Below are 282609 nucleotides of genomic sequence, written 5' to 3'. Positions count from 1 at the left end.
TTAATCACATTCAAGTTTGTAATGGTCAAGTTCCTATTTAAATCAACTGATCCTCACAGATGACTAAACCAAGAACTGGAAGAAAAAAAAAAAAAACACCCCACCTTCCCAGACCAGATACAGGAAGTAGCATAACACTGTCACACTTCTGCAGTCTCCACACTTGACTGCCTTCCAGTCTTTGATAGGATCTTTCTGAACACCTGCTGCTGCTAAGTCGCTTCAGTCGTGTCCGACTCTGTGCAACCCCAGAGATGGCAGCCCACCAGGCTCCCCCATCCCTGGGATTCTCCAGGCAAGAACACTGGAGTGGGTTGCCATTTCCTTCTCCAAAGCATGAGTGAAAAATCAAAGTGAAGTCACTCAGTCGTTCCCAACTCTTAGCGACCCCATGGACTGCAGCCTACCAGGCTCCTCTGTCCATGGATTTTCCAGGCAAGAGTACTGGAGTGGGGTGCCATTGCCTTCTCCTATAACTAAACAAACTTGTCCTTCTGATGTCTCTTGTTTTCTTTGGATGGCAAGCTCTTTTTTCTCCATACCTAGAGTGTCACATCACTGAAAATGCTCAGAGAATCCTGAATTTGCTGAATACATATAACTAAGTCTACATAGGCAACCAAGGAACTCTTACACTAAGCAAATTCATGTTGACAACCCAACTGAACAGAGAATCACCTCCACAAACCAGACTATTTTGTAAAAAGATTACCTAGTGGTTCATGTGAACTCTTCCAAGTCCAGGCATCCACACATTAGTGTGGGAGCAGCCTGCAAAACCCTGATTAGCAGCTTCTTTAAAAATTTGCAGTAAGGGTTTTACGAATTCCTCTGTTGGACTGAAATGCAGCATACAGTTGGCAAAAATACTGCTGGACAAAGAACAAATCATCTGATTAGCTCTTGGAGGTAGCTCCAGAGAGTATAATTTGTATGTGATCACCTCCAACTATCTGATAGAAAAACAATTCACAAAAATATGATTGTTCATTCTACATACTTATTTTAATAGCAACTACTAGTACATCACTAATCTATTAATTTCCCAAGTCTTAACAACAAAGAACTAAAGTCCAAGATACACTTTTGGTATATCTCATTTAGCAATGAGTCGAGCACAGTGAAGCTGGTACTCTCATATGTTGCTGATGTGGCTATAATGTGGAATAACTCTTCAAGGGAAGGTACTGGGTTGGCGAAAAGGCTCCGGTAAAAATAAAAGACATATTTTCACCAAGAACTTTATTGATCAATGTAGTCACTAACTGAATGAATGTTTTGGCCAACCCAATAGTATTTACCAATTGCAAAGCTGTTTTCTAACACAGGGAATCTAGAAATGTTATCACAGATACACAGGCGACTATTTAAGCGGACCATTAACAAAGACATTTACTGCAGCAGCATTTACAAAAGCAAAGCTGGAAATAAGCTCAATGTTCAAGAGTAGTCAACTTCCCCCCGACCCACCGCCAAATGAGGAGTACATCAATGTGAGACAGTCATTCAGATTGACCTCAATGCCTGACATAAAATGATCTATATTAACTAAGTATCTGTACACACTGTTGTATAAATTCTCTCAAAGATATTACATCGAGTGTTTCTAACAGAGGACCACTGTACTATTTCACCATGTGTACGTGTACTTCTGAGAATCTATTTAATTCTTCTCTATTCCTGCCACTCATTGGAGCAGGCGGAAAGTAACCTCAGCCTTCAGTTGTACAACTCCAAAAATTGCATGTTAGATGACCCTTAAGTACATTTTGTATTATAAAAAAACACTGGCACTTTAATGATTAAAATAAACATCACACTGTTACCTGATTTAGAGGACGGGATACTTGCACTATTTATACTCCTTGTTCTTCAGAACCAGGTTACATACAGGTTAACTTTTTCCCCCAGAAACATACATCATTTTTGGGAAACAAGTGATTTATGGAAGAAAAAAAAAAGTTCTTCACATTCAGGCAAAAAATATAATCAATGTATTTAGACTAGAGATTTTATTATAGAAGGAAAAAGGATAGAGGCACAATAATGTTTGGCATTTTTAATTTAGGTTTGTTTTATTTAAGTTTAATGTTAATCCATGCTGTGTTTCAGTAAGAACAATACAGATTCTGTATCTGTGGCTCCAGTCAGATATCCAGTAGTACAAATTAGCTTCAAGTTACACATACTGAACAAAAGAGGTTGAGCGAGCGAAGGAGGGGAGGGGCGGGGCCCGGGGGAGAGGGAAGGAGAAGAAACAAAGAATTGAACACGCATGCAGGCTTTTCCATACCACCTTCAACGCTAACCTGCTTCAGAGGGAGAGTAAAAGTAGGCAAGAATGAGCAGCCACGGATTGTTGAACTGTTACCAGCACCATGCTTTTCAGCAACATTTCAGCAGAGTTTGAAACACTTTTTTTTTTTTTAACAGCAAAACCATTACAACAAACTCTCCACAATACCTTTTACCACCTCAAGCTAACATCCAATTAATTTTAAACATTGGTATAAAATTCAATTTAAGCAATTAGAAAAAGGGAAAATGATACCACATACACCAATATAGTGTGATTAACCTTTCTCTTAGATGCTTGCATCACGTAAAATTCTAATGGCTTTCGAATGTAATTTCCATTTCTAATGGTGATCTTGCCACATCTGGCAGGAGACAATACAGTAATGCTGAAAAAGCCTCTATGCAGTCCTGTTAGTGTTCTTAAAGAACCTAAAAGCTGGGACCAGTAAAATCCACAGAAATTCACTCTTGCCTTTAAGAACTTTTGAAAACTGTTTAAAAAAAAAAAAAAAAAAAACCAACAGGGCAGGAACCTAAATTCTGAGACCAAATGTAAAAGTCAGATTTGGTGGTTCTCAGTGACAATGGGGGAACTTCCAAGAGGGGTGGGATGGGAAGGTCTAGGGTGGTCAGAGATGGTTTCTCTTGTTGGCTTTTATGTCTCACTGATTTTCATCTTCCACATCCTGCAGCGCTTCTTTATTCTGCTCTTCACCTGCAAAGAAGAATGACAATTAATTTATAACCTACTAAACTAGGTTGCTGTGGGGACAGACAAAGGTATCATTCCAAGCATAAGACTCCTTATATTTGATACAACTGGTCTAAACACAGACAGGCAAAGGACTGCTACCATCCTTGACACCTTAGATGCCTAAGCCAAGAGGTGCTGCTGGATCAAGGTCCTGAATGATCAACAGGATGAAAAAAAAAATTGATGCATAGTAAAAGTCAATGTTTTTATGCTAAAAAAGCTCTTAAGTAGACAGCCAAGGTAACCATATTATCAAAATGATTTTCAAGCTTTCATGTGTATCTTGAGTCAAAATACTCTTTCTCAATAACCTCACCTCTTCAAGAACCAAGAGTATTTTATAAATTTTTGCAAAATCTAATTGATCTGAAGGTTCATTAGAAACATTTCAATATGAGAACTGAGCAGTAAAACGACTCAAAGGAGTTGGAAGATTCTGCTTTTGTAAACGAATATTTTACACATTTTGTATCTTGGACAATCGCACCAAACCATAAACCACATCTCTCACTGTAGAGTGGAACACCATGCTCAAAGTAAACCAGACCACTGAGGTTATTAAAGAAGGGCATTTGGACCAGTTCTCTCATGCCACTTTTCTCTTCCCTTAGAACATGATTATTAATTAGCCTGAGGAATTTCAACTGCACTATGACATGCAATCGAAAGCCAGCCTATTCACCAGTCGTCTACCTATTAATAAGCATAAGACAGCCATAGTAAGGAAGCATGCAGGCTTTTGCCAAAAAATAAACAGATAAAAGTTACATTATTTTGTGCTATAATAAACCTCTAATTCCTAAGTAGTTACTAGTTTGATCAAAATAAATGAAAGATCAATGAAATAATCCAACAATCATGATACTGCAGACAATTCATCCATTCATACTGCTTGTTAAATTACTTAGTCAGAATGGACAAATGACACTAAGAGCAGCTCCCTACAGGCATAAAGCAGAACTCTGAGGAACACTTTTAAATTGTCTTGTCTTAAAGACCTTGATACGATAAATGCTGTCATGGCAGTAAGGGTAAAGATAGTTTTAGTCATTTCAACATTTCTTTTGTGATAAAAATGTTTGCCATTTATTGTTTTAAAAAAGTATTTAAGGTAGATAAAGATTTTTTGACTCATTTAGAAAGACATGCAAAGAAAAGACGAAAACAACCATTTACTGAGGGAAGAAATGATGGACCACCCAATTGTTCTCCCAATGAACAATAATGTATTCAAACTTAAGAAATGATAAGAACATTCACACTCATTTTCAACAGCAATACACTGCCAAAATACAGTTAACATACATCAATAGAGCACACTCTTAACTTACTTATAAGCAATCACTAGGTTTGCCAAAAGTTCCAAGTAACTCTGGTGTAAAAACATTGTCAAAGAAGTCACACCCAACCAGAAGTAGACAGGGGTAGCAGATCATAAATGTCTTAAAAGGTTTTGCATCCTGGGATGTATAACAGGCAGTTTTTTAAGCAACAAGATGATGATATGCAGGCATGATTAGTGAAGAACCAAAACTAAAAGCAGAATTCACTGTGCCATGATAATGACTTACAAAGTAGAGTTTTTAGGAAAGGAAGAGTTGGATTTTCCTTTAGGAATCTATATTGTAAGGAGAAAGGGAGGGAGAACAATCATATGAAAGCAACATTACAAGAAAAATAAACCAAGAGCAGGACAAAGGAAAACATCAATGACTTTGGGGAATCAGATTTTGGAATCTTACTTTGCATGAACTTCACTCTAAGAAATCTGTTTTGTTTTTTGTTTTTTTTAATCTGTTCCTTTTTAAGAGGACAAAATATCCTCTTAAAAGGTATACAGAAAGGGAGAAAACATTTCCTCAGATATGTATTTCTTTGCCCAGTTTCTGGATTGGGAAGGGAGAAGGGAACAAGCAGAGAGAACACATTTCCTCTCTATGAACTTGTGTATTAAACAGTCCTCTGATCATAGGTTAAAAGAAAAAGGACCGAAATTGCTTGATGAGACAAAGTGGTGCTCCCTTTAAAGAATTATGTTTGAACACACCCAGACAAACATTAACATTCTGCAGGCAAAAAGAATACAAGCATGTATAAGTAAAGGTTTGTGAACAACATAAAGTTCATAGATTTCTTTGTTTAGAAACCCTCAATTCAAATGCTTTTTTACGCCACTTTTCACATTTAAAGTAAAAAAGGAGAAAACAATCTAAATAATCCTTAAACTAAGTGCAAGTAACATCCTAACTTCATAACCCAAATTCTTCTACATTCAGCATTGATTCTAAATCACAAAAGCAATTTAACATGTAACATTAGCAAAACAGGCAAATAATTTTCTAGTATCAACAGTTTGTAATTTCAGACAGCTTGTTTATTTTGCTAAAATTTCAACAGACCACTTGAATTTTTCAAGTTAAACTATGTTTCATAATTCCAAATATTTTGTAACACACCTCTTAAAACCTAATCTGTCTCAATGAAATTTAATTGGTCGATCTACAAAGTCATAAGGAATTGATGCAATTGAATTTCATTAGTTTAAGTGTTTAAGATTAAAGAGAAATCTACTCTAAAATGTAATTAAACATTTTGTATAAAAAACATTCTCAACTATGAAAACATAATAAGTTTAAAGATATTTTATTTTTAAATAATCCATTTAACAAAACATGCTTGATAACCAAGAAAAAGAGTATCTTTGATTCTGTATAAATGGAATCACAATCTGCCTTAATCAATTCTTGGTTATGAGTGATAACAGAAAATCAGACTTATTTTTATTTTTGGAATCTAGCAACTTTATGAAAGGAGACATCTGTACCAAATAATGTGTCCCCCCAAAAAATATCACTTTTCAAAATCACTTTTTGTTGTTGGTATTTTTCACCCTCAAAAAAATATCCCAAGAGATCAAAGAGGTATAGCTTACTTTAGGTCAATACCGCTTACCAAACTCTCCACATGCTTTTTCCTTTTATCCCCTCAAACAGGCAGAGAGATATTAGTCTTCTCTGAGCTGGGGGTGACTATGAAGAGTCCACAGCTATCTGGCCATTCTTCTTAGTAGTTATTGTTAGAATACAATAGAATTTAAAGCTGGAAGGAACCCCAGTCATTAGTTCAGAGATGGTTTAGTTGGTTTTGAGTTCCACAGACTGGTAGTGGTTGCCTGCAGTGCTGTGCTGACGAAAAGTAATCTGTGACTCCATCTGGCTTTGTTGGTGAAGTGTGCAAGTAAGTCACATGCACCACAAATCTCAAGCCAAACCTAGTCAAGTTCTAAACAGTTCACAGAGCTACTGCATTTTAGAAGCAGAGTCCCCTAACTCTCACTTACCGTTAAGATAATTCTAAAACCTGACTCTGTCCTTCCACCGCCAACCTACATTCCCTGCCATCCATTTTCACAGACATCTTTAAAAAGTTATGTTTCCAAATACAATATATATTGGTCTGACTAAGAAAAACTCCATTTAGCCTCAAGGAATACAAAATATGCTTCAGTTTGGGTAATACACTTTTAAAGGATTTGTAGCTAAAAATGACAAAATGTTGTTTCCACTCCCTGTATCACCAGAGCCAGTTACAAACACTCTTATAATTATCATGTCACACTAGTTTGTGTCCATCTCCCCATCCAGTCTCCCCACCCTTTCAATGATCTATCATGGGTAAAAACAATTCTTTAGCAATGAGTAGAATAAAATATTCTTTAAAATCAAGAAACGTGACAAATTTGGTCCTTTACATCTGGAAAACTAAGCACCCACCCTACTCCCAACCACAAGATTAAATTTTATAAAATAGGTAACTATTTACAACTGCAACATTAGAAAACAAAGAGACTATATCAGATCTCTTAAATAAGGATCTATATGAGCAGGGTGTTTCATCTGCTGTATAGAATACAGAGGAAAATCAGTCTTTATATAAAAGATTTCCACACAGGAAAGATACCATAAATACCTACTTATAACCATCTAAGTTTTAACCTGAGGATTGCCACTCAGCCAAAACAGTGACAACAACAATAAAATATAATTAACCTTAGACCCCTAAAACTGAATCTGAAGAATGGTAATATGAACTGCTTCCTCTCCCATCTTTCAAAACTGATAGAACAGAAAACTAAGTTTAGCCAATGTTATGACAGGTAAATCTTTAAATCTTTGATTATTAACAAAAGATCTCCTTTTCCAAACAGGCCTTTTACATTATTATCTTACAGACCAAAATGTAAGGCTGTACTTTGAAACCATTTCCTGTAAAGGTAGTAATTAAAATTTGATAGTTTGGAGGGTAAGCTGAGTCTAAGTTATAGCATAATAATATGAAGAAATCCCAATTTTCTAAGAGTAAATAGATCCAACAACTGAAAGAGACACATTTTAACTTCAGTCTCCTTACCATCACCCTGCATGTCTGAAGTCCATAGTGTCAGATTATCACGTAACAACTGCATGATAAGTGTAGAGTCCTTATAGCTTTCTTCACTCAGCGTGTCCAGTTCTGCAATTGCATCATCAAAAGCTGCTTTTGCCAACCTACAAGAGTTCACATAATGTATTATAAAAATAAACTAAACAAGTCCAAAATAAACTAAACAAGTCCAAAAACAGATTTTAGAAATGACGTAAGTTAAATCTCAAGTCTTTTCTTGAGTTATCACTACCAGACCCTATTAGACGCTGAATGCTTGGCACTGAAAACAGGTGTAACTAATGAAACGCCTTTTTAAATTTTGTAATCCAGCAACTGTGGAACTAGTGAAATTTTTGTTGACGTTCCACTGATTACTATGCTTTTGACAAGCAGACCTAATCCCATCCAAGCCACCATCAAAATATATGCATGTGAATGGTATTTCCAAATTCTAGTCAGTTTAACTTTAATAAAGTTTTAATGCAAAAAGAAAAAATTCTGGGACAGTATCTCACAATTTAATTCAATAAAATTTAATGTTAATAGAGCATGAAAGAAAAAACCCACAAAAATGTGATCATATAAGCCATTTACTACAGTTAAGAAACAAAATTCACCTTTACTTTTTGAGTACTGTGTACTATGTACACCAAGTGATGCTGGGAACAGGTAGGAAAAAAAGGAAAGAGACGTAATATGAGTCCACAATGAACTTTTTTAAAACACCTAAAAATAGAGGGAGTGACATAAATAGCTACTATAACATAAAGTGCCAACCTGGAGAAAGTACTTCAGGGACCCAAGAGGGTAAGCAAATTAAGAAGTCATATTTGAACAATCTTAATGGGTAGAAAAAGAACAAATGGCATACTTCACATTAAAGCAGAAGCACGGAAAGGACTTAGGTTGAAGCTGTGTGTGCTACGGCTAGACTAGAGAATGGCAATCAAAGAGTCAACCAATACTATCCCTGAACAGCCATAGCTTCTTCAGTTAAGATACGTTACCTGCTTGGACTCACTCAACTAGCCATTTAGAAAGCTTTTAGATGAATTAATATTGATTTTTCATTCAAAAGAACCCACCTGACAGCTGGAAAATCTTTTTCAGGGAATATCTGATTCCTACATACCCAAGAACACCGAGGTTACTTTGTACACTTACTCCTATTGTATGATTTATCTAAAACAGGCAAATTCATAGAGATTATCAGAAAATCGGACAGAGGTGTATATACTGTTATTGTTTAGTGCTAAGTTTGTTTCAGTTGATAAAAAAGTTTTAGAAATAGATGCAACAGACAATATTGTGGGTGTACTTAATGTCTACCCACTCCCACGGACAAAGGAGCCTGGCGGGCTTCCCTGATGGCTTAGTGGTAAAGAATCTGCCTGCAGTGCAGAAGGAGACCTGGGTTGCGAAGATGCCCTGGAATAGGATATGACAACCCATTCCAGTATTCGTGCCTGGAAAATTCCATGGACAGAGGAGCTACTGTCCATGGGGTCGCAGAGTCAGACTCGACTGAGCACACATGCACACCCGCTTAATACCATTGAACTGCACATTTAAACACAGAATGATAAACTTCATGCCGTGTATACTTAAGAAATAAAAAACCATGTACATATATTCCTTAAATTTATGTATCAAAATTGGGAATAACGTGAAGTATAAATGGGGTAACACTTTTAAATACATCAATAAGATAGCAAACTTTACAACAGAAAATACAACACAGTATGCATACTAAGAGCATAACTATATTGAACACGAGACAAAGACTGAAAGCTAATATACAAAAATGAAGATAATTCTATTATGAAAATCCCTCATTCCTTACTCCTACTCTGTAATAAGATTCTTTTCAATCTACCAATCAAATTTTTCCTCATCGCATAATTATCCTAACCACTATCCTAGTGAACTGAAATAGGTCTGTCTTTGTATCATCCAAAACAGTTGTGTTAAGAGCCAGAATTCTTCATTACAGGGCCAAGCCAAGGAAGGCAGCCCCAGGGAACAAGACAGAAAAACAAGGAGCTATTTTTTTTGGTAACCTTTTTCACTTTCAGTCAAGTTTTTTTCTCTTTAGAGACTTACCTGCAGGCACGGTCAGGGGAATTAAGAATTTCATAGTAGAATACAGAAAAGTTGAGAGCAAGACCTAAGCGAATGGGATGTGTTGGTGGAAGTTCTGTCATTGCAATATCACTAGCAGCTTTATAAGCCACTAGGCTGTTCTCCGCAGCCTCCTTCCTGTCATTCCCTGTGGCAAATTCAGCCAGATACCTGTGGTAGTCCCCTTTCCTAAAGCAAAACAAAACAACAAAAAAACCAGAATTAGATTAATGCTTTTTAAAATAAGTTGTTAAAAATTTTTCTCTATTACATAAAATCAAGTTGTGATAAAAACATGAACAGATGTATATACTTCAATAATGCAAAAACTTTCAGGAATGACTCAGATTTCACATTTCCAAACATAAGCAAAATCCTAGAGAAATTAACTGTAAACGTTCAAAAATCAACAAATTTTATCACTTGATAGACCGGAATTAAACATAGTAAGTGGTTCCAAAGAACAGCACAACAGTTTGTTAATGAAATAAAAAAACAACTATATAAAATGTTAAGACTGAACTGTGTAATGCATTGCTTATAGCTAGCCGGTATCCCCCACACAAACAAATGAATATATAAACAGGTAACACAAAATCTAGTGCATTTTTTACAGCGATCGTCTGACCACCTCAAATGCAGTAATAGATTGTTCTTAGCAGTGAATTTGCAAATGAGTATTCAAAAACTTAAGTCTGAGAATCACTCCTCTTTTAACTATCCTTCCAACATTAAATAAAATGTTGAAAAATCTATATGAAAAACCGATGATTCTAAGAGAGCCAACATTTAATCTGATTATCTTCCCTTCTAGTATAAAACCTACATTTTATAATAGAAAACCTTGGACTCGCCAGTGTTAGCTGCTGGAATGAGGTGTTTGTCCAGTACATCCAGAATGTCACAACAGATTAACTTTAGCTCAGTCTCAACCTGAAAAAAAAAAAGTCAAAAATTATTTAAGAAATTACACAAATTATCACATTCTATCTCTGGTTTTGGAGAAGAGAACTGTATTAAAGAGAACATATGTATCTGTCTCCAAACCTCCTTTTCCACTCTTGATACAAAAGCGGAGAAAACCTGTCTCCGGTTTATGTAAAGTATTTCTTCCTTCTTCCTACATGCCATTAGTTAAGTGATTGGGGGGCGGGGGGGAAACAACTCACAGTTCAGCTATAGAATTAAGATGGTGATTACTACTTACTGAATGCAACATATTAACTAGCTGTTTTTTTTTTTTTAAACTAGCTTTTGTCTCCACTTACACAGGAAAACAAAGATCACTATATTTGACCAAAGATAACTAACTTAAAGAACTTAGAAGCAGAGTGAAAACCTGAACCCAAGTAGGCCGCACGGCTAGGCTCACAGTTTCTAAGGGATGGAATAAAAACTCAAAGCCAGGCATTCTGCCTCCGGGATGCACATTCCTTAACCACTATTATGCTCAACTGTAAACCACCTTACTGATAGATCCATAACCAGCTACGACATCAAAAGTCCACAGACTGAAGTAAACACTGCCACTCATTTCAATTCGTTTATCATGCCAAAAACACGTACTACCTCTTAACACACATATACATTCTGCTCTGAATTTTGTTACTACAATGTCTTCCCTGGTGGCTCCAACGGTAAAGAATCTGCCTGCAATGCAAGAGTCCCAGGTTTGATCCCTGGGTTGGGAAGATGCCCTGGAGAAGGGAACTGAAACCCACTCCAGTATTCCTGCCTGGAGAATTCTGTGGACAGAGGAGCCTTAAGGGTGACAGTCCATGGGGTCACAAAGGGACACAACTGAGGGAATACTACTTTCACTCTTCCACAGTGAGATTGTTTAACCTTTCCAAATTCATTTTGTGCCCTCTGCAACCTTCTTTCCATTGTAAATAATTCTCCCACTCACTTCTATAATCTTGTACTGATTCTAAGTAAAACCAGCTCTCTCCTGAATGAACTACCTTCTTTATGGCTTTTCAAGTAGAGATAGACTGCTCTAAGAGGAGGATGATTTCTGAATTCTCTTAAGTCCTCACTGACTCAGGATGACTGTTCTAATACTCCAAACCCTTCCTCCCTTGGAAGCTCATCCACTATGTTTTAAAATATCAATTCCTGTCATCAACAGATCTCTGCAGGCCCTTCAGCCACATTCACTAGTATCTATAGCTTACCTTTCCAATTCTTGGTATCACACACCAAGGCATTATCACGTTCCTTTCAATGTAGTTCTCCTTGATCTCAACTCCATGACTTTTATTTGTGCACTCTTAACTGTGCTACTCTAGCCTGGAATTTCTAAGTTCCAATATTTTACTACTGGATTACAACTTCTTTTTTTAGTTCCTTTACTGCTGTTATTTATACTTAGAGACACATCAAGACCTCCAGTCTCTTGACTCTTTCATCTCCCAATTTATCAGTTCCTCTCTTTGCTTCCTTTCCTTCTTACCCCAAATCCCACCATCTAGCACACAGACTTCTCTCTTCAGCACTCTCAACCTCATCTCCTCATCCCTCTGCAACACCAACCTGAATACCGACAATCCATATTCTTTGTTCCAATGTGTTTGAAGGTAATGGTCACACTGGTACCAGCTCACCACTTTCTATGTGATCCCAGGTAGTTAATCACTCAGAACACCCGTTTTTATCTAGAAACTAGAATAATATCTACCCTTTACAGGGTTATTTAAAGATTAAATACAGTAACTTGCACACATATTTTGTAATTTAGAAATATCTCACGTAAGTCAGCAAATGCCGTTTCCCCTTTCCCTCTATCCACCAAATTCACTCCATGCTAACTTTGTGACAGTTTTTTTATTCCTCTCACTGTACTTTTAAGAGTGTGTTTAGAATCAGTTTCTCAACACTCAACAGTGGGGGGCTACTCTATGCCTAATAGGATACTTAGCAGTAACCTCATCTCTACCCACTAGACCAAAAATGTCTCTACCAAATGTCCTCTGAGGAGCAAAGTCACTTCTGGTTTGAGAACCACTGCACTAGATTAAACTTTCTTGACCAAAAGCCACAGCAAGAAAAACATTACGTATCAGCATATACCCACATATAATATCTGAGACAATAAATTTACGCCCTCTGATATTTTCTATTCTATTATAAAAACAATGACTAGACCCATCTTCATAAGGATATTAACTGTCTCATTTTTGTACCCATATTACCTATCAACTGATGTACTTAACAGGCACATGAATATTGGTTAAGCTGTCCAGAATGGTAATTTCAAGTTACACAATGAAGTATTTTGTAGTCACCACAATAGAAACAATGATTAAATTAGTTGTCTATTTGTGTGGTGCTCTCTACAGCTTTCAAGGAAAAAAAAATGTCTTCTCCTCTCTCCTCAAATACTGTATAGCTTCTAATTCTCAACCCAGATGAGTAAAAGATGCAAATCCAGTAAAATATAAAATATACACTGCAGAGGTATACAACAATGTGTGTACTAGGCTATGGTCTAAACAGTCTAACACCTAAGACATCATTCTTTGGACTTCCCTCACAGCTTAATCAGTAAAGAATCCACCCGCGATGCAGGAGACCTGCGTTCAATTCCTGGGTTAGGAAGATCCCCTGGAGAAGGAAACGGCAATCCACTCCAGTATTCTTGCCTGGAAAATCCCATGGACAGAGGAGGCTGGTGGGCTACAGTCCACGGGGTCACAAAGAGTCGGACACAACTTAGCGACTAAACCACAGGATATGACGAGATATGTCTAGGATATGCAGGCCACCCAGTAGCTCAGACAGTAAAGAACTGCCTGCAATAGAGGAGACCCAGGTTCAATCCCTGGGTTGGGAAGATCATCTGGAGAAGCGAATGGCAACCCACTCCAGTATTCTAGCCTGGAGAAGCCCATGGACAGAGGAGTCTGGTGGGCTACAGTCCATGGGGTCGCAAAGGAGTCAGACACAACTGAGCGACTTTAACACTAGGATGTAACAATCTCACCATTTGCCGATATTCCCGAATCATTTTTAGTTTGTCTTCTCCTCCCTTGTTTTCTTCTTTCTGTTCAATGCTGCTGATTATTCTCCAGGAAGCTCTTCTAGCTCCAATCACATTTTTATATGCAACAGATAGGAGGTTTCTTTCTTCAACTGTCAACTCCACATCCATCCCTGCTACTTTCTTCATTGACTCCACCATTTCTATAAGTGAAAAGTAAAACCAGACCTTACAAACTAAGTTTTGTTAAAACATCCCTATCACAGTAAATCTTTTTCTGTCAAGCTAATATAAAACAAAAACAAATTTTTAAGCAAAATATTACTTTCACAATCATCAAACTAGCATGAGCAAAAAAACCAAAAACCATGTAAAAGACAAAGTAAATTAAGAGCCCAGAACAAGAGGATCTAGAATATAAACTGTATGGAACCAAAATGCCAAGTATAATTTAGTATGGCTTGGAGGCATCTCTCTCATGTAAGAGAATTAGGCATGCGCACCTACCCATTTCCTAGTAAAAGTAATTCAGCTGGCCATTTAGGATAAAAGTTTTAAATTTACAGGCTCTAAAATGCATTTTTCAAAAAAAGTGATAGAAAATACATTTTCTCTCAAATTATTTCCCAACTAAATAATACTGAATTCCTATCCCCCTCAAAAAAAATCATGGGAGGAAAGGGCATTCATTTATATAGCAAACATATAGTGAGCATTTTCATTAGTCACAAACTTAGCTTTGGATTTTCCAACCCTTCCTCCTTTAGAAGGGCGCTGTCCACCTCCTATGAATTCATTCACTTGGGTGGTTCTCACTTGTTACCACTAGATGGCGAGCAAACAAAGGGGCCCAGATAAACACTGGGAGATCTTAGTACAGGGAAAAAAAAAGGTAATAAAATGCATGTGGATGCAAAAGAAGTACCAAAATCCCCTCAAGAAACACTAACTGAACAAATATATTAATGAAGGGACTTCCCTGGTGGTCCACTGGTGGTCCAGTGGCTAAGACTCTGTGCTCCCAATGCAGGGGCCGGGGTCTGATCCTTCATCAGGGAACTAAGATCCAACACGGGCAAAGAAATAAATACAAAGAAAAGTTGCAAAGAAGTAAACAAATATATTAATTAAAACTATGGTTTTGAAAATGACTAAATGTCATTACCACCATGTGACTCTCCAACTGTACGGAATAAGAACTTTTGGTAATGAGACCCAAGGATCTGCATTTTACAAACATCCTTAGCGTACATTCTATGCATAATACATACATAATAATATGATGAAGATGGTGACTTTATGAAACACTGCTTAATGATATGCTAAATCATATGTAATCCCACGAAATGATTTCCAGGAAGTGTATCAGGGAGTTAATACAGGAAGTTAATACAAATATTAAGATGGTATGATCTCTAGAAACACTGCAGTAGTTCCTTACACCATAAAACTATACACATGTCCAGAGCAACTTTATTCACCATATTCAAAAGGCGAAAACAACCCAAATGTCCATCCATACAATGGAATACTGCTGCTGCTAAGTTGCTTCAGTCGTGTCCGACTCTGTGCGACCCCACAGACGGCAGCCCACCAGGCTCCCCCGTCCCTGGGATTCTCCAGGCAAGAACACTGGAGTGGGTTGCCATTTCCTTCTCCAATGCATGAAAGTGAAAAGTGAAAGTGAAGTCGCTCATAAAAAACAAACTACTGATACAAGTAACAGCATAGGTGACTTTAAAAAACACCATGCTAACTGAAAAAAGCCAGACCTAAATGGACTATGATTCCACCTAAATCAAGTTAGAGAAAAAACTAAAACTATTAAAACAGAGAGGAAGTGGCTATCAAGACATGGGGGTGAAGTGAGGGGCTGATGAGCAAAGGAGTACAAAGGAAATTTGGGGGAAATAGAATTGTTCTGTGGTGGTTACATAATTGAGCACATTTACTAAAACAATTTTATGTGTAAAGTAGTGTATTATAAAATCTTACCCCAATACAGCTGAATTTTTTTAAGGCGATTCTGAAGCTTTAAAAAAAATATTAGAGCATATATGGTAATAAGACCATTAATTCATTTGTGGGAGCCTGAGAGCATTCATTTGAAACATCCAATTTTTTTTAACCACAGCCATGGAAAAATGACTGTGGCAGTGTTTAGAAGTAAAGGGGATTATCATTTCAAGCTCACTGCCATACTAGTTCTCCAACAAAGCAATTTAAAAAGTAACCTAGGGCTAGGTAAAGGTAAAAGCTAAGGTTACTAGGTAAGGAATCCACCTGCCAACGTAGGAGACACTGGTTAGATCCCGTGTGCCCCAACTACTGAGCCTGTGCTCTAGAGTCAGGGAGCCACAACCGCCAAGCTCTCTCACTGCAACTACTGAAGCCCAAGCACCCTAGAGCCCATGCTCTGCAACAAGGGAAGTCACCAAAATGAGAAGTGCAAGCACCACAAACTAGAGTAGCCCCTTCTCCCCGCAACTAGAGAAAAGCCTGTGTAGCAACAAAGACCCAGAACAGCCAAATATATATAAATTTTTAAATTAAATAAAAAGTAACCCAGCTACACCAACAAAGGACCATAATTCTTTTAAATTACAGAGCTTTACAACATTATATATGGAAAAACATTACTAAAATATCTAAAAATTGGGATTCCCCGGTTAACCCAGCAGTAAAGAACCCACCTGCAATGCAGGAGATGCAGGTTCAATCCCTGAGCTGGGCAGATTTCCCTGGAGAAGGAAATAGCAACCCACTCCAGTATTCTTGCCTGGAAAATCCAAAGGACAGAGGAGCCTGGTGGGCTACAGTCCATGAGTTCACAAAGAGACGGACATGACTGAGCAACAACTATATATATCTATGCCACACTTTATTTATCCATTCAGTTAATGTACTTTTGTACATTGACTTCCCACTTTTTAGCTATTATGAATAATGCTCCTATAAACATTCATGTAAGAATGTACACAAGTCTCTTGAATATATACTTGAAGACTGAAACTGTAAATAGGGTCGGCAAGTGAGGATGATTCTAATTTCTCCATAATGTCACCAACACTGGTTAGTTTCCTTTTTTTTTTAAAGTCACCCTAGTGGGCATCAAGAAGTATCTCAGATTTTGATTTGCATTTCCTTGATGGCTAATGATGGTGAGTATCTTTTCATATGCTAATTGGCTATTTGTGCCTGCTCTTTGGAAAATATCCATTCAATGCTTTGCCAGTTTTTGAGTTACCTGCTTTTTAATTACTGAGTTTAAAAGCCGGAATTCCCTGGTGGTCCAGTGGTTAAGACTCCAAGATCCCAATGCAGGGAGCCTGGGCTCAATCCCTGGTCAGGGAACCAGATCCCACATGCTGCAACTAAAAAAAAAAAAAAAAAAAAACCCACATGCCGAAACTAAGACCCAGGGCAGTTAAATATATTAAAAAAAATTTTTTTTTTTTAAACAGCAGTTACTTTTTAAAAGCCCAACACTACTCATAGCTCTTTGCCTTCAGAAATGTCTCCATTCCAGGAGGAATAAGACAAAGGGTAGCATGAATAAGAAGAGGAAAGAGCTTTATGCTGCTGCTAGAAGTCTTACAACCAGTGCTTTATACCAATTTGTGCAAATTATGACTATAGTGAAATTCTCGTAACACTGGTGTCATCCTTAACACCTTTTAACACTTAGCATCCATTTAACACCAGCAATAGAAACATAATCCTAACTACAATATACCCCCACCAAACCATGTGAAAACCCTATTTATCCTAAATTCTAGACTAGTCACACCATTAAAACCTCCAACAGCAGAGGATTAACACTAGTTGTATTCACATAAACTTCTCAAACACAATTAGCATTTCATGAAATCACCTTTGCAGCAACAATTTTTAGCAATGAGATCTCAGCATTTCTTGCACAAAGGGAGGCTGTCAAATCTCTCTGCGGCAGATATGTTCACAATTTATGAATCAGAGAACAGCAATTTCACGATCAAATCACTATTTGTGGAGGCAGAGTTGGGTACATGAGGTTTAGGCAACAATATACAATTCCTGGGACTCTTGACAGTTGGGGGACTATGGGTAGCTAACTGAAAATCACCACGGTTACAAAAACTCTGAAATATGTAATCCTCACAACTCAAAGGACATCTGAACCAAATACTAAGCTTGTTTTGTTCCAGGTCATTTCTCGTTCATTGAGTAACAGCCTAGTCCATTACACTGAACCAGCTTGCCTCTATTTGTTACTGACTACCCTACTGTGTGCAGTAAACCACTTCAGTTGTGTCCAGTTCTTTGCAACCCCATGGAACCATGGGATTATCCCTGCAAGAATACCAGAATGGGTTGCCATTTCCCCCTCCAGGGGATTTTCCCAACCCTGGGATCAAACTCGTCTCTTATGTCTCCTGCCTTGCCAGGAGAGTACCACTAGTGCCTCCTGGGAAGCAGTAAATGCCTATACTACATTCAAATAATATTTCCAATTAACAAGACTATGGAGAGACTCATAATATTATATGATCTGATCTTGAATCCTGTACATGAAATGACTAACGAAGACCAAAACTCTTTCATAATACAAAGTCAAGGCATTTGGGTATATTCTGAGAACTTGGCATACCGTATTCTAGAAGCCTTATGGATTCATCTGCTATAGATTATCCACAAGAGGCACAAAGTATGTGAATGTGAAGGCTATAGACTTGTCTTTTATACGGAAAAGTGACAGGCTGGTGAAAAAAAAAAGGAGAGGGCAAGAAATAAACCCATCAAAATAATCTGTAACAGAGGATTGAAAAGTGTCATTTTAAATAATAACCAGATTTGATTTCCAATCAAGAGCCCCTTAGGGTATAGGGTATGTTTACAGAAACAGTCAACAGGGAAAAAAATCCAGCTCTTCCTTTTATCTATTTAAAAGACTAAGATGACCTACCACTTCACACCCCTTGGGATGGCCACTATTAAGAAACCAGAAAACAGGTGTTGGCAAGAATGTGGAGAAATTGGACCCTGTGTCCTATTAGTGGACATGTAAAATGGTACAGTTGCTGTGTAAACAAGTATGGTGGCTCCTTGAAAATTTCTGAATAGAATTAGCGCATGACCCAGCAACTCCCCCTTCTGGGTAAATACCGAAAAGAACTGAAAACAGGGTCTTAAAGGGATATATTTGAGTATTTTTATAGCAGCCTTATTCACAATAGTTAAAACATGGATGCAACCAAGTGTCCATCCATGAATCCATCGATGAATTAATAGTATACACATCAATGAATAGTATACACTTGCAATGGACTATTAAAAAGGAAATTCTGCAATTTGCTACAACAGAGATGAACATTGAGAACAGTATGCTAAGTAAAAGAAACCAGTCACAAAAAGACAAATATTATACAATTCCACTCATATGAGATACTTAAATTTGTCATAAAGTATAATGTTAGTTGCCAGAGGCTGAAGGGAGAAAGTGAAGTTACTGTTTAATGGATAGTTTCAATTTTACAAGATGAAAAGAATTATGGGGGTGGATAGTAATGGCTACACAAAAATATAAATGTATTTATTTACCACCACTGAACTATACATTTAAAAATAATCAACATGGTAAATTTTGTTATTTTGTGTATTTTCTCTCTCTCACACATACACTAGCCCACAAACACAATGAAGATAAACTAAGTAGCTTGTCCCAAACTCTGTAGTCCCCCTTTCTCAATGAAAAGTAATCCAAATGACAGACATGATGATAATAGCAGAATTTCAATTAACTGGGGAGTGGTGAAAAGAAACTCCTCCATAGACCCAACATGAGAATAAACTTAAGACAATAAATTTATTTCTAGCTTACATGAAGGCAAGCTTCCCAAATCACTATGTCAAATGGAAAGAATGCAAAGTTATCTCAGGGGTGATGCAGAACTATCATGGGGAAAGCCAGAGGGGAAAAAGGCAAAGTACCTCTGCAAATTGTAAAACTCTGTAAAATTCACCTGGTTGTAATGATAAAAATCATCTCAATAAAAATCTCTCTAGACCAATTTTTAATTGTCAGGAATTGCTGTTTGAAATTATTAGTCTGGGATCTATCAGAATGTATTTTGTATGTATATATCTGAACTAACAGAAAAGTGTTTACACCCCCAAGATACATTAATATTTCTATTAAACGAGAGTACTTTTTCAAAAGCGAAAGATCTATTGTTAAATTAGAAGTAGCAGTGTAGGATCTGTACTTTTCAATATAATGCCACCATTTCCCCCTATTTAGCTTTTTTACTTTACCACACGATGACTATTATCTTACAGACACTTTACAAAATAAAAATCTGAAATAAGGATAATACAATAAGTAAAAAAGAATCACCAACACAAAAAGCCATTCTTCACTAAATGAGAACAGCAAGAGGGACAGAATAAATATCTTAATTTTCCAATTGCTGAGAAAAAGTTTTGTTTTGTTTGGCTGTGCCGCATAGTGTGTGATCTTAGTTCCCCGACCAGGGATCAAACCCACACTCCTGCTGTCTTAACCACTGGACTGCAAAGAAGCCCCCAGTGTCAAACAGTTTAAACACTTTAGAACATTCTCATCTTAGGACTATCAGGGAAAGGTAAGATATATGAAGATAAATGGCTCTTGTACCATACGCAGAAAAAATATTTGTGTCATCTGGGCTAAAAGAGGGAAAGAGAACAGCAGCAAAGGAAAACCTAATGTCTGAGTTACGGGGAGGGAGAAGTTTCCCAATTAATAAAAGCAGAAAACCAGACTTGTGTCAGCAACAATATTTACAGAGTAGCTAGACTGAGGACAAAGAAAGAACTAAAAAGCCTAAGATGAAAGAGCTCCACTTGGCCAAAGAGCTTAATGTGATGAATGTCTCCCTTAAAATCTCAATACTTAGTTCTGAAGAGATATGGTTTAGAAATTAAGGAATGAAAAGAAGGAACTCCACCACAGACTGAGTTTGCACAAAAGGGGGGAGTGTTACACCCTTTAATTACTCATCCACAATGAGGCATGCCACGAATGCAAAATGCTCTTCACGTGACAGCATGTACATACTTAACCCAACAGCCAAAGGATGGTTTTATTCATCTTTAGAGAACCTGACATATAATCTTGAGACAGATCAGCCTCCCCTAAGACTTTGGAAAGCAGAGAGGCCTGGATGTTATCTATTTAACATCTCAAAACTCAAAGTACAAAGAGAAAGTCAACGTGTTTTCAACCTTTCTGAACTGCAATTGATAATTCTGTATTCCCAAAGGATAGAACAGGTGTGCTTGGGAACCAAATTATTCTCCAAGTCTCAGAGCCTTGACACAACAAAGGTTTCCTTCTCAAATGTTTGGGAGAGGCCACTATCTTTAAGCTGTACCATTTGGTACTTCAGGCTTGGTACTTCAGTCCAAGAAGCAAGGGGAGAAACAAGAAATCAGCAAAGGGTTCGTCACTGCCACTACACAGTTAGACAGACAAAAATTTCTGCTCACATTTCACTGGCCAAAACAACTCACATGACCTCACTGCTCAAGTACAAGAGGCTGGAAGAAGGGGGGAGGGCACACCACAGTGACTCAATATAGCTTTAAAAAAAGCCAATGAAACCACACTAAGATTTTTAAAAACTGTCAAATCAGACATTACTTGTAAAAGCATAGATATGCATCGGAATTACAGGCAATTAACGCAGATAACGAATTTTGCCTATGGTTAATGACAACGGAGGCAATAACTTAAAATGTTCCAAGTTAAATTGTTACTGTATTTGATAAAAAGAAGTTTCAAGTGTGTTGGGAAAAAAATTTCCAAGGTACTAAATCTAAGAGGAATTTACCATATACTGCAGATCTTTAGAATGAGTCCCAGAAAATGACCAATTCATATAAGAAGCAGTCTTCACTGAGATACTTCTGATCTCATGAAACCAATGACAGTATTTCTATAGAAAGTTACCTTTGTGAGAGGTTTCCCTGGTGGTCCAGTGGTTAAGAATTCGTCTTGCAATGCAAGGAACACAGGTTCAATCCCTGGCCTGGAAGATCCAACATGCTCGGAACCCACTAAGCTTGTGTGTCACAACTACGGAGTCCACGTGCTGCAACTACTGAAGCCTGTTTGCCCAGAGCCTGTGCTCCACAAAAGAAGCCACCACGATGAAGAGAGCAGCCCCCGCTCTCCACAATTAAAGAAAGCTTGCGTGCAGCAACAAAGACCCACCACAGCCAAAAACATAAATCTATTTTTTTTAAGGAAGTTATTTATGTGAATGTCCAGGTATTATGCTGCTTTCAGATCATCTGATGGACCCATGGCTTCTGTGAGGTTTCTATGATTCACTTCTTAGTAGCAATGACCATTAATATTTAGGAATATACAGATAGAGCCAAATTTTTTCTAAAACTATCCTTTTTCTGTGTCACAGTGACAAATACACTACTGGCACCAACAATTATGTACCATAAAGCATAGAAAAGAAATTTGATTTGGGTAATTTTAAGGGCAGGTATTATCAGCTAACCATCAAACAAATTCAGTATTATCCCTAGGGAACATGGTTTTTGACAGAGCTATATTTTCATAAACCCATCAGATTAAGCTGGTTACAAAAATATATTCTCAGAAAAAAAAAATATACATAAATATTCTCAGAAAGCGAAAGTGACTTATATTGGCAATAGAACATTAAAATCCCTGCCGAATTTGACAATTTAGTTTTACCACTAATAATTCAGCTATGTCACAAAGTGTGTGATACATCACTTTAAAAGGTTTTTTGCACTTTTGAGTGTGCTTCCAAATCACTAAAGAGTTCTATGCGGTGCCAAAACACAACTTAAGATTTTACATTACTCAAAATAGTAACTCAGTCCATTGAAAAATTCTTAACTGGGAACTCCCTAGCAGTCCAGTGGTTAGGACTCCATGCTTTAACTGTCAAGGGGCTGGGTGTGATCTCTGGTTGGGAAACTAAGATCACAAACCACATGTTGCAACCAAAAAAAAAAAAAATCTTTTTAATTCCAACAGTTAATAATGTGGAAAAGATCTAAAAACACAATAAAAAGCTAATGTGTGTAGTTTTAGGAGTCTTCTTCTATCACTGACATGTTCCTAGAGAAATAAAATGCTACAGTAGTCACTAGTTACCTTTCATTAAAACTGACCAAAATATCAACACACATCTTACACGTATTAAGAAAGAACTATTAAAAAAGTAATCTGAGTAAAGAGTTTGGTCAAGATTTGGAAGTCATTCCTGGGATTTTTCTTTAAACAAAAGTTTAAATGGCTTAAAGCAGACAGAATTAAAAATGTGACATCTACAAGTACATTTTGTGTTGAGTACCAGGAAACAAGCAGGATGCTGAAAACAAAATAGGGGGTCTGGGAAGCCTCTCAAAGGGGTCTTATTTTATTCCAGTTATCATTTTTACTATTCTTGTCATAGCTACATATAACTTTGACCTACATCACTTAACCTTTATGAACCTGTTTCCTCACCTACAATTTGGAAGATAGCCACCACTCACTGGGTTATGAGGGTTAAAACAAGATTGCATCATTAACTCCCTGGCACCTAATAGGAACTCAATAACATGTTAAAATCCTTTTCTTTGTTTGCCTCTTGTAAGATTTAAAAACAAACAAACAGGAATCCAGGAAGATGTAAGCACTTGGAGTGTTGACAAAGCACTTGACACAGTAATGAGCTAAATAAAGAACACAGAACTTAGTCTTAATGGCATCTAGAATGAAGAATCCTTTCCAAATGGTTTTCAATTTACTTCACTCAGATCCACCAGAGGAATCACTATCTTCATAAACAATAAGACTTTAAACTTCAAATGACTCCTTAATCCATGGGCTGCAGAATATATGTTGTGTTAGCAGGCATGAAAACAGCGTTAATTTCATTGTACATCTCCATCAGAGCTCTTGGGTGACCAGGTGCACTGTCAATGAGCAGCAATATGTTGAAAGGAATCCTTTTTCTTAAGCAGTAGGTCTCAATAGTGGGCTTAAAATATTCAATAAAGAATGTCATAAATAGACATACTAAACATCCAGGCTTTTTTGTTCCATTTATAGAGTGCAGGCAGAGTAGATTTAGCATAATTTTTACGGGCCCTAGGATTTTCAGAAATCAAGAAATGAGCACTGGCTTCAACTTCAAATCACCAGCTGCATTTGTCCCTAATAAGCATATCAGCCTGTCCTTTGAAGTCAGGCACTGACTTCTCTCTGTTTCCAGTAGAAGGCTATGAGACATATGTTTGACACTGGTCTTCAAAGCTCTTCCATGGTAATTCAGTAACAACTGCCCACAGAGGTAGTTAGCCTGATAATACACCTTTATCGGCTATCAGCTGGCCCTCACGTTCCAACTGATGTTTCCTTCACCAACAAAGTAAATCACTGGCTCCTAAATCTTTTTGTTTCAGGGTCCACTTCTTGAGAAACTCAAACTAAGAAACTGCAGTTGAAGAACATTGTCTATAATCCTTGATACGGAAAGTACAGTCTGAAGACAAGTAACATCAGACATCAGCTGGCTTATGAAAAAGCAGAATCCACCCCCCCAAAAAAAAAAAAGAAAAAGCAGAATCCCATCCACCATCACAACCCTCTGGTTATCATTTCTACTTAAAGACCACCTCTGGGTGATCTGTATACCAATTAATGTAAAATTCAATGGTCTATAAGGATTACTGTTTCAAATTTGCAGAGACTTACTTTATGACTGCATAATGCATTTTTATAAATGTTCTATTTGTGCTTGAAAATAATGTATACTCTCTTACAGCTGGGTATATATTTTCTTTTATGTTCTTTCATCCAAGCTTGTTAATTGTGTTGTTCAAAGTTTCTACACTTGTGTTTGTCTGCCTGACTTACCATTTACTAAGAGATGTTTACTGAAACCTCCAAATACAGTAATAGGTTTGTCAACTTCTTCCCATAGTTCTTACTATATACACTTCGGAGCATTACTTGCATTGTTTTATACTCTTGCTGAATTAAACTTTTTATCATTACAAAAAATACACATAGAACTTAAATCTAATAAATAAAGCCTCTTGTATAACCTGGCTTCATTTTTTTTCTTTCTGGCCCAGACAATTCCATTCTTAGGCCTCATATGCTTCACCCCATATCGTACTTTTGATGATACATCTGAAGCAACCCCCCTCTCCCACCATCCAAATCTTATCCACCCCAATGAGTATCTCATCTATCAAAACTAGGAAAACTAAAAGTGAAAGTGAAGTTGTGTCCAACTCTCTGCAACCCTATGGACTGCAGCCCACCAGGCTCCTCCATCTATGGAATTTTCCAGGCAAGAGTACTGGAGTGGGTTGCCATTTCCTTCTCCAGGAGGAAAACTAAACTCCTAGTAAACTCCTTTATATTAGGTATCATAAATTATTTTATCATTCACAAGGGGGAACATTCTTAAGAAATGTTAAATAAATATCTATTGATTAAATAGTACAATGAAAGAAAAAAAAGTACAAGAATGGATATATAGGAGAAATCTTCAGGAATGTCTGTGAAGAGGAAGACGTGAACTCCTAATCCTATCAACTAATCAAAACATAGTATGAAAATACAGAGGCAGATACAGGGAAAAGTGAGAGAAATCAATAAACTACATTAAATTAAGGGGAAAAATTAGTCAGAGGTCCATCCATAAGGTATGCAGTGCCACTCAAAAATAAGAATTGACAATTTTTTTTAAAAACTAGACAAAAAATTATGCAGTATTGCCACAGAAATTTATCATATTCTCAAACTCAGGGTCTTTGCTAATTATAATATTTAACTCTGGAAAAATGGCTGAGAAAGCCTCTAAGTGAGCTCTACAAAGTCATCTAGTCAAATACAACTATATACCTAAAGTCTGTATTACAGTTGCGTACCCATCAAATGCCTTAATTTTTTAACTTTTTTAAATTATGAAAGTATGATAACACATTTACGGGAGACTAGAAAAAAACAGGACAAGCTTACATATAGTTCCATTATATATCAAAGGCCGTAAGAAGCATTCTCTGATGCTAAGTCACTTCAGTCGTGTCCGACTCTGTGCGACCCCATAGACGGCAGCCCACTAGGCTCCCCCATCCCTGGGATTCTCCAGGCAAGAACACTGGAGTGCGTTGCCATTGACTCTAATTCAGTGCATTCTCACTGAATGGACCCTAATTCAGTGCATTCTCAGTGACTCTAATTCAGCGATACGTTTGAAAAATGATCTATTCCAGTGGTTCTCAACCATGGCTGCACAGTAAAATCTCTTAGAAAGGTTTCCTTCCTTAAAGGTAGACTGACAAAGGTGAACAAATGAGAAATTTTAAAATTTTCCTGTTAGACTGGTTGAAATGGTCCAATTTTTAAAAACTTCTTTTATATTCAAAATGTTTTGTTGAGGGAAAAAGGCACATGGCTGAATAACATATATAATGACTTTTCAAAGAAAGAATGTAGCATATTATGTATATATACTATAAACACATATTTATTTTAGGAAACTTCACACATCTCTGAAACCCAGATTTTTCTTAATCAATGGTATGTCATGATGTAGTTAGCATCTTATTACTTTATGTAAATAAAATAATACATCTTTTACAATTGCAAAAGATAAAGGAAGGACCATATTAACAGTATATATTAACTGTTGGAAAGAGGAAAAACTGACTTGACTTAGCAACTGGTCTAAACCCAAGGTCAAAAGACCCACCTGAAAAGCCATGTACTGAAAAGATACATAAAGAGAAAGGTTGTATCATTAAGTTCCTAGAGCTTCTAAGCTTCAGTCTCATATTAAGAATTTACAAACGGTAGTATTTTTCTCATGCTCAACACTGTTTAATTTCTTGATTCCTTGATTAAACAAAATACAATGTGAACATACTCAATGGCCATATGAAAAAGCTAGGGGATTGACGAATAAGCACTAGTTAAGACTCCAAAGCTAGAAAGAAACAAAGACTCTCACAATGGGTGATGAGAAAGGAGACACTTCTTTAAAATATAAAACACTAAGAAAAATTCCAAATTAATAAATGGAATTCTACTGATTACACTTAAGGAATCATATATATAATCTAATAAATCCAGTTTCTTACAACTGAATTTTACTGTCAAGTTTAACACTGAGACCAATTCTTGTCTGGAAAGAACAATGAGGGTAGAGTCTTTCTAAATTCTCTTTATCCTTGACAACTAGCAAAAAAAAAAAGATGAAATTCCATTCATGTTATTTGGGAGGAGAAGCAGGACTTTATACACCTCTTCTCCCAAATGATCAGAATACCCAGAGTCCCTGTGCTGCATGGTTCCTAGAGAACTATGTGACAGTGCTGCACTGAAAGAACTGCAAATGCAGCAAATCTGAATCCATTATCCTGGGGACAAAACAGACCTAGAAAGTGCAAATAGGTAAAATCAACTAAAGTAAAAAAAAGCAAAACCAATCTCTGAGGGAAAACATTCACGGACACTCCCTCACTAATCCTGGTGGTTCCTTAAAAGTCGATGTCACTTGGGGTATACTGAGGCCTCACCTTGCAGGCCTTCTGACCACCACTCACATTACGCTTAATTATATAAAATGAATATTATATAATTAAGTGAACCAGTAGCTCAGCTGACTGGAGTAAAACCCAAAGTTACAGACACAATCCCCAGCTGAAATTAATTTGTTTCATAGCTACTTTCATCTCTTCACTAGAAAATATACTCAAACCTACATATTACTCTTCTGTCTTCTTCCTATATAAAAGGTAACAGAATTAAGCCAAAAGACTGTTCAAAGCAACCTCTGAGTCATAAAATTAAAATGTAAGGAACAAAAAAGAGCAACTGGCTTGAACTAATGTCTCCATACATATAAATATGAAAGTGAGTGGAGTATCAGCTTGGACATGAAAAGACTAGCTGAAAAAAAAAAGAAAAGACTAGCTGAATCCCAGCGATCCCCTACTGTTGTCATTGTTCCTAAGGTTCTTAATCTTCACCTGTAAAATGGGTAGCACCTTCTCTGCAGGGTTGTTTTTGAGGACGGAGATAATGGTAAGCACCTGCAATAGCTGCCAATAAATAGCAGATGGTATTAATGTAGGACTTTATGATTACAGTCTACGAAAATAATTTTTGAGGAAAACTTTTGCTAATATCACGTAACTCTAGTTAATTAATGAAGAAAAAAGGTAGCTTTCTACAAAAGTCTTTGATATGGGACAGGAACCAGCACCAGATATAATGCCCTACAATTACACCAAACACCAGTATTGTTATTGACTAACTCAAATTAACTCTTAATTACACATGCTAATAGAAGAGTAATTCTAAAAAGCATTTATATAGGGACTTCCCTGGTTGTCCAGTGGTTAAGAATCTGCCTTGCAATGCAGGGACACAGGTTTGAGGCCCGGTTGGGGAACTAAAATTCCACACATGCCGCGGAGCAACTATGCCCACGTGCCTCAACAACTGAAGCCGCAACTACAGTCCTCTCGCTCTGACAAAAGGCCCCGCATGACGCAAAGGTCCCATCCCAAGTGCTGCAACTAAGACCTGTCTCGGCCAAATAAATATTTTTAAAAATAAAAGCATTTATAAAAAATATAAGTTTTATAAAAAATTATAAAAAGTTTATAAAAATATAAAAAGCATTTATAAAAAATATAAAAAAGCAAAATAAGCCCCTTGAACGGACTTTTTGTCTATTTTGTTTACTGATGAATCCCAAGTGCCTAGTACATACTCTGAATACTAAGGCTTTTCAAACACAATACTCTTGACACTCAAATGTGTACCATTTTTCTTATTCACCCACCAGCCTAAACAGAGGAGCCTCTCACTCTAAAATTAATTTGTATCTTCTCTTAAAAAAAAAAGAGTAAAACATTTTTAGCCTTGGGAATTCCCCTTTCACTGCCAAGGGCCTAGGTTTGATCCCTGGTTGGGGAACTAAGATCTGATAAGCCATGCAACCGGTCCAATAAAAAAAAACTTACCCTTTAAAAAATTTTAAACATTCCTAACTAGTTTCTGGTAGGTAGAAAAACAAGACATCCTTTTACAAAGATTTTACAATTTTGACTGCAGAAAGGTTATCGTTCCCATTAGTCTCAATACTGACAGAGGGGGAAAAAAATCCCTCTTACTCTACTCAAAACAGATTTCTCCTCAGAATTTAAGAAGATACTCCCTCAGGCGTGCATACCATATCTATCTGTAGCAGAACCAAAAAGATGAAGTGAAGAGGAGGTAGAGGTAGAAAGAGAAAGACTGGGAAGTAAACGACCAAAGGCACACATGGGAGGGGAGGAAAAAAAGAGCTCAAAGTCTAAATCTTTCCATAACTTCTGCAAAATTTCACACAAACCTTAACTTTCACAATAATGTATTTTTATTTTATTTGGCTGCACCCGGTCCTAGATGTAGCATGTAGGCTCTTTAGTTGTGGCATGTGGGATTTAGTCCCCTGGCCAGGAACTGAACCCATGCTCCCAGCATTGGGAGCTCAGGGGTCTTAACTACTGGACCACCAGGAAGTTCCCAGAGTTAACTTGGCCGGGGGTGGGGGGGGTCTACTCTGCACCAAAAAAATTTTGTAGTAATACCTTTTGACAAACTTATAGAAGCAAAATCATAACTGTCTTACATGACATTTTTATAGTCAAAGGGCATATGTTTTGAAATTTTCATGGTAATCCTATCAAAATGTTTACTAATTTATAATTTAGCCCATTATGGGCAAATTAATCACACAAACTCCTAAACAGGACACATTTCTACAACACAAAAGAAGTCACAACAGCCATTCCAAAGTCCTACTGTATCTTCAAATGACTAACCACCAAGGATTTAGTAGTATTAATTCATAGCTTTCTTTTATCAGAACCCATTCACTGCCCAAGGCTTACACTAAGCCTTTAGAATCACTTCTCATGAAACTGGTAATAATTTTTCCTAGTCAGTAACCTGAGACTGTTAACATACAAATATTTTTAACACTGATCTATTTTTTTTTTTAAACTATAAAACCTTTCATCCCAAACCTATACACAACAGGTATTATATTCGCTAGGGAGATCAGTATATCCTCCTGGATATTAACCTGAAATTAGTATCAAAGAACTGCCAGGGAAGTCCCTCTTACTTCCCTGGCAGTCCACTGGTAGGGGGCACAGGTTCCATCTCTGGTAGGGGAACAATCGCGCATGCCACGATAGGGCCGAAAAGAACTACATGTCAGCTCATAATGGCCAAAGAATAGCTTTATATCACTTGAGAATAAATTTGGACAATCTTCATCTTCTGGATATGCAATTTTACAGAAGAGTTAAGATTAAGGATTTTATTTTGAAAACCTTTATACAAATATAACTTGGACACTAAATCCATGAGAATACACTTGCTAAGTATAACTCAAGAAAGGTTATTCTCTAATATGTATGTAGTTCTGCAGCAAAAACATTCACATCATCTCTGACAATAGGTAATACAAAGTCTTCACAATTAATACTACTACCTCATAATTACACGTTGTAGCAGAGAAGGCAATGGCACCCCACTCCAGTACTCTTGCCTGGAAAATCCCATGGACGGAGGAGCCTGGTAGGCTGTAGTCCATGGGGTCGCTAAGAGTCGGACAGGACTGAGCAACTTCACTTTCACTTTCATGCATTGGAGAAGGAAATGGCAACCCACTCCAGTGTTCTTGCCTGGAGAATCCCAGGGACAGAGGAGCCTGGTAGGAGGCCGTCTATGGGGTCGCAGAGTCGGACACGACTGAAGCGACTTAGCAGCAGCAGCAGCAGCAGTGTACAAAACCCCACAAGTTCGTAACACCCTGTAAATTAGCAAGCAAGGTAGACACTATTAATCTCCATTCTACAGATGGGGAATTCAGAATGATTCCAAGGCCTCTGCACTATACCACATCTGCCAAAGTATGAAAGTCATAATTCTTACTCATAGTAATGTGTCTCCTTGAAATTTTACACAAAGAGTTTAACAAACACATTTCATACTGCTTTAGCTAGATAAAATCCTGCCCTAATCACAAATCAATAACCCATCTACCCAGCTACTGTAATGGACCACTGGAAGAGGGACAATAAATTCAAGATTAAATTTCAAAAAAGATAAATCAGCATAATGATCATGCTTTCTGAACGATTCAGGATTTGGTGTTTCTGAACATAACAGTCATGACAAGACTCAGGTGAAGACTTTAAAAATGTTATTTGGGCGACTTCCCTGTAGTCCAGTGGCTAAAGCTCTGTGCTCCCAATCCTGAGGGCCTGGGTTCAATCCATGGCCAAGGAACCAGATTTCGCATGTTGCAGCTAGGAGTTCGCACACTGTAACTAAAGACCCCCTCTTCCTCAACTAAGACCTACTACAGACAAATAATTTTTTTTTAATGTTATTTGGAGGAGAAAGGTCTGAACGTAAGACAGATGCTGCTGCTAACACCTAAGGCAAGTATTTTTATACACAAGTCTAGCTCAAAGTAGACATATATAAAACCAACACACTTGGCTTTGACACTATCAGTCAAATTGACTAGTTGGTATGCCAGCAAGCTCTATTTTCAGCAACTACCATATCCATGACTTTTCTAGCTCCTATTTGGGGGAAAGGGGACTGCGAGGAAGAAAGCTTTCACTTTGCCTTTTATTTGTCTAATGTTCTGCCAAATTGTAACTTCACTGGAAAGAAAACCAATATTCTGGGGGTTCAGATCTAAGATCTTGGTGGTAGAGGGATGGACAAAGCTTAGGGAACTTTCTCAATGAGACAACCAGCGCAGCAAGAAATGGTCTTAAGTAGTATGATTATGGGATTCCCAAGTGGTTCAGTGGTAAAGAATGCACTTGCCAAGGCAGGAGACACAAGAGATGTGGAGTTCAATCCCTGGGTAGGAAGAAATCCTGAAGGAGGAATTAGCAACCCATTCTAGTATTCTGGCCAAGAAAATCCCATAGACAGAGAAGCCTGATGGGTTACAGTCCCTAGTGTACCAAGAGTTGGACACAACTGAGCGCACACATGCATGCATACACACACACACACACACACATATACACGAACACATACGGAATGATCATAGGTCAAGTTTGCAGCTCAAGACAACCCATTTCACAATTATGAATTCGCATCCCTTCATTTCAAGGTATCTCGATTTGGATTATAAATTATGATGACCCTTTTATTATTACGGCAGTTATCACAACTTGGTAAACTTAAATGAACTTCTGAAACAGTTCCTAGGAGTGTGACCCGCATGAATATTTCATGAGCTCAAACAATAAAAGTTATCTAAACAAACCAAGTTGTCAACTTCGATATATCAGTATATAACTGTATCAAACTGTTAACTAACCACTTCAAAAACAGTAAATATATAATTTTGTTTCTGTTTCCCACTACTCCTTAACAGATTCTGTCTGATAGCTAGCTAAGCTACTATTTGGAACATTTGTGAATCATTTGCCAACCTCCCTGCCCCCAAATTTCTGACTGTGTCATTAATTTAAGGGTTGCATCCATTAAGACCAGGGTGAGGGGCAGACACCTTTTAAAAGTATTTTATAGAAATGCATGGCACTAAGCTGTATCCCAGCACAGACATTGTGATAAACCAAAAAAATTTTAATACCAACACTTAAATTACCTACAATCCCTCACTGTAGCTTCATTCACCGTGCCTTGTTTTTGAAAGAAAACAAAAGGTTACAATGGATATTAGTCAAGTCACAAATACCAAGACATATTATGTGAAATAACTGCTTAAAAAAAAATTAATACTCCCTTCCCCCACAAGGCACCATCTGATTTAGTTTCACATAGGTCTTTTGTGAGTGGCTCAGGAGAAATAAGAGTACTGGCTGCTCTAAAGGTCAGACAGACAAGTTCTGGCTCTGCTATATACTTGCCAACTAGTCATGTGATATAGAAAAAAAAAATTTTAATCACTGAATCTCAAAATTCTCTTTCGTGAACCATAAAATAGAAATAACATTACTTATATCAGTATTACATGAAATAAGTAAAAAATTTTGTGAAGGTAGTCTGCGAAATGGGAAGTTCTATATAAACGCGGAATTTTATAAAGTTTAAAATTTTAACCTTTATCCTATGCCTGTCATTACTATTTAAATACGCACACTTTACTGATATATAAGGCTGAAAACTTCTGCAAAATAAGCCTTACAGACCTTCAAAGGAAAAAAAAAGATGCTTTCAGATCAACTTCTTAAAGTATTTTAAACTGATTTGTAAACTTAGATACATTAATTTACTATGATAAAATTTCACTTGCTTTATCAGGTTAAAGTCAAGAAATTTTTTAAATATTTCATACTTCCCTGACCAACCTATTAAACAACTATGAAAAAACTGTTTGTTTGTATGGGCTTTCAGTGGGTTTGCTTGTACTAAAATCCAAAATTTGCTCAATTTCATTATTTGTGTTCTTCCCCACACTAGAACTCAAATTGAGACCTTTTCGTACAAAGGTGAAAAGAGTGCCTAGAAATGTCCACAGTAAGAATTTACCCTATCACCATCTCAAACTGCAAAGATTCATGATTTCATTCTATCCCATAGTTTTGTAAACCAACAAAATAGACTGAAATAATGCCCAATATGCACAATACTGTACTGTGCACAAACAAAACTATATATAGTGTACTTGCACAAAAGTATCACAATAGAGCAACTACTTTAAATACAAAATCCAAAAGTAGGAGGAATTTTCTAACTGCATTATCCAACTCTGTTTATGATTAGGTAGGAAGAAAAAACATTCAATAAACTTAGTTGAAACAGCAGCAACAAAAATTACTGACTTAAAGGACTGATAATTAACCTGTGCTTTTAAACTCATTACTAAGTTAATTTACCCACCTTCCCCTAACAAGCTGGACATTAAGGAGTTGACTGAAAAACTGCACCCCACCCCTCAGAATAAGTCAGAGATGGGGCTCTGGTGTCTTAAAAGGGGTGCTCTCAAGCACTCAGAAGAGATGCACTCCTGGTGTTGCAGTCACAGACTGAATCAAACCTAACCCATCAAAATTTTACCCCTATCTCATGTGGAGCTCAGCTCGTCATCACAGGGAGAAGAGAAGTGAGGGAAGGACAAACCCAGCAACTACCCTACAACCCAAACGTAGTTTATGCGGATCCCTGTATTCTCAAAAGGTGTAACTTTTTACATGTCCCCACCACTATCCCTCATATGGTTCATATACATGATGCAAAGTTAAGACTTCAGTAATGCTAAAAGATGACCCGCTTAATATGACTATGAATGATATAAAAACTATCCCTAACACTACTGTTGTTATGTAACAGAAGGCTAGATTTAATCTTGAAAGTCAACCGTCCTAGCCCCAAACTTCTGTACTTTTTCTATCTGGAATTTCAAACTGTCCTTTTCCTGAAGGCAGCTTAGTTCCTCCTCCAGTATCATTAAATAGTCTCTATCAATTGATTCCAATTCTCCAGTACAGAATTAAATGATGCTACCAAAAAGTGTAGTATTAGGTTCAACATAATGTGCAAAATAAAAACATAACGTACTGCAGAAACAAGAAGCAAAGCCAGTATTTACACCCAACTACTCCAAACCAAGTCATCAAATGTATTTTTCACCTTCCCCATACTTGATAAATTGTTTGATAAATAAAACCACGGAATCATTTTTTGTTACCACAAACAAAACTGAATTATTGCACCCAATTAAGGAATGGACACAGGTACAGACTGATTCCTAATGACTGTCTTCCTCTTCTTCCTTTCCAATGAATCCCTTCCAATTTTGTGCCCAACAATCAAAGGAGTTCCGCTACACCTGGTAGATGTCATATCCCACCCGCCCCGCCCCCCCCACCACCTTTTGATCCTGAAGGACACCTCTAACATTTGATCAACGTTAAGGATGTGGCTCTACAGCCCTGTGTTGAATAACCAATTAAGCTTTTGGTCAAAAACGCTCAACACTCAATTCCAAAATATGATTTCACACTGAACTGTCACTGACTTGGAAGCTACAATCACGAGCTTCCAATCAGTATTTAAAACAAGTTCTTAAAAAAAAAAAAAAAAAACTTTCCTTTCTGGTGATCACAGCAGTTTTACTCAGAGACTAAATCCCTACAGAAGAGAAAACATTCCAATATAATTTCGAGTTTCTTCCCAAGGGCAGTGATAGATTAAGAGGGGAACTTATTTGGGGCAAGAGGAGAAGAAAAAAACTTTCATTACAAGTATACCTACAGATGTTTTGACTTTTAAATACTGAAATAAAGACAAATCTGACCTTGAGCTGTACTTCCCCATCATATTTTTCCCTCCGCCTCCTAACAAGAATCTTGTTCAATACAAAGAGCAATTTAAGGATTTATGAAACGAAATTAAGAGATCTTTACTAAATTTTGGGTTCGAGGTCTTTCCTCCTAATTTTCAAACTCCCGAATCCTAATGAATGGTGACACACATGGACTAGCCCTGAGGCTATTCACGTGACCAAAGGCATTCAAGGGAAGTCCCCACACAGCATTCTGAAGTGGCTTAATTCAAGATCAATGACACCTGAATCCAACCATCTCTCATCCCACAACAGCATTAAAAACACAAAAACCATATATATGATTTTTTGTTTTGATAATGCTAGTTTAACGGATGTGGAGTCAATTCAAGTACCAAGGTCCAAAATGGGGGGAGGGGGACCCATGTCGGGAGGGGCAATTTAAAAAAGCAGCAGTTTGGGACTGACCCAACAGACACAAGGGCATTTCAATAAAGTTCTGAAAAATGACTATGGCACCTTTAAAAACAAAGGAGCAATGAAAGAAAAATTGTTCAAATCTGCACAAACCGTTTATTAAAAATGGAGGGAAGAAAACGGATCTACCGAGATCCCTTACGTTCTTAATAGAAAACCCCAAGTCTCTGCTGAGTGCCTTGGGACTGGTAAAGATCCCCAACGAAGGAAGAACACCCATTTTAAGCCAGGGGAGTCAACCAAAATAGCCACTAAACGTTATTCGAAAAAACTTTTTATTTTTCACCAGGTCATTCCATTTGTCATAACGCTGCGTATGCACAGGAAAGTCACCATTTTTAAATGCCGTTGGACTGAAGCACAGGCATGGGAAAGGCACCGAGAGCGACCCAGGGGCTCCTTGTCTCCAGCTCCACATTCTACAGTTTACGGAAAATGCTAACAGAAACTTCGAGCTCTCCGGGCTAAGTCTGAGGAGAAGGAGCGTGAGGGACGTTTTTCTAGAGTTCCCTAGAAAAAGGCGAGATTGAACGGGAAACCCAAAAAACGCCACTACAAGCTGTGCCGGCCTAAGGGAAGGAAATCCGATCGTAGCATCTCAGCTGGCCTCCGCCCAGGGATGAGCTGCAGTGATTCCCACTCCCTCCCTCCTTCCCCCACCACCAACGAAGGCTGCCCCTCACCACAAGCCCGGAGCAGCCCTCGGCTCCTAAGGGTTCTCCTTTGTGAGACTCCACAGCCGCCGCCCCACATTGGGCCTCCGGGGAAAAGCCACCGCCCCCACCCGCCATATTTCCCTGAAAGGCGCCCGCGCTCCAGCTCCCGGTTGCCGCTCTCTCCCATGTGGCGGGTGTTTCTTCCTTCATCACGCCACCCAATTGTTCACCACGTCCCAAAACCGGCCCAGAAGCTCCCCTGGGGATTGCTCGCCCGGAGACAGCACCCGCCATCTCCTCCCCCTCCCCCGCCCCAGGACTCGCCCTCCCCTCAGCCGCCATTTTACAACCAACTCCTCCACCCCATGGCCTTGGCCTCCTAGCTCTCTTGTGTCGGCAGATGAGGACGCCCAAGGGGTCAAATTCCTGGGCCTGGAGCCTCCTACCGCTCTGGGAGCCCACAGGCTATTTCCTGCTTCCCGAATCCACGTCCCCGGGCCGGGCTCGGCGATGATGCCGCCATTTTGTCTCCCGCTCCCGGCCTCTGTGGGCGGCGGCAGAGGGTCCGAGAATTGCAGCCCCCCGTTGCCCCCCCAACTCACCGTCGTATCGCTCAGCCTGCTCGGCCAGCTTCGCCTGGTACACCAGATCCTCCCGATCATCCATAGCGGCAGCGGCTCCGGCAGGGTCTGCGCGACGGATGGAAGCGGATAGCGTCTCCGACTCTCAGCCTCTCGCTCCGCGTCCGGGCAGGAAAAATGGCGGCGCCTCAATCCGGGACTTCCGCCTGCGCACGCGGACAACTGCTCAGCTCTATGGCAACCGCTCCCTGGCAACTGGCGCGGGGGGCGGGTCCGGGTGCTCGGCGCCCGAGGAGGTTGGAACCAGCTAGACGCCCCTCCTCCGAGAGCTCAGCGGCCGCTCGAGGCGGGAACTGCTTCTGTGGGGAGGGAGAGCGCCCCGAGGGAGCGAGGTGGGCCAGGTGAGGCCGGCCTGGACCGCTCCAGAAGACCGTGAGCGGCAGAGCCTGGACTGCGGGCAGAGAAACCAGAGGCTGTGAAGGTTTTCGTAATGACAAGCCATCCTCTCTGAAACTGACTTCTCCTGTTTTCTCAGCCAGGCTCAGTCCTGGGCCTCTTTGAGGGCCCTGATGTAGCTGTGAGGGGAAGGAAGGGTCCAGTTTTCACACTTCACCTTCGCACTTTGCAGTCTTTTTCTGTTCCTCTCCCTTGGCTTTCTTTTTTCCCCTTAGGCCCGCCATGGGGTAGGAACAGAGAAGTTCTTAGAAAAGTCTGGTCTGGAGTCCAAGGTGCAGAAGAGTAGGGCCGAGATCAGAATGAGGTCCAGGAGGCAGGAATGGGAAAGAATCCATTGGTCTGTACTGCTTCCCAGTGGATTCCTAGCACCTTGTACTGAATGCAGTATGCGGTATGTTGCAAGACTAAAGCTCAGGTAATTAGAACATAAAATGTGTGGTAAAGTCTGCAATAAATGTAGAATAAGGAGACTTCCCTGGTGGTCCAGTGGCTAAGACTCCACACTTCCTGTGCAGGGACCCCGTGTTCCATCCCTGGTCAGGGACCTAGATCCCATATAGGACAATTAAGATCCGTTGCAGCCAAATATGTTAAAAAAAAAAAAATATATATATATATATATTTTTTTGTGTGTGTGGAATGAAAAGGTTGGAACTAAATTATGAAGAACCTTGGATGGCAAGCTGAGATGTTTGCACTCCAGTGGGCACAAGGAAGCTATTTTTTGATGATTTTGCATGGAGGATGACACCATCATAATTATTCTTTAAGAAGATTATTAAATATTGTATAGCAGTGATTAAAGAACAGGATAAATTATCAGGCTATTACATTAATACCACTAAAAGGTCATAGATGATAGCAGTGAAAATAGGAAGGAAAGGACAAACAGGAATAGTACTTCAGAGGGAAACCACAGGAGTTTATAGCTAATCAGATGTGAAGATATTCAGTTCAGTTCAGTCACGCAGTCGTGTCCGACTCTGCGACCCCATGAATTGCAGCACGCCAGGTCTCCCTGTCCATCACCAACTCCCGGACTTCACTCAAACTCATGTCCATCGAGTCCGTGATGCCGTCCAGCCATCTCATCCTCTGTCGTCCCTTCTTCCTCCTGCCCCAATTCCTCCCAGCATCAGAGTCTTTTCCAATGAGTCAACTCTTGGCATGAGGTGAAGATATTAGCAAGGGAAAAGTATTAAAATTAACCTTACCTTCCCACCCTGAGTCATTGAGGTAATAAGTGGCAGTACCATTAACAAAAAAATAAGAGACTTAGACTTCTCTGGTGGTACAGTGGATAAGAATCCACCTGCCAATGCAGGGGCCAAAGGTTCAATCCCTGGTCTAGGAAGATTCCACATGCTACAGAGCAACTAAGCTCATGAGCCACAACTACTGAGCTCACGCTTGAGAGCTCATGATATTCAAGGAGAGAAGGCACCACAATGTGAAGATGGTATACCAAAACAAAGAGTAGCACCCTACTTGCCCCAACTAGAGAAAGCCCTCGAACAGCAACGAAGACCCAGCCCAACAAAAAAAAAAATATATATATATATATATATAGGAATGCTAGGAAAATTTACTGATAGAATGCAGAGGAAGACAAGTTCCTTTTATCACATGTTGGTTCTAAGGTTTTCAAAGATCACTCAAGTAGAAATAACAGGCATGGAATTGGAAAAGGGGACTGGCATTTCAAGCTGGAGGAAGGCTATAGATGGAAGCAGCTAGAGAATGTGTGGAGGAGGAACAGGACAAACAAAACCTTGAAGAATGCTTACTTTTAAGTGATAGAAATCAGAAGCCAGCAAAGTTAGGCTCCTTAAGCCCCTTCACTTTTGTCTTATAAAATGTCAACAGTGAATGATTAAGGGTCAAAAGATCTGGACTCCAGCCCTAGTTCTATAACTAAATAAATATGTGACCATCAGAAAGTTATTTCCACTTCTGAGCTTTATGTCAATCTGCAAAGTTAACTGGAGACCTTATGTTACGCTACAAAACAAGTCTTAACGATTAAAAGACTGAAACAACACAAAGTCTCATATTGAAACTAGAAATCAATAAGAGAAGGAAAACTAGGAAAATTTCAAAGATGTGCAGAAATTAAATAACATTCTGTTAACTAACTTATGGGCCGAAAAAGAAATCACAAGGAAAATTAGCAAATACCTTGAAATGAATAAAAATGAAAATACAATATACCAAAAAGTATGAAATGCAGCAAAAATTGTGCAAAGATGGAAATTTATAGCTGTAAATGTCTAACTTAAAAAGAAGGATCTATAAATGAAATGGGAGCACTGAACATGACATAGAAAAGTGAAATGAGATAAAAGTTAATCACATAGTCCAGTTGCTAGTTTATGTTTTCCAATTTTTTTTTTTGTTGTCAAGCCTTTATCAAGTAGAAAAGCTTTTGTGTATATACACAAATATTATGTTAAAAATACATATTTTATAAAATTTATGAATCTTTGCCTAGCTAAAAAATTTAGGACATTTTTATTCCATTTGTTTGACTTAGTATGAATAGAATGCTAGATTTCTAATTTTAAAAATAGATATGCAACAAGCAACAAAGGATAACTGAATAGCACAGGGAACTATAGTATCTTGTAATAACCTATAATGGAAAATAATCTGAAAATAATATGTGTATATGTATAACTGAATCACCTTGCTGTGCACCTTAAACATTGTAAGTCAACAATACTTCAGTAAAATATATAAAAAAAAGATCTAAAAGAAAAGAAAGATCTCACATATTAGGAAGCCTGTGTCATTGGTCCTACATTCACATACTTCAAAGCTTTATTAAAAATATTTGGATCCCCATGAAGCCATGCTGTACCCAAGTTTACCAGGAGATCTGGGTAGGAATGGAGTTGATGGGCTTTATCATTTATAAAATCAGAAGTACTGATTAAAAAAAGCTTTGAAATCTTCTAGTTCAGCGCCTACTCATGTCTTTAACCAGCTTTTTTTGGAAAGAACATCAGTCTGGTTGAAGATTTTAGCAAGCTGTCAAATGGGAACCTGTGCTGTCCTCCCGGCATGAATAAATGTACCTGTGAGATGCACACTGCCTGCACAGGTGTTCCTCCCTTAGCCCCGTGCCCATCACATCTTTGTGATGCAGCAGGTCTCACTGAGCCATCCCATCCTTAGGAAACCTGAGGGATTGAGAAGTAAGTATCTCAATTAGCAGGTAGGAGTTAGGGATCAGATCTAGGCACTCACCTCTGGTGTTCAGTAAATATGGTAAAGGTGGGGGATAAATGGGAATTTCTATTTGGAATTTATAGGTACACACTACTATATGCAAAATAGATAAACAAGGACCTACTGTATAGCACTGAGAACTATATTTAATATCTCGTAATAACCTATACTGGAAGAGAGTCTGAATATATATTAAATAAAAGTTATATATATATAATTGATTTGGCTTTGCTGTACAGCTGAAATATTGCACATCAATTATACTTGAGTTAAAAATATATTTGTTAAAAAATATATATATATATTTGTTGCAACTTCCCTGGTGGTCCAGTGGTTAAGACTGCCTGCTCCCAATGCAGAGGGCATGGGCTCAATACCGACCAGTTACCTGGTCGGTAACTAAGGTCCCACATACCACACGGTGCAGCATATGTGCATGAAAGTGACCTAAATGAAAGACACTCTGTGTTCCTGGATCAGAAGATAACAGTAATGTTCAGATAACATTACTACACAAAGTGATCTACAATCACTTGATTGCAAAGAGTCAATGCAATCTCTATCAAAATCCCAATGGCATTTTTTTGCAGAAATGAAGTCAAACAGCTAAATTTGCTGACCTCTAGAAATCTCTCCATGGGCTTCTCTGGTGGCTCAGTGTTAGAGAACTCGCCTACCAATTTAAGAGAAGCAAGTTCAATCCCTGGGTCAGGAAGATTACCTGGAGAAAGAAATGTCAACCCACTTCAGTATTCTTGCCTGGGAAATCCCATGGGCAGAAGAGCCTGGTGGACTACAGTCCATGAGGTCGCAGAAGAGTTGGATACAACTTAGGGACTATACAACAACAAGAAATGGCTCCCAGACATGTCACAGCAGCTAAGGTAGATGGGCTCTTCTTCCTTGGGTTCCACGGCTCCTTATCACCTGTGCAATGGGAATCGATTACTCAACTTCTTTACACGTTTTCTCCCCTGTAAAATGGCAGTGGTATTTTCCTCACACAAATAAGAACTAAGTGGGAGATTGGAAGAAAAAAAAAAAAAGATACTCAATGAATGTTAGCTATATTTATTCATGTTTCTATGGTTCAACCTTGAGTGAGAACCAGAAGTTAGTGTCATAAAATACAAGTGAAAAGAGTTCAAAAATAAGGGGTGGTCAAATGAAATTTTGCAAAGACATCAAGATTAGCACTGAGAAAAAGCCACTGGATATAGCAATGAGGTCATTACTGACCTTCATTCAAGAACAGTTTCAAAAGGGTGTTGGAAGCCAGACTGCATTTGGTTGAAGTACAAAGACAATAAAGTGGAAGCTGTAAGTGTAGGGTTCTCTTGAGAATAACTGTGAAAAGGTACAAGGTGATTATTTAATTGGGGTGATGACCCCAATAAGGATGGTCAAATAACTGATTGAGTAGGTTCCAGGTTCGCAAAACTCACCCCACCTTACAAAGCCATCTGTGCTGCCAAGCTGACCACAGAACACGCAGAGATTAGGAGTAACATCTTTTTAACCACTGGGTCTTCTCCCCTGAACACTGTTTCCCACAACTGACTAAAGTCTATAGGAAGGTGACACTTCAAAAACGACTGAAAAGGCAGAAATCTTAAACCTTAGATTGATTCCCTGATCATACTGCCTGTTCTCTCAACTGACAGGACTAAAAGGGACAGAAATTGTTGACAGGGAAACAAAAATATAAAGAGAAACACTTTTGATATAGCACCTGGGATTATGAACAGATAAAAAAAATTCATGGTTCTCTGAGGGCGGCTCCCAAAGTATGGCACTGCACTTCTCATGCTGCTGTGGTGATGGGCACTCACCAACATCGCCAGGTCAGCACTCACCAACATTGCCAGGTCAATCGATCACACCCCTAAATAGAAGTCTCCCAACTTTACTGAAAAATCTGCTTTAATAGAAACAAGATCTGTGGTAGTGTACTAACCACCACACGAAGGAAATGAGACGTTAAAAAATATGATTAGTCATTGCCTCCAGGAGCTTGAAGTTTAGGACTTATTTTCTTTTTCAAGGTATGGTGTTTTTATTTGTAAAAATAAGTTATTTTTATTTTATACCTTTTTGACTTTAATTTTTACCATATATACACACACACACACATATATCATCTTTACATTTTGATATAATAAATAGAATCAACTTTACAGTTTAAATCTGATGAAAAATTCTCACAATATATGGTTAAGTATAAAAATCAAGAAATACAATCACATATTTAGTATTATTGCATTGGTAAAAATACAGTCATACTTGGAACAAAGATTAGAAAAATACATTAAAAGAATGCTAAAATAAATTTTGTTTAGGGATTACAGATGATTTATTTTTAGCTTGTTTATTTTCAAAACTTCTTGAATTATGTATTACTTTTACAGCCTAAAAAAGGTAAACTAAAAGAATGATTTACTGCTACAATATTGTTAGGCAGACTGCTTTTTCCCCTTAATATATCATGGCCATCTTTCCAATAGTATCTATGAAGATACCTTATTCTTTTTAATAGCTTTATGATATTCTCTTAAACCAGTGTTACATCATTTAACCAATCCTATATTGATTAACATTAAAGCTCTTTAAAATATTTTGTTTCTACAAATCACACACAAATCCCTTCTATCTTTACACATATACAAGGATATTTCTAGAAGGGAAATAATTAAGTCAAAGAGTATGCACACTTTTTTGGTAAATGTTATACCAATTTATACAAACAGAAAAGTGTACAAAATTTAAATGCACAACTGAATATTTCCCCAAAAGTAACTCACATAAACTGCATCCCGTTCCAGAAGCAGAATATTGCATAAGGCCCAGAAGTCTCCTGTGTATGCACACTTTTTATAATTTTTACAGTTGTTGTGAAATTGCTTTTCAGAAATGTTAACTGAATCTACACATAACCCAATAGTATTTGAGACTGCCAGGTTCTTACATCCTCTCCAACACAGATTTATCATACTTGAAATTTTTGATAATTTGGTAGATGAGATGAGAATTATGTCTCATTGACTTGCCTTTTTGGGGTTTTAATGAGGTGGAGGATTTTGTGTTTTTCTATAAATTTGTCTATTACTAACCTTCTTTATTTTTCTATTAGTTGTCTATTTCTTATTGTGTACAGGAATTCTTTATTTTATAGATGCTACCCCCTTTGGTTCTTAAATATGATGCAAACATTTTCTCATTGTCATTTGTCCTTTATGCTGACTTTTAAACTGAAGAAGTTTCAAACTTCAAATATCCTGTTGTCGCATCCTTCAGTCTTTTTCCTTTTGGGCCTCTCAGTTTTGTATCATGCTTCAGTAGTCTTCTAGACATTCAACAGAACAAAAATATCCACCTGTTCTTTCTTCCTGTTCTACTATAATTTTGCTTTTAACATTTAGATCTTTAATATATTTAAAATTGTGTGTGTTGGAAAGGTAGACCTTAAAAAATCAATAAACCTAATGCTGTTATGGTTTGTTCATTACTTCTAAAGTGGAGGGGCTTCCCTGGTGGTCCAGTGGTTAAGTCTGCCTTGCAATGCAGGGGACACTGGTTTGATCCCTGGTCTGGGAAGGTCCCACATGCCGCGGGGCAACTATTGAGCCCACGTGCTGCAACCACTGAAGCCTGCGCACCATGGAGCCCATGGTTTGCCACAGAGAAACCACCACAATGAGAAACCCACTACAACTAGTGAGTAGCCCCCGCTCTCCACAACTAGAGAAAAGCCTGCAGAGCAACGAAGACCCAGCACAGCCAAAAATAAATAAATATCAAAATTGATTTGAAAATGCCTTCTTTACTATATGCCAAATTTTCTTATATCTGATTCTAAATGTATTTAGAGCTGTTGATCCCTTATTTCAATGATATTACTCATTGCAACAGCTTAAGAGCACGTTTTCATATCTGGTACGGTAAGTTTTCTCTAGAAAATTTCACTTATTTTGTACTAGATGAACTGAAGAATTAACTTAAAAAGTTCTCCCAGGATTCACTTTGATTTTGATTGAGGTTACCCTGAGTTTATAGATTAATTAGGGGAGAATTAGAAATCTTTTCAACAATGAGTCTTCCCACTCAAGAATATATTTCTCCCACTTTTTTCAAGTCTCTTTTATATGATCTTTTTTTCCTTCATCATGATGTGTCTTGTAGGATCTTAGTTCTCCGACCAGGGATCAAACCCTGCAGTGGAAGCTCAGAGTCCTAACCACTGGACCTCCAGGGAACTCCCTCTTTTAAATGATTTTAACTTACATAGTTAGATTAAGAGAGATTTATAGAGATCTTACAAATTTCTAGTTAAATTTGTTTCCAAATATTTAAGAGACTATTGGTATCGTAAATGTTATCAGTATTATCATTTAATGGGCATTATTGTTGAATTCCTGATTTTAATGGGAATATCTCTAGTATTTCACCATTAAGGGTGATCTGATAAACAGGTTTTTGAAAATCAAGTTAAAGAGATCCTTCTCCTTCGTTTGTTTTAGCTGCCTTGGGTCTTTGTTGCTGTTACATCTGCGGTAAGCCGGGACTACTCTAGTTGCAGTGCATGGGCTTCTCATTGCAGTGGCTTCTCTTGCTGCGGAGGACAGGTTCTAGGGCACATGGGCTTCAGAGGCTGTGGCTCTCAGGCTTAGTAATTGTGGTGCATGGGCTCGGCTGCCTTACAGCATATGGAATCTTTTCGAACCAGGGACTGAACCCGCGTCCCCTGTATTTGCCGGTGGATTCTTTTTTTTCTTTTGGCAGGCAGATTTTTAACCACTGGACCACGAGGGAAGTCCAGATCCTTCTACTTCTAATCTGGCAAGAGTTTACTTAAAATCACGGTTGATTTTCACTGGATGCTTTTTCAGGCTCCATTTATATACGTATATATTGAACCCACACCCCCTGCAATGGAAGCACACTCTTAACCACTAGACTGCCAGGCAAGTCCCATCAGGCTCCATTTTCATGAACTGTGGTTTCTTCATTAATTAGTATGTACAGCTAATTGTTTTAATAGATTTCCTAACATGGAACCATGGTTGCAACGCTGGAATAACTTCTTTTTAGTTATATATATGATAGGCAGCCAGTGCCTGGATATCATGGGGATACCTGCAAGAGTTCTTTGGCAGGTTCTCCAGGGGTTACAAGCAAGTTTCTTCAGCCCAGCAACTTATTGCTTTGTCCATTTGGTCCTTAGGAAAATACCCATGATCTTACTAAATCGGAGTGTATGCCAAAATAGGAAAGTATGGTGGCTCCCCTGCACCTTCCCTCACTACTGCCGTCTCTGCTCAGTCCTCCAGTCCAGGGCCCAGAGAGGCGCCGGAACGTGAGCCATCCATCGCATCTGCATCCTTCTACTTCTGTGGCTGATTCACGTCAAGATCCTGCTGTTCTCCTGATTACTTGTAAAACCCATCGCTTCCAAACCTCTCAAGAGTCCATAACACAGGAATAAGAAAGGATTATCGTAAAAGTGGCTTGAGGATAAGAGTATGTTAGAAAGAAGTTAGGTCTACACTTTATGCCATTCACCAATTATTTTTTTAACTTAATAAAGTAGGTTTAAAGACCAGCTTATCAAAATGCTAGTATAAAACACAATCAAATAAATGTCTGTCAGATCTGAGAAAGGATGCTCAGAATGCACTGAAAGGAAAAACTATTTGAATAAACAGTAAATCCAATAAATAAAATATGCACAGGATATAACCTGATAATTCATATATGAGGAAATTCAAGGGGTAAAAACAAAACAGAAAGATTAATTTTTACTAGTAATAAAAAAGTGATTGAGATATACTTAACATTTTTAAATTCTTTAAGTGAAAAATTGTAAAATACACATAACAAAGTTAACATCTTAACCATTTTAAAGTATACAGTTCAGTAGTGTTAAGTACATTCACAATGCTATTGGAGATATACTTAGCAGCATACTAAATTATCTTTAAAATTCAATGGTAAGCCACACTTTCTAGGTTATTCTGTTAGCAGTGTTGAAAGTTCGTAAATGTCTTTTAGAAAGCAATATAATTATGGTGGTAACAGCCATCATCCAGTAATCCTACTCCTGGGAATTTGTGCTAAAAATAATTCAACTGAACCAAAAGGCTATATTCACAAATACGTGACTGTAGCAAATTATCACAAGCTTTGTCGTTTACAACAGATTTACTCTTTATGGTTCTGGTGGATAAGAAGTCCTAAAATCAACAGCAGGACTGTGTTCCTTCTAAAGGCTCAAAAAGAGAATCCACCTTTTGTCATTTCCAACTTCTATAGTCTACCTGCATTCCGCTTCCTCCATCTTTGGAGTGCTTCATTGAAACCTCCATTGTTAAATCTCCTTTTTCTGATTCCTCTTGAGTCCCTCTTACAATTCCACTGGGCCCACCAAGATAATCCAGGGTAATTTCTCAGGTCAAGGTCTTTAATTTAATCACAACTGCAAAATCCCTTTTGTCATATAGGGTAACAAGTTCCAGGGATAAAGATGTAATCCTGACAAAACGTGGTCCACTGGAGAAGGGAATGGCAAACCAGTTCAGTATTCTTGCCTTGAGAACCTCATGAATCCCTTTTCATAAAAGGCAAAAAGATTGGACACTGAAAGATGACCTCCCCTGGTTGGTAAGTGCCCAATATGCTACTGAAGATCAGTGGAGAAATAACTCCAGAAAAAATGGAGAGACAGAGCCAAAGCAAAAACACCACCCAGCTGTGGATGTGACTGGTGATGGAAGTAAAGTTCGATGCTGTAAAGAGCAATATTGTATAGGAACCTGGAATGTTAGGTACATGAATCAAGGTAAATTAGCAGTAGACAAATAGGAGAGGGCAAGAGTGAACATTGACATTTTAGGAATCAGTGAACTAAAATGGACTAGAATGGGTGAATTTAACTCAGATGACCATTATATATACCACTGTGGGCAGGAATCCCTTAGAAGAAATGAAGTAGCCATCATAGTCAACAAGACAGTCCAAAATGCAATAGTTGGGTGCAGTCTCAAAAATGACAGAATGATCTCTGTTCATTTCCAAGCAAACCATTCATTATCACAGTAATCCAAGTCTATGCCCCAACCAGTAACACTGAAGAAGCTGAACAGTTCTATGAAGACCTATAAAACCTTTTAGAAATAACACCAAAAAAAGATGTCCTTTTCATTATAGGGGACTGGAATACAAAAGTAGGAAGTCAAGAGATACGTGGAGTAACAGGCAAATTTAGCCTTGGAGTACAGAATGGAGGAGGGAAAAGGCTAACAGAGTTTTGCCAAGAGAACACACTGGTCATAGCAAACACCCTTTTCCAACAACACAAGAGAAGACTCTACACATGGACATCACCAGATGGTCAATACTGAAATCAGATTGATTATAATCTTTGCAGCTGAAGATGGAAAAGCTCTATACAGTCAGCAAAAACAAGACTGGGAGCTGACTGTAGCTCAGTGGAAATGCAGAGTCTCATCCACTAGACCACCAGGGAAATCCCTGGACCATTTGTTTTATAGAGTATCTCACATCCTGGATTTGTTTCTTCAGCTCTTTGTGGTGTTATTTAACTTGTTCCTCTATTCCTATTTTCTGTAAACTAATAGCTGGATTAGAGTCAGGTTCAATTTTGGGGGGTTTGAATACCTCAGAGGTGGTGCTTGTTGGGAGCTTCCTGTTGTATCACATCAGAGACAATGTCCTGTTTGCTTTTAAGTGATGCTCACACTGAAGAGACAATGTTTTTAAAATGGCTTTACTGAGATATAATTTACATACCACAGAATCCACCCACTTCACGTATACTATTCAATGACTTTTATCTATTTACAGTTGTACAATCACTGCTACAATCTAATTTTAGAACACTTCCATCACATCAAAATGAAACTTTGAACCCATTTTGAGTCCATCTCTCAGCCCCAGGCAATCATTAATCTATTTTCTGTCTCTGTAGATTTGCCTTTTATAGAAACAAATCATATTTTGTGTGCTTCAGTGTTCTGGTCTCTCTGTTAACTCTCAGTTGGTTTCTGAACTCAATTCAGACATGTGAACCTAAGTCTGTTTGTTTCTTGCTCCTGGTTCTCTCAATCCCTCATTCATTTTGACCCACTTGTAAGAACAAGTGCTTTCTTCATTTTCTTGCATATTTCTATGCAAGAAATTTCATTTCTTCGTATTTCTGTGCAATATTTCCTGTGTTTTCTTCATTTTCTTGCTTTGTGCATTTCGTGCCATCTCATGTTCCCAGTGACCATTTCTCCGCTACCCTTAGGTTGAGTATCCAGGGCCTTATTAGCCCAGAGGGAACTTTTGTAAGACATAAAAAATAAGTGTCCTTGCCACATAGATGCAGCCCTAGGGGCTCACTGCTTAGCAAGCAAAATGCACCTTTGAATTTCAAATGGTGCCTCCTGCAGGCAGACAAAGCCAAGTCAGGGACTGGGACTGTTTCTTAGCTACCACAGTACAGGCTGGATTTCAACTTCACTCCTTGCCTGGCATGTCCTTGGGAAGGGAATTACTTGTACATCTACACGCAGCAGCACTGTTGGTTAAGATGAGATGTTCAGCTCTCCTTTATAACAGTAAATAAGAGGTTTACTCTTATCCATTCAACATATTTGCTGAGTGCTTTCCATGTCCTAATCAGGTGAGGTGCTACAGATAAAAGTTAATAAAGTGGACACAGTCCCTTTCCATATGAAGCTTCCTGTCACTCTTCATTCTCAGTGCCATTTTTCCAAGTGCCTTTCTTCCCAAAGTTCCCATAGCCCAGTTCCAAACACCTACTTTAGCAGTACTAAAAATCATGATTACACATGCAGTGTTCAAATTACAAAATAAAGTGAAGAAAAACTATGGACATTTGGGTATTGACTCACTCAGTGATGATGCTTCCTAGTAATGTGTGCTTCTTCACGTATTTTAGTCAAATAGTTTCTTTGGGGTAGCTGTGCATATTCCAAAAATGGCTGGATTTGGTCATTCTTCCTATATCCACACCCCTTTGCAGTATGAACTTTACAGTTTCTCCCATCAAGAGGAAGAGTCTATTTTTTCACTCCTTGAATTTGAGCTGGCCTTGGGACTTGCTCTGATCAAGAGAAGGCAGTGTTATATAGACATTGTGTCAGTTCTAAGGCTAAGCCTTAAGAGGCCTTGTGTGATTCCATCTGTTCTCTTAGAACCCTGTCAATAGCCATGAGAACCAGTCCAGGCTACCCTGCTGGAGGATACAAGATCACAGGAAGCAGAGCTTAAACTCTGCTGGCTGAGGGCCATTCAAGACCAGCCAGCCCCCAGCCAATTAGATGCTAGATATGTCAGATTAGCCCAGACCAGAACTGTCCAGCAGAACCAAACGGAAACTGCTAAGCTGCAGAATTACAAGATAAAGGATTGTTTTAATTCACCACGTACCGATGTGGTTTATCCTACAGCAAAAGCTGACACTGTAACCTTAAATCCCTAAGAATATTACTACCCAACGCTCCCTCTTGACTTTTGATGATATCTAGCCCACCCATCCTGAGGTTCATTCTTTTGCTCAAAATACACACTCTGGGTATCTTGCTGTGTGTCAAGCAGGGCTAGGTGTTGGAAATATGATGATGTATCTTGGTCTTGTGACAGATACATGCACAGGCAATTTCAATTCAGTGTGACAACTGTAGGCATATATCGCCAAGAGAAGACATGGAACAGATAGATAAGCCAAATTAGAGTGTAATTAGTGTAGCTGAAGGTGAGACAGATAAAGACTGTACAAAAGCCTTGAGGGTTGAGCAAGTGGATCGGTCAGGTCAAGAAAGGACACAAATGCAGCATGGCTAGAGCTCAGAGGAGAGAAGGGAAATGAAGAGAGGGGAGGCTGGAGACAGGAGCAGGAACTAACATACAGAGCTCTGCATCTTCTGTAGAGGGAATTTAGGTATCTGCTGAGGGAGAATATAATCTATTATAAATTACAGAATGCTCACTAAGGCTGCAACAAACATAACAAAGGGGTTGGAGGGGCCAAAATTCAAGGCATTCTGGTGACTTCTGAGGTCATCCAGATGAGAAACATTGGCATCTGAACTAAGGCAGCAGCAGTTGGGAAGGAGGTAAGTGGACTGATTTTAGATGGTCGGGAGTTAGGACTTAGTAAGACTACAGATGGGATGAACTCTCCAGAGGAAGAATAAAAGATGGTCCTGGGTTTTTGGCTTAGCCAAATGGTGCCATTGAGACAGGGGATATGGATGAAGGACTGATGGGGGAAGGGACAATGAATTCAGTTTGGAATATATTAAAGAGTTTGAAGTTCCTTCAAGATATCCAAAAGGTGTTCACTAGGCAGTTGGATATATCTAAGACTGGACAATATTCTACTCATTTGTTCATCTTTGGAAAAAAAATAGCAGGTGGCTAATAGTTGAGGAGCTTAGGGACTAGAAAGTGCCTTGAAATGGAAGAACTAGGGCTTTGGGAAGACAGTGAGAGAACAGAAAGGCTAGAAGGTAGTGATCAGAGAGTAAGATGTTTTAAGATTCCAGGGATATCACAGTACAAGATACTGGATTTGAGGTGGTCCAAAAAGTGAGAAGCCAAGGTGATGAAAATGGTAACCCCATATGACAGCAGATCTTGGCAAAATGAAACACTGAGAACCAGATGACCAAAAATAAATGAGAAGAAATTTGATTGGGACAGCAAAGACAGTAGGGAGCCTAACGGGTTGGTAAATCTTCAAAGAGGAGAGTCCAAAAATGGGAGATGCGTGATCAGAGAAGACTCAGTACAGCAAGAGGATGACAGTAATAAAATGAGAGGTCATCAAGAAGCCTTACATTTGGGACAGTTAGATGACAAGAACAGGAGCTCTGGAAGGAGCTGCTTGGCCCCAGCTGTCCTGGTATGGATTGTTTTTGCTTCAGAATTCAATTTCCCTGGAGGAAAGAGCAACCTCCCTGCAGCAATGTTTCTCTAAAGGGGAGACCAGGGATAGAGTTGCCAGGTTTAGCAAATAAAAACACAGGATGCCCAGTTAAATTTCAATTTCAGGTATTACATAGGTCATACTTACACTAAAAAGTTACTTATCAGGTATCTGAAGCATCTTATTTCTACAAAGTTTTGGCATCATGTGGCCCTAACAATCTACCAGATGGTCAACCTCTCACCTATTCATCTCCTTTGTATTAGTTGGAGTAGGCTAGCTAATTCAACCTTAAAACATATGGTTGAACAAAAGTTTATTTTTTGCTAGCTAAGTGTGTCACCAGGCTCCCCAGGTGGCTCAGAAGATAAAAAAAAAAATCCACCTGCAACGTGGGAGACCCAGGTTCAATTCCTAGGTCAGGAAGGTCCCCTGGAGTAGGAAATAGCAACCCACTCCAGTATTCTTGCCTGGAGAATTTCACGGACAAAGGAGCCTGACAGGTTGCAGTTCATGGGGTCACAGAGTCAGACATAAGTAAGTGACTAACACTTTCACATTTTCAAGCTGGTCATCAAGCCAAGCTGCCCCTCTCATGTGGATGAAGGCTCTAGCCTGGGTGTCATCTACATTCCTGCCTGATAGAAAGGAAGAGCATGGAGGAGCTCCTAGAGGAGGGGTCTAGAGGCCAGGGCTGAAAGTGGTGCAGGCGCTTCTGTGCATAGTCCATTGGCTGCACTCCATCACATGGTCATGTGCAATGCAAGGGAGCCTGGGAATCATAGTGTGCACAGGAAGAAAAGACTATGGCTTTGAGGGAGCATCTACCACATCCCTTATATCAATTTATCCATGGATTCCCTAGGGATCAAGATTCTGGATCAATAATCTCTGCTTGAGAAGAACAGGTACCCACACATAAACCATATCCTAACTGCTACTGAAAATGCTGATCAGGGAGAGTTAAAGATCATTACATGCAAAAAAAAAAAAAAAAAAAGATCATTACATGCATTCCTTTTTCCCTAGACATCAAGTTTTTTTGATAGCTAAAAGCGGTACCTATCAAACAGATCTCACTAGAAAGATGAAAAAGTCAACCCTGTTGGTCCAAATTCTAGCTGCTAGCCCACCAAGTTGTGTGTTTTATCTTTGCATTACGATGAAATTTACCACAAACCATCCCAAACAACTCATGTTATCCCCTGGTTCTTCCTTATGCAAATGTTGGTTGCTGTGAAAACAAAAAGGCCTGCCATTGATCAAAGGGCAGAGCTTGCTAAGGAACAAGAAACGAGATGGTTCAGGCATAAACCTAACCCTGCACGCATGTTTATTTAACAAGGGAAATAAGAAATTGGGGCAACTTCTTATTGAAAAGAAAAAGTGAAAGTAGAACTTGATTCTAGTAAGAGAAAAGATGTGGCCAAAGAATTTACATAAACTGTTTCCTCTGCTTGCATTCTTTTTGGGGGATGGTACCTGGCTTTCTCTTTTGTTGTTGTTGAATCACAAGGCTCATAAAACGATTTGGGCCTCAGACTTGGGACACTTTTGTCTACTTTCTACCTACTCTGACATTAAAGCGGGGCCGTTTACCACAATGCACAGAATTCAAGAGGGCCCTCCCTCCCTTAGGCGCTTTCTGGAGTTGCTGCCTCTGAGGTCTGTTATTGAAAGACCTAAATGCCAACAGGATAAGGTACAGCTACTCAGTATTGTTTAGGCTGTTAAGCTGCTTCTATTACTGGTATTGTAGAACAAGATAATTCTGACATTTTTGTTAATTCACTCTTTTTGAAAATATCACCAAAACTAGAAATTACAATACAACCAGTGAATGGTCTTCATTGTATGAATATAGCTTCCCTTTAAGTGATCCATTCACCTCTCCTATGGGGGGAAAAAGCAAAACAAAACATGGAAGCACCAGAGTTCTCAAGACTGGGCTTTGTCAAGCATTTCACATTTCAGAAGCAGAATGACCTACGGAATCGGGTTTTACTTTAACCAAAATTAAAAATGAACCTTCCGCCTTGGACCATACCCAAGAGCAGGGGTGCTGCAGAGAGCAGCTGAGAGGTAACCAGCCGGGTCCCTATTCCCCAGACTCAAATCCTGCCAAGAAAAACATTATTTGATCAACAAGTATATATTTTCTGCTGTGAGTCAGGCTCTGTGCTGGGCTCTGGAGACGATGAACAAATTAGACGTGGCTCCTGTCCTGATGGAACTGATTTATAGTCTAAGGGAAGAGGTGGAATAAAATCAGAGAAAGAATAATAATCTGAGAGGAGTGCTGAGAAGGGACTTGAGATCAGGGAAGACATCTCTTGACAAAGCAGCATTTAAGCCAGAATTGAGGGGAGGCAAATTAAGCTCGCTTTCGACCTGTATCCCAACAGAATCCTTAAGTCTTGCTCTTTGAACCTCGATTCTTAATAGCAGTTCTTCTTGGCCCCCTACCTTATCTCCCCATTTCTTTTTCTTCATATATGTAGCAGCCGAGTTCCAAATTCTTAGCTTCCTCCTGCAAAACTTTGGAAGACTATTTTCATATTTTCATCTGTGGACAGGGCCACCTCTTTCTTCACTTCTGTAAGAGGAATAGACTTTAATCTGAAGATCAGGGTCACAAAATACAAGACTGTTAGGAGCACTCCAGGCTATGTAAAGAAATCCAACTCTACCTATCACAAAGATTTTATTTCTAATTGATAAAAAAGTGTAAACACATTTAAATCACCTTGCTGTTAAGTGTGTGTACAGCAAACACGGCTCCCTTGCAGTGGTTGCCTTTATTTACCTCTAGGTTGATATTCTGCCATGTATACAGCAGTAGCTAGACTGTGCATTTGGGTTCAAGGCAGCATACTCTATGACTGACTGACCACGCTTGTCCTTATCATCTTAAAACTTCACTGTCCACAGGAACATAAGACTATGGCGTATACAGTCAGCTTTTTAGGTATATATATCTACACATTGTGCATATCCATCTAAATACACATGTGCTTCGAGAAAGGATGGGAAGAACAAAATGTTTAACTTTTTAAATTTCCCAAATTATCTACACTGAAGTAGTGCCACTTACATAAAAAAGGAGAAATTATACTGAATATCTCCCCTAACGATTCTAAAAACCTACTGTGTAACAGCCACACTTCTCACTTGCTTTATGAAGACCCCTACCACAATCATATTTTCCTTAAACCCACGTGTGATTTGGTATTATCTGCTCACATCATTCCAGCTTTCCTATCATTATATAATCATTCTTCTTATATTCCCCTCAAATCATTATTTCTGGACTTCTGGAGACCCTTCAAAGTAACACCAATGATTGATCCCATTTTTATGAGTACCTAGTGTGTATAATTGTTTATCTGATTGTTTGTAGGCTGTTGAATACTACACACAACTCTGACTCCCTAAGCATAAAAGATTTAGCTCTTTTGTGAAAAATATTCAAAGATTGCTTTCTTCAAAAGATCACCAAGCCAAACATTTGGCCATATTTTTATTTACTACATATACTATAAACATATACAATACATGCTACAAAAAAAACATTTTTAAAATTTAACTGTCAAGAAAGTGTATAGTGTTATAATACAATGGCACATGTTTCATATTTTATTTCAAATTGGTTTGCTTATCATCCATTTCAAACCTTTAATAGTGAAATGTTACTTATGGATAATTAAAATTATCTATTTGCATTATTAACAATAAACAATTCCAACAATTAATAAGAATTAACCATGTCAAATATTAGTATCCAAAAAAATGGGTTTTTGCAGAAATTATTATATAAAATATAGCAGCCAATTGCGGTTTATTTTGCTCAGTGACAATGTACATATGCACTTGAATAGGATTCTTGCATTTGCTTTTGGAAGATACTTATAAGAAGTCCTTTGAGTTCTTAAGGTCCAACAACTGCCAAACCCAGGCAAATCCAACCCAACAATTCATGTAATGGCTTTGGACAACCGATCACTGAGAAAGTCTTCTGATTTGGGTAGAGCTGCATGTTCCACCAAAATTACATATGATGAAAAGAGACATTACAAGCCAATATCAAGGTCAGAGGCAAAAAAAAAAAAAAACCACAAACATTCAAATCAGTTGTGACAAAGCTTTTCTACAAATATTTTAGATGTCACACTTTCAGGAAAACAAGATTCAACGTGTATTGGGTTTTACAGTATCTACGCTCTAACTGAAAATGTAAGAGTCGTCAGATGGAATTAAATCTAGTATTGCAAACCTGTCCATTCAACATTACTGAGCACCCACTATGTGCATAGCACTGTGCCAACATTTTACAAGTTGAGTATTAATGTCTTTATCAAGCACTATCTTAGTGTGAGGTAAAAATATATTAAATTAGCGTCAACTCATTAGTTTGCTTGTGGTAATGTATGTAATCCTGTGCCAGCTGGCTTCCCTGTGCCATATAATGAGCTTCTGCACACCTCGCATTCACTCTCACAAATCTGTACGCCGGCTGTGCCAGGCACGGTGCTAGTCACTGGGATATCATGATTTAGCATACGTTCAATGAATGCAAATTAATCTTCACCTAGGCAAAACAACTGGAAAAATACTTTTCTAAAATGAGGCCCAAAGCAAAGAACACGGTGTTTCTATTGGTCATATCACACCACAGACCAGTAAGTGCTTCTAGACTGGGAACTAAATTTGAAAAAGTTTCATATGGTAGTCTAAATAGCCTACATCATTTTTGGTCTCAGAAGTCAATTCTTTGGAGCACCTTACCCTATATAAACCATTCCATACTTAAAAGGGTTTGTAAACTAAACTTGAACATAAAGAAAAAGCGCCCCAAGTGAAGGCAGTTTATAACATCGTGTATTTCAAGCACTATTCTGGCCATATGAAACAAATACATAAGTAATTCATGATTGGTTCAAACATTTTTCAAAGCACTAAAACCCTATCCCCAAACTCATGTAATTTTAACTTGATTTTTATACAAGTTGTACATAAAGCAAAGGGCAGAATTTGGCCCCCCAACCATCCATGGAATATTCTAAGTGATTGGTCCTTCCACTCCAAGTAGAAGCTAAGAATTCCAAAAAGTCCCCTGACAGAACAATGGCACTCAGGAGAACGGCATGCTGGATCCCATTAGCCAGGAGTCCACCGAACTGTGGTAGCAATGTGAACCTACTATGACCCTTTGAGGGATGGCAGAGAGCTGGGAGTTTGGCTGTCCACGCAGTGAATCCAATACTGGCTTAAAGCTATGCACTGAATAAAGTGCTCTGCACATCCTGCTTATCATCTGGAATGAAAATAAACACTTATCTTGAGAATTAACCTATCTGCAGGTCTAGGGAAAAGGAATTACAAGGCTTGAAAGAATCCCAAGAAAAAGTATGAAGCACTGACTGGGAAGGAAGACAAATGCCTCTAGTAGTGTCCTCAGAATTCTCAGGATTTGAACTGTCAGAATGAGTCATACAATGGTCATGTTCCATAAATGAAAAAGCAATCCCACTGGGTACTATTCACACGTGCATGATTACTTCATGGGGTGGAAGGGAACAGTCTATTGCCATTTGACAGCATAGTTTCAGAATGAAAACCAAACCGTTGAATAAATCAGGGTAAGTGGTGTGCAACACTTCTCTCCCGTCCATCAGTTTTCCACAGGTTGATTTGTATTGCCTGAGAAAAGGGAGGCAAGATGCTGCTCCTTTCAGATACACTCAGGCAATGGTGCTACCACCTAAAACCACCAATTCAAAAGTTAACACACAAGCCCTCCAGTTTCGTACCCTGAATATGGTAAATAAGACCAGGGATGGAGTAGTTCAGTCTAAAAAAGATCACAGGCAACAGAATGCTTATATAAACTAGACTGCTTTGACATCTGTAAGAAAACTGTATAGATGGCAATTGGAAAAAAAAAAAAAGATTGTTCCCATCTGTCAGCAAAACTGTTTGTTGAGCTATACTCAGCTGAAGTCCTCATCGGGATTCTGTTGATCCAGCAGACGGACATGTGTGAATGGGAAGTGACCTCGTTTGCCATTACACTCCCCTTCCCACTGACCACTCACATTAATCTTCGTAACCTTTACCAGCTCACCGACCTGCAGGAGGAGAATAAGGACAGCACTTTATTTCCAGTTATGAATGCAAGCTGAAAAACTCCATTCTCTGGTTAGCCATACCCTGCCCATGTGATTGCTCTAGGACTGATATTACAGAAACGGCTATTTGCTGCCTCCCAAGCCCCAGCCACCAGACCGATTACTTATGGTTAATGCAGGCAAGAGGAAGAAGTGATTTTAGCAGTGCAGAGAAAAACAGAGTACAGAAAATAGGAGGAATGCTAGAAAATGAAACCTTTTGGAAAGTTCAAGGGTCTCTGGAACAGCAACCCTACCTAGGATGATCTATATGCCCTGTCTTTGTAGCCACTACTCTTAGCTTCCTGCCTGGTCCACACTGGCCCTCCCCTCTCTGGCATATAGCAGTGCAATTCCCCAGCCCACTCTTACACACACATCCTGGCCTGGTGTTGCTTGTAGAGCAGAAGACAATCAGAGGAAGCATACATCATCTGGTCCCAGAAAACAGAAGTGTTCCCATCACTGTCCTACCAAGGCAAGGCTTCCCCACTTGGTACAGGCGAAGACTCCAAATTCTATCAGCTCCCTGAAAGCCTCAACCTTCTTCAGCTAGTTTTACTTGGCAGGCCACTGCCTGCCAGTCCCCCCCACTACCCACCCCTAAGCAGGTACTGACAGACTTTGCTGCTCTCTCAATGCCACCTGGTACCTGTTCCTTAACAGTAGGAGGATATCGTGTTTCTGCTGTTACAAAAAGTTTTCCTGTTGCAACATCAAATATTTTTGACAATCTAGGATATACCTGTGTCTTAATATGAAACTTAAAAGATAAGGTGTTTGATGAATGGATTCACCCTGTAGCAAAGTATTTAACAATGGTGAGGTACGTTCCCAAATGCCACTAAAGAGCTTTATGACTATCCTTGAATTATCAACATCTGAGTTCTGCACACGCAAGTGGTTTCTAAACATTACTGTTCATTTGGTTTCATTAATAATGATATTTAACTCCCATCAAGTACTATAGTGCTTTATATAAAATCATTTTCTGATAATCATATAATCCTTCAAACAGGAATTCTTTTCATTTTACGTATGACATTCAGAACAACTACACGTTACACCTGAAGTCACAAAGCCAGTGACAGGGCTGAGATTTGAGCCCAGAAGTAGCCAGCCCCCAAGCCCATTTATGTTCTCCCACTGTATTAAGAACTTTCAAACTATGCCCCCTAGCCCTGCAGGTTCCTTCCCTACGAAGGCCTATGGGCTGACTACCAGCCAAAGCCAACTCGTCTAGGCCAGGGCCTTCTCTTAAACCAGCCTGATCTCACTCACAGAGGAATTAGGTTACCTACTGACCTACCTACAGTTTCCTTAAGAATTATATGAAAAGCTTAGAGGCCTAAAGTGGCTGCAGGAATCATAAGATGCTGAGAAAAGGAAGAGAGAAACCATGGAATATTAGAGAGACAGGGATAAGATACAAGGGTGAGAAAAGGCAGCAGCTTGATGGGTTAATAATGAAGATGAAGGCTGATGGGGAAAGGTGAGGAGAGAGGAAAATGACACTGCGTATCTGTCTTTGCAACCAGATCCAGCTCCTACAGGCTCTAGCACCCAGGGTTCTGTTTATTCCCAGCAATCTTCCAATTCAATTCCTGATATCTGAGCAGGCCAACTATGACAAGTAAAAATTTTCAGTCTTTGTAGAGGAAGATCTGAACATCAAATGAGAATTTCTTTGGTGTTAAAAACAGTCTGGAAGATTTCTTCTTATATCCCCAATTCTAGTTCTCAAGACTACCTCGCTTGTTCCCATCTTTTAAAAATTCTTAACAGCATTACAAGAAGTTAGGCTCTATATAAACTCCATAACGTGTGACTATTCCTTAGTGAATTTTCCTCCTTCCTGACCTGTCAGCTACCTTTGACTCCCCATCCTTCTCTCTCACACACACACACACACACACACACACACACACACAACACATTACTGGAATTAATGCCCCTCCACCACTAGCCCCTTGCTATGTTACAGTAAACTTTACTAAGTGCAACGCTCTTCCCTCTCATTTTTATTATATACTCATGTTATACTCAAGTGCTATTCAGACAGCTAGACCCAGAATAAGTTCCTGACCTTAAGAAAGAAAAAAAAAAAACACTTAAAGGAATAGGTATGCTCGTGTCAAAAATTTAAACTGCCACTCATGGGACTTCCCTGGTGGTGGTCCAGTAGTCAAGACTCTGCTTCTACTGCAGGGGCACGGGTTCGATCCCTGGTTGGGAAACTAAGATTCCACATATAGGAAAATAAATAAATAAATAAATAAATAACCTTGCCACACATGTTAGATTCTCCTCCAGATGGGCAGTAAGTGGCCAGTTTCTTTTAAGAAGCTGGTCTGATGCCATCCCAGCTATCTGAATCCATCATTTTACTGATATTAAAAACACAACTAAGGGACATGAGGGAACAATCTGGAATGGTGAAAACATTCTATACTTTCATCTGGGTGGTTGTCACATAGGTATATATGCATATAAATTCACTGATCTACATACTTATATACTTAGGACTGGTACATTCTACCAAATGATTTCATATCTAAATAAAAAGGTGAAAAGAATGTTATGTTTCTCCAGCTTTTCTTTGTTGCTCAGTTGTGTCTGATTCTTTGTGACCCCATAGACAGCAGCATACCAGGCTTCCCTGTCCTTCACTATCTCCCAGAGCTTTTCTAGGTGTTTTGTAAAAGATGGGTCTTCAGGATACAAATTTAAGTCCACCATTCTACTTGACACCAAAACCCAGGTTTAAACACCTCTCTTTAAGACTGTCATTCTAAGAATAAGATTGTTGTTATTCTTAAGCTTTCAAAGTGCTGTCTCAAATCATGTCCCAAAGAGCTCTAAGCAGCGGGTAGTTAAAATGTGGACCATCCACCCGCTCCATGGCATCAGTACCACAAAACCACACTAGCTTCTCTACAAGAGAGCAAAGCCTTCTGCTCTGCCCTCAGACCATTCTTCCTGCAGAATTCTAAGTGAGAAATGAGTCAGGGCTCCCATACAGCAAGATGCTAGTAGGGAGAAGAATGAAGTGCAAGATAGGCCTTTGGACAGCACCAGGGTCATCTCTGATATACACTCTCTTGGTTCTAACTACAGAGAAAGACTCAGGAAAAGCAACCATCTTCTGGAACCCAGAATCGTTTTTTTACAGTTGATTAGGTTCTTGGCAGAAAAGTCCAAACATCAAGGGGTGAAAGAAAGGTTGGGTCATGACTCTGAAATGGTTCTGATTTTTAAATGGGTAAAAGAGGAAAGCTGTAAGCATTTAATAAGCTAATTAACCTGCCCAAAGTGGCCTTGAAGCACAAATACTTCGAGGTAGACCTTATTAAAATTAAATACCTATGCATAATACCCTATGGGTTCTTTCTCCTGAAATAGTCAAAGCACATAGGGAGTCCTGGGGTCAAGAACAGACAAGTCCCAAAGGCAAAAACATGACTATCTTTGAGAAAACATGCTATGGAGCCTGAGGCAGAGTGCAGGAGGGGATGGGGCAGTCTAGGAATATGGCACTCCACTAAGCGCAGTTCTTTCTCCAAGTCAGAAATGACACGGTAATTTGTGCTCCTCTCCCTGTTAGGCAACAACACTCTAAAGGAGAGTTCCCTCAGGCAAGACCAGGGAGGATCAGGGGGTGCACACAGGTTTGAAGATTGGTGTACTAATTCAAAGACAAAGAAAGTGAGACTGAGTGCCTGCCCTAGAAATGCTCCAATTTTAAGACACAAAGGAATGTACTTGCAGTAATAACTGTAGTTCTCACATTACCAATTTCAAAATTCACATTACAGATGGAAGAAAAAACTCATCTGCGCACTAATGAAAACGAAAGAACTTCTAAAGGACCTGAAGCACGACAAGGCAGTTAACCTTTCTTTTCATGAGGCAGACTTCACTAACACCTTGTAAAGGAGACACTGATGATGCTTTCACCACCAAGGTACTATTTTAGTGTTGAGTTAGTTCCTAGTCTCTCAACCCTATACCACACCCTCAGGAGTAAGTCTGCAAGTAAATCATGGCGTCATCTGTAAAGAGGACCGAATGTAGTTACTCTCTTTTCCTCACTCCCAGGGAACTTAATGAACACTCACCTTTACCAGTGAGTTCCAGGCATAATTAGAAAAAATATGAAGTCCAAATGGCATTAATTTTTGGTGTTCCCTAAATAGGAGACGGATAGGGTCAGATACCACTGAGCGACTTCACTTTCACCATGCATTGGAGAAGGAAATGGCAACCCACTCCAGTGTTCTTGCCTGGAGAATCCCAGGGACAGGGGAGCCTGGTGGGCTGCCATCTATGGGGTCGCACAGAGTCGGACACGACTGAAGCGACTTAGCAGCAAACAGGAGACACCAGAAACTGTGTGACCTCCCCTGCTGGCGCAACCCCAGGTGACTGCTTTTCTAGTTTCTATCCCTGCTATCTAAGAGGAAAGGCATCAATAGTTGCCAATGCTTCTTTGATCCAGATTTGCTGCATGATTCCTGTGAGCTCAGGGCAGGAAACACATATAACTAACTTTATGTAAATAAAGCCCGGGAAACCAAGTGCAGAGACAGACTACAAGGACCTTGTTTTCAAAGACTTTCAAACACACCAAGAACACATTTCAAGATCTGACTGAAGGAGGGAAAAAGGTAAGAAAACTACAGCAATCTAAGACAGGGCTCGGCAAACTGTGTGGCCCATGAGCCACATCCAGCTTGCTGCCTGTTTCTGTAAATAGCTTCACTCTAACACAGCGAGCTCATCTGCTGTTTTGTCTATGGCTGCTTTCTAGCTACAGTGGCAAACTGACAGAGGCTGCATGGCCTGTGAAATCCTTCACAGGAAAAGTCTGCAGATCCCTGATCTACAGAATAGGTAATATTTAGGGCCCATCTAAAATCTTTAAAATCAGTGAAGACAAGTGAGGCCAATTCAGTCTTAATGATTCACTTGCCTCAGAGACGGACTGAAGTGCACATGGCTCATATTCGTGGATCATTGCAGGTCTTTGAGATTTAACTCGTAGGTACATTTCCTGATGTCAAGCAAAAGCACCACACTGAAGACAGGTGTTACCCTGACTGTAGTCCAAGTCCAAAAAGATCTTTCTGTAGCTCAACAACTGATAATAACTGAAACTAAGTTCCCCACCCTCTTGATGAGAGGTACATGGAACAGGTACATTTTAGCTCAATACAAGGAATTTTCTAAGAACTAGTACAGTCAACGAGACCCAAGGTTCCCAGACTGAAGAGTCAGAGGCACTGCCGCCAATTCTGAGGGGTCCCACCAAGTATTCTGTATTTTTGAGGGAAACAGAAATATCTGATGTCTGTTATGCCATGTGAACTACAAACTCAAAACTGTTAACAATTTTGACATCAGATTATACTACATCCCTTTCAAAGATGTCATGTCTTTGCAAAGCTGGGCTTTGGCAGTTGCTATGATAAAAAGTACCTTATGAAAATAAATGTGGAACAGGAAATGAAGGTGGCAATGTTCCACATGATCCCAAGGTTTGAGAAACTTTGCTATTTAATGGGGGGTTAAATAACTATTTTATTAAAATGAAAATATTCATAACTTTCAATTATGTTTATTATTTTTTCAAGTGGGTATGAAGTTATTATACATATAGCCAAGACTTGTCACGCAGTTCTTACACTTCCTAATCTCATTTTTTCTCTCTGGAACAAAGGGGAAATTAAGATCTTCATTTCACTTTTCCATATATAGGTCAAAAGGCCTAAATAACTTAAGGTTTCAGAGCTCTACATGGGGAGATGTAGAGTTAATATAGTCACTGCTGCATATAACCAGGGACTCATGGAACTTTACATCTTCCCTATCTGTGACCAGAAGAACAGGTTCACACCTAAGTCCACCTGAAAGGCTCCTTGGTTACTCAGAAGTCTTATCTATCAAAGGCAAGAGGCCAGGCTGAATCAGAAAATGGAAGTTACATGAATAGTACATTCCAAGATAATATGATTGTTCTGGACAGTCTACAGAGGCATGAAATAAACTTTAACACCTGCAATTTACAAGATAAGATTCACCACTATTCCAGCTCCCAAGGAGCCATGACTCATGAAACCAAAACCAATCAAATTGAAATCTCAGATCAAATCTAAGACCAAAAAAGTAAATGAGTAAATGGTGCCTCTGCACTGTTCTAGTGTTACTTCCAGTGTTTCTCCTTCAAAATACATTTGTTTAAAATCTCTTTATTAGAAGCTCCAGGATGGAACAGATGGTGTCTTCCTGGTTCGGTTACATTCCCCAGAGTTACAGTGAACCGAGGAATACCCCTACTTTGGTTGTTTGCTAGAATTAATCCCTTCTTTCCAACAACCTTCATTCCTACTAGAGAAATCTGATGGGTGGGAAAAGAGGAAGGAGTCATTGACTTATATTCTACTGGAGGACTCTGGTCACAGCAAATATACCATGCAGGAAACATCCATCTGTAAGGGGAGGACAGGTGGATCCTGAACATAAGTACAGAAACCCTTCCTTAAAAACAACCTTAGAGAGACACCGATATATAACACAGTAAAACAAAGTGGCTTTGACGGAAGTAAGAGAGGTGACCCAGAGCGCTGCATCCGCAGCTACCTTCTGGGAAATACTAGGAGTTTGGACCCTTACTATACCTGGGGCTCTGCCCACTTCTAAAATGCAATGATTTCAACATCAATTTCAAGTTAACTGTAAAACTTCTCCGAAATGTGCCTAGCTTGTCTACAGATCTCAATCTATAATGGGTCAACTACAGCAATGAATTTTTTTCTCATCAGAATGCGAAGGTCAGAGAGTCAGAGCTTCCTAATCTTATCTCCTGGCTTCATCTCCACAGGGACTAGGCATCAGCTCCTATGGAAAACCAGAGATGGGAAAGGAAACTGCCTCCCTGCACGGAGAGTATACATGAGGACACGCTGCCAGTTACACCACACAAAACTGACAGGAGGGCAGTATCACCACCACAAAACAAATAGTACCACAGATGCAATCTGGGCATGGTTGAAAAGGCCCCACTGTAGATCTGGACTCCTCATCTCTCCAACTAGTTTAAACAACCCATTCAATCCATCCCTTACTTTTTTCAATAAATGAATAGGGGTATCTAAGGTCTTTTTAGCTTTAGATTTCTGTGATGCTAAACTAACATGATGTTTTCTTAAGTACATGAGGTGTTTTTAAAGTTATTATTTGGGGTATTTGTTCTAACGTGAAAGAGGCTATTGTCATCAGTCAACACATGTGGCTCAAAACTAATACCCAACCAAAAAAGGAAACTTACTGACATCACAAACCACTCTTCTACTTTAGTCTTTATTTCACAAGGTTTAGGTTTCACAGTAGGGGAGCAGCTCGACCATTCTGGAGCACTAAAGCTTCTAATTAAGGCAAGCATCGTTGGGGCAAACAATTCTGGGAAGTCCCTGATGGTCCAGTGGTTAGGACTCGGCATTTTCACTGCCATGGGCCCAGGTTCAATCCCTGGTTAGGGAACTGCTGCTGCTGCTAAGTCACTTCAGTCGTGTCCGACCCTGTGTGACCCCATAGACGGCAGCCCACCAGGCTCTCCTGTCCTTGGGATTCTCAAGGCAAGAACACTGGAGTGGGTTACCATTTCCTTCTCCAATGCATAAAAGTGAAGTTGCTCAGTCGTGTCCGACTCTTAAATCCTACAAACTGCTCAGTGAGGTCAAAACCAAACCAAACCAAACCAATTCTCTTTAAGAAAGGAATTGCAAGTGGAAGCAAAATTAATGTGGTAACTATTCTCTCCTGGGTATTAGCTAGCTATTTCCACACTCCAGCCCAGTGCTAACAGGGCCTGCAATAAATGTCGAGTCACAGCTGTCATGGGCACAGCACCATCTTGGCTGTTGCCATCATATGAACTTAAATGAAAACATGAAGCTAGAAACTTGTTTTCCTTATCCTCCAAATTCTAAGTGGGAAAAAGTAGTGTAACCTAGACAACATATAATTCCTTTCTCATCAAAAGCAGGACACAATACTTCTCAGTCACAACATGATCTCAGAATATACACATTTTAAAAGCACACGTTTTTTCAGTCAAACCTGTAGACCTAACCCTCCTTTGCACCCACTCTTCAGAATGCAAAAGAAAAACTTTAAATTCAGTAATATCAGACTATTTCAAATAAATTTCAGCTCACTGTACAGCCTTTTACTTAGGCAACTCCCACTCCTCAGTGTATAAGCATGATCCAAAGGATTTTAGAGATTTCCATTTACAAAAATATATTAATACTTTAGCCCCTTCTCTGCTAACCTGCCCCCCCACCTGAGTAACTTCAGCCTATGTTCATGAAATTTAGCTACTTGCTTAAAGTGATCATATCTGAAAGGCTCTGAAAGACAGGAAAGCATGCCACTTCTACACTAGCTTTTATGCTGAACCACTACCTCTGCATAACTCAGAAAGGGAGGGAGGGAAGGAGGAAGAAGAAAGAGAAGAGGTAAGAGACAAAGCTGTGAGTGCTAAGGATAAGAATAAATACAATGCAATGGTTGGCCAGAGGAGATGGGCTACCAAGGATAACTATTCACCAGTAAAAGGTAAAAATTTATTCCTCAGGAGGAACTGGTTTCTTGAGTATAAAATGCATCAAACAACAAAGACCAAGTAAACCTGCTGCTTCTTGGAATTAATACTTTTGGGTATCTATCTCATTATACCTTTACAAGTAATCAATGGTAAGAAACCCCAAGCCCCCTAAAGTAAAAACACATTTCTGTAAGAAAATTCATTTAAGTATTTTGATAGAGACCACTTATACTCAAATTTGTGGAGCCCACTTATTTCAGATAATGATAAACAGAAAGAAACAGATTAGAATGTAGATGAAAAAAAATATTTTAGGTTAATTCCTGTGAATTCAGGTGGTGTTATTAAAGAAGTCAAAGTATGGTTTAGTAAATCAATCAGAACATTCAGTTATACAGTTTTAAGCTTACTCATTCCAAAATAGGTTTTCTATAAAAAAGAGAAAACCCCACATTAAGTGCCAAGATCAGTACTTAATGGTAAAAGTACCATTCAACATCTATAACAATGTTACAACGCTGCTGCTTGTATTCAGCATTCCTACAAAGCTCTAAGAGGTCTGAAAGGGAGACCCTGTAGCAGATCTCTTCTTTCTACATTTTGCACATTATGTACCTCCAAAGCCAAGGCTGTCTTGTCGTAGGCATTAGGGACTCGCTTCTGGATTACCCTGGCATAAATGGGCCCATTCTGGAGGTTAGGGAGCGGAGTGTTGACGCTGGGTTGGGCATAGGGCCCAGGCTCCGGCCCACCCAGTGGCTGTGGGTGGGAACCCTCCTGGTTACCTCCAATCAGAGCCGATACTGAGGCGGAGGCAGGTCTATACTTCTCCACGTAAGGGACTGGAATCATCCCTCTCTTGCCTTCGCTGTCCTCCGCATTCCACCACTGCTCTTCAGGCTTATCCCGGATTCTCAGGATGTCTCCTTTCTTAAAGGGAAGATCTTCTTCATCATTCCCATTAAAGTCAAAGAGGGCTCGTACATACTCTGCCTCTTCCTGCCTGAGAATCACTCCACTACCCTGCCTGGATCTGGAAACTGGTTCTATCAACGTTGTAGTGTCCAAATAGTGTATTTTGTAGAATTCCAGTAAAGCAGGCAATGAATCAAATTCTTGATCTCCTATTCGGAGTCTGGAGGGACTCACCCCTAAAAAAAAAACAGAGCAGGGTATTATTGAAAGATATACTGGAGATGAAATGCAGATTTTAAGCATCTCCCCGCACATATTTACTCAATATTTAACCAAAAAGAAAGAGAAGGAAAAAAATAATCTAAATAACCCCTTCTCCTAACAGTAAACTAAAATCATACTTTGTAGCTCAAATGTTCCCTGGGAATAAAGTAAGCGATCACCACCTGCAGCAGAGAAGAGACAGAGGCTGTGATAGAGCAACCACGCCTGTCAGGACAAGCTCACATATTGGACCAAAGACAGAGCACCATGGAGACTTCTTGTTCATTCTACCAAAACGTTCTGTGGCTATTCGATTTACAGAGTACAAGGGTTCGAGGCTGTGTTAGTCTTCTTTTTCTTTTCAACCTCAGGAAATGTAGCAAGCTCTCCGTTTTCACAGGTCCCAGCAGCTATCCCAACAAAAGGCGGGATATTTTATTCTCAATTTTTCACTACTGCAAACAATGCTCTTACGAGTGCTTTTATTAATGAACATTTTTTATTACCTCCTTAGGATAAACTTCTTAAAATGCAACTGCTGGATCAAAGGGTAAGAACACTAAGGTTTACGTTGCCTGTCGTCCAAAAAGTTTTGATTTTACACTCGCACCAGTGGATTATGAGTTCCCATTTCCCCCATGTCCTTGCCAGAACAGCAAGGATGTCTCTTCTTAAATATCATCTTTGATTGTTTGATGTTTTTCACATTTATTGAATATCTGTACTTCTTTTGTGAAAATTACTTGTTCGAGTTCTTTGTTAAAGAGAGGGCCTAAACTACCCTCACCACTCCTATTAAAACCAGTCAGTCAAAACAAAAACCTAACCAATCCATCTAAAAACCCTTTGCTGTTAATGCTGTGAAACAGGAACACTGCAGTAGCCCAGCTGTCTAAATTGCTTCGCCACTCTAAAAAAATGAGACCAAATTATTTTGTTCCGTGTTAGAAAACACTCTGTCCAGATAGACCAGAAAAAGTACATTTAAAATTCTCTCCTGGGGAGAGGTGAAGTGATAAACTTTGGAGGTTAACCAGAGGTCCTCAGTATAGAACGTATATTGATGAGTGACTTCTCTTTGCACCCATATGAAACAAAGGCCGAGCCTCAATTTAGAGGACAGATGCACATTTCTTACATTGCAAAAGTCCATCTGTGGAATTCATGGCTATAAACTAAAACAAGTTAATAGCCCACAGCCAGTAATGCTGGCTGTCTCTCTGACTCAAGATGTTGAAATACATGCTCATACCCAGGATTGTCCATCTATGGCAAACACTCCTCAGACACCAGCAGAATGCAACCCCAATAGTTCCAAGTACAGAGCTGGTGACTGGAGAGATGATTTTGGTTATGACCATACCAGAGCACAGTGGTGCTATATGCTGGAGTTTCTCTTCTCTAAACTTGATCACTGATGAGTAATTATTCCTATTCCAGCCTGGTAAACAAGGAAGACGCATGGCTACCTCATCCATCACCTCTAGGCTACAGTGATCCTTCAGGCCTGTGGAACTATGTGAAAGACAGAGTCAGTGTGAGCTCCAAGAAAATCTACTTTGTACTGCCTGGTCAAGAAAGCCTAAAGGGCAGAGTGGTAGGGAGAACCTTCACACCAGCAGAGAACCTAGCTTAGAAAGTTGTCCTGGTGACACCTAGGAAGAAAAGTTCCCTTCTTAGAATTCACCCAACAATACGCCAAGGTACAACTGCCAATATGGCTGTCACTAGTCACCCTTTAGGGACCGTGTCATTAAGTGTTAGACAATGAACATAACTCTCAAGTGAGGAAAATCTGTCCCCAGGTTTGACAAACTCACAGCATAGCTGGGCATACAAAGGCAAACACAGTGTGGCTGGTGAGCAAGGGGCATAGCAGCATGTTTCAGGAAGACATTCTTTTTCTCCCCTGGCATTCACTTCCAATTGGGGATGTACTCTTACAAAAATCAGTGGCAACAACAAGCTACGTTTTAAGATAGAACAAAATTACGATAAAAGAATAGCTCTTTCCATTCCTGAATGGTTCTTTCTTTCCTTCTTTCATTTTGCCCCATTGGGAAGCTTGCGAGATCTCAGTTCTCTGACAAGGAACTGAACCAAGATCCCAGCAGCGAAACCCTGGAGTCCTAACCACTGAACCACCAGAGAACTCCCTCTTTTCCTATCCTAATGACATTATAATTATTCCATAGAGGAATACCTGTTTTTAATACCTGTTTTTGTGTACTGCTGCAGCAGTTACATGTTTTATATATATATATATTTTGGCAATCAAGCTTCAGGAGAGGAGGGGGAACAAAATATACATACATAAGTTCCAGATAAGCCCAAACCTCACCACAGCCATGTGCTCCGGCTCCTTTTCCCTAGTTCATCTCTTTCCAACCACAAACAGCTAAAGCCAGGAAATAGAAGGGCGGGAAAGGAAGGAGACACAGTCAGTCAGTCTAGAGAACAGAACCAACAGCAGAGTTCTCATAGCTTGGACTTGGAAAACCTCACTGACTTGTTCTCCATCAAACCTGTGCTGGATTCTAAATGTGCAGTTATGAACATAGTCAGAAATCAAAATCAATGCAGTCTGAGCTATCTTTTAACCAAAAGAGTTGTACATGCTCAACTCATCACTTCCAAGCATGTCAGCCCTCAGGTTACAACAGTTTTTACAATACCATTCCCTGAGGGTTTTATGAAGAACACCCGAGAGCTCTGTGGGCTAAACAGGCCAAGTCACTTCTGGCGTGGGCATCGCCACAGTGGCTCCATTATCAGTCTCTTAATCTCATACTTCCTCTCCTTTCTTCTCTCCTAAATTCTCATTCCCTCTCTTCTTTCTCCACTGCCTATGGTATTTATAGAGGTTCCTTGAACGCTCTTACCATCTGTCCACTACAAAGAACTAACAAGGCCACTGACTTCATTTGAGAAAGTATCCTGAAGAAGTTCTAAAAATGGTGGCTATCAGCATGTGACTTTGCAGATTCAGACTTACAAAGTTTGAAGAATTCAGGCTGTGGTATTTCTAGCTATCTGAATTGTTATTTAACTTTTCACAGGGATCTATACTAATAATAATAAAATTTCTAAAAGTAGCTGGTATATTATAGATGCCCAATAAAAGGCAAATGAGCTTAATATATATCCCCCAAACCTCTGAACACCTCTGCAAATTTTCAATTCTTCCCAAAGAAGATTCCACAGAATCTCAAGATGCTTCTCAAAAAGTGCTGTGGTCAGACTGGTTTGAAAAACCCACTATCCAATACCTGCCTGTCTAGAGTCACAATTTCACATGAACATAGGGAAGGCTTAGAGAATCCAGCGATAAACGCACTTTCTTTTACTACAGATTTTGGGGGGGGGGATCTAAAATCTTTAAGTAACTCACTAAAGAACTCCTCATAGAACCACTGAATATCTTTAACTCATTAAAGAGTGAATCATGAGGACCAGGTTTGAGAACCACAAGGATGAGCCAAACAAATGAAATAAATGCTGGATGTTCAAAAAGCCAGCAGTGGTTAAGAGGCAATCCCCTAGGATCTCCAGAAGTAGCCTGGCCCAGCACCACCTTGAAGAGGCAGCACAATCATCACCCTAGCATCTGCCCCCACCCCCAAAATGAGACAAGCTTTTATGTTCCCCTCACCCACTAGGGCCAACAGGTAGGAGGTTCTGGGCTGAGCGGGTAATGGAAGCCATCATCTTATTTCCACACACTGGATCCAAAGTTCCTTCATACTTCTTGATGCACCCCCACCCAGCACTTACTCCTTCAGACATGCTGTGAGCCTCTCAAAGCTGAGAATTGTTTTCCATTTTGCTTCAATTTTTCCCTCTCCACCACATCTGTTAATATACCTAATGCTAGTTCCATTCCTAAGCATTTAATATTTAAACTCATTTAACCCTTGAAATAACCCTGTCAGCACTATTTCCCCTCTTTCACTGATGAGGAAACTGAGGCAGAGAGAAGTTAAAGAACTTGCCTAAAGTTATATGAGCAGTAAGCAGAAGGTAAGGAAGGTTCAAACCCAGACTTCAGAACACAAGCTTTTAACTATTCTCCCAACTCATATTTACTGTTTTATTGACTGTTTATTGGACAAGGTCTAGTAAAACCTCATGTTCAAGAAGTAAAAACTAATGGATCAATCAACGATTGCAAAGTCTTCCCAAGAGGTACACCTGACAGAGTGTGACCGGTAGACTTGACCAAGCCCTGCCCTATGGCCCTGGGGCACAGTCGGGGGACTTCCAGGCAATGGCAGCACTGGCAGCCTGTGGGAGCTAAACACAAGTTAAAAACAAGCTAACCAGAAAAGGCTGAGAATATCTGGTCTATTTTGTTCATATACCTCTAAAATGTATATCTAAACCATTCCGTACAAATTCATCCTATGCATTATGTCCACAAAATACATTATATAATCCTAAACAAAAAGCTCATTTCCCATATTTAATCTGCCAAATAAGGTTATTAAAAACCTCTTCATCACTGACTTTAGATAGCAGATGCATACTGCCTGAGCGCTAAAGCCAGCTTCTTGTCATCCTTTCCTTTGGTCTTTACTTAGGCCATGCCACGCGGCATGCAGGATCTTAGTTCCCCAACCAGGGATCAAACCCATGCCCCCACAGTGGAAGCCTGGAGTCTTAACCACTGGACAGCCAGGGAAGTCCCTCCTTTCAGTCTATAAACAGAACCTGGGGCCCAGAACAGAGACAAAAGTGTTGAGGCTTCACACTGCACTGCTGGGATCTCAAAAGTAAACTGGCTTTGACCGAAAGCAGTGCAGTGTAACAGTGTCAGCTCTCAGGCCACAATTCCTAGGTTCAATTCTGGCTCAGTCACTTACAAGCTGTGTGACTTTGGGGCACTTTACTGTATCTCTGACTGTCAGTTTCCTCATCTATAAAATGGAAATAGTTTAATAAGTGGAGATCATAGTACTTTCCTCACTGGACTGTTATAGACAGTAAATGAGACAAGGCATATGACATACTCAGCAAAGTGCCTGGCACAGAATAACCAGTCAATAAATGTCAGCTATTAATATTGTATATGCCTCTCTAAAATTGAAGAAATTCTTCTGTGTGGTTTCAAAAGAAAAGAGCTTGATGGGGGGAGGGGGAGAACAAAGATTAAGTAATCTTTATAAAGACAGCAACTGAATAAATTGTCCTACGCAGAAAATAGGGTACATGGCAGAAACAAAAAGGACCACAATGCCCGTGAACCTTCCACACCCCAGCCACAAACTCTGGCAATCCTCACCTTCTCTCCTGGGCCAAAGATCTGAATTCATATCTGTTATGAAAAGGTGGAGCTCAACATTAAGCTAACAGCTGAGATGAAAGTTATTAACACCAAGACGTGGGGAAAGCTCAAACAAAGCTGTGTGTTAGTCACTGAGTCATGTCCAACTCTTCGCGACTCCATGGATTGTAGCCTGCCAGGCTCCTCAGTCCATGGGATTCTCCAGGCAAGAATACTGGACTGGGTTGCCATTTCCTTCTCCCGGGGATCTTCCCCACCCAGGGATTGAACCTGGGTTCTCCTGCACTGCAGGCAGATTCTTTACCATCTGAGCCACCAGGGAAGCCCTTGCTGCTATTTCCAAATTTTGCAACCAACAAAACACACAAAAGGTTGAGAACTTGAGTTTCAGTGACTGTTTGCCATCACGTCACTGCACAGTAATGCAAAACCCCAGACATCATGAAGGTGGTAAAAAGTAGAACATATTTGGTTTAGAGCAAACACACATTCCCACCTCATGTTATAACGCTATTAAACCAAACAGACTGAGAAAGACCTAGAATAATTTGTAAGCTTTACGATCCCTATGCTTTTTTTTTTAATTGGTATGTGTTAACAAGAGATTATCCCATTTCATTTCTGGTCAGAGAGAATAAACCTAAATTAGGACTCTCCTAAAAAAGTAAGTCTGCAAAGGCTGGTTCAGGAGTCTCCTAATTCAGGTGAGACTGGCCTGAATCTAGTCTCACGTGGTCAGGATTAAACTGCTTCCACCTGGAACAGCGAGGTGGCACTAAGACTCTCCGTACTGTTACACAGATAACAATAACCTCAGAATTACTCTGTATACCACAAATCTCAAGTACCAAGTGCACAAATCCCTTTAACAACTCCAGTGGCCTGGGTGAGTGTCATGTCTCAACCTTTAGCAAGGAAGATCCAGTGCAGATCATTTAAACTCTCAAGAGAGTCACTTCAGTGGGATCTGTTTTCAACATCTAGGAAGACTCAAGCCACAGCCCTCAACTTACTGAACAAGGAGAGGCCCTGGAGGACAAGACTGATAACGTTCAAGTCCAGGGAAAAATGAACTTCCATTCACTTTCAGGGGAGGGATTGTTTCCACTGGCTTATTTCTGAATTATTTCCTGAAATTAAAAAAAAAAAAATCTTTCCTCCACTGATTGCTTTGAAAACTATAACCCCCTCATTTTGGAGAACAGTCTCTGGACGCTAAGATCTCTTGGACACAGTCAGCCGGGTATCAGCTTATTCAGGGCTGGTCACAGAGGCTTTTCTTCTATAACCAAGGCACTTAGCTCACCACCTTCATTCTCCGCGGGGGAAGAGGAAGGTAAAAGTATTTTGGAAAAATGCCCAAGAAAGGAAAAAGCTGACCGATTTCCTGAGGGTGTCTCCATCCCTCTCGGCCAGTATGTGGTGACTTCCTACCAAAGGCCACCAGGGGAGTATAGCCAAACCCGGCTCTCCGACACTGCAGGAAATGTTTCAAGCCTAAAAAGCCACTTGTAGGATTATCGGATTCATTCCCGGCACCGCTGCCAAGTGATGCCCCCGCAGTGCCAACATCATTCTCAGCTCTTTGTCCCCACGTTGCCCGGCTCTGCTCGGGCGCTAGCCCCACCCTGGGGCCGAGGCAGTTCCCCTTCCCCTGGGCTGTCCTCCCAAGTCACACCCAGAGGCCTGGGTCAGCGGCTCCTCCTCCCCCACACACTCGCGCTGGTCCGTGGGAGCGAGCCCCGGCAGAAGCTGCGCCCCGGCCACGCTCACTCCAGCCCTGTGCCCACGTCCCTCGTGGGGGTGAGCTCTCGAGGAGCAGCCAGGCTGGGGAGTTCCGCGGCCCTCACCCCCGCCCGGGGCCTCCCGTCCCGTCCGTCCCTCACCGGGCGGAGGCTGGGCGGGCGACGGTGGCACCGGCGGGCGCGGGCCGCTGCTGTTGATGATGTAGTGGGAGACGCGCGAGTTCTCGGAGACGCTGAGCACATAGTCCCCGGGGCTAGTGCTCGAGTCCCGCACCAGGAACACCCCGTGCCGCTGGCCCTGCAACAGCGCCACCGCCTCCTGCCGACTCAGCCGCCCCCAGTACCAGCTACTCCGCTCCTCCGAGTCGAAGTTGCCCGCCATGGCCGCCTCCGCGCCTACACGCTGGGCCGCCGCCGCCGCCGCCGCCGCAGCCGCGCGCGCCCCTCCAGCCCCGGCCCCGCCGCCCAGCGGACCGGCTCGGGTCCCAGCCTCACAGCAGCGCCCGAAATGGCGGCGGCGGCCGCAGGCCTTCCCCACCGGAAATGACGTGATCCTGGCCCCCCGGAGGATGCCGGGAAGGGGACCACCGCCCGCCATTGGGAGAAGGGCAAGCGACAGATCGTGAGAGCACTGCGCATGCGGCCTCTTGGGCGTCGCCGCCTGGCTGGGACTGGGACTGCAGAGGGTGACGGGGCGTCCAGGACCGAGGGGCGGGGCTTCAGCTACCAGTCGGCTGTTGGCGACGCGGTTCTTTGCTCCTCCAGGTTTCAAGTTACTGGAAGGCCCAGGCTTCTAGGCAGCGACTAGGGTACAGAATTAGAGCAGAAAAGGTGATGTGGCCCCAGGGGCTGTGTTTCCTGAGACTGTCTTTTTCCGATGGTTCCTCCAGCTTCTCCCCATGCCTGCTGAAGTTCTTATTTTCATTGATTCATTCAGCAAACAGTTGACACCACATTTGCCCTGAGGGTGCAAAGGTCATCAAGGGTGAGCCCTTCCCTCACCGAATTCTCAGACCAGTGGGAGAAACCAGGAAACAGTCTATGAGGAAGGTGTGCCAAGTGATACGATGGGGAAGGGGCAAGGGGCTCTAGGAACACATAGCAGAGCCCCCTAATCCATTCTGTAGGGGAATCCAGGAGGGCTTCCCAGAGGAGGTGACTTGCACTGAATATTGAATGGCAGTCAGGGAAGAGCATTCAAGACAAAGGGAACAGAGGGTGCCAAGCCAGGTGGAAGTATGGAGTTCTCTCTGTCTAGGCTCTTAAGACACCTGCCCAGATTCTCTAAACTCTTAATTGTGGCCATGGGTATCCTCTGCTCTTCCTGCTGTCAGGACCATTTCCACCTCTACATCCCGTATCTATTTTTGTATTCTGTGACAGCCTGCTCACTGCTTTCTATAGTCTTGCTGTCCCTAATTGTATAGCACACATCTGCCAGTTTGCACTTTCTCAATTATAGGTCTGAGTCAGCTGCGATTCTGTATAAAACTTTTAACAACCTCCAGGTGTTAGAACTCCCCGTTTACCTCGCAGCATACAACCAAGCCAGCATCTCATCTTCACCACTTCTACATGAACCTTGTGTTTCTTCTCTCTGGAATGCCCCTCCACTCCTTTGGGGATCTCAGTGTCAAAAGTGTCCCCTTTCCTGACCATCACATCACTCCCTCTCTGTATGTACAGCCCTATTTCTTTATTATCTCTATTATGGTTCTTAACCACTGTACTGTAATCTTTCATTTACAAGTCTGTATGCCATGGTAGATCTCAAAGGCCAGGCATCTACTGTAGGAGGCACTCCATAATCATTTCGTAATAACAGCTAACATTTATTCAGGAAATACTACCTGCCAGGCATAGTGCTAACGGCCCTTAGATGGATCACTTCATTTAATCCTCTCAACAACCTTATGGATTGGTCCCATTTAACCAATGAAGCTCAGAAGGGTTAGGTGACTTGTCCAGAGATACATAGCTGCTGTTGGGATCTGGGATTGAAATCCTGGAAGGAGACGAGAGCTATGATCACTCTGCTGTGTCCTCAGACTTCTGAGGATAGGAAAGGCAGGAGATGGGTGGGGAGAGTAGAGGAAGGATGGCAGAAATAAACATTTTTAAAAAATCAGTCAGCCCTGGGTTTCATGGTTTTCTATGAATAACACACCTCTTTCAGACCCATTTCACATGCCCCGGGCCTGCTCTGGGAAGGGGTGGGGAGCAAGGGCATCTTCTCTGCTGTGGGTGACTCATCACGACCCTGGCTTAGTCACAGCATGTCACCACAAGCCAACAGAAGAAGCCAGGCCAGGGTAAAGTCTGGTCCTTTGGGGAAAAGAAGTGCCTGCTTTTCATTTCCCCAGGACGACTGGCCTTTGGGGCAGGAACTGACCATGGACTGCCATGGGGGTCTGAAGCAGTGCCTCTAAGCCCCCTTTGTAGGACACATGGACATGACAGAACAAAATACCTTAAGAGAAAAAGAAAGAAGGAAAGAAAGGAGAAGAAAAATAAAGAGGGAGGCAGGAGAGAACAAATCATAACTAAGCTGAAAAACAGGCAAGGAGATTGGTAAGGAGGGGATGAAAAAATGAAAGTGTTAGTCGCTCTTCGGGACCACATGGATTGTAGCCTGCCAGGCTTCTCTGTCCATGGAATTCTCCAGGCAAGAATACTGGAGTGAATAGCCATTTCCTTCTCCAGGGGAACTTCCCGACCCAGTAAACGAACACGGGTCTCCTGCACTGCAGGCAGATTCTTTACCGACTGAGACACCAGGAAAGGAGGGGATACCTAGCACCAGGCAGCCATTAAGTGTATTCTGCCTCGGAGTACAGAGAACCTACAAAGTCAGAGGCCAATGAGGTGGGAACGGGAGTGGCCTTGGGACAAAAAAAGGGCAAGTGCTACTGCCCCTCCCTCCTTTCTCTTCTCCTTCTCCCCCTCCTCTCCCCTTCATACAGAAAGATTTACAGCTAAGGTGGTGGCTTTTGCCCCTTGATAAGTCTGAGATCTGCCCTACAAAGAATGTAAAGAATGTGACCTTCTTGTGCAAGAAGATGCTCCTGGAGTTGCCTGAAGGAGAAGCAGAGATGAAAGGGGAAAAGAAAGAGAAGACTTCCCTAGTTCAAGAGAAAGCCACATCAAAGTCGTCCACTCCCTCCCCTCTAACCAAAGAAAGGCGTTCCTGGGAAATCCCTGGCTATCCAGTGGTTTGGACTCTGTATTTTCACTGCGGAGAAAGGCACTGTTTTAGCAAAGGACCAGGAGCAGGGGTTGGAGGACCTATTTGCCTGCCTGTGTCTCCTAAAGTCATGAGAGTTGCCTCATACGGCTGTGCAAGTTGTGCCCTGCACGACTCCAGGGTACTATATAAATGAAACCCTCCGGAGTTGGGTTACTCACACTCATTTTTCCTTAAAAAAAAAAAAAAAAATTCCTGTGATGATGACAAAAATTGCTATATACAGAGAAAATGAAAGTATCACCTTGAAAAATGTGTATGAGAGAAAGGGAGAAACAAAATTTGGTGTATGTATAGGCACCATTTGTACTGGTGGGAAAATACATTTCTGCCTAGTTCTCATCTATGGATGGAGACAAGAAGAGAGAAAGGAGACAGAAAAACTCCCAAGTCTCTGCTGGAATTTTTGGATTATGAAGAAGAGAGATTCCCCACCCCTCACCCCCCACCAGTGGGTAGCCCTTAGTTTTGCAAAGACAAGGATCTGTTTTAAGCTATGCAAAGGTAGGATCTAGAGGCAGCTCTGGGGAGAGAAGTCAAGGGATTGCAAGGCAGGGGGAGGAGAGGAGAGCATGCTGGGAACCAAGGCAGGAGGTGGGACCTTCCTTTTGTTGTTTGGTCACTTAGTCGTGTCCCTCTCGTTGCAACCCCATGGACTACAGCATGCCAGGCTACCCTATCCTTCACCATCTCCTGGAGTTTGCTCATATTCATGTCCATTGAGTCAGTGATGCCATCCAACCATCTTGTACTCTCTTGTGCCTTCTCCTCCCTTCAATCTTTCCCAGCATCAGGGTCTTTTCCAATGAGTCAGCTCTTCACATCAGGTGGCCAAAGGATTGGAGTTTCAGCTTCAGCATCAGTCCTTCCAATGAATATTCAGGATTGATTTCCTTTAGGATTGACTGGTTTGATCTCCTTGCAGACCAAGGGACTCTCAAGGGTCTTCTCCAGCACCACAGTTAGGACCTTTCTAGAAAGGTCAGTGAGATGTTCCCTGGGGCGAAGACATGCTTCGGGGCTTTTGAGACTCATTCATCTGCTTTGCTTCAATGTAAGTCCCTCTGATTGTCCCATCCTTTAGAAGAGCTGCTCACACAGATACCTCTGCAGGGAGAAATCAAGGTGTCTGGAGTTCCCTGGCGGGCCAGTGGTTAGAGCTCTGTGCCTCCAGTGCACAGGAACTAGGATCGTGCATGCTATGTGGCATGGCCAAAAAAAAAGAGAGGGAGAGGGTGCCATCTTCCTTGTCTCCATCTTCATGGAGCTGAGAAAAATCGAGAACGTACAAAGGAGGTGAAATGCAAGTGTGCCTGTCTTCTCTTCTGCTCTTTTCCTCCTTCCCCCTCCTTTCTGGCCCCACTAACCTTTCTCTTCCCCTTTGCTTTGACTTGCTGTTCCCTCTACCCAGATTTACATGGTCATTCCCTCAGAGATCTCCTTCCTCCGTCTCTGCTCCCACGTTGCTTCATCAAGGAGACCTTTCGACACTGCAGACTGCCTACCCCACTTTCCCCCTCCCCCTTCTCTGCTTTGTTTTCCTTGTACTCACCTCCTTCTAATTTTACAGATTTGTTTCATGCATTGTCCTCTCTTCCCTAATATGTGTAAGCTCCATAGGAGCAAGAATTTTGGTCTTTTTGCTCCTGTTGTATCTCAAGCGCCTGGCAGAATGCCTGGTACGTAGGCCTTACGTGAATGTTAGTTGAATGACGAAATGACTGAAAGGAGAGTCCAGCGGAGGCACTTGTTCAGAGTCAGATTTAGCTTCCTGTAATTGGCAGGTGTCTCCTGGCAAGCACTGCCCTTCCAGCAGGAGGTGAGCTGGGGGTGCACAATGTTTTTGGTTACCTCTCAAAAGGATAGGTCTGCGGCTGCATCTGGACTGAGTCGGTGACATCACTCTCCCATGTGCTTCCGCTTGCTAGAGGAAGGCATGTGGTTACAGTTGTAAAGCTGGTAATTGCACCTATCCGATTGCTTATCTTATCTGTCCCCTCCTTGGTGTCAGCTTCTCAGGGCGCAGTTCCTACTGACAAGAATGGACAAATGATTGTGGTGCTTTCATTTTTCTGTAACTTATTTGTGGGGTGGCGTCTCAAATCTAGGTGTGGTCACAGGATGGTGTGAACCCAGAGACAAAATTAGTTCAGTTAGGTTCAGTCCTTCAGTTGTGTCCAACTCTTTGCTACCCCATGAACTGCAGCATGCCAGGCTTCCCTGTCCATCACCAACTCCTGGAGCTTGCTCAAACTCTTGTCCATTGAGTTGATGATGCCATCCAACCATCTCATCTTCTGTTGTCCCCTTCTCCTCCTGCCTTCAAACTTTCCCAGCATCAGGGTCTTTTCAAATGAGTCAGTTCTTCGCATCAGGTGGCCAAAGTATTGAACTTTCAGCTTCAACATCAGTCCTTCCAATGAATATTCAGTACTGAATATTCCTTTAGGACTGACTGGTTTGATCTCCTTGCAGTCCAAGGGACTCTCAAGAGTCTTCTCCAGCACCACAGTTCAAAAGCATCAGTTCTTTGGCGCTCAACTTTCTTTATAGTCCAACTCTCAGGTCCACACATGACTACTGAAAAAAACATAGCTTTGACTAGATGGACCTTTGTTGGCAAAGTAATGTCTCTGCTTTTTAATATGCTATCTAGGTTGGTCATAGTTTTTCTTCCAAGGAGCAAGCGTCTTTTGACTTCATGGCTAAAGTCACCATCTGCAGTGATTTTGGAGCCCAAAAATATAAAGTCTCTCACTGTTTCCATTGTTTCTCCCATCTATTTGCCATGGAGTGATGGGACCAGATGCCATGATATTAGTTTTTTATTTTTATTCCCAAATTTCAGCCATTTATTTTTGTTTCATCTTTTAATTCCTATGGGGTTCATCAACTCTTTATCAGTAATGTTCTAACTGACAAAGACCAATTTACATTAACTATAGTTATATACAACATGTCAAGGGAGTACACAGGAAAATCAGAACACAAGACTTCATCAGCTAAACAGAGTTTAAGTTTGCTCTTATGAAGACATACAAGAAAACAAATACACTGAAGCATAAACAAAACAAAAAAAAAATCAGAGTCACACATTCCAGAAGGAAAGATACAATAAAGATCTTAATTTACAATATGTATAATTATATAATTTATTAAAATTAACACAATTCATGTACATAATATTAACATGGTAGTCATTAAGTTTGTTAAGCACTTCAACTACTGAAATGTTAAAACACAATGAAAACTACATTAACCAACTTCTCCATCAAGGGATCTAACCTAGCTCACTAGTTCAAGCTGAACATTCACTTTCCAAAGTACTTCAGGCATGCAAAAAACAGGGCTAACAGGTTTAATCTGTTCTTCTCCCAAAAGTGACAATCCAACAATTCCAAACAGAGTATGAAAAGGATCTACCGTATCTCCTGGCCTATCTGCAAATCCTCCTGTTTCCTCATCTTGACATGCGAGGATGAAACTGCAGAGTTTTTCTCTATCAACCCTATGAAGCCTTTCAGTTATCTTTAGAAAAGCCAACACCCACCATGAATAACATACGTCTGGTTACTTCTCTGGTCTTACATTGAGTCTGCCTGATGGAAGCTGTTGTTCACAAAATCACCAACCGTGTAAATCAGAATTTACTTGGTGCAACTGACTAGTAATAGACAAGAATCCTGCCCAGCACGGGATTCAGAACCTGGCCTGCAACGAAATCCACCATCAAAGTTCACACATGATAAAACAAATTCGATTGCCTTTTCCACATTAATAGCATCCAACTTCCCCAATAGAGCCAAAATTGCCATCGCACAAAAAGAGAATCTTGTATCAGTTTTCCCCCAAGTGTCTCCAGCAAAAGAACCATCTTTCTGTAGACTCTGAACATATTCCACAACTTTATTTATGTCAGTAACATGAATACTATCAATGGCACCCCACTCCAGTACTCTTGCCTGGAAAATCCCATGGATTGGAGGAGCCTGGTGGGCTGCAGTCCATGGGGTCGCGAAGGGTCGGACACGACTGAGCAACTTCACTTTCACTTTTCACTTTCATGCATTGGAGAAGGAAATGGCAACCCACTCCAGTGTTCTTGCCTGGAGAATCCCAGGGACAGGGGAGCCTAGTGGGCTGCCGTCTATGGGGTCACAGAGTCAGACACAACTGAAGCAACTTAGCAGCAGCAGCAGCAGAGAGTAAGTATTTGAACAGCACTAAGAGTGTACAAAAGATGAGGATCATGTCCAATACTAGCACTTATTCCACCACACTCGTGTTGACAAGACTTAATAAATGTCAGAATTTCTTCTCTATTCATGCAATGTAGTTGTCTGATGAGATCCATTACGGTCAGACCCCAATAGATGCCACTCATTCTCAAATACTCAGACATGCAATATTCATAATCATCTTTCTTTGAGCCATAGGATACAGTATAATTTCCCTCCTTCTCCAGTAACAGGGTGTCAGGTGCATCTGACTTAATAATAACATCCTACTGCCGTGTACCCCTATCCACTCTCCTACTGATGTATCTAGACAGCAATACAAAACACGTCCACACTCACCATAACCCTGATCTTGGTTTTTTTTAATGTTGAGTTTTAAGCTAGCTTTTTCACTCTCCTCTTTCACTTCATTAAGAGGCTCTTTAGTTCTTCTTCACTTTCTGCCAGAAAGGTGGTGTCATCTGCGTATCTGAGGTTATTGATATTTCTCCTGGCAATCTTGATTCCAGCTTGTGCTTCATCCAGCCCAGCATTTTGCATGATGTGCAAGATAGTCATATGTTATGTGATATCTTGTTCTTTGGGGACTTCTGTCCCAGATGAATCTAAACCCCTCAGTAGGTACTCTGACTCGTAATTAAACCTTTCATGACCTTTAAACCCTGCACGTGCCATTGCCATTCCTCCTACCTACAAGGCGCCTCCCTTTGGGGAAAACGGCCTGCGGAGGAGCTCAGTAATTGCAGCTTTTAACACTTACTCCCTTTCTTCTGGAGGCAGCATCTGATTTTCAGGGAAATCATCTCTCCCTAGTCTCTATCCTTGAGGTCAGGTGTGGTTCGTGCTTCTGTCTTGAGGGGGAGCAGGCATGTGACCCAGGTCCAGTAGGCATGTATCAGAATGAGCTCCGCTCCCAAACTACACCCGTTGGGGCAGAGGAGAGCACATCATTCAAGCTGGTCCACCGAGAATCAGCTCTGAGACTTTCTTTTTAATTATTTATTTTTGGCTGTGCTGGGTCTTCATTGCTGCACGGACTTTTCTATAGTTGCAGGATGTGGGCTCAGTAGTTGTGGCTCCTGGGCTCCAAGGCACAGGCTCAGTAGTTGTGGCACATGGGCTTAGTTGCTTTGCGGCATGTGGGATCTTCCTAGATCAGGGAATGAACCCACGTCTCTTGTATTGGCAGGCGGATTCTTTACTCACTACTGAGCTACATGGGAAGCCCCTCTGAGACTTTCAAATCACTGAGAAAGAGATACTTTCTGCTTTCGAGGCTGAATTACCAAAGCCTGGGGCTGCCTATGGCTGCTGCTGCCACCACACCCGAGGGGAGAATGGGCCTGAGAATGCAGCCTCCAGACACGTTCCTGAGAGTGAGTATCTGGAAGCCACCTACCCTGGAACTGTTAGGCTGCTAACGCTAATAGATGCCCTTTTCTGCTCAAGCCACTTTGCATTTGGTTTGTCATTTGCAGGGGAGTTCATAGACTGTCCTTTGAGATGGATGACCTCAAACGTCATCTCTGTGAAGTGTTTACAAATCCTCACCCTCTACCTGAGTCAGTTTCTCACCAGTGTGCCCTTGATGCCTGTACTTCCCAAATGGACTGTGTTTCCGTCCGCCAGCCCTGCCTGCTGGGCTAAGGGCCACATGGCAGGCACTGTCTGATGTTTCCCCCTCCCCTGCCCCCTGGAAGGGCCAGGTTGAGTGGCCCTTCCACGGACGGTCAGTGAAAGAGCCAAGGCCACGTTGCAGCTACTGACCACTCCTGCCCTTTTCCTGGGGGAGGGAGCCCAGCCTCCTTCTGGGGACAAGGCAAAAATTATAATAATACAAGACCCCTGAAAGGATAGTTAGGGACTTTAGAAAGGTCATGTACACACTGCTCTATTCAAAATGGATAACCAAGAAAGAATAAGAAAAACAAAAACAAAAATAAATAAAATGGATAACCAACAAGGACCTACTCAGTGTATAGAACTCTGGAACTCTGCTCAGTGTTACGTGGCAGCCTGGATGGGAGGAAGGTTTGGGGGAGAATGGACACGTGTATATATATGGCTGAGACCCTTTGCTGTTCACCTGAAACTACCATAACATTGTTAATTGGCTATTCCCCAATACAAAATAAAAAGTTTTTGGGAAAAAGAGATTAATACAAGACCCTTGGTTGCCTTCTAGGGGGTCGTCTCCTTTTTATTATTTTTGGCCACATCAAGTGGCCTGTGGGATCTTAGTTCCCTGACCAGGGATTGAACCCATGCCCCCTGCAGTGGAAGGGAAGTCCTTACCACTGGACCATCAGGGAAGTCCTTCCCTTTATTAACATTCACAAGGAGACCAACATTGGCAAACACGTATTGCTTTATTTAGTGTTTCTCTGGATTGCAGAAGTGTCAGCAGTGGGCTGAGACCCGCAGGAGGGCAGAGGCAGCTGGGCAGCCCCCAGGCCCTCTGGGGAGTTGGGGGTGGGGGTGGGGGAGAAGCAGCAGAAAGAGGTGATGCCCCTGCAGCTCCTCCCAAGGCCAGCCCCTTCCCCAGGCTCCCAGGATAGGGAGGGGGTCAGGAGCCAGTGAAGGCCCCGAGTCTTTAACCTGGGGCCAGAGTATACGGGTAAGGTGTTTGTCATCCTAAGGCATGGACTCAGGTGGAAGCGCTCCTCCCACCTGGTGGCCCCCAAGGCTGATTGCTGGTCAGGAAGCCACATGCACCCTTAAGACATGAGCCTGTTTCACGGGGCCCCCAGTCCCTGGGAGAGGCAGTGAGGTGTGCTGAGGACAGTCTGGTTTTGCCCCAACCTGCTGGATCACCTTGGGCAAGTCCCTTCCCCTCTCTGGGCCTCTATCTCTTGCTCCATCACACCAGAAGACTCAACTAGGTGATCTCCCAGTCGTCCAAATCCTCCGCTCTGAGAGCCCCGCCTTTACTCCAGGATGTCCTCAGGCTGGGCTGATATTAGAAGGGCATTTTTAAGGCTGGACGGAGAGGGAGGCAAGGGTGGTTTTAGCCCCCAGGGGAATGTCGGAGTGGGCTACAGGTGGACAGGCAGACAGACAGACAAGGTGCCAAGGGAACGGGGAGAAGAGGGGGGCCTGGGCAGGGAAGAGGGCACCAGGGCCCAGATCGCCCACCCTCTCGGCAACATTCCCTGCCCTGCTGAGTCAGGGAAAACACATCCAGTGTGTCTTGGCGGTGGCGGGGGGACGGGGGAGGGCACGGGTGGGAAGATGGCTTTTTTAAAAAATAGTTTCCTATAAAGCATCAAAAAAATCTCAGAGAAAAACCTCAGCAAAAGTTCCCTTCTCTCAAATATTTGGCATTGGCAGTGGGGCTGGCGCGGCTGCCTCTGGCCCCGGCTCTTCCTATTGCTGTGGCCCGGCCTGGCCCACTCCTGGGGCAGCTTCCTGCGCCCCTGCCGCCCCCTCGAGAGAGGGCCGAGCAGGAGGCGGGAGTTTGTCGGTGGGCTTCGAGGTGTCCCTGGGTCCCTGTCTGGAAGCTCGAGTCTTTGGTAGCTGGGAAGGGAGGAGGGGATGAGCAAAGCACTGGGAGGCGGGAGGGGTCCGCTGGGCGCCTTCATCACCGCGAGTTCAGCCGCGGGGCCACCTGCGGGGACCAGGGGAGAAGCCCAGAGGTGAGCAGGAAGCAGAGGTGCTCCGGGCACTGGTCTTTGTGAGGTAGATACTTGGTAGTACACGCTGGGGCAGGGAGGGGGCAGGTCCGGAGGCCTCGGTGCTGGAGACTCGGCCCTTAGATCCTACTGCCCCGACTAGAGTGAGCCTCTCTTCCCAAGCAGCATATCCCCTGCCACCTGCCCATGCTGCCCTCTTTATGACCCTCTGCACTGGTCTCTGGTGCTCAGTGGGCAATGGGTTGAAGGGTGCCCTTTGGATCGAGACCCACAGTGAGGATGGCCGAGGGAGGAAGGCCCAGCCCCCAGAGGCTCTGCCCTGGCCCCACACTCACCACAGCCAGGTGCCCGTTCTTGGCCTTGGTGATGAGCAGCTCCGAGCCGGGTGTGAAGTCAATAATGCCATCCCTGCCGGGCCCCCCTGCGAACGTGATGCTGGAGAGAAGCGGGTATGTAAGGCCTGCGCCCTGTGCATGCACGGCCTGCTCAGCAGCCCTCCCTGCCTCACCTGCCCTGGTTGATGTTGATGTTGTTCACTCGGTCAGCGCTGAGGGCCGTCTTGGTCAGGGTCTCGATCACGTGGTCACTCTGCAGCACCACGTCCCCCTGGGGGCCCACACAGGGACAGGGGTCAGGCCCTGCCCAGCGCTTAGAGGACCCGTCCCCTCCCCGCCTCCCCAGGCCCCAAGGGGCACCTTCTGCTTATTGTCCTCACGCTGCACGTGGAGCACAAAGAGGCTGTCGCTCAGGCTGCTGACGGAGATTCCTGGGGGGAAAGGGCAGAGGTCAGGGATCAAGGGGCAGAGCAGGGCCCCCTCTATGGACCCAACCTGGACTCAGGCTCACCGGTCAGGTTGGTGTACTCAATCCTCTGCTTGACCTTGGCGTCCTCCACAATGACCACGGCGTTGGGCGTCAGCAGCAGCTGCCGGGAGCGCGGCTTGTAGCCCTTGCGGTCGTACTTCACGACGGGCACGGCGTACTGGGGACAGAGGGTGGGTGAGGGGCCTCCTCACCCCCTGCCCAGGCCCCGCCCCCCACCCACGCAGCCCTTGGGCAGCTGAACTGTGTGGGGCTGAGGGCTGCCCACAGGGTCTCACCTGGATGGGCTCCGAGCCCAGGGCCTGCAGCACTCTGGGGTTGATCTCATCTGCACCTGCAACCCAGATAGGGGAGCGAAGGGGGCGTGAGCGAAGGAGAGAGGGGACCGGGCTGCTGATGGAGGGTTTGCACACTGGAGGGGCGGGGGCTCACCGAGCCGCGTGCTGATGAAGAGTCTGGGGACACTCTGGGGGTAATTGTCCTTCTTGCCCTTGAAGATCTCACTCGCAACGGCCTTTTGCTGCAGCTGAGGAGACAACAGCAGGGAGGGCGGGGGATGTCAGAGAGGTGGGGCCGTCACAGCAGAGCAGGAGTCTGCTGAGACAGGAGCTGAGACCACCTCCCTCACCCTCTCTCTGGACCCAAAAGCAGGAGGCTAAGCCCTGCCACCAATACTCCCCTTCAGCCCCTTCTCTCTCTTACCCCCGTCCCCACCAACCGAGGCAGTGGCCTCTCCACAAGGGTCATGACAGTGCTGTCAGGGTCCAGGCCCCACTTTGGGGATTATTCCCATCATCACAGGCCCTGGAGCCCCTGAGATTCAGCTCTGGCCTGAGATCTTAAAGTTGGCTGATACTAATACTCAGAACTACTGTGGGGCTTCCCTGGCGGTCCTGTGATTAAGAATCTGCCTTGTAATGCAAGGGACATCAGTTTAATCCCTGATCTGAGAAGATCCTACATACCTTGGAGCAACTAAACCTGTGGTGTGCCACAACTATTGAACCACAACTACTGAAGCCCTAGAGCCACTGAGCGACTTCACTTTCACTTTTCACTTTCGTGCACTGGAGAAGGAAATGGCAACCCACCCCAGTGTTCTTGCCTGGAGAATCCCAGGGACAGGGGAGCCTGGTGGGCTGCCATCTATGGGGTCGCACAGAGTCGGACACGACTGAAGTGACTTAGCAGCAGAGCCTGTGCTCTGCAACAAGAGAAGCCACCGCAACAAGAAGCCTGTGTACCGCAACTGGAGAGTAGCCCCCACTTGGTGCAATTAGAGAAAATCCTGAGCACAGCAATGATGACCCAGCATAGCCAAAAATAAATAAAATTATGCAAAAAAACCCCCAAAACTACTGCAGGTTAACTCTGCTGGGTGGGTCCTTCATCATCATCCGATACTGAGTTGGCAAATACAAGGCCCATCGGTCACCAGTGTCTCTCTCTGGAACTATTCTAATAGACCGATGCTGCAGCCTTTTCAACACAAGACTCTGGGTAGCCTCAACCAGTCCAGTGCAGCTGCTCTAGAAGATAAACTTTATTTGCCTTGCAAAATCTACTCCAGTCTCCACTTCACACAGGAGGCCAGACAAGGGCCTGGATCAATTCAAGGTTGCATGGTAAGTCAGGGCAAAGGTCCTCCAGGCCAGCTCTCTTTCAGCACCGCTCCCCCCTGCCCCCACCCCCCCGTACCTGCCTCCCAGCCCCATACCTGCTGCTTCCATTCAGGGCTGATGCTCCGGCAGTATTTCCACACCATGTTCTTCCGGCACAGCTCCCGCAGCAGCTCTGAGGCCTGTGGGTGAGAGGGAGGTCAGGGCACCCAGGCAGCCTGGCTCCTTCCCTCTGCAGACAACAGGCACGTGCCCACCATCGGGTCTTGGCCTAAGTGACACCCCTTCAACCTGGACACCCTTCCATTCCTGAATTGTTTCTCTACAAAGAACTCGCTCTCCATGGCCCAGCTCCAAGTCCCTTCCCTTCCCATGGATCCTCGGGTCACACGGTTATTAGGTCCCTCTGCTGGGTAAATTGGTAGTCCCCCAGTCAGCAGGGAGAGCCCACGGACCTCACGCAGGGCAGGTGGGGGCGTGGGCCAAGAAGTGTCCAGAATATTCCGGGGCAGCTGCCGTCGAAGGTTGAGCAGAAAAGAGGTGCGCACATGGTCCACGAAGAAGGCATTCTCAGGACAACGGGGCGCATGGCGCAGGATGAAGCCCTGGATGAGCCTGGGGGCGGGGGTCCGACATGGGTGGAGGTGAGAAGCCTGGCAGCAGACCTGCCCCAACCCTCTGCTCTGCACCCTCTGCGTGGCGCCCAGTGCTCACCGCCGGATGGTCTGTGCCGCCCACTTCCTCTTGGCCGCCTTCCTCCGGCCCAGCGTTCCTCGCCACCACGACTGGATGCAGATCGCTGCAGAGACCACAAACGGCTGACCTCTATCTCTTCCCACAGTGGCCCACCCTAGCCCCGGCCCCCATCGTCCTGAAGACCCCTGGGCGCCCGAACCTGATCGCTTCACCCGGAGGAATTTCTGCCGGCAGTGAAAGCCCCTCCAGGTGGCCTGGATCTTCGTGGCTGTGGTTGGGAAAGAAAGTCACTTGGCCAGAGCGCAAGGGACCCAGCTGGGGGCCTGGCCCTGTTAAGAGCTCACTGAGTAAGGGGAGTGGCTGAACCAGCTTCGAGTGCGAGGATAAATAAGTGAAGGAGAGTACAGGAAAGGGCAAGGGCTGGTCTAGTGGTTAAGACTTCGCCTTGCAAATGCAGGGAACACAGGTTCAATCCTTGGTTGGGGAACTAAGATCCCACAGACAGTGGGGCAACTAAGCTTGAGCTGTGCAACCAGAGAAGCCTGCGCATTGCAACAAAGACCCAGAACAGCCAAAAGAAAAAAAAGAGCGAGAGAGGGAGCAAAGCAATGTGGGAACATGCTGAGTGTGTATCTGGGAGCAGACGAGGCAGGCAGCCCCATGTGGACATGGCAGACGTCCCAGAGAAGCAGCCGAATACAGCGATTTCTTTCCCACTTCCCAGAACAGACCCCACTGGACAGGATGAGTGGGGCCCCTCGCTCACCCAGGCTCTGTCGTCGGATCTCCAAGGCGTCCTCTGTGGCAAACAGGGTCTTGGGGAAGCGGATGAAGATCTTGGTCCTGGGAGGGCAGCAGTGATCAGCCCCTGGTTGCCAACTCCGTAGCCCTCAAACCCCAGGCATGGGCGCCACTCACCTGCCCATCTTGTACTCTTCCGGCTTGTAGCCCAGGTGCCTGACCAGCACAGTCACCCCATCCTGGGGCCGTCCTGTCCACGTGGGCCATGTCTCTGGGCACAGTGACTTGTACCTGGTGACAGGAGGAGCAGAAATGCACCCAGCGCCCCCGCCCCCCACCAGCGCTCTTCTCTGGGAACCAGACCAGCTTTCCTGGTCCCACTGACTCTTAGGTCACAGAAAGTCGGGGAGGTAGCTCTGTTACTACCCCTACTTTAAAGATGAGAAAATTGAGGTTTCTCATCTGAGATCCAACCAGTCAATCCTAAAGGAAATCAATGCTGAATATTCATTGGAAGGACTGATGCTGAAGCTGAAACTCCAATCCTTTGGCCACCTGATGTGAAGAACTGACTCATTGGAAAAGACCCTGATGCTGGGAAAGATTGAAGGCAGGAGGAAAAGGGGCCAACAGAGGATGAGATGGTTGGATGGCATCACTGACTTGATGGACATGAATTTCAGTAAGCTCCGGGAGTTGGTGACGGACAGGGGAGCCTGGCATGCTGCAGTCCATGGGGTCGCAAAGAGTAGGACTGAGTGACTGAACTGAACTGAACATCTGCCTAAGGTCACAGGCCTAGAAAGACATGCCTGGTGACTCCTCAGACCCCTGACCAGGGATAACAACGAAGTTGCTTTCTGAACTGACTGCAAACTCTGTCCCCTTCACAGGCTCTTACTGTCTCCACTGGTGATAGGTATGTGAATGCGTGCCTCATTGGACCCCTGACCAGCTGCTCTGTGAGGCCAGGGCCTGGGCATGGGGAGGGCTGGTCTTTGCCCTCTCAAGCTTAACATTAGGCCTGCAGCATGGAGGGGCCCCTGGTGTGGCTCCCACCGCAGCTGAGGGCTGTCCTCCCGCCCAGGATCTCAGAGGCTCACACCCTCCCAGCCCTTCCCCCTGGCGCCAAGCCAGGCCCCGCCCCCACCTCTGCAGGAAAGCCTCGTATTTGCGGCGGTAGGCAAAGCCGGCTCTGCGCACGCGCAGGTTCTCCATCAGCCCTAGGTACTTCACCTGGTGCCGGATTAGCACCTCATCAAAGCGGCCTGGGGGCAGAGATCACTGGCTGGTCAGCGGGCTTTGACCCGCCTGTGCAGGGGAGGCCAAGCCCCCACCGGCCTACGGGGCAGAGGGCCTACCGGGCTGCTTGGAGTCATTGGGCTTGATGCAGCGGACGTAGGCAGGCTCCTTTGACTTCAAGATCTCTACCAGCTCCAGGAGGCTCATCTTGAATTGGGTGGCCACCTGGTCAGCCAAGATGAACAACAGGAAGGTTGGTGGTAATTGGGCTGAAGCCACTGACCCCTGCAAATGCCCCTCCCTGCGCAGAACCCCACAGACACCCCTCCTGGGGCAAAATACCACCAGTTCCCACAGCCCTTCGTAGACCTTTTTTTTAAAATTACAACTCTTCATTGCAGCATCTGCAAAGGTCAGATTTCTGAAGCCAACGAAGATGGTGCAGCATTTCCAAGTGAAATGTTACAAGTTTTCTGTCTGTGGGGTAGGGGGTAACAGGAAGGGTCTTCGGGAAATAACCCTTCAGGTAAGAAGGAAAGGACAAGTAGGAGACAGCCAGAAGGGAGGCAGGAACAGCACTGGGGCAGAGCAACAGAGTGAGCGAAGGCTTGGTGTCCACAGGGAACTACAAGCCATGCAAGGATCTAGGAGGGGAGTAGAAAAGAGCATCAGAGAGGCAGGGTCATGGTAGGACTCAGGAACCACATCAGGGAGACTGAACTTTATCCTGAGGGAAATAGGGAGCCAAAGAGGAATCTGGAGGGAGAGAGGGACAGGAAGAGATCTGCCTTTTGGAGTATCTCTACAGCACATAGGTGGAGGGTGGTTGGTAAGAGCAGGTGGGAAGACAGAAGACCAGGGAGGAGGCTGACCGGCTCAGAGGACTATTAATGGAATAAGGGTTACGGGGAGGGGCTGAAAGGAAGGGGTTTTCAGGCAACAAAAACTGGCAAGATCCAGCAGTTGTTAGGATGAGGGCAATGGGGGAGGCTAAGGAATGAGGGATGTGGCCCAGGCTTCTGTCTTTCAGGACTGGGTGGAGGGTGGTCCCTGCCTTGAGTTAGGGAAATAGGAGATGCATGCCTGCGACACTGGACAGTCGGTGCATCATAGGCTAGTGGGGTCTGGAGTAGCTGCGGGTCCCTGGGAGGGGTCAATGGAATCTCTGGTTTGCTGGAGAGGCCTGGACAGGAGTGGGTGTGTCCTCACAAGGGTGGGGCTGAGAACCATCAGGGAAGGGGTGAGGTTGGGGAACCGAGGACAGGGTCCCAAGGAGTCAGACTCTGGGCAACACTCTGCCTCCACGGCCTCCCTGCCAGCATGTCTTGGCCTGCAGCTCCCTGGCTTCCACCTCTCCCTGACCTTGCTCGTCCTGAGACTGCCCTAACCCTCCCCCTGCCAAGACTGGCAGCCACACCTCTGTGCACAGCTCACTGGATGGAGCATTCCCCTCATCTGGCACCACTGGCCAGATCTGCCTTCCCTCCATCGCTCTCCTTGAAAATGGCACTTTGTGGTCCACTTCCTGGTCTTTTTTGGACTGTGCTCCTGTGTGGGGCTCTGCAGGGCCCTCCCATACGTCTGACAAGCATCTATACTCATTCCCAAGTTACCTCAGAGGCTTCCTCCTTCAGGAAGCTTTCCCTGACTCCCCTCCCCTCTTCTACTTCCGCAGGCAATTTGCTGCTCCCTATTGTAAGCTTCCATAGCACCCATGCACATTTCTAGGTCAGCATGTGTTCATTTTTGTATCCTAAGTGTCCAGTAATGTCCACCACAAGTGTCTGCTGCAGGGGAGTGAATGCATGCAAGCACCCACACAGACACAGGTGTACATGCGTGCATCCATACTTAAGAGACGTTAGACACCCAGACACCCATCAAAGTAGGCACAGATGCACCCACGGGCAGCCTCCCAGACACACACAGATGTGCACCGAGGCACCAGCAAACACAGGAACTCACACACACACACTGCCAGCTCCCAGCTCAAGCAGGCAGTGGGCCCGCTCGCGTGTGCACACACACACCCCCTGGGGTCCCACCGCCTTCACACCGTCTCTGGCCGCTTCTTGTCGCTGAGCTCACTCCGGTCGAAGCACTGGCCCAGGATGGGGTTCTCCGAGCTGCACATGGTCTGTGAGGGCAGGGCAGGGGTCACGTAGGAAGCATAGGGACAGGCCAGTCAGCTTTCTGGGGCAGAGATCATTCAGAGCCCAGACCCCCAGCCCTCCCCCTGGAGGTCCTCCTCACCTCCTTCAGGTTCCGGAAGAGAAGGTCGTTGTTTTTATCCAGAAACCCTGAGGGGAGAGAGCAGACATGAGGGGAGGCAGAGCCCTTCTCCCAGCCCACCCGGGGGGACACAGCCTTAGGGTCCTCACCGGTCACGTTGTAGGTCACCTCCCCGGCATAGTGCAGGAGGCGGAACTCCCCGCGGTCCAGAGATTTCCTGGTTCGCTGGTCAGCCAGCTTGTGCCTGGGGCGACAGGGAGAGGAAGCTGCCAATGGCTGGACTGAGCCAGGCCCCTGTCTGCCGAAGAAACTTCAAGAGAGGAATCAGGCATCCTCTAGGAAACCAGCAGGGCGGGGCCTCCTCCCGCACAGAGGCCACCACAGAGGCTCAGAGAGGTAGATGGCCTTGTCCGGGGTCACACAGCGCCAGGACCGGGACCTCAGCCTCCATGCTGCCAGGGCTCGCAGGGTGGAGGGCTATTTGGTGTTGCCTTTGGCTATTGCGTTGGAGAAGGCAATGGCACCCCACTCCAGTACTCTTGCCTGGAAAATCCCATGGATGGAGGAGCCTAGAAGGCTGCAGTCCATGGGGTCACTGAGAGTCGGACACGACTGATCGACTTCACTTTCAGTTTTCACTTTCATGCATTGGAGAAGGAAATGGCAACCCACTCCAGTGTTCTTGCCTGGAGAATCCCAGGGACGGGGGAGCCTGGTGGGCTGCTGTCTATGGGGTCGCACAGAGTCAGACACGACTGAAGCGACAGCAGCAGCAGCAGCAGCAGCAGCAGTGGCTGTTTCGTGGCTCTGCTCAGAGTGCTGAGTGCTGCCCGCTACATTTTAAGAATGGAATCAGCCCCCAAGAGACTGCTGCTGCTGCTGCTGCTAAGTCGCTTCAGTCGTGTCCGACTCTGTGCGACCCCATAGACGGCAGCCCACCAGGCTCCCCCGTCCCTGGGATTCTCCAGGCAAGAACACTGGAGTGGGTTGCCATTTCCTTCTCCAATGCATGAAAGTGAAAACTGAAAGTAAAGTCGCTCAGGTCGTGTCCAACTCTTCTCGACCGCATGGACTGCACCCTACCAGGCTCCTCCGTCCATGGGACTTTCCAGGCAAGAGTACTGGAGTGGGGTGCCATTGCCTTCTCGCCTTAAGCATGTCTATACCCTTTAGCCCATTTTCTACTTTTAAAGAAGAATTCCAAGCAACTAACCAGAGAGACCAGGCAGAGATTTAAGGCCCAGGGTAGGTATTCTCTTTTCCCAGCAGAAACCCAGAGGCTGGACAGGGCCCCGAGAGGCCGGGTGAGAGCAGTGGTGTGTGTGTGTGTTAGAGCCGCCGGAGGAAGTGTTTTGAGGAAAGTTTTCTGTTTGATGATACAGGAAGATACTCAGGATATAACGTTATCCTGAGTCCTATATACAATAAGCTCTCAACCACAAAAAAGAAAAAAAAGTATATAGAAAAAGGCAGGAAGAAAACGTCTCAAATTATTAACAGTGGTGACCTCTGGGTGACAGGCTTACAAGTGGCTTTTGCACACATTCCAACTTTTCTCTGAGGAGGGATTTTTTTTTACAAACAGAAAAACAGGTGTTTTTCTTTCTTTCTTTTTGCAGGCAAGGCTTTACTGGGACCCCTGCTGCAGCCCGTGGGGAATGGGAACAAACGGGTTCCTCGCTTGCTCGCTCCAGAAAAAGCTGCTCAGGAATTCCCTGGTGGTACAGTGCTTAGAACTCTGCTTTCACCGCTGGGAGTCAGGTTCGATTCCTTGTCAGGGAACTAATCTGTGGCTCTGGGCCTGAGGTCCAACTCTGGACTTGATGTGAGATAACCTCCGGCAAAGGGCTGTACCTCTGAAAGTCTCAGTAAAACCTCCTCCAGGGGTTGCTTCTAGTTAGAGGAGGTGATATTATCAAAATATGCAAGGCAAAGCTGGGACAGAGAGGCTTGCTTCTTTTCTCCCCTCATCCCATTTTACGGGATATCTTAAATAAAAAGGAATTTCCAAGCAAGGAGGCTAAAAAAAAAACCTTAGCAAGTTTCATTCTTGAGCGGGTTAAGGAGGAAGTGGCGTTCCTCGCTTATTACTCGGGAGGCGCCAGGAGCCGAAGCTCTGTGTGCCTGGCCTTCACTGGCACCTCCCCCGGTCACCTCTTTGTGGCTGGCACTTTATGGGTGAGGGGGTTCCCAGGCTTCCACAGGCTCTGGCCCAGGACAGCCCCCAGCCCCACTCACGTCAGGAAGTGTGGATGCTGCTTGATTGTGTCCTCCAGCTTCTCCAGGAAGGTCAGGTCCGTGGCCTCCCCGGGACGCAGACACTCCTCGTCCTGGGTGGGTGGTGGCAGAGGGTGAGGGGTGTGTGTGGGGGAGGGACCGGAGAGCACAGGGACTCAGGGGCCCCGGAGGGAGGCGCAGACACTCCCAGGGCTGGCCAGCGCCTCCCCTCACCCTCCATACACAGCCCTGTTCTGTCCCTCATCAGGCTCCGAGGACTCTGGCCCTCTGCAGACAGGCCTGTCCAGCTGGGAGAGCGAGGGGAAAGGGGTGACGTCATCCCACCCAGCCCCCAGCCCGAGGCCCTGGAGGAGCAGATGGCTCACCAAAATGGAGATGATGCCCTTGAACTTCTCCTCCACCAGGTCACAGATAATCTTGTTGTTGAAATACTGGACCGGCTCCCACTGAGGGGCACAAGGGGAGGGAGGCATCACCGTGGGGTCGAGGCTCCTCCCCTGGGGACACCCAGGCCTGGATCTTGGCTGCACGTGGGGCCGCCCGCGGGCCGGCCTGCACTCACCGCGATGCCCTCGGCCTCGTACTCCTCCTGCTCTGACTTGAGGGTGAGCTCGATGAAGAGCTGCTGTAGCTTCTCATTGCAGTAATTGATGCAGAACTGCTCAAAGCTGTGAGGGAGACAGAGGCGTCCTTAGTACTTTAGTTGGGGGAAGGGGGCCAGACCAGGAAAGGTGGGGAGGGGCAGAACAAGGCCCCAGCACTAGCCGAGGGAAGAAACATAGAGCGGGACCCAAGCGGCTGGAAGTCACTGGCAGGAATGAAGGAGGCCGGGAGAGAGGCGAGGGACCAGGGCAGGGGAGACGATGGGAGGAGAGACAGGCAGAGTCAGGGGAGGCACTGACCTGTTGTGCTGGAACACTTCAAAGCCGTAAATGTCCAGCAGCCCGAGGACCGTGGTGCTCCGCCAGCTGGGGCTCTCGGCATCCTAGGGCCAGCCAACCAAGGGTGTGGATCCCCACGTTCGCCACCTCGCAGCCCTGGCCTCCCTGAACCGCCCTCCCTGCTACCTTGGGAGTAGCAGGGGCCAAGTTCTCACCTTGGAGGCCAGCGACCTGTTGATCTTCGCGACCAGCCAGGTAAAGGTGCGACTGTACACAGCCTTGGCGAGGGCGTCCCGTGCATATGCAGCCTGTTCTAGGTTCAGCGGGCTCAGGAGCTGCAGGTGGAGGGTGAGATGGGAGATGAATGCAGTCCCTTCCCACCCCTGGCCCCTTTGACTCAGCAAACTGATCACTCTGCCATCCCTGCCCCCAGTGAGCCTGGTGCCGGCCAGGGGGCGGCATCCAGGGGAGGACACAGTGGCCCCACCAGAGGTCTCATTCCTGGAAGTCAGTCTTCCTTCCAGCCTCACCCTCTTCCTGTGTGACCCTGGCCACCTCCCTGTGCCTCTCTGAGCCACCTGCCTTATAAGCTCCCGATATTGCTAAGAGGACCAGCTGAGCAGACCAGGGTAATGGGGGATGATGGGAGCGGGGGCTGCCTTGGAACACCTGTCCCCCCACCGCCTGGCCTCACCTCTTCGCCCTTGGCGATGATCTTCCTGTGGGTCAGGGCTTCCCGCAGCGTTGAGCCTTCCACACCAAGGAGCTGCCAAGGGGGTGGGGCTGGTGAGGGTGCAGCCCCCCCGCCCCAGCTGCCCCGCCCTCGCCTTCTGCTCGCCTCCTCACCCTGGTCAGGTACTTGAGCTGGTTCTCGGTGGTGACCTGGGCGTTGCTCTCCTCATCTGGCGGCAAAGTGGGTGTTGCCCAGATGCAGGACGCTGGCCACGATGCTTAACAGGTCCTGGATGGGGGTGAGGGGACAGGGAGGGGCGGCGGGGGTTACGGGAGGGTCTGAGAGCCCCAGGAGGGCACATGTGGATGGTCAGCAGGAGCTGGGAATGGAGGGAGCAAGGCGTGTGAGAGGAGACGGCGGCTGGAGTAGAAGCAGGCTATAAAGGTAGCCTGGGATTTTCACGGGGTGACAGGAGGAAAGGGCCGGCCCCCGACAGAGGTCTCACCTCCACCTCGTCCTCGGTGAAGTCGATGACAGTCAGGGCCTTCCTGACCACCTTCCAATCACTCTTGTCGTTGATGGAGGAGACTTTGGCGCACTGGCCCTGTGGCACGGGCAGAGCGGGGTTACAGCTCTGGCTCGGTGGGTTCCCTAGGTGGCACCAGGTCCTGCCCGCCAGCCCCTCTCTACTCACCTTCACCAGGTACAGGTAGCTCTGTGGGTTCCGTTCCAGGCCCAGCCTGCGCAGCGTCTCCTCCTCACCCCCCTCCAGCAGCTGGTAGAAGATGTGGAAGTTCCTCTCCCCGTGATTCTGGTGCACCACCCGGGACTTCTCCAGGAGGTAACTGAGGATGTGGCCACCCACGGGGGCACCCTGCGGGCCGGGCAGGATGTGGTGACTGCTCAGGGGGACAGGGGACACAGCCCATCTTCCCCTTCCCCTCCTGCCCTCCAGAGTATGAATTTTAGCTCTGGCTGCATGGGCTCAGGCACGTCGCCCCTCCTGGCCCCCATTTCTTCCTCTATGAAATGAGGATGCTAAGCCCTTTCTTGGGCTTCCCAGGTGGCACAAGTGGTAAAGAACCCTCCTGCCAATGCAAGAGACATGGGTTTGATCCCTGGGTCAGGAAGATCCCCTGGAGGAGGGCATAGCAACTTGCTCCAGTATTCTTGACTGGAGAATTCTATGGACAGAGGAGCCTGGCAGGCTACAGTCCATGGGGTTGCAAAGAGTCAGACATGACAAGCCACTTAGCACACATGCATGCATGCTCTTTCTACCTGGTGGGTCACACCTGGAGGTCCCATAAGCATCTCAAACTCAACAGGTCTGAAACTTAAGTCCTGGTCTCTGCTCCTCAAACCAGCTCCCTCCTCCCACTCTGCTCACCCTTCTAGGTGTTCAGACCAAGAAGTCTGCAGTCCTCCTGGGGGCCTCCCTGTCTCTCACACCTCACATCCAATCAGCCAGCCAATCCTGCCACCCTCACCTTCAGAATATCCAGAATCCAGCTACAGCCACCAGACTGGGCCCAGCCACCATCATCTGTCACCCAGATCTAATAATCATCAGTTTCCTAACTCATTTTCTTGCTTGGCCTCAGTCTCTACCATTTATTCTCAACAAAGCAGCCAGAGCGATCACTTTAAGAGGAAATTGAGGTCATAATACACTTCTCTTTCAAACTTTTGGGACTTCCCTGGCGCTTCAGTGTACTTCCACTGCAGGGGACACAGGTTCAATACCTTGTTGAGAGACTAAGGCAATATGCTAAGGTATTATGCCATGAGGCCCGGCCAAAAAAAAAAAAAAAAAAAAAATATATATATATATATATATGGTTCAAACTTTCAGGAATTTTCCTGGTGGTCCAGTGGTTAAGGCTCTGCACTTCCACTGCATGGGACATGGGTTCAGTCGCTGGTTGGGGAACTAAAATCCTGCAGGCCATGTGGGCATGACCACACAAACAAACAAAAATCCCCCAAAATTCTCTTGCCTCACTTCCGCTCAAGAGTTTTAAAAAAATTCTTACAAAGACCCAAAAGGACCCGCACCATCGAGCCTCCTCTTCTGTTCCTTGGCCCCTTGCTCTCTTCTCCAGCCATTCTGGCCTCCTTGCTGTCTGTAAACACATCCAGCATCTTGTTCATCCGCACCTCTGCACTGGTGGTGCCCTCTGCCTGGACCCTCTCGAGTGTATGCACAACTCATTCTCTGTCTCCATCAAGGCTTTACCAAAGGCCACCTTCTCCATGCCTACTGTATCTGCATTATTTCAAACAGCCAATGCCCCTTCTCCTTGCCTCATTTTCTTTTTTGCTGTGACATGTGTTGGCTACTTTACACTTTTCTGTGGACTATCTCCCTGCTGGTCGTTCAGTCATGTCTGCTGTTTGTGACCCCCATGGACTACAGCCTGCCAGGCTCCTCTGTCCATTGGATTCTCCAGGCGAGAATACTGGAGTGGGTTGCCATTCCCTTCTCCAGGGCATCTTCCCAACCCAGGGATCGAAGCTGGGTCTCCTGCATTGCAGGCAAATTCTTTATCTTCCTGGAGGCAGGATTTCTGTCTGTTTTGTTTCACTTCTGTGTCACTAGCACTTGTAACAGTGCCTGATACACAGAAGGTGCTCAATAAATGTTTACTGGTGCCAAAGACGCGGGCCAGTGGGTGCCCACTACATGGGAATCCCATTCCCCCTGCCCTGCCCCGCCCATGGGTACCTTGAAGTCAAACTGCACGTCCATGTACTTCCCAAACCTGCTGGAGTTATCGTTCCGGAGGGTCTTCGCGTTGCCAAAGGCCTAGGAAAGGGCCAGGGTGTGAGGGGTGCCTGGTGGCCTCCACCTGCCCCTCCCACCCCCAGGGGCTGCTGTCCTCTCACCTCCAGCACCGGGTTGCTCTGCAGCAGCCGGTCCCGCACAGCACCACCCCGCTCAGGGGCTGGGCAGGTCTCGGCATAGAACTGCAGCAGCCGCTTGGTGGCCTCGGTCTTGCCTGCCCCGCTTTCCCCAGAGATCATCACTGCCTGGTCCCGGCGCTCCGTGCGCAGTGCCCGATAGACAGTGTCAGCCACCGCGAACCTGGGGCAGAGGCCCGTCAGGAGCTTAGGGGGCAGGGGGGCCGAGTGGCTGCAGGGGCTGGGAATCCCACAGGAAGGACTGGGGGTGTACCCTTGAGGACAGGTGACCCCTCCAGGATGTGGGTCAAGGGAGATCCTTCACAGTTGAGAATGAGAGTCATATTCTGATGGAAAATTGAAGGGCTCACTCATGGGTGAGGAGATTGGAATTCATTCAGGTGAAGATTGAGGTCATTCATAGGTAGGGCTGGGAGGTCCTTCAGAGGTGCAGGTCAGAGGGTCACTAAGGTGGGAGGGCCATGTCCAGGTAGTGTGGGAATTCCCTGGTGGTTTAGTGGTTAGGGCTCCACACTTCCATTGCAAGGGACATGGGTTCAATTCCCAGTCAGGGAACTAAAATCCCGCAAGCCACACGGCAGGGCCAAAAAAATAGTCCTGGGTGTGAGTTGGGGTGGAGGCTAGGGGGATCCTGATGCAATAGAGAGATTCACCTTGGGTGAGGACTGGGTATTCCTCAGAGATGTGAATTGTGATTCATCCCAAGTGGGAAGGTGGGTGGAATCATCTCAGGTGGTGATGCTGGGGGGCGGGGGGAGAGGGGTGTCACTCACAGGTGAGGTGGAACCTCATAGAAGCTGACGCCTCGGTAACGCTCCATGTGCTGTCGGCTGTAGATCTGCAGGTCTCGGTAGGGGTTGACAGAGACCAGCACCGGGCCAATGTAGGTCTGGGGGTCAGAGGAGGAGGCTCAGAAGTTTCTCCCAGAGGCCCCGGCGCCGCTCTCCCGACTCCCTGCAGCCCTGCATCTGTGGCCCCCGCGCCCCCTCCGCCTTCCCACTCCGGCCTCACGTAGATCAGGTTCTCCCGGAAGCGCCGTCGCAGGTTCTCGATGAAGGCGGCCTCACTGGTGAAGTTCTCCAGCAGCACGAAGTCCTGTACCCCCACCCGGTCACGGGCGGTCAGTGCGCTCTCCATGGTGACCCGCACCCCGTCACTGCCCAGGGCCTGCAGGGACGGGCCACGGGAGAGAGTCAGAGGAAGCAGGGCAAGGGAAGGGCTCTTCTCCCCTTCGCCACAGCCTGGAGGACTGAGGGGGCAACCAGGGCACGCGAACACAGGGCACACCTGAGAAACAGGTGCCCCAGGCTGGGTAGAGAGGGCCTGGACGACAGAAAGCTGGCACACGGGACACTGGGGACATGGGTCCGAGAAGCAAGGCCACCTGGGCACGTGGGCCGGAACACGGGCCACTGGACACACAGGCCCCAGAGGACATGGGGCCAAGGCCGCTGAGTCCAGGGAGGGGCTGGTTTGTGTAGAGAGAGTGAGGGGTGGGGGAGTGATGTCATGAGAATAAAAGAAAGAATGCTCTGTTGACCTGGGACAAAACCCCTCCTCTCTCTGGAAGGCATCCCAAGGAGGAGGAGTTGAGGTAGACCAGGTGACTTCAAGTCCCCTAGCTCTAGGCCTTGTGTGACAGGTGCTTTGTAGGACAAATCGCATGGAGTGAATTCTACAAGCAGGGTGGGGCTGTCTCTCCCCCCTCTGACTCACCAAAATCTCCAGGGAGAGAGAGAGGGTCTAGGGACCCAGCAAGGGGCTGCACCAGGCGTCAGGAGAGAGATTCCCCTGGGGCAGGGGCAGGGAGACCCTCACATCCCAGCTGGGCTCACCACTCACCCCAGAAGGGGGCCCTCCCTCCCAGAGCGGAACCACACCCTCCCCGCCAGCTGCCAGGCTCCCCAGACACCCTCCTCCACTGGGAGTCGTGAGAAGTCTCAAGGGAGCAGGGGTTTTACCAGGGAAAACCCAGCTGGCAGCTGGAGCCCATCAGAGGGTAGGAAGAAGCACAGGCTCAACAAGACCCTCACCCCTCACCACACTCTTCAAAAGGATCTGAGAGCTCTAGGAAATTGACACCAAGAGTGTCAAGGGTCAGGGAAGAAAGAGCAAGCTGGCCGCAGGGATAGGGATCCCCAAAGAGGCCACCAGGTCGCCTCCAACCGCAGATCACCCAGATCTTGGGCGGGGGGCACCCCTTTGGGTCTGGTCGTGGCCCTGCCTCTTCCAGGCCTGCCCCTCAGCGCCCTCCCCTCCACCTCTCTAATTCTGTCCCGAAGCTGCTGCCAAATCTGACCCAAGCCCCCGCCCCCTTGCCCTCTGGGTGGCGGGTCTGGGCGCTCTCAGACTTCCCCGGGAGTTACTGGCCCGACCTGGGTCCGAGCGCCTCGCGGCCCTCCCGGCCTCGGCCTCCACTCTCCTGCAACTTTCCGGGACGTTTTTCCACCCGAAATTCCTGGGCCGCGCCCGCTTCCTGACGGGGCGGAGGCGGCGCCGCGAGGCCGGCAGGGACGCCTGGGACCCCCCCGGCCCTGCCCCGCACCCCTCGCTCACCGACGCCCGGTAGCGCATCCTGCCCGGTCGGCCAGGCGCCCGTCTCCGCGGCCCGCGCCCTCGGCCCGGGGTTCGGCGGCGGCGGCGGCGTCACGAGGGAGGGGCCGGTCCTCCCCCCGTTCCGCCTCCGCTAGGCTCGGAGGCGTGGGACTCCCTAGGCGCCCCCGCCTCGCTCGGGGCTCGGACTCCGGGGTCCCTCTCCAGTTGGTAGGGGTGGGGCAGGCGCTCAGTGCGGGGGACGGGGGGAAATCTAGCGGCGTGGGTGGGGACAGAGTGGGGGCGGAGCTCCCGGCTGGGCAGGGGCTCCGCCTGAGTCAGGTTTTCCAGGAGGGACGTCGTCGGTTCTCCCAGGGGTGGGGCCCGGAACCCGCGCGGCCGCTGCGTCTACACCGACCCGGAACTCACTTCCGGGCTCGTGTCTACACTGCGCACTAGGCCAGGCTGGGGACTCAACTCACTAGGCAGAGAGGCCCGTGGGTCCCGGAGGAAGCAGGATTTCCCCCCCCACCCCAACCTCGAGTCCCGGGAAAGTTAAAAATAGAACGAAATGTCCAAATACGGCCGTCGTGCCCAGGCAGGCGGAGCCTCGGTGCGGGGACACTGTCCACCCCCCACCCCGTACAGTCTGGAGGGTGGGTCCCACGTCTTTAAACCCAAGAAAATCTCTTGGGTTCACAGAACACTCGCCCCAGGGAGGGAGACGGCCACAGGACGCCTGTGCCCAGCGTCGTTCGTGTAGGGCCTCCACGGAGGGCTCAGCTTTCCATCTGGGAAATCCACGGCCCGATTTCCAGCATTCGGAGCAATACCCTTCCCCCTACCCCGGACACCCTGACTAGGCTCCCCCCACCGCGCCCAAGGGCTCCTCACCTTTCTTTTTCTTCTGTTTGGTGGGGGGACTCCCTCTCTGGATCCTTCCATATTTTCTGCCCTGGACACCCTCCAGCTACCCAAACCAAACCAGCCTCCAGCAGCCCCATCCTCGCTGAGCTCTAGGTGCGCAGTGGGCAGCAGCCTGCAGGACAAGTCTAGCTCAGATCCCAGGGCAGGTGGGGGTGTAATGGCTGTGCTTAGTCACTTAGTCGTGTTGGATTCTTTGCGACCCCATGGACTGTAGCCCTCCAGGCTCCTCTGTCCATGGGGATTCTCCAGACAAAACTACTGGAGTGGGTTGCCATACCTGCCTCCAGGGGATCTTCCCAACCCAGCGATCCAACCCATATGTCTCGCACTGCAGACAGATTCTTTACTGTCTGAGCCACCAGGGAAGCCCCGTGTGATGGCTAGTGCTTCCTAAAGGCCGGGCTACTTCTCACAAGCAGTATGACTGCCAGCAGGTCATTTCACTTCTGGAAACCTCTCCTAGAGCCTTGAAATGAGACTAACCTCTGTCTCAAACGGCTGTTGAGAAGCCTAAGATAAGGCACCCAGGCACCTCCCAGACCCTCAGTAAATATTACTTCCCTCTCTGGCCAGACACTCTCTGCACAGGCTTGGAGCAGACGTCTCTCTTCAATGCAATGCTAAGTCCGCTTCAGTAATGTCTGATTCTGCGACCCTTAGGGACTGTGTAGCCCACCAGGCTCCTCTGTCCATGAGATTCTCCAGCCAAGAATACTGGAGTGGGTTGTCGTGCTGTCCTCCAAGGGATCTTCCCCACCCAGGGATCAAACCCGCATTTCTAATGTCTCCTGCATTGGCAGGCGGGTCCTTTACCACTAGCGTCATCTGGGAAGCCAGTGGGAACAGACATACAGAGCCAGGTCCTGGGTCAGACAGGTCACACTTATTATCTAGCAGGGAAAGCCCCTGAGGCGTGTCCCTCGGCCAATTAGAAAGAGCTCTCCAACTTCACCTCCATTGCACCTGACAGATAAGGAACCAGAGGTGCAATAATGCAGACACCGACTTTATCCTAGGGGGCAGAAGGCAGGGTTAGGACCCAAAGCCCTAGCCTGGCCCACACTCTTGGACTTAGGCACCCCGGGGAGGGAGTGAGGTGGCGGCAGGTGCGGGCTGCAGCCTCTTGGGGAAGGCTTATTACTTTGAAAACAACAGCCCGGCCAGAGCCCGCGGGACCCCGCGGCGGGGGGCGCCAGCTGGGAGATGGGGCCCTCTGGAGGGACAGAGGGGACCGAGCGCCACCGCGCGCAGCTGGGAGATGGGTGGGAGCGGAAGGGCGGGGCTGGGTCTTAAATGCCACCAGCTTCGGGCTTCGTTCGGGAGGAGGCCCTCTCCGCGAGGCCCCCAGGGTGAAAATGCAGAAAGAAAGAGCGCGGAGAGGACTCAGCCTCCCGCTCAGCTGGAGTGGGGAGGTACTTGGGGGACGGGAGGAAGAGGGTAAAGCCGGTGCCCACCGGGAGCACGGCTCCGAGGGCCGTGCAAGCACCGGGTTGGCGCGGCTGGCCGTGGCCCGCGGGCCCGAGGGGAGGGGCCGGCAAGGGGGCGTGACCTGGCGGGTAAAGGGGCGTGGCCTAGTCGCCGAGGCTAGCGGCTGGAATGAGGGGAATCCGCGCACCGAGGGGTTTGGCCGGCCACCCCCGCCCGAGCCGCTCTGCCGCATTCCCGGGATGCCCGCCGACGCCCCCTGAGCCGCCACTCGGTGGCGGAAGGAGGGGGCGGCTAAGCGGCTAAGCAGGCCAGGCGAGACCGCAGCCTCTGGCCAGCGCCACCGGCCATCCCGCCCCGCTAGGCGGAAGCGCCTGTCCCGGGGGAAGAGGAGTTAGAAAGGCGGCGATGGGGTGGGGGTTGGGGTGGGTGGACCGAGAGTGTGAGAGACACCAGGGCTGCAGCGCCTGGCGCTTCCTGCGTTCGGATCGCTGTCTTCTGGTACTACCTTCAATGCCCTTGAACTGAGCCTTGAGGTCTGGATTATTACCCCCATTCTACAGACAGGGAAACTGAGGCTCAGTAGACGAACGTCGTGTTCAAGATCCCAGGACTAGTAAAAGAAAGGGTGGCATTGGAACTGGAAAGTCTACCACTGTCTATTCCTGTAGGGCTGCCTAAGGGGGAGACGCCTGCTTAGCCCTGGCGGATTTCCCAGCTTCTCTGTTAGGTTAACCTGCTACCTGCCAGGCTGTGACCTTCCTTAGTGAACCTGTGACTGCAGTGCCTAGTATCCACCTTTGGCTGTGTTGTGTGAGTATTGACGTGTAGGCCTTGGGAATAGCAGCTAGGGAGTGGGCCATGATCCTTGGGTCCCCAGCATGGCCCTGAACCTAGGGGTTGGCTGCAGACTAGGATGCAGCCATGCCTCACCTCTGAGTGACCCAGGACTTATTTTCCAAGGCTGCCTCTAGGTTTCATTCCATCTGGAGAGGGGTTTCCCCTAAAAGCGGGGATGGGCAGACCCAGCAGACATGGATTATTCCCCCTGTTACCTAGTATGGGCCAGGTGCCCCCAAGCCTGTCCTCTGGGAGGGTAGTGAGCAGCTTCAGGGGTTCCTTCAGGCCAGGGCTATGGAGGTCTGGAGAGGGTGTTCTGAGGACCCTCAGATTGCCGCTAGAAACTGGTTTCCACTGGGGGTAGCCTCCCAGCCTGTTGGGGCAGCAGAAAGTACCGTAGCCTATCTTACCCCCAGCACATGCTGGGCACAGAATAGGTGCTCGACTTTTCTTTTTTTAAATCAAACATATCTTAGGTCTGGGCCCAGGTTGCCCCACCTAGGACTGTTCCAGACTCAAGGGAACTGTTGTAAGGGGGAATGAAAAGGAAAGACGAGGACTTAGGGGTTCTACCTGATATCTCATGGACCTCAGTCAAACGTTTACACTCACGGGCCTTTTGCCTGCCAGATGCCTCTACCTGGGGGTCCAGTAGAAGTAAACAAAGTACCTTGGCCCCTAACCTGTCCTCCTGGTTCAATATCCCATCTGTTGAGAGGAGACAGGCACCTCCAGCTAGTTGTCACTGCCGGGCATCAAAGGCCCTGCCCTCCTCCCTCCGCTCCTCACACGTAGGAGTCACCACCTGCCTACACCCCCCCCACACACACACTTTGTTCCTCCATCACTGTTGTGCCCCTGGATGAGGCAAGCAGCCTCCAAACTGGCATCCCTGCCTTCCTCCAATTCATTTTCCTGCAGCCACCAGTGGTATTTACAAATGCAAATCTGATCAATTAACGTCTCATGTTAAGAGAGTGAAGGTTCCCTATGCCAAGCACACCCACTGCTTCTTGCCAGGCCCCTGTTTGTGGACTTCAGCCGCCCTCTGTGTCCTCAGTTTACCACTGCTCCGGAGTTCCTGTGTGGCCACAGGGGTACCCTCTCCAGTGCCTTCTCTCCCCACGCCTCCCTCACTACCCCACACAGCCAAGAGGCGCTCTGCGGACGCCCCTGCCACCAGCCGCCCGGCTCTAAGCTTCTCGCCTTTGCACCTGCAGCTTCTTTGGCCCTCGCACCCAACCCCCTCCCCACCTGACTGACTCTTAGTCATCCTTGAAGACTCGGGTCAGGTATCACTTCCTCCAGAACCCCTTCCTGACTCCCCGAAACACACAGCCCCCTCCTTGTCGCATTCCGCTCTAATCGAAGGTTTCCTAGTCCGTCGCTCCCAGGAGATTGCCCCCGCTCCAGGCAGGCACACAGTAGGGGCTCAAAAACTGCTCGCGGACGCCTGCGTGAATGAATGAATCACAGAGCCCGGGAGTGTGAGCAGAAGGCCGGAGCGTGCCGGGCGTTGAATAGGCCGTGGGCCAGCCATTCATTCTCTCATTCATCTCGGAGCCCCCCAGCCGGCGCACACACGCAGGGGCCACTCGCGCGCCAGGGCCCGGAGGCGGGGAACGGGAAGGGGCGGGGCCGGGACGGCTGCTCCGGAACCCGGAGGCAGAGCAGGCTGCCCGAGGGCCCCAAAGGGCGCGCAGGGTGCCTGAGTCCCGCGGCCCCAGCCGCTCCTCACCGCCCTCACGTTACCCGCAAACAATCTGAGTCTCCAACAGGCCGAGTTCCGGCGCCACCAGGTCCTGGGACCCCCGCAGCGGCCGTGCAGAGCCTACCCGCAGCCCCCGCGATCCCTGCGCCGGCGACCCTCGCCTTCCGCACGGTAGCTCCGGGACTGGGTCGCCGCCCGGCCGCTTACCCTCTTCTCCATCCTGCCTACGAGCGAAGCACCCAGCTCCCCCGGGCCACGCGGCTGCGGCCCGCCTCGCGCCCTGTGTACCCACCTTCTCGGCTTCTCGGGTGCGCGGGCGGGGGCCAGGCTAGGCGGCGTGGCCGGCTCCGGAGTCGGCGGCCCTGGCACGCTCTCCCCGCCCAGGGCCCGCCCGGGGCCGAGCCGCTGCCTTTCGTCATCCCAGGCAGGGCCCAGGCCCCGGCGCGCGCGCGCACCCTACGGCCCCGCCCCGGCCGGCCTTGGCCGGGCTCCGGCCCAGGCCCGCGTCCGTGTCCGCGGGGGGCTTGATGCAGCACCCTCTGCAGCCCGTTCCCCGGGACGAGGCGCGTCACAGTCATACACACACACACACATGCACGCACGCACCCTCCTCTGTCGACGACCTGGCCCACTTGCTGCAGTGCAGGGTGGCGGGGTGTCTTACACGTTTCTCCTTTCTCACCCTAGTGCGCCTTTGCAAACCCGACCCTCCCCTGCTTGCCAGGCCAAATAGTTCTTCCCCATTTGCGCCTGCCTGACTCTCTTCACCCTCCTTCCCCACCCTCACTACTGCTCTGAACTGGCCAGTGTCAGTTTTTCAAGCCAGATGGGAAAGCCGGGAGGTATTAACTGAGCCTGTACTATATGCCACCTGGAACTTTATACGCACCGTTCTTTAGATCTCGGAGCGGCCCTGTCACCTCCGTGTTGTTAACCCAGTTCATAGCCCGGCCCACTGAGGATCAGGGAGCTGGAGGAGAAGGGAGTCAAACCCAGATCCCCACTTTGAAACACTCGGCCCCTGGTGGGCTTAAACCCATCCCCCTTCCTTCCATTTACCCCTTCTTGTCCGGTCCCTTCACGTCCTACCAAGGACCAGAACGCTTCCCCACTGCTCACCTCTTCCCCATGGAGTTTGCTTGAGAGGGGGCTTCTGGGCACTGGGGAGACACTCCCACCCTCCTCCCAGCCCAGAGCATCCCAACTTACTAGCTTGCAGGGCCTGTGCGGGTGAACCACACGGATGATCTCCCCGGTAGGTATCAGCTCCACTTGCAGCGCCATTCCGCCTGTGGAGAGCCAGCGTGCCGAGCTCTGGGACCTCTGAGCAAAAGCCCGCCTGCCTGCCTGCCCGCTGGCTCTGGCTGTGCCCGGAACCAGGAATCTGGTCTCACGCTGGGATGGCCACTGGGTTCAGCTTCAACTCCTGCCCCAGGGGATGGGTCTGGTCCAGTGCCTCAGGACACAGCTGGAGAAGCCCAGGTCTGATTGGGAGGCCTCTTGGCCCAGCAGGGTTGGGGCAGGAAGAGGAGGGGCTGAGGGATGGAGGAAATGCCTGTTGTCCCAGGTAACCAGAGGAGCTGATGCAGCCACCCCTGGGGGACCCTGGGCTCCAGGTCAAAGGGTAGGAGGCTGTTCCCCCAGCAGCTCCATGACCGGGCCTCTCCTGATGCCCTCTCACCAATGTCAGCTGGAGAGCACAGTGACCACTCCCCAAAATCAGAATGTACATCCTGCCCTGAGCCAAGAGGAGCCGTCATTAGGCACTGCGCCTTCTGCGTGTCCCCACAGCTTGCCTGCCACCCGCAGCAGCAGGTGAGCCGCAGGGGTTTGAGAGGCCAGGGCTGCTGGGGACTGGCCATGTTGGGCAGAGGGAGTTGGCTGGAGAGTCAGAAGGGCACCTTGAGGAGGCCCCTATCCTACCCTCCTCTGGAGCCTCGAATGCTTGAGACATTGGTCCCTGGGTTGCTTGGCCAGCCGTGGGGAACCTTAGTCTTGTTTGCTCCCTACTTTTCCATAGCACCCTCAGTGCTCCCCACCCCCAAATGTTCCTGTTTTTCTATCTTTATTGTTGCTCAATCACAGCTGACACTTTCCTGGCCTGGGACTGAGCCCTCGGGTCTCTGGCCGTTCCTTATAGGAAGGGCAAAGTGAATGGGCGAAAGCGACCTTTCCAGAGGAAGATACTGGCAGGGGAGGGGTGGAGTCCCGTGGGCCTGTGCTGGCCTTGACAGCCCCTCTCGGGCGGGCACCTTCCCCCAGGCACCCTTCCTTGCCTCCCCTCAGCTTCCCCCGCCCAGGAAAGGCCAGCAGAGCTTCCTTCCTTCCTCCGGGAAGCACATCTATCCAGGGCAGGATCATCCCAGCGGCCACACAATGGCCCTTATCAGCCGTGGAGCCAGGCGCAGAGACCCAGCGCACACGAAGTCTCACATATTTCCTGTTTCCACTCGGCGGGTCAGGGCTGGGCCCAGAGCGGCCATATCCTGACTGGGGCCAAGGGGAGGGAGAGCAGCCCCCCTTCCCCTTCCCGCCTCTCAGTCACTGCTGGACTCAGCCCTCCTGGCCACAAGAGGCAGGGGTAGGAGTGTGTGAAGACAGAAGGGCAAAGGGGAGAGGTGGGCACGTACAGGACATGCATGACCCAGAGACAGAAGGAGAAACACGGGGATCCCTGGAGTCAGGAGCCCTGGGGTCCTGCCCCAGGGCTGCATGGATTAGTTTGAAGACCTGGGTAGAATGTTTTGCAATTGTTCTCACACAGTAATCTTGCGAATTGGAATGCTATTTGTTATTTTATAGAAACTGGGACTCCTAGAGTAGGGTAGAGGAGGGTACCCTACTCGTAGAGTAGGGGAGAATAGGGTAAAGCAGGGACTCTCATTCGAACCCAGCTCTTGACCCCATTCCTGTGTTTCTGCATGACACCACCGTTCAGGGGATCACGCCATTTCTCTGAGCTCTCGCTTCCTCCAGCTACAGAGGAAGGGTGGCAGCACCCATGATGCTTGTGCATGTGAGGAGACGTAGGGGACTTCCAGGTTTGGGCTCCTCGGGTGTGTGTGTTGTGGGCAGAGAAGTTACGATGGGGACCTCGGGGTAGAGGGATCTGGGGAGAGGTAACATTTTCGGAGAGCTTTCGTGCATCACCACTACTGAGCCCGGAGTGCAGCAGCTACTGAAGCCCGCACGCGCCACAGCCTGTGCTCCACCGTGAGGAAGGCACAGCAAGAAGCCCGCACACAACGAAGAGTCGCCCCTCACTGCAGCTAGAGAAAGCCCAAGCAGCAACGAAGAGCCAGCACAGCCAAAAACAAATACATAGATAAAATTATTAAAAAGAAAAATACTAAGGTACGAAGGAGTGCCAGGTGAGGAGGGATTAACTGGTGAGAGCAGAGTGGACACCTTTTCTGAGTTCAGCCCCAAGAAGCCCACTCTACCTACTTAGAAGGAGTAAGCGAAGTGCCCAACAGCAAAGGAGGCACAGACCCCTGGGACCCAGGACCCAGAGGGCCACCATCCTGGAACCTCATTCTCCCATTTCAACACAGGGAACATCTGTCACCATCATCAGACACTCTAGTCTGGACAACAGGGCCCTCATCCTGGAGTCAAGCAGGAGCCCATGAACGTGGGCACGTTCCCACCACCATCACAAAAAAGTCACACACAGGTGTAAAAGCCACTGTTTCTAATTAACCCCCAATGCAACAGCCACAGAACACAGCCAGCCATGGCCCACTAGAGGCCAGAGGGACAGTTCCAGATGGCTCCCAGGGTGGAGTCAGGATACAGAGCAACTGGTGTCCCTCCGTCTCAGGTCCTAGGATGGGCCTGATGGTCACAGAGCAGGCTCCCTGAGGTGTCTTCTCCTGGAAGGTGACCGTTTCAGCCACTGTTGACTCAAGGAAGATGGTGGGCGTGGGGCCAGGCTGCACCCACACAGCGCCTGGAGAATGCTCTCTGAAGACCCCCAGGCCAAATTCTCCAGAATGTCTTGATTCCGGCTCCGCCTGCCCCCACTTCTAGGTCCCAGGGCAGAGGGGGCAGATCTCTGGCCAGCGACAGCAAGTGAGGATAGGGGCAGATGGGATGGACTGGGCATGGACCGCCCTGCGAAAGTCTGTGACCAAGCTCCTCTACCAACTGCCAGCCCTTCTCAGGAGGGCACGTTGGGGGCATGAAGCCTGACTTATGAGCAGAAGCCAACGTGGGTGCAATCCTCTGCTCAGACCCTGAAACTTTCTGGGCTGGATTCCTTGAGCTGGGGGTGGAGGTGGGGGTATGTGTGTGCGGTTGGCAGGACATACCTCAACCTGTCCGCAACAACTACAGGAGAGCCTGGGTGGAGGGCTCCTCTATCCTGCCTACTTGGCCACTGGCTTCTGCTGAAAGCAGGGATCTCAGACCCTCTGCCCACCCCTCAAGGGGACAGGCAACAAGATGTCAAGACTCCTGGGACCCATCCTCTGTGTGCCAACCAGTCTCTGCAGCCTGTACGAATGGGAGCATCTCCTCCGCCCAGCCTAAGGCCCAGGGTGGCGTGACAAGAATGCAGGCCTGTGCCAGATGGGGCATGTGCCTGGCAGGCCTGCCCGGGCGGGGCTGGAAGCGTGTGGGCAAAATTCAGAAATGAGATGCGGGAGGGAAGGTCCTTCCCGCATCCAGGGGACTGCCTCTAGATCTTCACTGTTGACAAACTAGCTGGTTTCACGCACACCTCAGCAACAAAAAAACCTGTATTTAAGGGGCCCATTCCAGAGATCTAGACTGAAGAGAGCAGAGGAGGGTGGCCAGGGCTCCCCCTCAGAGGTGGAGGATGCCGCTGCCTCCTCTGGGGGCTGGGCTGGGCCCCCAGCTCCTGGCAGTGGTGGGCAGAGCTGGCTGCCAGCTCCGGCCTCTGCCCTGGATTCACTCTAGCCCGGCTCAGATCTGTGGCTGGGCTTCATCCAGTGGGTCCTCCTCCAGGAAGGAGAAAGGCTGGATCTGCAGGGATAAAGCAGGTGGTGAGTGGAAGGGGCAAGGGCAGGTTTTTGGTCCATGCCTTCCGTCTCTCCCACCCCCCAGTGGATGCAGTGGTGGCAGGGTTTGCGGGGCTCCTTGGCCCATGGCCTCAGGGAGCCAGCGATGGGCTCAAGTCTCCTGGACTAGCCTTCCTTTTGTGTTGTTGCTCTTTAGTCACTAAGCTGTGTCCAATTCTTTTGTGACCCCGTGGACTGTAGCCCGCCGGGCTCCTCTGTCCATGGGATTTCCCATGCAAGAAGACTGGTATGGGTTGCCGTGTCCTACTCCATGGGATCTTCCTGACCCAGGGGTCAAACCCAGGTCTCCTGCATTGCAGGCGGATTCTTTGCTGCTGAGTCAGCAGGGAAGCCCACCCTTCCTGTTACCCACCGGTATCTGTTACCTTGAAGGGTTTGCTTATCCCCACCACAGAATGTAGGTTGTTGCTATAGTAAAAAAGGAGAAACTGATCCTCAGTCTCAGGGATGTCGCTGATGTCAATGTACACCTGGAAAGGACAGACAGATGCAGATCAGCTCTATGGCCTCAGGCCCCATCCAGCTCTCAGTGACTAGGTATCCACGTCTCTGTCTCTTCCAGAGGGCAGAGGAGAGCTCAGGCAAGCCCCCCTGCTGGCGAGGTGGAACACCTGTCTCAGGTAAGGGGGAAGGTACCTGGTTCAGCCTGTCACTGAAGGAGACCTGGTTGTCCTTGACCCAGACATAGGAGACATAGTCATTAATGTGGCGCAGCCCCACCTGTAGGAGGGGGGGATCGGGCGGGCGGTCAGTGGTTTGGGAGGACACGGGACCCATGTAAAGTCCTAAGGAGAGGATGGTCTCATTTCTGAGGCTGGCATCATAGCATTATCTGCCTCCTCCCCTTCACGGCCAGCCCCTCGGTAGGCAAGGACTCCGGGTGGTCTCTACGCCCAGCTCCCATGAGCCCTCAGAATGGATAAACCACGGGGGTGCGGCCGATGGGCCCCGTCACCTTGTACAGGCCAATCCAGTCCCAGGGGCTGCTGAGGAAGTCTGCAGCCAGGCAGTAGCTGATCAGCAGGTCGTTCTCCATGGTGCATGGACCCTCGGGCAGCAGGGTGATCAGCGGGGCAGACACCAATGGCTTCAGCTACACACAGGGGTCAGAGGGGGTTGAAGTCCCACAGCAGCATCCCCTTCCCTGGGACGAGAGTCCTGACTGTGCCCTTCCAACAGGTCAGGGTCACCTCGGGGGTAGGGGGGCAGCCAGCGGGTGGGGTTAGCTCTCACTAGGCTGCCCGGAGGGTATCAGACCTTGGCTGGCTGGCCGGAAAGAAGGGCCAAAGGCTGGTGGGGGATGGCTGGCCCCGCCAGGGAGGATGGGCCGGGGGCCGGGTGGGAGGGTAACCTGGCAGAGAGCCACGTACTGGGGAGGAGTGTGGGGGTGGGGGAGACCGCGGGAGCTGCTGACAGGACGAAGAAAGCAGCCAGGGAATAGCTCTCAGGATTCCACAGTTTCTGACCCAAAGGCCCAAATTCAATTTGGGGGCCTCTGGTGAGAACAGCCGGAAGCATGTGGAGGGACACAAGGATATAAAGACACACAAGATGAGGGCAGCCGGTGGCTCAAAGGGGACGGCACCGCCTCGGTCACTAGACGGCAAGATACAGGGGGAGGGGGCTCCCTCTGCAACACGAGCCAGACAGGTTTAGGACAAATGAAAGGCAGTCCTACCTCACATGGTAGGTAATAAGCATAATAGAACTCAGGAGTCCCCGGGGACAGTTCCAAGAGGTAAGGGAAACCTACTGACAAAGGGTTCCAACATGTTTTTGACAGACAGAGCCAGCCACGGCTCCTAAGAACAGGGGGAAAAAAAAAAAAAAGAACAGGGGGACACCTGACCTGGGAGGAAAGGCAATCGTGTCCTCCTACAGGCCTCCCCGGGGGGCCTGCTGAGCTCTGAACCCAGGGCAGGTGGGTCTGGGATGTGGCCTGGCACAGCTGCGGCTCTGCCAAGTGCCAGGCAGCCTGGAGATTTACCTCCAAGTCAAAGGTGCAGGTGACGGGCTTATGGTCACTAATGGTGTACACCATGTGGCTGACGTAGCTCCTCAGGAACAGGGCAAAGGGGGCTGAGAGCTCGGGGGTCTGGAAGTCGGTCTGGGACTGCCGCTTCAGCCTCCAAAGGATGCGATCGGTCCAGGCAGGCTTGCGCTTTTTCTCACTGGGGGTGGGGGGAGAGGAAGAAGGAGAGAGAAGGCTCAGCAGGCCAGCAGGAAGGGACCCCCACAAGCTCCCTTAGAGCCCCTAATGCCAGGGCCTGTTAGCCACCATGAGATGCCCCAGGACAGAGCTGGAGCCCAGCCTGGTAGTGGGCAGGAGCGTACCCCGTGGAAGCAACAACAGTACATGGGTCTGTGTCAGACTCAGCCAAGGACCCTCGGTCTCGTCTACATTTTTATGAATCAAATGGTGACTCAGAAACACTCTGTCTAAAACCTTTCTTACTTCTTGAACAAAAGCAGCTGCAGATCAAAGAGGCTGAGGTTTGGAATGCAGGGTTAGAGCTGAGCTGGAACTTGGCTCCCTCTCCGTCCCTGCAACTACAGATTGATCGTGGGAAAGGCAAGGGAAGTATTTAGGGAATCTCCCCACGTGCTTTCGACCAGGACCATTTATCCCCTCTTCACAGGTGGAGAAAATGGGTCTTAGAGGGGTTGGAACTTTCCCAAAATTGCCCAGCCATGGCGTGGTGAAGCCAGGACTCTGGGCCAGCCAGCATGACCACAGGGCACATGCGCATCGTTGCCAGGCTAACCCCTCTTGGGCCTCAGCTCTTCATCAGTAGAATGGAGATAACAGTAGTTACATCTCAGGGCTACTGAGATGGTTAAATGAGATAAAACACAAAGAGCAGATAGCACCGTGCTTCCTACAATGCAAGCTGCCCACGGACACTGGCTCTTATGAGGCTTTCTTCTCAAGAGTCAACTGAGGACCTGCCATTCCCTTTCTGTACTCCCAGCTTCCCCAACGGGCATGAGAGACACCATACGGCCTGGTCAGATGATTCACCGCTTTCAAACTTTTAAGGACGGACTTCCCTGGTGGTCCAGTGGCTAAGACTCTGTGCTCCCAATTCCGGGGCTTGGGTTCCATCCCTGGTCAGGGAACTAGATTCCACATGCTGCAACTAAGATCTGGTGCAGTCAAATAAATAAATGTATATATTTTAAAAACAAATCCAGCAAAAACCTTTTAAGGAGTCTTCACTGCCTCCAGGATAAAGTTCAGGTCTCCAAATGTGACTTTCAAGGTGCCCAGGATTCTGACGCCCCTTATTGTACCATATCACCCACCTCCGCCCCAGACCCACCTGGCCCTGGTGACCCTCTCAAGCCTCTGGGCCTCTGTTCTTGCAGCTTTGCTGCCTGGCACTCCCTTTGTCGCAGGGGGAGGCCCAGTTCAGTGCGGTCGTTGTCATAAAGCCACCCCTGACCTCTCTGCTTCCAGAGCACGTCTACTGCTACACTCTATCGTGGTTTACTGCTCCCCACTCAGCCTATCAGTCAGCGTGAGCTCAGAAGGCAAGGAAGGGGCTCTTGGTGTCTCCTGTGTCCCCTTGGCACTAGCACAGAGCCTGGTATGCAGCAAGTACTCAACAGTATAGCAGTTAGTTCCTCACTTGTGTCCAGCTCTTTGTGACCGCATGGACTGTAGCCCATCAGGCTCCTCTGTCCATGGACTACCTCCAGGCAAGAATACTGGAGTGGGTTGCCATTCCCTTCTCCAGGGGATCTTCCCAATCTAGGGATCGAACCCATCAACAAGTGCTCATGAAAAAGAAAAAAAAAGTGCTTGTGAAATACAAATAACTAAAAAAAAAAAAAAAAAAACCCAAGCTCACTCTCCTTCCTCAAAAATGCCCAGTCAATTTTAACATACACGACTTCACATGCTTATAGCTTGAAAGGCTATTTTTGTCTTCTGCTTTATTCACTTACTATTTTAAACAAACATTCCTGCCACACTTTCATCACTTCAATAGCAAAATGGCTCTCTAGCAATAGTGGCAGAACGGTGGTGCCCTGGAGGTGAACTTTGGCTCTAAAATCGGAGACCAGTTGGTGAAAAGTTCTGTCCTGTTAATGAAGAGTTCTGGGTTGGTGAATTTGGGGAGTGGTGCGCTTGGAGAGGGTATTGAAGCTCTGTTCCCCTTCCCACACCTTGTCTGACACATCTCTTCCATCTGCCTATTTCTGAGTTGCATACTTTTAAAACAAATCAGTGATCTAGTTTAAAAAAACAAAGTTCTGCCCTTGGCAAGTGACATCATCACTCCAAACCTCAGTTTCTTCAACTCTAAGATGAGGTGATAACAGTACTTACTTCAAAAACCTTATCGAGGGACCGTTCCAGAAGTGGTAAGTGGCCACATCTCTTCCTCTCTGTGCTCCTGGCGTGTTTTGACCTTTCATGCTTCTGAAGAGTGTTCGTGGGATGTTGGAATGTGGTAATTCCATCCCAGAAACTACAGACACAAAACCTCTAATGCAACCTTGGACATTCAGTGCCTAGCAATTCTTGAGACTTGGTAGTGAACTGCATGAATGCACCACTCTCCCTTTCAAAGCATCCTCCTGCCCCCACTTCCCTATTATGGTCAGCAGCCCATACATGCAGTCCCGTCAGAATCCTCCCCAAGTCCTGACCACAGCCCCACTCTCCTTCCCCGGCAGGACCTCCGCCTGTCTCCCTTTCTTCCTTTTCCATGGCCTGGCCCACACTCATCACTGGGCACCTGTACTGTCCATTCTTTTGAAGACCTTTGTTGCTGTTCAGTTGCTAAGTCATGTCCAATTCTTTTTCGATCCCCACAGACTGTAGCCCGCCAGGCTCCTTCTGTCCAAGGGATTTCCCTGGCAAGAATACTGGAGTGGGTTGCCATTTCCTCCTCCAGGGGATCTTCCCAATGCAACGGTTAAATCCACATCTCCTGCATTGTAGGCGATTCTTTACCACTGGGCCACCAGGGAAGCCCTCAATCACCTTTACTGAGCCCTTATTATAAGACAGGAGACTGGGGAGGATCTGATAAATGGGATTGCCAAACTTCTTGAGGAGCTCGTTTAACAAACAAAAGACAAAGGAACAAATAAGCAGAATAAATATGTACAAACTAAATATATTCCCCCAGTTCTCCATTCCTGTAACAGCTAAACACGCGGCCGCTCCATGCATCACGTGGCTGTGGCAGGCACCTCAGACTGTTCTAATCTTCCTAACCCTGGGAGGGCGCCACGGGTCACATCTCCCTTCTTCTCCAGGACACTGATGCTGAGGGAGGTCAGCGAGTGCAGGGGAGCTGGGTGCCCTCACGGTGCTGGCCAGGAGTTAGCTCTCCTTCACCGCACCCGTGTCCTCCCAGTCTGTCCCTCCGTGGCCGATCCCCAGCGTGTAACCAGAGTGGGGCCTCACTAATGCTTTTTTTGGCTGAATGGTCATGACTGAGAACAAGAACTTTTTTTTAAAATAATTTTCATTTATTTATTCCCGGCTGTGCTGACTCTTGGTTGCCGCTCGGCCTTTTCTCTAGTTGTGGTTCGAGCTTCTCATTGTGGTGGCTTTTCTCGTTGTGGAGCGTAGACTCTAGGGGGCGAGGGCTTTGGTAGTTGTGGCTCAGTGGTTGTGGCTCTCGGGCTCTAGAGCACAGGCTCAATAGCTGAGATACACGGGCTTAATTGCTCTGCAGCATGAGGGATCTTCCTGCATCACGGTTCAAACCCATGTCTCCCGCATTAGCAGGTGGATTCTTTACTACTGAGCCACCAGGGAAGCCCCCAAGAACTGTTTCTGGAGACAACAGGCACACCCCGGGTTATTGTGCTTTCTTATTAATACTTGGCTGAGATTGCGATTTTTACAAATTGAATGTTTGTGGCAAACCTGCATTGAGCAAGACTACTTGGAACCATTTTTCAAATAGCATTCGTTCCCTTTGTGTCTCTGAGTCACATTTTGGTAGTTCTTATAATAGTTTAAGCTCTCTTACGGTTATAACTGTTAGGTGATCTGTGACCTTTGATGCTACTATCACAGAAAGGGAGGACTTGCCAAAGGCTCCGAGACTGGTTAGCATTTTTTACTAATGAAGTATTTTAAAACTAAGGTATGTACATTATTTTAGATATGTTATTGTACACTCAATAGACTACAGAACAGTATAAACCTAACTTTTCTGTGCACCAGGAAACCAAAAAGTCTGAGTGACTCTATTGTGATATTTGCCTTACTGTGGTGGCCTGGAACCAATTCCACAGTATCTCCCAGGCATGCCTGTGATATGTCTTTACTTTCTAAAAATTAAGACCCAGTAGCTCTGCAAGATTCTCCAGGCTTAAGAGCCTAGAAAACTTGAGCCAATTTACTGGCCCCAAAGGAGTGATGTGTTCCATTTTTGGGTCTGAGAGCATTTTCCTCTTGGCTCCCTATAGGTGGTTTCCAAGTGTCCCACTGAACTCAGGACTTGAGTCTTGCCTAGATTGATCGTAACATCCTCTGCTCACTGCCGAGCGGGGAGGTGGACTAGGTTCCTGTGGACTGTAACAAAACCCTACTACAATCCCTGACTTTAATAGGATTTGCTGCCCTCAGCCCCTTCACCCTCCCCTGTAACGGAGCCGACCTCGTTTCTCATTACATCTTGGCTCGGGTGCGTTGCCGAGGCTGGGTAAAGCTGCGAACCATGCCCTGCACACAGCTCAGTCCCTCTGTACAGTGGGGCAGCCCCACTCAAAGTGCCTCTCATCAGCGCTGCTGCTGAGAATGCCTGTCCTTTCTGTGAAACCTGCTGCCTCGCTGACAGTTCTCATTGACTCCTCATGGCTTCAGCTGTCCGCCTCCTTACCGTTCACTTCGCTGTCTTTTACCACTTCCACACAGAGTTCTGGAACCTTCTATCGGCCAGCTCCTGGACTTGAGAGTGTTTATTTGGCTCTCTCGCTCTGGGTGGGTCCCTCTATTAGACTGGCTGCTCCTTAAATATCTTATCTTTTCCTTTTGTTCTCTCAGGCTCTCAGTTCAAACACATGGCAGGCACGCTGTGCTATATAACCAGGGACGGTCGTAAATCAGACCCAGCCTCTGTGCTCCGGGCATTCATAGCACAGCAAAAAAGGCACGCCATGTCTTAACAGACACACTGAACGCACGATGTGCAAGGCTTGCAGGCAGCACAGCACCAGGAGAGAACTCCCAGCGAAACTGGCAAGGGTCAAGGAAGATTTTCCAGTAGAGATGATGCCTCAACCTGGTTTTCAAGGATGAATAACAGGCTGATCACACAGCAACGTTTCTGTTCCCTACACGGGGCTCCTGCCAACCGCAGGCACTCCCAGCTGGGGATATTTCAGTTGTGATGTCCCCCTGTAATGCCGTTGTTCCTGTCCAGACATTCCTTCATTTCCTGGGCTCCAGGCAAGGGGAAGCATGAGTCTGGATTCACACAGACCTCAGTTCAAATTTTTGCTCATCACTTATTCTGTTACTACCTTACTTAGACCTTCTGAGATACAGAAGGTCTATTTGTACGATTTGTACAAATCTTCCTTATTTGTAAGAAGTCAGTATCAACAGTGTCTACCTAATGAAGATACAGTAGGAATTAAGTGAAGTGATGCAGGCAAAGCGCTGTGCCCAATGCCTGGCCCGTGGTCAGCACTCAGCGATGTCAGTCACCGTGTGGATTTTATCTATCACGTAGAAATAACATCTGCCTTCTCCTTGGCAAGCTTTTTGCTATCCCAGCCCTGGGCTCCTTTCTGCTGCTAGCTGGCAAGACTGGCTGTGTGGGGACTTCCCTGGTGGTCCAATGGTTAGGACTCCACGCTTCCAATGCAGGGGGTGTGGGTTGGATCCCTGGTTGGGAAACCAAGATCCCACATGTACTGTATGGCACAGCCAAAAAATAGATACACATTAAAAATAAATACAATTCAAAAAAAAAAAAAGACTGTCTGTGAACTTGGAGGCACTGCAGGCTAGAGGAAAGCATCATGGGCAACACAGTCTGGAGAGGTCTAGCCCCGGCTCCACTATCACGAGCACAGCCACCTGGGGAAGGCCATGAACATCTCTGAGCCCCTCTACACCGCCTGCATGACTTCCAGTCTCCTGCGGGCTTCCCTCCCATACCCAGGGGAGTGAGCAGGGTGATGCTTGGCTACACGGCCTGTGAGCCATTCTCTTCCTGTGGGCAAGTGTCAACTGGTAGAGGATCCCGGCTTGTCCCACAGAGGCCTGACAATCTCCATGACGATCCTCATTTCCAATGGATGGCAGGGGAGATGGACAGTTGCGGACCTGGGCCCATGGGCCAGCGGAAGCCTGCCCTCTTCCCTACTTTCTGGCTTGTGCTGCGGCCCAGGCTGGCCCTCAGTTCCAGTGTCTGTGGCCTCCTCTTGTGTGCACTGCCCCTGACTGTGACCCCACTCTGTCTTGCTCCACACGCCTCAAATGGCTCACGCTTTCCCCTTCACTTGATGGGAGAGCCACACGGCTTCCGGCCCTGGGCCAGCAGGGCCCCCTCTCATCCTGGCCTGGCTGTGGACAGACCTACTCACCGCCTAAATCCGAGAGGCCTGGGCTGCCCTGGGGGCACCTCCTATCTCCCTCAGAAGACAATTCTGCTAGGGGAATACAAAGAGCCCCATAACGTGTAGGGGGTTATTCTTCTTCAAAGAGATGAGGGTCCCTGCCCTAAATCAGGTTAGGGGCTTTGGGCTTGAGCTACTTTTGCCCCACTGCCTACGTCTAAGGTTTTGGTGGTTACCTATCCCTTTCTCAGTTCTTTAGAAAGGCTTTCAGTAAAACTCCGACCTGAAGATCAGAATCTAAAAACAACAGCAGCAGTTATCATGGTGCCTACTGGGTGCCAGGCACTAGGCTAACATGCCAGGTCTTATTTATTTCTTTTTAAATATTTATTTACTTGGCTTCCCTGGGTCTTAGTTGCAGCATGTGGGATCTAACCAGGGATCGAAACAGGGCCCCCTGCTTTGGGAGCTGGGAGTCTTAGCTACTGGACCACCATGGAAGTCCTTTGGTGGTCTCAATGAATCCTCAGTCCCATGAAACAGGCACTGTTATCATCCCCATTTTATAGACGGAAAAACTGAGGCTTAAATACTATGACCAAGGTCATGCTGCCGATAAAGCACAAACTGTGCTTCTGATTTCTAACCAGGTGCACTATCTCTGCATTGTTCCCCATTAACTGCCCCACTGACCACTCCCACTCATATTCCTTAACTAGTACTCAACCCACTCACAGCCAGGGCAGGATTACTTAACACCAGTGACTGGCTGAGCCAAGCTTTCTGTCCCCACCATCATCTGGGCAGGACCAGAAAGCCCTGAGGGGGCAGCAGGGCAGGAGTCTAAAGGATGCTGAAGTATAGTCCCTCCCCGATCTCCCTTGCCCTGCAGTCAGCAATCAGCCGTCTTCCCTCCCCTTTGGCTCTACCTGCCCCGGCCCCAGCTCCCCTTCCTGCTCCCTCCTGGGACAGCTCCCATAATCAGCATATCATCAGGGGTGCAGAGGCACCGCTCCTGAGGAGTGATGGCTGGATCTAGTCCTGCTCCCCCAACACTTCTAACTGAAGGTGGCTCCCTTGATCACAAGGGCCAGCACGGTCTGACTTCCCAGGCCCAGATCTGCGACAGGCACATCCTCTCCCGGCGGGGCCCCCTCACCTGGTGTCATAGTTGTTGGAGTTCTTATCAAACTTGTAGGTGGGTGGGAAGAGCAGGGAGCCTTCCTGGAATTCCCGCAGCAGTGGGTCGTGTCTCTTGGCGATGCTGAGCTGGAGGAAAAGGGATTGGCACTTGCCATCGCAGTGGGGCAAGACTCAAACCTGGCGGTGCCCTCCCAGTCAGACTGCTCCTCACTGCCCCAGCCCTGTACCCCACCCCCAGGACAGCAGTTGAATGCAAACGCAAACATCACCCCCTCACGCCCACCCCATAGTCCCAGGGCAGAGAGCCGCCTGCCACTTCCCAGTCTTTGAACCACAGGGACCAGGCTCTGAATTCTATTTCCCTAGGAGCCACTAGCAGAAGTGTATCAGAGGGGAGGCTGGGGTAGGCAGGGTATCCCAATGGGTGGTATCTCATCCTCCAGGAGGCAAGTCAGGTTGGGAGTGGGAAAGACAACAGGGACATTGAGGGCTGGTGCAGGGCCAGCAGGCCAAAGCCCTGCTCGCTCCCTGACCTCACACACACCTGGTGCTGGAGCGCCTCCAGGTGGAGACCAGGCTGGCCAGATAAGCCTGACTGCCCCACTCCCAGCAGCCAAGGCCTATTAGACTCTGCCCTGCCTGGGGTCAGGGACTTTTGAAGGCTTGGGAAAAGAGAACGGGCGCTAGGGAACCTCCCCACACCTCCTGTTGACCTCCCTGGCCTTGGGCTCAGAACTCTCCTCTCTTGGGCTCAGATCCCCCCTCTCAGATACCTGATCCTTCTCCCACAGGTCACTGTAGCGCTGATTTTTTATGGATTCTCGAACAAAGTGCAACCCGAAGTCCTCAATCCGAAAGTTCATGTCTCCAAACCAGAGAATGAGGCTTCAGAAAGAAAGGAAGACAGGCAGCCTGAAGGTCTGTGATGGGGTCAGAGCAGGCAGGAGACCACAGGGGCTCTGACCGCTCACTGCAGGGCTGCCAGGGGGCAGAAGGCTCGGGGGTCGGGTGAAAAGCCAGAGGCTGAGGGAGGATCAGGTAAAGACAAGGGCAGGCCCCAACGGGCCTGTTCTCCTGGCCCCACCGGCCATTCAAGCCAAAAGGACCAGCCCTGAGGGGCAAGTGGCAAACATGGAGCAGGCTCTAGCCCTCCCTCCGTCCCCCAGCCGGGTACCCGGCACCAGGTGCCCCAGAGGGCACACCTGAGAACCAGCCCTTCCTGGGGACCTCAGGAACCACAAGGTTCTTGACCTGGGATGTTTGGAAGCATCCAGAATTTCTAGGCAGGACAGAGGGGCCAGGGAAAGGGAAGGGGTCCCAGACCCCAGGCAGGCAGAGTTGGAGAGGAGACAGGGCATCAGGGAAGAGGCTGCGAGAGGGCGGGAGATGGGGCAGACTGCCTCTGGTGGGGGAGCAGTGACCAGGCAAAGCAGGTTTGCGGGGCTGGCCTGGGGGAGAGAGGTCGGGCACAGTTCACAGCAGCACGCTCACTCGTGGTCCAGGATGTTGGGGGTATCCTGTGCCTCAAAATTCTGCATCTCCAAGATCCGGTCAAAGTGCTCCAGCCGCTGGTCATTGTTGGCCATGTGGGGGGGCAGGTGGCAGTTGATGATGCTGACATAGTAGCCGTAAAGCTTCAGAAAGATGTTGACACCCCCTTTGTTCCCCTGGTAGGTGGGCAGGAAGGGGGGGGACACACCTCTGTTTTCCCATCTGGGGCCTGAGGGCAGATGGTCTCAGTTCCTGCGGGATCTCCCAGGGTCAGCAGACACTCACCTCCGCAGAGCCCAGCTCACCTACCTGCCGTCCCAGGGACACTAGGCCCCCCAGAGGAGGGAAGGCAGCTATGCGGGGCACTGGCCTGGACAGAGTGCCAAGATTCATTTCACCCCCTCTTTTCAATTCATTCATTCCCTTTTTCAGTTGCCCAGCTCTAAAGCCCCCAGCCCTACCCCATCCAGTGAGAGAAGGCCCCCAGCTCCTGACTCAGAAAACAGCTCAGTCCTTACCCAGTACCCGAAGAGGCCGGTGGGGGTGGATTTAGTAGACAGGACCTGGATAAAGGGCAAATGCTGGTACTTGGCAAAGATCAGTAAGAGGAGCCCTTGCATGCGGACACTGGAGACCTGCGGGACAGAAGGGTGACAGTCATTCATGTCCCTCTAGGGCCTGTGCCGGGAGCCCTTGAGAGCCCTGAGCCACATGGATGTCCTGCCCCAGGGGTCTACGGCATCTCAGTGCCAATGGAGTCTCAGCTGCCAAATGAGGCAATCTGGGGGCTCTGCAGCGGGTGGAGACATCCCACCAACAGGAGGGCACTGACTCTTCCGCTCCAGCCCACGTATGGTGCCCTTCTCCCTAGTGCCCTCCTGAGCTCCCACGGGTACCGTGCATGGAGGGGCTCAAAGAACTTCTGAGATGCTTTATGGGAAAATGGCTAAGGGCCAGATCTACGTTCAGAAACCAGCTCAGGCTGTTAGTATTTGATGCCGGACAAGTCTATTTTCTCATCGATAAAGCAGGAATCTATCTTAAAGATGCTGGACTAACTGGTAGTTCTTGATATTAATTTTTACTTTAAGGATTCTTGAAAGTAAATGCAGAGAAGGGACATGAGCATGAGAGAGCGGGAAATACTCTGTATCTTGATTTGATGGGTGGCAGCGTGGCTACATATACGTATAAAAATCCACCAGACTCTACACTTCATTTCTCCATACATTATAGCTCAGGGAAAAACAACTAAGAAAACGCTACTGAAAAATAATACAGACTATGGGCAGCTGGTGTCCGTGAATGCCACGCAGAGGGGATGAGAGTGAGCACAGAGGACGAGTCGCAGGTTGGGGGAAACAGCTAATTCTGGCCAACTTTTGAAAGAAGGGTCCCTGTTCTGAAGAAGGACTGAGGCTCAAGGAGACTAAGGAACCAGCAGGACCACTTTGAATAGCAATGTCAAAGGCCCAGGACTGCCAGAATCCCCTCACTCAGCGGCCGTGGAGGTGGGGTGGGAATGGGCCTGTGACCCTCTCACAGCTTCAGGCTGTCTACACCCACCATCCGAGTAGCTATTTCCGGAGCATGAGGTGCAGAGGCCAAGGAGGAAATCCCCGGGTGGGGAGCATGTACTGGGGCCTTCCAGGAATTATGAAACTTGATCCCACAGGCCAGGAGCTTTGGGATGGTGGAAGAGTCAAGGGAGGGGGAACCCTGAACACAAGACGGAGGGAGGGAGGCGTGAGCACCCAGAGCTGGGCACAGGTTGCTACAAATGTGTCCCCGACTTCACTTTCCACCCCTATCTTGGTCTCTCCCCTTCGAAAGCAAATAGGACAATGGGAGTGGGGAAGGGCTGGCTCCTGGGGGTGGTGGGGGCTGACTCCCAGGGAACTGAGAAAGATTTGGGAAGAGTTTCAAGATTAATCTGATCCCACAGAGCAGGTCTGGGCCACTGAGCCCGGCCCCACAGGCTAGAGCCCACTCTGAAAGAGGAGGGAAGTGGTGGTGGGGCAGGGAGGATGGAGGTGGGGGTGGGGCAGGAAAACTTCAGATTGGGAGAAAGGGTGGGGCTATGGGGAAAGGCAGGAGACTCCTAGGGGAAGTTTTAGTTGGAGGAAATGAAGGAGGAGGAGCTAAGGAAGGGACTAGAAGGAGGGAGGCTGGGAGCCTAGGAGCCCGCAAAGGGGATCAGCCCCAGGCTTCTCAACCTGTGGCCAGCAACTTCCGGCCCCAGGAACAGGCTGCAGGCAGGGCTCGCCCTTCACCTCTACTCTCTACTCTCGGCCGTGCAAAGGAGGGGTATTTGCTGTGGGTGCCTGCCAGGCCCTCAGGCTGGTCTCCCAGCCTCGGTAGGCCGCATGGAGAGAGTGAGCTGTGTCCATGCCACAGGATGAGCTAATTTCCTTGGCTCAAGTCCATCCCACCGATCCCTTGCCAGTGAGCCGAGGTACAAGGAGGCCTCCAGTCTTGGGAAGGGAGTGGGTGGTAAGAGACAAGTGATTTTGCCCTCTGAGAGGGGCCAGCTCCAAGTCTGCAGGAAGAGGCCCTAGTTCAATCTGGAGGGAGCCAAGGGCTTGGGGACTGGCATCTTTTAGCCTCAGCAGCAGGATCACATCTGATGTGACCTCCTGGCTCTGCCCGCCTCCAGAGGACTCACAGCTCTTGCCTCAGCACCTCTGGGCAGATTAGGGTAACGGAGTGAATTCTGAAGCAATCCAATCACCCAGGGAAAGGAAAAAAGGAATTCTGGTATTTCTGAGAAGCAATGCTTCTTGGAGGTATTTTTAGTGGGACTGTGTTTCATCTCTTAGCTGTGCAGGGCAGACAAGTAAGATTCAGCAATCTAGAGCATTCCTGCAGATTCTCCTATGGTCTAAACATTTCTCAAAGAAAAAAAAAGATTTCCCAAAGAATACTGGCCTTATAGACTGAGAACCCTTCTCCTCCACATGTGTCTCTTCTAACCTCTGAGTCTCTGAGGATTTGAGGTGCATGTCTCTTAAGATCAGAGGACACCCTCTGATACCAGCAGGAGAGTCATAGGATACCTGTCAACCTTCGAGATCACCAGTACAGTAATAAAGTACAGTAGTTAAGGACACAGGTTATGAAGTTTGAAAGATCGGATCCAAATCTGTCATGATCTCTGAGTCTTGGTTTTATCCATACAACACCTATATTTCAGAATAGTTAAGATTTTTAAATAATGTATATAAAGAGTTTGTTTATAATGCTGATGCTTTCAAACTGTGGTTCTGGAGAAGACTCTTGAGAGTCCCTTGGACAGCAAGGAGATCAAACCAGTTGATCCTAAAGGAAACCAACTCTGAATTATTTATTGAAAGGACTGATGCTGAAGCTGAAGCATCAATACTTTGGCCACCTGATGCCAAGAGCTGACTCACTGGAAAAGACCCTGATGCTGGGAAAGATTGAAAGTGGGAAGAGAAGGGGGCAAGACAGGATGAGATGGGTTAATGGCATCACCGACTCAATGGACACAGGGTTGCAAAGAGTTAAACACGACTGAGTGAACAATAAAACACCACCACCAATAAGCAAGCCATGGACAGTGGCAATTATTATTATACTCTGAGATTTCAGGCTGGGTCTTTGAGTAGAGACTGGAGGCTGGGGGTGGGGTAGGCAATCAGGTGTTACTAAGCCCTGCTGCATCTCCCCAAGGAATTCTCCCAACCTGAAAAATATCAAGGTGTTAAACTAGCCCCTGGGGTCCCAGCTCAGCCCCAGCTACTTCAGAAAGACACAAGGCAGGCAAGAGCCCCAGGGAACCAGGTGCAACTGGGGTTTGGGTCTTTAAATAAAAGGGTAACAGCATGAAAGCTGGACTGGGAGACAAAGGACTAGGGATTAGTAATAAGAGGTGAGACACATTTCCCAATTGCCCACGAACTTGCAAGTTACCTTGACGAAGCTCAGAGGGGAAAGCACGTCCATGAAGTAACTGCTCCATGGGTCTTCAAAGGCAGTGTCGGAAAGGAGGCTCATGATCCCACAGTTCAGTTCCTGCAAACTGCCCATCCCAGATCAGAGGCCTGCCCCCTGGCCTGTAGGGCCCTGCCTCTGCTCCAACATCCAGCACTGTCCTCAGCCGACTGTCCAGCGCTGGGTTCTGCCTCCCCTTTGGCTACTGCTCGCCAGCCCCTTGCCACTGCTGACCCAGGACAACAGATGTGGCCTGGCTCTGATGCAGGCTGAAAGTTCTTGGCTTTCACACTCCAGGGCGAGGGCGAACAGGTTATAGTGGTTCCCTGTGGGGACAACTTGGGACTGGTCAGGCTTACCTGATCCTGATCTCAGATATAGGCATGCGTGACAGGTCCTGTGGACACCTACCCAATGACATATATGTCCAGGTCCAGGTTCAGGTTGTTCAGCTGAAGCAGATCACTGAGGTCTGGAGGGGGTGCTGCAGAGGCCACGTTCCACGTCACAACATGTATGCTGAGAAGGGAAGCCATGGAGGAAGGAGGATGAGACCTCGTCCAGGTAATAGACCGGGGGCTGCTCCTGCTAAGGGCTGGACCATAATCTGTTGTAGTCAGAATGGGGAAATGTGTGTTTTTCTGCATCCACTGGAGGGAACTGGGGCACTGAACTACAAGCCCTTCATCTTCAAGCCCTCTGTCCCTTGAAGCAGGAAATGCCCACCCTGGATCGGCTCCTCCGTGCAGGTATACAGCTGCCCACGGCTGGCGGCACCTGTGCTGCTGACACCAGGAGAGCTGCCAACGAGCGGGGCCGAAGGTTTTGGAGTCAGGCAAGGGAAGGGGTGTGAATGGGGTGGACAGTGAGGACTTTATTAATTCCAATAGTCCTTCATCTGTGGCTCGGTCAGAAACTTCCCACCCCCCACTCTTCAATCCATGGGGTCCCAGGACCACCAGAAAGATCCTAGAGGTTCAGTTTTCACCTTGTGAGAGGCCTGAGTACAGCAAGACAGGGGAATTTCAGAGAGGCTAACAAGATTCTAAATAACAGGTTTCCCAACATCTTTCTCAAGAGTCTACCCGATTTGGGGAAAAACCATCAGTTGGATAACATCCAACGCAGCTTCATATAAACCCCAGGGAAACAACAGATCTAATCAGCAGCTCTCAATAACACTGGCTTCCTCAGAGGCTCAGGGGAAAGAGAGACTTTTAAATCTCTTCATTTGAACAGTTATAGCAGTGCTCCTGGGAAGCCCCCAGACTGCCGCGTACACAGCAGGCAGGGGCTAAAACCCCACAGAGACCAAGAAGAGCCAGCAAGCCCCAGGTAAGTCCTAGGCACACCATTAGGAGGAGGATGTGTAACAGCAGAAGATTTAAAATGGGGGCGAGAAGAAAAGGGCAGGATTTCTCCCAAACGTCTTTTCTCCACCAGATCCCCATTCTTAGACGTTCAAATTCTAAAAAGCACAACCTGAAGAAATTCTTGGCCAGTTTAAAGCAACTTCCTGCCGTTCCCTTTGAATATCAACAAAACAATAGGAAAACCACCTTCCCAGGCACTCAGCCAGAGGTTCTGCGCTTCGTTTGTTTACGATCTCCCCCTGCTGTCCAACGGAGGATTAAAGGGTAGCTCTTTTACTCCAAGGCTCCTTGTTTTCCTAAGGACCTCCAGAGCAGGGATTTCTTGTTCCCACTGTTAGGTCCCACGATTAGCAGCAAATCCTTGCATCGTGACTGGCACTAAGTTGGTGATTAGCGTTGTTAATGAGCAAGCATGAGACCAAGCTTTTATCACTTCACTAAAGGATCTTATCTAAATCTGATTGTGGACTTCAGGAGGTCATAACGGGATCAGGCAGATGCCATGATGTATGTGCTGATCTAAAGAACAAGGTTTCTACTCTAGATCTAAGGAGAGAATGCTTTGTTATAGCTTTAACTTCAAACAGTCTAACACTGCTGCCTCCTCCAGAATCTAACTGGGACACCTGCTAGGGGCGCCGAAGTGGGAAAGAGCTTGGAGGCCTGAGTTTGGAGGAGGCGCAGGGTTTGAGCCCAACATAGCCCTCTTAGATACTGGCCTGGGAGAATGTGAGAGGCCTCTGAACTAGAAGCAACCTATTGGTCTGGCCCCTTCTCTCCCAGTCCGGTTCTGGCCCAGACCCGCAGCACTGATTGGGTCGGAGGTAGCGATCCCGCCCCGGGCAGCCGGCAGCCGCCTTCCTCACCTGAGCGTTCTGCATCTCGGCTCGGTCCGTGGGCTCATGGCCTCCATCGTCCCCACGCAGTGGCCCGGCCGGCTTGAACCTCGCCGGTCCTGGCCCGATCGGCTCTCTCTGGGAAGCAGGTGCCGGTCCGCTCACACTCCCGATTGTTTTTCTTCCGGATTCCGACCCTCCGACTAGGCTTCCGTAAGAGGCGGGGCCGGGGCGCACGGAGGACTCTGGGTGGCGGGTCCGCAGGAAGAGGCAGGACTCTCCAAGGAGCGGGAAACGGGAAAAGGCGGAGGGAAAGGGGCCTAGGGGACCGGGGACGTAAGAGAGGCGTGTCCCCGTATCAGCAGAACCCGACGCAACACTGCCCGGCACGCGGGGCGCGGCGGCCTAGACTCCGCCCCCGAAGCTCCCAGGCTGCCCCGCGCGAGGCTGGCCGGGAGGGGCTGTCCTCCGGCGGTCCGGCGGAAGTCGACGCCACGCCCTCCCCAGCGCGTCCTTTTTCACTATCGGCGAGTGGGCTGTCTGGGTCCTAGGGCACCTATTTCTACAGGTTCCCAACGCCCGGAGGGGCAGAGAGCGATCCGGATGGGACGCAGCCAGCCACTGTACGGCCTGTAATCCACTCTTACCCCCCCAGCTACAGGTAACCTCCCTCCTCTAGGCCACTGAGGGCCCCCAGTTCTCCACTTCCAACGTTCAGGTGTTTTCCTCTTTCCAGACTCGTGCACACTGCTACACCTTGGACACTTAGGGGCTTCTGGACTCGGAAAATAAGCCGTTGGTGAACGAAAAATAAGTCACTACCTCTATCTATGCCCAAACATGAAGATTATTTACTGTGCCAAAGATGATGATTTCCTTCAAATCACTGATTCGTTGTTAGTCTTTTGGGGGTGCGAGGCAGGACCGTGCATGGGATTCCTTTGAAGATCTGATGAGAACCATGACTCTCCCAAGAAAAATGCACGACAGTTTTACAAACATACTTCGTAAGGTTCAGACCCAGAAGCCAGGGTAAGAACTCCCTTAAATGTTTTGCTTGGTAGGAAGGATAAAGGGAGATGTGGAGAGTAGGAGAGACAAAAGCAAGAAGCAAATACTACCAGTAGAAAATGGCCCAAATACTTTGAGGTATGTGATGTTTGTATAAGTAAAATGATGAGCGATTGTCTTAGTTTACAGAAATCCATGTGCCACAATTTCTAGAGGTATCTTGGATCTTTCTAATCCTTCCCTGGTAAAATGGGGGATGTCAGCAAGAGTTTGAGGATATCTAAGTTGTAAAATGGACATGAGAACATCACCAATAAGCTGGACTCCAGACAGCTCTGTCTAGGATTTTATTAGACTGCTTTTTTTTTCCCCCAATATACCTGTATTGGAAGATTGAGACAAAAAGGCACAAACTCACATTAAATAAACAAGGTAATCTAATCAGGTCTACAAAGTGTATTTTGTAAAAGAAGTAGCACTAGGAACCAACCAAAATAAGTCAGGGAGTCCCAGCAGGGACTGTAAGAGAATTGGGGAAGATATACACGTGCCCACAATACTGACCCTGTCCCCTACGCCTCTCCGTGAGAAGCCCAGAGCCCAGCACCCCTCATCCCCCAGAGGCACCGCTGCTTCCAACTGGGACTGCGGCCCTGGAAATCCGATGGAAGCAGCTGGTCTGAAGGGGCATGGCACATCCTCAAAGACTACCCTTGGAGCTAAGCCTTGCATCCTAAGCCCCTCTGAGTGCTAGTCAGTTTGGGCAGGGTAAGTAAGAAGGGAAGGGAGGTACTTAAAAGGTATCATTGCCCAGCAGCGACACTCTCCACGGGGACAGAATAGACCAGGCTCATCCCTCCTTACGCTGATGTGGACTGGAGCCCCAGATCCAGCTGACCTCTGAATCAGCTCACATAGATGCTGAACTGGGGCAACAGGTGGAGGCAGGTGGAGCTAGAGAAAAGGCCCACAAAGAGCAAGCCCCGCTGCTCCCCAAGTTGGAGTGATATGTATGAATCTCAGAGAAGAACTGAAGGAAGAAGACCAACATCTGCTGACCCTCAAACCACGTAAACAATCGTCTGCTTCCATTATCACTGCTTGTTTCTCCCAGGCTAACGCACATCTGGACTTCACTTAGTTGATGAATGAAAGAAGGGAAAGCTTTAAGCACAAATATAATTACAGCTATTACAGAACTTGTAGGAAAACATGTACATTTTTCTCCAGTAGGAATGCCACTTCAACTTGCCCTGTCAAATGCGACCAGCAGTTGGGCTGCTAATAACCAAATGAATTGCCCCAGATCCATTACTATAGACCCCACAAGGTGCGGAGACTAAAAGGAAGGTGTGTTGGGGTATCTTGTGGTCCCAGAGGGGACTCAGTGAAGGCAGGAGCTAACCACGCTGAACCTGTCCCCCCTGCCTTGCCCCAGGGGGGCCACAGGGAAGCAGCCATCAGGAAGTCCCAGACGTGACACTCCCTTATTGCACTTAGAAATCAGTAAGGCAAAACAAACTGACAAAAACCTAAGGACAGATCATCCCATTCTGCTTCTTGCTCCCCTAACAGAGATTTGGTCTCTCGTTAGCTTGAGTCACTGCACACTTGGCCAACAAACTTCACGAGGCTCGGGAGATGTCAAGTGACACCACGGCTATCTCAGATTCTCCCACTGGGAAGGCGTACTCCAGCGCTGCCAAGTCACAGGCGACTAGGAAGCCCTCAGCAGCCTCTGCTCCCCCGCAGGCCTGGGCTTTCACACCAGCCAACTTTGGTAGAATTCGCCACTGCGATCACTCCTGGCTCTTGATTGTCCAGGGCAGAACTCTGCATGGGGGCAGGACAAGCTGAGATCTTGATCCTTTCCGGCCACTGGAGAGGAGGGGGGAACGTGTTCTGGGAAAAAGCTTTTTGCATGCTTGTTTTGTGCAGCATGAAAAGATCAAGACCCCTTGTGTCCTGACCAGCCTCAGACAGAGGACAGGAATCTAAGAAAGCACAGAGAGGAGGGGGTTATTGCTGAGTGGCAGCACCAGCCCAAAAGGGAAGAAGAGTGTGGACACAGAGCTCCTGGGGATGGTGGGAGCTGGGGGGTGGGCACACTATTAGGTATATATGGGGCAGACCCAATTCTAAGGGCCACGTGGGACAGTCCCCTCCAGGAGAGTTGACCCGGGCATATTACAGGCTCTGCAGAGATTCAGACAGAGTAGGCAACAGGAGGGCCAAGGAGCCATAGGTATTTCTAAGACGAGTGACCAGCGATGCGATGACTGGAGCAGGGGTTATCTGTTGTTTAATTTTCAAAACAGACTGGCTGGGCCTTGGGTACTTCCATGGTGCCTAGAGCACTCTTAACAGTGGGTTCCTAGGAGCAGAGATCAGAATTACGAAGCCACACTGATGTTCTGGGCAACTGGGGGGGAAACAAATCTATTTCTGCCTCATCCCCTCTCCCCCCGTGAGCACTCAAAATTGCGAAGACCTGCCCAGGAAGCCAAACACTTCAGTTTATCCCAAGGTTGAAAACAAAGTAAATTGTTTAAATCACCACATCACAAAAGGTAGCTATTTTCAAAGACTAAAAATGTCACTTGGAAATAAAGGGGGGTGGGCAGGGCACACAGAAATGGGTCAAGAACACAATGGTTGAAGAGGGAGGCGCTGTAAATACAGCCGCCTACAACGCCACACATCTCAGAGGGCAGGTTCCCGCTCACACGGGCTGCATAATACCAGACGGTCTATTTGTTCACAACAGTAAAGGGCATCTAGAATTAGCTACGGTAAGGGGTCAGAGTTGCCTGAAGAATGGGCACAGAAGGCTGCGTCCGGAGATGGCCTGTCACTCGGGAGCGTGGAGCTGCTGGGCCTTCCTGTTGACCACTGGCTTGCAAAACTGGAAGAGAAAGAAAACAGAAACACTAAATCATGGACGGGGGAATTTCAAAAGGAGGAAGTATGCCAGGCAGAGCGGGGCGGGGTGAGGGGCGGGGGTGGGGGGTGAAGAGGGAGGGGACTGAGGTCCCAGCGGGGACAAGAAGCTGGCGTCGCCACCACCCGTCCTGTCCTACCCTCTCATCTCCCGGAAGGTCTCCTCAAGCGTGCGGGGCAGGAAACAAGCAGAGGTTCGTGGCACAGCGGCTGAGTCCTGGGCCCCCCAGTGCTAGGCAGCCAGGTTTTATTGGATAACATTATTTTTTCTCAGAGCCAGATGGGGAGCAGGGCCAGGCCTTTCGTTCCGTGCCTAAGCCCCTCTGAGCTGCTGGAGTAAGAGCAAGTCTAGAGGCTCTGGGAGCTGACAGAAGGAAGGATCTTGGGAAGGGATGACCATGTGCAACAAGGGACATCCCAACCTGGTCCTACGGCCTGGGCAGAAATACTCTCCCAGTACCTGAAAGGTGCTGTCTCCGATGGGGACAGTCTGGGATCAGAGGGTACAGAGAGGAAGGAAATGAAGCACCAGACCCAGCGAGGACCACTAGGAAAAGCTGTCTGGGCAGCGAATATTCCAAGGGCTGGGCAGGGAACGGCTCTGGTCCAGGGGGTAAAGGAGCAACCAGAAGACCAGCTTCCACTTGAAATGGCTCCCCTCACGGGAGGAAGAGTCATCAGGTGCAGATAAGCTCTGATGCTCACCCGCTGCCCCCTTCCAGCCCCACGTCCCACCCCCTGCCCGTCTCTAGTGGGTTTGTATCCAATCACATGGATCCCTGAAATGTCTTGAAAGCCATCATCTCCTTCATTATGTAATGAAGGCACCACAACCATCATTACAACTAGAGGGCAGGATGAGGAAAGAGGCGAGGACCCAGACTGATGACTGATTTTGGCGTCTGTGATGCACTCAGTGAGAAACTTGGTACATACGGTGCAGGAGGGGGGGAGTGGCTTTAGTCATCCGCCGTCATGCCTTTCACTGGGTCCTTTTGTCTCATCTGCAACAGAAAAGAGGAGAAATGCAAGGTGTTTGCTGCTGCTGGAACTCCACCACAGGCACAAATTCCTCCTCCTCAAGCCTGCCAGCGGATAGGGTAGAGCATGTATTTTGCGCACAAAGCAAATCGGAAGAATTGAATTCTGCGTACACAGGGCCAATGCCACACAATTTATAGCTCTGTCACTGGTCCCACCGGCCATGATTTCTAGTTCTCTCCCCTGCGTCTCAGTGTTGGGGTTTAGTTCTTAAGCTCCTCTCTTTCTTTCATTAATTCAACAAATATTTATGAAGCATCTTTTTTTTGGCAAGGCACGGTTCCCAGCCTGAAGATTCAGCCATGAACCAAAACAGACCAAGTTTCTCCTCAGGGAGCTTACATTCTGGGACAAAGTAAGGGGAAGACAGAGAAACTAGTCCACGTCAGATGGGGCTGCAGGTTGCTGGGATAGAGAATGGCTCAGGGGAGGTGCTGTTTTATGAGCTGCCTGGGGAAGGCCTCTCTGATAAGTGACGTCTAAGCAGAGACCTGAAGGAAATGAGGCAGGAAATCCTGTGGGTACTCAGGGGCTGCGGTGGGGGGGTGGGGGTGAGGGCGCAGCAGGAAACATTTCAGGCAGAGGGAACAGCAATTCCCTTTCCTGGGCTCTGCTTAGAGGCTTCGCCTGGGACTTGCCTGTTTCCAGGGCGGGTGTGTGTTTGTGTGTGTGTGTGTGTGTGTGTGTGTGTGTGTGCACAGGTTCCATCCCTGGTTGGGGAGGACCCCACATGCTGTGTGACATGGCCAAAAAAAAAAAAGAGGTTTTGGCCAGTCTGCCCAGTCAGCCAAGTGGGCACAGGGATGGAGAGTGCAGGTGGCAGAGCTCAGCTTGGCAGAAGTGCGAGGCTGCTGGAGAACAGAACAGGGTCTTCTCTGGGAGCACTGAGTGGTCCCTGTCCCCTGCACCTTTCAACAGCAGTGGACACAACTTCTTGTTGGGAACACCGTGCTGGTGATTGCTCTCAAATCCTTTCCAACTTGAAAACAGTTTCTAATTGCAGGATGTCTATAACATGTCTATTATAACTTCCCATTAGACATGTCTTCACTGTCCATGAATTTTCTGTGCCAGGTATCAGTCTTTACTCATTCAACAACTTTTGAGCCCCTCAGAGCATAGGCGCTGGAATCAGACTGCCTGGATCACATTCTGGCTTCATCACTAAATTGTGACCTTGAACAAGTTACTTCACTGCTCTCTAAGCCTCAATTTCTGTAATAATAAAAACAGAGATAATAATAGACACTACATATGTCATGGGGTTGTAATGAAGATTAAGCTATTCAGGGAGAGTACTTAGCACAGAGGAGTGCTTGGAACGCTGTACATGTTATCAGTCCTGTTATGTCTTTGTTCTAAATAGCACAGCGAACACGCCATGTGTGCACATAACACTCAAGAAGCTGCACGTTTAAGCTACAGCCTCCTCAGTTGTGCTTTATTCACTAGACTTCAGCCACATTATTCAGAGACTCTATCTCATCAGTAGTAGCTTTCTACTGGGAAACACCTTTGAATATACTTCCTGCCACATTTCAAACCCATGACCATTGTTTACCACCCCCCTAACTAGTATAAATCACTGAGCCCACGTGGAACCTGAACATGAGAAAAACATCCTCCCGGTCCTCCCCAGAGTTTCCCATAGTCACTCCCTACTGATAATGATGACTGTGATTATATCTAAGCTCGCAGCTTGGTCTTTCAGGTTAGAGTTTTCTCAAAATCCTTTTCTTTCCTTGGCTGTGCTGAGCCGCTTGTGGGATCTTAGTTCCTTGACCAGGGACTGAACCCAAAGCCACAGCAGTGACAGTTCTTAGCTCCCTCTTGGAATGCCTCTTCCCTGTAGATTTTGCTCAAAACTCACTTTCCTGAATGGTAGCTTTAAATTTATATTGCTCCTATAACTTCGGTTATCCATAGTAATTAATAAAGTACTTTATACGAGCTTAACAAACTCAAGATTTTTCTTGAGTCAAATTTTTTAAAAGACGGAAAGTTACCCTTGTGGTGTGAGGTCGGAATTGGAAGTATTTGTGTGAACGTAATAGATCAGAGAGAGATAGAAATAGCTACAGATGTTAAAATCCCTCCACGCCATCCTACGAGGAGGTCTGGGCTCAGCAGCACCCCAAGAGTGATGACCACACCCAGGTAAATAAAGGTAACTTCACCCGGACTGGACAAGAAGGACAGGCAGAATACAAGGAAAAGAACACCGAGCCTGTGACCTTTTGGTCTGAAATACAGACGCTGGATCTAATCACGCAGAAGCACTGGACTAACCCCAACTGAAACACCGTCTACAAAATGACTAGCCTATCACCTCCACGAATGTCAAGGTCATGGAACTCCCAGAAAACAGAGGCTGCGCCAGACTGAGACTAGGAGGGTGCGCTGGTGGACGCTGTCTTACCCTTTCCTTCGTATTCTTGTCATTTTCATTAAGTTTGAAACTCTTTCAGAAAACAACAACAAAAAAAGAAAGTCCTTCAAAACAATTACAAAACCCCCTACCCCACCCCCCAAACCAAAAATGGGAACTTCCCTGGTGGTGCAGTGACTAGGACTCCATGCAGGGGACCTGGGTTCGATCCTTGGTCAGGGAGCTAGATCCCACATGCCACAACTAAAGATCTGGAGTGCCCACAACTTAAGACCCAGCGCAGCCAGCCAAATAAATAAATGTGAAAGAAGACAGAAATGCACTCATTACATGGCTGCTCACTAATGACCATTCATGTACATTTTCAATAATCAAAGAGGCTAAGATTTAGTATTATGGGAGCAAAGCTTTTGGGTCTCAAGCAGATACCTATAGACCCTGAGAGCTCACTGCCTGGCTTGCATTTACTAACGCAAAGCCAGGTCCTGTTCTCCTATTGCTTGAAATAAGATGCAACTTCCTATCAGGAAACACAGTAGCTTCCTTTACTCTCAAAGACAAGGTCCCCCCACAGAGGGTGCACCGAAATAAAAATGCATTATTTCATTCTTACAATGAAATGTTCTAAGAATGCTTATTTCCTGTTTTCAGGGGCCTAAAATGAGAGATTTTATCTAACGTTTATAGTGTTCCTCGGATCAAGCCATCACCAGCTATCTATGCACCTACAGTCAAGGAACACAAAAACAGAAGCTCCGGTCCTGAATGATTTCTTTTTAGCAGGGCTTTGCTCTAGGCAATGAGGCCAGGGGCTGGAAGAAAGGGACTTTCATTCCTCTACTTATTTTTATTTATTTATTTGGTCGTCTTCTTCTTTTTTAAAAAATATTTTTCTGCATCTTTTGAAAACTGCTTTTCCTATAAGTATGAAATACACCTTTGACTTAAAGGAACTTGTAAAAGTATCAATTTCCTGGGTGTGATATCATACTATCATTTTGCAAGACATAGTCACTGGGAGAAGCAGATCTCCTCTCTGTATTATTTCTTACCCCTGCATGTGAATCTCACAATCATCTCAAAAAAAAAATTCAGTAAAAAAAATTAAGCTAGAAGGAAATCTAAAAAAGAGGGGATATATGTACATACAGCCGATTCACTCTGCTGTACAGCAGAAACTAACACAACACTGTGAAGCAATTATACTCCAACAAAAATTAAGTAAAAAATTAAGCCAGTAAAAAAAAAATCATTTATGACACTGAATAGTAACCACAAACCTGTCCTGAAAGCACATAAATACAAGGCAAATGCGGAACTGAAATTCTTTAGAAGCCTACTCTATAAACAGGTTCAGCCTTTTGGGGGAGAAATCTGGCAATAAGTAACAAGAATGTTAAATCCTCTAATTCTACTTGTAGGAATTTATTCTAAGTAAATAATCCTAATTACCCAAACAATGGAGTGCATAGAAATTTCTCATCATGGCATTATTTATAAACAATGAAAACCTGCAAACAACATGAAGGAAAATCCAACACGGGCCAGAGAGTACAGAGCAAGATGCAGCTACGTGAGAAATGTGTATGTGGAGGGACTTTTCTCCTGGTTTGAATGCTGTTACAGTGTTTAGAGAAGAGTGAGAGGACCACCCAGGCTCGTGCAGCACCATCAGAACCAAGTGTGTAAGAATTCTTAAAACGTTTACAGTGGTTGTTTTTAAATAGAGTACAAGTGATTTTTTTCTATTTTTTTACTTTCCTAAAAACTGTTTAATGCTTATACATTACCTTAATATCAAAAAATTTAAATATTTATAAAGAAAATAAAGCTGCTCCCCTATTTCAAGATGCTGGTCAATATTCCAGGTGGTCTGCTCTGGGGTCAATCGCTGCTGGGCAGGGCGAAGGGAATTAAGACTCCAAGGACAGCATCAGCCTCAGAAGACAGGGATCCCTCGGCCTCAGAAGAACTCGCTCTGCCCTCTGCAGGCACTACGGGAATCTCAGATACAATCTTCCACAGCCCAGCACAAGAACCAGGCACTAAGTGTTTTAATCTGAAGACCCTTGTCTATCACAATCCCAAACAGGGAACTCTGGGATGTAGTATCGTGCCAGGCACTTCACTGCACAGGGATGTTTAGGTAATTGATAGGTAATAGGTCCAGTGTTTAAGACTTAAAATCTAGAAGTAATGGTGAATCATCAGTCAAAAAGCCAGAGGATGGAGCAAGGGCCCTCTTCATCCATACTAAAGTGATGAGAAAGAGACGGGCACATTCAGACTCAAGCAAATGGAAAAGGAGATTGTCTACAGAGACGCTCAGAGACAAGCCCGCCAAGTGAGCCCACAGAGCAAAGAGTGCCACGAAGCCTCTGAGCTCCATCCCAAAGTACAAAGTCCAGAAGGGATGGGCTGGAGGGATCAGAGGAGCCAAAGAGCTAGAGAGAAGACCCACGGGGGAAGAGGAGGACGAAAATGCTGCAGGGTCTTCAATCATGTGTTCGTTGCTGTTTTTCAGCAAATGTTCTAGAGAGTCCTGTAAACAGGGAAACAAGCTGTTTTGTTGGTTTTTTTTTTACAATTTTTAAAATGAGTCCTCTTCTCCCTATCTCATTATCTCGAGTTAATGACCAAGGTCCAGGAGGTACCTGCTCTCTGAACTGGAAGGTATCCTTAACTTCTCTGCAAAGAATACCCATGGCACAGGTAGCCGAGAGGATGTCGTGACAGTGCGTGTCAGATGTCAGCTCCCCACACGTGACAGGCACATGGGAAGACCTCATAAACGTCAGCTTCTATTAATAATAAAGTACGTTACTGTGTGGGAATTCCCTGGCAGTCCAGTGGTCAGGACTTGGTACTCTCATGCCGTGGCCCTGGGTTCAATCCCTGGACAGGGAACTAAGATCCCGTAAGCCACAGAAAAGCAACTTATTGCAAATCAACTATATACTTCAATTAAAAAATATGGATAGATAGATATGTTTATGACTGCCATGTTCATAAGACAGGGAGTTCCCCATTACAGGAGGTGCTCAAGCACAAGCTAAGGGGAAAGGGCAGAGAAGACTCGAGCACTGGCCACATAATTAGACTAAATGACCTTTAAGGTACTTTCTTCCACTTTTGAGATTATGCGTTTCTTAAGAACAGGACAGGAGAGGAGGGAGGGGAGAGAGGGAGAGCCACTGCTCCCCCACAGGCACACATTTCCTGACATTTTTGTTTTTAGGGCAAAGGCCTAATCTCTTGATCCCTTGTTTCTCAAATCCTTGAGCCTCATCCAAGAATGGCGGGTTCACCTCCCAGAGGACAAGAGTTATGGCAGGGGTGACTGTGGCCTTATAGTGACCTCTTGTAACTCACAAAACAACCCACTCACACCAGACTGCTATGCCTTGGTTTAAAGAATAACAGTCATAATTTCTATCACAAACTTGCAGTTAATCATGGCAGGCTGGATCCAGTGCAAGTATTTACTGCTATTTCTCCTCCAAAGCTTAGCATGATGACAGTAAAGGAATTAAAAAAAAAGAAAGAAAAAAAGATGGAAAGATGGAAAACTACAAAGACAACAAGAACAGAGGAGGAGACAACAGCAGGTAAGAGATGGAAATAGCATTCTGGAAGACGAAAAGAGGACGGAGGAGCAGTGACTAATCTGCAGAGCAGCAGGAGCTGCGGGTGAGGAGGGCAGCCGGGAGGGAGCGGACCCACTACTGCCGCAGGTTCTCCAGAAGCTTGGCAACCGGCAGCACCAGGTGCCTCTATGTGGAGGGAGTGCGGCTGGGGTGAGAAACGGGTGACTTCTTTGCAAGTGGAAATAAAGAAGAGTTTGGCTCTGGCGTGTCCTGTGTTTACTCCCCTGGTTCTCAGTCTGCCCCCAGGACCTTTCCCTAGATCAGCTCCCAAGATGCTGGCCTTGACCAGCCCCATGAAAAAAAGGCTGGGGTGTCCTCTTGAAGCAAAATGAGCAGCCCAAGAAAAACAGACTCAGGAGCCTGAAGTGGGAAGTCCCAGTGAAACCATCTGACTACCTACCCTTCAGTAAGCCGAGCCACTGATTCAGAACTTGGGTGAACTCTGAGAGATGGTGAGGGACAGGGAGGCCTGGCGTGCGGCAGTCCTTGGGGTCGCAAAGAGTTGGACACAACCGAGCAACTGAACAATAACAACAATTGATTCAGAGAGCTTCATCCACTTTTTGGAGCTTCACTCTTCACTGTGAATGGACAGCCCAGGACCCCCAGTCATTGGAGGGAAGCCCCTAAGAGGAAACACAAAGTCCAACGGGAAGAGGAGCTCAGGGGAAACAATGTTCAGGGGGAAGAGAGACCTCAAAACCAAACGCAAGAACCAAACCCCATGCTTCAGAAAAGGAAACTGATGCCAAGAACAGAACAAGAAGTGCTTAAGAATGTCTTAAATTCAATAGAGGAGACAAAAGTTAACATCAGAAAACCTCTCCTAGAAAGCACACAAAAAAGGAGACAAGAAAATTAGAAGGTCGATTCATGATGTCCAACTTCTAACAACAACAACAGAAAATTCCAGAAAGAGAACAAAGGGGACAGAAGGGAGAAAATCATGAAACAGGGGACACAGAAACATTTTCCAGAACTGAAGAGATCTTCAGATTAAAGTGTCTATCGAGTGGGAGCAAAATGAATGAGAATGAACCAGCCTCAACTACTGATATTGTGGCAACCAGCCCAACCACGCACCCGCGTGAGACTCAAAGACACAACTTAATGATACAGACACAAAACTAAGCTAACAACGAGGGGCGCGTTTACTAACTTCCTAAGAAAACCAGAATTATCCACGGAAGAAATGAAAACCAGAGGCGGGACAGGGTTCAGATATGTATGTATGTGTATGGCCGAGTCCCTGCACTGTTCACCTGAGTTATCACAGTATGCATTAACTGGCTGCACCCCAATACTAGAGAAGGAAATGGCAACCCGCTCCAGTATTTTTGCCTGGAAAATTCCATAGACAGGAGAGGCTGGCGGGATACAGTCCATGCAGTTGCAGAGTTGGACATGACTGAGCTAATGTATGTATACTCCAACACAAAAAATTCAAAAAAAAAAAAAGGATTGCAAGGGGCCACTTCTGGGGCCGCAACCTTGGGGATAGGGCAGAAGAAGCTAGTGTCTTCCTCCTAAGTGTGGGATACTACCTGAGTTCAAACCTATGAAAATACTTGTGGGGTGACAGTACTGACTGCAGCAACTGTTGCACGAACGTCTGTTTATCTGCAAACTCCGCAAGATGTACACATTAAATAGGTGCAGCTCTCTGTATGTCAGACCTCAGTGAAGTGGCTTTTTTTATAAATGGAAAAAAAAACCTCTGAAAATAAAACTTTGATAGAAGTATTTTTAGAAAGAGGAAAACTAAGAAAGGAGAGCCACACGCGAGCCAGAAGTACAGTCAGCACAAAGGCTCCAGGCTGCTGCAAACGGGGCCAGAACACGCCCCCAGTGGTTTTGCTTGCTTTCCCACCACCAACTATTTAAAAAAGTCCAGTTCCAAGGAAGGATTTCTGCATCTGCAGTTATCTTGGACAACACAGATCATCCAAACTTTTGGCACAATTATCCACAGAATGGAGAAACAAAGACGAGGCCTAGGGACTGAAGAAGAACTCTGAGGACGAGTGCCCGCGAGCTGTGGACCTGAGGGAGGCAGCTCAGCAGATCCCCTGGACAGCCTGCCCAGAATTCGACCCCAAGAGTCTTATACTCTTTAGATCCCAAGACTTTTTAAATGTTGGCTGTTGGCCAACGTTTCCATGACCCTGGGGTATGCTGGCCTGCTTGGCAGCAACAGGCAACTGGCGCTGCAGACTAAAACCTCAGAGGCTCTGTCCCTGTTCCTCCATTTGGTAACTTGTTTCTTTTTTTTTTGGTCAGGACTCAGGTGACCACAAGATTCAAGGCTTCTCTCTTACACTGTTAGAATCGCCAGAGCTCTGGACATTAAAACCTACCGCTTCCTGAAGATCTTTAGCAGAAGCAGGACTTGTGTCCAAAATCCTACCACTTCCCTGGAACTGCAGCTGAATGAATGACTTAAACATCTGCCTTCAACAGGAACTCACTCAGCAAACCGCTGCAACCAGTGAGTCAGCCCGGAAGTGTCATCCTGGAGGGTAGAATCCATTCCCCACGGGGCTCCCCCTCCAAGGAAGAGCACGTGGGCCCACTTTCCACCAAGACCAGCACAGCGCAGCGGGAGCACCAGTGTAGTGGGGGGCACCTTGGACCTGGGCCTGCATCTCACCTGAGGGCCCACTGGAGAGCCAGGCACGGCTGTGCAAAGCTCTGCCTGCCACACACCAGGCTCCATGACAACCCTGCCAGGGCAAGGAGGGAGAGATGGATGGCAGTTCGTATGAAACAGAGCTTCCTGCCTTATGTTCAGCCCCAAGAGGCAGGAAGGAGACCCCGATGGCATGTAGAGGGAGGAGAAGCGGCCGAGTGACTGAGTGCTACGGCTCCTCCTCCCTTGACTGTGTCACCTGCAGGCTGTGTGACCCTGGGCCCGGCCTTGAACTCTCAGCGCCTCTACCTCCTCACCTGAGTGTGGGGAAACAGCGGCACCCCCTCACAGGGGTTGTGAGAACCACAGGAGATGGGCCGAGACCTGGAGAAGCCCTCCAAATGATGCCTCACACTGGTGGGCGCCTGAGTGCTATTTACTAACAGTCTCCTCAGAGGGAGTCTTGCAGGCAAGCAGTCCCAAATTCCTCAAAGGAGGCAAGAGGGGTGCTAGGTCTTCAGGCTCCCATGGAGCAGCAGATAGCTCTCCTTCTGGGAACCATGCCAAGCCAGAAAGAAAAAAAAAAGGCGGGGGCAAAGGCTCCAAACTCTAAAATAGCTCCAACACCGTTAAAAAGGGGTTGTGGTGTGCGTTCCGCCGCTGTCCTCTGTGGGTTACGTGCGCGCTATTCGTGGACCAGCCCAGCCTGCCTCCGCCTCCCGGGGCCACCTCCGCCTCTGCAGCCCAGCACGGTTCCCCCACCCGGCTCTGGAGGACCGTTGCGGCAACTGTATTACTCACTTGGCATTCAGCACAGCCCGCCATATCTGTCTCTCTGGATATGCCAAGACCTCGACTAGACTGCAAGTTCAAGAGCACAGGCTGCTTTCTTCCTTGTAGTTCCCATATCGCCTGGCATTAGACCTTACCCACAGTGGACGCTGACATGTTCCTAGAACCACAGGACGGTGCCCTCAGTGAGCTGCCCCGGCACGACAGTCTCCTAGCGGACAGCCCCGGAGTCTCCTCGGGCCTCCCACGTACCTCATCCAGCTGTCTCTTCGTCTCGTCTTCCATCCTTCGAATGTCGTCCATCGTCAGGTCGACCCACTTGTCCAGCCAACAGAACAGCTGCCGGTGGAAGTTTGTAAACAGACGCCTCTCTTGCTATAAAAAGGAGGGACCCAAGTTAGAACTGGAAGGTGGGGGCCGCTGCGGCAGCCCTCTTGCCCACGCCCTCCACGCCAGCACCCACAGTGTACTGGGAAGGTTGGGGGAGGAGTTGTAGGTACCCCACTGGCTGATCTGGATTGGTCCTCCAATCCCTCAGGTCAGTGACCCTTGCCTCCACATTTCTGATGGGTACGGCCTCAAGTCAGACAAGCCCCCGAGGAGAGAGTGGTGCCTAGCTTGCCCCAAGGCTCTGTGCCCAAGACAGGCAATCCATGAGCCAAGATCCCAAAATGACTGTGCCAAGTTCCTCCTTGTCTCTGGAGCCTCAAGACCAGGTTAAAACTGGCCAGCAGCAGGGGGAGTCCCTGGCAGCCCAGTGGTCAGGACTCTGTGCTTCAACTGCCAAGGGCTTGGGTTCGATCCATGGTCAGGGAACTAAGATCACGCGTGCTGCGTGGCATGGCCAAAAATAAGTAAATGAAACTGGCCAACAGCTATGAAATGTTGCTGAATTTTACCAGACTCTCACACATCAGAGAGAAGACTACAGAGACTTCTTAGGTGCCACTGGGGCAAGTTACTCAGTTTTCCTGGGTCTCCCATTTACACATGTTATTACTTTTGTCTGATATTCTGTTAAAAAAAAAAAAGGAAAAAAAAAGCCTTAGATTTGTCTAGTTCAGTAATTCAGGGTACTAGAGAATTTGGTCCACAGTACTTTTTGCCTTTTGATGTCAAGCAAAGATCCTGAGTTTTATTTGCCATTTAATCGTAACAAGCCCCCTCCTGTTTCCTTCTTTTGCCTCAGTCTCCTTCCCATTTGCATGTGGTACCCCTGGATGAACAGCGTTAAACTCTAAGAGTCTGGTGCAAGGGGAAGTGGGGGTCTGGGAAATCAGACCTATATATCCTGATGCTGGCCACTCTAGGATACAAGCCACATGGGTTGTATGATCTTCTCTTGGACAAAACACCCCCCACCAACACACTGGAAGGCCTCCCACCCTGGTCACTTACCTTATGTATAAAGTTTTCCACTTTGTTCTGCAGGCCCCACCACTTGAACTTGACAGTAACCAGTTTGTATGCACACATGTATGGGCAGTCTTTCTGATTTACAAGTTCTTGCTGTATTAGAAACACACCCACAGGCAGACAGGTAACTTAAGAGCTGACCTCTGGCTCTCCCTTTGCGCCCCCCACCCCCTCCCAGTTCCCCACCTCCAGGAGGGAGGCCCAACCACACTGGCCCCAGCACCCCCTGGTGGTAAGAGTGTGAATTGCACCTTCCAATTGGGGCCCAAAGGTCCTCGGCCTGTTTTGATAGACTTATATTTTGCTGGGTCCTCTTCTGCCTTGTAATCCTGTCAGAAGTTGGGGGTGGGGGAGGGGTGGGTAGGGAAGAGAGAGGGAGAGAGAAAGAGATCAGATTTTCCACCACAGTACAGTTCATACCATTCTTGATGCTTTTGGCGCAAAGAAAACATGGGAAAGTCTATAAACAAGATATAGAACTGTTTACATTTGCCTCTGAGGAGAGCTCTCTGTGATTTTGTCTGCCAGGGCTTGTTTTCAGTTTTACCAGACTGTGTGAGCAGGCTTGGATTTCCACTGTTTAAGATGGGGATTTGAAACCTGGAGTGAACATCCAGAGCACCAGGGAAGGTGTTTTCAAAATACAGTTGACCCTTGAGCAACGCAGGGTGATTTTATTTTATTTTATTTTATTTTTTTAGGGTAATTTTAAAGAACAGGTAATTCTAAAACAGCAGCTGGAGCTGAGAACAATCAGCCAGTCATTTCTGAAATCTTCCAGTCCCACCTCTCTCTGGCTTGTTCTGTTTTGTTTTTAAACTGCCTTGTTTTAATAAAATCACTACTGGAAATGTTCGATGTATTGACTTTATCCTCTTGTGTACTGCTGTCAATCTCCCTTCAGTGATTTAAAATGCAGTCAATGCTGTGTGTTAATTAACAGTAACAAAAGTTTACTCTTGGGCTGTTTCTCTGCATTAACTAATGTGGGCAAGGGAAAACCTAAACTCCTTATAGCATCTGCTTACCAAAATAACAAAGATATACAATCACATGCATTCACATACAGTGGTGAAGCACCTTCCAAAGTGAAGGAGATTACCTATTAAACCTTCCCTACCTCTGCTTCTCTCCACTCACACGAAACAACCAGAATCGACAAAACACTCAAAGGGCCATCCTCTCGGCTAGTGTTTCTGTCTGAGAACTATCTGGGGATGTTCCGTTTGAGGTATATAGATGCACACTTAGGATCTATTCACGTTGCTATGTATGTTATACTTCAATGAAAAGTTTTTGTTTTTTTGTTTTTGTTTTAAATCCACTAATCTTTTGAGGATAGGAGTGGGGATATTAAGCCAAGAAGCATAAGAGTGTATATCTGGGCCACTATTTGCCTGGTGGTATCCCCAAGTCAAGATAAGGTGATTCTTAACACTCATTTAGAAAATAAAATACTCAAGAGAGAACTTCCCTTTGACTCAGGTTGGTATGATTCCTTGGTTTCTCTGACATAAGTGACTTCTGCATCTCAAAGGCCATCCATACAGCTGAATAGTTCCTACCTTGCTAAGTACTTGGCTTCGATCTGCAATGTCTATATATATGACTTCCACATGTTTCCATGCCTCAGGCTCCAGTTTATGCACCTGCAGGAACAAGGGTGACCACTCATTATGTACAATTTTATAGCTACCACACCCTTTACCCAGAATGGACATCTAACAGCAGCTGTTCCCACAGCCATAGTCATGAGATTCCTACCAGTCCATACAAAACTATCCAAAGGAGTGGGAGGGTGAATGAATTTTAAGTGGACATACATTTGAGAACTAATGCTCTGATTTTTCAAGCTAAATATGACTGCAGCAGCCCAAGACACTCTCCAGGCTCCCCTAGCACCTTCTTTATTTCCGTGTGTTCCCCCTTTGTAAAGATTGCATATTCCTCTTGTGAGGATCCTGCCTGCTTAGCCATATACTGCTTATTTTGATGCTCTTAAAAATTATTAATAACTAACTTGGAACTTCCCTGTGGGCCAGTGGTTAAGACTTTGCCTTGCAATCCGGGGAGCTAATATCCCTCATACCTTATGGCCAAAAAGCCAGAACATAAAAAACAACAGAAGCAATACTGTAACAAATTCAAGGAAGACTTTAAAAATGGTCCACATTAAAAAAAAAAAAAAAATGGTCCACATTAAAAAAAAGTAAAAGATCTTAAAAAAAAGATAAAAATTAACTAACTCAAAGAGGTGGTATGAGTTACAAAATTCTGATACAAGTTCAAACGTACAAAAGGATATGATAAAAAGTAACTCCTTCTCTTGCATGTCTCTCAGGCAGCTCCCAGGTACCACCACTGCAGAGATTTTCTTTTAATACAGAAGGTAGCACATATTTTACATCCTTTTTTTCCCCACTGAACAATATCTTTTAAAGACTGTTCCCTCCTGGCTCTTTTTAATGGCTGCATAATAAACGGCTACATGGTTGCACAATGTTTTCTTTAACAGGATCCCACTGGTGGGCTCTTATGTTGTTTTTAACCTTTGGCTACACCAAGAATGGCTCAGTCGTAAAGAATCCCCCTGCCAATGCAGGAGACTTCAGTTTGATCCCTGGGTTGGGAAGAGTCCCTGGAGGAGGATATGGCAACCCACTCCAGGATTCTTGCCTGGGATATCCCATAACCAGCAGAGCCTGGCAGGCTACAGTCTGTGGAGTCGCAAAGAGTCGGATATGATGTAGTGACTAAACCAACACCAACAATACAGCAATGACTCTCCCTGTATATTGAGTGATTTCACACATACGAAAACATAACTATAGTATAAATTCCTAGGTGTGGAACTGCTGGAGTAAGGGACACGTATATTTTAAACCTGAGGAGTTACTGGCAAACTGTGCTCTACAGAGGCTGTAATTTTGATGGGCTTTTTTCAGGAGTGTGGGGGCGCATCGCACATGTGGCTCTGGGATCTTAGTTCCCTGAGCAGGGACTGAACCCAGGCCCACTGGGTGGTCAGGGGATTCGCTCATTTTGATGTTATAAAACTTTAGCTCTTCTGTGCCAGGAGTTGTATTTTAGACCAATCCCAGCACTAGCAGAAGGTCCTTGAAAGCATCTTGGAGATCATACTTCTAAGATTAGAGACAGAGCAATCCCATGCTGGTAGGACAAATCTAGGCACAGGCTGCGAGCTTCCTGGCCAAGAAAAAGGGGACCACAGTGAAGAGCCCTGGGCAGGGATAGTCTCAGTACCCTGTCCTGAGGCCTGGAAGGCCTCGGGGGGCTTGGGAAGTGCTACTTACGTTCTCCAGGGTCCCAAGATCAGGTTTGTGCCAGGTTTCAATTTTAATCAGGAAGTCTTCTTTCATGTACTCATTCTGCGGGAGGGGAAAGGACACCTTGCAGTCACTCGGCTCGAAGCTGCAGAGTAACTGCCCCTCACCACCCACTCTGGGCAGGCAGGAGCCCCCAGCCTCTGCCTGGTACCGACAGCTCACTGTACCGGGGGCCCACAGTACGCCAGGCGCACGGTACCTCACTCAGTCTTCACCCCAGCCTGTGAGGGCTGTGGCAACACGACCCTCACCTCACAGTTGAGGAAAGTGAAGTTCAGAGGGGACTTCCCAGGTCCACAGAGATAACAACAGACCTGGGCCTCAAACTCAGTTTTGTCTGACTTCAAAATTCACGTACTTAATCCTTGTATCTCTGCCATTCTCCTCGTGTGCAGGGTGTACAGGCTGACTGGCAGCGTGGGAAGAGCTCAGGGAGACTCCCGAGCCATCCGAGCGTGTTGCCCCCTTCCCCCACCACTAGCCAGCCTTCAGCTGAGGCTGAAGTTCTCAGCCTTTTAAGCCTTCATACTAATTATCATCTCTTCCCTTAGTGGTTTTAAAAACTGGAACTACTTAAAGGAGGAACATGTTAACCCCCTAACTCCTCAGTGGGAATCAGGCTCCCCGAAACTTCCTGTGTTTACCTGGATGAGGATTCTGCAGGGAGGACAGAGGGGGCGCTGACAGAGGGGCTGGGCAAGGAGAAGACCAGGCTGATGCCACAATCCTGCCTAGTGCTCACTGGGGTCAACAGATGCCCAAATGGGAATGCCCTGATCGGGTCAGCGGCACTGGAGTTTTCTGTACAGCCTTGAGGAGGCCAGGCCCGGGGCGGGCAGGGGACAGCCACGCGTCACTCTGTACACGTGAGACCTGGGGCTAGGACGCCACAGTCCTGACTACTGACTGCTGCAGCACCTACAAAACCACCTGCCAATGCAGCTTCAAGCAGGAGGGGACGGTGCCAATTAACAAGTTCCTCATCAGGACTGAAAGGATGAGGCCTCAAAAGCCCCAAACGTCACCCAGGACAAAGACAGGAATATCCAGGAGGCCCCAGGGCAGCTCCATTTTTCTTTCTCCTTTCCTTATAAATCATCTACAGTCCCAACGCCCCTGAAAATACTTACTGTGATAACTGCTCCACAGCAAGGACATAGAAAGAAGAGAGAAAAAGATTAATGAAGATGAATAAAATATCCACCCCTCACCCTGGGACCATGGAAGCAAAGACTTTTACTCCCTGGGGCTTACGCCACAGTCACCCTCCAAGTCCCAGCAAGTGCATTTGGGACCTCAAATGCACCACCTCCGAGTTTGACTCGTACACAAGTCCCTGAAGGCCGAATATGGGGTTTCATTAAAGGGATGCCACTACTGGCTCCTGGGGACTATTCCCAGCTGGGCAAGGACAGGGAGCAGCCCTGATGAGCTGAAGCACCGAGCCCCACGGCTCTGTGGTCAGACCATCCCCTGGTGTCCCCCTCCTCCCGCCCGGCCCCTGCTTCCAGGGGCACAGGGCAGGGCGCCGTAGGCCAGGAACTGTCTATCTGCCCTCTGCATCCTTCCTGTCACGGTAACCAAACCTCTCACCCGCCACACTCCTGCTCATTGTAATGAGACCCCCTCGGAAAGCACTGTTCAATTATTTATCAGAGAAAATGATGGCAGCTCTAATGTCACTGAGGAACGGACTAGCTTTCCTCCTGACCACAGCCCAGATCATTCGGTACTCTCTGAATTTAGGAGTTGGTGCAATTTTGGATGGATGCCCCCACTGCCCCCTCTGACAGCATGTGGGGCTAATAGTCAAGCTCCCTGACTCCAAAACTGAAACTAAGGTTACCTCTGAGACTGAGATGAGGACAAGCTGAAATATAAGGGATAAGATCCACCTCCTATGGAAACAACCCAAGAATAAGTGACAAGAACCTAGTGTACAGCACAGGGAATGCTACTCAATATTCTGTAATAACACACGGGAGAAGAATCAGAAAAAGAAAGAGTGTCTGTAGATGTATAACAGAATCATTATGCTGTACATATACCTGAAACTAACACAACACTGTAAATCAGCTACACTCCACTAAAATCAATAAAGGGAAAATGTTTTAAAAAGAAAGGAGAGAAAGAGAAACAACCCAAGAGACGATCTCAGTAACCTCCCTGAATCCAACGGAAGTTACTTGGAAGAAAGCAACAGATCAAGATGATAACTAAAAGGCTTATTGAAATAACTGCCCTGTTATTCGTTTAAAAAAAAGGAAATGATGGGTGCAATATCCATCAAGGGTGAGTCCAAAGAGACCAGCGTGGCAGCAGTTCTCTGGCGCTGTACGAAGGCCTGTCTAGCAGCCCCACCCTGAGTGTCAGGTTGGCCTGGTCTGATGACACGCGTCACCAGGGTTCTCCAACAAACCACCTGATTCTGAGTCTATGCTCCCCGAGCAGCTTTCTAGTTTGGCCTCTGCCGGGATGGAATGTGCTGATCGATACGTACAAGGGTCTGATCACTTAAGCAAGTGGATGATGTTCTCCACTACACGCTGGAATTTGGTTTCCCGAGTAGATGAGCCCACAAGGGAAGACAGTCCTACTTGGCAAACAGGAATATCTGGTTTCATTAGTCATTCTGTATTTCATTATAACTTAATATTTTGGCATTTCGGGGAGGGCGGGGGTGGGGGATACCTTTGGATATCAGCTCTTTCTAGGATCCTGAGAAGCAGATCCACTCAGTTCTGACAAATTGTGAATGTACAAGGGTGATGACCCCCCTTTAATGGCCTTTCATGCTAACATGGGTGAACAGACAATCCTCCCTAATCTTTTCCAGCCTCCCTGCTTCCAAACACCTCTGCACTCAGACAGTTCTCTTTTCTTCAAACTGCAACCCTAGGTAGTCTGGAAGAGCCTCAGTAAACTCTCTGCAGTTGGAAAACAGGGCTCTCCAATGAGACCAGTAAGGTCCTTCCCATGCTTCCAAGGCAAGGGGCGTAGGTTCAACCCCAAGACAGGGAACTAAGATCCCACATGCTGTGTGGTGTAGCAAAAAAAAAAACAGAAATCCTCCCAAAACTATGTCTTTATTGAGATTGTATTCAGACAGGGTTAAGGTTAGAGGGAGAGGCAGGAGGAGAAATATTTATTTCCCTCTTCCTACTTTCTTTCCTTTTTTCATGGAGTGCTTCATGAATTTGCATGTCATCCTTGCACAGGGGCCATGCTAAACTCAGAATCATTCAAGTTTTAGTCTATGTGCTGTTAAAAGCAAGTGTCTCTTCCTGCTATCATTTACAGGCCCAGGCCCATCTTACCCTCTGCTCATGTCCCAACTCATGAGCATCGGGGGATAAGAAATAGAGAGAAATAAGGTTAAGAGGACAGAAAGAGCTGAGAACAAGTAGAATATTGCAAATCCATCTTCCTTCTACTCAGAACAAGGTCAGAACCTTCCAAAAGGCATGTGGAATTTTGCTCCACGCCCCATTATCCCTCTCACTTCAACTCTGATCTGCTTAGGCCAGCCTAAGAGTTCTGAACTAATAATCTTTCTCCCACCAGTCCCCAGCGGGAACTGGACACAGCCTTCCTTGTTCAGAGCTCTTTTAAAAGACCCATGTCTAACTGAACAGATCTAAGATTCAAACACTCATACTGCATGATGGTGGGTTCTGAATGTAAAGTCAGCACCCACTGAAGAAGCCAACCTCCTCTCCCTCACTGCCTGCCTCTCCTCTCCGTGGGGTATTTAGAAATTGGTTTTCTTCTTTTGGCCACGGATCAGAACAAGATGCTAATGAACATAAGGCGTCTAGAAAAATGCCCGTCAGCTGTAGCTCACTCTCCCCAGAACTACACAGAGGGCAGCAGCGGCTCAGCGGGCACAAGCTGTGAACCCAGAACCCCGCCCCGGGCATGCAGCAGTCCACACTACCCGCTTGCCTCCTTTATGCCAAGTTGGCTAAGGTTCTTATAATGCATGCTCAGTGCAGCTCTCTGAGACATCAGGAAAACTCACCCTTGGCCCCAGACCAGCCGCACCCAGCCACGGCGCACACTGTGTGTCTTTTAGGAAAGTGTGTGTGTGCTCCTTTTCCAAGAATTGAACAGCGTCCTGTCTGATGCTTAGGGAACAGCGATGTTTGCGTTTTCAGCTATAGCAATAAAACTCTAGGCATTACACATGCCAGGCCCCACCAATGACTGAGCATCTCCTGATACAAGGTTCTCGAGTGAACAAGGACCAGAGAGCAATGACCCTGTTTCTAGATGGCAGTCATTCCCTGAACAGGATGAGGACCACACAATTTTCCTCATCAGATACAATCTAGGGAGTGCTGGGTCCCCACAAATGAGAAGATAAGTGTCATAGTACATGTAAGCAGAGGCTGGCAGGAGGACCCCACAGCCAGACTGTCTTCACCAACAAATGCAGACCGGCTGGAGGGAAATCCTCGTAACTCACAGTCAAGTTCCAGGGACCTGGAGGGAACCCCCACCGAGGATATGCATCAGTAACAGCATGGGCTGTCCAAGAGGTCTGCTTCAAAACAACCCTCAAGACTTAGGAATTTTGAAAAGGGAATCCCAGAATGTCTAGAATAGAAAACCCAGAGACGAGACTAGTGAAGATTAAGAGAAGCCTTCCACTCCCACTCCCTCCTTCAACTATAGAACATGCTGGTCGAGTGGAAGGCGCTGACTCATGGCTCTTACCAGTGATCTCCCTCTTGCTGGGCCTCCCCTCCTCAAATCTGGTGTGCGGATGGCAGGTGTTACGTAACATACTTGGGGGATAGCTGTTTCTGAATCCTTTGTCATCACACATTGGGCTTATTTCAACACTTCTCCAATAATATCAGGGTTTTCCTTGCTACGTTTTCTGGTGTATAAGCCTGGTCTTTCACCCGGGCAAGAAGGTAACCCTAACAGGCTCTTTCCTATGACTGCCCCTCTCTTTTTTTAAAAAAAGAATCTTTTGGCCACATGGCATGCAGGATCTTACTTCTTACGACCAGGGATTGAGCCCATGACCCTTGCAGTGGCAGCACGCAGTGCTAACCGCCGGACCGCCAGGGACGTCCTGGACGGCCTCTCTCCAGAGTCCCTGAACCTCACAGTTGCTTTTCAAGCCAAACGTGAATATATACCATTAAGGCTGGAAACTTCAGCATCTAACACTAAGGGAGGGGTGTAAAAAGACCCTAGCATGTTCAAACAATGGAATTCTGTGCAACCATTAACCAATTTTTAAAAATAGACTATAGATAGTGACAGAAAATAGGTTTTCCACCTACTGAGTAAAAACGGGCAAGTTAATAATTAGTAACATTTGACCCAAAATTTGTCTGGAAAACACGTCTGGAGGCTTTACACACACACACACACACACACACACACACACGTATATAAAAGCATTTTAAAAAAGGATTAGACAGAAAGACACTAAAATGTTAACAGCGACTAGAAAACGGAAGGATCATGGGTGATTACTTTCTTATGTTTGTATGTATTCTCCGAAACTTACCCAGAGGACATTACTTTTGTAATGAGTAAAAAAAATCACAATTATCATACTATCCCCAAATAGGAGGGACTGGTTCTGTGCGTCTTGGGCCGGGGCTCCTTGGTGGTTCCCACCCAGCTGGCTGCCAAACTGCACTAGGCGACACTGCCGCTCACCACCAGCCTGAAGAAAGACCCCAAGCTCATCCTTGCACTGGCTTAATCTGGAAAATGGAGGCGGGAGACACACCCCAACTCACTGCCACCCAGGGCCCACTTAACTACACCCTCTATCCACGGCGGGGGGCTGTACTCACCGGTTCTGCAGTAAGGGTAGGCATTCCATGCTTTTTCATGTATATTGAGGGCTCCCTCTGGGGCCAGCATTCGAACAAACGTGGGCACTTTGCTGTAGTGAGAAAAGGGTTATGAAGAGAAAAGGGGGAGAGAGTTAAAGACAGTGGGCTTCTGTGGTACACCCTCCAGGGCACAGTTCCAGTCTCTTCACTGGGGAGTTGACACTCTAGTTCTCACGAGACCAGGAGGTTACTCTGGTTGCATGCGAAGAGCCAGCAGTCAGAGCCCGACACCCCAGCTCCGCTGGCTACTAACATGCATCTGCAACCTGCCCCACGACCTGGCAGGAACAGCACAGCGGATGAGGCCCCAGGCTACCTGCCGTGGCTCATCAGTCCCCACGCTATCGTTACACACCCTTCCAGAGCTCACTGGGCCCAGGGCACGACACTACACCCTGTGAGGATGAGACGTCTCTGAGACTGGACCAGAATGACTGGCTGACCGACTTGGAATAGGGGATCCAAGATGATCTGATATGCTGGGGTCAGTTCTAGTGGCCAGGAGGGCCCCAGGGCCATCCTGCCTTTCAGGACAAAATAATTTCTTATCTCAAGTTACAGAACAACAGGTATATAAAGTATGAGCACTTTTTATTTTTTTTAAAGTATGTATATTCCTCTGCCTTAGTGTTATTAGTTTTTTAAAAATATTTATTTGGCTGCATTGAGTCTTAGTTGTGGCACGTGGGATCTAGTTTCCTGGCCAGGGACTGAACCTGGGCCCCCTGCATTGGGAGTGTGGAGTTTCAGTCACTGGTCCACCAGGGAAATCCTCCTCTACCTTAGTTTTTAACTGGTAATCTATGCAGTTTAGCAGGTGCCAATAACCTCATCAGCTTTGGTGCCTGAGGCCTCAGAAAGATGAGCTACCCCCAGGAGAGAGCAAACTTCAAACAGAGAGAGCAGTCCCCTGAGACCCACTCACTCACAGCCATACTCATTCAGGTGTCTGTGTGTGCCAGGCATGGGACACACGCACACATCACGCAGCCGTGGCCCCTGTCCTCGGGGAGCTTCCGTTCTAGTGCGGAGTGGAACTAATCAGGCAGAGCACTGTGAGGACACATGAATGGGGAGGTTCCCCAGGGAGAGGAAGGTTTATGTGAAAACACAGAGTCGTGAGTGGGTAGGGCTGAGCTAGACAAGAGGACGGGGGTGGGATGGGAAAAGCTGGGGGGAAGAGAGAGAAGTTCAGAGCAACTGGTATAAGGCATAAGGTGGGGAACACAGGAGAACTAGCAGAGGCTGAGCCACAGAAGATCCTGCATCTACACCACAGAGGATGGACTTTGTCCCGGGGGCAAAGGGCCATCTATAGCTCTAAAGCTGGGGAGCAACAGATCTGGACAGAATACTAGGAGCTGTGCGGAGTGGCAAATAATCCAGACAAGAGACTGGAAGGAAAGAGAAACGCTGATATAACCAAGGACATGGACTCAAAAGGACTTGATGTGATATGATGAAGAAGGTAGAGGGTGTGGTGAACCCATGGTTTTTGACCGGGAAGACTAACAGCTGACAGGAAGGCTTTGGTCCTTATGAGGAGAGGTGGCCATGGCACACAGCACTGTTGGTTTGGTTTTAGTTTTCTTTTTATAGCAGTTGGGTGTCTTGCGGTTAACAGCAGTGGTGGGGGTGGAATTCCCTGGTGGTGAAGTGGTTAGGACATGGGCTTTCATTGCTGTGGACCCGGGTTCAATCCCTGGTTGGGGGACTAACTCTCCATAAGCTGCATGACCTAGCCAATAAAAAGACTAGTGGTAGGCAGGTTCAAAGCTTCTACCCTCTCCATAAGGAAGAGGGTGAGACAGGGCCTACTCTCTACATGTACTCGACTACGTCTCGAGGAACCAACTGGTCCCTGCTACCAGCCTCACTATGTCTTTTCAAAGTTCTCATTAAAAAATGTTGGGCTGGCCAAAAAGTTTGTTGGGTTTTTCTGCAGCACCTTATGGAAAAACCCAAATGAACTTTTTGGCCAACCCAATACAAACGCACTACAAGGAAGGTTTGTCCTGAGCCTAACTCTCATCAATGGCTCAGAAAGAATGGGTAGGCAGTCAGCTCAAAGGTCGAAGGGGAGGTGTAGAGGGAAAAGAGCACAATGGCGAGGAAGTGGGATCGTGGTGAGATTTCCTCCCCCACTTCAGCGCTGCTCTGCACGCTCCGGCACTCACAGAACCGTGGACCAGCCCCCGGGCTGGCGCTTCTACATCCCTAGAGCAGACTTCAATTAGCAATTTTACCAAATGAAAATGGAACTGCTTTGTTCAGTTGAATTGACTAGAGATTAAGGTTCAGGTCTATGTTGCACAGCAATGCGAACGTACTTAATGCCACTTAACTTAAAAATGGTAAAAACAGTGAATCTTGTGTTGTGTACATCTTACCACAATTGTAAAAAGAAATTGAAGGCTTATTTTTTCCAGCAGTGGGTCGCTTCTAAAACAAGCTTGATTCAACATCCACTTGAGCTGGTCTAAGTTTACTATGACTTTCAACGTTCTTTTGGGCCAGTTTACAGTTTACGAAAATATTACTGTCTTGGTTAGGGATTCAGCAATTGTGTGATTTGCAACGGATTCTGGTACCCAAATCAGTTTGTGCAATACTTTTAAATACTTAACAGCTTCAAGGTAAAGAGAGGTACCAAAATTTCTCCAGGACCCGATTTTATAACATCAGAATTTAAAACACTATCTGAAGCCACAATTCTACTTTTAGGCACAATTTATTATAGATTTACACATACTAAACATATCACAGGATCTGTGCAGAAGGAGCTTTAGTGGAGGACTGCCTATGAACATGTGGAAATAACGGTAAATTTATTTCAAGATTGGCAAAACCACTGCCAGCACGTCTGTTCGTAGACTGCATGTGCTTTAAAAGAGGCCAAATATGCTGACAGTGAAACAGCCATGATAAGAAAAGAAAGAAGAGATCCCATCTCTGTCAGATAACATAACAATAAAGGAAATGAACACCCACTTACACACACACACACACACACACACTCTTTGTACTCACGGACAATGAAAGGGCCCACAAGAAGATAAGCACTATCCCTTCTAGGGACTAGGAGCCTGGTGGGGCAAGTAACACTTTAAAAACAAACAGAACAGCCCTTAAAAGAGCAAAGAAGAACCACCTCTACCCACTGTCACAGGTGAAACAACTTGAGTAACCAGCCAACACTACAAACACCCGCAATGGGCCGCCGTCTGCGCTCTGACAGCAGGCCCCACCCTGGCTCTGCTGCGGGCACCTACCTCTGTAAGTGGTAGATCTTGTGCGTGTATTGGCCTTTCTCGCCGTCCTTCTCATAGGGCTCGTTCACCAGGACCTCCACGCCTTCACCACCACCCGTTTCATTTTTGCTGGCCTCAGCCACAGAATACAGCTGCCCTACTTGATACTGAAGGAACACAGAGAGGGGAGTTACTGCCAACCCAGAATCTTCTTGAGGGCTGCACAGAGTCCTGTTGCCGGGAGCTGTCCACTGAGATGGCTCTGGGATCCCTGAATCCGGGGGCTCATCCCGTAGTTCCTAACGTGGCCTGGTCCAAATCTCCCCCAGAGCCACTGACAACGCTGCTCTGTGCCCCTTCTTTAGCCGTCAGAGGTGTCTAATTTCATCCTTCCCTTTTTCACATCCTCCTTCAAGGTTTAAGGAGGCAGGTGAATATACTTCATTTCATACCACTATCCAGAAAATAGATTATAGAATCCAAGGTAGTTTTTGCTCTGTGTCTGACTCTGGTCCCAGATTCCCAAACAAGATCGGGCTGGTTGCTAGAAGTCTCTTTATCCCATCCCCCTTAACAGACGTGACTTTCTGTAAACAAACGCACCCAATGCCCCGTGAAATCCACAACCCCTGCTGTCACACGGGCTCATCTTTTTGCTTCCGCTCCAGCACTGGGCCCCTCCTCCCCTGCCAGCACCTCAGGGAGAAGTCTTGCAGGCAACCAAATCTCCTGATGCTTTCCTGATTCCTGGTAGGGCTGAAGCAAGTGCCCTGCTTCTCGTGTTCCATAGCACAGATTCCTATCCCATGGTGCTGGCCAGATGCACCCTCTAGGTTGGCACTTACTAGGTGCCCAAAGCCTAGTTTTCCTTTATTTGGGTCACATGCCACCCTATCAAGTCACCAGTCAAGATTGCTGGCCTCCTCTGATCCCCTCAGGACAACACGGTATGAGGGCCAATGACCCGGGCAGTGCCCAGGCCTGGCCCTTCTGTTTAGAGGGGAAAACAAGGTGAGAAGAGAACAAACAGCAGCTGTTAAAGCAGGAAGTTACACCTATACCAAGGGATGCCTCTTCCCTGTCATGGCCAATGCCACGAGCCACAACAGTTTAGGGAGTATGAGGAAAAGAGAAAAAGGTACTTGATTACAGTTTGGGGGAGAGGTGGGGATCGAGATTGCCTCACCCCTCCACACTCCCTCCCCAAGCTCCTGGTACTCCCGGGAGCGAAAGACAAAGGTCTTTCTCTCCTTGAGATTAAAGCAGAAAAGCTGTGTCTCTGGGCAGCCACCGCAGAAGCTACTGTGTGCAGCAGCAAGGAGCAGTGCGGCTTCCCCCGCTCCGCCTCAGCCTTGGAAGGCCGCTCTAGCCGGCAGCCTCCCGAGCTCCGCAGGGACATTTCTGGGCAAAACCTGCGAGGTGAAGCAGCACGCCAGAACTCACTGTTCACCGCGAGGCTGGAAGAACCCACCTTCCAAAGCAAAGACACAGTACAAGTTGCCAAGGAAAGACCCAAGCAAACCAGCAAGGCTCAGTTGATCCCGTGAAGAGGCACATCTGGGTGAGAGCCAGTCACCCTGACCTTGCTACTCCGGAGTTACATCCAGGCTGCCTCAATGCCCCCACAGAGCCCCAGGCTGTCCCGGTGCCTTTCCAAGTCCAACCCCTAACAGAGGCGTCCATGAAAACCCCTAGCAAGTGGGTCAGGGTTTGGCTTAGCCAGGGATCCTAAGCAGCAGCAGTGAGTCTGTTTCAGAGTCATGAGAACATCCAACCACTGACTCAGCAATCCTGAAGGGCAGGCTGGGGAAAGGGCCTGGTGGAGGGGACTGGGTTGCTGGCTGGTGGTGCTGCCTGGGGAGGGGCCCGTGCATTGACTAATCCCCTTCGTTTGGTTCCTCTTCAGCTGCAGGAATCAGAGGGCAGGCTCTAAGAGGATCAGTGTGCTGGGCTGGCATCTTTCTCTTTTAATCTCTCTTGATATTCTGATCCTTTAATCCCAATGAGACATGTGAAGGCGGTTTTGTTAATCCAAAGGGGTGAGCAAGACTGGCCTCCACAAGCCACCAGCAAGGGACACTTTTCATATCAGAGGGTTCCCTTTGGCATCGGGGCTCCACACCCTGCAAAAACAGAAAGCAGCCAGACTCTGATGGCATAGAGGCGGGGGCTCGGGGTCAGAACATTAAATCAGATAAAGAGCCTTGGGGAGACCAGGACTGCAGCCTCCTCTGGCCCAGAACACTGCTCCCTGCCCTGGAGAGCTGCTCCTTTGCTCCTAAGAACTAAGGAAAACAGAGGCCCCACCACACTGGCAAATCTGGAAGTGGGAGCCCGGGAAGATGCGGTGGGTGGGCCTGGAACATGTCATGAAAAACAGCGCAGCTGTTGCTCCCACCCCCATGGCCCTGCCAAGCCAGGTACCAAAGGGGCCTGGTGCCGTGCATCTCTGGAAAGGAGAAGTAAAACAGCCCTATCCACAGGAGGGGGAAAAGGCGGGTGGGACTGAGTAAGAAACCGCTGGCGGACATAGTACGTTAAAGGACCAGGGCTCTCTGGCTCTGCTGCGGAGCATCTAGAAATCCTGCCCAGTTAGGCCAAAGGCTCTGGCCAGCCACACCCGATTTCACCCCAAACATTGACTCAAGCCATCGGGATGGTCATGAAGACAGGGTCTTCTCTCTTCTCTTCCCCTTCCCAAATGATAAAGCTCCAAGGGCCTCCAATTGGGAAGTGAATCCAACTGCCACGTGACACTGGGCTGTTTCCAGTCAGGACGGGTTATCAATAAAGACTCTGGGAAGACTGGTCATTATTTATTTCTTCTAGGGCTTCCCCACCCAAGATTTTCTGATCTTCTGGAACTAAGGTTCAGCCAACCAAAGAGCAGCTCCTGCTTCAACCTGACACAGGCCAAGCACCGCTTCCTCATTGGTGGTTTCTGGCTGGGAACGGGTTGACCATCATCAGGCTTACAGATGAAATCCCGACCTGTGCTTACTTCCTAAGCTTCTGCTTTCAGGCTTGGTTCACCCCACCTCACCACTTCCTCAAGGCTCCAAAAAAAAAAAACAACAAACAAGCCACTGCAAACTGAAAACCAGCAATTGCAGACGCTCTCAAGGTGTCTTCCCCTTTCCCGCCCTTCGTGGCCCCACCATGAGCAATCAGCCCAGAGCTGCCCTAGACAAGTGCCGGCCCTCCTGCATCTGCCACCTGGCTCAGACACTCCCACTTGTCATTAAAGTCGAGAAACTCCCTGTAAGAAAAGATCCGTTTCACCCCTAAATGCCACTCTGAGGCGCTCCTGAATTTCCAGGGGACATCTGCCTCACTGGGGTATGGGACCCTGCTGTACAGCAGAGAGGGAGTCACCAGACCCCCAACAGCAGAGTTTCAGGGCAAGTGACATGCTGGGCCTTCTTGCCTGGTCTCCTGGTTTGGAAAATCATCACTTGCTATTTTTCATAAAGAGAACAAGGACCCCAAAAGAGATGGGTTAGCAGGGACCGCCCCCCACCCTCCAAGCCAACAGCTATCAGCCCAGGCACATGATTCCCAGGCCCCCAGTACATCTCAGGGGTCACAGCATCCACCCAGCCACCCCCTCGCCCAGGCTCTCAAGTCTCATTTCTCGTATCCTCCTCTCCCGGAACTCCCCTGTTGTGTCCGAGGTCCACCTCTGAGCCCTCCCCCAGGTTCCTATAGCTCTCAACAGAGATGCAGCCCACCCCGGGGGGCTGATGCCTGCCCACCCTCCTTCTCATCTCAAGTGTGCTGCGGGCTCTGTTGGCCCGGTCTCAACTTGCAAAGGACCATTTCTTATGTGGAACCAGGTGGAAGTGCTCAAGGGAGCTGACACTGCAGCGAAGAGCGGCTGTGGGCAGCACCGTGGCTGAGCAGCTTCACCCGAAGTTTAGCTCAGCTGGAAGCTGGGGGCTCTGGTGGTTCCGAAGGGATCAAAGAACAAGGCTGAGCTGGGAGAGGAGCGTGAACGAAGTTCAGAGGAAGGGCGGGACGAGGGAGGCTCCGGGGCAGTGTTCTGCTGTTCCGGAGGCCGACTCTGAGTCAGCTCGGCCTATGAACCTTCATGAGGTCAATCCTGCCAGATTGCCATTCACGGGGATGTCGGGCCCAAGAACCATAAAAGGACAGAGGCCAAGCCAAGCCCATTTATCATTCCCTGCCCTCCGTAAAAGGAGGGTTCTAGCCTCAGCCTTCTTCGCAGTCACCTAAGTGTGGCGAGGAAGGGCCTCGGAGATTTCAGCCCTGCTGGTCTGCTGCACAACCAGAGAGGGCCAGGCAGGCCTCCCTGTCAAGTCACGGAGGTCTCAGAAATGCACGTCCTTAATCTCCTCAGTAACATGTCCCCAGACGGGCAGAGTTCCAGCAGGTAGGGGGTGGGGGCTGGTTTTGTGTCTATCCACAGTTATCTTGCTGGCCAACAGCTTGAGGCAGGTCACACACAGTTGGTCAGATACATTAAGTGCCTTCCTGCAACTGAAAAACGCACCAGGAAAATTCACACTGAGTACTGACTATCTCCATGCTAGGACAAACACGAAAACCATGCGACAATACTCGTGAGGGCTGCCTGGAGCCCAGCTGAGCTGAGGGTCACAAGCAAGCATCTCCAACTCTGGATAAAAAGAGGAAAAGGACTTACCTCCTCTACAGACACAGGTAGGATGACTCGACTGCAAGAGAAGGAAAACAGAGGGTCAGCCTGGGGCTCTGAAAGCATCGTCCTGGAACGGTACTGAATGTGTTGCTGCCCATGACACTGCACTCACTGTCAGAACCCCAGCAGAGAATGGCCTCCTGAGTGCTTCAAGGCTGGGACCCTCGGTCCCTTCTGGCACCCCATTCAGAGCCCTGCGATTCAGCACACACCCATCCCCTCACCAGGCACTTCCTAGGCCTCTGGCTCATGTTTGGAGCTGTCTTCTCCTCCCTCTCCCCGACAAATACCTTCCCCAACAAGACTTGCTGATGAGTCTGCCTCTCTCTGTTAACACAGGAGGATCCATCCCTGTATACTCCGAAGCCAAGATGGGGATTCAGGCCCAAACAAGCAGACCCTGGAGACTGACATCTCTGGGGACCCCACCTCCCAACAGCAGCCCTCAACATGAAAAGTCAGGAAGGGGCCAAGTTCCTCGGAGCATTAATCACCCTAAGAGCACGCACCAACCATCTCAGGGCCAGCTATTACAAGCCACTACCACAAAGCCACTGAGAGAGGACACCTAACTCGTGTTCTGACCTCCAGAAGCTGTCCAAAGGCACCCCAACCCAACTTTCTTTTCCTTCTTCTCCATTTCCATGGCGACCAATTTTGCTGGGGGAACCGCCAGTCAGTCACCTGATGGAGAAGCCATGACCAGCAAAGCCCCAGACCGGTCAGAACTCCACACACACAGAGAAGTGCGAGGGCCAGGGCCCTGCTCAGGGTGGCTTGCATTTGTAACGCAGAGCAGTGGCCAACCCCCAGCTCAGAGCCCTGGGGTCTGAGAGTTGAGACAAAAAAGCTTGGCTGTATTCCTACCAATCAAGCCAGCTCCCAAGCTCAGATTCTCCATTCCCAGACCCTAGCTGGGAGCCCCTGGAGCCTCCTGCATTTTGCGGGCTCTGCTCTCCTTCCTGGACCACGGTTCTGCCAATCAGGACCCTTGCTCCAGGCTGGTAAATAACCCGCTCACTATTCTCTAGTCCTGCAAAGGTCCCCAGACAGCAAGAGGCACCCAGAGGGGTCTGAGAAAAACATCTCAGTCAAGGCAAGGCATGGAGCAGGAAAGTAGCAGGAAAAACAACATGGGTTCCAAGTCTCTACTGCCGGCTAACTCTCCTCCTCTAGGATGACTCAAATAACGTAAACCCTGCAGGTTTTTGGAAGCTGCCCCTAGTGCTCTCCTCCCATCAGTGAGAGCTGACAGCGCAGAGAAATACTTCCAATGTGGAGGCCACAATTTCTGCACCCTCAGAAGAAACTTCCTAGAAAACAATACACCTTTTATCTTCAAGAACAATGGTAAAAAAAAAAATCACATCCAAGAATTTGCAGAAATCAAGGAGAATTCTGCGAGAGGAAGTGTTGGACAACCTTCAGACTCTGGGTGGGCACTGAGTCTCCACCCGAAAGAGACCTGCATCAGTCAGTTCCTGACAGGATGCTCTGACGCTGTGACAGACAGCGGCACACCCAGATGCTTCTCCCTGGCTCCCTGGGAGCAAAACCACTTCAGCAGCAATAGGGTGCAACCGCAAAGGATGGGGCCACAGAGGCTGTGCGGGGCTCGGACTGGAGCCTCGCTCACTTCAGCATGACCTTCACTCGCAGTCTCTCTAGAGCTGCAGCGCTGCAGCCACAGCCAAGCGTCTCCGATGCCCCCCTCTGGGCTCCCCCCCACCCAGGGATGCACACACACACACATGCCCGAACACACTCAGGGCACAAGTTGAGCAGGAAGGAAATGCAGATGCCAAGCGGGTTCTGCATCCCTGGCACCTTGGACCTTTCCCTGGCGGGCTTCAAGAGGAGGAGAACAAAGACTGGGAGGGGGAGGCGCTCTCTTCAAAACTCGCTCAGATCTCTTCGGAAGGTCCCTTCCCTTCTCTACCTGACCGTTTGCACAAAAACTACAGGTTTCTACAGATGCTAGGATTCGACTGGGAATAGACAAAAGAACCAGGACAGTGGGAAAAGTCTGTCATCTGGACAGTCAGGATTAAAATTCAAAGTGCACCCGACCCTCCTCTTGCTGGCTTCCCAAGCAAGATTCTTCCTCCTCAGCACACAAAACTCTGCGCTCTGGCTGAATCAGCATCAGATTGGATGTCAAGTAACAGAGTGGAGGGACTTCGAAATAAAGCTCTTCAGATGAGGCGTCAAGCTGCGATGACACCCAGGTCTCTTCCCTTTGCTATCCAACACTCCACACTATGTCCTAAATGTCCTAAACACCTCCAAGGAGCAGGCCAGCTAGAACGGGGCAAAGTCCTTTCACTGACAAAATGGAAACAGCTCTCAGCACACCTGCCTGGCTACCAAGTGAGGTCCACCAGTTGCTCTCTACCCTGACATCTCCCACTTCCGGACACCTCCCACTTCCTGACTTCCTGGGCTTCTGCCTCAATGCTGTCCACCTGTCCTCCCCTCTAGGAAGTATGGTTTCCCTGAAAGTTCTTCATGTATACATCCAATCTCCCCTCTTCCCCATCCCCTGTCCCCAGTCTCTCCTCTTGGAAGAAGGGAAAAAGAAAAGTCCTAAGATGTTTACTTGGAACCATGAGCTTCTGGAACGGATCGTCTCATATTTGAAAGATGTAGCAATCCAGACACCCCCACCTGTCATCCAGTCCCCTGGATTTCACGAGCAAGCCCATCTCCCTGAAATTCCTACCAGAAGTCACTCATGCCCCCCACCCCACCCACCCTCACTACTCAGAAACTCCCTCACTCTTCACCGGTTTTCCTCAGTCAATGGCTTGATGACAAACATCAATTCGTCACAGCAATTTCCCCATCTCTTTGTACCAAGACTGAGAATCCTCCAGAGGCAGGCTGGCCCTGCCCGCCCCACCTCCCCAACTCTAACAACATGTATATTTACTCACAATCATACTTTTTCCAAACTGTCTTCCTCCGTAACACCCTGGGCCTCTCCATCATCATAATCCTCTCACTTTAGCCCCTGCCCAATATTTTCTGAATTCCTCACCCTAGTGTCCCTAAGTCCCAAGCAATCATCCTTTTTCCTTGAATACTTCCTCCTGTGTGTCCAGCACTGAAGACACATGTCACACGGCCAGTCCCCTGCTATCTCCTCATACCCTTCCCCTGTCACTCAGCCTGGCCCGGACTCCCTAGTCCATTTCCTGTGTCTGCTTAACGCAGTCCTTGCCCTGATGCCTAAGGCAACACTCCTCACACCCCAGGTGGCCCTCCACACTCCACCCATCATCTCAACTCCATTCCAGAAGCTGTCTTACCTGATCTCCCAGGGCCCCTTGGCAGTATTCTGGCCCAAACCCCCCTCCCCACCCCTGGCCCTGTCTGCCCTTGTCTAACTGTTCCTGGACCACTCAGACAACTCCTCCCTCTCCTAGGGGTCCTCTCTGCCACTCCTGCAGCTCTGGCTGGCCCCTTCCTCCCTCAGCCTCCACTCCAGGACCACCCCACGTCTCATCCAGCGCTCTCGATTCCTCCTCATGCCCTGTCCCGCTCTCACTGTCCCCTTGACCTCATCCCAGGCCTGCCTGGCCCTCTTTGTCCCCTCAGCCTCTCTTCAGGCCTACCTGGTCCTCGCTGACCCTTGGGCCCCACCTCAGGTGCTGTATCCCTCCCTCTCCACCCCCGTTCGGCCCACCTCCGGCCCTGTCCGGCCCTGGCTGTCCCCTCAGCTCCTGCTGGGCCGCCCAATAACCCATCCAGCGCTCTCCATGCCGTCGGGCCCCGTCCGGCCGCAGCATCCCCTCCGCCAGGCCATCAGTCTCCCTGGTCGTCATCCTCGACTCTCCCTCCCTCCTCGCTTCCGCACGGCCGGCTGGACACTCACTACTCCTTGAGCAGCACCATGTCGCTTCGCGACTCGGCGGCTGCCTGCTGCCCGTCCAGCCTCCCGCCCGCTTCCTGACGGCCGCTCTTCCCGTGGCCCGGCCTGGCCCGGCTGCCTGTGCGCCTTCGTCGTGGTCTGCTCTGTCCCCGCCGCTCTCGCTGCGGTCGCCGCGCCGGCTCCTGCCACCCCGGCCTCGCCGCCTCCCGCGCCGCTGCCGACGCCGCCCGGAGCTCCGGTTCCGCAGCGCCGCGCGGGGGCGGGGCGTCTCTGCGGCAACCAGAGCGTCACGCGCCGCGCTGCGCGCTGACCTCAGCGCGGAGGCGGAGCCTTCTCGGGCCCGCCCCCTCCCGTCCTTAAGTGGGCCGCCGAGGCGGCCTGCGCGTCCCGAGTGGGTCCGCGCATAAGCAAGACCCGAGCAGCAGGCGGCGCCGACACCCAGGTGTCCCGCAGGGTCCTAGGGTGACTGTTCATCTGCAGGCGGAACAGATGCCACTGTGCGTTTGGGCCTGACCTGTGGTGTGGTTTGAGATCTAGGAAAGGTTGTATTAGAAAATGTTAATAATGGCCAAGTTTATGTGCACGTAAGGGCTTGACTCCTCACGACAGCTGTATATCAGAAATGTATTATTACTGTCCCCATTGACAGGTGAAGGGGAGGCAGAGGTCAAGAGACTAGCTCAAGAAAAAAAGAAGAGAAAGAGAGAGACACTTGCTCAAGTCCAAAGCTAGCATGTGATGGGGCCGAGGTTTTTACCCTGCAGTCAGTAGTCTAATATCCTTTATCCAAAAAGTTATTTACTGAGGGTCTGCTGTGCATCAAAATCTGTGCTTTTGTTGAGTGAGCAAGTGAAATGAAAGTGTTAGTTTCATTTCAGTCGTGTCCGACTCTGCAATCCTATGGCTGTAGCCCACCAGGCTCCTCTGTCCATGGATTCTCCAGTTAAGAATACTGGAGAGTGGGTTGCCATTCCATTTTCCGGGGGATCTTCCCCACCCAGGGATTAAACCCAGATCTCCTGCATTGCAGGGCAAATTCTTTACCATCTGAACCAACAGGGAAGCTTGAGTGAGCAAGGCAGATATCATCTTGCCCTTAGGGAACTCAAGATCACCTGGGGGTGGTAGGTAGGTGGATGGAGGGGCAGCCAGGCAGTTAGGATGAAAAGGACTGTGAGAGGTGAAATACAGGTTTGGTGGGGTCACACTGGGGAGGTGTAGTCAGCACAGGCATTCTAGAGGAAGAAGTTCTAAGCTGAACTCTGCAGGGGGCTGAGGTGGGAAGAGGTATGGGACAGAGTTGATGCAATGGCTGGGGGCCAGAGGGCCAGCATGTACTTCAGGGGAACTGAAAGAAGTGACTGCTGCATAAAGTTTGAGGGCTGAGGAGCTGTAGTGGGGTGGGGCGGGCAGAGTATGCAGTTCCTGGGGGTGCTAAGGTGTTTGGAGTCCATCCTCAGGGCATGGGCAGGCATCTATGGATTTTAAGCAGGTCTGTAAGCAGGTCTGGTATTTGACAGCTGGAAGAAAAGGGCACTCAGGGAACCGGAAAGGAAACAGGGAGAACCTGCGTGAGGAGGCCTCTGCAGAAGTCCAGGTAGAGTTGGACTAAGACAATGATGGTGAAAGGGGAGGAAAGAAAGACAGAGATGGATTCAGGAGCAACTCAGGAGGTAAAATCAGCAATACTCTATTGACTAATTAGCTGGGAGTGTGACAGTGAGAAAGGAGGGATGAAAACTTCCTGGGTTTCTGGCCTGGGAATCTGGGTGGATGGCATAGTCTTCAGGAAAAAGGGAACAAAGGAAGATTTGCAGATGGGAAGACAATGGCTAAAATGGAGCAGGACCCTGTGGGGCCCTCCCAGGGACAGATCCTTTCTGTGTCTCCCGTTTGCTGTTTATAAGAGACAGGTGTTACGCAGCCTTGTACACCTTTCCTTGAGTTCCAAAGGGCAGATTCAAACAGTTGCTAATCCAAGAAGGGAGGGAATGCAGAAACAAAGGTGAAGCAGTAAAACAGTATCTTTGAGTTCTTCTTTTGGAACTAAGGCCCCCACCCCCAGGTGGAGGATGGTAACTCCAGGCTGAGCACAAGATTCCTGGAATACCAACTTGTTAGCTCATCACCAATCAATTAGAAGAAAATTATTTAATAATTGCCATGTGCTGGCTCTTTCCAGGAAGTAAGTAATCTGGAGCTTGCAGTCTAGTTGGGAAGACTACATCTACTCATTCACTCCGTAAAATATTGATTGAACTCTTTGCCCACTCCTGGGCCTTGTTCTAGGCACTCAGAATACAGGGGTGACCAAGAAAAACAAAATCCTTCTGAAACAGGAGGGAAGGGGGCAGGACACAAGCTTTAAAAGAATGACATAGCACATGATGAAAACTAGTTAAAGATTGGACTTCTGGTGGACCTTGAACCTCCTTATGTGCTCATTATAATACATTATACATTCAGTCATGTTTGACTGTTTGTGACCCCATGGACTGTAGCTCGCCAGACTCCTCTGTCCATGGGATTCTCCAGGCAAGAATACTGGAATGGGTTGCCATTCCTTTCTCCAAGGTATCTTCCCAACCTAGGAATCGAACCCAGGTCTCCTGCTTTGTGGGCAGATTCTTTACTGTCTGAGCCACCAGGGAAGCCCTTTGTAATTAATGGCACACCTACCAGTACCTAGACAGCTCCAAGGCTGACCATCAAAGACCAAAAAGTGGGCAGTTGCCCAATTCCTGGAAATCTCCCCCAAATAGTTGGAATAATCCTCCTCCTCATTAGCCTGTTAAATTACCCAGCCCATAAAAACTACCATGTGATACCTCAGGAGCTCTCCCCTTCTGAGATGACCCACACTCTGTTTGTGGAGTGTGTTTCTCTCTAAATAAATCCACTTCTCTTTTATTTTCAGTTGTGTTGGGTCTCCATTACTGCGTGCAGGCTTTTCTCTGGTTGTGGCCCGTGGGGGCTACGCTTCATTGCAGTGCGTGGACTTCCCGTGTGGTGGCTCTTGTTGCGGCGGAGTACAGGCTCTAGGCTCAGGGCTTCAGTAGTTGCAGCACAGGGGCTCAGTAGTTGTGGTGCATGGGCCATTGCTCCACGGCATGTGGAATCTTCCTGGACCAGGACTTGAGCCCGTGATCCCTGCAATGGCAGGTGGATTCTTAACCACTGTGCCACCAGGGAAATCCAATAAATCCACTTCTTACCTATCATTTTGTCTCCCACTGAATTCTTTCTGCGTCAAGACATCAAGAACCTGAGCTTCATTAAGTTCTCAAACCAGGTGTGGTTGTTTGCTGCTGCTGCTAAGTCGCTTCAGTCATGTCCGACTCTGTGTGACCCCATAGACAGCAGCCCACCAGTCCCCCGGTCCCTGGGATTCTCCAGGCAAGAACACTGGAGTGGGTTGCCATTTCCTTCTCCAATGCATGAAAGTGAAAGTGAAAGTGAAGTCGATCAGTCGTGTCCGACTCTTTGCGACCCCATGGACTGCAGCCTACCAGGCTCCTCCATCCATGGGATTTTCCAGGCAAGAATACTGGAGTGGGTTGCTATTTCCTTCTCCAAGGGATTGTCCCAACCCATGAATCAAACCCATGGCTCCTGCACTGCAGGCAGATTCTTTACCCCTGAGCCACCAGGGAAGCCTGAGACCTATGTGATCTCAATTAAAAGACTGTGGGTTTAAGTCCCAGTCTCAGTTCTAACCGAGTTTGAGTCTCAGCATGTGGGCTCAGGTCCCAAATCTGAGTTGTACAGTTTCACTTCCCTTGTTTGGTGGGGTTAGGCAGACTATAAACAAATGCAGAAACAACTTCCAGTAGAGGTGAATGTTAAGAAGATGCTGAACAAGGTGACTGTGGGCAGTGAAGGTGGTATTAGATGGGTGGTCAGGGAAGACTCTTAGAAGAAGCCATGTTTTGGGACCTCCCTGACGGCCCAGTGGTTAGGACTCAGTGCTTTCACTGCTGGGGTTCACATTCAATCCCTGGTTGGGGAACTAAGATCCCATAAGCCACGCTTTGCCGCCAGAAAAAAATTTAAAAAGAAGAGGTCATGTTTAGATAGAAACCTGAATCAGAGTTGAGATGAGGGAGTCTGGAGGGCCTGCCAGGCAGTGAGGGAAATATAAAGCAACGCAACCATTAAATTACCCAAGAAACACCTTCCATGTGGAGGAATTCACAGAGAGGAGGCCTCGCACTTGCAGAAAACTGTACCGAGTGATGGAGGTCACTGGCCATAAAGGTGACTGTGTGTGACACAAAGGACAGTGCTGGAAAGAGTCCAAGGAGAGGCTCCTGGGCTGGAGGGGTGAAGGAAGTGTCTAGGGACAAGGTGGCGATGAGTATCTGGCTAGAAGAGGGGATTGTCATCTTTGCAGGGAAAGGAACACATGCAAAGGGGCAGAGTCAGGGTTCTAGGTGGACAGAATCTGGGGAGTGGGGAGGCCAGGGTAGAGCCTTCAGTCGGAGCATAAGGGGTTCATTTGATAGACACACACACAGCCAGGACAGAATATGGGGCCCTGAGAGACAAGTTAGAGATCTGACCTTAAGGAATCCGCATTCCTTATCACTCAGGATCAACTTGGAGAAGGAAATGGCAACCCATTCCAGTATTCTTGCCTAAAGAATCCTGTGGATGGAGAAGCCTGGTGGGCTGCTGTCCGTAGGGTTGCACAGGGTCGGACGCGACTGAAGCAATTTAGCAGCAGCAGCAGAAGCAGAATCAACTGCTGGCCAGATTTTTACCACACCTGCTTCATTTCTTTTCTGAAACATCATGTCATCTCTGCCCTCCATATACCCATGTGCATTCTAGAAATAGGGATATTTTCTTCTGAATCCACAATGCCATTATCACACTGAACAAAACTGGTCATCTCTTACCCAGTTCATATTCAAATGTCCCTAATCATCTAAAAAATATTATTTTAGAGTTTATTTTAAATACATTTGGTATCTGAACAATGTCTGCCTTTTTTTTCCCTCCACATTTTATTCTCAGGTGTTCTGTTTCTTACATCTCTTCTTCTAACAAGCTTTGCTTCTGGCGTACATAACAGTTAGGCCTTGGAATTTCCCTGGTGGCCCAGTGGCTAAGACTGCACTCCCAACACCTGATCAGGGAACTAGATCCCATATGCTGCAACTAAAAGAAAAGATCCCACGTGCCCACGTGCTGCAACTAAGACCTAGTGTAGCCAAATGAAAAAAAAAAAAGATCAAAACCTTACATGCAGGGCCCACAGCACTCTCCAGAGTGCCTCACTGTGAGCCAACGATCCCACTGTGGGAATGAACCCCTGGTGCCTGATGCCCTGGAGTTCCAGTCCTACCACTTCCTACCTGTGTGACCTTGTGCAAGTTGCTTAACCTCTCTGGGCCTCACCTCCTTCATTTGTAAAATGGAGACAATGGTAGTGGCCGCCTTGTGGACTTGCTGGATGTCCGTAGATGAGGCAATAGGCGTAAAGCAGTTTCATGCAGCGCGTGGCATATTTCTGTATGACCGTTCTGGAGGAAGGGGGGCCTGTGAGGAAGGACCCCTCGAGGCTACGTGTATATGCTCCTGGCTGAGCCGGCGAGAAGAACGTGAATCTCCGGTATCATAGCAATCTTTCTGTCTCACACATCTCTATCTCTCTTCCTCTATCTGTACCCATCTTTTCTCCCTCTCTCTAGCTGCCCCTGTCTCCTTCTGTCTCTCCTCTCCATCTCTCGGTATCTCTCTCTGTTGATCTCTCTTTATCTCACATCTAGAAGTCTCTCTGTATCTCTCTCTGTCTCTCCCTTTCTCTTTTTGTTCTCTCTGTGCCCCTTCTGCCTCTCTCTTTCTGTTCCTCTGTAACTCTCTGTCGGTGCTCTCTCTGTCTCTTTAATCTCTCTTGCTATCTCCTCTCTGTGTTTCTCTTTGCCTCTTCCTGTGTCACGTCCCTGCTCGTCTCCCTCTCTCTGTCTCTCTTCATCCCTGCCATCTTGGTCTTTGTTCCTGCGCTCTGGGTAGTGATCCGCTCTCTCTTGGACTCCCCCTGTCTCCTTTGCACTGTTGATGTCTGCGCCTCTCACAGTCCTGGCCCTCCGTGTGGATGCTCCTGGCTGGCTGGCCCTTCTTACCGCCTCGGTCGCAGCCACACCTGTAACCCATCTCTGGGTATCGCGGGGAGACTGTGTTTCACTGTTTCCATCCTCAGCTCGGTCCCTTCCTGCCTGCTGAAAGCATACTCTTCTCCCAGCCTTGGCCTCAGCCAGTTTCAGCCTCTTTTTGGTTTATTTCTCTCTCGCTCACTCTTTTTTAAAAGCAGTTTTATTCATTTGTTTATTTTTGGCTGTGCTGGGTCTTTGTTCCTGCACGGGCTTTTCTCTAGCTGTGGTGAGTGGGGGCTACCCTCTGGTTGCCGTGTGCAGGCTTCTCATTGTCGTGGCTTCTCTCATAGAGCGCAGGCTGTAGGGCGCACGGGCTTCAGTAGCTGCATATGGGCTCAGTAGTCGTGTTTCCCCAGCTCTAGGGCACAGACTCAATAGCATGTGGGATCGTCCCAGATCAGGGATTGAACCCTTGTCTCCTGCATTGGCAGCCAGATTCTTTACCACTGAGCCACCAGGGAAGCCCTCTCTCTCTTTTTAAAACTTCATCCTCCAGTATTTATCGAGCATCTGTTGCATGCCCGGCACCATTCAAGACTCTAGAGTTTATCGTGGCAAAGCAGTATCCATGCTAGCTCTTGGGGGCATTCGTGATATTGGGGAGACAGACAGACAGGAGGGCAGACGAAGCATGGCCCTGCCTTGGCCTTGCCCCCCTGAGCAGAGGAGTGCATAGGCCAGGCTGGGTCTGTGAGTTTGGCTGGCTGTGCCCTGCGCTGGGCCTGATGATTCCTTGTCCCTAAACAGGGCCTGAGGGTCACTCTAGAAGCCGGACTAGAGGGTTTAACCACTTGGTCACTGGACAGCACTCATGATGCCCCAGGCTGGGGAGACACAGGTAGAAAGTCCCAGCCCACGTGGGGCACAGTCCAGACAAACACAGTATCAGTGGGAGGGAGGGAACAGTGGCGCCCTGGACTTGACCTTCTCCCTCTCTCCCTGCCTCCAGCAGAGTTTGGCCTGCACACGGTGAAAAGCCATTTGAGCAGCCGTGATCTTTAAAATAAATTTCTCTGAAATTTCATCTGAAAATGGGTTTGTTTTACATAAAACTCAGAATTCCCAGCTTCTTTTGTAAAAATCAGGAGATCAGGCAACAGTGGGCTCGTTCCCACAGGGCCTTGAAGGGTTAGAGCTGTGTCAAGGCTGTCCTCTTAGCTGGGGCTGTGGCCTCCAGATCCCTGAGGTGCCCCCCAGGTCCTCTTGTGTCCCTGGCAGAGAGGTCACTGTCCAGCGGCCCTTACGTCATCATGCTGGGGTTCTACTTATACTAGAAAACTCGTTCTCCACTGTGTCTGCATCAAAAGCGGGAAAACGAAGGTCACAGTGCAGGGATGTGGCGGAGCGTGGCTTTTGAGCTTGCAATCCTGATGAGTAGAAGCCCTCATGAACCTCCATTTACCATCTCTGCCCTGTGTGCCATGCAGGGGTCCTACCCCGTCCCCAGCTGGCTCCTGAGGCCACCTACCTCCCTGCCCAGGGCCTCAATGCCCTCTACCCTAGAGGATTGGGAACCAAGCTTCAGACAACCAGGCTGCCCTCTCCCCTCCCTAGCAGTGAGGGTCTCCCTGGGGCTTCTCTGAGGAAGCCCAGTGGCTCTTCTTTCCTGCTGCCTTTGCCCAGGGCCCAACTTTGTGGGAAACCCATAGAAGAAGCAGGTGTGCCCATGACTGCTGACTCAGGACAAAAGCCGAGGGTCAAGAATGAGTACCTGCCTTAGAACTGGAATTCCCAGCTGCCTTGGGCTCCCTCCACCACCGAGGTCCCCTCCTCGGTCCCTCCCCCAGCTCTGGGGTCAGGGAGCACATTTCAGACAGGTGATGGGCAAGACAAGTGGCAAGTGAATGTGTGACTCAGACAGAAAGAGACACAGGGGCCAAGGGGGAAGCAGTTCTTGGCCATTCTCGGCAGATGTTTATTCAGTGCTTACTGTGTGCCAGGAAGCCAGGTGCTAGAAACAGCAAAGGGCCAGGAAGAGTCAGGGTCAGCTGCTGAGCTGTCAGTGACAAGACATTGACCCCGGTTGACATGGGAACAGATTAACCCTTCAGGCACCACTCTGAGGGCCTGGGCTGGGTCCTTGGACAGAGCCTGGGCCTTTCTACCCACCAAAAGAGATTCAGCGAGGCATGACCCTCTCTCTCTTTGTCAAAGGAGAGATAAGCTCCCACACCCTCCTCTAAACACGTTCACACCCGACGTGCCTGGAATTATACCCCAGACGTCAACACACACATGCACACACATGCACACAAAGGCACACAGGCGGTTTTACAAGGAGGTGGCGTGAAGGTGTTGTCCACAAGCTGTGCTCTGAGTCACCCACCTCAACGTAAAACTGTCAAGAGTGCCCAAACATCCCCCATTTAGAGATTATCTTGAGAAGCTTTTTGGCCAAGTCTCTTACCAAAATGCGAAAGACGTCAAAGTGAACAGGGGGACAACTTCTTAAGGCTTTTGCTGAGAGAGGGTGGTCCTGAGAGGGGGAGGGATCAGAAGAAACAGACCTCACTTCCTTTACTTGGCCAAAGTCCCAGGCAGAGCTGCCTGAAGTCTGTCCTGTTACACGGGCGGGAGAGGGTGTGTGCGGATGGTCCTTATCCCCTGTGCTGTCTGCTCCGCTCCAGGGTCATAAAAATAATTCTATCACTGGTTAAGTGCCTACTAAGTGCCAGGTACAATAACGTACAACTGCTTGACGTCCAGGTCCACTGAGTCTCCGGGGGCGGGGGTAACACTTCCATTTTACAGATGAGAAACCGAGGCTCAAGACTTGTCTATGGTCACAAGATAATAGGCGTGGTGGGGCCTCTAACCTCTGCCCTTCCCTCATCGCCTCCTCAGCACAGGGAGGTAGAGTCTCACTCTGGGAAGGGTTGAGCAGCCGGAGGCCCTAGTTCGGTCTTGGATCTGCTTGGGAGGCTGAGAAGGGCTGACTCCAGGGCTGGAAGTGCTGCCTGCAGAGAGACCAAGGGCACAGATGGGAGAGGTCTGCCCTGCGGTGGGGACGCTGCGCCTCCTTCCTGATATGCATCCCATCCAGGGTTTGGGGCGAGTCAGGGCCTGGGTCGGGGACAGGCTCCCAGAGCCGGCCTGCTCACCCTGACCCCATCCCACTCCAGGGGGGTCCCACAGCCTGTGGAAAACCCACCTCCTCACTTTCAGGGTCCTGGGCTCCTAATCCTAACCCCACAGTTAAGACGCCTTCCTGCCCCAGAACTCACGAGAATCCATTGTATTACCCCTCAGAGGGAGGGAAGCTGTGGATTAAACAGCCCCAGAAGCCTGACTCTGTTAAGAAGACTTCTCAGAGCTCAGAGACGGGAGCCTCTTGCCATAGCGGGCCCACAGCCTGACCCCTCCGGATCACCTGCCCCTGGTGCATATCTGTTTAAATTCACACAGATGGACATGCAAATGTATTAACCGCCAACGCCCACACCCCTGAAGACTTTCCTGGTGGTCCAGTGGTTCCAATGCATGGGGTGTGGGTTCAATCCCTGGTAGAGGAACTAGGATCCCACATGCTGCATGGCGGGGCCAAAAGATAAAAACTCCCTTGGAGAAGGAAATGGCGACCCACTCCGGAATTCTTGCCTGGGAAATGCCAGGGACAGAGGAGCCTGACGGGCTACGGTCCGTGGGTCGCACAGACTCGGACATGACTAAGCAACTAAGGAACAGCAACCTGGGTTTGTCAGTCTCTATGGTGTGAGGACTGTAAGAAGCTGAAAGGTTAAAAGCATGATCATGATATAAGAAGAAACAAAACTCCACTGGGCTGACTGAACGTTCACGCAGTTGTCTGAGACAGTGCTGCGCACGTCCTCCCACCACTGGCCACCTCCCCACCTTCAGCGTGCTTGGGGCCTAGGGCCGTGGGAGGCCCTCATGCTTCACAGCCCAGGGCCAGAACAAGGAAGGCTGGAGTTCTTCTCACCAGGCTGACACTGAGTACAAGAGGGAATAGGAGATGGAGCAAAACAGAAAGGAACCCACAACCCACAACCCCACCTGTGGCCTTTACGAGGGTGGGAACCTTCCTGACGACAGGCCCAGGCAGCGAGAGCCGCAGGCAGAGGCCAGGAGGCTTTGGAGGAAGCCAGCCACAAAGGATCACCTGGACTCAAGTCCAGGGAGACAGAAAGGACGGGGCTCCTGGCAACACTCCTGAGGCTGGTGTGACCCTGCTTCTTGCTCCAGTTGAACGCCCTGGACCGGGCACCACTGCCTGCTCCTTCCTTCCCACCAGGAACCTGGAGAACCAGGGGGATGATGGAGGGCCCAGGCCAGTGATGACCACTGCCTTTGACCAGCCCATGGTCCCTTCCCCATCCCAGGGCACTCCTCTCATGGCTGGGGGTGACCAGAGACTTCCTCCCCCAAGTTACCATCCGCCTCTAAGGCCAAGATGACTCTACTACGTACAGCTCCCCCAAATCTAAGGAAGCTCTTGGCTCCAAGAAAAGGAGAACTCACCTGTGTCTGTTTCCCTTCCTCAGGCTGTTTCACCTTGATCTTAAGGCCTGGAGGCCCCCAGGCTGCCGCTCCGAATGGACTGTCCTGATCTAGAGGGTCGTGGCTGCTCCAGAGATTAGGACCATGTGCAAGTCCTTGGCTTTAACCATGAGCGAGTTACTCTACCTGTGCAGGCCTCAATTCTCCCAGCTGTAAAATAGGGAGGGGAGTATACCAACTCTTGGCTTCTTAGCATGCCTCAGTGATGGTAATGAGAAAATATAACTCATCAATCCTGCAGCCAGAGTAAAATGACTGGCAAGGGAGTGGGTGTGTGTGTGTGTGTGGCACACGTGGTACCCAAACCGCCTGGTACCCTGCTCTCATTTTCATGTCCCTAAGCCCCATACACTACTGGCTCCGGACTATTTTCCACCCTGAACTCTGGTTTCTCAACGCCTGCTCCTTTCCATGTGTACACACCCTGCAGGCAGGTGGGCGAGAGAGAGAGGTCGAAGCTCCCACTTCGGCTGCGCTGGGGGCTGCTGGGCACAACACAGGCTGTGTCCTTGTGGCCTCAGTACACTTCCCAATGGGAAGGGCCCTTGCTAATCAGCACTGCCCCAAACTGCACTCCATTGTCAGTGGCTTTCAAATGTTGGGGAGGGGGGCAGCTGCACCAGAATCACCAGGTGGGGCTTAGCAAAGAATAGACTTTAGTTTCCCTCTAGGTCAGAGGCAAGCCCCAGGGGCTGTTATTAACACACACCCCAAAAGCTCCTGCTGCAGGTAGAACCTGGGCCACACCTGGGGTGGGGTGGCTGGGGTTGTTAAAACCATTCCCCAGCTGCCCACCACACCCCTCTGGAGAGCACAGCCCACCAGCACTGAGCTAACTTCACCTCGTCCAGCATTTCCCAAATCTGACTACAAAACTTTTAAAAAATTATGTATTTGGCTGCACCGGGTTCTTAGTTGAGACATGTGGGATCTAGTTCCCTGACCAGGGATTGAACCCAGGTCCCCTGCATTGGGAGTACAGAGTCTTAGCCAATGGACCACCAGGGAAATCCCAAAACTTTTTTTAAAAATTAAAATAACCTTCACATTTTCCAGAACTAGAGTTTTTAGGAATGCTTTGGGAGAAATGTTCATCTCACACTCTCTCCTTTAAAAAAAAAAAAAAAGTGTTTAAAACAAATACCTGCTTTTGAGTATTTGAGTGGATGAAGCCTAGGGAGGTGAGTTTCAGGGGCTCAACTGTGACAGGAAGCTCAGGTCTGGGCCTGGGTCTGCCCCTTCCCATCACCACCCATTCCTCCCGCCACATCCTGCCCCTGCTGTCTTTGAGGCTGCGGCTTGTCTGGGGTCACCCTGCGTCCTGAACCCAGGAGGAACCCTTGGTGTGGCTGACTGGTGACAGGAAGCCTGAGCAGGGATGAAAGGGGGTCAGGATTAGCCTGTCTGGCTGGGATAAGCAGCAGAGGAGCGGGTGGCCACACTTCTAAGGTGTCTGCACAGGCCTGATGTGTTAGGGCTGGGGCAGGGGAGGAAGGTCTTTTCCTGACCCACCGCCCCTCCCAAGACAGCAATCACACCCAGAGAGAGATGTTACCCAGAGTCGGCAGCTGGGGACAACTGGGGCTGCTCAGTGGCAGAAAACTTTGTCCTGCCTTTTCTTCTCAAGCTCAAAACAGGCACATGGAGTCATGAATTGATATGCTAGAAGGGGGCATCCCTTACCAGTAGGGAAGTGGATTTATTGCTTTATAAAAAGGAGTCTGATAAAACTGAAAACATATAACCTAAAAATCCACCCACCCCTCTCAGAACTCCCAGGAAGCCTCAGACACATTTCTGAGCGCAGTCAAGGTGGGTGGGTTGGTAAGCCAGGCCCGCCTGGCAGAGGAAAGGTGGCCTCACCCAAGTAAACAGCTCCAGGGCCCCTAGGAGTCTGCCAGCAGGGGGCGCTGTGGCCCGCAGCTGGGACAAGCTTGGCCCTGAACAGGGCTGGCTCCCAGGCGCTGGGCTTGCTGCAGGCCTGGCCAGCTGGGGGCAGCTCTGAGAGGATAAGTGCAGTCACCCAGAGCCCACACCCTGCCACCACCCCCCACACACATTTCTCATACCCAGCACATGCAAACACAGCCCACACATCCACACCCCCTCGGCCTCTCACAAAGTCACCTCCCCACCCAGGCCTGGACCTCCAGGACTGTCAGCCGCAGCCTCACTTCCACACCCCACAAAAACAGCTGTGTGTGTGTGTGTGTGTGTGTGATATGCCCTGTTGGTGCCCCCTTAATTCCCTTCAGGTCACAGCCTGGACAGAGGGTGGCAGTGGAGACATGCCCCCACTCAAGTCCTGAGGGAAGAGGGAAAGGGCCGCTGCCCGGCCTTGTCCATGGTTCCCACGTGACCATCCAGCCCTCCAGACCCTTCCCAGGCTAAGCTGGAGGGGGGAGGACAGGGGGTGGGGGGGCGCTTCCCCACAGGCCTTGAACAGGAGGACAGGCCATGGACAGGCCACAAAGGAGTTAGCACCAACAACAGGAAGCGGGTCCTTCCTTCCTCAGGCAGCTCTGACTGGCCGGGGGAGGAGGTGAGGGGCCAGGCTAGGGGTGGGGGTGTGCAGACAGAGCAAGCCTTTGTCCTCAGGCAGGCGTGGTCGGTGGACATGCAGCCGAGGGGCAGGAGGCGGGCAGTGGATGGCAGACCCCTCTACTTTGGCTAGAGGCAGAACCGGACACACTTCAGGGGAGAGGGTCTGCTAGCCCAGGCGGTCCTCCTGGCTTCTCCTGCAGGCACCACGGAGCCCCGAGGCTCAAGGACCCCTCGAGGGTGGCGGAGTGAAGTCCAGAGCCTCCCTGCCTCCAGCAGGAGGAGAAGCGTCTGTCCCTGCCCTCTCCCATCCGTCTGTCCACCGCAGAGCTCCGAGGCAGGACCGGGGCCCTGGGAGGGAGCGTGGACTCCAACACAGTGAAGGACAGGATCCTGGGGTTGGGGGCGGGCGGGAGTGCGTGGAGGTCCTCTGGGGTGGGGACGAGGACACCGCGAGTCACTGAAGCGAGAGGGCAGGAGGCCACGATCCCGAGAAGGCAGGCGCTACACAAAAGCCTCCTGGTTGGACGAGCCGTTGAGCTTGAGGAAAAGCTTGTCGTCCTCTCTCTTCCGCTCTAGCTGCCTCTCCAGCTGGCGCCGGTAGCAGATGAGGTAGAGGGGGAGGCAGAAGCCCAGCATGCTCACGACCAGCAGGCCCACGTTCACCTAGGGGGCAGGGACGAGAGTGGCCGTCACGAGGGGCAGGGACCCCAGCACGTGTGGGCTGCAGTCCTCGTGCAGCCAGACCCTTCCTCGCTCTCAAGGTTGGGATTGAGGCGAAGGTCACAGGAAAAACAAAGGAGGAGTTTCAGGAGGTCCGAGGGCCTGTCATCCCACATTCTGGCATCAGGATTCCCCAGTAGTCCACGGGCCACACCAACGTGCTGATCTGAAGGTCCAGGGGTGTGGTGGGATTGGGACAAGCTCACAGAACCTGGTTATGAATCCCAGCCTCTGGCAGGAGTGGCAGGGACAGCAACTCAGTTCCATTTACCCCAAAATCAGGTCCAGAGGTTGAGACTCTGAGCTTCCACTGCAGGAAGTGTGGGTTTGATCCTTGGTTGGGGAACTAAGATCCCATATGCCACACAGCATAGCCAAAATACATTTTTTTTTAAGAAACGGATAGAAAGGATACTCTTCCCCTCTCGCTCCCCAGCCTATTCACAAGGGATCCCTGAACTGACCCTAACCAAAGTTCCAAACTGCCTGTGCTGGGGTTCTGGAACACGCTGAGATGCCTCCCAGCTCCCAGTCAGCAGAGTAGAGTGGATGCCCATAACCCGGCGCCCCCCAAACCTTCTTACCCACAGAGGGTCTCCCTGGAGGGGACCCATCATAGCCAGAAACAGGGGCTGCTGCAGGAGAGCGAAGAGGGCGCTGATCAGGGACTGCAGGCCCGTGAGGCTCCCAAACTGTGTGGAGGGGTACCTGCCAGGACAGGAGAGAGCCTGTCACCGCGGGGCCCACTGTCCGGCTTCCCGGATGCTCCTCGGCCTTAGCCTGGCCCCACTTGCCGGTGCCCCCAGGCTGCAACTTGAGGTATCAAAGGAGATGTGGGAACAGCTTCAGAGGACAGTCCGGTGTCCATCTTTGGACTGCTTGGTGATGAGCAGTTCCATGCAGAGAATTTCCCTTTTGGACCAGCATGAAGGCCCTGGGGCCCACGGGTGTCTGGCCGAGCCGAGTGGACAACATGATTCCGGCAGGAGTCTGTGGCTCGGGAGCTAGGCCCAGGGAGCAGGTGGGAGGCTGGGCCGGGCTTGGCTGCACCTTCATCCAGAGGAGCATTGTATAATCACGGAAACATAGCATCACAGCCCTCAGCCGACTCCCTCAGACTCTGCCAGGGTGGCCTCAACTTCCTCTAGGTCTTGGGGCGGGGAGGGTGGCATGGGGTGGAGCATGCAGACCTGGGATGACCCCCATGGGATGCTCTTGGGAGCGGGGAGAAAGTTCTGGCATAATCTCAGGACATTAGGCATCGTGGCTTAGCAAGGAATGGCTGCAGGAATGAGCCTGTCTTTGGTCAGAGAGAGACAGCGGATGGTGTTTGGGTTCTGGTGTTTGAGCCAAGCCCCAGCCTGAGGAAGATGAACAACTATGGTTCCTTAGGTGTGTGTGGCCTCTTGGAAAAGGAGGCAGGTTTCACTTTAGCCAAGGGCTGAGAAAACTGCGGGCAGACCAGCCCTTTGAGGCCCTGTGTGGGCTCTGTCAGGTACATTCGGGGCTCAGTTATTTATGTCGCTGCTGCCACTGAAGGCCATTTGAAGGTCAACATTCAGATGCATGTAGCCAGAACTCACCCCTGCGCTTCCCATGAGCAGTCAGCAGCAGCCCCAGGACTCAGCTGAGCAGCAGCCCCTGAGGCCGTAACGATACCGAGCTGCACCCTAGCCGGGGGAACTGACTTCGTGTTAAATGCCAAGGCTTGTGGGCACCCAACTGTCTGCCCACTGACCTGCTCCCACCGAGTACGGCCTTCTCCTGACACACCCCACAGAAACCCTAATATCTAAGACAAGAGGAGGAACCTCAGGTAGACAAGATGGTCCCCTTCAGGCCCTCAGCCCCACCTGGAAGCCCCCTCAGGTAATCCATCCCCTTACCCTCAGCCACCAGGCCACCCGCAGCCCCCAGGACTTACACGGCGGCATATAAGCCCCCAACGGCCGAGTGGATGAATCCTCGCACGATTGTGTGCAGGATGAAGGAGAGGATCTGAGATGGGGAGAGCAGAGTGTGAGCAGGAGACATGGAGGGTCTCCCTTTGTCCCCCTGCCCCAAAGCTCCCAGGGTCCTGAGTGGTGGGAGCACTGGCACCCTGGAGTCGGCTTGGCCAGTTCGCCATGGCCAACTCCTGAATGCCAAAAATTCTGAGCCAATTGTTCAACACAGTCATTACTAACAACTCCATTGCATTAAAGGTACAATTTAGTGACAATTGACCCTTGGACAATGTGAGGGATTAGGGGTGCTGACCCTCTATGCAGCCACAAATCCACATTAAACTAATACTCTGGCCTCTGTATCCACAGTTTCATATCCTCAGATTCAATCACCCACTGATTGTGCGGTACATATTTACTATTGAAAACAGTCCAAGCGTGAGTGGAACCGCACAGTTCAAACTTGTGTTGTTCAAGGATCAACTGTGCACTGAAAACAAAGTTCGTGAATACTCAAAGCCCATCACATCTTGATCACTTCATTCTGTTTTACTATTACCTCTAGTCTTAAGGTTTTTTAAGTCTACTGTAGATATTGGGTTGGTTAGGGTTTTCCCCTGAACATCTTAAGGAAAAACTCTAACGAACTTTTTGGCCAGATGGCACGGTGGTAAAAGAATCCACCTGCCAATGCAGGAGGTGCAAGAGACGCGAGTTCGATCCCTGGATCGGGTAGATCCCCCGGAAGACAAAATGGCAACCCACTCCAGTATTCTTGCCTGGGAGATTCCATGGACAGAAGAGCCTGGAGGGCTATAGTCCATGGGGTCGCGAAAGAGTAGGATACGACTTAGCAACCGAGCATGCATAATATATATATGACGGTGTGTTATCGTGTGACAATGGACAATGTATTGTTTGATACTAGCCATGATGAACACACTTACACCATGGAAATTGCCAAACATGAGAAACCAAGGCTCCCGCTACCCCACTCCCATCTAAAGTCTGCCATCAGGTGTATGTATGGACACGGCACTAGGTAGGAGGTCACGGATCATCACGCCGGCCTTTGGGGACCCGAGGGCCGTGCCCCGGTCTCCCAGCCTGGTCCTCCAGGCCCTACTGGCAGATGGCTGTCCCCCTCTCCTCTCACTCTGCTTTCCTAAGGAAAGGCCACTGCTGGCAGGCTGAGCAGGCCCTTGTTAACGATTCCTGAGAGCCACGAGCTGTCTACTTTGCTGCCGGGACCCTTTGTTTGTTCTCTGCACAGAGCCCTGTCATCAGGCGCAGCAGCCAAGCCCTGTTTCCGGGAATGTGGGCGGCAGAGGCAGGGGGACTGCTCTCTGCGGCGCTGTGAGAGGGCTGTGCCCGAAAGCACACGCATCCCTTACAGGCTCCCCCTTTGCACCCCAAAGGCTGTGCTGCCTCTTCACAACTTGTCTTTCAGTAAGAACTGGTTAAAACAAAAAGCAGATCGCGGTCCTCACTGACCACTGCCCCGTGACTGGACAAGGTGGTCAGGGCAAGGGTCTACCGGTCTTGCAGAGAGGGCCACCACCACCAGGAGGCTGGGAAGGCACCAGGGATGTGCCAGTACTCCCGTCTGGAACCGGCATCAGTCTCTGGGGGTTTATTCCAGCTGCACGCGGAGTCGGCACAAGCACACGCCAATACCCGTGGGTGGTGCACACCTGGTGTTCCCTGTATTTCTACATGTGGCCACTTGTAGAAAGGAAGGGACTCCTGCTTTCCTCCTGGACTTGGTCCAAGATACCACCTGGACTCGGGTCACACCCATCTGGGAGCAATGCCATCACTTGTATCCCTTCCTTCAAAGTTCAACTTGAGGACTGGAACTAGAACCCTTCTGTGGACCTAAGGGTGGAGCCAGGCAGGTAACACAATCTACCTTTCTTGAGCTCTCTGCCAAAAGTCAGGTTCCAAAAGCACTGGAAATCTTGTGCAAGGCAATTAAACTTTTGAACCCAGATACCAAGAGCTCATCATCAGAGGCTTTCTCCTGTGACCATCCTGAACCAGAAGAGCAAATGCTCCCATCAATGCCACAGACTGGCCAGACCTCTTAGGATGTCAGATCACAGCTGTCTGAGCAAAGGCAAAACAATTAGCTACACAAATACACCATGTGACTCCAGAAATGGTAAGATGATGGTATTCATGGTGTGTAAGATGCCCCAAGACCAAGAAGAATAATACACTTTCATAGGGAAGGGTCTACTGTGAAAGGAAATCTCAGTTCCATTTACAGCTTGCTCTTAGAACTGTGGTGCTGGAAAAGATTCTGGAGAGTCTCTTGGACTGCAAGGAGATCAAACCAGTCAATCCTAAAGGAAATCAACCCTGAATATTCATTGGAAGGACTGATGCTGAAGCTGAAGCTCCAATACCTTGGCCACCTGATGCCAAGAACCGACTCATTAGAAAAGACCCTGATGCTGAGAAAGATTGAGGGCAGGAGAAGGGGGCGACAGAGGATGAGATGGTTGCATGATATCACCAACTCAACAGACATGAGTTTAAGCAAACTCTGGGAGATAATGAAGGACAGGGAAGCCTGGTGTGCTGCAATCCATGGGGTCACAGAGAGTCGGACATGACTTAGCAACTGAACAACTCAGCGTTGCACACAGAGCCTAGCAGATAGAAGGCCCTTGGTAAACCAGGGTGGGCTGGTTGATTGGTTTGGCTGGTTGGATTAAATGAATAAAAAGTCACTGTTCTCTTTGCTAATGGCTCCCCATGAGACATCAGGCCCTCTCTCACTCATCATCCCATCCCCCACACCCACCTGGAGCGGCAGGTTGGGAATGAGGCAGGTCACCCCGAAACCCACGAGCAGCAGGTTGGTGAAGGCGAAGGCCCGCGTGGCATTGGTGATCTTCTGGATCTGCCGGTCCCGCTTCTTCTTCTTCTCACCTCTGTGGGGACACAGGGCGTGGAACACAGGAGCTGGGGTGGGGTGGGGGGCATGGGGGCATGGGGCCCTCTGGGGTGGGGAAGGGGGCCCCTGGGGTGGGGGCCCCTGGAGAATAGACTCTCCTAGGAAGTCAGGCCCGGGGAGTCACAGCTTGTGGACAATGCAAGACTTAGACACCACCGCCAAGTGAGTGCTAGCTGGGGACTGTGGGGGATAGACCATCACGAGGGACACTCCCCACGGCCCTCTGAACTGAGCACAGAGTGTGAACCTTAGTGGAGAGGTTGGACACGAGAAGATGGGCATCAGTACCCTGCATTGGAAGGACTGATGTTGAAGCTGAAACTCTAACACTTTGGCCACCTAATGCAAAGAGCTGACTCATTTGACAAGATCCTGATGCTGGGAAAGATTGAAGGCAGGAGGAGAAGGGGACGACAGAGGATGAGATGGTTGGATGGCATCACCGACTCAATGGACATGAGTTTGGGCAAACTCTGGGAGTTGGTGATGGACAGAGAGGTCTGGTGTGCTGTAGTCCATGGGGTCGCAAAGAGTCGGACATGACTGAGTGACTGAACTGAACTGAACCCTGCACTATTTCAATGAAGACTGAGGTCAGATCCCCAATGATGGGGAGGGAGGAGGAGGAGGCACCCAGGTCAGGATGTGGCAAAGCCTCCTTCACTGTTGGCTCCAGCTTCACCCAAATCCTGCAGGGAGCTGATGCTAAGCCAGAGAATAAGCCAAATAAGGGAGCAAGTGGGTTTCCCCTTGAAGGGCAGGAAGGAGTGAAGAAGAAATGAGCATGTGGCAGATGGAACTGGAATGGGCACCAACTGCTTTCCAGCTGTAGGACCTGACCTAGATAACAGAGCATCTCTGTAATTATCTCCCTGTGAATTCACTACTACTGATTCGAGTCTCACCACCCACAGGGATGCCCCACGGACAATCGCACGACATCCAAGGGCTCAGAGATATGCAGGGAGGCCCAGGCCCACCACTTTCTCCTTGTGTGACCTCAGGCAAGCCACTCCAACGCCTAGTTTCAGTTCCCTCATCTGTAAAATGGGTATAACTCATCAAGGTGTTGGGAGGCTTCCCTGAGAGATTGTGTATTAAGTGCTTGGCACGGGGCCCGATACAATCAAGAGTAGCTTATTAAGGTGGAGTCAGAGAAGACAGCATTTAACTCATCCTCTGATCTTACAGCCCAACCCTTCTATAAAGAAACTCCAGTTTCTCGTTTAATTCTCACAGTCATGAACAAAAATCTATTAACATGTCTTAAGTTTATACCTGTTTACAACTCACACCCAGTGAAGGAGGCTTTGCAGGCAAACGGAACCGCTCTAAGGCTCTCTGCCCTTGTGCTAATCGTGCTGAGGATCTGTGTGTGGTCCTAAAAGCGGGTGTTTGATAGTTACTAGTCTGCTTTCTCTGGAGAAGGAAATGGCAACCCACTCCAGTGTTGTTGCCTGGAGAATCCCAGGGGCGGGGGAGCCTGGTGGGCTGCAGTCTATGGGGTCGCACAGAGTTGGACACGACTGAAGCGACTTAGCAGCAGCAGTCTGCTTTCTTGGAGAAGGCAATGGCACCCCACTCCAGTACTCTTGCCTGGAAAATCCCATGGATGGAGGAGCCTGGTGGGCTGCAGTCCATGGGGTCACTAAGAGTCGGACACGACTGAGCGACTTCACTTTCACTTTTCCCTTTCATGCATTGGAGAAGGAAATGGCAACCCACTCCAGTGTTCTTGCCTAGAGAATCCCAGGGACGGGGGAGCCTGGTGGGCTGCCATCTATGGGGTCACACAGAGTTAGACATGACTGAAGCGACGCAGCAGCAGTCTACTTTCTCTCCTCTCTTCTAGCTTGGCGCTTCCCAAACTTTTATATACAAAAGACTGTTCCAGATAGAAGCGACAGACCAGTATGTGTGCTGAGCTGAGCGAGGGCCAAGAGTGGCTTTGAGCATGGCCCCTTCTCGCCTCTCCTGCTGACTTTACACCTGCCCCATCCACCCCGGAGCCGCCTAACACCCGCCTGCTCCCTCTGGGAGGCACGGGTTCGGCCTACGCACGGGTTGGCGTCTTTCTCCTCGGGCTCCTCGGAGGCATCCTCACACTCCTTCAGCCTCCAATCCATGATGTAGCCAATGACGGGGGCGGTGAGCAGGCAGAGTAGCTGGAGCACCCCGAAGATGGAGGTGTAGAGGCTCACTGAGGAGACAGAAGGGCCAGGTCACAGAGCGGGGCTGGGGGGCTGCCCGCTGAGGCCTGGGGAGGGGGCTGGGCAGAGTCTGTGATGCCACAAGCCCTTCTGGGTTTTTTTTCCCCCAGAACCCCCCCCACCCAATCCCTATCACCGTGAGTCATGATGGGAGACAACCTCTGAAATCAAAGTCTGAGCAAGGGGCAGGACACCCTACTCTTTCCTCCGAATCTCTCGCCTATTTCCAAGAAACAGCTACCAAAGTCCAGTACGTCACAGTGACCTTCCCCAGAGCTCCAGGAGGTCTCTGTGACTCTGGGAACCACAAGATTACCGAGGCCCAGGACGGAGCAAGGTTTTGTGTGTCAACAGCCTCGTGTATCAGTGTCCTGCCCCTCGAAACACACCGAGAAGGCCCCACTCACAGGGGCCCCGACGTAAGGGCTCCGGCCTTTAGAGAGCCTTAAAGTCATGATGAGATTTCTCAGAAGCTGAAGGCTGGCTGCGCCACCCCCGCCCCCCCCTTCAGTTCTGGCTGAGGGGGACGTGCGGAGTGCAGGGGGCCGTCTGGAGTTCAAGGACAGGTGCTTCTCAGTTGGGCAGGCTCTGGCCAGGAGCGGACGTCCTGTGTTCCCTGACGACCCCCTCCCCCCCCAGACCCCACGGACTTACCGGTAGCCATCACTGCACCGAGACAGCAAAAGTGGCAAAGCAGAGAGGAGTGGGGTTAGCAGCAGAAATGTCAAAGGCTGTTACAGAGAGAGGGCTGTGGGGTGGCGCGCTCTGGGCCCAGCACCCACATCACTTCCCACGGAGCCCTGACTCTCAGAGTGCCCCGCACGGGTATCTGATGACGGTTTCCTGCCTGCTGGGGCCTCGGTCATGTGCGGCTGGGGCCTCATCACAGACGGGCTGTGAATCAGGCCTGTGGCACTTGTGGGGGCACCATGATGGGGAAGTGGCCAAGAATCCACCCCACACCCAGCCTGAGTGTCTGACCAGCCAGTGCTGCCAGCCGCCTGATCCTGACGTCCAGATGTCCATGTGTGCGTGTGTGTGTATGTGTGTGTGTGTGAGCTCTCAGGCACAAGTGCTCAGAGGAGCAGGATGGGGAAAACCAATGCCCTGTCAGCTGTGGACCGAATTTCCTGGCCCAACTTCCTCTACTTCTTAAAACTGACTTGTGAAAGAGGGAAACAGAAGGGGGAAAAAAAATGCCTCTTGGGCAGCAAAAGATTTCTCAGAGAAAGCAAAAGAGAAGGCCATGACTCAGCAGCAGCAGGGAGATTTGCCTTCCAAGGGCCAGTAAGGGCCTTTTCTCTATACTCATCAGGGTCTCTGCCTGTCTGGGCCTCAGGGTATGTAATAAAGGGCCTTTAGACAGGCTAGATCAGCTCTCCCCAAAGTACGGTGGACAGATTTTAATGAATGTTACGTAATAAAAGGGTTCCTGCGGTTGAAATTTAGGGGAATATCATTGAATGAAATGAAGCTAAACAGGTTATTTTTCCCCCCCATCTTCGTGTTTGCTGTGAATTTCTGCAAGGGCACATAATGGGGTTTTTCCATGTTGCTTCACATCCGAACACCCATTTTCAGAATAGAGCCTGCATTGTGTGTGTCCATTAGTCTCCTTCCCCTTTTCTTATAGCTGAGTTTCTTATCCTCTTTAAAAACATACAGGACTTCCCTGGTGGTTCAGTGGTAATGAATCCGTCTGCCAACGCAGGGCAAAAGGGTTTGAACCCTGGCCAGGGAAGATTCCACATGCCACAGGGCAATGAAGTCCATGTGCCACAACCATGGAGTCTGCGCTCTAGAGGCCATGCTCCACAGCAAGAGAAACCACCACAGTGAGAAGCTCCCGCACTGCAGGGAAGAGGAGCCACCGCTGGCCGCAGCTAGAGAAAAACCCTCACACAGCAACGGAGTCCCAGTGCAGCCAAGAATAAATTTAGAAAGAAAAACAACAACAACAACAACAACAACTAAAACCCTTACATTGCCTGGCATATCTTCCCGTGGAGAAAAACAATTAAACCAACTCCAAAAGCTGCACACCAATGAGACTGCCAATAAAAAGGATTTACCCAATGTGTTTGTCCTGATTTCGGATGACTAAAGCTGACTCAGCTCAGGCCCTGAGGAAGTACGGACTTTCTTTGCAGAATCAAAACCTCTAATCAGCTTGTGTGTTCTTTTGGAAAAGTGGGCAGGTGGGTTATCAGTTCTGTTTACCAGAAGTAACAAGCCCGGACCGGATCACATAAGAGGAAGAAGGCTCCACCTGGCCTCGCTTCCCAGTTCAGGACACAGCTCCCAGGAGACCCCGTGTTCAGCCGCAGTGGCCCGGCCCCCACCCCAGCCTCTCCACATGCTACCCCTGCGGTTTCCCAGAGGATTCTTGGCGCTAGGTTTGACGGATTGTCTTTCAACAAGCTCTCAGGTGGAGTACAGTGTTCTGTGCAGCGTCTTCTCTTATAAACACACACGTCAACCGTCCCCCTCAGGCAACGAAAAACACACCCCACACCCCAAACACACAGTTATTTCAGTCCTCTCCTCCCTCCTAAACCGGGAAACTCTGGCGGGGACGAGAAAGAACAGTTGGGCCCGGCTGTGATGAAATGGCTCTGACGCACCATCAGGCCCTTGGATTCTGCCATCTCACCGCCCCGCTGACCCAGCCTAGCCCCACACCCTCCGGCTGGCCAGGTGGTGGACTTGACCTCAGGCGGCCAGAAGTGACCACCGTGCGTGGGCAGTGCCCCAGGGCTTGGAAGCCACCTACCTACGGCCTGGTCGCCGCTGACCAGGAACTGGAGGATGTTGTTCATGGCGCCCATGTAGAAGATGAGGCGCAGCTGTGTGACACACATGGTGACCAGGCTGAGCAGCAGGATGGGGCTGAACACGCTGTGCATGAACGAGGGGGCCGCTGCGGGGAGAACCGGGGGCTCAGGGAGAACCAGGTGGCCCACGGCCCACCTACCATCCAGGGCACATGTGGGGCCGGGAGGCCCCCGTCACCGCACACCAGATGAGGTAGACGGCTGGGTGCAGGAGTGGGGTCACCCAGCTGTACAAAACAAGCTGGGTGAACCTCACCCTCTCTGAGCTTAGTCTATAAGGCAGGGTGGGTGGTACTGCCTGACCTTGCGGGATGATGTGGGGATGAAGGGAGGTGGTACCCACAGAGCCCTCAGGGGGTGCTGGACCCCATCGGGGTCCCCATCTGGACTGGATGCCCCCTCCTTGTCACTGGGCTGTTGATGGCTCAGGGCAGGCTTGGGAGGTGAGGGGCCACATGCGGGTGGGTACCTGTGGCATCAGGCTGGCACTTGACCTCCAGGTCGACGGTGGACAGGCACAGCTTGTGGCCCTCCTGCAGGGCCGCCTGCTCCTTGGCGCTCCGCGTGGAGCTGCCCACGCTGAGGCGGCGCCCCACTGTGGTCACCTGCTTGTAGAACTGCTTCCCTGTGATCTTGTGGTCGAAGCCCAGCCAGCTGAACTTGATCTTCACCCTGGAGGCCACAGGAGAGTGTCTGGCACGCTGCCCACGCCCCTGGCCGGTGTGGGAGTGGGGGCAGACTGCAGGTCCACTTACGTGTAGTCCATGTCCTCTGGCCCCGGGAAGGGCTCCAAGGGCCAATTAAAGAAGCAGTTGAGGAAAACCAGCCCGGAGCAGCCAGCCCAGACCACGAGGATAACAATGAAGGAGGCACCAAAGTCATAGATGACCTGAGAGGCGCAAGGGGACAGGGGTCGGAGTCAGGGTGGGGCAGAGTTAGCAGAGAAAAGCCGGAGTGGGCAGGGGGCACCCGGCAGTCCTGGTCTGCCTGTGCTGAGCTTTGAGGTGGGGACATGGCCCCTCAGGCTGGATGTTTGGTCACCAGGCACCAGGCATTTCAATCATCTCTGCTCGCCCTGGACCAAATGCCTGCAGTTTGGACCAAACGCCTGCAGCTTGGACCAAACATCACCTCCTTGGAGAGGCCTCCCCCAGCTGCCCATCATAGCACCGGCTCACAGTGAACAGCCCTGGCTGAGATTTTTTGACTTATGATTCATTTCCTCATCCATCATTAGTCCAGCTCTCTGAAGATAGGAATCCCTAGACTTGTCCACTGATGTTTCTCTAGCACCTTGAAGTGTATACATGGTAGGTGCCAAAAAAATACTCGAGGAATGAACAGTTGAATGTCTCACTTTGCTCTTCTGTGAAATGGGTGTGACACTGGCATGTACCTTCTTGGTGTTGAGGTGCGGTTCAGCGGGTGTGACCCCAGTAGAGGGCCCAGTACAGGGCCTGGTTGGTGGGAAGCCTGCCAGACTGTTATTGCCAATTTTGCCATTTATTTCCAGCCCAAGGGTCCCCAGGGCAGTGGCAGACAGCTGCCCAGCTCCCCAGGGAGGGGACCAGCAGTCGGACACTGAGACAAGGAGGAGGAACCTGAGGGCTCCTCCACACTCCAGGAACTTGAGGATTCCTAATATCCAGGGACCGTGGCCCTAGCTTCTCCGGACAGCTCAATGCCCAGGTGGCTGGCCCGTTGTCTATGACTCCTCCTCCTGCTCTGCGGCCTCTTCCCCTGGGACCTCAGTAAAGGGGATTTATTGGAGCTGGGGCCACCGCAGAGAAAAGCTGGTTCTGAAGCCCTTTCAGGAACAACAGGATTTAGAGCAGGAACCAAGACCGATGAGCAGTGAGGTGCTTGCTTCATCCTGACCCCGTGTGACTTCCACGGGCTCAGAATCCTGCCTGGGAGGGAAACAGCTGAACCAACTTGGCTGTGAGCAGCGCTCTGGCAGTAGGGAGCAACAGCCCAATGACAACAGACCTGGGGGAGGGGTGGGGGGGGAGGAAGAGGGGACTGGAGCTGGATTCAGGATGGGGGACATTCTCTCACTCCCTCTCTTTCCCCCCAGCCCTGAAATGCAAAGGCAGCCTGCAGTCACACCCTGCAGAGATATGCTTGACTTCACCATCCCCACTCTCACGCCTCCACCCCACCCCACCCCACCCCACCCCACCCCACCCCTGCCCAGCAGGTCTCTTTTCTTACTCCCAGAGGTGCCCAGGTGCATCCTCCCAGGGGCGGGTGGGGGGAAGGGCAGGCCCCAGTGACTTCCCTCTTCGGGGAGGGCAGAAGGAGTCTCGGGAGAGGCCTCTGCTCAGACACCAGCACACACTCTCACCTTGACTCCTGGGAAGGTGACCGCCGAGGAGGCATAGGATCCAATCATCAGGGCAATAAATGTGGACCGAAGGTCACCAAACATGTTGGGTAGCTGAAAGACAAGAAGCAAGGCAAACTTCTGCTGAAAGAGGGACAGACAGGGAGGATGAAGGAGGAAGGGAAGAGAGCATGACGGCATCCTCGGGCACCTCGTCTTATCTGCTCTCCTCCCTGTGTAATTCACGAGGCATCAGTCCAGGGATAATCACTGCTAATTGCACGTTTTTTCTTCCCGGACTGAGGGTGATAAAGGAAGAAGCGGAGAGTAATGCAGAATTCAGACTCTGCACGTGCAGACAGGACTTCCTGGCTGGCAAGCGACCCTCCTCTCTGCTCTGGCATAGGCTAGGGCCTTCGGTCTCTGCAGGGTTACAAGGAGATGCCAGTGAGTAAGGCAACCCTCAAAGGGAACAAGTCTGTTAAAAATAAGAATCTATTTGAGGATGCAAGCCTAATTTTATAAATAAAAATATCAGTATTCCAGAACGACCAGATGTCAGCAAAAGCTGCTTTTGATTTTGAGAAGAGTACGTCTCTGGAAGGTGCCAATCAGAATTCTACAGTCTCTGGGGTAGATGAGGAGGCTGGCCTGGGAGTCCTGCTTCTCATTTTCTAGGTTCAAGGAGGGCTTTCTCTTCCCACCTGGAAAGATCAATGGCAAGAAAAGCTCAGGCTTTCTTCCCCATGAGGCCACTCTTCCCATCTCACAGGAGCTTGTTTTGGGCCCATTCGACATGACTGCGAAGCTAAAACCCTCAGTGGATTCCATACAAATTCAGGCATGGTAAACTATGACAACGAGGTCGTGGATTCAGACTGGCATGGGGTGAAGCGCATCCTCCCCTAACTGCAGCCTTCCGTGCGCTCGCTAACCTCAGGAGAGCTCACATCACTTGCTCTGAAGGTTCTCCATCCGCACCCACACAGTCCCTGGCATTGAGACTCGCTCTCTGGATCTGCGAACCTGTTTTATTGAACTCAGGCTGCTTATATGGACCTAAACTACGTCTCCCTCTGCCAAGATGTCTGGAATCGTTTTGGGGTTTTATCAAAATGCACCACGTGATGGCTGCCTGCAAGTTAATCCGTTTGCTGAACACAAGCAGTGTGAATGTATTTACCTACCTGCCCCTCATCATTTCTGCCTGTTTTGACCACAATTAAAAATGAAAAAGGGACATCATACAAGTGAAAAATGTTTGTGCTTCAAAGGACACCATCAAGAAAATGAAAATATGATGAGACGAAGAGAGAAAATTTTTATGAATCATGTATTGGATAGGGCACTCCTATCTGCAATATATAAATAACTCTGACAACTCAGTAATAATAAAAAAAATAATCATTTTTAAAATGGGCAAACAGACATTTCTGAATAGACGTTTCTCCAAAGAAGATACACAAATAGCCAATACCGTTATGAAAAGATAACTCAGTATCATTAGTCATAGGGAAATGCAAATCAAACCACAATGAGCTGCTGCTTCCTACCCACTGTGCATGCTAAGTGGCTATAATAATAATTTTTTTAAAAAGAAAATAGAACACAACAAATGCTGGTGCTGATATAGAGTAGTTGGAACCCTCCTACCCGACTGGTGAGAACCGAAAATGGTGCAGTCACTTTGCAAAACAGTCTGGAAGCTCCTCATTTAAACACAAAGCTACCATGTGACCCAGACATTTCACTCCTAGGTATATACATAAGACGAATACAAACGTATGTTCACACAAAAACATGTAGGTACATGAGTGTTTACAGCAGCATTCTTTATAATATACAAAAAGTGGGAACAACCTTCACGCCCATCAATGGATGACTAGATAAGCAAACTGTGGGATATGCACACAAGGGAATATTACACAGCCACAGAAAGGAATGAAGAGCTGATACATGTTACAACACGAATCAACTCTGCAAAATTATGCCGAGTGAAAGACACCAGTCACAGAAGACCACATAACTGTATGATTCCATTCATGTGAAATGTCCGGAACAGGCAAATCCCTAGAGACAGAGACTAGAGGGGCTGTCTAGGGCTGGGGTAGAAGAACCTGGGAGGGACAGGGAGGAAATGCTAATGGTCCAGAATTGTGATTGGGGTGATATGATTAATTCTGGTGATGACCATGTAACTCTATAAATACACTAAAATCCATTGACTTATATAGTTTAGGTGAATTGTATGGTATGTAGATTATGTCTCAGTGTCATTGTTAAAGAAAAAAAAAACATGAATAAGAGACTTGAGATGTTTTGGGATCCCAGGATTAAAAAGGAACATGAATAAATCCATAGTGTGTGGCCAACAAAGCCATCTTGTGGCATCAGGCCAGGGTGCCTCAACAGCTTCGCCACACACACAGAGTTCTTCTTCCAGCCCCCTCTGCGCACTCAGGCTTCTCAGAGAGGGTCGGAGGGAGACAAGGAGCATGTGGAAACTTCCCCAGCAGGAGACAGAGGAAAGGTGACATGCTCATGGCCACCCAAGCACACCTAGGTGAGCCTGAAAGGCACCCAATTTCACTGTGCACACCTGCCTCCCAGGTATGCTGCGGTTCAGAGGATACCCCTCAGATCCTGGGCTCACGTATTTCGGCTGTGCCTCACTGGCTATTCCACCAAGGCAGCTTCAGGCATCTCCAGGCCCATATCTGCCCCAGGGAGAATCCAAAGATTAGCTTTGCTTGTATGGAAGAAGGAAACTGTTTCAGCCTGGAAGGCATGTGAAGAAAGAAGGGATCAAAGATGGCTTAGAGGGATTTCCCTGTCAGTCCAGTGGTTAAGACTCTGTGCTTTCAATGCAGGGGGCATGGGTTTGATCCCTGATAGGGGAATTAAGATCCCACATGCAGGGCAGTACGGCCAAAGAAACAAAGCACAAACAACAGCAACAACAAAAAAGAGGGCTTAGAACCCAATCAGAAAAGCAGATGGAAGACAAAAGCCACTCAGCACAGTCAAGCCAGGAAACGCTTCTGCCATGGTAGTCACCTTTGGGTGCAAAGAGTGTTCCCAACTTTTTGACAGGGCAAGGGGATACTTCTGAAAAGCAGACAGCTTGCTTACCAGCCCTTTTTCTTCTACCCTAACCCAAGCTAGAGGCCAACAAAACCACAGAGCTTGGGGCTAGTGGGCAACTCTGACCTCATTTCCCGGAGTCTGCTCCCCAGACTGCATCTGGGACGGGCAAGAATAGGAAGCTGGGAGAGGGTTCTGACTTTCCATCTGACCCTGGATGAGATCCTCACCCTCATGTCTGGACAAGGCCAGTAGCCTCCCAGCTGCCCTCCTGGCTTCTCTGCCTCTCCCTGCCTGGAACATTCTTTACAACACCCTGAAAATCCTCCCCCTCCTTAATATGTTCTTTTGGTAAGCATGTGGTATACACTCCCAGGGTATACAGAGCCTCAGGGCAAACCACACTATACAGACTCCTCAGGAATGTGTACATCTTATCCTTTACCTTACAGTTATTTTTTGCTGGTTAGGAAAGCAACGCATGTTCATTGTAAAATATCTAGAACAAAGTACACATAAAAAATGAAATAAAAATTCCCCTTGGGGAAAAAAGAATTCCCCTGATATAGCCACATTATCATTTTGATGTAATTGCCTTCAATTATTTTCCTATAAATACCTATAAGTTTTAACCAAACTGGAATCAGATACTACATATTATTTTAAAAACTTCCTCTTTTTTTATTTTGTATATTATAAATACTTCCTGATTTATTCCTGTATTCATCTTCAACATAATTTGTAACACCTGTCTCGTATTTCCTTTTCTGAATGGTCTATAATTTATGCAACCATTTCTCTGATGTTCTCAGATCCTTTTCAATTTTTATCATAAATAACATTTTTTAATGGACATGCTTGAAGATAAACACATACGCAAATAGCTATTATTTCCTTAAGGTAAAAATTCCCCAAAGTAGAATCATTTGGCAAAAGGGAATCCACGTTTTTAAGTTTTTTTGTGATACTCTGTGACAAACTACCTTCCAAAAAACTTACACCAATTGGAATTGAAAAAACTTACATTTACTGATTGCTAATGACTTTGAACATTTTTTTCTACAGTTTTTAAAATCAGTTACATTCCTCATTTGTCCTTTCTTCCTAAGAAAATGTTAATTCATTCATATTAATTTGGTATAGGCTCTTTATATATTAAAGACCTTCCTAGTTTGTTCCTACCGTTAGGTATGTTTTCCCAGTTTGTCCTTTAATATCATAGTTGATGGTAGGGTTTTTCTGACCAATCTAAGTGGATTTCCCTGGTGGCTCAGACGGTAAAGCGTCTGCCCGCAATGCAGGAGACGTGGGTTCAATTCCTGGGTCAGGAAGATCCCCTGGAGAAGGAAATTGCTAATCCACTCCAGCACTCTTGCCTGGAAAATCCCATGGACGGAGGAGCCTGATAGGCTATAGTCCATGGGGTTGCAAAGAGTCGGACTGAGCCACTACTGTGTTCAAACGGGTAGTCAAAGTATTTCAGCTTTTCGTAGTAGCTGAAAGTATTTCAGCTTTCAGTAGTAGCTAGTAGCTCAGTCGTGTCCGACTCTTTGTGATCCCCTGGAGAAGGCAATGGCAAACCCACTTCAGTATTCTTGCTTGGGAAGTCCCATGAACAGAGAAGCCTGGCAGGCTGCAGTCAACGGGGTTGCAAAAGAATCGGACATGACTTAGAGACTAAACAACATTTGTGTCAGATGAAATTTCTCTGAAAACAGTGTCAAGGATGACCTTGACCAGTGAAAGCTAAAGCATAAACATCCTGGCAGTGGTCAGTGTGTGGTCACAAAACAGCAAACACAGGCGGAGTGAAGTTTACCCTGGGGGCACTAATTATTTTTCAAATGTTAACACTAATTGTGTTTTATCCTTTAAGCCACTTCCTTCCCTTCCTCCCAAAGCTGTCATGCCTGCTAGAGGAAATTTCTCCCATTTGCCCAGGAGCAGCTTGATCAGAGGATTTTTCCTTATTATTAAGTTATAATATATGACAGCATACACGGTTATGTTAATATATTAAATAATATAGTAGCATTGTTATTATAACAGAAACTATTATTATCCTAAAAACCCTCATAACATCCTTACCAAGAAAGCGTCACTCATTACCCTCACTTAATGGTTCCAAGACTTTAGGATTAGAAAAGTCAAGGGGACTTCCCTGGTGAGTCTGCCTGCCAATGCAGCGCTGTACAAGGGTTCGATCCCTGATTCAGGAAGATCCCACATGCTGTGGGGCGACTAAGCCTGTGTGTGCCCCAACGACTGAGCCCTGTCCTAGAGACCATGTTCCATGACAGAAGAAGCCACTGCAAGCGTGGGCCCCGCGCGCCGCAACTAGACAAAGCCTGCACACAGCAACGAAGGCCCAGCGCCGCCAAAAATACAAAAGTTCTTTAAAAAAAAACAGTCAAGGGATCCCTAGGCTGGTAAGGGTCAAAACTAGAAGTCAAAGCACGTCAAGTTGACGTGCATAACCACTGGGCTACTCTGTCTCCTGGAAAATACACACGCGGCCCCTGAAGGGTCCACACTTGATTTGGAGGATCAAGGCAATTATCCTTACCTCTCATACCTCTCTCTGTTCCTTATTAACCACTCTGTTTGCTCTCCCCATTAGAGATTTCTTACATCCTTTCCGAAGCTCCTTTGAGGCCTACCTGCCTCCTCCCTCCCTGACCTCCCCCGGCCGACCTCCCCACAGTCCAGGGCAGCACTGTCAGGCTGCCCTTGGCTGCAGACTCTCCTTTCATCTTGTCTGGGTCTCCTCCCCCACTGGTCTCCACATCCCCCTCCTCCCTCCCTCCTTCTGCCTCTGCCCGACCTCAGCTGCACATAATGGCCACTCAGAAGCCCTGGTGATGGAGTGAATGATGGCTGAGGACTGAGCAGAGTGCCTAGTGCCGGCTGGAGGGCCGGGCGGAGGGGGAAGAACCGTGACTCCTGCCAAGTAGGAAGCTGCAGCCGAGCTGCAAAGACAGATGCGAGGAAAACACTCAGCAGGGCGGTTTCCTGACCCTGGGCTCCCAACTGCTCTCGTAGGTTGGGTGTGGGGGGAAGTGCGGAGGCCCCCTCCCTGGCTCTGGGGGGCTTCCCACCACCGCCGCCATTAATGCTGTTGCTGCCCCGGGGTAGGAGGGGGGCTGGAGTGGGCTCAGCCAGGCAGAACCCGTCCTCCGAGCCGGCCGCGGAATGCCATCCCCGCGCGAGCCGGTGGTGACTCATTCGCTCAGCCCCTGGGCTGCACTGTAAACAGGCCCCGGCTCTGTGACCTTCCCAGAGGGGAAAACAGCAGCTGCAGACGGCCCCTCCCCTGGAGTGCTGGCCTCGGAGCCGGCTACTGGCTGAGAAGCCTAGGATCCAGCACAGTGAGGATGGGCGGCCCTCCTCGGAGGACCCTCTTTAAGATGTCTCTCTTCCCAGGAGCCCCCAAGACAGGCCTGGGGCTTGCTGGCAGGCAGGGACATAAGAGCCACCTGGCACCCGCTTTCCAAATCAGTGATCTCCGGAGCCCACCAGCTAGGGGGGCTCACCCTGGCTCTTGGGGAGATGCCACGGGCCATCCAGGGTGGGGGTGGGGGACTGGCATTTGGGCCCTCAGGCCCCTTTCAAAGGTGACCCTTGTCCTCAAGTGGCTGCTGCACACACCCAATAGCCCCATGCAACCTGAACAGGCCAGGATCCAGGTACCAGTCTGGACAAGTGGACTCAGCATAGCTGGGCTCTTTTCTAACCCTTCACGACTGGCAGCTCCAAGCACACACTGCCAGGTAAAGGTCCTTGTGGTCACCTTTCCGCTTCACTGCTGAAGGGGTGGGGAGGAGGGGCCCCACTTCCCCAGCTACTTAGTTCACTTTTCCAGCCAGGTCCAGCCCTTCCGAGGCCCCCACTACACGTTCAGTCCACCCCTGAATGAGTCACGTGCTGGGGCAACTTCACGGGGTGGAAACCCTCTGATGGGTGGATTTTTCCCAGGCCAATGGTGATGGGCTGACGGCTTTGGGCTCTCAGAGCACACAACAGAAACAGAGGCAGAGCTGGCTGGGGGCAGCAGGCGAGTCCTGCTTACCTGGCACGTGGGGTGCCGTGGGGATCCTCTCCTAGCCATAGAAACAGGTCACCTGAGCAGGAATGCTAAACTCCACACACAGCCCTGGACGGGGCCATCTGTTTCACTGCTATATCTGGAATCCTCTCCCTCCCCTCCTCCCAGGTGTTCGAAGATGGACATTTACTCTGTTCTCTTCAAACTCAGATCTCAACTCCCGTGGGATCATTTCTTCCTCAGGCTCCAAGTAAGACTCCCATGAGTCAGACAGGGAAAGCCCACAGAGAAATGTTTTCATTAAGGAGCCTGGCAGCACTTTGCAATCACTTTTCTGGGAGGGTTTCAGCTCAGAACTCCCCGTCCCACCCACGCTGACAGGGGTCAGAGTAATGAAGTGGAAAAGACATGTTCACAATGTTGGTGGCATCCACTCCCATCTCTAAGCAACCGCGGCCCCAGATCGTTGGGTGGTGGCCCCCAGACGCCACCCCAGCTGCCGGCCGCTGTTTTCCTCCAGCCGCTGAAGCGAGTTAAAGACTTGAACAAACGCGAGGCAGTGAGCAAACAGACCTGAGTGTGCTGTCCAGATGCCAAGAGGAGGCTGAGGCTTGGCACCTTGGGGTGGGCCCTGACCCCCGGTGACCTGCACCTCCTCCTCTGAGGGTGTCGCACTGCCCAGGACCCTCGGAGGCAGGGACCTGGGAAAGCCAGCCCACCTGGCAGGAGGTCCAGCCTCTGCTCATGGGGGCAGGATCACCCATGGGTACACACACCTCTCTGGCTCTGGAAGGGAGTCTACAGGCTGGTGGGGAAAAGGTGTTCTGTGAAGTTAGGACCCCTTCACTAGCACCAATGGGGATAGCAGTTCACAGTCCCTGGTCATCCTTATTTATACCACAACCCCTTGGGACTCAGAAAGTCCCCCAATTAAGGTTTCCCTGGCAACACAACCCCCCTCCCCCCGGATTCCTAGGTTGTCACTGAGTCCCAAAGCTGTTGATTTAGGAAGCTCCTAAAGGCGACCCTGAAGACTCCTTTGTCCCCCAGATGAGAGCACGGCTAGGAGACCCAAACAGAAAGCGCCATTGTGCTGCTGGTCTGGCACCTCCGGGAGCCGATCCTAACAGTTCTGCTTTTTAAAAGGTTTGGGCTGTGTCAGGACTAGATTCAGCTCTGCTCAGCAGAAGCCCCCACGGCCCAAGACCATGGCCCAAGAGCCGCAGGCTGCCCTCACTGACCTGCTTCTCAGTCCCCTCTAGAGGTCTGATCTAGAAATGCTCCTTATCTGAAGCCTTGTGGGACAGAGGACTGCCCAAGGAGGTCCCTGGGGCCAGGGCACAGAGGAGGAAGCCGGCGGCATGAAAAATGCTTGAGGAGGAGGGTCACATAACTAGAGCTGGGGCTGGGGGTGGGGGTGAGCCCCTGCCTTCTGACAGGGAATCATGATTGAGCAGCTTCTTGTGCTTCTAGACCTAAGGCTGTCAGACTTTTTCTGCCAAGGGCCAGAAAAACTCTAGGTTTTGCAACCATGTGGTCTCCATGCAGTGAGACTGTCACCGTCACTCACTCCACCGTCATTAGCACGAAAGAATCAAATGGGAGCGGTTCTGTGCCGATAAACCTGTGTTCACAGAAACCTGCAGTGGCCTGGATGTGGCCTGGGGGCAGGAGTCTGCTGACCTCTGCTCTAGACTCAAGAATGGGAGCCTTAGAGGGACAGGCCACCAGGCTATCTTAAAACAGACGCCTGCTAACCAAATGCTCCAGGGGATGATCAGACGGTTTTCTTGTCTGGTCACTGTCTGGCCTGTGCAGCCTTTACCTCCCTGTGGGAGAGCAAGGAGTTAAGACAAACACTCCTGCTACAGTGTGTTCAGCTTCACACAGACCTACTAGAAGCTGATGAAAGCAACAGACCCTCCCCTAGAAAAAAACGCACCTGCCCGGGCACACACACACGCAATTTGCTTTTGGAGAATTTCAAAGAAATGCCCAGCCCTCCTGAAGCTTCTTCATGGACCTCATAAGGACCTAAAAAACTTAGGGTAAGACCACTGTTCACTCAGATAGAGAACTATTTTTTGTGTGTGTATGAAAGAGGGCTTACAAAACACAATTAAAAAAAAAAAAAAACAAGAGAAACAACCCTGTAGAAAAATAGACAAAAGACACAAAGAAGCAATCCCAGAAGAAATACAAGTTATCATCAAAAAGAGGTGGAAAGATGCTCCATCTCACTAACAGTTAAAGAAATTTTAAATTGTAACATATTAAAAAAATAAATAAATAAATTGTAACATATTATTTTTCACCAGATTGGATTGGCTAATGTTTACAAGAATCTGGACAGGGTGTTGGAAGGGGTGTGGAAGAAAACTTCTCAGATATGCTGGAAGGCCAGCATCTGTGTATACCCTTTTGGGAAGACCATAGTCTACATTAAAATTTAAAACATGCTGATCCTGGGGCCTGGCAATCCTTCCAGGAATTTATTTTATAGAAATACATGTACAGAGATGTTCACTTTGGCAGAATCATAAATCAGAAAAATTGGAAACCAACCCAAAAGTCCATTAGCAGGAAACTGGTTAAATAAATCATGGCAATCTATATTAGAGAATCACATGGAACTCTCTAATAATGAGGCCAATCTCTAGAGTTTAAAATAATAAGGTAGATTCCTAAGGACTGGCAGGAAAAGAGGTAAGAGATACACTGTCAAGTGAAAAAGGCAAGTTGTAACAGTGTTTCTTTTGAAAAGAACTTTAGTATACTTAGATTCCTTTTTTAATACTAAAGAGTTACATTCTAAACTGATGAAGTTAGGCTTACAGGATTTTACAGTTCACATAGTACATTTCTCAAATAGTTGACTTTTTAAAATCAAACCTTTTTGTTTTATAATCATTAAGAAGAGAAGAAAACAAAAAGAATCCTTATGACCCTCCTAGCCACCCTGACAGGATTTCTGGACCACAACTACCATCTTATTTTGAAGACTGCCCTAACGGGGATTCATGGTAAGGAGGTTTTTAATCTGTTTTAGGCTTATAACAATAGAGCATCTTTATGTATTTCAGAGCATATACTCAAGTTTAAGGACCATCTCTTTCTTTTATCCTGAAATTCAGAACTGCCATGACATAGACACAGTGTGGCTCAAATAATGGGGGTGATGCCAGATTTTCATTTTTCATTTTGATGAAAGAGTTGGTCATGTTTACGCTGTCAAAGAACAAACAGAACTGGGCTCCTGCTTCACAGTGGACACAGCTGAATGGAATTGGTGCATTTGACAGTTCTAACATACTCTGTACAGCTTCAACATGTGCCTTACCCCAGAATTTGAGAGGGAGGGAGATACACCCACTTAAAAAAATCTATCTGGTTGGGACTTCCCTAGTGGCCCAATGGCTAAGACTCCTTGCTCCCAAAGCAGGGGGCCTGGGTTTGATTCCTAGTCAGGGAACTACATCCCATATTCTGCAACAAAGACCTGGTGCAGCCAAAGAAATAAATCATCTACCTGATTTAAAAAAAAAAATAAAAATGCACAAAAGAGTACAAAGTCAGTCTCCTTCACACTACCAGGGCAAGGCAACCAGAGACCCTGGATATTTGAGTCCCCCACTCTGGAGCACACCATGTATGCGGTCCTGGGTGGTGCCTCTCTCAGCCTAACACAGACTCTACCGACTGCTCCATTTCCACGGACGTAGGCCCTGGTAGCTCACCCTTCCCACCAGGATAAAGTTAATAAATGGAGAAAGCACAGGAAGGCTGAGAAGAGGAATCGGGTCCAACCAGGCCTCTGGCTCACAGCCTGCAGGCCAGGGGTCACAGGAATGTCAGCACCTCTTCAAGTTCCTTAGAAGAAGACCAGCAAGGCTCCAGGGCCCCCTCAAAGCTAAACGAGGGCCCTTCAGCAGCCTGATCCCTGACTCATTAGTGGAAAGAGAAAGCAGAAGCCAATGCACTGCAGATAAACAGGGCTGGGAGGCACTGTGTCATTAAAAACCTTCTTGAGGGGAAACTAAGGCAGGCGAGACGTTCCTGTTGGACAGAGAAATCCCTCGGGAAGCCTCACATTCTCACTCCTTTCCCAATGGCCAGCTCTGAAAGGCACACCAGCCTGACCAGGTGAACCTGCAGATAACTCCCTTCTTCCTTCCGGGGAAAGATTCTTTTGGCTTTTTTTGGACTTTTTTCAACCTGGATCTTCATGCAGTCTCATTCACTTCCAAGAGAAGCCCATTCTATGGTGTCCTGGGGCTACCATAAGAGAGTACTCAGCATCCCAAGAAAGGATCTCCCTCCCTTGGGAGAAGGGCTCCCTGTGCCTTGGCATTTAGAAAACCAAGCAGGGCTTCGCTGGTGGCTCCGGAGTAAAGAATCTGTCAATGCAGGAGACACAGGTTCGACCCCTGATCTGGGAAGACTCCCACATGTGACTGGGCCTGTGTGCCACAACTACTGAGCCTGTGCTTAGAGCCCCAGGGGCCGCAACCAGAGTCCACACGCCACAATTACTGAAGCCTCTGCAACCTAGAGCCTGTGCTCTGCAGCAAGAGAAACCACTGCAATGAGAAGCCCAAGCACCATAACCAGAGAGTAGCCCCGGCCCGCTGCAACTAGAGAAAAGTCCGAGTATCAGTGAAGACCCAGCACAGCCAAAAATAAAATAAATAAATAAAAATTATTTTAAAAAAAGAAAGAAAGAAAACCAAGCAGAAGTGCAGACTCTGTGATTCCCCAGAGTTTTTCATTCAGTTCTGAACAAAGCAACAGTTAGGGGCAGGGTGATTCCAAGAGAGGTCTGTTTTGAGGTTTCACTGTTAGCAAGAGCTGCCACAGAAAATATGAGAAAAGAGAGTAGGTGGCAGGTTGTTTTTCTTCCACACAGCTACTAAGCTGGCTTCCTTGGTGCCTGAGTCAAGGTCAGGAGGCAGGAGACAGGCTGCTCTGAGACTGACTCTGCTGCCTGCCAGTCCAGCCTGCAGGACTTCCCCAGCTTGGGAGCCAGAAATAGGCTTTGTTGCCACAGCTTCACCAACAACAACCCTTACTGCTTGGGATACTCCAGCAGATGCAGGTGAATGGAAGGCAAGCAAATTAGAGTCAATAAAAGCTGCCTCAGATTTGCAAAAAGATGACTGAACTAGAAAGTGAAAGTGTTCGTTGCTCAGTCATGTCCATCTCTTTGTGACCCTGTGGACTGTAGCCCACCAGGCTCCTCTGTCCTTGGGGATTCTCCAGGCAAGAACACTGGAGTGGGTTGCCATGCCCTTCTCCAGGGGCTCTTCCCAACCCTGGGATCGAAACCAGGTCTCCTGCATTGCAGGCAGATTCTTCACCATCTGAGCCATAAAGGGATGTCTATAGCTGCTAAGTCACTTCAGTCGTGTCCAACTCTGTGCAACCCCATAGACGGCAGCCCACTAGGCTCCTCTGTCCCTGGGATTCTCCAGGCAAGAATACTGGAGTGGGTTGCCATTTCCTTCTCCAATGCATGAAAGTGAAAAGTGAAAGTGAAGTCGCTCAGTTGTGCCCGACTTAGCGACCCCATGGACTGCAGCCTACCAAGCTCCTCCATCCATGGGATTTTCCAGGCAAGAGTACTGGAGTGGGGTGCCATTGCCTTCTCCGATGTCAATAGGGATGTTCTCAAAAAAACTGGTACTGGGCCTTCTCTGATAGTGCAGTGGCTGAGACTCCATGCTCCCAGTGCAGGGGGCCTGGTTTCCATTCCTGGTCAGGGAACTAGATCCCACATGCCACAACTAAGACCCAGCAGAGCCAAATAAATATATTTTTTTTAAATGGTACTTACTGTTAATGAGGTAAAAGTCATGCACATCCCACCAAAGCCATTCAGAGCCAGGGCGATGAAGATGAGCACAGACAGGGCTGGAAGGAAGCAGAAGGCTGCTAAGAGGGGAACCACGACTGAGCTTCAGGGAGGCTGGGGCCTGATCCACTGCTGACGAGGAGCTTGCTTTGAGCAAATGCTGCTAGTGATGACAAGTCATCAGGCATTAGTGCTGGACACCTGGGGAGCTGGCCCAGCCTCTGCCTCATCCTCCTCTTGCCTATTTTATGGAGTTTTGGCTCTTGCAAAAGGTGGATCCCCGTTCCCCTTTCTTCACTAACCTTACCCACAAGTGGTGGTTTAGTTGCTAAGTCGTGTCCGACTCTTGCGACCCCATGGACTGTAGCCTGCCAGGCTCCTCTGTCCATGGGATTTCCCAGGCAAGAATACTGGAGTCGGTTGCCATTTCCTTCTCCAGGAGATCTTTCTGACCCAGAAATCAAACCCAGGTCTCCTGCATTGCAGGAAGATTCTTTACCAACTGAGCTATGAGGGAAGCCCTTTACCCACAAGGGAGAGGTCTAAAAAAGCTGTTCACTGAAATAAAAAATACAGGTACTCCCAATCAGGAGAGGAGCCTGGATAAGAGTCTAGTGAAACACAGGCCTCCCTCGGTGGTTAAGACTCTGCACTTCCAATGCAGGAAACGCGAGTTCGATCCCTGGTCAGGGAACTAAGATCCTACATGTCGTGCAGTGCAGCCAAAAAAACCCCAAGATTTTGGTGAAAGTCAAGCCCTATTTTGGTGTTTGTTCCAAAAGTCCTTGCAGCATCAGCTCTACCTGAGCAGAGTGAGGGGCCGGGTGGCTTCTGAGCCATCCTAAAGTGCAGGCCTGGGCTGCTCTGAGCGGTTCAGCTCACGACCTCCGCACACGCTCCTGCAGCTGGCCTGGTTCTCAAGCTGGCATCAGTGAGTCCATCGGGGACTGGCCTGGCTCAGTAATGAGATGGGTGTTCCTCATCCCCTGAGAGCTTCTCTCAGACACTTGTCTGGGGCCATTTGCTTATCCAGCCACCATCTGAATTAAGTCAGTGGGTAAAGGTCTAACAAGTGTCCCTCTAACTCGAGTAGTGAGCACAGGCCTGGCCCAGCTTCCTAGAGCAGGTGGGCCTGCGAGCACCTCTGGGTGCGGTCTCCCCAATCCCTGACAAAAGGGTAGAGGAAAAGCATACTCACAGTTTGGGTTACTTGCTCCATACGCAATCAGCAAGCAGGAGACAGCAAAGCAGGCACTAAAAACAAAGAGAAATACTACATTATTGGTTATCATCATTATTGTTAATATTGTTTATATGGAGGTATTTGATACATGTCAAGACATTTTCAGGAAATGTACATACGTTCTTTTGTTCAACAGTTCTAAGGAGTGTAATTGGCTCTATTTTATGGATGAGAAAAATAAGACTCAAAATAACAAAAATAAAACAACAAGGTCCTACTGTATAGCACAGGGAATTATATTCAATATACCGGGACAAACCATAATGGAAAATAATACAGAAAAGAATGTATACATATAAACATATAACTGAATCACTTTGGTGTATAGTAGAAATTAATAAACATTGTTAATCAACTATATTTCAATAAAATAAATTAAAAACACACACACACACACACAAACACAGGCATTCAAATACCTAAAAATAAAGAAATAAAAAACAAACCCAACACAGAAACAAAAATGAAATTCTCCAGTGTCCTAGCTAGCAGGTGGCTAAGCTGGAATTCAAGCCCCAAAGCCAGACCTGGTAAACACCCCACTGCACTGCCCGCTCCATTCCCCAGACTGGACAGAGTCAAGGCTGTAAAGCAAGAAAGGACACAAACCATCCCGCAGACTCCTGTGTCCGCTCAGCCAGGGGACAGAAAGAACCCCACGGGGCAAGGGATGATGAGTGGCAGCTTTCAAACCCCCTCTACTTGGCTCTGAGCTGGGGACCAAGCCATTGTAAGCTCCAAAGAATGAATGACACTGATCCCCCAGCTGATTTCCTTCAGGGCCACGGGCCTTGCTCATGGCCAACCACTGCCCTGCACAATGCTCACTCCCAGTGGGACTGGCTTGGGGAAGACCCTGGCCAGACAGGGCCAGCTGCTTGGCAGACTGACCCTGAGACTGGCAGACTGGAGTTTTATAGCCTAGGAACACACCCTAGGAGGTGCATAAGATGACCCACTAAGGTGCCTGGGGTAGGGAAATGCTATTTTACAATTTTAGAAATTTTATAATTTTCCATTTTGTAATTTAAAATCTCAGCCATTTTATCTCTTTTGTATATGTATCATAAGGCATATAAAATACTATATGAGATGGTGGATGTTCCCTAAGCTCTCTGTAGGATTCATTTCATGACGTATGTAAATATGATCATTATGCTGTACCTCAGTCTTACACAGGGCTGTACATCAATTAATATCTCAATAAAAATGGAAGAAAAAATAAAGCACATTAAACATTAAGAATGACATATGTATAGGCCTGCGTGCTTAGTCACTCAGTCGTGTCCAACTCTTTGCGACCCCATGGACTGCAGCCCGCCAGGCTCCTCCGCTCATGGGATTCTCCAGGCAAGAATACTGGAGTGGGTTGCATTCCCTTCTCCAAGGGATCTTCCCGACCCCAGGATCAAAGCCTGGTCTCTCGTACTGCAGGTGGATTCTTTACCATCTTAGCCACCAGGGAAGCCCAACAAATGTGTATATTATTGATGATTCCATGTGCTTATATTAGAGGTATGTGTTCAAAATCTTTTTTTCTCACAGAGATGGAAGATGAAAAAGACCGAAATCATAATGACAAGCAGGTCCTCCCAGGCAGGCCTGAGTCCTGTGACTTTTCTATGCAGACCGGAATAACACAAGGATCACAGCAGCCCCGTCGCAGGTGGGCATTCAGGGAGCACCACAGTGCCCCTGACAGCAGATACCAGGATCCCGTACAGTGGGGAATCGTGGCCCGGGCCCCCCCCCCACCCCACCCACCTGCCTCCCCCCCACAACTGACCTGCCCAGCAGCCTAAGCTTCCTTGGGCCGTACTTGTCCATGACGATGCCCAGGGGCAGGGTGATGGCACTGAGCAGGAAGGAGCCCACGGTGAAGGCCAGGTTCAGCATCTCATCCTGGGCCTTGCAGCTGAGCCAGCCATTCATCCGGCTCACCTCCTCATGCTCCGGTTCTGCCGTGGCCCCCACTGTGACGTTGGTGACGTTCTCTGTGTAGAGGGAAGGGAACTTGATCACAGGGTCATGGCAGGGATCTCCAAAGACCAGAGGGGCAGGTGCCCACCCAGAGTCAGCCCGCTGAGAAGGCCAGGGCTAGCTCTGGGCCCCTTCAGAGCTCTGAATACCTCCAGCAGGCTGGGATGTCCACGTGGCCAAAGCTCCCTGGAGTGATAATACAGAGATTCTTCACTTTTCTTTTTTTGGACGGGGGAGTCACCTTCCCTTTGAAGAATCCAATACAGAAAGCGCCGCTCTTGCCCTTAGAAAAGTCTTGTCCACAGTCTCGGGGCTTCTTGTGTCTTTGCAGCACCCACAAGCCCCAGGGTGGGATTCCCATTTATTTATTTAGCTGCACCAGGTCTTAGTTGCAGCATGTGGATCTATTTCCCTGATCAAGGATCAAACCTGCGCCCCCTGCATCGAGAGCCCAGACTCTTGGCCACTGGGCCACCAGGGAAGTCCCAGGATTCCGACTCTAAAGTAAGCGACACCTCGAATAGCAGGCTTTGGGACCTAGCCTGGGCTGCAGGTCCCCAAACTGGCTAGAGCTTCTCTGCAGCTCTGTCCATGGGAGCAGCCTGTGGCCAGCGTACAGGAGGGCAACCCTAGACCACTTGGGAAGGACAAGCTGCTGGGCTCAGCTGTGTCTATTGAGAGGAAGGGTGTACTAATGCCTAATACATCAGATTTCAAACACATCCCCTGTGCTAAATTCTCTCTCATGCTCTCACAGCATCAACTACTACATATACCGAGTCACAGAACCCCCATGGGAAAGGTTCTTTGTTTAAAAAAAAGAGTACCAAATAACTTCCTTTTGCTTGTCAAAGGGCACCTATCTTCTTTTTCTCACTGGGGTCACAATGTCACTGTCTCTGGTGGCCACACCTATGCCATAATCCTAGTCCTTAATGACCCTCTCCAAAGTCCACCCAACCCCAAGACAGCAAAAGAGGGAAGGAAAAAATGCTGCAGCAGCGAGGGGCGGGAGGGTGGGGACGGGCTGGCACGCAGTGGGGAACGCGCTCTGCTCCTCTCGGGACTGCTAGTTAAGAGATGCTGACTAATCCTGCAGAGAGGAGCAGCCTCTGATTAGATGCGAGGAGGTCATGCCGGGAGACTCAAGGAAATACCTCTCAGCAGATAAGTGCTGTCTCCTGCATGCGGCCCTCTGGCGCCAGGGCCGTAAAGCTGACGTCGGCAAGGCCTGCCTGGCCCTCTCCTGGGGGGGTGAGCCAAGGTCATGGAAGAAGATGCACGCTGGGTGAATCACGTTCTGTGCCAACCTCGGACCAACAGGTCCTGGTGGGGGGCACACTGAGGGTGCGGGTGCTGGGATCTGGGTTCCAATTCTGGTTCCTCTACTTGCTATTTTATCACCCAGGAGAAGCGACTTCATCTCTCACTATCTCAGTTTCTTTATCTGTAAAATGGGCATAAGGTAATAAATATATCTGTCTCTCCAGGTACGGGGGAGCCTGGTGGGCTGCCGTCTATGGGGTCACACAGAGTTGGACACAACTGAAGTGACTTAGCAGCAGCAGCAGCAGCAGAATTTGGGGTAACATAAAAGAGAAAATCCAGATAATATTTGAGAGCTCACAAAGGCATAGGAAGTGCTCATAACCAACAGCTAAAAGTTATTACTATTATTAGAAGCTTACTAGGTGGTGCCAGTGGTAAAGAATCCACCTGCCAATGCAGGAGACAAAAGAGACACGGGTTCAATCCTGGATTGGGAAGATCCCTAGGAGGAGGGCATAGCAACCGGCTCCAGTGTTCTTGCCTGGAGAATTCCATGGACGGAGGAGCCTGGTGGGCTACAGTCCACGGGGTCGCAGACAGTCAGACACGACTGAAGCAACTCAGTACGCGTGCGTTATTACTGTCACTACTCCTCCTCCGACGGGAGACTTGGAACGGGGATAATGATGCAACTGGCAGGTAGCAGAGCCGGATGCTGTAACTGGAAGCAGAGTTGCATACCTGATCATTCATCCATAGCATGAATTCATGTCTGGCCTCCCACTGGGTTAGGACAGGGACTGTGTCCCAGTCACCTGTGTCCCCAGCACCCCCTTTGGTCCTGGCGCACGGTCACTGTTTCCTGAATGAATGCAAACAGTGGGGTCAGATCACCTTGACCAAAAGGATCCAGAAAGAAGAAATGAAACAGGACGCATGGCGCCAACTTGAAGCCAGAGGGGATTGAAGGAGATCACAGCCACAGTGTTACCCCCTGAAGCCACAGAGACAAAATCCAACAAGCCAGATTTCCGTCCCCTCATCTCTGCCACCTTATCTCAGCTTCCCAAAAGATGTCCGCACCACACTGGCAGCCAAAACACATCACAAACAGGGTCATCTGAGCCCAGGAGGTCCCGGCTCAGGGCCAGAGGGCCGGAGCTGCTTGTTCACGGCGGGGCCCGCTTCTGGAAGAGCGGAGCTGCTTCACAGGTCGGCACTGGCTTCGGGTGTCAGCTCTGCTAGCAGCAACAGGAACTGAATGTGAAGCAGGAGGGACCAGGCAAAGCAACGGTCACCTCCGGGCTGCTGTGCAGGTGTGAGCAAACCAGCACAGGTGCAACAGAGTGGATGGAGCAGGGAGTGGACAGCTGCGGGTCCCGGATCACTGGCTGTGAGACCTAACTGTGGCCATGTAGGGTCTGGGGCCCATCAGAAAACACAAAATCACTCAGGGCTGGCAGTGCTGCGGGGTCGGCTTCTCCAAGCAGGGAGCCCCGACTGAATGCGGAGGGAACGAGGCACTGTCTCTGATCAGAGGCACCAGGGGGCCCTGCTTCTGTCCTTCCCAGGGCTGGACCTAAAACCACAGCTGTACTTCTCAAGAGAGGGAAGATGAAATCCCAAGGCAACATGTATACTCAAGGCAGACACCCTGGTTCGCTCTTAGTTGAAGATGGGGACAAAAAAACATCTTGAATTGTTTAGCTATCTGGTCACCTATAACTAGACAGGAGGGGCTCCAGGAGAGAGAAGGCAGAGTGGAGGGAAGGGAATCTGTCCCTCCCATCTTTCAGCCTAGGGCCGCTGCAACAGAGCAGGACCCTTACGCGTTGGGCCACAAGCCTTCTCTTAAATCCCTGCCAATGGGGCCACCTGGCTGTCTGCCCTCCTAGCTCCGGGCAGTGATGTCCAGAGACAGATGAGCCAGGGGGCGGGGAGGCCTGAGTGGCCTCTCACCGGCCCAGGGAGCAACATGAGAGTGCCTCTTGCCCCAGATGGAACTCAACCTTCTGTGAGCCCAAAGCTTTGTTGGCAGTAAACAGCCCACATGAATAATCACAGATCCAGCAGATGCCCAAACACAGTCACACCCAGGCTGCTCCTCTCGCTCTGCTCCCACCTGGGCCACTGTGGGCCGGAGAGACACAAAACAGATACGCGCCCAGGAAGTGCCGAGCCTCTGGGGTGCCTCTCTGCTCCCAGCCTAGAGTTTAGCCCTCACCCAGCCCAGCCTGCTCTGGGCCTCACCTGCACCTGCTTATCACAGATGCAGCCAGAGCGGCCCAGCCTAACCCGGGAAGGTAAACCAAGAAGAAACAGGTGAGGAACTGGTGTGTCCAGAGTGTGCAGGAACGGGCGTGAGGCTGCTTAGGAGGAGACCCAGGGCAGGGAGGAGGGAACAATGCCTGCTCTGTTCGGCCCCACTCACAGAACCCAGCACTCAAAACCCTTAGCGAGAAAGGGGAGAAAAGAAGGTGCTGTGACCCCACTTAGGCTCCCCTAACCGCCCTGGATCAAGGAGGCGGCTCCCCCTACCCTAGGGCAACAAGCCAGAACAGCTGACCAGAGGAGGCTTCTTGAGGAGCAAGGGGCAAGGGGCTGGAGGCCCCTCTAAACTTGAGCAGCCCCCTGCCCCACCCACCCAATACCAGCCCCTGGACTTCCCTGCTGATGGTCACTGCCCCAGGATCTCCTGTCTCTCTCAAATCCTTAGTCTATCCGGCAACAGGAAGCAGCATCTCCGTCTGGCAGGGGGTATGTAGGCGAGAGGTCAGCCTCACACACAGCGAGCCCGAGGCAGGACACAGACAATCAGAGGACCGCGCTGGCCAGACCAGGGTCTGGTCCCCTGGCTGTGGTCACAGAGGGCCGGTGTGTGCTGGCCGCTGTGTTCCACACTAGTGGTTCCTATGTCACTGAGCACCTCCCCCTGCACCCACTGGTTCACATCTGGCCATCTGGAGTACCCAAACAGGTACCTGGGGTCTCACAGACGGTACCTGGGGAAGCCAGACTTGAGTCTTGGCGGCTGGACCTCAAAGCTCTCCTGACCTTCAGGCTGTACTGATGCTGTACCACCTGGGTCAGAGGCAGTTCAGAGAGAAAATGCTGAGAGAATAAAAGACGCGCGAGGCTGGCAGTGTCAGGGACCACGCCAGGTGGCCCTTCGTGTCACCTAGCGAGAATGGGAACCGCCCCCGAGATGCTCCCATGAAGTCACTGAAAGCCAACCAAGCTGGACAGGACCTTCATGGGACGCCAAGAAGGCAGGTGGGGGCAGGCGGCTGTGGAGGAGGAAAATTAGGTCACGGGAAGGAGGAAGGCGGTTGGTGAGGAGGGCCGAGGGCATCAGCTTCTCTGTGATACATTCTGAGGCTGGAGGCCCTGCAGGCCTCTCACCCCGGGTATAGAATTAAAAAAAAAAATCCAAAATAAACCGAGGTTGCAGGGAGTGGGGAGTGGAAAAAAGCCTATTCACAGCAATAAAAGTGAAAGGTGCCAGCAGTGACGTCTGAGACACACCACCAGCGGAAGAGACATAACGAGGCAGGGCCGTGAAGTGGCGGGACTGTCTCATGTCTACTTCTTCAGCCTCAGCCCGGTCTGGTGGGGACCAGGCCTGGCCCTGCCCTCTCACGGTCCCGGGGGCCAGCTTCCTACTTTGTTTCAATGAAGGGTACAGCCCCTGGTCACCGAAACAGAGTCACTGAGGAGGTCAAGAGCACAGAGCTGGGGGCTGCCTTGGGGTCCATGGCTGGGCTGGACCATGGCTTCCTCATGCAGAAGCCACATCTCCCATCTCCAGAGCCGCCCCCCACCCCTCCATGATCCCACCCAGCGCCTGGCATGTGGCAAACCCTCAATAATTCCTAAGAGGCTAATAGGTGAATCTGACCGTCTCTTCTGCCTCAGGAGCTTCTTCCTGCCTTGAAAAGGAGATCCAACCTCCCCAGGGCCCTGCAGGCTCCTTCCCATCTCTCCAGTCATCATCTCCCCTTCTGTCCTTTCCCTCTTCTCTTTCAGCACACAGCCTGCTTCAGGGGCTCACTGCCTGTCTTCTTCTGACTCACTCCTTCTGGCCCTCCACGCTTCTGCCTAAGCATCAGAGAGCCCCCCACCCAAGCTGAACCAGATACCCATGGCTGCTCTCCCCCTCACCCCCCATGACCCCGGCACACTGCTCTCTGTTGGGGTCTGACCACCACGTGGGATTGGGTAGGTCTGTGTGTGGTGACTCTCTGATGCTGGCTGACTGCAGACCCCCTGAGGGCCTGGATTACTCTGCGCCCAGCACAGCATCTCAGAAAATGTTTCCTGAGGGTGTGGGTCAGATAAAAGAGATTAAACATCCACAGGGAGCACCAGCCCCCTAAGCGGAGAGAAAAATGAAGAAACAGGTTGGGTGGGGGGTGGGGCTGGTGACAGCGGCCATCCAGAGGCCAAAAGGACACAGGTTTGGGAAAGCTGGGGCTGGGAACCCAGCTGGTCTCCTGCCCACACCAGAGGGCTGGGGAGGCAAAGCCAAGTGCCAACCCAGGTCCCCAGCCCCTGTCATCCACCCTGACCATCGGGTGGACAGGGATTAAAGAGCTGAGGGGAAACGGAAAACCCAGCTCTTTGTTTCTTTGTCCCACCTCGCCACGCTGGAACCCGACACTGTGTCTGTGACCGGATCCTGGCTGGAGTCCCGAGCAAGAGTTCTGAGGACCTTTCAACAGGTTCAGGCAAATTTTCCAAACCAAAGCATGGGTCCTAAAAGCCACAAAACGCTGACAAATTTGCATCTCAATCAGCTGTAGACTGGTCAGCTTTTCACAAGCCTCATTCAATAAATGCAATAAACAGCCAAACTGTTTCTCTGCAATTCAGCTGTCCCCAAGTATGACAATATTAGGCCTAAGCAGAAATCTTGATCCTCAAATCCTCCAGGTACTCCCAGCCAGGCAAGACACGGGGATGCCAGGCCCTGCAAGGCAACAGGCTGCTCAGACTTCCAAGAAACAAGGAGGCCAGAAGAGATAAGCCCTGTGGAATCAGTAGGCCTGCCCGCCACGGATGCTGGGTCAGCGGGTTTGCCAGATAGTCAGAAAAACCAAAATCAGAGCCAGGAACAAAAGGCACAGGATAAGAAGTTGATGTTCAACCCACAATCCTGACCCTTCACCTTCACTTGGTTTACAGGAGGGACCAGGCAAGCCTCAAAAGGGCTTAAACACCAACTCAGCACTGCTGTCAGCACGATCGCTGGGACTCCTCCCACTTCAGTGAAGGAAGCAGCCAAGGCTGGGGCAGGGATGAAGTGACCAGCCCCGGCACTGCCAAGACCATAAAATAAAGTACATCAGTGGGCAACGTGGGGGGAAAATAAACCACCCTAGAATCTGACCTTCTGACACCACAGTAGGACAAAAAAAAAAAAAAAATTTGACCACCTCAGTCCTCCAGTCTGGATGAGATGCTAAAAGCTTCATCTGGAGATGATGGGTTTTTTTCTGTTCTTTAACCCCTCTATGCAGCCAGAAGAAAGTTGTCAGAGGCAAGTAGGAAGGGTCATGATCCACAAGAGAGGAGAGGAGGTGCCAAATGCTCCAACCTGTTCCCTTCCAGTCATTAATCTCCTAACATCTCTCAGGCAAAGCAGAAAGCTTGTTCAAGGAACAAGGTCTGAGTGAATTTCCTGTCTCCCAAGGTTTCTTGCTGATGTGGGGAAAGGTCTGCCAAGAACCCTTAGGCTATTAGGAAATAATTCTGAGTGGCTAAAGGCTAAAGGTTATAGATGATATACTCTCTGCCCTCTCTCAGGCAGTCTCAGCATCTCCTCCCTTTCTCCTGTCCTTAACCTCTTCCAGCTGAAGCTTCCCTAGTAACTGGAATGCTCAGCAACCTCCTGGGAAGATCAGAGTAGGAAAACAAGGATTCTACACCGGCTTACACGCAGCATGAGCCGGTCCAAAGCTTTCTCTTCCCTCAAAGTTAGCAGTCTTGGGAGGGAAAAAATGGCAAGCTGGTGGTGTGATGCAGGTCAGACTTGGGTTATTTTCATCCAAGGGAACTGGGGCGGGGGCTGGCTGTCAAAGGTACTGGGGAGAGACCCTACTCACTTCAACCATTAGGAAGTGACAGAGGGCAGAAGAAAATATTTATTATCAAGGTTGCTGAAAAGGGGGATAGAAGTGTAGAGAGTGAGAGCCACATGAGTCCCACTGACCTTCAGCAATCAGAATCCTCAAACAAGGTCATCGGGTGTGACCACGGGGGTGGGGGGTGAGATTTCTTGTAGACAGGCATCCTCAGCTTTCATTTAGTTATACCAACGTGTGGCAAAGGCAGAGGACAGCCCTAGTGTCATTTCCAGAAATACCCCCTTCCCCTCCCCCTCACAGGGGAAGAAGGCCACTGAGATGTTCTCACAGCCTGTGGGAGGAAATGTCCTTTGGAAAATTGGAAAGCAGCAAAAATAGAAAAGAAATTGTATCCGACAAGCCCTTTAGACACTCAAGGCCTGACTGAAAACCATCTAGATTCTAGATGAACCTTTCATGGGGTGGAGGCCAAGCCACTTCCTCTCTCTTGCTGCACCCCAGCCACTGAGTCAGGAGTTCCTCTTTCTTACAGTCAGAGAGCAACATGTTTACTGCAAGGCAAGTGATGTGCCAGGCACTGGGAGGAGAGGAGTCCAGTCATATTCCCGGGTGGTGGAAAGAACACCCTGGACTTGGGGGTTCTGGATCTATGACAGTCTCCAGCTGTGAGACCTCATGCAAGTCAGAAGATCTGTCTAAGCCTCAATGTCTTCAGCCAAAAAACAGGGACGATGATCTGTACCCAGCAGAGCTGGAGGGGGGAGGAGGTTTAAATGGGCCTTCTGCTAACTAGGAGGAGTTGCGCAGTGAGGTGGTCTTGCTGGTTGAGTATACACCGCCCTCGTCCCCTCCCAAAGCCCCTATTCCCGGAACGACCACCCCTCAACCCGGGTATCCGTCTCACCTGGCTCAGTACACAGGTAGGAGTAAAAGCCCTCCGACTTGAGCATGATGAGCAGCGAGCCCCAGCCCAGGAGGACTGCCGAGAAGAGGAGGTTTTCCACCACGGCCGTGCAGGCCATCCACCAGCGGCGCCGATGGGCAGTGGCCAGGGTGGGCGCCATGGCGAGGCGAGGCGAGGCGAGGCGCGGCGAGACGCGGCGACCCGACTCCGGCTCGGGCTTCTCTCTGCAGCCACCTGCGCGCGGACCTCGGCGTTAGCGCCCGGCCCTACCCAGCCGAGGCGGCCAACCCGGGCCGCTGCCGCAGCGCGCGCAGCTTCTCACCCCCTCCGCAGCGCGGGAGACAAGTGCGCGCAGCAAGGAAGCCCCAGCCCTGCCTCGGCCCTGGGCCACCCTCTCCGCCGCTGGCTCATCCGCCAGCCCGCAGCTCCGGGAGAAGCCGCCCCGGCCAGGCAGGAAGACTTCTCTCTCGGCTCACTCGGAGGGAAACTGAGGCACAGAAACACGAAATGACAAACGCATGCTCAGGGACGTGGAACTAATGCAGGCTCCCAGCAGGCCTGACGCAGCTTGGGAGCTGTCAGGAGAGGCAGCCAGAGGTTCGGATACCTGGGCAGGGGCACACCTTACGGCTGCCACTCCCCGGGACCCTCACCAGAGCCCGCCCGCCCGCACGCACTGGAGACCCTTCCCCAGACCCGGCTCCCTTAACCACAAGATCAGCGCACGGAGCTCCGGAACGGCCCGCCCGCGGCCCGCTCATTGGCCTGACGGCACAGGAACTGCCACGCCATTGGCCGCTGTCTAGGTCGCTAGGCGCTGCGGCCACGCGAGCCCCGCATGGGAGAGGCGAAGCCGGTTCAAACCGGTGGCGCGTGCCTCCTGCGCGACCCCCGTCTAGGGCCGTTTCCTCGGCAATTAGCTCGTTTCTATGGAAGCGAACCCTGCTCCTCCATCCCCTAGCTCGCTCCTGAACCTCTTCCCCGGCGGCTCCTCATCCATTCAGTCTCTCCTCCTTTATGCAGACATCTTCTCCTTACGCCCTTACTCCTGAACCTTCCTCTCCCCAGCACTCAAGCTCGGGACCCGGGTCCCCAGGATCCAGCTCACCCGGGTCCTACTGGTGTGTATCGGGCCCGGCCGGCGCCTTTTCTGCCCCCCCTTTATTCCAGCCCTTTTATTCCGACCCCTAGCAGAAAACACTGCCGCACGCTGATTGGCTGAGTCAGGGCTGGAAACAGGCGTTAACCAATCGGCAGCCACCCGTCCGCCCCGCGACGAGCAGAAGCCGGTTCCGGCCGGACTGGGAGACAAACAAGAGAGCTGGTGGGGGCAGGGGGCTGCGTGTGGCGGTGCTGTAGGTCTGCGGCTTAAAACTGGAGTCAGTCTGGCCGGGAAGCTCCAGGGGTATTCTCCCATCGCCTTTCCAGAGTCTTACCTGGAAACCCTCTCCCTGGATTGGGTCCTCTGCTCGCTGTTCCGGAGCTCTCGGACTTCCCCTAACTGCACGCGGGTCTCCCTCCCGAAGCCCGCTTAGCTCCCTGGCTCCGTTTTCCTCCGGCCCGCTTCGTAGTCCCCAGCTCTCACTGTGTGCTGAGCACCACGCCCGATGCTCTGGCTCCGCGTGGGTCGTTCTGCCTCCCGCCACCTCCCCACGCTATGTTGCCATCCTGTCTTCCTTGGGCTTTGTGTCCTGAATCCTCGCTCTTCTGCCTTCAGTACCCTGTCCAAGCGCTGTCTGCACATTCCGGATCCCCGGAGCTCTGTCCAGGCGTGGTGTGCTTCTTCTCTCCTGATTCACGACCCGCACTTCTGGGTGTCATCTGTCCGGTCTCTGGAAGGTGTCCCTCGGGGATCTCCACGTGGGAGTCTGGGGCTTGTCTGTCTCCTAGGACGTCAGGTACCCCCTCCAGCCTCTGACCCCCCAGCCCATTCCCACTGCCGGGTGCCACCTCTACTCCCTTACTCCCCGTTCTCCTTCAGATTAGGGGCCTCTCTGCAAGGTGGGGAGGTGGGCAGCGCAAAACTACTAGCAGAAATCAGGCCTCCGGGAAGACGCTTGGGGTCGGGAGAGCTCTAGGCTCCTGGTCTGATGAGCGACCTGGACAAGCCCCTGAGGAATTGCCAGGGCAGGGGGATGCAGCCTGGGCTCCGGAGTTTTAGCTCCAATTGGAGGTTGTCCCCCATCAAGGCACAACCCGTCGGAGGGCCCTCTGTCTCCCGCCGATTCAGCTTGGTCTCTCTGACACACTGTGGGAGCTGGTTTGTCACCCTAGGGCTGTGAGAGCCCCAGCAGCCTAGTGCTCCTAGACCCTGAGTCCGAGTGCGCCCCCTGCCGCCATCAACCTGCCGCTGGCGACCTTGCTCAGACCAAGCCTGACGCTCTGGTCTTGGAGGATGCTGGCTGGTTGCCTATCTGGTTGCCCCACCCTGAAGAATCTCCCCAGCTCACTTGACAAACTTCAATCAATCTTTCCGTCCCTCCCTCCTAGAGCCACCTGCTTGAGGGCTGTCTCTCAGGCAGTTGTTTCACACACATTTCTAAACTGTTTCAAACACACCTGTAAAGTAATTCACTTTCTCCCCCCACAAAAAACTGTACCTCGCAGATCATAGCATCACTGCCTACTCGAAGTTAGATACCGTGAAACATCCTTTCAGTATTTGTTGGTCACCGGCTGTTATTGTCCCTCTCCATCCCACCCTGACCCCACCCATAGAATCTGTATCTCCTAAATATTTATCTAATTTGTCCATGTGTGTCCATAGGACGGCAGCTGCTGTTCATAGAGGTTCCAATCTCAGCCACTCAAATCCATCTCTCCACCCCCATTCCATCCCAGTGAGCTTTGGGAAATGCAAATCTAACCTTGGTAAATCTGATCTCTGCTAAACGCTTCGGAAACTCTACCACTGGCACTGCAGGATAAAGTTCAAATTCTCCAACCTGACCCACACAGGCTCCTCCCCCACGGTGGTTGACCTGCCTGCTCTTAGTTGCTCCAATCACATGGAATTACCTGTAGTTCCTGCAGGTGCTGTTCTCTCACCTGTGACCCTCAAACGTAGTCCTTCCTGAAACAGCATGTCCTCTAGGAAGTCTTCCCTAACTACTCCCGGTGATTGTCTCCAGACTGTTTTGTAATTATCTATTCATCTGTTGTTTTTTTTTTTTTTTTTTTTGTACAGTTCTTCTGTGTATTCCTGCCACCTCTTCTTAATATCTACTGCTTCTGTTAGGTCCGTACCATTTCTGTCCTTTATCGAGCCCATCTTTGCATGAAATGTTCCCTTGGTATCTCTAATTTTCTTGAAGAGATCTCTAGTCTTTCCCATTCTGTTGTTTTCCTCTATTTCTTTGCATTGGTCGCTGAGGAAGGCTTTCGTATCTCTTCTTGCTATGCTTTGGAACTCTGCATTCAGATGCTTATATCTTTCCTTTTCTGCTTTGCTTTTCGCTTCTCTTCTTTTCACAGCTATTTGTAAGGCCTCCCCAGACAGCCATTTTGCTTTTTTGCATTTCTTTTCCATGGGGATGGTCTTGATTCCTGTCTCCTGTACAATGTCACGAACCTCCATCCATAGTTCATCAGGCACTCTATCAGATCTAGTCCCTTAAATCTATTTCTCACTTTCACTGTATAATCATAAGGGATTTGATTTAGGTCATACCTGAATGGTCTAGTGGTTTTCCCTACTTTCTTCAATTTAAGTCTGAATTTGGAAATAAGGAGTTCATGATCTGAGCCACAGTCAGCTCCTGGTCTTGTTTTTGTTGACTATATAGAGCTTCTCCATCTTTGGCTGCAAAGAATATAATCAATCTGATTTTGGTATTGACCATCTGGTGATGTCCATGTGTAGAGTCTTCTCTTGTGTTGTTGGAAGAGGGTGTTTGCTATGCCCAGTGCATTTTCTTGGCAAAACTCTATTAGTCTTTGCCCTGCTTCATTCTGTATTCCAAGGCCAAATTTGCCTGTTACTCCAGGTGTTTCTTGACTTCCTACTTTTGCATTCCAGTCCCCTGTAATGAAAAGGACATCTTTTTTGGGTGTTAGTTCTAAAAGGTACAAAAAAGATCTTCACGACCAAGATAATCACGATGGTGTGATCACTCACCTAGAGCCAGACATCCTGGAATGTGAAGTCAAGTAAGCCTTAGAAAGCATCACTACAAACAAAGCTAGTGGAGGTGATGGAATTCCAGTTGAGCTATTTCAAATCCTGAAAGATGATGCTGTGAAAGTGTTGCACTCAATATGCCAGCAAATTTGGAAAACTCAGCAGTGGCCACAGGACTGGAAAAGGTCAGTTTTCATTCCAGTCCCAAAGAAAGGCAATGCCAAAGAATGCTCAAACTACCACGCAATTGCACTCATCTCACACACTAGTAAAGTAATGCTCAAAATTCTCCAAGCCAGGCTTCAGCAGTACGTGAACCGTGAACTTCCAGATGTTCAAGCTGGTTTTAGAAAAGGCAGAGGAACCAGAGATCAAATTGCCAACATCTGCTGGATCATCAAAAAAGCAAGAGAGTTCCAGAAAAACATCTGTTTCTGCTTTATTGACTATGCCAAAGCCTTTGACTGTGTGGATCACAATAAACTGTGGAAAATTCTGAAAGAGATGGGAATACCAGACCACCTGACCTGCCTCTTGAGAAACCTGTATGCAGGTCAGGAAGCAACAGTTAGAACTGGACATGGAACAACAGACTGGTTCCAAATAGGAGAAGGAGTATGTCAAGGCTGTATATTGTCACCCTGCTTATTTAACTTCTATGCAGAGTACATCATGGGAAATGCTGGGCTGGAAGAAGCCCAAGCTGGAATCAAGATTGCTGGGAGAAATATCAATAACCTCAGATATGCAGATGACACCACCCTTATGGCAGAAAGTGAAGAGGAACTAAAAAGCCTCTTGATAAAAGTGAAAGAGAAGAGTGAAAAAGTTGGCTTAAAGCTCAACATTCAGAAAACAAAGATCATGGCATCTGGTCCCATCACTTCATGGGAAATAGATGGGGAAACAGTGGAAACAGTGTCAGACTTTATTTTTCTGGGCTCCAAAATCACTGCAGATGGTGACTGCAGCCATGAAATTAAAAGACGCTTACTCCTTGGAAGGACAGTTATGAACAACCTAGACAGCATATTCAAAAGCAGAGACATTACTTTGCCAACAAAGGTCCATCTAGTCAAGGCTATGGTTTTTCCAGTGGTCATGTATGGATGTGAGAGTTGGACTGTGAAGAAAGCTGATTGCCAAAGAATTGATGCTTTTGAACTGTGGTATTGGAGAAGATTCTTGACAGTCCCTTGGACTGCAAGGAGATCAGCCCTGGGTTTTCTTTGGAAGGAATGATTACTCCAGTACTTTGGCCACCTCATGCGAAGAGTTGACTCATTGGAAAAGACTCTGATGCTGGGAGGGATTGGGAGCAGGAGGAGAAGGGGACGACAGAGGATGAGATGGCTGGATGGCGTCACTGACAATGGACGTGAGTCTGAGTGAACTCTGGGAGTTGGTGATGGACAGGGAGGCCTGGCGTGCTGTGGTTCATGGGGTCGCAAAGAGTCGGACACAACTGAGCAACTGAACTGAACTGAACTGATTCATCTGTTTGACTTCCATTTTTCCCATTGACTATGAACTCTTTGGGGACATGAGCCATGCCTTATTCAAAGCTTACTATAACCAGCTCTTGATACAGAAGTAAGCACAAAATGAGTTTGTTGAATGAAACATAAATAAATGAAAAGATGAAAAGTGTCAGCTTCTAGGAATAAAGAACTCAAAGCTGGGAGAATGATGTAATGCCAATAATAATGACCCTTTATTGAGGGTCAAAAATTTACTAGGTGCTTTACATACTGTGTCATTTAATCCCTACAGTAACCCTGGAAGATAGCCACATGCCCATTTTCCAGAAAAACAAGCTTTAAGTAACATTTCCAAAGTCACAAAACAAGTATGTCAGAACTGAGATTTGAATCCAGGTCTAATTTGAATGAAATTCTGGGGTTTTTTTTGTTTTGTTTTCTGTGTATTTTTTTTGGGGGGGGTGCTGTGCCTTGTGTTTTAAAGTCCCCCCGTCAAGGATTGAACCTGGGCCAGGGCAGTTGTAAGCACCAAGTCCTAACCACTGGACCACCAGGTTATTCCCTGGGTTTGGGGGTTTTTTCCCCCAGTCTTTTTGTCAGGAGTGTTAAAGACCCCACATCAGCACTGCTGGCAAATCGTAAACAAATTATTATACCTAAAGTAAGCTACAAGGATATGTTACTCAACACTGGGAATATAGCCAATATTTTATAATTACAATTTAAAAATTGTGAGTCACTATAGTGTACAAGTGTAACATAAAACATTGTACATCAAATGTACTTCAATTAAAAAATCATAAATAAAACCACTAAAGTACTAAAAAAATGTAGAAGATTATTTTACTGATTTTAAGGTAGAAAAGGCTTTTCCATCTTTCCATTACACATGACATTAAACCCAGAAGTCAAAAAGAAAAAGATTTGTCTAAATTTAAATTTTTAATTTCTGTAGGGAAAAGGAGAAAGAAACTATAAACAGCATTAAAAGACCAATCACAAACTGTGCAAAGAATTAATATCCTTGATATAAAGTCACTTATAAATCAATGAGAAAAAGATGACTATCTCAATTGAAAATTGGGGAAAGAATATAACCAGCGAGGGGCGGGTGGAAAAAAGAAAAAAAAGAATATAACCAAATCATCTACAGGAAAAAATACTAATAACTGACAAAGATATGAAAAGAAGTTTGGTCTTAGAATAATCATAGAGATTCACTCTAAAAAAGTTTTTCTAATGTGGGCCATTTTTAAAGTCTTTATTGGAGAAGGAAATGACAACCCACCCCAGTATTCTTGCCCAGAGAATCCCATGGACAGAGGAACCTGGTGGGCTGCAGTCCATGGGGTCGCAAAGAGTGGAACATGACTGAATGATTAAACAACAGTTGAATCTGTTACAGTATTGCTTCTGTTTTATGTTTTGGCCCCAAAGCATGTGGGATCTTGGCTCCCCGAGCAAGGATCAAACCCACACCCCCTGCTTGGAAGGTGAAGTCTCAACCATTGGACCACCAGGCAAGTCCCAGAAATTCACATTTTAATGATACTATTTTTTTCATTTTTTTAGTGATTCCATTATATATATATGTGTTTGTGGTTTTTTTTTTGAGTCACGGAACAAAGCATGTGGCATCTTAGTTCCTTAATGAAGGATCAAACCCATGCCCCATGCAGTCCACTGGATCACCAGAAAGCTCCATATATGTATATATGGAGTTATATATTTTTATTGTGGTTTATTACAGTTATATCTTTCTCACTGTAGTTTATTACAAGATATTGAATATAGTTCCCTGTGCTATATAGTAGGTCCTTGTTTATTATCTATTAATATTTTATATATGTTAATCCCATACTCCTAAGTTATTCCTCCCTCCTTCTCCTTTGGTAACCATAATTTTGTTTTTTATGTCTGTGAGTCTATTTCTGTTTAGTAGATAAGTTCATTCATATCATTTTTTAAAATTCCGCATATAAAGTGATCTCATTATATTTGTCTTTGACTTACTTCGTATGATAATCTCTAGGTCCATCCACGTTGCTGCAAATGGCAATATTTCATTCTTTCTTATGGCTGAGTGATACTTCATTGTGTATGTGGACATATCTTTACCCATTCATCTGTTGATGGATACTTAACGTTGCTTCCATGCCGTGGATATTATAAATAGTGCTGCTATGAACATTGGCTGCATGAATGATGTTTTTTAAATCATTCATATCAAAATAGCATTTTTTTGAGTTAAAAACCTCAAATAAAAAACTTTTATCTGGGGAATTCCCTGGTGGTTCAGTGCTTAGGACTTCATGCTTTCACGGCTGAGGGCCCAGGTTCAGTCCCTGGATGGGGAACTAACCCACAAGCTGCATGGCATGGCCAAAAAAAAAAAAAAAAAATCTCACAAAAACAAAACACTTATCTGTACAACGAGTTTGACATTTTAAGAAGCTTTAACATGTTATTGCCTTAGAGATTTTTTGTGTGTGTGCTAAAATAATAATGAGATTCCACCTCTAACCTATCAGATTGGGTATGGGGAAACAGATACCAATATAATTTATGAGAACATAAAGCCATTCAGCCCTTTTTTGGGGGCCATTTGGAGTAAATACTCAAATATTTAATATTGTTACCCCATAACCCAGCAATTCCACTTCTAGGAATCTCTTCTACAAAAAAAACAGCACTAATACAAAAAGAAATGTAGACCAAGTTGGCTACTGCATCATTTATTGGATCAAAATAATTAGAAACAACCCACATCCCCATAGGTAGGGGATGGCTTAAATAACCTGTGTTATTTCCCCATGATGGAATCCCATTTTTTATAAAAAGAAGTAGTTTTATATTAACTAACATCAAAACATAGCCAGGATATATTGTTAAGAAAAATAGCAAACTGCAGAATGAGACGCTCTTCTGTTTTCATGTGCGCAGAAAAGCATCTGAAACGAAGCACCTAAACTGTTCCTGAGCTTCTCTACCCACTGGGACAGAGGGGTTTGATCTTTGTTTCCTGTCTGGGCAATGCAAATATGTGAGGAAAGAATTCAGGACTAGACCAACAGGCATTCCATGAAAATTGAGTCTGGCCCCTCCCTCATCCCACAGAATCCCTTGAGGAGAAGGGAAATCTGATTTTTACTCTAGACGTGTCTATAATGTTAGTACCTTTTATTTATTTTTAAACTTTTATTTATCTTTGGCTGTGCTAGATCTTCAGTGCTGCACAGGCTTTTCTCTAGTGGTGAGCAGGGGCTCCTCTAGGTGCTGTGCGCGAGCTTCTCGTTGCGGGGGCTTCTCTTGTTGGGGAGCACAGGCTCTAGGGCACGTGGGCTTTGCTCTGCAGCACGTGGCACTTCCCAGACCAGTGACCGAACTCGTGTCTCCTGCCTTTGCAGGCAGATTCTTTACCACTGAACCACTAGGGAAGCCCAGTACTTTTTAACAAACAATGTTGCTTGTTATAATTTTAAAAATTCAACCTAGTGAGAGAAGTAAAAAAGAATGTAGGAAATTTGGAAATTATGTGTAAATTTAAGAAAATATCTGCCGCACTCTCATCTCCCGGAGAAAAATGCCGTGTGATGCCTTCCTCTCAAATGTTTTTTACGCACATCCATCTTTTTTATTTCTTTAAAGAATATTTATTTATTCGGTTATGTCAGGTCTTAGTAGCAGCACATGGAATCCAGAGTGGGCAGGCTTCAGTAGTTGCTGCATTCTGGCTCTCTAGTTGTGGTCCGAGGGCTTTGTTGCTCTGAAGGATGTGGGATCTTATAGGTCTCTGACCAGGAATGGAACCCGAGTCCCCTGCATTGCAAGGCGGAACCACTGGACCACCAGGGAAGTCCCCCTCACGTCTTTTTTTTTAAGTCTATAAAACAGTCACAAAATAAACACAAAATGGAAGAATTCTAAACATGTATTCTGAGGCCAAAAGGAATGAAATTTGTAAAAAAGGAAACATGATTTACATGTAACAGGATAGCATGAACAAGCTCCCATATTCTTACACAACCTGATTTAGTTGGTTGTTTAGGAACCTTTCATAAGGAATATCTCTTTAATCTTTTATCATCCAACAGTGTGGTTGTTTCCCATTTCAGAAAAATGTCTTGCAAATGAAGGAAAGAAGAGACTGGGGCTAAACAGAGCCCAGGACAACAGAGAAAAAGTCCCTGCAGTCATCTCTTCCCTGTTCCTGACCCCATTCGGTGGGGTCTCTGCCCAGGCCTTCCAGACCCACTCCCAGAGCTCGGCTAGGACCCAGAGCCACCTGGCCTCCAGCACTGACATTTCCCAGTGAAAGTGCAAGGGGGCATGTCTTTCTGGCCCTGGGATCTTTTCCCAGCACAAAACAATCTGATAGGGGCAATCTGAGGCCTAAGCCCCATCCACCATCTTCCCACTCATGAAATTCAAGATCCTCAGGGTTCCAGTGGCCCAGAGATGGGTACGACATTTTCATACTGGGGCTCTTCCTGCCCTTCCTTGTCAGCCACCTTCTGGGGATCCTGTACTAGGGAGCCATCCTCAGGGGCCAGCTCCTGGCCACCCTCTGAGCTCTTGATGCCGCCCCCCAGGCTCCTGGCCCCTTCCTCTGACCCAGTCCCTGAAGACTCCAAGGCCCCAGTCAGCTCCTCCTTCATGGCTGAGCTGGGGCTCTGATTGGCAGAGCCAGAGTCTAGCCTGGGGCTGTCCTTGTTCCGACTCAGGGCCCGACGTGGAGGCTTGGGAATGGCACTCTTGACCTTGGGTTCTGCCTGGCCTTTCTGGAAGCTACCAAAACGGCGGAGGACAGACCGGACGGGGCCCTCAGGTCCCCGGGGTGTCCCTGCCAACATGTAGATCGTGGTGACAGAGCCTGAGCTTTCCTGGACACTGCCCTCGATGGCTTCCACACGCTCAGCCACTGTCCGGCCACCAAGTGGGAGCCGGCGGCGACCAACAGCTGAATCCCTGGGGCTGGCAGTACCAGGAGGGGCCCCATCTGTTTCCACTTGAGGGCCTGTGGACTCCTCAGTCTCCTGGCTTTCAGGACCTGGCTGGGTCCCCCGGGAGAGCCTCTTGGGCTTTCGGAGAGGGCTGGACAGCTCCCCGGAGCCTCGGCGACTCTGTGGTGCGAACTTGGTGCCTTCAGCAAAGGAGACTGATGGCCGCTTGGCCCTAGCGAGGCTGGAAGTGCGCGGGATGGCAAACGGCGTGGAGGCATCCTCAGGGGGAGGGAAGGGACCTCCAGCCAGGCTGGCCTCTGAGGATTCCGCTGGGACCGCAGGGACCATCCCTGGCAGAGGAGACAGAAGTGCTTGACTGAAGCTGGGCTGGGCTCCCCAATCCATCTTACTTACCCAGCTCAGCATCTTTTGGGAGGCCCCCAAAATGGAGCAAGGGAGAGGGTGAGGATGCAGAGAGCCTGGGGAAAGGGCTATTCAGGCAGAGGCTGCCGCCGCTACCCTCTGTTCCCACTGTTCTCCCCGACTTTGTGATAATGCCACACTCCAACCACGCTGAAACTCTCTCGGTGCCACGTGGCCATGTCCTTCTTACTTACTGCCTTTTGTGTACACTGTTCCCTCTTCCTGAAATGTCACTGCCATTTCTCCCTGTCCCTGGGCTAACTCCTACTGATTCTGCCAGATTCAACTCCAATACCACGAACACCGAGACATCATCTCTGACCCCTGTCACCCCTGACATGCTGGATTACGAGCACCTACTCGCATGGCCCCCATGAAAGCATGTATCACTCTGTCCTACCACCCACTGTCTCGTAGACTATACGCTTGCGCAGGGCAGACATCTCTCTTGTTCTCGACTGCATCCCACAGCCAAGAACCGTGATGGGCAGAGTGGGTGCCTGCTACACGTCTGCTGAAGGAATAAAGAAGAGGGTGTGATGAGCAGGCTGGCTCAGGGGCAGGAGGCTGTTTGGGGGCTACCTTCTTGGGGTGGCACGCAATAGGCAGGACCCTCATCCTCTTCTCCAGACTCGGAATCCGAAGAGAAGGAGTCGTCCGAAGCCCAGCCAGCGGAGGGCGGCTCGATGAAGCTGTGGTTGAAGGGGATCTCCGGGTCGTGGTGGGAGACTGCGGGGGAGGGGCTCCAGGTCAAGTGCAGCACCCGAGGGGACACCTTGACCCTTGGCAACCCTTGACCTTCAGCACCCACTTACCTGTCACCCAGGGAAGCTTGTGGCTGCTCAGGGGACCACAGGGCAGCGCAGAGCCCAGGCTGGAGGTCAGGGCCCCCCAGACCCGCAGCTTCATCCTGGACATGGCGGTTCCATCTCTCACCGGCCTGAGGGCAAGGGAGAGTGGTCAGTGTGGGAGAGCCCTGACTAGGGCAGGAGAAAAGGGCCAGGACCATTCTGACTCCACGGCTCATGTGACAAAGTGACCGTGTCTACCTCAGTTACTCTCTGTGACTACAGAGTAAAACCCAAACCGAGATCTGGAGAGAGAGAGAGATTGACCCCGAGATCCAGGCCTGACACAGACGGCAGCATGGCTCCAGAGTCACAAGGTGGCCAATCTGGCTCTGATTTAGCCTCTCTGGGCCTCAACTTCCTCATTTGTAAAATGGGGACAACGACTCCTATCTATCAGAGCTGTTTTTCAGGACCCAGCATAGCACCACCTACACAGAGGACTGCCCCCAAATGCAGCTCTGTGTGATTATCATCTTCGCTGAGCCCCAGCTCACTGATCTTTCTGGAAGTGACACAACCTCTGGGAAGCTCCCCCTTGTCCCCACCCCCAAGCTGGAAGCAACTGCTTCACTCATTGCCATTCCTCAGACAGACTGTGCACGCGTCCTGGTTCCTGAGTGAAGGGCTTCTCCTTTTCCCTGAGAACTAGGTCCCCAGGGTAGGGCCTTCTAGGCCTGCTGCTCTGATGATGCCCCCACAGACAAGAGGGGCATGCTCAAGAGGTAGTGAGTGAACTAACAGCACACCAGACAAAACAGAGTCCAGAAAATGGCACGGGCTTCATGCAGGCCAGTGACTAGCAGGGTCACCTTGGGTCTGTGTCCTCCTGGGAATTAAGAAGGCAAATCCCCTGTCCCCAAGTGCCTTGCTCAAAACCTCCGTCCACACTGCTCTGAGCTTCCAAGGGGCCGAGAAGTATGAAGAGGTTTCATAAAGGAACAAAGCTCTTGTGCAAAGAGTGTTCCCCGCAGCAGCCCCCCAGCTTCAATCCCTCCTCGCCTCTCCTTTTCTCAGAAAACCACGCTCTCTGCTGAAGCCTTGCACAGGCTTTCACGGCACTCTCCCTTCACGTCTCTTTGCCTCCCCGCCCAGAGCTATCCTGCTGCTTCTGCCTTCTGCCAGCCTGGTGCCTGCTCCCCCACACCCCCCACCCCTGGAAGCATCTGAGGAGGGCAGGTGGCTGACCTGGTGTCTCCAGGCCACGGCCATGGCCAGCTACCTCATTACCTCTGACCTACATGTGTGACAAGGTCAGCCTATCTCCATCCCAGAAAGGAAACCATAGATACCACCTTGCTTCCACCCATGGCCTGAGCTGTGGGGTCGGGAAGACAGGGGCCTGTGTTCACCTGTCCTTGGGGTCCAGCCGGGCAGCCCAGCAGCAGCAGGCACAGCAGGCGATGGCCAGGAGCAGCAGCAGCAGAGGAACGAGGATGCCCGCGATGAGGGCGGCGTCCTGACTATGCGATCCTAGGGAGGGTGGGCGATGGACACGTATTCGGGGCCTTCTTGTCTCCCGCACATCATGTCTCCTCTCTAGCTCTGCATTGCCTTCTCCCCAGAATCTCCCACCTGTGGGGCCCTCCCCTTCTTCTGAGAGATGTAGACTTAGCTCAGCTTGGAGGCCCCCTCCTCCAGCCAGCCTCCCTGCTGATCTTTCCCTTACTGATGGTCCACGGCCCGTTCCACAAACTCTTGCCCCAATTCTCAGGCCTGATGAGACACCCCAGTGTCCAGCCCTGTGTACCCATTTCCTGCGTGCTAGCCTGTTTTCTCAGGGGACCAGGGCTCTATCCTGTCTTTGGGGAGCTCCAAAGCACCCATACAGATTTCAGGTAGAGAGAGCATATCTGAAGTGGGCTTAGCCTTTCTAGCAAGTAAGGAAGTCCCAGAGCCTGTGTCGAGGGCCATTCTTTCATGATTTCCCTGGCAGACCAGTGGTTAAGACTCCGAGCTTCCACTGCATGGGGCGTGGGTTTGATCCCTGGTCAGGGAACTAAGATCCCACATATCACACAGTACAGCCGAAAAAAAACAAAGGCCACCCTTCCCCCAGCTACTTCACCCTGTACTCTTTGTTCCAGCTTACCCAGCTGGCAGGCCCCAGAGACAGGGTCGCAGTTTCCCTCTGGACATTCGCAGGGAACAGAGCAGTTGTTTCCATGGAAGCCAGATGGACACGAAGTATTGCAGCTTTGGGGGGACAGGGGAGATAAGTGGGAGGCTGGCTGAGAAGGCATAGAGGTGGGCAGGGGAAGGTAGATTTCTGGGCACTGCTCCCCACCCCCTGCCACACAGACTTCCCCTGAAGGATGCCCAGCCAGACTCCTCTGACCTCTGAGCCACATTCTAAGCACCCCACCCCTGGCAGTGTTTAAAATAATCCCTTAGCTCCTAAGCCCATCTTCCAGAGAGACCATCCACAAACTGCCTCCTGGCTCCCAGGCCCCCCAGGGTGCAAGCCTCAGGCAGGGTCCACCTCTCACGATCTTCATTCCATGTCCACTTGGCGCTATCATTGAAATAAGCAGGATGCCAGTGGAATCCAGACTTCCTCGAGTTTAGAGGTCTGGGCAAGGCCCAGCCCCGCCCTAACTCTCTGGGCCTGGGTCCTCTCCTCCGTAAAATGAAATCTCTGCCAGTTAATACTCTCTTCTGTCCCACAGGTGGGAGAACCTGACATTGGCGACACTGACATCCCCAGGTGGCTCAGTGGCAAAGAATCTGCTGCCAAGGCAGGAGGTGCAGGAGATCCCTGGGTTGGGAAGATCCCTTGGAGACGGAAATGGCAACCTGCTCTAGTGTTCTTGCCTGGGAAATCCCATGGACAGAGGGGTCTGGCAGGCTACATACAGTCCATGGGGTCACACAGAGTCAGACACGACTGCGCTGGTTCTACTTCTACTACTGAGCCCCCTTTGGAAGATGCAGACCCCACAACCAGAGGAATACCTTCCTAGTTATGAGTATGCTGGGTGGGCGGTGGAGAAGCCCAGGCAGGGAAGTTTAGGGAGCAGACTGCACAGAGGCCTGACCTAGGCCCCTCCTCCTCCCAGTCCTCACCTGGGCCCCCAGTAGCCAGCGTTGCAGACACACTCCCCTGTCACAGCATCACAGGCCCCCTGGACACAGGTGGGGCAGGTAGAGCCGCAACCCTCCCCAAAGGTGCCAATCAGGCAGGGGTCTTCACACCTGAGGTGAGGGGAGACTCAGAATGGAGAGCAAGGCCAGCCTGACCTCCCCCGCAGGGCCCCACCTATCTTACCCCATACTTCTAGATTTAGAGACCCAAGCGTCTACACATTCAGCAGTGAAGCTCAGGTGCAAGCAGGGCCTTGAATCTGAGGTCAGACCCAATAGGTGACAGACTATAGATCCCTGGAGGGAGATAAGGGTGGGAAGCCTGAGTAGTGGGGGGCCTGCCCAGGGCCCCATCATCACCCATGTTTCCTGCCTTAGTTTTCACCCAGAGGTGGGCCCCATGGGGTTGTGTGACTATATGCTTGGAAGAGGGGGCAGCTTTCCAAGAGGGAGCAGCTGGGGCAAGCATTTAGAAGGAAGGTATACCTCTCCCTGAGCAGCTGGCCCCTCACCTGGGCCCCCGCCAGCCAGGCTCACAGCGCTGACAGTGACCAGTGTCTGGCTGACAGGCCTCTCCAAGCCGGCAGTGGGGGCACTGCTGGCTACAGTTCTCGCCAAAGGTGCCAGGAGGGCAGGGCTGGTGGCACTGGGTCCCGTTCCAGCCCGGCTTGCAGGCCTCGCAGCTGCCTGTGTCTGCAGAGCACGGCTTATTCTGCTTGCAGTGGCCACAGCTGGGAAGAGAAGGAGTCCAGGGAGCCCTGGGAGGTGGACGGATGTCGCACCCACCCAGGCCTCCAGGGTCTAGAGAGCATCTTGGTTCCAGCAGGGCCATTCAGGCAGGTCTGAGCCTCAGTTTCCCCATGTTGTACAACAAAGAGGCTGGACAGACTATCTCTGAGGCTCTAGTAGGATTCCAGCCCTTTCCTAACCACCTCCCCATTCTGAGCCCCATCCTTCGCTGGATCCCAGGGTCCCCAGGAGTTCCCAGCCCAGCCAGGGAAACCAAGTTACCACCCCAAGCTCTGCCTCCCTTCTGCCCAGGGTTTCCTTCCTCCCCCTTCCCCTTCTTCCCTTCCACCCTTGCCACCTCAGAGGTCTGGCATGAACAGGCCTCACTAGTTTAGCTCCTTTCCCATTTTGTGCTTTATAAAAAGGCATCAAGTGCAGGTTTTCACCACTAGCATTTTATCTTTAGATTTTTTTAAGGTTTACTGGGTTATCATTGACATACAGCACTATTATGAATTCAAAGTGTGCAGCATAATGACTTCATATATATAGTGTGAAATGATTACCATGAAAAGTCTAGTGAACACCCATCATCTCATATGGATACCAAAAAATAAAGTTTTTTTTTTTTTTTTTCCCCTTGTGACGAGAACTCTCAGGATCTACCCTTTTAACAACTTTTCCACTAAGGCTTATCTTATCTTAATATCGCCTTCATCCTTATTTGAACTTTCTCCCTCCAGAGACTTAATTATCTAGGATCATGCGCTTGGATCAGACTCGTTAGTGGGAGAAGGGGAGTTCATAAAATCAATTTAACAGATCCTGACCAGAATTAAAAAAGGGAGAACAGAAAACATTTGGGTGTATATATATGCGTGTGTGTGTGTGTGTTGTCAGCTTAATTTTTTTACTTCAGTTTATATATTGCCCATCATATACATGTATGATATATATGTATATCATATGTATAAATAAACAAATAAATGGACCATAAAGAAAGCTGAGAACCGAAGAATTGATGCTTCTGAATTGTGGTGTTGGAGAAGACTCTTGAGAGACCCTCAGTCCTAAAGGAAATCAGTCCTGAATAGTCACTGGAAAGACTGAGGCTGAAGCTAAAGCTCCAAGCCTTGGGCCACCTGATGCGAAGAACTGACTCACTGGAAAAGACCCTGATGCTGGGGAAGATTGAAGGCAGGAGGAGAAGGGGATGACAGTGGATGAGATGGTTGGATGTCATCACCGACTCCATGGACATGAGTTCGAGCAAGCTCTGGGAATTGGTGATGTACAGGGAGGCCTGGCCTGCTGCAGTCCATGGGGTTGCCAAGAGTCGGACACGACTGAGCGACTGAATTGAATTGAATACATATATGATGGAATGTAAAACGTTTCTTAAAGTGGGTGGACCTGGTCAAAGTTTGAAAGACCCTGAGTGGCAGAGAGACCCTGCAATAGTCCTTTTGCCACGCGATTCGTTATGTTTCTTTTGTCCTATTTCTATGGCTTGCTAGGAGTATTCTGTTTAACAGTAACCAGATGAACCTACCTAGATAGCACATTGAAAAGCAGAGACATTACTTTGCCAACAAAGGTCCGTCTAGTCAAGGCTATGGTTTTTCCAGTGGTCATGTACGGATGTGAGAATTGGACTGTGAAGAAAGCTGGGTGCCGAAGAAATGATGCTTTTGAACTGTGGTGTTGGAGAAGACTCTTGAGAATCCCTTGGACTGCAAGGAGATCCAACCAGTCCATTCTAAAGGAGATCAGCCCTGGATGTTCTTTGGAAGGAATGATGCTAAAGCTGAAACTCCAGTACTTTGGCCACCTCATGGGAAGAGTTGACTCATTGGAAAAGACTCTGATGCTGGGAGGGATTGGGGGCAGGAGGAGAAGGGGACGACAGAGGATGAGATGGCTGGATGGCATCACTGACCCGATGAACTTAAGTTTGAGTGAACTCCAGAGATGGTGATGGACAGGGAGGCCTGGCGTGCTGCGATTCATGGGGTCGCAAAGAGTCGGACACGACTGAGCGACTGAACTGACTGACTGAAACACATGAAAGTGGTGGGCGAGGGGGACTTAGGGGCACCGAGGGTCTCTTTGCCCTCTTTCACCCCACCCTTGTCTGTTTCTGCGCAACCTTCTCCCAGCGCCCCGGCCTCCCCTCTCATTCTCTCCTGTTCCTTCGCACGCCCTCCTCCCTCCCTTCTCACCCTGGCTCACCTGTCGCGGCACCGGAGCCCGTACTGGCCGGCGGGGCAGGGCAGCTCGCAACGCACGCCTTGGAAGCCGGGCGGGCAGGAGCACTGGCCGGAGACGGCGCTGCAGCGGCCGCGCACGCACTCGCACGGCTGTCGGCACTCGGGGCCCCACCAGCCCGGCCGGCAGGCGCAGCGGCCCGACTCCTGCGCGCACGGCGAGCCGTGGCAGGCGCAGCGGAAGCTGCAGCGGCGGCCCCACCAGCCTGGCTCGCACAGGCAGGAGCCGGTGGCCTGATCGCACCGCGCCGCCGCGGGGTTGCACTGGCACGGGCGGCGGCACGTGGGCGACCACCAGCCGGGCTCGCAGCGGCACGCGCCGGTCTCGGGGTTGCAGCGGCCGTGGGGACCGCAGGCGCACGGAAACTCGCAGCGGTCGCCCCAGCGGTCAGGTTGGCAGTGGCACACGCCGGTGGCCGGTTCGCACTGGCCGTGCGGGTGGCAGGCGCAGACCTCCCTGCAGTCGGGGCCCCAGTACTGGCCCGGGCAGCCTGCGACAGGGCAAGGGGGGACGGAAGAGGGTCAGCGGGCTCGGGGCCGGGCACGGATGCTCGCCGCACGCCCCCTTGTGTGCCAGGAGGGACCCTCCAAGAGCCCGGGACAGCCTGTCCCCCTGGGGCACAGCTCACTTCCTGCCCCCGACTCTGAACCATAAGGCTCCTTAAGCACTGGCCAGCCTCCCACTTCCACATTCCTGAACACACTTAAGAGTGGGAAAGGGGCCGGTCTAGAGCCACACGAAGTGGGTGGGCCTGCATTCGGGCCCCTCCTCCCTCTCTTTGGGTTCCCCCCACCCCCAACTGTGTCTCTCCAGGCCTGGAGGCTGCCCTTGGGGTAGCCACACACCCTCAGCGTCTCCTCTCAACCCCAACCCGTGGCGGCTGGCTACCCTCTGGCTAATCTGCCCACCAACCACTTTGCCAAGTCCCTCTTTGTGCCAGAGAAGGTGGACACTCCAGTCACTCTCCAGACTGGCATAAGGTGTATGAGACTGAGAGCGCATTCATTTTGCAGTTGACCGGAATCTCCAGCATCTTTCAGAAAGTTGAAAGGGAAGATGAACAGCCCAGAACTGAACCTGTGGGAGGACTTTGAGGATGGCGTAGAAACCAGATGACTCAGGGCATCCCTGGGAGTGCGTCACTTCCTGTCTCCGGACCTCAGTTTCCTCAGCAAAGCTTGGAGGGACTCTGGCCCTGCTCTTGTAAGATTACTTTGCTACCTGCTTCACCTCCCCTCTCCCCCAGTCCTGTCCGGCCCCTTTATCCTTCAGGAGACACTCAGGACTCACGGGAGTTGCACTGGGCTCCGAAGAATCCAGGTTTGCACCGACAGAGGCCTGGTTTCACACATACCTCGTCTTCCCGGCAGGCATCCAGCCCCTCGCAGATGGCTGAAAAACACCCCACCCAGGTTGGAAGGACAGGGGTGTGGCCAGGGGACACTCTGTCCCTCTCACTGGCTCCCGCCGCCCCTGCCTCCCTCAAGGGCTATTTCCTCAGGGGCGGGGGGTTGGGTCACAGGAGGGACCCTGGCACAAGGGCTCAGGAGGGCAAACAGACCCCAGGGTGGGTAGGAAGGAAGGGTCACTGGGCTCTGTCCTCCTTTATCCTCCAGTGGCGGGTGGGGTGGGGTGGGTGGGACCATCCTGGCTACTCACGGATGGTGCATTCTCGATCTTTCCGCCTCCAGCCTGGGCAGCACTGGAGCTCAGCAGAGGGACTGTGGGGCAGAGAGGGGTCAGCTGGGGGGGCAGCCTGGCCCTGCAGGTGGATCACTGTCACTGGCCTCAGCCCCATCTGGTAGGGCTGGCCAAGGTTTCACAGCCCCACGTCCGCAAACCCTTTCCGCTCTGTCCCTAGCCATCCCACCGCTTCCAGGCTGTCCCCGAGCCCCTCCTGCTTTAGCCCCTCTTTCTTCATGTCCTCTTCCCCCCTCATCAGACTCCCACAAGACCCACCTGCTGGCCTTGCAGACGTGCCGCCCCCCGGCGTCCAGCTCAGACCCTGGGGCCCCCAGAGCCTCGAGCAGCAACAGAGGGAACAGCAGCCCCGGCCCCATGGCGGCCAGTGCAGCGGGAGGGCTTGGGTCAGTCTGGCCCCCACAGCGCCCAACCCCCTTCCTACTTCCTCCCCAGGCTTTTCCTGAGGAAACCAGGCTAGAGGGGCGGGCTGCCATGAGGCACCTCCCTGAGACAGTGGGCAGGCGCTGAGATGCAGACACCAGAATAGTGAAAGGAAAAGGGAAGGCCAATGGTGAGGGCTGAGTAGAGGCTTCTGGGCTGGTCTGAATCTGGAGCAGGCAGGAAGATGAGGCTGTAAGTCCCGGATCCCAGGACAGGCGAGCGGGTGAGCCATGGGAATCCATTAGATCACATTCCCCAAGGAAAGTCGGAGAGGGGAGAAGGCCCCCCCACCAGTGACAACCAAGGGGCCATCCTGGCAGAGCTGGGCAGGGGCGGATCACCGGCAGACAGACGTGGAGCTGTTTCTGGCTATCACGGGCAGTTGCTTTATTCCAACAGCTTAGGCCATCTGTACAAACAGCTGGGAGGAGGGCAGTTAGCTCTCCATTTCACAGACGGGGAAACTGAAACTCAGAGAAGCAGCACTTCTATCTGGCCCCCAAGGCTTGGCACAGAGGTATAGGAAGGACAGCATATTAAAAAGCAGAGACATTACTTTGCCAACAAAGGTCCATCTAGTCAAAGCTATGGTTTTTCCAGTAGTCATATATGGATGTGAGAGTTGGAAAATAAAGAATTGATGCTTTTGAACTGTGGTGTTGGACAAGACTCGTGAGAGTCCCCTGGACTGCAAGGAGATCCAACCAGTCCAACCTAAAGGAGATCAGTCCTGGGTGTTCATTGGAAGGACTGATGCTGAAGCTGAAACTCCAATAATTTGACCACCTGATGGGAAGAACTTACTCATCGGAAAAGACCCTAATGCTGCGAAAGATTGAAGGCAGGAGGAGAAGGGGACAAGAGAGGATGAGATGGTTGGATGGCATCACTGACTCAATGGACATAAGTTTGAGTAAACTCTGGGATGGACAGGGAGGCCTGGTGTGCTGCAGTCCATGGGGTTGCAAAGAGTCGGTCACCACTGAGCAACTGAACTGAACTGATAGGAAAGAAAGTAGGCTGAGCTCCCATCAGACTCGGACCAGGATTAGAGAAGAGCCAGGGAGGAGGGCAGGGAAGGAGGGAGCCTGGTCCTTTGAGGTCACACATCCAACCACAGACAGACTCCAAAGTCAGGCCTCTGGGGCAGCTGAGACTCCAGACAAAGATGTTCATTGAGAGCACAGCAGGACCCGTCAAGAGTCGGGGGCTGTCGGCCTGCCCACCGGCTCCTGGTGGGGTGGCTGCAGGGTCTCCTCTCCTCCTTGTAGCTGGCTGGGAGCCACACTGCTGGTCTCAGTCCCAGGGGCCTCTGCTTCACCCCGATACCACTGGCCAAAGCTGGGGGGAGACCAAGAGGTGTTTTGAGCCTGGCTGCCAGGGAGGTCAAGGACAGGGGCTGAGGGCAGCAGAGGGTGCTGTAAAAAGGGGACCCAGAGCAAGAAAGGGCAGCATGAGACAGGGGGCGGTAAAGGGGCCACCAGAGGAGCAAGAGGGGATGGGCATGCTACTTGCTTGGGGCAGCAGGAGGGAAGATGGGCCCCTCCACCCTCCACCCCTACCACATTCGTCCTTCCCTTCGTCAACATACAAACTCTGTATTCTGGACTCAGGGGCTGGGGGTTCAGAATGGTCTCCCTTATCGCTGGAGAGCAGGAGCCATGAGCCATCCTCATCATCACTGAGGCAGAGAAGAGTGAAGAGAGGAGAGAAGACGTGAGGGTCCTTTATCAAGGCCCTGAGGGCCAAGGGGAGTCCGCTATGTTCAGCCTTCTGTGCAGCCCCCAGGAGCAGGAAGGGGAGGACAGAGCGACCTTGGGGCCCCCAAAGCTGGAGTGAAGGAAACTGAATCACTTTGCTGTACGCCTGAAACTGTCACACAACACTGTTAATCCACGATACGCCAACATAAAATAAAAAGTTAAAAAAAGAAAGCTGGAGAGAAGGAAAATCTGGGCAGACAGAGGACATCTTGAGGCTTTTCTTTTCTAGCCAGATACATAGCAGGCCGTGGACAGGCCTGCAGCTACGGCCTTACCTTTACCTGCCTGAGAACAAACAGATGCAGCCAAGACAAGAAACCAAAGAAACCGAAAACCGACTGTGAAGAAGCAGAGTCAGGATGTGCAGCAAACAGGGCAGGTGGGAGCAGCTGTGATCCAGTGAGAAGGCGGTGGGTTCAGCACGGCAGGCTTGGGGAGGTGGGGTGACCAGGCCAGGTTAGCAGGTTCCAGAGGTGGCTAAGCTAGGTGACAAGCACAGTCTGAGGCAATGGGTTCAGAAGGTGACTAGGCTCAGTGGGAATGGAGGCCAGGACTTACCTGCTCTCTGCTTCCTCTGGAGTCCCTAACATTTTGGCCTTAATCTTCTTCCGCTGCTTTTTGACAGCTACCTTCATGGCTTCGAGCAGAAGCCCAGGGACCCGGTGGTCTGTGAGCAGCTCCCTACGGAGGAGGAGGAAGGGCAGAGACAAAGCGGTGGGGATGCTAAGAATAGGTCTCGACTCAAGTACCTGTGCATGTTGTTCCCCCTTTTGGGAACACTCTGCCTTGCTAACTCCTCTGCCCCTGAGCTTAGGTGTCACCCCTCCTGGGAGTACTTCCCTGACAGCCGCTGCTGCTGACCCTCAGCACTGGCCCTCCCCCGTGTGGAAGAAGATCCAGGAGGGCAGGGACTATGTGACTCACGTCCTCCAGTGCCCAGCATGGTGCCTGGCACACGACACCGTGGACGTATCAACCACTCAAAGAATGAGGCGGGTGAACCGAGGCCAGGGAACAGGTGCTCCTGGCGCCCCCGAGCCTCCGGGCCCTGCCCAGCGCCCTCACCGCTGAAAGTAGGCCAGCTCCTCCTTCAGCAGGAACACGTTGGCTTTGAGCTCATTCCGCTCCTGAAGGATCTGCTGAACCTCCTCTCGACTGAAGCTGCACTGCCCTGCCTTGGCGGGGAGCCCTGGCGGCAGTGGGGCATCCGCCTGTGGAAGGACAGGCTTGGTCAGGGGGCGCCTCGGTTGGACAGGGACGCGAGAGGACTGGCAGGGAGCCTCGGGAGGCCAGGGCGCTACCATGGGTGCCAGGCCGGGGCTCTGGCTGAGAGTAGGGGCGGAGGCCGGCTGGGGGCGCACACTCGTAACCACCTTCTAGCTAGCCTGTTGGCCCTGCTACGCAGCACAGCAAAACTTTCCCGAGTGCCCACCGAGAGCCGGACCGGTCCCTCACTGGGCACTCACCGGGTCCTCGGGGGTCCCCGGGGCTCTTGTGCCCGCGGCCGCCCGCTCGGACTCCCGCCTCTGTTCGCACCCGGGGCCCGCGGCCTGGCCCTGCACCGGCTCTGGAGGCGGCTCCACGGCCGCTTCGCGCCGCTGCTCTCGTTCGCTCTCGCGGTCCCGCGCGGCGCGTAGCTGGGTTTGTACCGCGGCCAATTTCTGCCGCAACTCCGCATTCACCAGCAGGAGGCGCTGCAGCTGCTCCTGCAACTGTGAGCGGAGCCAAGGGACTGGTGGGCGGGGCGCCTGAGGGCCTGCAGGGCCCCGCCCCCCGCACGTTGCCCCGCCCCGCCCTCACCGCCTCGGTCTCCTGGCTGCGCTGCAGCAGGTCGCGGTTGTACGCCCGGAGTTCGTCCCGCTGGCGGTCGGTCACCTCCTTGAGCTGCCGCAGCAGAGCGCGCTCCTCTGAGGAAGCGGCGTTCTCAGCGGCGGGCCCGCGAGAGGGGGAGTCCTGAGCCGCCCCGACCACGGAGCTCCGCAGGCCCGCACTCACCCTGTGGTCCAGAGCGCAGCTCTCTGCGGAGGCGCTCGTTCTCTTCTCGCAGCCGCCGCAGCTCGAGTTCCGCCTGCTGCGCGGATACCTGCAGCTGGGGAGGCCGCGCTGTTAAGGTCAGCCCCCGCTGGCCCAGGCGGGCGGCTGGGGAAGGGCGCCGTGACTTACCGAGTCCGGGGTGGGCCCCACGGCCGCCTTTTCCAGGAGCTCCAGCGCCTGCACCACCAGTGGCACGAGTCCGGCTGCGGCCTCCGGCCCGAAGCGGCGCGCCAGCTCCTGCAGCTCAGCGCCCAGGGCCCCCGCTAGGTGGTACACGAGCTCCGCGGCTGTCCCCGATCCCGCGGCCACCCGAGGCCCGCAGCCATGCGCCCCAGGCACCGCCCTTCTGGGCTCCATGTCCCCCGAAGGCGACCAGGGCTGCGACACCCTCCTCCCCCAACTGAGGCAGGAAAAAGCCAATCAGCCCCGGCCCAGGAAGCGGCTTAGGACAGTAGAGGGCGGGGTAGAAGCGACAAGGGAGGAGCGATTCAGGGAAAAGGCTGGAAGAGTCTCAGGGCCCTGGACCCTGTCCTGTTAAAGCCCCCAAGGTCACAGGAAGTAGGACCTTCCGGCCAGGAGTCCAGGAGCTGAGGCCCAGGGCTGTAAGTGGTCACTTTTGTCAAGCCCTCCCCAGTGTCCACACCAGGCTCCACCCCTGTGTCTAGAGTCATGGGGCCTGACTTGGCTGCCAACTCTCCAGCCAAGAGGTGAGAGGTAGGCGGGCTGTCACTGACCTCAGCCAGCGGCAGCCAACTGTCCAGCCATGTGCCTATTTCCAGGACAGGCTGAGAGTGACACAAAGCTTAAGGGGCTAAGCTGGGCTCTGCAGCTACAGAGAACAAGCCGGGAGCTTCTACACTCAAAATAGTGACTGCTCCAAGAGATGCTGAAAAGCGGTGAGGGTTTACAAGTATTTGGGGGAAAACTGGCAAACGTGGTCATAGCAGCAGGGGTGTGAAAGCCCAACTTTCCTTCAGCTCACTGAGCTTAGAGGACATTTATCCCCACAGCTCCGAACAGGGGGCCTCAAGGTTCAGTCCAGCAGCTTGCTGTGAACACGTCCAGCCTCTGCCATCCCTCCACCCAGAATCTGAGCTCAGGGGAAAAAAAGCTTCAAAACCTCCTATTTATACAAAATTTATTATTATACTTTTTCACAATTACAAGTCACCAGGGGTCAACAACATCACAAGCACAGAAGAAAGGAAAAAGGGGCCAAGCTGCTGAATGTCACCAGCTTGTCTGTGGGGCCACAGGCTCTAGCCTTGACCAGAAGGCTGGAGCAAAAGGTGAGGAGACGACTACGCATAGAGGTCCTCTCGGTCCGCAGAGTAGACCTCGCCCTCCTGCAGGAGAGCGAAGTTGAGGAAGTGGGAGGGCCGGTGCACCTCGTGGTAGAACTCTTTGGGGTTTGCCAGCTGCAGCTCGTACTTCATGTTGGGATCATGCCGGACACCTTGGAGTAGAAGGAAGAGGCCAACATTGACAAGGTCCACCTGCCTCACCCAGCCTGGGTCCCTGGGCCATCTCTAAACCAGAATCTGGGCCCAAGTGCTAAGGCTGGTGGCCTAACCTCATCCCCACTTTCCTGTGCACCCCTGCCCCCAGCCCACACCCTGCCCCACATACCCATGAAGTTGTAGTTCCACGAGGACTGGGCAGGCACCATAAAGAAGCCAAGGAAGCGATCCGACAGTAGCATCTGGACCCTCTCGTAGTGCGAGGGTAGGTAGCCTTTGGGGTTGTTGCCCTTGTCTGTGTTCTGGCGGCCCCATTCATAGCCACTGGGGGTCAGCTTGTAGGCTGTCAGGGTGCAGGAGCCTGGTGTGAAGCTGGAAGAGGAATGAGGACAGAGTCAGAGCTCAGGCCACCATTCTGGGCCCTGGCCCGCAAAGCCTCCCATCACCCTTCCTTCAAAGGGGGCGCAAGCCCACCTGCAGGTGATGATAATGGTCTTCTCGCCATCCCAAGATGGGTTGTCAGCCATGATTTTGGCATGGGTGGTGACATCCTGGGGTGACAGCTGAGGAGACTCGTTGGGCTGAGTGTGGATCCAACCTAAGGGTTCCATCTCCTATAGGAAGAGCAGTGGAAAGCTCTTTAGGGCCCAGGAATCCCACCCATGAGAGTAAAACCTCTGCCTTCCCTCCACCACCCCGAGAGCAGGATGCCACAGCTCTCCCACTTCCTCCGCTAACCTTGAGGTACTCGTGCTGGGGCAGCTGGCCAGGCAGGTGCACAGTCTGGTGAGTGCCCCACTGTGGTACCATCACGATGCAGCGGATCTCCTTCACCTGGGGGTTATCTGGTGGGCTCACCCCATACAGGTAACCTGCAATCTGGAGACAAGGGGGTCAGGAACCAAAGAGATTCTTAGTACCAGCTTAAGTCCCTTCTCCAGGAACAAGGTCAGAGTTCCCCAAAATGTGGCCAGAATCTCCTGCATCAAAAAAGCCTGGGGGTGCTTATTCAAAATGTTAAACATGGACCTCATCTCAGATTTAATCACATCAGAATCTTGAGTGGGGTCCAGGAATCAGCATTGCTCACACATTCCCCAGTTGATTATTTAAGTATTTAAGTACAGTATCCATAAATGAGCACACAAGCACACAGCTCAGGCATTCAACAAGCTGTACACATCTTTAAACCCAGCACTCCGCAGCACTTTTTCCACCTTCGGTTTCTCCTCAAAACTACCTTCAAACTTTTTGCCCAATCTTTTAGTTATCTTTTATTTCTTCTAGTTATCTTTTATTTCTTCCTGTTTTTGTCTTTTGTGGTACTCTTTGTCACACACAAGTTAATCATTTTGATGATGGTTTTGTGTTATATATCTTATTTAAGATTATTCCATCACTAAGACAATAAATATTTTCTTCTAATACTCTACTAGAGTTTAGTATTTTACATCCAGATTTTTATTCCACCTGGATTTTACTTCTGTAAGTGCTACAAAGTAGGAATCAAGTCTTCCTTTGCTGATTATTCCAATATCATAAAACACACTTAATCCCACAGAGGAAGTGGAATCCTCAAGTGATACAACTGATTTATTGTATACACATGAATCTGTTTCTGACTATATAATACTTCTTTCCAATAACTTCTAGGCCAATCACACATTCTCCTCTCAATTACCATACCTTTATAATGCTTTGGTATCTGGTGGGGGCCAAAACCTTCTTCCCTGTTTTGGCTATCCTTACATATACTTTACTCATCCATGAATTTCAAAACCATCACCTCCAGTTCTAGGAAATCTCAGGTGAGTTTTAGGCTCATAAATGCTTAGTACACACTGTGGCCTAGTTGGACAAACATACTCACTTGGGCCCGAAGGTCAGATATGCAGATAAACTTCTTAAGCACGTTCTTGGGAAGGATATAGGTGTACCCAGTCTCCTTGATGTCATCAGATGAAACATAGATGTGATTGGTCCTTAGGTGCAGGTTGGCGGCAGAGATGGCCCTAAACACAGGCAGGGAATGTTGGCATTTCTCAACTCAAGCACCTCACGCGGCACCAGCAGGCCTTCCCATCCCCACCCGTCTTGCCCCGTGCACTACCTGACCCTCCATTCAGTCTTAGAGGAGAAAGTCTGGGTCTCGTAGTTGCTGGTGGTAGAGGTGATTATTTCGTCACCATGCTTGTTGACAGTGCGAGTCTGGGTTGCAGTCAGCTGCGACTGTTCCTTGGTCTGCTTCTCAATCTCAGCAATCTGCTGCCGCTGCTGTGATGGTGCTGAGATCTCCATCCCCAGGATGATGTCCCGAATTTCTGACTGTGTCAGCGATGCCACATTCACACTGTGGGGATAGTGTGAGTCACACCACAATGATCCCTTCCCTTGGTCACTTATGCCCCTAACTGCAAGCATGTTAACTGGGTGAGAAACGGAGCCCATGTGTACCCTGACCCCTGACAATCCTAAGTGATACTTATACAGCAAGTGTGAAGTGGAAATACACTAATATGGATCAGATTTGTCATATCCCAGGCTGACCCAATGCCTGTACACCTTTTGACCATGCTCAAACCAGATTTAGCAACCACACGTCCCACTCTACCTCAACAAAAAGTGCCCTGAAACTGGAAAAACTTTCAAAAACGAAAATCCTGAAACAAGTTCTCAATCAGAGTTGACACATCAGTCACCCTTACCAGTGTCTGGAAATCTATGGACATTTTTGGTTGCAAAAATGACAGGGAAGGAGAAAAAAGGAACGTGTGTGTGTGTTTTATTACCTGTGCTACTGTGGGGTCTGGGATGTGAGAACTTCGTGTGTGTGTGTGTGTGTGTGTGTGTGTGTGTGTGTGTGTGTGAGACGAGCGGTGGTACTGAGGGGTCTGGGATGTGAGAAGTCCCTGGACTGCATGGACAGTAAAGAAACACCCTGTTCAAAATGGCAACAGTGCCTCTGCTGAGGAACAGTGCCCAAGAGTCAGCTTGAGCCCTGAGACATGGACACTTCCTGTACTATCAGAAGACACTGCCTTACAGGCATCTCCACGACAATTTCCTGAGAATCGTCTCGGCTTAAAATGTTTCGAAAATCCCAGAAACCATATACTGAGCCGCCCGTTTCACCCCCGGCGGCTCTCCTCTGTAGCCCCCACCCCTGCTCACTTGTTTTTCTTGCCGTAGTCAGCCAAGATAAGGTCCTTGAGCTGCACCTCCACCTTGATCCACTCCTCGTCGGTCAGAGTGGGCCAGATGTGGTGCGGCTCTGTGATCGTGGTCTTGTCTGGCTTCAGGATCACCTTCGCGCGGTCGTTGTTTACGTGCAGGGCACGCAGGATCAGGATGAGGCGGGAGAAGGCCTAGGGAGGTATGGCGGCACGGGAGGTCAGCAACGGACGCTCTTCCCTCTCCTCCAGCCCACCCCTTCGGACACTAACCCCTAAGGGGGCCCCCTCACCACAGGCAGGGCACTGGCCCATTCACAGGTGGATGAGGTGAAAATAAGCCCCCAAGAGGCCTGTGAGAAAGCTAAGGCACAGGACTTTCTTGTGACCCCAAACCCACTCTTCTCAGAGTGACGCTCCCAGCAAGGTGGTTTCATACCGTGTAAGATGAGATAGTCTTAAGCCAGTCATCATAGAGGTTAAAGAGAACCATCTGCGGCTCAGTGGCTTTAAGGATGAGATCCCCAAACTTCTCCACCTTGAGGCAAGCCTGGAAGGGGAGCTGGAGCTCTGATCCTTTAATCACAATATTGGGGAAGTCCAGCAAGTGCACCTGAGACGAGATCAAGTCCAAGTTTAGAAACAGAGCCAGCAGGTCTCAGCCCTCTTTCCTTCTACCTCATTCACCACTTCTCACCTCCAGTGGATCCAGCATGCCTTTCCTAGTGACAATGATCTGCTTGGGCTGCTCCTCCACGGGCAGAGATCGGATTAGGGCAGCCACCTCCTCAGCTGTCTTCCATTTAGCCAACTGATAAACAAGAGAGGAGGACAGGGAAACTGAGTCTCCGCCCTCCCAGGTCAGATAAAACAGAACATCCCAGTCTCGAAACACTTATCCTTACCCTATGTTTCTACTGTATGCTACGAACTGTTAGGTACTCAAGAGCTATAGAAAAAATGTCCAATTGTCTTGCCCCAAAGGATGTTTCAACCTAGCTGGCCAGACAAAACTCACACAAGCTAGTGTTTGATTATACACACACTATGTCAGGGACAAAAGAAATTAAGGCTAAAGGTCACAAAATGTTGCACAAAGAAAGAAGTCTTGAGGAATGAGTAAGACAGTGATTAACAGAGCTAAGAGAAGAGTTCATGCTAGCAAAGCCACAGAGGCGGAGATGTTCACCAGGGTTGGGATACCAGGATCCTGGACTGACTGCCAGAGGGCACATGCTACAGAGGACGAGAAACTGTGGCTGGACAAATGACAGCCTACCTAGATATGAAGTACCTAGAAAACCAAAGCGTTAACTCAGCAAGACGTAAGGGGTTACCAAAGGCGTTGAGGTAGAGATGCGGAGAAATCGACATTTTAAGTGTGTGCTCCCTTTAGAAAGATGATTTTTTCATAGCCCTCTTCAAGATAGGTTAGAGACAAAAGATTCATGAAGCAGAGAGCCCAGTTAGTAGGTGATGATGGACCTCAATTATTCTTGGACTTCTTACAAGAAGAACACTTCCCAAGTTAAGTAATTCAGGGAGAAAAGTGTAAATGAGATACCCTCAAACTTGCAAAGACAGAAATAGGGAGATTCTCTCTCACACATCCACCCAATAACAAAGAATAAGAGGCAGCAAGGTTCTACAGCCTCTCTACCCTTTAACAGGCTCACCTGTCCCAAACGCTTCTGTCCAGCCCACACAGATGTGTGAATTATCTTGAGAAACAGCTGCCCTGTGCGTGGGTTGAAGATGAAGATGGCCCCATTGATGGGCTTGGTGGTCAAGTTCCCTTCAAAGGTCTAAAGAATGATTACATCAGTTAGCACAGTCTAGACACAATCAGCCTTCCTTCCTTCCAGTATGCACACACTTGTCCAGTCACCCTCCCACAGGCATATACAAAGCCCCACACCCTCACATGCGTCTAACTCTCACCTTATGGATGGTCACTCTGTAGACATTAGTGTCATCCACAAACCAGATAATCTGGTTGGAGAAGAGCTCACCGTAGTTCTGAGAGGACAGATAGGGCTCAGTGGGCTCCGATGAATAGAGCTGCAGCCCCTTACGGATCCGTTCACGTAACACATACAAGGCAGGATTTGCCTTCATGATCTTGGCCATGGCCTGCTGTATGAGAGGCTTGCTGCCAGGGAACCAGTTTCCATAGGCACTGTGAAGGGAAAGAGGCAAGAAAGATTAAGACCAGACTAGAAGTCCCAGGAACAAGGCAAAATGCAACTACAGAGGAAGAAAAGACTGTTCGCCAGGCTGAGATGAAAGTGTCTGCTCATGTACACAGAGGCGAGGAAGAGTCAGTGACCCAGATGAGCAAACCGGCAAACCTCAGCCTCACCTGGGCAAACCAAAAAGCACATGCATACTGAAGTATGGGGTGGGGGTGGGGGTGGGGGACGAATTAGGAGGCTGATAATAACATGTATACACTACTGTATATAAAACATAAATAACAGAGACCTAATGTATAGCACAGATAACACAAGACGGTGTAATAACCTATATGGAATCTGAAGAAAAACTGCTATAGGTATAACTAAGTCACTTTGCTCTGCACCTGACATTAACACAACACTGTAAATCAACTATCATTCAATATAAAATAAAAATTAATGGGGTGGGAGAGAGGTTCAAGAGGGAGGGGCCGTATGATACACCTATGACAATTCATGTTGATGAACGGCAGAAACTAACACAATGTTGTAAAGCAATTGTCCATCAGCTAAAAATAAGTAATTCTTAGAAATTAAAACAAAGTGTGGGGCTGAGGAAAAACACATGCTTTCGAGCCTCAACTTACCTATGCAGGTTATATGCCAGGTCAATGGCAATGAGCACACCAGTGGGCGAAGGGTAGATACTCATGTTGTCTGTGGTGTAGTCCAAGAACTTGGCCCGGGCATAACGCTCGATGTCATGGGAATCGTAGTCCCCCCAGCGCAACTGTATGTCAATCCAATACTTCTGAGTGGTGGTGCTATCCATCACATCCCTGAAAGTGGAGAGGGGTCAGGAGTCTAGGCTTCCAGGAAGACACTGGTACAAGCAATATCCCCAGAACACCAAGAACTCTCAATCGCTCTGTCTACATCTTAAAACCAACCCCTCTCCTATTCCAGATCAGCAAGATGCACCAGACAATCAGCAGACCTGGCTGAAGGTGCTGACAGAATCAGGGGGTAGCATGGGCTTCTAATTATAAAGAAAGGCAGCCAGGACAATTTCAAAAGTAGTGCTGCTAGAAGAACAGTAAAATGAAGGTTCCCAGATGCTCAGGGCCCAGTCAGAAGGCACTTACTTAGAGTCGGCCAGCAATGAGGGCCGGGAGACATTCCACTTATAGGATGCAAACAGCAGGATATCTGCACAGGAAGAATTCATCTTATAGGACTTTCGGGGGTGGATTGTCTCCTTCTGAACTGTCTCGATCTCCAGTGCATCCAGTTCCTGATCAAACACCTGGAGGCGAAGGTGGAAAGGTTACGACTATTATGGAAGCCTGCTTGGCGTGGGGGCTGACAGACTGAAGATAATGGGGCAGCTGGGACCACAACAGAAGTCTCATCCTAGGAGCTCCGAGGGTGGATTTCCACACCCCAAACAGCGAGCGAGCAGACTGGACTTTCCGTGGCATCCTTCCCCCTCATTCAGGCGCACCTGACACAAGTCCATAACGATGCTCTCGTGGATCTTCTGCCACAAGTGAGCTCGGAAGATCTGGATGAGAGAGATCTTCAGCGTGGGGATCTTGCCGTGCATGAAGATACCGGTCAGGTCCAGCTGCACCTGAAAGCCCACGTACACCTGATGGGAGGAAGAGGAGGAGAGTAGAAACTGAGAGACTCTGGTTCTCAGGATATCGTTAAGGAGGGAGAAACCCTTGCTTTTAGCTTCCCATTCCCATATCTACCAATCACACTCACGTTGGCTCGGTTGATGGTTGGGGACCACCAGAGAGTGAACCTACGATTGGGAATCTGGTTCAATCCTGATCGCTGGGCATTGGTGAGCTTCTTCCACTTCATGGACTCCTCAAAACCACTGGCTTTCTCCCTGGGAAACAGAAGAGATCAGGTAAAGTGATGTCCTGCCATCCCTCCCCAGAATACTGCTGACCTCCTGGGGTGGCTGTCTGGGAAACTCTGCAGTAGCAGACAAAGGCACACAAGGGATGAATTCAAGAGAGCTGTGACATGTGAGAGATCACTGTAGAGAGAACAGGGATTTCCCTGGTGGTCCAGTGGTTAAGACTCCACACATCCAATGCAGGGGGTGCAGGTTTGATCACTGATCAGAGAACCAAGATCCTGCAAGCCCTGTGGCACCGCCAAAAAATAAATCAATGAATAGAAACCGACTAGCAACTGTAAGAAGAGAATAGAATCCTCACCAGAAAAGCCCCTCCCAGGTAGGGAAGTAAGTGCCCTTGAAGAGGGTGTGTTCCAGAATGCCTTCTACACCACCCAGGGCCTGGATCATGTCGGTACGGTAGTTGTTCAGGTTCCAGAGCTTCCCATCATGCCGCTGGTGTGTCCACCAGAAAGGATTCTGCTTCAAAACCTAGAAGGCAAGGCAGGTCCAGTCAAGCTTCCAGGAGCCCACTGCCCCCGGTTCCCACAACAGCCACAGTCCCCCCCAGTACCTGGTACTGCTTAAAGTCAGTTCGAACACGCCAGCCCTTATCATAAGCCAGTGTGTGCCTGTCCTTCTGGAACAGAGTGTTGATTCGAGGAATGCCACGATCCCATGAATCTTCTAGATCTTCTAGGGTCAATCGTCTGCCAAGGAAAAAAGACCAAACTTAAATACATATATGAAAAGTTCAGCATTCCTCCCTAGCCAAGGATAAATATGGTCAGATATAGAACCTACTTCCTTGACTCCACAAAATACGGAATGCTCTGCCCTGACCTCTAGGCAAGGCTCAAAGGTCACCCCTCCTCCTCCGACAGAACTGCTACGCCCTTGTGGATGCCCACCTGTTCTGAGCAATGGCCTCTTGTCTCTTGAGTGCATACTCAGCCCAGACCCGCTGAGAATCAATGAACTCACTCTCCCATGGCTGTATGTAGCGATACAAATTGGGAATCAGCTGGTCTTCTTCATGGCTCATTCCTGAACGGAAGTGTGTGATACCTACATCTGTCTGCTTGGACCACCTGTTCGGGGGCACAACCAAGATTAGGCTAAAAATAAAGAAACATCCCCTTTTCCTCAGGGTCTAAGATTCTTAGCGAAGTCCTACCTGAGGTCAGACTGGGGAATGAGCACATGGCCCATTGAAAGCATGCCAAGTCCACCCAACTCCTTAGGGGTGTAGAAAACGACAGGGGGGAATCGACTCGGCATCTTGGAGTTGAGGCCAATCTTGATTCGTGTCTGGATCTTGTTCTCACACTTCACCAGCAAGTCCAGGAGCTCCTGGGTGTTTACCACAGCCTCTCGAAAGTATGTCATAAGGCCAATAAGAGCTGTGTTCCATTTATTCACAATCTGAAGACAGTGAGGAGAAAGTAAATTATGAATAAGTTCTTGCAGGGAGAGGACTGTGGCTGGGAATCACTAGATACAATTGGCTAAATTCTCTCTAGTTCTCAAGAAAGAGCTGAGCTCAATGTCATTCGGGAAGTGTGTATAAATCAAAATCACTATGAGATATACTTAACACACATTGGAATGGCGATGAGTGAGTGACAAGTATTAGCAAGGATGTGGAGAAAATACAATTATCATATACTGCTAGTGGTAATATAAAATAGTATAGCCACACTAAAACAGCCTGGCAGTTCCTCAAAAGGTTAAACAGAGTAACTGTATGACCCAATAATCCAGGTATACACCCAAGAGAAATAAAAACTTATGTCCACACAAAAATGTGTACATGGACTTCCCTGGTGGTCCAGTGGTTAAGAATCCGCCTGCCAATGCAGGGCACAAGGGTTTGCTCTCTGGTCCAGGAAGATTCCACACGCCACAGGGCAACTAAGTCCACGTGCCACAACTACTGAGGCTGAGCTCTAGGGCCCAAGCTCCGCAACGAGAGAAGCCTCTGCAACGAGAAGCCCACACACAACCAGAGAGTAGGCCTCGCCTGCTCCAACTAGAGAAACACCATGCACAGCACTGAAGACCCAGCACAGCCTAAATAAATACATTAAAAAGTCATATTACAAATGTGTACACAGATTGTTCATAAAAGCATTATTCATAATAGCCAGAAAACAGAAAATCCCCAAATGTCCATCTACTGACAAAATGTGGTACAGCCACATAACGAAATATGAAAAGGACTGAAATACTCATACATGCTGCTGCTGCTAAGTCGCTTCAGTCGTGTCCGACTCTGTGCGACCCCAGAGACGGCAGCCCACCAGGCTCCCCTGTCCCTGGGATTCTCCAGGCAAGAACACTGGAGTGGGTTGCCATTTCCTTCTCCAATGCGTGAAAGGGAAGTGTCTGACTCTTCATGACCCCATGGACTGCAGCCTACCAGGCCCCTCTGTCCATGGGATTTTCCAGGCAAGAGTACTGGTGCCATTGCCATACATGCTACAACATGAATAAACCTTGAAAACATGCTAAGTGAAAGAAGCTAGATGAAAAAGGTCATATCCATGATCCGCTTATATTACACATCCAGAATAAACAAATCCATATAGACAGAAAATAAGAGGGACTTCCCTGGTCGAGTCCAGTAGTTAAGAATTCACCTAGCAACGCTGCAGATGTGGGTTTGATTGGGGAACTAAGATCCCACATGCTGTGGAGCAACTAAGTCCCAGTACTGCAACTACTGAGGCCACATACTCCAGAGCCCACAGGACATAACACGTCCACACGCAAGAGCCCACATGATGCAACACATCTGCTGTGTGCCACAGCTAAGACCCAGGAGCCGCGACTCCTGAGCCTGCATGATGCAACTCCTGAAGCCCACAGGCCCTAGAGCCTGTGCTCCACAAGAGAAGACACTGCACTGAGAGACTCACCCACCTCAACTAAAGAGGAGCCCTGGCTGCTGCAACTGAAGAAAGCCTACACAGCAACGAAGACCCAGCACAGCCAAACAGAAACAGAAACAACAGATGATGGAATTAGTAGACAAAGACCTACAGCGTTTATAATTATGCTTGAATATACAAGAAAAACACGAACATAATGAGGAGAGAAATAGTTGTTAAAGACCCAAATGAAACTTCTAGAGATAAAAATTTCAGTATCTGAAAATGTAAATATATTGATGGGATTTACAACATTTTAAAGCTTCAGAAGAAAATAATAAAGGCAAAATAAATACTTTTCCTGACAAACAAAAGCAGAGCATATTCACTGCCAGTAGACACTTACTACAAGCGATGTTAACGGACATTCTTCGAGCAGAAAGAAAATACCAGATGGAAACGTGGATCTACATAAAGTCATGAAGAACACCAGAAACAGTATGTGGGTAAAAAGACATTTTTTCTCATTTTGTAATTTCTATAGAAGATTAAAGGACTGTTTAAAGCCCAAAGAGCAACAATGTATCACTGTGTTTATAATATAGGTACAGTTAACACTACAAAGAATGAGGGGAAAAATGAAAGTCAACTACTGTAAGGTTATCATACAATACGTAATGTAATAGACTAGTGGTCACAGTAAGACAGAGATGTACACTGTAAACCCTATAGCCACCAAAAAACCCAAAGAACCGTAGCTAATACTCAAAGAGTGGAGATAAATTAAAATCATACCAAAATCCCCACTTAATCCAAAAGAAACTTGGAAAATTAGTTACTCAAGTTTTCCTGGGTCTCTTTTTACAGATTTATGTTATGAAACCTTTGTTTTTCTCATGTTTAAAAAAATAAGTTAAAAAGAAGGCAGGAAAAGAGGAAAAAAACCAGAACGAAGAACAGATGGCAGATTTAAACTCAACCATACTGATAGTTATCTCAAATGTAATTGGAGTGTTTAGACTACTCGTATGGCAAAGACTGTTCAAATGAATTTAAAAAGCAGGAACCAACTTAGTGCAATCTGTAAGAAGTTAACGTTAATTATAATGACACAGCTTAAAAGTTTAAAGATGGAAAAAGACATCCATGCACACACGAAACAAAGCTAAAGGGGTAGTACTGATGCCAGACAATGTAGACGTTAGAGCAGAGAATATTACAAGGAACAAAGGACATTTCATGATGATAAAGGAGTCAATTCATTAAGATATGATAATTCTAAACATACTGCCTACTTAATAACACAGCCTCAAAATATATGAAGCAAAAAAAAAAAAAGATGGACCTGTTGAAATACTAAGACTCAAAGAAAACAAAGCATATGATGATGCCCAAGGGTATGGACTCTATATACCTTGCCAGGGCGCCAACAGCGCTGCTTCTATCTACTGAAACGTCTATGTGCGCACCAGCTGCAAAGTTAATTTCTAACTGCAGCTCTATCTTCAGGTACATGATAACAACATTCCACCTGGCACACGCCTTGGTCATCACCCATATGCAGGTTTCTGAAGAAAAATGTGTCTCAGTGAGATGGCTCCCTACTCCCCTAAACCTGCTAATCTCCTGGTGACTCACTGGTTTTTCATCTGCAAGCCAAGTATGTTTGTCCAACTTTCACTAAATATTTAAGATACCAGAGCAGTCTGAATTTCAGACATCCTTTCATGCTCAAAAAAAAGTATAAATTTCTGGAAAAATGTCATGTGTCTTTGTATTATAAGCTTAGATGAGTTTAATAAAGTGAATGCTATCTCTGAAGCCAAAAAATAAAAAGAGGAACCTGGAAGGGGAAATAAATCTACAACTTCCAACACTCTTCTTTCAGTAACTGACAGAAATAGGCAAAAGAAAAAAAAAAAGATATTAAAGGACTTGAACAACACAACTTACAGAACCTAAATGACATCTGTAAAACCCAACAACAGCAGAATACAGATTCTTTTTCAAGTACACAGGAGACAGTCACCATATAGGCTAAACCATAAAACAAGTCTACATTTGAAAAACTAAGATCATAAAGATCTGACCATAATAGAATTAACTAGACACCAATAACACAGAAGTATCTGGCTTCAGCAATACGTGAACCATGAAGTTCCGGATGTTCAAGCTGGTTTTAGAAAAGGCAGAGGAACCAGAGATCAAATCGCCAACATCCGCTGGATCATGGAAAAAGCAAAAGAGTTCCAGAAAAACATCTATTTCTGCTTTATTGACTATGCCAAAGCCTTTGACTGTGTGGATCACAATAAACTGTGGAAAATTCTGAAAGAGATGGGAATACCAGACCACCTGACCTGCCTCTTGAGAAATCTGTATGCAGGTCAGGAAGCAACAGTTAGAACTGGACATGGAACAACAAACTGGTTCCAAATAGGAAAAGGAGTACGTCAAGCCTGTATATTGTCACCCTGCTTATTTAACTTCTATGCAGAGTACATCATGAAAAACGCTGGATTGGAAGCAGCACAAACTGGAATCAAGATTGCTGGGAGAAGTATCAATAACCTAGATATGCAGATGACACCACCCTTATGTCAGAAAGTGAAGAGGAACTAAAGAGCCTCTTGATGAAAGTGAAAGTGGAGAGTGAAAAAGTTGGCTTAAAGCTCAACATTCAGAAATCAAAGATCACGACATCCGGTCCCATCACTTCATGGGAAATAGATGGGGAAACAGTGTCAGACTTTATTTTTTTGGGCTCCAAAATCACTGCAGATGGTGACTGCAGCCATGAGATTAAAAGACGCTTACTCCTTGGAAGGAAAGTTATGACCAACCTAGACAACATATTCAAAAACAGAGACATTACTTTGCCAAAAGTCCGTCTAGTCAAGGCTATGGTTTTTCCAGTGGTCATGTATGGATGTGAGAGTTGGACTGTGAAGAAGGCTGAGAGCCGAAGAATTGATGCTTTTGAACTGTGGTGTTGGAGAAGACTCTTGAGAGTCCCTTGGACTGCAAGGAGATCCAACCAGTCCATTCTGAAGGAGATCAGCCCTGGGATTTCTTTGGAGGGAATCATGCTGAAGCTGAAACTCCAGTACTTTGGCCACCTCATGCGAAGAGTTGACTCATTGGAAAAGACTCTGATGCTGGGAGGGATTGGGGGCAGGAGGAAAAGGGGACGACAGAGGATGAGATGGCTGGATGGCATCACCGACTCGATGGACCTGAGTCTGAGTGAACTCCGGGAGTTGGTGATGGACAGGGAGGCCTGGCGTGCTGCGATTCATGGGGCCGCAAGGAGTCGGACGTGACTGAGCAACTGAACTGAACTGAATCTGGAAAAACACCTCAATATTTGAAAATTAAACAGCATACTTCTAAGTATGGGTAAAATAACTCACAAGGGAAATCAGAAAACATTTTTAACTGAATGAAAAGGGAAACCTATCAAAATTTGAGGGATGCAGCTAAAGCAGTGCTTAAAAGAAGATTTTTCAGCACTAAGTATGTCCATTAAAATGAAAGGTCCAAAATTGTCATTTAACCTTTACTTTGACAGACTAGAAAATGAAGAGCAAATTAAACCCAAAGTAAGCAAAAGAACAGAACCAATGAAATAGGAAAGAGAAAAAATAAAATTAAACAAAACCAAAAGCAATTTTTGAAAAAGATCAATTAAAAAAAGAGAATAAACTAAAAGTTTATTCCAAAAGATATACTCAAGGTTTTAAGGCAAGGAATGTCTGTCAGACAACTGTTGACTGTGAAAGATCACATTGGCTGGAGTTATCATAGGTATCAGCCTTGAACAAACAGTATTCAGGACAGGCAGTACGAAGTGACCCCAGAGTGAGGTAACAGCCTGAACCAAGTCACAAAAGCAAAACTGAGCATCTGAGCAACAGACCTACAGCAGCAGCTGGGGGCCAGAATGGGCTAGATCTGGCAGTAAAGCAGACTTCAACAGGGTACCTGAGGCTTAGTAATAAGTTCTCTGACTGTATTTGGCCCTTGGAATCACAAGCTGCATGGTTTGTATTACAGAACACCCCAGTTCTGCTGTAGCTACCAGTGCTGTATTTCTGGTAGGGAATAAGTATGAATTCCGAGACAGCATCATGTTCCTTTAAGAACAGTAGCAGTTTCCGGGGATGAGTGGAAGCAAGAAGGAAATGACACTGAGTGATTCCATGTACTGTGTACCATGTACCATGGTTAAGAACTTCACACATGTTATGTCTTCATAAATGAGATAAATTCAATCACATAACCTGCACATCATAATACATGACCAACTTGGAATGTAATGTGGAAAAATAAAACTGATGTTAGGACAATGGGTTGCTGGTGTTTTATGGATTTTGTTAGTATTTAATTTCTTTTTACTATAAATGAAAACATAACTATTAGAGAACTTAATGATAACTTTTACTGTATCCTTTTAAACCATGATATAGTAGAGACCGATTTTTCTTCTATTTAAAACTAAATGTATGGCTGGGGTGGGGGCAGGGGAGACAAAGAGGCAGAGAGGGTTTTTTAGGGCATGAAAACTGTATGTTATTTTAGCAATGGATATGTGTTCTTATCGGCTTCCCAAGTGGCGCTAGTGCTAAAGAATCCATCTGCAATCCCTGAATTGGGAAGATCCCCTGGAGGAGGGCATGGCAACCCACCCCAGTATTCTTGCCTGGAGAATTCCAAGGACAAAGGAGACTGGCAGGCTACAGTCCATGGGGCTGCAAAGGGCAAGACACAACTGAGTGACTGAGCACAAGTATTCTTATACATGTGTTCAATCCCAGAGAATATATACCACACCAAGAGTGAACCCTAAGGTAAACTTGGGACTATGGATGGTCACAATGTGTCAATGTAGGTTTTTCTGTGGTAAAAATGTACCACTCTGGTGAGGAACGCAGGCGCAGGGATTTTATGGGAAATCTTAGTACCTTCCTTTCGATTTTATTATAAATCTAGAACTGCTCTAAAAAAAAGTTTATTAAAAATAATGTAAAATAAAAATCAAAACAAAAAAGGACAGAGAAATACACCTACTGCTGGGCAAAGATGTTTGTTTCCTCTAAGTCATCTACACATGCTTAAAGGGACTCCCTGGTGAGAGGGAGAGAAGACAGGGAACTCGGCAAGAGTTCCTGTCGGTCCTCCAGAAGCTAAAGTTAGGTAAGTTGTACCTTACAGGTCAGGTGCTTGAACGTGGTACGTTGCTATTTTCCTTCTGTTATTTCTGGCACTTACCAGAGTCTTGTTTAAATGTTCCAGTCTTATTTCATAGCCACTACTAGGACTGAGGGCGTCCTGGCTCCAAGCCTGGCAAGCACACTGCCCGTACATAAAGCAAGAATGCACCTAAAGCTGTAGCATCAGTAATGACTACAAGTGAGTCCCCCATTTTACAGATGTGGGAACTGAGGCCCACAGTGTGTGAGTGACTTAACTCAGATCCCAACCAGTAACGTAGCAGAGCTAGGACTGAACCTAGTTTGACTCCCAAACCATTATTCTAACAACTATATCACACTGCCCCCCTGACCTCTGGCTCTAACCTCTCACACATCTATTCCCTTGAACCCTGCCTTTTTCCCCCAGGGCCATTTGCCTCTCTGGTTTCGTCCTTCTCCCCCACCCAATATCCAGGATTCCAATGGGGCCAGCATCTTTGACTCCCTGCATCCAGTCCCTCATGACTCCCCAACAGCCCTATGACAAAGCCCCCATCCTAAATCAGCACTAGAATCGATATACCTTCTCCAGCCCCTCGCTGAGTGCTTGAATAGCTGAGTCCTGGGAAGAGGCACTCACTCACAGCTGTCTTCACTCTCTTAAAGCCCTCAAAGTTCCTTCAACAACTGAATCACATCCTCACTGCTGTGCTCAAGTAAAACATCCTATGCCACTCACTCCAGCCCTGGCAAAACTGAAAAAAGCAAGATTTGTTACAGCTTCCCACTATACTTATCTACATTCACATCAATACCGACCTCTTTCTACTAGGTTCAGAGGATGCGTCCCTGCACCTATTCCTGCTGAGCAGACACCACTCCATCGCTTATCACGTCTCTGCTGCACTCAGAACACTGCTGGCTCCCTACTGTGCAATGACTCCCATCACTCCCATTTAAAATACCTGCCCTGACTTCTATCTCCCTCTAGGTGGCGTCTCGTGTCCCTCCTCCTCCAGCTGCTCTGGCAGACTGACAGTCCTTCGTGTCTCCACTCCCTCACTTCCCATAAAGCCTCACCCACTGCAATCTGGCATCTCTCCCCACTATTTCTGAAACAGCTCTTGCTAAGGTCACCAATGACGTCCTGACTGCCAAATCCAATGGCTACTTGTCAGGCCTTATCTGACTGAAACACTCTTAGGCAACTGACACTGTTAAGTGCCCGTCCCGATTCTTGACAGGCTTGGCGCCCGTGACCCAGCACTCGCCCAGTCTGGCCACACTGATGCTCAGTGTTCCCTAAGGTTTCAAACTCATCCCTCTGCTCTTCTCGCTCCTTCCGCTTTCCCCAGATAATCTTGCTCATCTTGAGCTTTCAACCATCGCCTTTATGCTGACAGGCTCTTAAACCTACATTTGCAATCCAGACATCTTCTCCAAGCTCCAGGGTGCAAAGTTATCTCTACCTAAACATCCTATAGGAACCTCTAAGTTCCCCCTAACCTCTTACTTTCTCATCTCATTTCTCTCCCTGGAGCTTCAAACCTGTAATACTTTTTTTCATCAAATCTAAGAGGTACCGCTAAGAGGGACAAAATACATACACTTATATATGGATATATTTACCTTGGAACTGAAGAAATGTGATTTCAGTAAGTGTCTGCTGGAACTTCTATCTGGATGTTTTTAGGAACATCAAACTTCTTATACCGTAAACTAAATCCATTTATCTTCTCTCCTAAACCCACTCTTCTCCCTGTAGTCTTCCAGTTGGTGGCTCCATCATCCATCCAGTCACCCATACCAAAAACTGAATGTTATTTTGACTTCCTTTCCCTCTGGCATGTCACCACGATGAAGTTCTGCTGACTTTTATCTACTAACTACTTATCAAATCTGTTCCCCCATACCTCTACCTTCAGTGTTCTCATCATTTTTATCTGGCCTTCAGCAGAGCCCCCAAACCTCATCTTTCTTCCTACTCTTCTGAATCCATCTTCCTGACAGCTGCACGAGTAAACCACCTAACTCAGAAACCTGAACAGTCACCCCGTGCTCAGGACCCTTATGGGATTAATGAGGCGGTGATGACCTCCATCATCTAGTTCTTATCTGTTCCGCCTCCATCTCTTCCACAATTCTATTGCCCCAAACTTTTTATGGCCCCACAGACACTATGCTTGCTACCTCTTCATACCTCTGGCTGAAAGAAGGCCCTCCCTCACCTGTCTCTCACCTGTTATATCTTTTGGGAAGTCTTTCTCCCTTTCCCAGACTGGGCTAGAGTCAAGACCACGAGGACTTTCACTGATCCCCAAATAACACGAGAGCTCTAAAAACATACGGTACTATAGTTCTCTTGACTATGCATGTCTCTCCAACTAGGCAGTGAGCTCGAGGAAGGCAGAGACTCTCACAGGCAGCGTGTGTGTATGCCTTGAACACAAGGACTGAATGAGTTACACAATTCCTGTCACCTGACTCTAGAGGACATAAACCAACCGAAGAAGACAGACACTTTTCCCCGCACTATACCCCCCCAAATGTATCATGGGGAAGTTGAGATAAGGAGTATCATTAAAAAAAAATGTATCCTTAACAAAACTATTAAAAAACTCTACTAAAAAACTGAAAGCCTTCTTTATTACATATTTAAAGGGATAGGAAAGCCAGAAGGGAAGAAAATGCTACAGCTAAGAGTTACTCTAAGACAAGTCAGGAGGAGGTGATATTTTTAACACACTGGGGCATTTTATCTCTATATATGTACTATATGCATTGAAAAAGAATCAGGTTATCCCCCCACATGTTTTTACATCTTGCTTCTTTGTGGTGCACGATGCCAGCTGAGTTGTCAGCACAATGAATCCAAACTGATGGGGCAAGAGCAGAATATACTGCCATTTTTCTAGATCTTTGAGTCGCACAGCAAATCTGGGGCTGATCACATCACGACAGTGTTTAATCTGCCTGTGAAGTTCACAGTTTTGCCTGCTCTGTGATCACTAGCAATTTCAAATTCACCAGTATCACGCTGCCTCATCACCACAGCTAGAAACTGGACAATGACTTTGAAACACAACCTGGTAAGAACCTAGACTTCCCTTTCTTTTTGGTATAACTGATGCTCTTGAGAGCAACAGCCAGGACACTCATGTGCATCATTTCTAGAATGGGAAAACAGCAGAAAGAGCAACGCGCCTTTTTAAACCTTGAAAAAAATGTAAGCACACACAGTTAAGTAATCTTCAGATTATTCCTTCTCAATTCCAGCTGCCTTCCAAAGGGGTGGAGCGGGGGGCTTTGGAAGCAACTAAAGAAGAAATAAACAAAGATAGCTTGTTATACTTGCTTTTTAACATGCATGCTACGTTAAAGGTCAAAAGATTAAATTTATGACCTGGATAACAAGCCAGGTTGGGGAAGACACAAAAATGGTGATTTTTGTCCAAATTTAAAAATCCCACTTCTACTCTCACCTTAACTTAGAAGCATTGCAACTACGCAGATGCAGGCTATAGAATTCCTACAAGGATTCTCAGGAAACCACTATGAATTGATCTGACACTCCAAGCTGCAGTATCATGAAGCATGGAGACTGTACTCTGAGCACAGCTGGGAAAAAAGAACAAAGCAGGGAAGGGTGGAAGGGATGAGCCAGAGAGAGGCCACGACTACTGTGTGTACCTTCGTGAAGGTGGTGGAGCCAGAGGCCATCAGAATTTGACGCACGCGGTTGTGGAAGCGCTGCATTGACTCATCATCCACACGCAGGAAACACTGAGCTGTCCGCTCTTTAGTCACCTAAATCACAAGCTCAAGGTTAACTACCTCTGGAAATGCCAGGGGAACAAGAAACAACTCTGACCACCACTAAGCCCTAGCCTCCCAGGAAGGCCCAGCTGATTGACGATGGAAAGTGTGCCGCACCTCTCGCCCCACACCCGTGAGGATGGAGCTGGGCCTGCTCCTACCCCCGGCCCCACCCGAGACTGTACCTCGTTCTGTAGGTTCCAGACCCCGTCCTTGTGGGTGAACTCCTCGTAGCTGGTGCGGCACTTAGGCAGGATGCGGCACTCAAAACCACACATGTTGAACAGCAGGTTGGGATTGTCCTTACTGTACACGGACACGAAGCTGTTCTCCCACTGAACTGTAGTCACTGAGCGTGGCAGACGGTTCTTGATGTCCCAGAACACTGCCCGACCTCTGCCCACAGAGAACACAGGGTCACATCGGTCTCTTGGAAGAAGCTTCCCTTCAAAGGCCAGCCAGACTGATGACGTCCCGACAAAGCACACCCTCCCACCCAGGACACCGCCTCATCAACTCCTTTTAATCGCCCTCTGGGTCCCTCAGGCTGACACTCTTCCAGCTCCCACAGCCCCAGCTTAGACTCACAGGTTGACATCATGCTTCATGAGGCGCATACGGGCGTCTCGGGGCCAGCACTTCTTGTTATTGTAGCCAACGATGTTTTCGTTGTTGGGGTCAGGGTGCTCTGTCAGGTAACGCTGGATCAGGTCCCGAGCCTCATCTGCTGTGAACCTACAGAGCAAGGTGAGTGGCTGAGGCCCAAGGACACTGGGATCTCATGAGGCCTATGGCTCCACAGGTGGAGGCCACTCCCAATCTCCATGCTACTCACAGGACTTCATCCCATTTCAGAGCGCCAACCCAGAAGCAAGTCAACTAAGGTACAATAGCTGCTTCAGAAGTTGGGCAAGGACCTCAACACGATAAGACTCCAGGCAAGCCCTCACCTGAAGAAAATATGGATGCGATCAATGTATCTGCAGAAGAGACGGATGGGGTGGGCAGCCTCGGTGGCTATGTCTTGGAAACTGAGAAAATCATTTGGCATCTGAGGTGGCCCGGCCATCTCACTGGCTCGGTGCAACCCCAACACAAGCAAGTCCATCACCAGGCCGTAGTACTGTACAATGAAAGAGGCAAACTGCAGGCCTCTGATGATCCCGTATGAATTTGTATGGTTCATGTCCTAGAAAGAAAGACAATTCTTTACCACAGAGCCACCAGGGAAGCCCAGAAAGACAATTCTTAACCACAGCCAAATCCCGGGGTTTTCAGGGCCCATCCTCTTCTGCCTTCCCCCTGCCATGGAAATCCAAACTCAGTGGGCCAGACCACCCCCCACTTCCCCCAATTCCTTGCCACCCTGCCCCAAGACACACCTTGTAATTGATAACGACGTTGTTCTTGGCTGTCATGTAGTCAGCTATATTGTGGTCAACGATTAGACGCAGCAGCCTATTGAGCAAGGTCAAGTCAATCTTCTCATACATCTTCTCAAATCGTGACTCCAGCATGACATTGCACTCGCCCTCGCTTGTCTCCCACACATCCTGCAGGTTATTGATGCCTGAGGGGGGAAGAAACACAAAGCTCTGGCAGGTCAGAAGTTTCCTTTCAGGACTAGTGCCTACAGAGCCATCACACTCCTATCCAGATCATACGACCACTCCATTCATTCACTTGGATTGCTAGCAGAGTCAAACTGCTCAGTGTAACATCAACACCATTTCTTTGGTACCAGGCATCAAGAGAGTAAACTAATTATGCTATCTGGATGAGAATTTCAAGGTAGAAATTAAGGTATCTGCCTTCCTTAGAGGCAACCCCAGAAAAGTTTTACCTTGGCACCATTTGTAAACAAGCAGAGGAGGTGGTTCTGTGTCTGCAGGCTTGATCCAGGGTGGGAACAGGCGGCGCTTGTCAGCTTCGTACCACAGGTACTGGTCCAGGTAGGCATCAGTGATCTTCTCCAGTGGCTCCACATCATACACTGGCACCAGGTGGCTATAGAGGTCCATGAACTCAATGCCCACCTGTGGGACAAGGAAGCTGGCTCACACCAACCCACCAAACACCCTGGGTGCCATGAATGAATCACACAGCCAAAAGAAAACGTGTGGGGCATCTCACTCACTTCTTTAAAGGCTCTCTGTGTAAGGAGGTGTCGCTTGATGCGGGACAGCGCCTCATGGGGGTTGTCATAGGCCTGCTCGATCAGACCTAGCTCCTCCCTCTGAGACTGGTTTAATCGAGACTTCACACTGACAAGGCAGAAGAAAAGGTGAATGAGGGCACTTCCCTGGTGGTCCAGTGATCAGGAATCCACCTGCCAAAGCAGGGGACATGGGTTCAATCCCTGGCCTGGCCAGGAATATTTCACATGCCGTGGGGGTAAACTAAACCCATGCACTGTTAACTTCTGAGCCCGAGCTCCAGAGCACATGCTCCACAAAAGAAACCACCGCAATGAGAAACCCACACACTGCAAGTAGAGTAGCCCGTTTGCTGCAACAAGGGAAGGCCCAAGGGCAACAATGAAGACCCAGTGCAGCCAAAAAACAAATTTAAAAAAGTGTGAATGGGAAAACCAAGAGGAAGCCATCCCCAGAAAGGCCTTCTCTGGACTCTAAAGATGATGCCACTCTGTGTCCATCACCTCCCTAAAGGGACCTGTCGACTCTACTCCTCCCTCACCTGTAAGCTTCCTTGAGCCGCTCCAAAGCCAAGATCAGCAACTTGGTGTCATGCTTGTAGGAGAGCGGGGGGAAGGGGATGGGTGAGAATCTACGGCTTTCCAGCCAATGCACAGTAGTGGTATACACCGCCACCGCTTCCTCCGCTGTGATGTAAGGACCGTCCTGCAAGGTGGATATGAGAATCAGCTTCCCACTGCAGCCTCATCCCACCAGGGCCAGGCATGGTTCCAACCCTGCAGTCTGCCCTCCTGCTCGCGCCCACGCCCCTAGCCCAGCCTACTCCGTCCAACCTTTAGGTAGTTGTGCTGCCGCTCCTGCTCTGCCTTCAGGTAGAGCCGAGTCAGGCGGCCCAGGTTCTTTTTGCACACAGTCTTGTCTACGGTGGCCCCGCGGCGGATGCGCTCTCGGTTGTAGTGGGCGGTGTTGGTCCACCAGTCAGCCTTGGCCTTCACGTACCGAAGAATCATATTCTCTATCGGTGTTGGCAGCCCAGGGACCTGAAAGTGCAAAAGGCACAATGAAAAAGTGACAGGGGGCTAAAGCAATCCAGGACCGGTAATACCCAGGTCCCTCTATGAGCCGGGGAGACCTCCCCACCTTCCAGGGAATGTTGGCCTTCCAGCAGCGCCAGGCCTCACTGAGGTGCTGCAGGATCGTCCGGGCCTTGTTCTGCTTGATCCCCTCAGGCATCATGTCCAGGATGTCATGCATCACAGCGGCCCGAAGCTCAAGGTCAAAATGTGACTCCACTCGCTGCTTTGTTACCGTCTTGGCCACCCCCTTTGAGTGTCGGCCTAGAAGTGAAAGTGGTTAAAAGCAAGATTTGTTGTTCCTACTAAAGTCTCTACTTTCATATCCGTTGACAACCATGGTTACAGTGAAATCAGCAAGTATGAATAAAGCCCAGCACATGCAAGACACAATACGTCTGAAAAGATTCACAACGATGCTTCTGAGGCATTTCCATCCTACAGATGCTCGCTGGCCTTAAGGCCCCACAATGAAGCCCAAGAAAAGAGAATACTAGGTCAGACTCCTTAGGTACTGGGCCTTAGAGGTGATCCAACAGGAAGGGATGCTCAATCTCAAACAAGGACAAGGGAAGGATCAGGAGCACACGTGGCCTATTCTTGAATGGGAGAAGTCAGACATGGAGAAAACCACTCACCTTCAAACTGCCGGGCCAGGAGGTTGCCCAGCCATCGCTCCAGCAAAGGGGTGATTCCACGCATGAAAAACAGCCAGACCCGCCAGCCAGCAGCCCAGAAACCACAGCCAGGGCCCTTCCCTACAGGACCCTAGGATCCCAAGCAAAAGTCAAGAACACAAGTTAGTAATTCATTCAGACAACAACAGAACACTGGGCAGAGGTGGAGCAAAGGGCACAGGTATGGCAATAAAGGGGGGAAAAAGAGAAAACTCTTTTAAGATCTCAATATTTAAAATGGAGTAAATGAGGAAACCAGCAACTGAGATTTTCTATTTAGAACTAAAGGTGGGCTCTGGGGAGAAGTGTTGAGATCTACAGGACAGCAGTAATAACACTCAGAGCCTCTCTCCAAATAGGCCCTTGGAAAGAGCCCTGATCGATGTAAAATTAAGATGGATCTGAGAATATGAATGCACAAGGGCAGGGTCCTACCGTGTTAAAGCGATAATAGATAAGGTGCTTCAGGTCCTTGCACATACGAATCTGCCGCATCAGCTTGTATTTGTAGCGGTACATGCCCGTCAGCTGCCCCACGTGGGCGAAGATATACTGCAACCCATCTGCCAGCTGCAACACAGTGGCCCCAGTAGGCTTCAAGCTAGAGCCAGCTCCATGATCAGCCCAAGCTTCACCCAGCTTCCCTACAAGGGGCAGGGACTGGGGATTCCTAGCCTCACCTGGAAGGCATCCACATTGCCCAACCGATACTGCACATGACTGTCCACCACCAGCTTAGTTAGACGCAGAACTTCTCGACACAGATGGAAAGCATTTCCAAAACGAGATTTCTTCCTTTCCTGGAAAAAATGCCAAGGATAGAAACAACATTAGTCAGCAATGCTCTGGACTGGATACACACCATCCCAAGAGGCCAGGGCAAAACCAGCCCGTCTCTCAGCCCAGGACCCCCTTAAGGTCCAATGCAAGTACCTTGGTGGTGAGCGTCTTAACAGGTTTAAGGTTGAAGTTGTAATCCAGGTGCAGATAGTTGAGGTTCTTTCGGTGAATGAGAAGGTTGAGCATGTTGTAGCCCTGGCGGCAAACCTGTAGCCCCACCTCCACCCAATCCAGCTTGGTAGACTGGAAGAATTTGGTGGCTTTGAAGGATCGGAATAGATACCTGGGATGGGAATAAGGAGTGAGAGTGAATCTCCTGATCATCTCTGGAACAGAAGAAGGCTGAGCAGGGGCCCCAGGGCACCTCACCTCTTCTTTTGGGCTTTCGGGGGCCGGTGCTTCAGGGCATTGAGCACATAGTACTTAAGCAGCTTCTGGTAGGAGACCCTCACTTTCACAGGCTGCCCAGCAGGACAATGCTCCCGATACCTGAAAAAACACACACATTAGAGCTTGGCCCACCTCTCCCTCCAGCTGCCCTGCTAAAGGCTATATGCCCACCCAGCTGGAGTCTTTAATCCTATATATCTGCTACTCTCCCCAGGTAGAAGCCTTACCAGTTCTTGACAAGGGGGATGTCTAGGGCCCGGCGAGTGCGACCAGAGCGTAGGTTGAAGGGCCGGGGGGCCCAGAGCAGGGCGATGCCATTGGCTGTATTGTCTGTGTAGAGGGGTGTGTCCTTCAGAAAGGGCTCCACAAATTCTGGGAGCTCAAACTCCTCATCGTCATCTGGCAATGGTTCCTGGCTCTGAAAGAAGAACCCCCATGGGTTTAGCTCCTGCTGAACTGGGCAGAGACCTGGGATGAGAGAGAAACTCTCTGGGGCCAAACACAGTGGCTCCATCTGCTATGGCAACTGGGCTGCCTGACAAGAGAAGCCCTGAAGAACGAGGGCAAAGGAGGCCAAGGGAGCAGAGAACAGGGCAGGGCCAACTGGGCGAGTGAGCAGCACTCCTCTCACCCCAACTGGCTCTCCGCCAAAGGCCTCCCAGAGGAGCCCCCAACACAGGGAGAGGTAAACGTGCAACCACCTCCTGTCCAAGCTCCAAAAACTGGGCCTGGGGAAGGAGATCTGTTTATGTTAAGAACATGACGGAACGTGAATCAACACCAAAAACACTGTGCCAAGTGTAAGAAGCCAGCCACAAAAGACTACATACTGTACAACACTATTTATATGACATGTCCAAAACAGGCAAATCTATAGAGACAGAAAGCAGATTAGCAATTGCCTAGACATGGAAAATTCAAGAGAAATAGACAGTGACTACCATGGGTGCAGGGTTTCTCTCTGAGGAAAGGAGAATGTCCTAATAACTGTGGTGATGGTTACATAGCTCTGTGAATAAACTAAAACCACCGAATCATACACTTTAAATGGGTGAATTGTGTGTAGTGAATTACAGCTCAAAAAAAAGGATTTAAAAACACACTGGAGAGACTTCTCCAGTGGATAAGACTTTGCACTTCCAATGCAAGGGACACAGGTGTGATCCCTGACCAGAGAACTAGACCCCGCATGCCACAACTAAGGCCTGGTGCAGCCAAATAAATAATAAAATATTTTGAAAAATAAAAAATTTTTCTGGAAACAGACCAGAATAAGATTAGAGTCCCAGACGAGAAACAATAAAGCCCAGATGGGTAATCACAGAAACCAAGATAATGTGAATAACTTGGTTTGAGCCAAGTGCCAAACTCTCACACGACAGTTGCCCTCTTACAGCTCGAGGGGAACACTTAAGGATGGAAATCATGTCTCCCTCTAGGTGAACTTTTATCTAGTCATGCTTCTGCCCAGTCAGGAAATTTATCTTGAAGAGCTGAGAATGTCCCTTCCTCTCACCTTGACAGAGTGTCTATGGGAAATTGGGTTGATCAAAGGATCAAAGTAGAAAGCTGGCAAATCAGGATCCTCAGTTTTGATGAACACAACATTAGGAGTGTGGTACCTGAAATGAAACGAGAGTCAGCCAAGGCGCTCCTCCCGGCCCACCCCAAACGCCAGCCACCCCTCTCGCCCAGCTGGGCTCCAGCTCTCTCACCAGGTGAGGTGGACATGGTGCGGCAGGTTGTTGTACAGGTAAGGAAACGCAATCTTGTACTCGGTGCGGATAGGCTGCCGGATGATGATCTTGTTGATGTCATTGAATTCATTCCAGTCTTCATCCCTAGGGCACAGAATCAAGGGTGAGCAGCGGAGTTGGGCAGTCTGGAAACTATAATGGGATCTAAAGGATCAAGATTAGATTTTACAATGGCTGCTTCATGTTGATGTTGGGCAGAAACCAACAAAATTCTGTAAAGCAATTCTTCAATTAAAAAATACATTTCAAATTTATTTAATTTAAAAACACTCTACTCTCTCCAACTTACTGTAGGTTGATGTCTCGGACAAGAGGCTCAAATTTGGGGCCTCCAGGAATGGCCATATTAAGTGCCTTGGATGTAAAAAAGGCCTTCAGATCAAACAGATAGAAGTAATTGTCATCAACCAAGTCTGTCAAGAGCTGATTGGCCAGGCGGTAGAGAGTGGACATCATAGGCAATGTGAACTGCCAGCGCTGGTAAGTGGAACCATTTACATACCTAGGGAAAAAAGAGAGGCCCATATAAGTTCAAGTAGGTGCACCAGCTAGCCAGGGCATGCTACCTACTGGTCTCCCAGGACCCCCTCTGGAGTTCCAAACCCTCACAGGAGTGGTAACTCCAACTATCACTCACTTCCGGCTATCCCTTAATGGCTGGTGGTCATAGAACCAGTCCAACACAGGGGCATCCTCCTCAGGGTCCAGCTCTAGCTGAATGGCTTCCAGTGGCTCAACATCTAGAATATTGTCAGCATAATCCAAAGGTGGCTCCTCATCATCAAAAGGGGGGAAACGCATCCTCTTGAAATGCCTCCTGTCTCTTTTTTCCCGACGCATCATAATCCACATTGACCTGGAAGTCGACAATGTCACGCAACAGTTTCTGCATAATGTCCCCTCAACCGCCACCACCACACCCCACATTCCAGTCCCTCTCACCCCCACTGGGAGATGTAGACAGGTTCAATGACCCAGGGGATCTCATTGACAAAGGAAATGGCTCCGGTGATGTGGTACAGCACAGGCACATCCCGAATCTGCTCCCAAGGCATAGGCATGTTCTCCAGGAGCTTGAGGACTGCATGCGGCATGTACTTGAGGGCCCTGTAACAACAGGAAGAGAGATGATTAGAAATGACAAGGTGTTCTGCTACCTAAGCCATGCAGAGAAGTAACAAGGTATCACATTCCACAGAAAACCCGCCTTACAGTCTAACTCCTAAATATAGTACCCAGGCCCTCTGTGACCAGGAACTCTGCCTCCCCACCTCCAACAGTGCCACTTCTTTTTCTTAAACATCACTGTCCCACAACACTGGGTTTCAGTCCCTCTAAATCACCAGCTATCTCCCTAAAAACAGCTTTTAGGCTATCTCACATTCTATTCTCTCTGTGAAGTGAAGTCGCTCAGTTGTGTGCAACTGTTTGCGATCCCATGGACTGTAGCCTACTACGCTCCTCTGTCCATGGGATTTTCCAGGCAAGGGTACTGGAGTGGGTTGCCATTTCCTTCTCCAGAGGATCTTCCTGACCCAGGGATCAAACCCAGGTCTTCCGCACTGTAGGCAGACGCTTTACTGTCTGAGCCTAAATAAGAAAATATTCACACTTTATTTTAATCATTTGTCTGTTATGTCAGTAGGCAATAAGCTCCAGAAAGACTGTTCCTTCCTGATCATTGCTATATCCCTGGCACCTAGCACAGTTCTCAAATACTTTTGAAATAAATACAACTTCCATTGCTGTCTTGGACTAGTTCATTAAATGGCTAACACTTTTGTGTAAAAATGAAAAAAGGATCTGCTAAGGTATTTATACCTGTACTCACCCACCTTGGGAAAACAAAAGGACACAAAGACCTCAGGACGGAACTACCCTCAAACCTGAAGACTCTTGCCACTTAGGAATTACAGGCAACAAGAATGTACAGGTGTCCTGCTCGGGGCTTTAATTCACTCAAAGATAAAGATGTCTTATCATAATACCAACAGGACAAATTAAAAACTCCAGGCCCAGATCAGGGAAAAGAAACATAACAACAAAGAACATAACTGAGAACATCTTACATTGTTGGTAGTAACATAATTGTTACAGTCACTAAGGAGAACAATATGGAGGTTCCTTAAATAACTAAAAAACAGAGCTACCATATGAGCCAGCAATCCTACTCCTGGGTATATATACAGAGAAAACCATAATTTGAAAACAAACATGAACTCCAATGTTCACTGCAGTACTACTTACAACAGCCAGAACATGAAAACCTGAATGCAGATCAACAGATGAATGGATAAAAAAGATACAGTACATATACATTCTGTCCAGTTCAGTCGCTCAATCGTGTCCGACTCTTTGCGACCCCATGAATTGCAGCACGCCAGGCCTCAGAGAAGGCAATGGCACCCCACTCCAGTACTCTTGCCTGGAAAATCCCATGGACAGAGGAGCCTGGTAGGCTGCAGTCCATGGGGTGGCTAGGAGTTGACGACTGAGTGACTTCACTTTCACTTTTCACTTTCATGCATTGGAGAAGGAAATGGCAACCCACTCCAGTGTTCTTGCCTGGAGAATCCCAGGGACAGGGGAGCCTGGTGGACTGCCGTCTATGGGGTGGAACAGAGTCGGACACGACTGACGCGACTTAGCAGCAGCAGCAGTAGGCCTCCCTATCCATCACCAACTCCCGAAATTCACTCAAACTCACTTCCATTGAGTCGGTGATGCCATCCAGCCATCTCATCCTCTGTCGTCCCCTTCTCCTCCTGCCCCCAATCCCTCCCAGCATCAGAGTCTTTTCCAATGAGTCAGCTCTTCATTCCAATGAGTCAGCTCTTCACATCAGGTGCCCAAAGTACAGGAGTTTCAGCTTTAGCATCATTCCTTCCAAAGAACACCCAGGACTGATCTCCTTTATAACGGACTGGTTGGCTCTCCTTGCAGTCCAAGGGACTCTCAAGAGTCTTCTCCAACACCACAGTTCAAAAGCATCAATTCTTCAGCGCTCAGCTTTCTTCACAGTCCAACTCTCACATCCATACATGACCACTGGAAAACCCATAGCCTTGACTAGACGGAACTTTGTTGGCAAAGTAATGTTTCTGTTTTTGAATATGCTATCTAGGTTGGTCATAACTGTCTTTCCAAGGAGTAAGCGTCTTTTAATTTCATGGCTGCAGTCACCATCTGCAGTGATTTTGGAGCCCAAAAAAATAAAGTCTGATGCTGTTTCCCCATCTATTTCCCATGAAGTGATGGGACCGGATGCCATGATCTTTGTTTTCTGAATGTTGAGCTTTAAGCCAACTTTTTCACTATCCTCTTTCACTTTCATTAAGAGGCTTTTGAGTTCCTCTTCACTTTCTGCCATAAGGGTAGTGTCATCTGCATATCTGAGGTTATTGATATTTCTCCCGGCAATCCTGATTCCAGCTTGGGCTTCTTCCAGCCCAGCGTTTCTCATGATGTACTCTGCATAGAAGTTAAATAAGCAGGGTGACAATATACAGGCTTGACGTACTCCTTTTCCTATTTGGAACCAGTCTGTTGTTCCATGTCTAATTCTAACTGTTGCTTCCTGACCTGCATATAGGTTTCTCAAGAGGCAGGTCAGATGGTCTGGTATGCCCATCTCTTTCAGAATTTTCCAGTTTGTGGTGATCCACACAGTCAAAGGCTTTGGCATAGTCAATAAAACAGAAATAGATATTTTTCTGGAACTCGCTTGCTTTTTCGATGATCCAGTGGATGTTGGCAATTTGATCTCTGGTTCCTCTGCCTTTTCTAAAACCAGCTTGAACATCTGGAATTTCATGGTTCACACATTGCTGAAGTCTGGCTTGGAGAATTTTGAGCATTACTTTACTAGCGTGTGAGATGAGTGCAATTGTGTGGTGGTTTGAGCATTCTTTGGCATTGCCTTTCTTTGGGATTGGAATAAAAACTGACCTTTTACAGTCCTGTGGCCACTGCTGAGTTTTCCAAATTTGCTGGCTTATTGAGTGCAGCACTTTCACAGCATCATCTTTCAGTATGCTATGTATGTATCATATTTCAATATGATATGTACATCATAATGTACATATACATTAGTACAATGGAATATCACTCAGCTATAAAAAAGGAAATAATGCATTTATAGCAATACAGATGGACCTAGAGATTATCACACTGAGTGAAGTCAGACAAAGGAGAAATATTGTATGACATCCCTATATGTGGAATTTAACAACAAATACAATCAACATTGCCAGGAGAAATATCAATAACCTCAGATATGCAGATGATACCACCCTTATGGCAGAAAACAAAGAAGAACTAATAAGCCTCTTGATGAAAGTAAAACAGGAGAGTGAAAAAGTTGGCTTAAAACTCAACATTCAGAAAACTAAGATTACGACATCCAGTCCCATCACTTCATGGTAAATAGACAAGGAAAGAATGGAAACAGTGAGAGATTTTATTTTCTTGGGCTCCAAAATCACTGCAGATGGTGACTGCAGCCATGAAATTAAAAGATGCTTGCTCCTTGGAAGAAAAGCTATGACCAACCTAGACAGCATATTCAAAAGCAGAGACATTACTTTGCCAACAAAGGTCCATCTAGTCAAAGCTATGGTTTTTCCAGTAGTCATGTATGGATGTGAGAGTTGGACCATAAAGAAAGCTGAGCACTGAAGAATTGATGCTTTTGAACTGTGGTGTTGGAGAAGACTCTTGAGAGTCCCTTGGACTGCAAGGAGATCCAACTAGTCAATCCTAAAGGAAATCAGTCCTGAATATTCATTGGTGCTGAAGCTGAAACTCCAGTACTGTGGTCACCTGATGTGAAGAACGGACTCATTAGAAAAGACCCTGATGCTAAAAAAAATTGATGGCAGAAGAAGAAAGGGATGACAGAGGATGAGATGGTTGGATGGCATCACCGACTCGATGGACTTGAGTTTGAGCAATCTCTGAAAGTTGGTGATGGACAGGGAAGCCTGGTGTGCTGCAGTCCATGGGGTCACGACTGAGTGACTGAACTGAACAACAAATGACACAAATGACCTTTATTTAAAATGGATAACCACCCAGATGAGCTGTCTGAGAACATTAAAAGTCCCAAAATGACAGCAGCTCTCCAGGACTGAAACATAAGAGACAGGGAGAAGGAAAAGGGACCAAATGCCAAATGAAATAATTCCAGGATGGTCTTACCCCAAGTACACCCTTTTATCATGCCGAAACTTCCTGTTGGTCATGTCTCCATGGTCTCGGATGATCTTCCTGACATGTTCTGGAGGCATGTCTTCCTTCTGCGCATCCACAAATCCAAACTTCCGCTTTTCGGCATAGCGCTTGGCCTGCAATTGTTGCCATTTCCGGGCTGCAAAGACACCTCAGTTTAAAGACCTGCACGTCATTTGCTTCATCTCTCCCCACCTCTCACCCTAAACTGAGTTTTCGTCAGGATGCATGACAGAGGGTGGGCATCCAGAAGGAACACTCCCTGCCAATTCTCTTGTCAACTTGCTCTGCTTTACTTTTTAAAATTTTTGCCAGCCATTTATCATTGCCTAGTATTTTTGGTACAACTAATGAAGCCTTTTTTTTTTTTTTTAACTATGTCTCTTTGCAATTTAAACCCTGTAAGGGAATGGGGTTTTGTCTGCATCACTATTGCATTCCCATTGTCTGGATCAATGCCTACAAGTAATAGGCACTTAAAAAAAAAGGATGGTTTCAGAGACTCGATTAGATGAAAAAATTAATAGGGGCTAATAAGTGCACTAACACCTAATGTTTTGACACCTAACAAAACAGGGGAAGGGGTCAAACCCGCTGCGCGCACGCGCACACTGGCACACCCGCCCCCAGGCGCCTCTACCACCCGCTTTCTTCACCTTTCTCCTGCAGCTTCTCCTCCGACATGTAGTCTGGCAGCGGGGCTAAAGGGCCAGGCACCGGGTTACCCGGCCCTCGGTAAGGAAATACTCCGGCCATGCCCGGAGAATCTGGGAAGCAGCAGAAGAAAAAAAATTAACGAACAGGGCCCAGGCCCAGGCCCTCAAGAGAGGCCGCAGAAACACGTCGAAACCCCCCGCCTGCAGTTCCGCCTCGCTCAGAGTGCGCCGGCCCAGTCCGTCTGGCCGCTCAGCCCCACTGGCCGCTCAGCCCCAACCTAACCTCGCCTCCCGCAGCCTGGCCCTTACAGTCCGCCACGCACCCCTACAGCCCCTCACACAGGCGGCCGCTTTTCAACAAGGCAATGGCGGCAAGCCTACGTCCGCTCCTCGTTCCCAAAGCCAGGAAGTACGCAACCCAGGTTCAGCGGTTGGCCCAATAGGCGCCAAAGTACTCAGACGGTTTGGCGAACTCACCAAATAGAGTTGGAATTTGAGCAGGAAGGGGCGGGACCAAGGACGGAAGTGTTGAGCGCGAGGGGGTGTGGTCGGAATGGCTGCAAGCCCCTCCTTCCGCTTTTTTAGAACAGTTTCTAGGGCCTCAGCTGCGACTGGCCTGAAAGTGAAAGTGTTAGTTGCTCTGCTGTGTCGACTTCTTTTAAGCTCCACGGACTGTAACCCGCCAGGCATTTCTGTTCATGGGATTCTCCAGGCAAAAATACTGGAGTGGGTTGCCATTCCCTTCTCCAGGGGCTCTTCCTGACCCAGGGATCGAACCCGGCCTCCTGTATTGCAGGCAGATTCTTTACTGTCAGAGCTACCGGGGAAGCAACTTTGCGACTCGCCTGGGGCCACTGGAAACCCAAGCTTCCAGAATTTTAATAAATTTGTCGAAATTTGGGGCTGCCCAGGTGGCTCAGTGGTAAAGAATCCGCCTGCCAATGCAGGATTGGCAGGAGACACGGGTTTGATCCGTCGGTTGAGAAGATCCGCTGGAGGAGGAAATGGCAACGCACTCCAGTATTCTTACCTGGAGAATCCCATAGTCAGAGAAGCCTGACGGGCTACAGGAGTCAGACACGACTGAACACGCATGCACGTGGGAATTTGCACTTTACTCTGTGTCTAGGCTTCTGTATTTAGACTTGACGTGCAGTATTAGCTCCGAGTCAGTCAGTCTTCTGTTCATGCGTTCAGTCGTTAATTCAGCCATCATTTATTGAAGGCTCACTAATGTATCAGGGGTTGGGGAGAGGGGAAAGCCAACCGCAAGGGGCTCAAGTTGCCCTGAGGTAGACAAGAACCCAAGCTCTTGTGATGCTCTGTGATAGGAATTCGGGGGCAGGGTATTTAACCCTTTGTTGTCAAAGAGGAGTTAGTCAATGAACCGTCAAAAATAAAAGAGGTGGTGGGGAACTACATTGCAGAAAATTTTCTCCCCCTCCCTCTTCATTCCTATTTTCTGTCTCTGGCAACCCTATGGAGTGTATAATGAATACCCTATAACTGCTTCTTAACTCTTTAGTTACGTCTTTCTGCTTGAATTGCCCTACAATCTCCTTTCCTTCGTTTTACATTTCATCCCTCTTGCTCCATTTTTGATAACAACGTTGAATCTGACTTGGATCAGTTTGTTCAAACACAAGTTTATTGTGGGGGATGTAGAGGACTTGTAATCCTTACAGCTTCTTCATCTAGATGGGAATTTAGGACTCACAGGAGAAAGTGACACCTTTGCAAAGGAGAGTCCAGGCCATTGCAGGCTGGTGTGGAGGTTTATGTAGTTCAAAGAAGAGAGGAAGAGAGGAGCAGTATTAGAGATGTGCTGGAGATGGGTGATATAAGGGATTTGAGGAGGTGAAGAAAGAGGAAGGAAAAAGGAATCCCAGGTGGTAGTAAATGCTAAGGTTAGAGTTTGGAAAGAAAAAAATATGGCATGTTCTGAAAGCAACCAACAAATCAACCTGGCTGCAGTAGAAAGTCCAGTATCATCTTTATTATGTTCATCACTGTCAGTGTCCTGAAGTTCTTAGCACTTGTATAAGGTTCACTGTGTGCCAGGCATTATTCTAAAACCTGCTAAAATTCTAATATCATCTGTTTTAGTTAATGGTATTGTACCAATGTCCGCTTCCTAGTTTCGATTGTCCTCCTACTGTTATGTCCTGTTGCTATGTAAGAAGTTCTCAAGCAGGTGAAGGGTACACAGGGACTCACTGTACTATTTTCTAAATGGCATTATTGAGAAATAATTTGCATTCCATAAAGTTCACCTGTTTAAAGTATACAATCCAATGGCTTTTAATATATTTACAGAGTTGTGCAATTACCAGTACCTAATTCTGAAACATTCTCGAAAGAAATCATGCACCTACTAGCATTCACACCCCATTTCTTCCCACCTCCTTCTCCTCAGCCCTTCAGTTCACTCACTCAGTCGTGTCCAACTCTTTGAGACCCCATGGACTGCAGCACACCAGGCTTCCCTGTCCATCACCAACTCACAGAGCTTACTCAAACTCATGTCCATCAAGTTGGTGATGCCATCCAACCATCTCATCCTCATAGTCCCCTTCTCCTCCCACATTCAACATCTCCCAGCATCGGTGTCTTTTCCAATGAGTCAGTTCTTCCCATCAGGTGGCCAAAGTAGTGGAGTTTCAGCTTCAGCATCAGTCCTTCCAATGAACACCCAGGACTGATTTCCTTTAGGATTGACTAGTTGGATCTCCTTGCAGTACAAGGGACTCTCAAGAGTCTTCTCCAACACCACAGTTCAAAAGCATCAATTCTTTGGTGCTCAGCTTTCTTTATGGTCCAACTTTCACATTCATACATGACTACTGAAAAAACCATAGCTTTGACTAGACGGACCTTTGTTGGCAAAATAATGTCTCTGCTTTTGAATGTGCTGTCTAGGTTGGTCATAGCTTTTCTTCCAAGGAGCAAGCATCTTTTAACTTCATGGCTGAAGTCACCATCTGCAGTGATTTTGGAGCCCAAGGAAATAAAGTCTCTCACTGTTTCCATTGTTTCCCCATCTGTTTGCCATGAAGTGATGGAACTGGATGCTGTGATCTTAGTTTTCTGAATGTTGAGTTTTAAGCCAACTTTTTCACTCTCCTCTTTCACTTTCATCAAGAGGTTCGTTAGTTCTTCTTTGCTTTCTGTCATAAAGGTGGTGTCATCTGCATATCTGAGGTTATTGATATTTCTCCCAGCAATCTTGATTCCAGCTTGTGCTTTATCCAGCCCAGCATTTCGCATGATGTACTCTGCATCAAGTTAAATAAGTAGGGTAACAATATACCCAGTTGTGGATGTGACTGGTGATGGAAATAAAGTCTGATAATGTAAAGAGCAATATTGCATAGGAACCTGGAATGTTAGGTCCATGAATCAAGGCAAACTGGAAGTGATCAAACAGGAGATGGCAAGAGTGAACATTGACATTTTAGGAATCAGCGAACTAACATGGACTGGAACTCAGATGATCCATTATATCTACTACCATGAGCAAGAATCCCTTAGAAGAAATGGAGTAGCTGTAGGGTAAGGGAGTTAGAGAAGGCAAGGTTTGGAAAAAGAACGAGACCAGCACTTTCCAGGAACAGATCACCTTTGATGAGGTGAGAAGGGGCAGCAGTCAGATTAGTGAGCTGCTGCACTAACCCAAGAAAAGAGTAAGTATATTAGGCATATATGTGGAACTCTATTGTCTTAAGGGGGCCTGTTCTTATCCAAGGTTGTTCGGAGTAGTTATCTCTTAAAAGGCTAGGGCAAGGAATTCTGGAGATCGGCCAGAGGCTGGACCAGCTGGGAGCTGGGCGTAATCAACCTTAAGGTCCTTTTTTTTTCTTCCGGTGAGAGAGTTCTTTGTTTTGCATAGAATGGTGGGGAGGACCCAGAGGGGAGTTTTAACTCCAGGCTATTTTGAGCCTGGTAACTTTCCTTCAGTAGCCCTCATAGTAAACAAGAGTCTGAAATGCAGTACTTGGATGCAATCTCAAAAATGACAGAATGATCTCTGTTTCCAAGGCAAACCATTCAGTATCACAGTAATTCAAGTCTATGCCCCAACCAGTAATGCTGAAGAAGCTTAAGTTGAACAGTTCTATGAAAACCTACAAGACCTTCTAGAACTAACACCCAAAAAAGATGTCGTTTTCATTATAGGGGACTAGAATGCAAAAGTAGGAAGTCAAGAGATACCTGGAGTAACAGGCAAATTTGGCTTTGGAGTACAAAATGAAGCAGGTCAAAGGTTAATAGGGTTTTGCCAAGAGAACGCACTGGTAATAGCAAACACCCTCTCCCAACAACACAAGAGAAGGCTCTACACGTGAACATCAACAAATGGTCAATACTGAAATTAAATTGATTATATTCTTTGCAGCCAAAGATAGAGAAGCTCTATACAGTTAGCAAAAACAAAACTAGGAGCTGACTGGCTCAGATCATGAACTCCTTATTGCCAAATTCAGAGTTAAATTGAAGAAAGTAGGGAAAACCACTAGACCATTCAGGTATGACCTAAATCAAATCCCTCCTCAGCCCTAGGCAAATACTAATCTACTTTTTTTCTCTATAGATTTGCCTGATCTGGATATTTCATATAAATGGAATCATAAGATAGTGACTTTTTAACTTTTGTGACTGGCTTCTTTTACTTAGCACGTCTTTGAAGTTCATCCTTGTTGTATCACATGTTTTCTTTGGAGAAACATCCTTTCAGATCCTTTGTCTGTTTTAAAATGGAACTGTCTCTATGTATTCTAGATACAAGTTCCCTGTTATATATATGATATGCACAATTTTTCTCCTGTTCTTTGGATTATCTTTTCACTTTCTGGGTGATATTCTTTGAAGCACATTTTTAATTTGTATGAAGCCTAACTTATCAGATCTTCTATTGCTTATGACTTTGGTGTCATATCTCAGAAATCATTGCCTAACCCAAGAGAGATAATATCTATTTCATAAGGTTGTTTTGAGGATTGAGTTAGCTGATTTATTAACTGTTTTGAAATACTTTTTAGACTCACCTGGGCTTCCCTTGAGGCTCAGAAGTTAAAGTGTCTGCCTGCAATGCGGGAGACCCGGGTTTGCAATCCTAATTTGCAATCCTGTGTTTTCTTTCAAGAGTTTTATAGTTTCAGCTCTTACCTATTTATGATTCACTTTGAATTCATTTTTGCATAGGGGTCCAAATTCATTATTTTGCATATAGATATCCAATTGTTCCAGCACCCTTTGTTAAAAAGACTACTCTTTGTTCTTTGTCAAAAACCAACTGACCATTTGTTTTCTCTATAGATTTGCCTGATCTGGATATTTCATATAAATGGAATCAAGCTCTCAATTCTGTCCCGTTGAGCTATATGTTTATCTTTATGCTCTCTCTGTTATTTTTGCAACTTCCATGTGAGTCTAAGTGAAGTGAGGTCGCTCAGTCATGTCTGACTCTTTGCGACCCCATGGACTGTAGCCTACCAGGCTCCTCCCTCCATGGGATTCTCCAGGCAAGAGTACTGAAGTGGGTAGCCAGTTCCTTCTCCAGGGGATCTTCCCAACCCGGGGATCAAACCCAGGTCTCCCGCATTGCAGGCAGACACTTTAACCTCTGAGCCACCAGGGAAGCCCAGGTGACTCTAAAAAGTATTTCAAAACAGTTAACAAATCAGCTAACTTAATCCTCAAAACAACCTTATGAAATAGATATTATTTATCTCCATTTTACTGTGAGAAACCCAGACTCAGAAAGGTTGAGTAACCTGCCTTGGGGCACTTGATTAATTGCATAAACTATGTGTCAGGCTCTCTCTAACTTATATGCAACTGTTCATTTAATTGTCACAATAATTCAGTGAGGTAGGTGCTATTATTTAGCCTCATTTTGTAGATGAACAAACTGAAGCTCAGAGAAACCGAGTTTCTTGCTTAAGGCCACACAGACAGCAAATAACAGAGATGGTAAATAATGGCTCTGGAGTTTGCGGGGTTTTTTTTTTGGCTGTGTTGTCAAGATCTTTAGTTGCAGTGTGCAAGCTCAGTAGTTACTCTGTAGCATGTCGGATCTTGGATCAAACCCAGGTCCCCCTACATTACAAGGTGGATTTTTAAACACTGGACCACCAGGGAAGTCCCTGGAACTTCTGTTCTTAACCCTACCGCTATATCATCTTCTATTTTCTTCTCAGAAACGTAAATGATACAGAGGAGAAAATTGGGACCAAATCAAAGCTGGTCTTGAATTCCAAACAGAGTTTTGACCTAATTGCCAACGATTTCCGAACTTTTTCTTTTAAAGATGGAAAACACTTGTGCCAACAAAATAATTTGCAAATGAAGAAACTAAGACTAAAAGAATTAAGAATGTCTCTTAATGCCTTGTAACTGTTCAAACACAGTGTGTCTTGAGTTAATCTGATGAAGTTCAGTTGAACAGGAAAGTGACCAAACCAGAAACAGATCAGAACAGAGAATATTAGCTGCCAGTGTTATTAATTGCAGCCAAACCAGTCTCCTCATTGTTTGAGAAGTTTAAAACTGAACTTGGAGGGGACTATGGGTCATCTAGGTCAGGGTCCCCAGCCTTTTTGGCACCACGGATAATTCAAGCACATGATATTTATTGTGTGTTATATGTGTTAGTTGCTCAGTCATATCCGACTCTTTGTAACCCCACCCCACCCCCAACCGCCCTGCTTTGTGACCATGTGGGCCATAGCCTGCCAGGCTTCTCTGTCCATGGGATTTTACCAGCAAGAATACTGGAGTGGGTAGCCATTCCCTTCTCCAGGGGATCTTCCCAACCCAGGGATTGAACCCAGATATCCTGCATTGCAGGAAGATAGATTCGTTACCATCTGAGCCACCATTAAGCATCAGATCCTGGAGTTTGGGGACCCCTGATATAGATGAAGGAGTCTTCTGGCTTAAAATATCCAAGTGGCAGTCTAGGAACACAGAAGAGAGGTTGAACTATCAGTTCATGAGAAAGCCAGGAGAAAAAAATCAGTACATAGAAAAAAGAATAACAGAAAACTGATGAGGAAGGCTGGAGAAACACATGGTCTGGAATACGAAAAGGCCCGAAAAACCCAGGGAGGTCACAGCTGGAAAAACTGGAAGAGGCTCAAGGAAGGAAGACTTTCAAGAAAAAGAAGCCCTCTGTCATGTGAAATGATGTACGAGGTAGAAAGACTGAGAAAGGACACAAGCTCGAAAGTTTTCTGACCTAGGAGAGCAGTGTCATAAAAATAAGGGGAGAGGAAGCGTCTCAGTTGCCAAGGAGGATCATGAAACAATGGAGGAAATGGGAATCCACCATTCATTTGAAAATTTGGACATGAAAAAAGATAAGAATTTAAACCAAGCAAGAGGGTTAAGAGAAATTGAGATGAGAAAGAAAGTAGATTAGAATCATAGAACCTTCTTCACAGAGCTAGAACAAATAATTTCACAATTTGTATGGAAATACAAAAAACCTCGAATAGCCAAAGCGATCTTGAGAAAGAAAAATGGAACTGGAGGAATCACCCTACCTGACTTCAGGCTCTACTACAAAGCCACAGTTATCAAGACAGTATGGTACTGGCACAAAGACAGAAATATAGATCAATGGAACAAAATAGAAAGCCCAGAGATAAATCCACGCACATATGGACACCTTATCTTTGACAAAGGAGGCAAGAATATACAATGGATTAAAGACAATCTCTTTAACAAGTGGTGCTGGGAGATCTGGTCAACCACTTGTAAAAGAATGAAACTAGAACACTTTCTAACACCATATACAAAAATAAACTCAAAATGGATTAAAGATCTCAATGTAAGACCAGAAACTATAAAACTCCTAGAGGAGAACATAGGCAAAACACTCTCTGACATACATCACAGCAGGATCCTCTATGACCCACACCCCAGAATATTGGAAATAAAAGCAAAAATAAACAAATGGGACCTAATTAAACTTAAAAGCTTCTGCACATCAAAGGAAACTATTAGCAAGGTGAAAAGACAGCCTTCAGAATGGGAGAAAATAATAGCAAATGAAGCAACTGACAAACAACTAATCTCAAAAATATACAAGCAACTCCTACAGCTCAACTCCAGAAAAATAAATGACCCAATCAAAAAATGGGCCAAAGATCTAAATAGACATTTCTCCAAAGAAGACATACAGATGGCTAACAAACACATGAAAAGATGCTCAACATCACTCATTATCAGAGAAATGCAAATCAAAACCACTAAGAGATACCATTTCACACCAGTCAGAATGGCTGCAATCCAAAAGTCTACAAATAATAAATGCTGGAGAGGGTGTGGAGAAAAGGGAACCCTCTTACACTGTTGGTGGGAATGCAAACTAGTACAGCCACTATGGAGAACAGTGTGGAGATTCCTTAAAAAACTGGAAATAGAACTGCATTATGATCCAGCAATCCCACTGCTGGGCATACACACTGAGGAAACCAGAAGGGAAAGAGACACGTGTACCGCAATGTTCATCGCAGCACTGTTTATAATAGCCAGGACATGGAAGCAACCTAGATGTCC

General features: G+C 48.2%; 9 protein-coding genes, 3 long non-coding RNA genes, 1 other non-coding gene and 2 pseudogenes across 30 annotated transcripts; 4 read left to right on the top strand and 11 right to left on the bottom strand.

Annotated features, from left to right (window-relative positions):
• Window positions 1-2049: 2049 nt before the first annotated feature.
• Window positions 2050-36847, bottom strand: YWHAE (tyrosine 3-monooxygenase/tryptophan 5-monooxygenase activation protein epsilon). 2 transcript variants are annotated; one of them, XM_070390289.1, is made up of 7 exons: window positions 36672-36847; window positions 13584-13783; window positions 10425-10531; window positions 9581-9787; window positions 7463-7599; window positions 4624-4670; window positions 2050-3013 (listed from the first exon to the last, which is right to left on the bottom strand). In XM_070390289.1, the coding sequence occupies exons 1-6, from the start codon at window positions 36733-36735 to the stop codon at window positions 4663-4665; spliced, it is 723 nt and encodes a 240-aa protein (XP_070246390.1). In that variant the 5' UTR covers window positions 36736-36847; the 3' UTR covers window positions 2050-3013; window positions 4624-4662. The 2 variants fall into 2 exon arrangements, with proteins under 2 accessions (XP_070246390.1, XP_005888292.1); XM_005888230.2 differs by lacking the exon at window positions 4624-4670.
• Window positions 36848-55387: 18540 nt separating this feature from the next.
• On the bottom strand, window positions 55388-74824 carry CRK (CRK proto-oncogene, adaptor protein). Of its 2 annotated transcripts, none has more exons than XM_005888231.3 (3): window positions 74416-74824; window positions 66682-67217; window positions 55388-57419 (listed from the first exon to the last, which is right to left on the bottom strand). In XM_005888231.3, exons 1-3 carry the CDS (start codon window positions 74654-74656, stop codon window positions 57282-57284), a joined length of 915 nt encoding a protein of 304 aa, XP_005888293.2. In that variant the 5' UTR covers window positions 74657-74824; the 3' UTR covers window positions 55388-57281. The 2 variants fall into 2 exon arrangements, with proteins under 2 accessions (XP_005888293.2, XP_070246374.1); XM_070390273.1 differs by having other exon boundaries at window positions 57276-57419; window positions 66852-67217.
• On the top strand, window positions 64925-64997 carry TRNAE-UUC (transfer RNA glutamic acid (anticodon UUC)). Its single transcript has one exon. It is a non-coding gene; the product is annotated as a tRNA-Glu (tRNA).
• A 5682-nt stretch (window positions 74825-80506) lies between the features above and the next one.
• On the bottom strand, window positions 80507-82031 carry LOC102265945 (geranylgeranyl transferase type-2 subunit beta-like; annotated as a pseudogene).
• A 2075-nt stretch (window positions 82032-84106) lies between these two features.
• Window positions 84107-108361, bottom strand: MYO1C (myosin IC). The gene is given in 33 exon segments (XM_005888233.3): window positions 84107-85363; window positions 85724-85823; window positions 85897-85994; window positions 86084-86154; window positions 86235-86370; window positions 86489-86544; window positions 86643-86736; window positions 87928-88011; window positions 88285-88444; window positions 88544-88628; window positions 88725-88793; window positions 89292-89368; window positions 89444-89557; window positions 90417-90534; window positions 90628-90733; window positions 92565-92645; window positions 92762-92808; window positions 92890-92984; window positions 94979-95070; window positions 95344-95424; window positions 95541-95646; window positions 95881-95963; window positions 96075-96194; window positions 96554-96625; window positions 96706-96762; window positions 96764-96820; window positions 97038-97136; window positions 97227-97406; window positions 99261-99341; window positions 99422-99620; window positions 100231-100346; window positions 100469-100624; window positions 108102-108361. Coding segments are annotated over 33 exon segments (3192 nt in total). The 5' UTR covers window positions 108177-108361; the 3' UTR covers window positions 84107-85336.
• On the top strand, window positions 108244-112584 carry LOC138992134 (uncharacterized). Its single transcript, XR_011468035.1, has 3 exons — window positions 108244-108374; window positions 108583-108707; window positions 112500-112584. It is a non-coding gene; the product is annotated as an uncharacterized lncRNA (long non-coding RNA).
• Window positions 110572-129656, bottom strand: INPP5K (inositol polyphosphate-5-phosphatase K). 4 transcript variants are annotated; one of them, XM_070390270.1, is made up of 12 exons: window positions 129306-129656; window positions 127478-127585; window positions 127046-127154; window positions 123631-123747; window positions 123113-123255; window positions 122395-122506; window positions 121638-121747; window positions 113925-114108; window positions 112893-113030; window positions 112574-112657; window positions 112303-112407; window positions 110572-111881 (listed from the first exon to the last, which is right to left on the bottom strand). In XM_070390270.1, the coding sequence occupies exons 1-12, from the start codon at window positions 129350-129352 to the stop codon at window positions 111822-111824; spliced, it is 1317 nt and encodes a 438-aa protein (XP_070246371.1). In that variant the 5' UTR covers window positions 129353-129656; the 3' UTR covers window positions 110572-111821. The 4 variants fall into 4 exon arrangements, with proteins under 4 accessions (XP_070246371.1, XP_005888296.2, XP_070246372.1 ...); XM_005888234.3 differs by having other exon boundaries at window positions 123113-123288; window positions 129306-129651; XM_070390271.1 differs by lacking the exon at window positions 112574-112657 and having other exon boundaries at window positions 123113-123288; window positions 129306-129653.
• Window positions 129657-130610: 954 nt separating this feature from the next.
• Window positions 130611-166437, bottom strand: PITPNA (phosphatidylinositol transfer protein alpha). Its single transcript, XM_005888236.3, has 12 exons — window positions 166164-166437; window positions 162272-162302; window positions 157627-157772; window positions 154313-154404; window positions 149618-149625; window positions 148455-148529; window positions 146706-146789; window positions 145392-145469; window positions 145123-145233; window positions 143977-144099; window positions 134163-134230; window positions 130611-133191 (listed from the first exon to the last, which is right to left on the bottom strand). Exons 1-11 carry the CDS (start codon window positions 166181-166183, stop codon window positions 134186-134188), a joined length of 813 nt encoding a protein of 270 aa, XP_005888298.1. The 5' UTR covers window positions 166184-166437; the 3' UTR covers window positions 130611-133191; window positions 134163-134185.
• LOC138983979 (U6 spliceosomal RNA) lies at window positions 151661-151761 on the bottom strand (annotated as a pseudogene).
• Window positions 166438-174204: 7767 nt separating the features above from the next.
• On the bottom strand, window positions 174205-219105 carry SLC43A2 (solute carrier family 43 member 2). Of its 7 annotated transcripts, none has more exons than XM_070390265.1 (14): window positions 218280-219105; window positions 216844-217077; window positions 208391-208598; window positions 206560-206615; window positions 205344-205420; window positions 192403-192495; window positions 190811-190944; window positions 190525-190727; window positions 189995-190141; window positions 187073-187211; window positions 184859-184988; window positions 182025-182098; window positions 180685-180808; window positions 174205-180043 (listed from the first exon to the last, which is right to left on the bottom strand). In XM_070390265.1, the coding sequence occupies exons 2-14, from the start codon at window positions 217001-217003 to the stop codon at window positions 179882-179884; spliced, it is 1707 nt and encodes a 568-aa protein (XP_070246366.1). In that variant the 5' UTR covers window positions 217004-217077; window positions 218280-219105; the 3' UTR covers window positions 174205-179881. The 7 variants fall into 7 exon arrangements, with proteins under 7 accessions (XP_070246366.1, XP_005888301.1, XP_070246363.1 ...); XM_005888239.2 differs by lacking the exon at window positions 218280-219105 and adding an exon at window positions 217952-218037; XM_070390262.1 differs by lacking the exon at window positions 218280-219105 and adding an exon at window positions 217818-217997.
• On the top strand, window positions 211948-215172 carry LOC138992133 (uncharacterized). The gene is made up of 3 exons (XR_011468034.1): window positions 211948-212175; window positions 213880-214071; window positions 215038-215172. It is a non-coding gene; the product is annotated as an uncharacterized lncRNA (long non-coding RNA).
• Window positions 218604-222613, top strand: LOC138992132 (uncharacterized). Its single transcript, XR_011468033.1, has 2 exons — window positions 218604-218741; window positions 221263-222613. It is a non-coding gene; the product is annotated as an uncharacterized lncRNA (long non-coding RNA).
• Window positions 222614-226359: 3746 nt separating this feature from the next.
• On the bottom strand, window positions 226360-238043 carry SCARF1 (scavenger receptor class F member 1). Of its 3 annotated transcripts, none has more exons than XM_070390259.1 (11): window positions 236699-238040; window positions 236399-236460; window positions 236030-236131; window positions 234704-235229; window positions 232255-232473; window positions 231725-231853; window positions 230751-230854; window positions 230011-230131; window positions 228626-228750; window positions 228393-228539; window positions 226360-227737 (listed from the first exon to the last, which is right to left on the bottom strand). In XM_070390259.1, the coding sequence occupies exons 1-11, from the start codon at window positions 237103-237105 to the stop codon at window positions 226881-226883; spliced, it is 2799 nt and encodes a 932-aa protein (XP_070246360.1). In that variant the 5' UTR covers window positions 237106-238040; the 3' UTR covers window positions 226360-226880. The 3 variants fall into 3 exon arrangements, with proteins under 3 accessions (XP_070246360.1, XP_070246361.1, XP_070246362.1); XM_070390261.1 differs by having other exon boundaries at window positions 227031-227737; window positions 228393-228502; window positions 236699-238043; XM_070390260.1 differs by lacking the exon at window positions 231725-231853 and having other exon boundaries at window positions 236699-238041.
• On the bottom strand, window positions 237222-241265 carry RILP (Rab interacting lysosomal protein). 4 transcript variants are annotated; one of them, XR_011468030.1, is made up of 9 exons: window positions 240790-241265; window positions 240622-240715; window positions 240427-240533; window positions 240093-240338; window positions 239692-239837; window positions 239185-239307; window positions 238902-239108; window positions 238455-238735; window positions 238145-238204 (listed from the first exon to the last, which is right to left on the bottom strand). XR_011468030.1 is itself a non-coding variant. In XM_070390269.1 (8 exons), the coding sequence occupies exons 1-8, from the start codon at window positions 241015-241017 to the stop codon at window positions 238060-238062; spliced, it is 1179 nt and encodes a 392-aa protein (XP_070246370.1). In that variant the 5' UTR covers window positions 241018-241259; the 3' UTR covers window positions 237222-238059. The 4 variants fall into 4 exon arrangements, 1 of the variants encoding a protein (XP_070246370.1); XR_011468031.1 differs by having other exon boundaries at window positions 238455-238693; XR_011468032.1 differs by having other exon boundaries at window positions 238158-238204; window positions 238455-238544.
• Window positions 241266-241781: 516 nt separating this feature from the next.
• Window positions 241782-274505, bottom strand: PRPF8 (pre-mRNA processing factor 8). Of its 2 annotated transcripts, XM_005888240.2 has the most exons (43): window positions 274368-274505; window positions 274045-274155; window positions 273359-273527; window positions 269102-269266; window positions 268797-269015; window positions 268449-268661; window positions 268118-268243; window positions 267919-268024; window positions 266630-266820; window positions 266382-266501; window positions 266106-266295; window positions 265853-265972; window positions 265608-265742; window positions 265134-265263; window positions 264563-264759; window positions 264256-264462; window positions 263964-264127; window positions 263404-263530; window positions 263110-263302; window positions 262649-262836; window positions 262217-262455; window positions 261855-262001; window positions 261452-261662; window positions 261141-261257; window positions 250560-250807; window positions 250294-250473; window positions 249957-250092; window positions 249705-249874; window positions 249238-249367; window positions 248972-249118; window positions 248613-248773; window positions 248115-248306; window positions 247232-247469; window positions 246967-247095; window positions 245988-246101; window positions 245730-245903; window positions 245292-245485; window positions 244231-244470; window positions 243991-244132; window positions 242859-242999; window positions 242595-242734; window positions 242290-242492; window positions 241782-242116 (listed from the first exon to the last, which is right to left on the bottom strand). In XM_005888240.2, the coding sequence occupies exons 2-43, from the start codon at window positions 274142-274144 to the stop codon at window positions 241962-241964; spliced, it is 7008 nt and encodes a 2335-aa protein (XP_005888302.1). In that variant the 5' UTR covers window positions 274145-274155; window positions 274368-274505; the 3' UTR covers window positions 241782-241961. The 2 variants fall into 2 exon arrangements, with proteins under 2 accessions (XP_005888302.1, XP_005888303.1); XM_005888241.2 differs by lacking the exon at window positions 274368-274505 and having other exon boundaries at window positions 274045-274298.
• Between the last annotated feature and the right edge of the window lie 8104 nt (window positions 274506-282609).

This window comes from Bos mutus, chromosome 19 (genome assembly GCF_027580195.1).
Source record: "Bos mutus isolate GX-2022 chromosome 19, NWIPB_WYAK_1.1, whole genome shotgun sequence".
Taxonomy (NCBI): domain Eukaryota; kingdom Metazoa; phylum Chordata; class Mammalia; order Artiodactyla; family Bovidae; genus Bos; species Bos mutus.
This window is presented reverse-complemented; position numbering and strand designations above follow the sequence as displayed.

Coding starts and splice junctions, on each gene's coding strand:
- YWHAE (XM_005888230.2), bottom strand. CDS start 36,735: ATGGATGATCGGGAGGATCTGGTGTACCAGGCGAAGCTGGCCGAGCAG. Junction 7,600..9,580: donor TCCCCTGACCGTGCCTGCAG/GTAAGTCTCTAA, acceptor GAACTCTTGTAG/GTTGGCAAAAGCAGCTTTTG. Junction 3,014..7,462: donor TTCAGACATGCAGGGTGATG/GTAAGGAGACTG, acceptor TCTTCTTTGCAG/GTGAAGAGCAGAATAAAGAA.
- CRK (XM_005888231.3), bottom strand. CDS start 74,656: ATGGCGGGCAACTTCGACTCGGAGGAGCGGAGTAGCTGGTACTGGGGG. Junction 67,218..74,415: donor GCCCGCCCAGCCTCCGCCCG/GTGAGGGACGGA, acceptor TTTTTTTTTTAG/GGGTGAGTCCCTCCAGACTC. Junction 57,420..66,681: donor AGACAGCCTTGGCTTTGGAG/GTACATAATGTG, acceptor CTCCTCCTGCAG/GTCGGTGAGCTGGTAAAGGT.
- INPP5K (XM_005888234.3), bottom strand. CDS start 129,352: ATGGAGGCCATGAGCCCACGGACCGAGCCGAGATGCAGAACGCTCAG. Junction 123,748..127,045: donor CCCCTCTGAGCTTCGTCAAG/GTAACTTGCAAG, acceptor TCTGTCCCGCAG/GTCTCCAGTGTCCGCATGCA. Junction 122,507..123,112: donor CCCAACATCCTGGACCACGA/GTGAGCGTGCTG, acceptor TTCTTTCTGAAG/CCTCATTCTCTGGTTTGGAG.
- PITPNA (XM_005888236.3), bottom strand. CDS start 166,183: ATGGTGCTGCTCAAGGAGTA. Junction 162,303..166,163: donor ATGGTGCTGCTCAAGGAGTA/GTGAGTGTCCAG, acceptor CTTCTCTTGCAG/TCGAGTCATCCTACCTGTGT. Junction 157,773..162,271: donor TACCTGTGTCTGTAGAGGAG/GTAAGTCCTTTT, acceptor GTGTTCCTTCAG/TATCAAGTAGGGCAGCTGTA.
- SLC43A2 (XM_070390262.1), bottom strand. CDS start 217,839: ATGAGGAGCCGCCGGGGAAGAG. Junction 205,421..206,559: donor TGGAGCAAGTAACCCAAACT/GTGAGTATGCTT, acceptor GCTTCCTTCCAG/CCCTGTCTGTGCTCATCTTC. Junction 190,728..190,810: donor CCAGAGGACATGGACTACAC/GTAAGTGGACCT, acceptor TGTGGCCTCCAG/GGTGAAGATCAAGTTCAGCT.
- SCARF1 (XM_070390259.1), bottom strand. CDS start 237,105: ATGGATTCCCATGGCTCACCCGCTCGCCTGTCCTGGGATCCGGGACTT. Junction 236,461..236,698: donor CACGTCTGCAAGGCCAGCAG/GTGGGTCTTGTG, acceptor TCTGCCCCACAG/TCCCTCTGCTGAGCTCCAGT. Junction 236,132..236,398: donor AGATCGAGAATGCACCATCC/GTGAGTAGCCAG, acceptor GGTGTTTTTCAG/CCATCTGCGAGGGGCTGGAT.
- RILP (XM_070390269.1), bottom strand. CDS start 241,017: ATGGAGCCCAGAAGGGCGGTGCCTGGGGCGCATGGCTGCGGGCCTCGG. Junction 240,534..240,621: donor GCTGCGCTCTGGACCACAGG/GTGAGTGCGGGC, acceptor CCGCTTCCTCAG/AGGAGCGCGCTCTGCTGCGG. Junction 238,205..238,454: donor GAGTCCAGAATACAGAGTTT/GTATGTTGACGA, acceptor GTCTCCCCCCAG/CTTTGGCCAGTGGTATCGGG.
- PRPF8 (XM_005888240.2), bottom strand. CDS start 274,144: ATGGCCGGAGTATTTCCTTACCGAGGGCCGGGTAACCCGGTGCCTGGC. Junction 263,303..263,403: donor CACAGAGAGCCTTTAAAGAA/GTGAGTGAGATG, acceptor CTTGTCCCACAG/GTGGGCATTGAGTTCATGGA. Junction 245,904..245,987: donor GCATGCTGGATCCACTGGAG/GTGAGAAGTGGT, acceptor ATCTCGTCTCAG/GTGCACTTGCTGGACTTCCC.